Genomic DNA, 212,257 nt, shown 5'->3' with positions numbered 1-212,257 from the left:
ATGTGGACATGGGCTGTCCCTGTTTTGTTCAGGACTGTTCCCTCAGCATCCAGCTCAGTGGGTCGCCAGAGGACTCACCCTAGAGGCATGCCATTGCTTTGCTCCAGGGAGCGCTATACACAGAGTGCACAGCCATTGTATTCAGCCCCACAGATGGTGCACTGCCTTTAGGGCTGTACAGTGGCCTCTGAGAGTTGTTGGTTGAGCTACTGAATGAAAAAATGTAGAAGAAAGAGGGATTAACTTTTCTCCAACACTCCTTTCTCCCCACATCCACTTCATTGCCTTAATTTAGTCTTATGCTTTCTTAATGTGACTTGAGGAGGGCCAGCATGCTCTTTCTGCCTCTAGGCTCCCCGTGCTAATTCATTCTCCTCACTTAGTAGGAGTTGGCTCTCTATAGCAAGATCAGATCATGCCTTTCTTCCAGATCACTTCCTTTCTTAGAAGCCTCTGATATCTCTCCATTGCCAGTGGAAAGGACAGAATTCTTAGCATGGAAAACAAGACCCTTGTAAGTGGTCCCAAGTTGAGGAGTCCAGCATCATCCCTTACTCTCCTTTTTGGCTCCGTCTTCCAAGCATCGCCTGTGGTCACGTTCGCTACATGCCTTCTCACCTGGGGCCGCTGCACGTTCTAACCCTCTGCCATGGGTAACATTTTTCCCTTTTTCAATATTGGTATGGATTTTCCACGGTGAGTACATCTTCAAAAATAAATATTTTTGTCAAATTAGATTTTTTTCATAAATCTTTAATTTTTGAACAGTTTTAGATTTACAGAAAAGTTGCCAAGATAGTATAGACAGTCCCCATACACTGCACATTCTGTTTCCCCCATTGTTAACATCTTATGTGAGCATGATACATTTGTCACAACGAATTAACCAATATTGATACCTTATTATTAACTAAAGCCCATACTTTATTCTAATTTAGTTCTTACTCATGTCCTCTTCTGAGCCAAGATTCTATCCAGGATATCACATTACAATTAATTATGGTTAATTACCATGTCTCCTGTGACTCTTCTTGGTTATGACAGTTTCATAAACTTTCCTTGTTTTTGATGGCCTTGACTGTTTTGAGGACCACTGGTCAGGGATTTTGTGCGATGTCCCTCTACTAGAATTTGTCTGGTATTTGTGTGTGTGTGGTTACACTGGGGTCATGGGTTTTAGGGAAGAGCTCAGAGTGTCACTCTCACTATATGGATCAGGGATCAATGCTATCAACGTGTCAAACTGCTGTTAACCTGCACCGTGATCTCCTCGGCTTGGGTAGCGTTGACCAGGATTCTCTGTGTAAAGTTACCCTGCACCTTTTCCACACTGTGTTCTTCGGACAGAAACCACTCACTACATGCAGCTCAGACTCAAGGACCTGGGACATCATGCTCCGCCCCCTTGAGGAGGGAGCATCTACCTAAATTGTCAATTTAGATTTTAAAAACACTTTGTTCTCTTGAACACCTATTCTTACTCACAGGTTTCTAATAAGCAGTTTGGCTTATTCTCAGTGAATTGTTTTGACTTTGAGCAGTCACGGAATTAGGATAAAAGGGAGCTATATGGTTCAGTTTTCTAATTTCCTTTCTAAGACCTAGCCTCTAAACTAGAATTACTTGCTACATTTTAAATATATAATTTATAGTCTTTATTAAATCTTTACAGATAATAAGGAATACCATCTATTCTTTAGAAAGAGAAGAAACAAAAGACTTGATAATGATTCGGTTAACAGAAGTGAAAATTATTGATAAACCAAACGACAATTAGTTTACATATATCTGCCCAGGGAGAGGTGGTAGAGCAATTCTGAGCAGTTAAGAAATACCGTTTATTCTTAAAGTTGCACACACACTTTCTGGCCATCCAAGGACAATTCAGTGCACTTTCAAGAATTTTTTTTCCCCAAATGCCATTCCAGCTCTTGTTGTCACTTGTGTATCATGACCTAGAGCAGAAAAAAAGGCGACTTTCCTTCACGAGCGCCTGTACTGTATGTTCTTCAATGAACATACTTTACCAAAATAAAGTGTCTGCCACTGTCTGGTATCAGATTCAGACAGATTATTCTGTTCTTGAATTGGTATGTCTTTGGAGTGAACATCTCTTGGCAAAACATTCGTGTTTACAAAATCTTTGTGTCTGAAAAAACAAACAAACAAATCTACCACCGAAAAAGAATTTTCTCTTAGCCTCCCATAAAAATCAGCTTGGAAAAATGCAGCCAAGTGCATCTAGGTAGCATCTAGTTCATCGCTAGCTGTTTCACTGAATTCCACTATTTTTTTCCCAAAGCTAATTTAAGTACAGACAAGGCCTAAATCTAGATCCTTTTAGATTTACAGTAAAGTTTCTATCCCTAAATGTTTCCAATAACTAAACAGTTAAGACATGGTCCAAATGGCCTGAGTTTGATCCCTGGAATCCCCCTAAAAGTGCTTTCCCAGGGGCAGAGTTTCCCAGAGGGAAATAAAGAACAAAAGAAATGAAGTCAAACTTTATTTTGGAATTTCTGCATTGGTAAAGAAAGGGAGCTATTAATCACAGAAACTGTGTTTTAAAGTTGCATTTTCAAAAGCAGAACTGCATGGTACTTATAAATTTAAAATACAGAGAGCGAGAGCAAGAAAACCATTGGCAGCAGAATGAATGATTTGGGAGCTTCACATTAGTCATTTTGATTTTGAAGTGGCCAACTCTAAGAGGCATATTATGTCCACCAATTATTTCCTCATATTCTGAACAGGTGACACTGGATATGCCTCAAGCGTGGAGCCAACTATATGATCCCACCTGAACTATGTGAATGACGCCTGACAGTTCTTCCCAGCAACAAGAGTCACCCTGGAAAGCTCTGTACATCTGTATGTGTTGACATAAAGGGAGAACCACAACTTCTACATTTACAAAACAGCATACAAAATAAGATCTAACTTTTGGTAACATATAGAGCTGTAGTATAAATGTCTATATATGCCCCAAAAAAGTCTAGAAAGATCTATACACTACAATGGTAACAGAACTGAATAGTAAGAGTGTGAATGATTTTGATTTTCCTCTGATACTTTATTACAGTTTCTGAATTTTTCTAATGGTACTTTTTAAAACTTTTTTTAAAAAAAGATGTACATATAAACATACTTTTTCTCTTTCCTACTGGAATTTCTTTTCTTTTTCACGGTCATATTTCTCTTAACACAAGTGCAGTACTCACCACCATACCCTTCACTATTTGCAGCTAAGTGGAAGGAAGTTAAACTCTTTGAAAAAAAAAGCTATTGATGATATGGTATCTGATGGTAACTGGGATCGATTGTAGGCCACATTAAAAAAAAATTGTAATTCCATTTTTTTCCCTAAAAGAATTTTTAAAGGCCCTTTAAGGTTTATATAACAATTTGGCTATACATGAAATTGTATTTACAGTATCTGTTATCATTGGCGGTCATAAACATAACTTGATTTTTTTTTTCCAACAGAAAGAAAAGTATGCAGTGTTCTCTGGTAAATTCACATAACTAAACGTCTTGAAATCTCCTGGAGCTGATAAAGTTTATCAGAGTCCCTCTAGCAGGAATGAGGGGAAGTTTACGCTTTTAACAGGCATCAGTTCTCGTATTCAGAAGACTTTCCAGTGGTTTGGACATTTTTTTAAATTGTAAAATAGAGCGGTTTCTGGCAACAAAACTTTAATATGCATTGACTTTGATACTGCATGAGCCACGGGAAGAATACTGGTGGTCACAAGGGAAAAATGCTCTCTTCATGTGCCCTTAGCTGCTGCTTCTCTAGGCACAGGGCCTTCCCTGGGTCAGGCACACAGCTCAGGAAGGATGGGCATACACAAAGCAGTGGGGGCGAAGTGGTGCTGGGGAGGCAACCAGTCACATAACCAACCTCAGTCAACTGGGCAATGTTCCAGACCCTCTGAGAAATTCATCAGATGCAGAAAACCACAAATGTAGAAGTTGAGAACACAGGTTCCAGGACAGTGATTCAACATTTACTGCACATAGAAATCACCAAAGAGCTAGAGTGTGCCCAAGAAATTGTATCTTTAACAAGTCCTCAGGTATCGTTGGTGCTGCTGCTCTGTGGGTCACACTTGGAGGATAAACAGGGCGAGGGGCCCTGCTCTCAAGTACCGTCTCCACCGCATACTGACTGCAGCGCGGTACACAAGTGAGCAAGCTAGCCCCTACCTGGCTCAGTCAGCTCTGTGGATGGGTAACAGCAGTCCGTGCCCCACAGTGCTGTTAGAAGGATTAAAGGAGAGATGTCCTCTGAGGCTCTTGGCAAAGCACTTGGCAAACATCGGCTATTATTCTAAATATTAATCGTGTTTTGACATTTTATCTAACCTCCTTGATTTAAAGTAGAGCAAACTGAGGCCCCAAGAGACTGAGTGACTCTCACGAGGTCCCAGAGCCAATGATCAGTGAAGCTGGGATGCAGACCCCAGGCTTCTGGGCTCTCTCATGACACCCAACCGAGTGTGCCCTGGGACCTCCTGCAGAAGCTGAACATTTTCAGCTGGTCTCGAACCCACGATCTTCATGCTGGAAATAAATACAAAAACCAGCCTCCAAAGGACATGAGCATCTAATAAAGCTGACAACAGCCTTGCACTGCTCCTGCCAAACTGAAAGAGAACATACTGTCCTGGGTTATCAAACGGGAAACCAAGGTCGTCCTGAATGAGGAAACTATTACAGCCCTAATAATACTGACAGGCTGGCATTGCCCCTAGTTCTGGAGAAGACGAAGAGTCTGGCTGGCATTAAACTCATCCCTTGACTCCTGGGAACATGTAAGGGGGACAATTCACAGTCACAACCTAAGCCTCCAACGGGACAACGGGACACTTGGGATAACAGAAAGTTATTGCTGGAGAACTGCCTGCCTTTGGGCTGCTGAGAAAGAAAGAATCCCTTAACTTTGGCTTTAATAAGTACACCATTATGCATTTTTTAGAAGAACAGAACAAACCTTCTTTTCCTAGCCGATAGAATGTGATGTGCTTTTCAATATAGCTGGCGAGAAGAGCAGTAAACCCTAGCTGGGCTGTAATACTATGTCTCATCTCTTCTCAAGCCTCCTATCAGCTCCCTGCTTTGGGAAATTGGGACATTAGGGAGAAACAGAGATCCTTAGAACATTTTCTTCAAGGCAGATCTGAAAGGAATACTTTAGATTAAGAATAACTTTGGAACATTTAGAAGATTCCAAGAATCTTTACGTAATATCGGAAAATTGCTTTGAATTTCACTGAATTGACAATTTACTTCATAGAATTATGATGATGATTAATTTGATTAATATATAAAGAGCTTAATACAGATCCTGGAACATAGAAAATGTTCTATGGGTGTCCACTATTTTAATCAGGAATCATTATGATGATTTGGTATTATTGTAAAGCCACAAGGTTTACAGACTGGTTCAGATCCCTGTGATTTTCATGACTAAATATGGTAAAGAAATTTGCTCCCCCAATGGGATAAAGTAGAGAAAGAAAGAGAATGATTGAGGGGAAAAGAAATATTTTGACAATAAAAGTTTTATTAAACATGGAAACAAACCTTTTTTACAAAGAACTGAATTTGACTTTTGTTTTGGGGGGGTTGTTTTATCTCGTTTTAATTGGTTAACATATTCTGTGGAGAAACCTTCAGGACTTTTCAAAACCACAGCTGACTGATTTTAGCCTGACATAATCAGAATATGCACACAAACACACAGTAGGAAGCATTCTATGTCTTTTTTTCCCTGACTTTCTAGTTCATTAAAATCAGATTCTTAAAAACCTGGTTATCTCACAGGATATTTGTCTACCACATTTATTTCACTAACTGTAGTTTTTTAATGTGTCCTGACATCTTACTGAGTTCTGAATGACCATTTGTATCATTTTTGAACCAAACAATTCCACCTATTCATAATACTAGGGCCCAAATGCATGCATTTTAAGATAATGTTGGAAATATAAAACTATGCAGCTAGTCATGAGTGTAAGTAGTACAAACAGTAGTGTAGTATAAATATGATTCAGGGCAAGTCAAAAAGTATGCTGATGGAGTTTATATTCCACCTCAGCTGGCTCCTACTGACCCCAAAACCAACGCTCACCCATGGCCTGTACAGCCTGCTGACTTCCTACCAGGGGTGACTCTCAAACTGAAGCATTAGGTAGGATTGTGGTTCAATGGTTTGTTCAATCTGAATTTAGGTAACATAATTTCGTACAGTAAGAAGTAGAAGTCAAGAGAATACGGCTGAGAGAGGGCGAAGTTTTAATGCAAGCTACAAAGCCCCTGCAGAAGAGGTCCATGTCGCATAAACTTGCTCTGTGTTCCCCACCAGAATTCTTCCACAGCAAACGTGTGCCTTAGACCAACATGTGCTATTAGTGGGGGATGTCTAGACACCCTTCCCGTTTCACTCTGCTGTGGAGGTAAGCACCTTATGTTTTGAAGGTGCTGACTGGCTACATCAGGTACAAGGTGTTATTAAGTTAATCTAGCTCTTAATGCTACGTCCCCAGGAAGAAAAACTTTGAGGAAATCAAAGCAGCAGCAGGTTATCTAGGCAAATACTTATTTAGCTGTCATGAGCTCTCGGTCGGCGTCCTAATTCTACCGCTAAGGGCAAAAGAAGGCAGCTTGATTCCTCAACTTCATCTTTTGAATTCTTACTAAGGAACAAAAAGGACTTTTTTTGGTCTTTATTAAAGTTTAGAAGGAGATAGTGACACATCTTTGATTACTACAATGCTTTACTTCCAGAATACAATAAAGAATTTCTCAGTGGAATACAATGCGATCTTCATCTAAAAGCAGAATTGTGTCCTTCATAGCAGAATTCAGGCAGATCAGCTAGCTAATTCTGGGCCAAATTACAAGGATTCATTACATAAAAATTCACTAAGGGAACAAATTATCTTCCTCTAAAAGGCTTCCAGGCCATCTGTCTCAAAGCTCCACTAACAGCTTTGTATTCATCAAAACCTACTTAAAACCAAGGATGCCCTAGGCTCTGAAAGACCAGTGGCTGGGCAGTAATGTAGTGCCACCTAGCTTCCCTCATGAGGGATGTCTGTCCCTCAGTGGATGTCCTTAAATGCCTGAAGAAACTAGACTGGGTTCAACAATGTGCTCAAGCTTTATGAAGCAGAAATAGAGAAAGGGGGAAATTTCCCCTTTCATCTTCATGCAAAAACAACTGAACATCAGAAGCGGACCCTGGACCTCGACAAGATCCTCTGCAATCTAGTCCCACCACCCTGTCTAGCCTTTTCCCTTCCCATCACCCCTCCACTCTGCAGGAGGAGAATATGTATTGCATATACCCGGTGTTTATGGTGATGACTTCCCACAGTGTGTATTCCTCAGCCGTCTCAACATATGCTGTCAACAGTCCCAACTCTGTTGTAAACGCCCTTCGCAGTCTGAAAGCTCCTCCCCATTTATTCTCCCTTTCAGATCCTTCAAGTCCCACTTCTTTCGTGCAGCCTTCCCTAACTACACCAATCTCTGGTAATCATTTCATCTCTGAACTGCATTGTGTTTTCAGTTCTTCACTGTATCTTCCGTTACTCTGCATGCAGCTACTTGCCCACTCCAGTTGTGTACAGGAGTCTCCTACTCATCCTGCAAGACGGCTCAGCCGTCTACGGCTGTTCTCCGCCACACACTCCCTCCTGCAGACAAACTGAGACGCTGCCTCCTTGATGTACTTACCTCTATATCAGGGAATGCATTTTCTTCCTCACCCTATTAGACTTGAAGCAGGGACTGTGTTTTCTGCTTTAAAATAATCATTGATAAATTGTGTTGCATTAATAAATGACTGAAAAAATGAAATAAAGCCTTTTAATTATTTCTTGTGTTACTCATTGTTTCTCCAACCAGTCTACATTCCTTGGGGGCAAGGCTATAGCTTTCAGTCTTTCCATTGCCATAAGCCTGAACACAGTGATTGATCCCGGCCTAAACCCTTTGACTTTATCAAGAACAAAACCAAAAACCCCACATTTCCCCCGTGAGTTGACTCTCCCACTCTCTAAAACAAGCAGCTTCCTCTTACCTCTCTTTGATACTCCCATTCTCACTCCCAGCTAAAGACTTTGCTTCTTATTCACTGAAAAATAGAAGCAATTAGAGTTTCTGGCAGAGTAGTTGACCAGAAACTGTGAAACCTCCCTTCTACATAATAACTAAAAATGCTCAATAAAGAATTAAAAAAAAAACCAACTCTTTGCAAATAATTGGGTGAAATGGCAGGAAAATTAGGGAAATGAGCGGAGGCAACGAGTGAGGCATGGAAACACACAAGACATGCTGCAGATGGACCTTCAGCTTCATTGCTCAGGAGGGGCTGGAGATAGAGCCTAGGGTGAGCCCACGGCATGGGAGCCAGGTGGGAGTCTGTCCACACAAAGCCAGGATGCAGGCTATTCTCAATCTCAACACATTAGCCAGAGTGATCTTTGTTTTTTTCAAGTGTAGTCAGTTACAGTGTGTCAATTTCTGGTGTACAGCACAATGTCCCAGTCATGCACATACATACATATATTCGTTTTCATATTCTTTATCATTATAGGTTACTGCAAAACATTGAATATAGTTCCCTGAGTTATATACAGAAGAAATTTGGGTTTTTTTAATCTATGTTATATAGATTAGTTAGTATTCGCAGATCTTTTAAGTGTCACTCAACTGCTCACCATCTTCCAATGACTCCCTATTTCCTTGAGAGTAGAACTCCAAGCCCTTGAAGGCTCTCCGTGACCTGAGGCTCCTCCTCCCTCCTGAACCCCGCCCCTTGCTCCGCCCCTCTCACTCCTCTCCTGCGCCCTGCTCTTCCTCCTCTCCGTGATGTTAATGGCCATACTCTTTTCCACATCAGGTCCTTCACTCTTTCTACTTCCCTTTCCAGTTCCCCCGACTTCGTGTGACTCATCCCTCACTTCATTCAGCTCAGCCTCCGAAAGGCCTTTCCTGTTTGCTTTACAGAAATAGACCCCTTGTCCTTTATTCTCCATCCCTTGACCTAGCTTTCTCTCAATTTGCAGCACGATCATGGCCTAAAATTACCCTTCCAGTTTTTATTAAAGATTGATTACCTGTCTTCACCACCCGAATTTGAACTTTATGGGGGAAGAGACGTACTCATTTAGATCAACAAGCCAATCCTAGACTGGGCTTGAAGAGAGGTACTTTATATTCACACGTAACTTTGCCAGAGCGGCAGGGACTTTGGAAGAAAGGAGTCATTAAGGGAGATGTATTAGTCATTGTGAAATAACTCCTACAATAAATGACCCCCAAAATTCAGGGACTTAACACAGGGAAGGTTTATTCCTTGCTCAGACTAGTCCTCACGGCTGTCCCCAGTCACCACGGGTGAGCCAGCACCCTCTGTCTAGGGGCTCCGTATCACCCAGGACTTTGGAGTCCTCCACTGTATTCTTTGCATCTGACCGGACGCTGAGAAACTAACAAGAGCATAGAGGATTATCCAGGAGGTTTTAGGGGTCAAGTCTGGAAGTCACATTCACCCACATTCCTTTCATCAGAGTCCAGTCACAAGGTCCTGTCTAACTTTGAGGGAGTCTGGGAAAGCAGTCTCACTGATGCCAGAGGGACAAGAAAGTGGGATCTGATGAACACACAGCATCGTAGGGTCTGTCATGACATGTAACCAGCAGGCAATGCACAGCTGAAATGCAAAGGATGAGAAACTTACCCTGGAATGGTGTTCTAGGGGAAGGGAACAGCAGATACAAAGGCAAAGAGGTGTGAAAAAATAATAGCACATTTTAGAAACTTTAGATCGCAGATATGGTTGTATCCATTGTGAATGTACAGTGTGAAATGGAAAGGCAAAGGGTTGGGGAAATAGGCAGAATTTAGACGATGAAGGACCCTGTGCACCAAGACAAAGGATTCAGACCTATCCTGAGGGTACCAGGAGCCACTGAAGGATTTTAAAGGCGAGAGTTGGAAAATAATATGATCAAATGTGTGTTATTGAAAGATCACTCTGATGGCTGTATGGAGGATGAATCTGAGAAAGAAAGAATGGAGACAAAATAATTAGATGGAAGCTGTTGCAGAAATATAACCAGAAGTGTTGAGGGATGGGAATCAAAACTAAGATAGGAGTTACATCATGCTTGATAAATTACATTTTCTTTCTGGAAAGTCTCATGAGCATGTTTATTGTCTTTGATGAGCTGAAGACTCTGATACTAGTCCTGGAGCTTAGAAAGCCATCTAATAGAGGTTAGCAAAGTCACATTTTAATTAAATCTCTAATTGGATTTTTCATGCCTATCATTAAAAAATAGAGGTCAGTCTAAATGGATGAAGTGATTTCCAATCGATGCTATGAGATTACCTGGGGGCCGGGGACAGTAAAAGGTGTGCGTGAACGAACGTTCACTTACCTTGACAGTTTGTGTAAGAATGGGGAATACTGATGCCCCCAATACTCATTGTGACAATACAAGTCTAATCCAAGAACAGATGGGCAGGATGGACTGTTCATCATAAACTGTATTCAATACCACCAGATAAATTAATATCACATCTCAGTGAAATTGAGCTTAAGCTGTTTCTACAACCACAACAACCAACATTTTTGTATTTTTCTCCTTATAATTAATTACACATTTTTCCATTTCCTTGAATAATTACTTATCCATAATACTAATTCTTTTTTCTTTGGGGGGAGGGGAATGGGAGGAAAATAATATTTTTTAATTTTTAAAATTCGTTTCAGTTTTATTGAAGTACAATTGACAAAAGTTGTATATATTTAAGGTACACAATGTGATAGTTTGATATATGTATTCACTGTGACATGATTACTAAAATCAAGTTAACTAACACATTTATCACCTCACATAGCTACCATTTCTATTTATTTGTTTACTGTGGTAGGGTGAGAATACTTAAGATCTATTCTATTAGCAACTGTCAAGTCAAAAATACAGTATTATTAACTAGTCACTATGCTGTACATTGGATCCTAAGAATTTATTCCTCTTAAAACTGAAAGTTTGTACCTTGTAACCAATATCTCCTCATTTTCCCCACCTTCCAGTCTCTGGTAATCAGCATTCTACTCTCTGGTTTTATGAGTTTGAGTTTTTTAGATTCTACATAAGTGAGATTATTCAGTATTTACCTTTCTTTGTCTTATTTTATTTAGTATAACGCCCTCCAGGTTTATCCATGTTGTCACAAATGGCAGGATTTCCTTCCTTTTTACTGCTGAATAATATCCTAGTATGTACAAATCCCACATTTTCCCATTAGGTTGTGGGTTGTTTCTGTATTATAGCTATTATGAATAATGATGTAGTGAGCACGGGAGCCCAATACCCTTTTGAGATCCCGATTTCAATTCTTTCAGCTATATGCCCAATAGTGGGATTGCTAGAGCATATGCTAGCTCTATTTTTTATTTTTTACAAACCTCCATGCCGCCTACCATAGTGACTTAACCAATTTATATCCTCATCAACAACGTACAAAGATTCTTTTTCTTTCCACACCTTCACCTACATGTATCTCCTGTCTTTTTCATAATAACCATCTTAATAGGTGAGAGGTTGTGGTTTTGATTTGCACTTCTCTGATACTTAGTGCTGCTGAGTACCTTTCCACATATCTGTTCAGGAAATCTTTGGGAAAATGTCTATTCATATCTTTTGCCTATTTTTTAATCAGTTTATTTGGTTTTTGTTATTGAAAAAGGCTTTTTCACTGAAAACTGTAAGACACTGATGAAAAAATTTGAAGAAGACACAAAGAAATGAAAAGACATTCCATATCCATGGATTGGAAGAATTCATACTATTAAAATGTCCATACTATCCCAAGTGATACAGAGAGTTAAGTGACCCTTATCAAAATTCCAATGGTACTTTCCACAAAAATAGAAGAAAAAAAAATTCTAAAACTCACATGGAACACAAAAGACAACAAATAACCAAAGTGATCTTGAGAAAGAAGAGGCATTACACTTCCTGAGCTCAAACTTATACTACAAAGCTATAGTAACCAAAACAGCATGGTACTGGAATAAAGACAGACTCATAGATCAGTGGAACAGAATAGAGAGCCCAGAAATAAACCTCCCCATATTCAGTCAACTAATCTATGACAAAGCACTAAGAATAAACAATGGGGAAAGCATAATCTCCTCAATAAACTGTGTTGGGAAAACTGGATATCCACATGCAAAAGAATAAAATCACATCTTTGTCTTACCCCATACACAAAAATCAATTAAAAATAGATTCAAGATTTGAACATAAGACCTGAAACCATTAAAACTCCTAGAAGAAAACATAGGGGAAAATCTCCTGACATTGATCCTGGCAATTATTTTTGGACTTGACATCAAAAGCTCAAGAAACAAAAAGAAAAATAAGCAAGTAAGAGTACGTCAATCTACAAAGCTTCTGCATGGCAAAGAAAACAATCAACAAAATGAAAAGGCAACCCATGCAATGGAAAAAAAATTTTTGCAAACCGTATGTCTAAAAGGATTAATATTCAAAATAATTTTTATCTAGAATGAGTAGATGTGCAACCTAAATATTTTAATGCCACTGGAAGAAAAAGAGGAGGAAAACTAGTGGGGATTTTTTTCTACTCTGAAAGAAAAAATAGAAGCATTCTACAAAGGAGAAGGCAAATTAAAGCCTCAGCAACACATCTTAAAAGAAACTTTTACAAATCTAAAATCACTTTGTATGATAATACCTATTATATTGAAATGATAGAATTATGGGTGAGTGACTTATTTTTCTGTACCAAACTCTCTGTGTAGGTACATTACTTGTATAATAAAAATCAAGTAAAGATAGACTCACTTTGACAAGTTAATTTGCTCGTAAAATTATCAGAGATTCCTGAGTTCAAATCTTTACCATTTATGTGACATTGAGCAAGTTAATATCATTCTTACCATTATTATTATTAACATTACCATTACCATTAGTATTATTAAACAGAATTCAACATGCATTATGTGCCAGTCATTCTGTTAAGCATTTTATATACATTACCTCATGTTAGTGCATCTTTCTTTGTTTTGTGTGTGTGTGTTTGTGTGTGTTTTGTAAGGGGTAGTAATTAGGTTTATTTACTTTTAGGGGAGGTACTGGGGGTTGAACCCAGGTCCTTGTGCATGATTAGCATGCACTCTGCTACTTGAGCTATACCTTCCCCCCGTGCATCTTTCAAAATACGCTTTCTCATCTATTCAAAAAACTGATAATAACACCTACTTTGTAGGACAAGTATGAAAGACTAGATGATATTATATATGAAAAGCACATTGTAAACTGTGTAACATTATGTGTGTGTTGGTTTTAATCTTAGTATATTCTGATTATAAAGAACGTTCCAATTATAAATACCAATTTACCAAAGCTTTGCTTTTCAAAAAACAGTGGTAGGAGCGTCCCACCATGGCATTTTAAGGCATTGCTCTCTTTTAACTATAACTAATTTCCGAGAAGCAGGTATAATATTAACAACTGAAGCAAAAACTGTTATTTGGGTTTTAGATTTTTCCGCAGTTCAAAAGATGCTAAAAGCACTTATTGCCAGAAAAGTGCTGGGGGGGAGGGGGAACGTCCCCAAAATCCTTGAACACAGAACAATGGGACTGTGTGCTGAGCTCTTCCTCACCAGTCACTGCAGTTTCTGGTGCTTTGCTTTCATGCTCTTCACAGACTTCCTAAAACGACTGTGTATTCACAGTGAGACAAGCTTCTTTTCTTTGCTAGTTTAATTTCCTTTATAAGACATGCAAATTTTTTTCAGACTGCAATAAGTGAAGGTAAGAATAAAAGTTGCCTGTGTCCAGAAAAGGCCTTACCACATGCTGCTGAAAAGACTGACTTAGCAGAATGCCGGACTGTATTTCTGGTTCGAATTTGGGGCCTATGTTCTCTGTTGCATCCCCTGAAAAACAGCACTTTTTTGTCATCAAATTCCTTAAGCCAAAAACTAAGAACTATACTTCAGCCGCCCTCTTCCTGATCTTTCACATCTGTCGATAGACCCCCGTGTTTCTATCCCAAAGGCATTTCCCATTTCTAACTCTGCCTCTTTTCTTTCGTCCCTGAGAGATTATATGTCTCTCACGTAGTGCTTAATTTTTCTCTCCCATTTTCATTCAGTTTTGGGATAATTCCTTCAATTCAATCTCTTAGATCTATGTTGTCCAATATGGTAACTGCTAGCCACAGGTGGCTACTGAGCACTGGAAACATGTCTGGAAGGAGATGTGCTGTAAGTACAAAATACACACCAGGTATTCAAATACTTAGAAGGAGAGAAAAAAAAAAGAATGCAACAATCTCATTAATAAATATTTATATTGATTACATTCAAATTGATAATATTAGGGGTCAAATAAAATATATGTTATAGCTCATTTCACCTGTTTGTTAACTTCTGAAATGTGGCTACTAGAAAAATTTAAATTATATATATGGCTTGTTTGGTATTTCTGTTGGGTAGACCTGTTGTCCATTTCTAATTCCATTGTCAGCCGCTCCACTCAACTTTTAGCAGAGGAGCGTGCAGTATTTTGGAAACCAAGTTTTAAATTCCCTAAAGCTCTTTAGTGTGTTCAAGTTGCTTCTTTTTATAGCAACTATTCTTATTTTGTGAGTTTAAAAGCTTCTCAAATCTTCCTGGAGATAAATGGAATTTTATTAAATTCCTATATCCTGTACTGTTTCCTCAGGATTTAGTTTCTCCATTTTTCCCTCCCATTTTGAAGTCTCTTTCATGCGGCTGGTTTCTCCTCCATATCTAAATCAGTTATTGGTGGCTGCATGCTGTTTTCTCAGCCCAAGCGAGATGGCATTTCCCTTTGCAATGAACAAAGATACTGATCAATGCAATCCTACATATGAGGGGTGAGCAGGGACATGGGGCCTGGCTGGCTCTCTTTAGGGCACATGAAGAACTTGCCTTTTTGGTTCAGAGAGTCCTTTTGATAACACCTGGGGCACTGCCCTAATTATCTTTCTGGCCCCAACATTTACCTTGAAGCTCCTCAAGGTATGTCATCTATTCCCTCTAAAGTTTTCAGGTTATTACAAGGAATCATTTTAACTTAAAAACTGGATTTCTAAAACTTGCTACAGACCATAGTCAACAGAAGAAAAAAAGAGAAGAAGAAAATATGAGATATTAACAAGGAAGAGATTTCGGACTTTCCCAGGCAGTTAGAGCTATGCCTTCTTCCCATCAGCCCAAACCTCGCAAGTAGGCAAGATAAGATACAGATGAGGGACATCAACTGTCCTGATCTCTGGTGACAGATGTCTAATCCCCAGACGTGTCCAAAAACGATTTGAGCTGTCTTGGCGTTCTCCTCAGTGGATAAGTTTGCACTGGGTAAATAGGAGAAGAAGTCAAAGTGTTAGCATGGTTAAAACTGATGATTTCTAAGGTCCAGTCTAGGGGCTGAATCAAGAACATCCTGGGGTTTTAAACACTGAACTGGGAACCTTGACATAAAGTCCCAGACTGCCTGGGTCCAGCAGACTTCCTTTTGGCTCAGTTGCCTCGTCTATAACAGGACTCAGTAAAAATTTTCTATAAAGGGCCAGATGGTAAATGCTTTAAGTTCTGCAGAGCCCAATAATTTCTTTGGCATTTTATTCACCTCTCTCTCTCTCTTTCTCTTTTTCATACAATGTTCTAAAAATGTAAAAACCATTCTTAGCTCTTGGGCCCTATGAAAACAGGCCACAGGCCATAGGTTGCCTGTTCCTTATCTGCAGAGATTGTAAGAGCGCTACCGAATAGCGTGTTGTGGCTGTTGAGAGAGTCAAACACGTAAAGCACTGGAACACTGTATGGGAGGCGCTCAATGACTGGCCCATGGAATGCCCACTGCCGTAATTGTTATCACATCCTCAGCATCCAGCTTAGCACTGGGAACACATCATGGCCTCAATAAATGGTTCTTAAAAAAATAAATGCATAAAGGAAGGGGTTTGGACTCAATAGTATCTACATTCTCTGCAACCTGCGCACTTCTAAAGCCTTCTTGTCTCATGATGCACATTGCCGCCAGGCACGCTGTGTCTTGGCCCAGTGCTTGAGGGAAAGTCTGGTGAGAGTCAGAGGTGAGGCTGAGAAAGGCTGGCAAAAACACTGACTCGCCCGAAAAAATGTTTCTATCTATGAGACTGAAATAAAAACTTGAGCAGCAACATGGAGAGACCTAGAGATTATCCCACTAAGTGAAGCAAGTGGAACAGAGAAAAACAATATCATGTGGTGTCACTCATATGTGGAATCTAAAAAAAATTACACAAATGAACTTATTTACAAAACAAAAACAGACTCACAGACATAGAAAACAAACTGATGGTTAACAAAGGGGAAAGGGGGAGAGAGATAAATTAGCAGTTTGGGATTAGCAGATACAAACTACTGTATATAAAATAGATAAACAAGGTCCTACTGTATAGCACAAGGAACTATATTCAATTTCTTGTAATCAGCCATAATAGAAAAAAATATGAAAAAGAACATATATGTATATATATAATATATGTATATATACATATTAGTGAATCACTATGCTGTACACCAGAAACCAACACAATATTGTAAATCAATTACATTTCAATTTTAAAAAAGACAAATAAAAAGTTGAAAGGCCAAAAGTCCTAGAAAAGTACTTTAAAAATCAGAGTATGATCTTGTTACATGTATTCACGCAAAGTACATGTTGCCAATTGATATTAAAAAGCCTGTTTTTTCTAGTGAAGTGAACTACGCCGTGGAGACTTTTGACATTATCTCATGAAAAATTTTATGAATTTACAGTAACCTAATTTGCATCCATAAGTGGCAGAAATTAATTAAACACTGAAGTTAGTGGGGAGAGGGGGAGTTAGATAAAAGTGGTCAAAAGATACAAATTTCCAGGTATAAGGTACATAAGTACCAGGAATACAATGTGCAACATGATGAATATAGTTAACACTGCTGTATGATACATGTGGAAATTGTTGAGTAGATCCTAAGAGTTCTCATCACTAAGAAAAAAAATTTGTATCTATATAAGAAGATGACTGTTTACTGACTTTATTGTTATAATTTTTTCACAATATATGTAGGTCAAATCATTATGCCGTACACCCCAAACTTACTCACTGCTGGGTGTCAGTTATATCTCAATAAAACTGGGAGGGAAAAATGAAGGTGCACTTTCCCTTCCTCCATCAAAGGCTGTACCAACAATTTAAGATGACATAGCTCAATTATCAAACTATTAAATGTCAGTTAACATCTTTAGAAACTGAATGTAAAATGAACTAACATTGCCTTGTTATAACCCCATTGTGTAGAAAATTAAGTTTCAATGCTTAATGAATTTATGAAAACACAATTACCAAGTTACTACTCTTGGAGAGGTGATTAATAATCATATTACTGACTTTTTTTTTAAGAAAAGAAAAAAAAAAAAAGACTGTCTTCTTTCTAAGCCAGTGATTCTCAAAGTGCAGACCTTGAAGGAGCAGCAACAGTAGCACCTAGAAATGTGTTAGAAACACAGGTTCTCCTCCCTTCTCCAGAGCAATCAAATCAGAAATTCCAGGAGTGGGGCCAGCAATGTGTGTGTTAACAAGCCGTCCAAGCAGGACCGAGTTTGGAATCACCATTTTAAGCCATCCCTTCCTCAATCATCTTTTCATTCTCATCATCTTAGTCCATTCAGGCTGCTGTGAAAAAACAAAACAAAACAAAACATAGACTGGGCGGCTTAAACAGCAGACATCTGGTTCCCGCAGCTCTGGAGGCTGGGAAGCCGAAGGTCAAGGTGCCAGCAGACTCGGTGTCTGGTGAGGGCTCACTTCCTGGTTCGTAGACGGCCGTCTTCTCCCTGTGTCCCCACATGGCTGAAGGGAGCAGGGAGAGCTGGGGTCTCTTTTACAAGGGCGCTGATCCCGTTCATGAAGGCTCCACTCTCATGACCTCATCACCTCCCAAAGGACCCACGTCCAAATACCTCCACGTTGGGGATTCGGTCTCAATGTATGAGCTTGGTGTGTGTGTTGGGGGTTAGCGGTGGACACAAATGGTTAGTCTTTAATATCACCAGATTCAGGATTTGGTGTCTCCTCTTCAATTAGCATAACCTCTGTAGAACCAGAACCAGCTGACTCCCTCACTTCCAACAGGTCTCCGATTAAAGACTCTTTCCCTGAGTCCATTCTACTCAAAATCGTAACCATTCTCCTGCGACTCTGGACCTCTGTGTACCCTTTTCTTCTCTTATTTTCTCCATGACACTTATCACCATCCAACATGAAGTTTATATACATTTTTGTACCCCCTCACTAGATTATAACCTCCATGAGGGCAAACTGTTGTCTACACACAGTGTATATTTGCCGATTAGATGAGCAAACGAATTAATGAAGTGTTACGGGAGTTCAGAGAAAGGGCAGCGTACTTCCTTACAAAGGAATCAAGAAAGGTTTAGGGTGGAGGCAACATGTGAGTTGGCCCTCCAAAAATGGGTGGAATTTAAACAATAAGAGATGGTGCATGGAGATTTATCTTTTTTTTAAATAAATAAGCTCTTATGATCTAATTATCCTCAGTATGGAGACTACATTGACAATCTTATATACTTGAAATTTATTGAGAATAAATCCTCAGCAGATCTACTTAAGCCCACATGGATACTTACATGTGGAGGCTTATCTTTTTACCAAACCTAGGAGAGCTCATTATCCCCAAATGTAGCTAAAACTCTGTACTATTACAGTATAAAATATATATAAGTTATATCCCTTCAATATTGATAATTGAATTAGATTAATGTTAATTATGAGTCAAGTCAAAAATGGTTTTAAATTGTTGTTGTGAAAAAGGGACTGAGTGCACAGGGGAGGAAGCAGTGAATGGAGACTTGGCTCTGGCCAGGACCTGGGTGGATGCCAAGGCGTTAGAGGTGAACGGGACTGGAGTTGTGAAGGCTCTGTCTTGTCTTTCTTGGAGGAGGTGTAGCCAATGATCCTTATGTGATGGGATTAAGGGTATTTGTTCTTCATAAATTGATAGAAGAGAGATTTTGCTAGGTGACAAGAGCAAAAAGCTTAATGTTAATGGTGTGTGTGTACCTAGGTGGGTGAGAGAGAGGGAGAGAGAGAGGGAGCTATGGAAACAAGGAAAAGGGAGAGGAGCTGCTTCCAGACAAACCACAGTAAGCTCTACTCCAGGGGATACATAATAATGAATAAATAATTGTCCAATGGATGAATTCCCACCAATTTAAAAATACCCCAAAGAGAATCTATCCAAGCACCCACTGATAATTCTTTGATTCTCCTAAAACTCAGCATGGGAGGTTGCTAAGAAGACGTGTCAATTTAGCTGAGTCTGAAGTAGTGGGAAAAGCCAGGCGTTGGAAGAGACTCTAGGCAGAAGCAACAGCAAATACAAATCCTCTGAGGCAGCAAAAAGGGCAGCATGCCTGAGCATCTGAGAGAAGAGCTGGTGTCTGGATCACAGGGAGGGAGGGAGGGAGGGCGCTGAGATGAGGTCGGAGTGGAAGGCCGGGCCAGGCCACACCGGACGTGCAGGCCCTGGTCTGGAGCTTGACTTTTACACTAAGTACATGGGAAGCCACTGAAGGATTTTTAAGTAAGTGGCGACATGATTTTATTTACATATTAATAAGAGTTCTACTTCAAAAGTGAACATCTCAATCCTCTTAACTCTATAAGGTCGGTTCTATTATGCCCATCATTTTACAGCTGAAGCAACTGCAGCACAGAAAACAAATAAATGGCCTAAGTTCACGTAGCTAGTGAAGTGGCAGAGCCAGGAGTCAAATATCATTCCTGAGTATTCACTCTAACCACTACCAAAGCACTACTTTTGCTTTTATGTTGAGTAAGAATTCAGAGAGGTGGGGAAGGGGTCAAGAGTGGAAGCAGAGCTATCAGTTAGGGAGCTACCGTGGGGTCTAGGGGAGAGAGAGTGGTGCATAAGTCAGGATGTTGGCAGCGGAGACGGGTAGAAGCTAGTGGATTTCACATATATTTTGTTAATGAAACTGATAGGATTTGATGATGCAGTAGGCTTGGAAAAGAGAGGAATCAAAGATGGCTCTTAAATTTCCAGCAGAAGTAATGAATCAGGCTTTCAGTGGTCCCATTTATTTATGTAAGGAAGACTGATAAAGAGGTGGAACAGGTTTTAGAGGTCAAGAGGCCAGGGGTTTGAGTTAGCTGTCTTGAGTTGGACGTGCCGAGTAAATGTTTGGATGAGTCTAGAGCTCAGCGGGCTGGGTCTAAAAATGTATAAGCCACCTGCACGAAGGTGGCTTTTAAAAGCCATGAGAATGGAGAAGGCAACCAAGAGGCAGAGCGTGGAGAGAGAAAGCAGAGGCTCTGAGACTGGCTCTGAGGAGAGGCTGATTAGAGATGGACCCATCAAAGGACTCTGGGATGCTTTGGACAGTGAAATGGGGGAAGAAAAGCCAGGACAGGAGAGGGTTTTATTAAAAAGGGAGTCGTTAATACACCAGGTGTTGCTGAGAAGTCAAATAACAGGGTGAGCTGGGTCACCTAAGCCACTTCATTCCAGGAACTCCAGGAAGCCCCCATCAGTTAAGGCCCCCCCGCCCAGGTCCTACATGTATGAAAATCTGCATGTACGTCTTCAGTCCTTTTTTTTTTTATCACATTCAAAGTCCCATCAGTGAAATATCAAATCGAACTATGTCTACCCCTGAGAGGGAATATGTTTAGGATCATTTGAGGATACAGGAGATTTGATAAAGAAGAGGAGAAGAGAGAGGCGTGCATGAGGGGAGGAGAGGGGACTGTCGGAGTCGGGGAGAGGAAAGCAGAAATGATAGGAGACATCGAACAGCACACATTTGTCTGGGGCCTGCTCACTGCTCTGAGTCACTTCTGTTTCAAAATGGCATTCTGGCTGACATTTGATTTGATAAATGATCATAAAATCTCCCTTACATTTCCTCAAGGTGTAAGCAAAATGTTCTATTTATGTATGACACACCATTGATAATGGGGTTCTTAACATACTCTCTTTGCAGTCTTTACATCACCACCACCCCCCCCCCGAGGATGTACTAGGGACGTAACTGAGAACGAAACTCTTATTAACATGTAAACACCACTTGAACACCATTTGACTAATGGAGCTGAGGGGGATGAGAAAGACACACCCAATGACTTGCATCTTCAAACCAACCCACAGCCCTCAGGAGTGTGCATTGCCTGAGCGAGGGCTGCCTTCCTAGTGGGCGCTGGACAGACTTGGCATCTCGCCGGCACTCGGCACACGTGAACATGACCCCGGTGGCTGTTCACTGCTCTACACCCTTAAATCTTCTTCTTTGATCGTTCACAGATCCTGAGGGGAGAGTGAAGCTGGAAAACTGGCTCACCTTCCATGCCAAACGTTTCCACAGTTAAATGTGTTCCAACCACTTGATAGGGAGTGAAAATGCCATTAGTCCAAGCGCTTAATTCTTTTGAAACTCTCCTTTCACAAGTCTCTAGAGGAACAAAACAAAGGAAGTCAGCTTCCTCTCCAGACTTGTGGTTAGAAAACAAAGATGTCATATAACAAATGTTTTTTTTAAACAGTAGAAAATTCTACTCAGATGAATGAATAAGTTATGAATGAACTAACAAATTAATGAATAAAAGAAAAAGGCACACTATAAACTGATTCCCTATAGAAAATTCCAGATACTGCTCCAGAGACTGATTCCTTCCGGACTCCAGATGGGGCATGAGATGGGGACGGATGGGATAGGACTGCAGGAAAAAGCTCCAGGGGGTATAAACAAGGAGACCTTGGCCCCTGGGTAATGGGGGTGACTGCCTTCTTGATGTTTGTCCTTGTGGAGTCTTTTAGGAAATCACAGCCAACTCCTCTCAAATCCGCTATCTGAGGATGAAATTTCCCTGACTGCACAAAAATGAGGCAGCTGATGGCCTCCCTAAGGAGGCATTTTTGAAAAGCAAGCATTTCCTCTGTTCAGAGCAACCCCCTTCGCAGAAGGTTAGCGTTCCTGGAGAGGCTCCAGACTGCCCAGAGAGGCTCTCTGTCCCTGGAGTCTAAACAGAGCAACAATATCAAGGAGAAAATTCAGTGTGACACCTTAAAAACAAAACGCACAAACAACAACCAAAGAAATCCTTCGCTTGGAGCCTGAAGGATCACAAAGAGGGAGTGGCCAAGACACAGGAGGACAATCATGGGAAGCCTCAGAGCCGCAGAAAGTCAATGGCAGAGCCAGAATTGCGATTTGGCTCTAGGGTGACCGTGCAGGGTAGAAGTGCCCTCATTTTTCTTTTCTGTTTTTAATTAATCAGTGGCATTTCCTATGCAAGCCGTAGATTGCTCCTAGATTGTGTCAGTGGTGTTATACATCCAGCTGTTTGGTGGGTCTCCCTCATGGAAATGGTGCCTTGATAAGATTCCACGACCAGAAGAGAGAATACATTGTCCTGTCCACGACTTCCTCCACATTCTTCTTTCTCACCTGCCGGAGAGAGAACCCTCTACCACCTCTATCAACTCCACTGTGACAAATGGACACATTGTCTGGAGTGATCATCTGTCCCTAGTACGTTGAAGCAGTGTGGAGTGGAGAAAAGAGAGAACATATCAAGTAAAACTGGCTTCGTGTCTCAGCTCCACCGTGCACTCACTGCGTGCCCTCAGATCTTTCTTAACTTCTCAGAGCCTCAGTTTCCTAACCCATAAAGTAGATCTGTGAAGATGGACTGCACAGGCTTGTGAAGATGTCATCGATAACAGATACAAGCTCATATCATATCTCTGGTTCCGTTCTGTTCCAACACTGTGCTGGCTCCAACCAGAAACGACCCTGCTTTTCCTACACGCTCCAAGAGTGTTTACTATTTGCCCATTGACAGAATGCCCATCATGTCCTGCTTTATGGCCTCGACTGCACCAGAAGCTCCTTGAGGACCTCGAGTGTGCAGTGCGTGGTTTCATCATATTTCCCAACTGCAGAGTGTGCACTTTCACACAAAAAGCGCTCCGTGAACCTTAGTTAAATAAATGAATCTTTCTCTTTTACCAGAACAGATCAGTAGGTAAACTTTCCTCATGTCATCCTTATTTACAAGTCTTTACGAAGAGAAAGGATTCAAGAAGTTCGCTAAAACATATGAGATGGAGAGAAGAAGGCACTAACATTTAGTGGGTGCCTCCCACGTGCTGTAGGGTTTTCACTGTAAGATCTTGTTAATTTTTCACTTCAAAATTCCTTTGGCCCCAACTTACAAAAGGGAGCCGGACTCAGAAATGTAGTTTGCCCAGGATTTCACCAATTATAATAGGATTTCAATTATCCTAATTGAAATGTTTCTATGCAAAATTAAGTGATTGAGACAGACGGGGAGGGTATAGCTCAGTGGCAGAGCACATGCTTAGCTTGCACGAGATCCTAGGTTCAATCTCCAGTACCTCCATTAAATAAATAAACCTAATTACCTCTCCCCTTCACACCCCCCCTTAAAAAAAAAGAAATGATAAAAATGATTGAGAAAGAGACTATGGGTTGGGTCCAGATTCCCTGGCGATCATTAGATTTAATAGGCAATCTGTTTTGCCAGACACTATCCACAAGAGACAACAATAAAGAATCTGTTAACATCTTGGTCAATTTATAAAAACTGTCCATAGTTTTCTTTAAAAAAACTGAAAAAGCAACCTCTTGGAACCCACAAGCCCTCTCGGTTTACTAAAGTTCAAAATCTTATGGTTACCTTTTGCCTCATTCTAATACACAAGGCCCTTCACCCAGTTGAGAGATCCTTGTCCAGAGAGATGTTATTTTAAAGGCTGAACTCTGCACGCTCAGCAGGCTTGCCCTAGAGTCAGGAACAGTCCGTCCGACAGAAGTCCCTGGAGCTTCACCCTCCAAACAAACACCAGGCTCAAGATCACCTCCCTGACCTCAGGAAAGAGTGTCCAGAGAACCACAGAATTAAAGCAGGCCTACTGTCTTACTTCAGCACAGAATTTTCTCTCCAAAGTGCCTGCATTTCCAATCTCTGATTTACGTTAGGAGAAAAAGTCTTATTTAGGTTCTACTAGTCTTCAGCATTTTTTCCCTCCTCCTAAACTGCCACGAACACAGGTTCAACATGACCTGAGGCAGCGGAGATAGCCGGGCAGGGAAGGGGCGGGGTGAGAATGCAGGGGTGGTGCAGGAGGAGGAGCACGGCACCCAGGAGGAAGCACCAGGGATGATTTTGAAACACAAATCTAGAATCCAGCAACCTGGGAACTGAAGTTTCCTCAGGTTACACAGTCATGATGCCAAGATGCTTTACACGGAGTTCAAGCCCATGGTTGGTGTGGGAGCCATCCAGCTTTTAGAGCACTTGCCTTCCACTCTCTCCCACTCTGTCCTGTGACCTGGACGTGTGGTCTGGTCCCCTGAGCTCCAGGGCCCGGCAGTCTTGGCCTGCCTTCTTGGGACCACCAGACGTCTCTCTCCCCCTTTCCTCCCTTTTCCCTTTTGGTGACTTTATTCAAACCATCCTTATGTTTCTATTCCATGCCTGGCAGGGGGTCGAGGCAAGGGTGAGAAGAGGGCCCAGGGGCTGGTTCCTGCTTAACTTCACTATTTGACTCTACCTGTCAGCCACATAAAAGTTCCCTGCATTCTTATATTTTCATGGTTCTATATGCATATTTGAATTTCAAACAAACATACGATTTTACAAACACAATATTTCACACACTAGTTCCCAGTCCAGAGTAATACTGCCCATCATATCAATTATGTTTCTAGGGAGATAGGTCCTATTTCTACAGATCACCTTTGGGTTTAACCCTGGGACCAAAAGAAAGGTTTTAGGGATCAGAAATTCTCCCACAAGAAAATCCAAAATAGAAAGATGGTCCTAGTTTGGTACACTTGTGGAGGTAAACCAAGCTGATCAAAGTCCAGCAAAGGCCACCACATTCCCATCTGCATTGTTGAGATGTTTTATACTTGCACAATGGAAGCCACACAGTAATTAGGTTCATAAAGAGTGAACGTTAACTAATGGGTAATAAATCCATAAGAGGATGTTAAGAGAGACTCGGGAACATCCAGATTCATTCAGCTCAATGACCAAGGGCAATTTCTGTGAACTCACACAAAACATCCCTTGATGTTACTAGAAAAGACCTCTTTTTATAAAAGAATAGGAGGCTAAAAGGATAAGTGTGGTATTTTTCACATGAGATGAGAGGGTCTAAGGAAGAGAGACAAATCCACCTGTTTTCTCAGGAGTGACCAGAGTCATGAGGAAATGTTAGGGCTTCTTTTGAGAACCAGGGAAGAGGACACATTTTAAAGTACTTTTCTGTTTCTCATTGTAGAAGGTGAATGATATTTTTGACTGATGATTGGTTCCAGCAATTGGAGAGTTGGAGAGTTGCTCTTGGGAACAACCACAGCTAGAGTTATCTCGACATTCTGACCCAGTCCTCGGGAAGCATGTCCTGGATTTTAAAAAAGGGGGAGACAGAGTCCAGCTTCAAAGGAACCCAATAGCTTTGTGATACCTGTGGGGGAAGAACCCTCTCGGACTTCCTGAGAGCACCTTCATCAACCCCTAGGGTGAGGTGGTTAATTATGATGGCCATGGGTGGCAGCCAGGCCAGCTCGCTGGGCACAAACAGTTGCCATATCAGTCAGTTAAGATCATGAGGAAAGAGGCACCACCATCAGCTAACTTGATCACTTCCACAAATACTCTATCTTCCTTCAGTAAGAATCATCTAGGCATACTTTCTCCAGATGGACAAAGTTCCCATCTGCAGTGAGGTTTTGAAAACCATACCCAAATCCGGTGTGTTTTGGTTTCTAAGAAAGTTCCAGAGCTAGTTAGCCACGAGGAGAAGCAAGCTGGGTTCATCTCCAAGTCATCTGCTTTTGCCCTCCCTACCTCTGATTCAATATTTTTTAATTAATACATTTTATTTTTTAGAGAAGTTTTAGGTTTGGAGAAAAATTGATCAAAATGTACAATTTCCCCTATTATTAGCCTCTTACATTAGTGTAGTAAATTTGTTATAATTGGTGAGCCAATATTGATACATTATTATTAACTAGAGCCCATAGTTTACATCAAGGTTCGTTTGGGGGTTGCACAGTTCAATGGGTTTTGACAAGTGTATAATGACACGTTTCCATCATTATGGTATCATATGGAATAATTGCACTGTTTGAGCTTTTTATTGTGCCCGTCTTTTTGCCTTTTCCAGAACATCGTGTGGTTGGACTCAACCTATTCAGACTTCCTTCTTTCATTTAGCAATATGCACTTACGTTTCCTCGATGTCTTTTCATGGCTTGACACCTTATTTCTGTTTACTGCTGGATAATATTCCATTGTATGGTTATAGCACAGTTTATCCATCCACCTACTCAGAGACATTTTAGTTGTTTCCAATTTTTGGCAGTTATGAATAAAGCTGCCATAAAAGCATTCATATGCAGACATCATTTTCCAACTCATCTGAGTAAAATACCAAAGAACATGATTGCTGGATCATATGGTAAGAGTATGCTTAGTTTCGTAAAAAAACAAAAAACAAACAAACAAACAAACAAAAAGCACCAAACTGTCTTCCAAAGTGGCTAGGCCATCTGGTTTTTCTACCTGCAATGAATCAGAATTCCTATTGCCCCACATCCTTGTCAGTGTTTGGTGTTGTCAAGCGATTTGGATTCGGACCATTTTAATATGCGTGTTGTGGTATCTCGTTGTTTTAATGTGTAATTTCCTAATGGCATATGATGTTGAGTACCTTTTCATATGCTTACTTGTCATCTGTATATCTTCTTCGATGAGGTTTCTGTTAGGGTCATTGGCCTAGTTTTTAATTAAACTTTTTAGTTTCTTATTGTTGAGTTTTAAGAGTTGAGTTTAAGAGTTCTTTGTATATTTTGGATAATAGTCCTTTAACAGATATATAATTTGCAAATATTTTCTCTCATTTGTGACATGTCTTTTCATTTTCCTAACTGTCTTTCAGAGAGCAGAAGTTTTTAATTTTAATGAAGTCCAGGTTATTACTTTTTTCATGGATTGTTTTTTTTTTGGTGTTTCGTCTAAATACTCATCACTATACCCAAGGGGTATAGTTTTATGTTTTGCACTTAGGTCTATTATCCATTTTGAGTTAATTTTTGTGAAAGGCATAAGGCTTGTGTCTATATTAATTTTTTGCATGTGGATCTTATTATTTCAGCACCATTTGTTGAAAAGACCATCCTTTGTCCATTGAAGAGTTTTTGCTCCCTTGTCAAAGATCGACTGTATTTCCAGAGGTCTATTCCGAGACGCTCTATTCTGTTCTATTGATCTATTTGTCTATCCCTTTACCAATGCCAATTCTGTCTTGATTACTGTAGCCTTATAGGAAGTCTTGAAGTTACGTAGTACAGTCCTCTTTGTTCTTCTGCTTCAATATTGGGTCGGCTCTTCTGGGTCTTTTGCATTTCCATGTAAACTTGACAATCAGTTTGTCAGTATTCACAAAATAACTTGTGGGATTTTAATTGGGATTGTATTGAATCTATAGATCAAGTTGGGAAGAACTTACATGCTGACAATATTGAGTTTTCATACCCATGAGCATGGAATATCTTTCCACTTACTTAGATCTTTTTATTTCTTTCATCAGAGTTTTGCAGTTTTCCTCATATAGTTCTTGCACTTATTTTGTTAGACTTATATGTGAGAATTTCTCTTTTTTTGATACTAATATAAATGGTATTCTGTTTTTAATTTCAAGTTCCAATTGTTCATTTTTCCTACATAAAAAGGTTTTGTATATTAACCTTGTGTCCTGCAACCTTGCTTTTTTTTTTTTTTTTTTTTTTTTTTTTTTAGTTTCAGGAGGCTTTTATTTGGGGGGGAGGGATTGTCAATTCTACGAGATTTTCTACATAAACAATCATGTCACCTGCAAACAAAGACAGTTTTATTTCTTCTTTCCCAGTTTGTATATCTTTTATTTCCTTTTTCTTATATTATTACATGTCATGTTCATGTCATGCTTACTTCTTTCTGAGTATCTTTAATAACCATGTCTTCATTGTTGATTATTAGTTACTGTCTATGAACAATTTAATTTAATTCAATTTGATTTGATTTAATGTGTTTCACTGTGCTCAATATGTTTAGAAAGTTACTTTTATGCTTTAGTTACTCAGTTCCAATAACTATGGTAAACTAGCATCTCTGAGGCTGAGTGATGTGTCAGGGAAATTACAAGCTGAAATCCTCACATTCCTGCCAGATCTGATTGGTCCAAACAGTAGCTGGGGAGGCACATTTACAAGACAGATCCAATTCTGTGAGAAACACTTTACGCTTTATCTAGGTAAATAATTTCTTGTTTATTTATTCTAAATAGATATCTGATGATCATTTTAATGGATTCTGCATGTGAAAATCCCAAAACACAATGTCTCCTCTTTAAAAACAATTGAAAAATTTTGCTTTTACTTGTATGATAAAATTCAACAGAATTGTATTCATGTGAATGAAGTATCACGTGTCTACAGGCAACAATCAAAGGTCAACATTTCCATATTAGAGGAAATGAAAGTTCTTAAGGTCCAGCGAGATCTGATACAGGCAATTGCTTAATCTACTTTAACCTGGGACTGCCTGTGTGTGTGTGTGTGTGTGTAGCCATCTTATAACCTTCACTATGAGGCTCTTCCTCTACACAGGGAACCTGACTAACCACCTGCATCCTCCAAAGCTACAAGCTAATGCCTATTTTTACACAGCAGTAAAATGCACAAATTTTCTCTTCCTAAAGTGTCAAGGTTAATAGAGGCACGTTACTGCTCAGGCAGTATATAAGACAGGACTTCTGATCAACAGCACAGTTGGAAAAAAAAAATCCATGTGATTGTTAAGGAGACTACAGCTACTCTTGAAATCAGAAAAAGGGAAGTGTTTCTTCCGCAGAGGGACAGATCTGGAGGACCTGCTACTATCTCAAAGAGTCCACTTGCAAATTGCAAAACAAAAGACACAAGGAAATTACAGGCTGTCACTTTTATTTACAACTTCCCTCCAACCAGAGCCTGTGCTTACACTGCTCCATCTGAAACCAATCTGTGTGGGGCGGTTTCAGAGGGATGGCCAGCCAGCCGGTCCCCTGCTGCCGGATCGGCCGATCCGCCGCCACCAACAGATATGCCGCCACCAACAGATACGTGACCCTGGTCGAGCAGACCACCGCGTCGACCTGGAGGAGCTGCCGTGCAGAAGCAGGAAAGCACTGAGGGGAGAGGAGGCAGGAGGAGGAGAAAATTATGGAAATACATGTTGAAAATCCAAAATGTAATTGAAATTCCAGTCTTAATCAAAAACAGTAACAGGCGCGGCTAAATACCCACAAAGCCCTGCTAAAAGCATGTGAAGTTCATCCAGAGTTCACGTCGCAGAATTATTTTTGTTTCCCAGCTTGGGCCTATCAAAACTGCCATGATGGCTTTAGATGTTTCAGTGAGAAAGCAGTCTGTCCCTGCAGACTAACCAACGTGTTCTTCCATCACACAATGAAGCCAGAAGTGAGAGAAACGACAAGTCTTCCCTTGCCGTTTTACGGAGGGTTAAGAGCACGGAGTCTGGAGTCAGCGACATGAATTTGAACTTACTAGAGTCCCGACAACCTCCCTGAGCATCGATTTCTTTACCATTTAACTGGATTACGTACAGGCCACCACTCCACTGCCTGGAATAGGAAACATTCAAAATCACTTTCTTTCCACTGTTACGTTGCTGATTTGGGTCACGTGTAAGTCCTCCCAATGGTCACACCTACACTGTGGCTGGACCACAGCTGCTTCCCACTGACCCACACCCCGTGAAAGATAAGACACTGAAGGAGAAGAAAATGGTTAATCTGGCAACCAAATGTCTTTGAGACATGTAATCCAGATGTAAAGTGAAATCACACTGTCCTCTGAAATGGATATGAAACTACATGGAGCCCTCCCCTCACTCGGTTGGGAAGATCACTGCTCTGCCTAAGATTTCTGCAGAAGCTCAGGGGCTTGTGTCTCGTGGTCATTTCTGTCTCCAAGTCCATGCTTCTGCCAAACATCGAAACTCACTTGAGTCTCACCTTCCCTCCTCCTCACCCCTCCCCGGTGACACTGCCCCCACCCCACTCCCCCATTCACAGAGTTCCTAAACAAAACCACTCATGTAAACAATGGAGGGGATGGCAAACTTTCCTGATGGTTTGAAGATGCAGAAAAATTTTACAATAACAAAAGCAACTGAATGTACCCTCTGAGGCGTTCTGTGCTTAAGAGCATCTTACCCTTTCCCTTTCTCCAGAGGGTCCAGCCTCCCTCCCACAGTCCCGCACCGTACTTCCCTCACCTCCATCCTCTCCTGCGTGAAGAGCCCCTTCACCTGATTGGCAGATTTCTCTCTCTATGTGCTGCTTGTTGCTGGGCATTTTTGCTTCATCCAGAGACACACTGATGTGCTCTGCTAGGCAGAGAGCCGTCCGCTTGCAGCCCCCAAGCATCAAGCAGAGGCTGTGAGATTTTATTCTTTCCTCCCCTACACTGCCAATTCTGACGGTCTCTGTAAATTGAAATAAATAATATAGAGATTTATTTTGCCACTAATGTATGTGATTCTTCCCCAAACACCTAAAATAAAACTGACAGTTTAAGAGCTTTTTAAATGAGAATATACTTTGAGCAGTTTTAGGTCTATAGAAAAATTGATCAGGGTGTACAGAGAGCCTTCACACACACCCTTACCCTCTCCCCGTCCTGCACCCACATTTTCTTGTTAGTAGCATCTCACGTTAGTGTGGTAAACTTGTTACAATTGATGAACCAATATTGGCACAGTCTTATTAACTGACATCTATAGTTTACATTAGGATTCTCTTTGTTTTATACATTCTGTGAGTTTTCACAAATGTACAATGACATGCGTCCATCATTACTGTATCAGCCTATCCTGTTTCACTGTCCTAAAAGTGTCCTGTGCTCTATCTATTCATCCCTCCCTTCCTCGCCCCCAAAGCCCCTGACAAACACTGATTTTTTTGTACTGTCTTATAGTTTTGTCTTTTTCAGAATGTCGTATTGTTGCAATCATACAATTTATGTAGCCTTTTCAGATTAGCTTCTTCCACTTAGAAATATGCTTTGAAGATTCCTCCTTCATGGCTTGATAGCTCATTTCCTTTTAGTGCTGAAAAATATTCCATTGTCTGGATGTACCGGTTTTTTTACCTACTGAAGGACACCTTAGTTGTTTCTGAGTTTTGGCAATTATGAATGAAGCTTCTGAAATATTCTTGTGCAGGTTTTTGTACAGACATAGATTTTTCAGCTCATTCAGATACGTATCAGAGCATGATCGCTGAATCATAGGGTTAGACTATGAATGCAAAACGACATGACAACTTGGGAGGGCAGCTTGGCAGTTTCCTACAAAACCAATCATACTCTTATCATACGATCCAGCATTTGCCCTCCTCAGTATTTACTCAAAGGAGAGGAAAACTTATGTTCACACAAAGACCTGCACACAAATGTTTATAAGAAGCTTTATTGATAATTGCCAAAACTTGGAAGCAATTAAGATGTCCTTCCATAGGTAAAACAAAGACAAAAAACAAATCAAAAAAGCCATGGTTTATCCAGGCAATAGAATATTATTCAGCACTAAAAAGAAATGTGCTATAAAGCCATGAAAATACATAGAAAAAGCTTCAATGCATATTTCTAAGTGAAAGAAGCCAGTATTAAAAGAATGCACATTGTATGATGCCAATTATATGACCTTCTGGAAAAGGCAAAACTGTGGAGACAGTAAAGAGATTAGTAAGGGGCACGGGGGTGGGGTGGGGGAATGAATAGGCAGAGCACAGAGGGTGTTTAGGTCAGTGAAAACACTCTCCATCACTGAAGTGATAAATACACATCAGTGTCTGTTTGTCCAAACTCACAAAATGTACACCAGGAGTGAACCCTAATATAAACAAGGGACTGTGGTGATTTTGTACCAATGTACAGCCCCGGAGGGGACCAGGGCATGTTGATAATGGGGGACATGGCGTACTCGTCAGGGTGGGACATCTCTGTATCTTCCCCACAATTTTGCTGTGAATAAAATGAATTACCAGTTTAATTTTCTCAGACTATACTTTTCGCGAAATTGGACTAACTAACCTTCTGAGACTGAAAGGACTGCCAAGCCTCAGGCTAGGATGCACTGTTGAATTTTCCTTCACTACGTCATTCCATTTAGGTACAGTAAACGCCTTAAGATGTGCGCCCTAGAAATGTGTCTTTTGGGTTATAATAGCCACCATTTATTTCGTGCTTATGATATGTCAGGCACTGGGCAAAATTATTCTCAAAAAATTACAAAAATCCCATTAATTACTTACTTTACACATTAGAAAACTAGGCTCCGACACTCTAAGTAATTTGCCGAAGGTAACACAGCTATGAGATGGTAAAGTCAGTGACTGTTGGACTCAGAAACCAGTGCTCCTAACCATCGTCCCATCTGTCCTTTTTCTTTAGGCATCAACTCACAGAAGAAAGGAAAATGATTTTCTCAAATTAGATTTTAATTTGCACTTAACATGAAAGCATTCTGTGTTAATTATCTTTATTGTCAGAAATGGTGTATTTATGTGCCAAGGCAGGTTGTGCTGACCTGTGTCAAAAGGAATAAATGATGGCAGCTTTGTTCAATGAAGTATTATGTTCTGGTTACCAGTGCTCAGAAAGAACCCTCTGAGATGAGCAGCCAAATAAATGCACATAAGATGTTAAGCTTCAGAAGAGATTATGTTTGTAATTCAACCCACTGTCCGGAGGGTAGAAAGCATACAAGACTTTAACTCCAGGTTAATTCACACTGCAAATAGAGCGCATGCAATCAGAATGTCAAATTCAGGAATCAATATGAATGATAGGTAAATGAAAGGAAGTAACTGTAAATAAAGGCCCCCCGGTTTTGACTCCACTGTGTACCACTTACTTTGTGTCGCCAGATGCCTCCAATCATCTTCATCTCTAATTTTTGAGAGCAAATATATGCTGTACTGTAAATAATTGGCTGTAATGTTTGGCTGGCTTGATTACCCTTTTGGCATTTGTTCCCCCACTTCCCAGACATTATTTTGCAGAGATGATCTGGGAATGGTGCACCCAGTCACGTCTGGTCTCTGAGGATTGTGCTCAACACTGACCACGGAAACTCTGACAAGAGCAGGATCAGAAGAACAGCAGAGGCCAGACTGGAAAGGGTTAGGAGACGGAGAGGACTGAAAAACTCAATTCATGGAGTATGGACATTGTACCATTCAATACCAATGGTAAATAGAGGTTTAGAGATTTAAAGTTCAGGGGAGACGTCTGGGCAGGATCAGATGGTTTCTGAATCACTGAAGTGGATAATATCCCATCATGTGCACAGAGAATGGAAGAAAGCCAAGACGGGAAACCCTAGGAACACCAGGCTTTAAGGAGTGGGCAGAGAAAGAGGAGCCCACTGCGGAGACGAGGAAGGAGCAGACAAAGTATTTCACCGTGTGAAATGCTGCAGACAAGCCAGTCAGAGACTCTGCATTTGGCAACAGCGATGTCACTGATAAGGTAGACAGTGCGGTAAAATGAGGGCTAGGAAGTGGGTTGGGTGAACAAAAGAAAGTGGAGACAGCAGAACACACGTCTTCCAAGACGCGTGGCTATAAAAGCAAGGAGAAAAGTGAAGCAGCGCTGGATGGAGCTGTCTGATCAAGGAAGGGCTTCTTTGCCGTGGAATCAGCTTTAACACACTGAAGTGCTGATGTGAAGGATCCAGGCTGAAGAAACAGGAGAGGGAGACAGAGAGAGGGAGAGAGAACTTAACATGTAAAATGGCTTCAGTGAAGAGATCAGTGTCCCAGTGTCAACTGGCTCTCACACTCTCAGCGTTTATCTGGTGTCTGTTATGTACCAGGAGATGTGTCGCTGAACAAGACACAGTCCTTGTCTTCAAGGAATTTTTGGTCTGGAGAGGAATATAGACCAATAAACACACACACACAAAAATTGCTGTATGCAAGATATGAGCTAGAGGTTAATCACAAGGTGCTACACGTGTAGGGAGGGTACCTAGTTCAGTTTGCGGAGGTCAAAGACACTTTCGCACAGCCAGAAAATGTAGAGAAGTGGGATGGAATCGCCCGATTTCTAAACAAAGGATACAGTTTATGAAGTTCAAGAGGCTACAGAGAGCACCCTAGAGCATTCCGGAAACCAGTTCAGTTCCTCCTTTTATAAATGTCGATAGCACTTAGCATTTTTGCTTTTTGTCACTTATCCCAACTGTAATGAAAGAACGTGTGTGATTATTCACTTTATGTTTCTCTTCCCTACAGGACCTAAGTCCCCAAAAGGCAGGGACCACAGTCGTACTGTTTGCATAGGTATATAGTGAATGATTGGAACCAAAAATGTGATAATATGCCTCCCCTTACCTCTGCGGGGAGAGTCAGAAGAAGGCATCACTGGAATGTGTTCCGGTCAGAAGCAAAGCACTTTAAAACCCACTGCTTCTGATTCTTGACTGCAGGCTCTGACATCGCCTCTTTGCAGACAAAGCCTGGGCCGTCTGCTAACAACCCATGTGATGCAAATGCATCAAGGTAGGGTCTATTTTTAGCTACAGCAAATTACCTTTCTTTTATGCTTTTAGATTTTCATCTCCGCAAATGAGTTCTCTTGTTCTTACATTTTTCAGCGTGACTACTGATTTCTTTCATGAAGAAAGAAGATAGTCTTTAAGACAAGGAGCATTTCTCCTTTAATCTCCACCCTAGCTTGGAGGTTCAAAGAGCCTTTTTTTGGGCTGCTTGTTGCTATTCCTGAGATGAGGGGTGGCCTCTCATTCTGTTTGTAATGACACTGCAGACTCAAACTTGGGTGGGGGAAATGTAATCCAAAGAGAACAAGATGAAAATTTGACTGTGAGTCTAGTCAGGGACACAGTGTTCCACACAATTCTATCCAATTGCTTCATAAGAAACTGACACTGTATAATTAAAGATTTTTTTAAACTACATTTGTAAATAAGTTCAGGTCACATGAAAATGAACTACAAGCTCTCAAGCAAACAAATGCAGTGTATATAATGGCTTGAAGATGGTGGTGTGCTTCAAGGTCAGGTAGCATCTGGGCTGACAAATGTTGTAGAAATGTGGTCAAAGTCATCAGCTGAGACATGGCGCCAGCACAGTGGCGGTGCCTCACAGACAGAATCCTGTTTCATGCTGGTGGGGAGTGGAAGACAGCAAGGGGGCCTTGCATAGCAGAAGTAGGGGGGGAGTGGGGTTTTTTAAATATATCTGAGGTACCATTTTATATTTCAAAAAAATTGTTTTGTAATACCAACACTAAAAATTAAAACTTGAACTACATTTCTTGATTAATAAGGATATAGAGGAAAAGTTTCAGAATCACCAGGGAGGCCTAAGATTTTTATGTTTAGTCATGGACAACATAGGCCTAAAAAACCCAGTCATAAAATTGGCCCAAAAGTAGGATAAGTATAAGAAATATTTGGTTTGGTTTGATACCATCTTACCTTCTTACTTTACCTTATCTCTTTTCCCCATTTTAACTTCTTCATTTGGTGTTAAAGACACCGTGCACACTCCTGCTTCGATATCTGTGGTAGGAAGAATAATGCTCCCCCAAAAGATGTCATGTCCTAACCCCCAGAACCTGTGACTGTGTTACTTTATGTGACAAAAACGACTTTGTATTCAGGTTGAAGTTAAGGACCTTGAGATGGGGAGATTATCCTAGATTATCTGGGCAGACCCAATCTAATCTCAAGTCCGTAAAGAGTGCACAAAAGGCTAAAAGATAGGTCGGAAGACGTGAGAAGGATTCAGTCCACCACTGATGGCTCTGAGGATGCAAGAAGGAGACCATGAACCAGGGACAGCGGCCCCTCTAGGAGCTGGGAATCACCCTCTGTTCACAACCAGCAAGAAAACGTGGACCTCAGTCCTACACCCACAAGGAGCTGAATTCTACAGACAACCCAAATGAGCAGGAAATGACAAAGATTAAGGAAAGTCATATTCACGCCCAGTAAAACAAGAAGTCACCGGCATTGTTTCCAGATCCCCAAACCACGATATGTCAGTGCTGATAAATTGAGCAGTTTCAAAATTTTTGTTCAAATAAATTGGAAAGCACACAGTCTGAAGATTTTAGGTTTATTGGTCTGTTATTGGTCTCCAACAAATCCAAAAAAGCTATTTATTAAGCTTTTGTATTGGTAACATTTCATATTTCAATCTGTCTCTCACTGTGCCAAAACATTGGGAGGAACCAGACTGTCACTGTGCTGTGCCAATTCTGAACATACACGTAAACTTTAGTTAAAATCTGCTTTGGATTTTGTCATATGAGAAAAAAACCAGGAATTTTCAACCAATGCAGCCTTTTAGCCAGGAGCCAGCGATAGCTTATTTCTCATTCAAATAGTCTTCTCTGAAATTTGTTCAGTTCCCAACAAAGTCTCCCAAAGTATGGTGTTTATCAAAGTTACTAAGTGAATTAGGTAACACATAAGGCCCTAATATTTAGCCTGAGAAATTTTAAGCACGATGCACTTCTTTCAACCCATATTCCATAAAAAAAAAGTATTTGGGAATGAGGTGGGAACAAAAAGAAAACCAACAGAAAGCAGCAGAAATGAGGCAAAGTCTCCAAGAATGCAGAATATTTATGTCCCTGTGCCCAAGGAGAGACATCCCTGGTTGTCTCGGCTCGCTTCTCTATTGGCTGATGTGGGTACGGTTTTTGCCAAACACAGTCCTTCTGACTGATTATTTGAAATGCTGTAAGCCCAGGACAAGGAAGATCTTGTCACTTCCAAGCAGCAAAAGAAATATTATATAATCCTAGAAATTGGATTTCAAAGGCATCTCAGAGTTGATCTGACAAAACTTCCCACATAATAGACATTCTTTCCAGAGCTAGTCCTCCACACCCTACTTGAATTCCTCAAGTGTTAGGAGAGTCACAGTTTCCTGAGACAGCCCATTCTATTTTAAGCGCCTATTGAGATAAGTTCTTTCTCATATTAAGCTGAAATCTATCTCCCACCCACTGAGCCAAATTTTGCTTCCAGAGCCACACCCCTCACCCATTTTCTGCCTCCTCTGCAGTTGGGTGCTGTGTTTACAAGCTTGGGCTTTCGAGTTAGCTGGACTTGAGTTCAACTGTCAGCTCTTTCCCTTGCCAGCTGGGTAAAGTGTCTCTCAAAGAATCAGCATTTGCAACTGCAAAAGCAGAGTCATCATACCTGCTTTATGGGATTGTGAAAGTCGGAGAAAATGACACATATAAAGTGCCTAGCAATGTCTGACACGCAGCATGTTGTCAGTAAATGGAAGCTGGCATTATTATTTTGCTTGACAGCTTTTCAGATATTTGGAAGCATCTTATTTGTCCATATCGTCTTCTCTTCTCCAAGCCAAGCATCTCCTTCCTCAGTGGTACTCCAGAATATGCAAAAAATTATTCTTTCCCAGATCTGAATACTGTACTTGTTTGCATCATAAGTTTGCATCTGGGGTCTAGTTTATGTGCTGCCTGGCTAACGCTCCCTGGCAGTTTACCTAGTCCCAGAAACTGGGAGGCACTTCCTCTAACACGTAAAACTGAAGAGAAGAGCAGGTCCGTGGCTCCTCCGAGCCACTCTACCCAAAGCTCGCCTGTCCCTCCTGACTACACCCTGGTTCACGGGTCTTCATCACAGGTCTGTACTTTTAGAGGAGAATGCCCTTTTCTCATTCAGCTGGTTTCCAGAGAAGGCAATTGTGTTTGTATTGCCCCACTTTTCAGTCTACTTCTTAGAGGTGAAGTGAGTTACCTGGTGAGTAGGCAGCAGATACTAGCCAAATTGCTCATGAGAGCAGAGCTGATTTCACAAGATCTTATTAAGCCCAAGAGATGTGGTGTGTTTCTCCTTCCTCTCCACCTGGACCCTGAGAGCTAGCTGGCCTGCTTCTTCCCAGGACTAGACTGGGAGGGAAGGCGTTAGCCAGCCCACTTCAGCCCTCACGTTAAGTTACATCCTCTAACCTAGCCTTTATCTGTTTAGAGGTGATATTGTGGTTCACCATTTGCACACTTTCTATTCTTATTTATCACATGGTCCAAAACTCAGCGAGTGAAGAGGGGTGCTATTTCCTGGCCACCTCCAGACCCCAGTATGTTCTGGAAACAGCCTTGCTGCCCGGGTGCTGATGTTTGAGGAAGCCAGAGGGCGGCTCTCACCTCTGCCAGCTCCGCCCCCACAGGAGGTCTCTTTCCACAGTCAGCTGGGGACAACTATGCGAGGGACAGAGACAGAAGGAGGCCTGGCAGGTTGCGGGCTTTCCCACGCTCCCTCTGTTCTCTGTAAACAGGCTCAGAGACGATCCTATCTCAGCGACAACAGACTTAACAATAAATGACTTCTGGATACTGGAAACTCCACTGCAAGGACCCACTCATTTTAACCTGCGGTCCAGCAGGTTCTGAAAAGTTCTGAAAAAGAGGTAAAATGCACCGGGTAGGTAGAGATCAGTACAAATGGCAAACCATAAATCATGCACATTGACAAGCACTGGATAGAGTTCTCACAATATATTTTTTTAATGCCAGATATTCCTTTAGGGGTAGCTGTGTAACCTGCTTCTGACCTATGAGATGGGAGAAGTCTTTGCGGGAGCTTCTCAGACTTTCTTCTCTCATGAAAAAGAGAGACAAGCAGGAGATCTTCTCTTGTGGGTGCTGTCATGTGGTCATAGCATCTTGGAACCATCACACAAGAACATTGAGGATGTTGGAGCAGAAGGATGCAAAGAACCTGGGCACTTGATGACATCAAGATGCTGCTGAACAAATTCTGGAAGCATTTACCTGCTGTTTTCCTGCAGACTTCTCGATTGTGTGATGATGAAATGTCATCATTGTTTAAGCCGTTTTTAGCTAGGTAGTCTATTACCGGTAGCTGAACATATCCTAATTGTTACAAGCCCTTGGCCCCTCTTTATAACATCTTTCTTCTGCTTACACTTTTTAAATATAGCGAGTGTGTATATACACACACACACACATAAACATATGTCCGTATACGTTTTCCGGCTGTCATTATGTACAATTTAATATACAGGGGAAAAGATTTTTAAAAGTAGATGAGTACAGTATTATGCTAAGAGTAGTAATGAGTGATATAATTTCTCCTATGCTTCTATATTTTATAAATTTTCCATGAAAACAGACATTAATCTTCAGATATAAAAACACACTTTAATTTCAAGAAATAACACTTTCCTAAGGCCAAGTTTTTTTTTGAAATTCAATATGCTGACATTTCATAGAATTTTCGTTTCGCTAAAAACAGAGTATCTACTACAGTATTACTATACAAAGGATGCCACACATTTATCTACTAGCTGAGAATAAAAAAATGGGAAATGGGCCTAATTTATGCCAGGAAAAGACTAAAAACTAAAGAACTTTCTGTCTAATAAAAATAGCAGGGGGTTGGGCTGAATGATCTCCAGGTCTGCTGTCCAGTAACCTGACAAGAAGCAGTAAAGACATTCCCACAGTTACTTCTCCCGGGATTTTAGCAAAATTGCATGGCCATCAATTAGCAATGTGTATGGCTTTTAGAAATTAAAAATATACAGCTTTACCACGCAAGGTCCTGAGAAAAAAGTGTGTGTGGAATTACTTAATATATGTTTAGTAATTTGACCTTGAATTTCAAGAAGTAATTAGGACTGAAACTTCTTTTTGTTGCTTTTGTCAATGTGAACAGAGCTTGAATAACAGGCATGTAATTTTCTCCCAAATGACAGCACTGACTGCATCTGATTTACACACAAAGCTCATAGTCCCATATATTATTACTCTGGCAAGATACGCGTTGGAGATAGGATTTATTCTTGGTTACTTCATTAAGAGAAAAATATACATGCAAGGAAAAGACTGAATCCGTTTTCTTTCAAAATTACTGTCTTCAGCTATAAACATATATTAAGTATTAAGTATATTTCAGGTTCAGGTAACTGGTTACTAAAAGATAAAAGGCAATATTTGCTCTAAAAAAAAAAGAAGACATGAAAAATAAACCAAAAAATCTTTCCTATCTAGTTTTGAAGATCTCACACACACAAGATAATAAGATAATAAGACGAAGATAATACAATGGAATGTGTGGTAAAGACAAAGCGGTGCAGGAGTTCTGTGGGGGGAGAGCTCATGGCTGGGGGAGCTCTGATGATGGGGGAGAAACTAGCGAGCCTTCCTGGGACGAAGGATGAGGGTTGGGTAAGTGACTAGATGGGAGGAGACTCCAGGAAGGTCCTTGAATGAACAAGACTCAGACACAGAACATGGGCCATGTTTAGAAGGCAGCGTAGAGACCAACTAGGCTATAGAGAAGGACGCAAGTAGGGGAGAGAAAGATGGGGGAGTTAGGGAGCGGTCACATCATGCAGGGAATTCCACACCTGACCAAAAACTCTGATCTTATCCTCCAGTACAGTGGTTACCATCCCACTCTGGAATCAGACAAAGAAGAAAGGTTCGAATCCCAGCTCCTCCCTTTAAGTTGCTACATGACCTTGGGCACATTAATTTTCTTTTTTCTAAAAACTTATGTATTTATCTATAGGGGGCAGTTATTAGGTTTATTTATTTGTTTCTTGATGGAGGTAGTGGGGATTGACCAGGACACTGTGCATGCTAAGCAGGCACTCTACCACTGAGCTACACCCTCCTCCCTGATTTTCTTTCTTTACTTTTTTTCCTTCCTTCTTTCCTTCTTCCTTCCTTCCTTCCGCCCTTCCTCCCTTCCTTTCCACAACCCCCTTCCCTCTCTTTTTTCTTTCTTCTTTCTTTCTTTTTTTCCTTCTTAATGAGTTTGGCTTCACTTTGTTTAAGCTTTTCATTATGAAAATTTCAAAGATACACACAAGTAAAGAGAACTGTGCAGCACACACACATACCCATCAGTCCCCTTCAATCCCCTTCAATAACCTTCGCCTTCTGACCTCCCTTGTTTCATCGACCCCCGTCCCACTCCCTCCCCACCATCCTCCTTACCTGCAGCATTGGGTCTGACGTGATTAAGCGTCTGGGGAACCCTGACGTGTGGCACCTGTTTAAGAAGTCCCTGCAGGTGGGAGGAGCTAGGGAAGGATACCTGAGGAGGACCCATGTGAAAGCAGTACTGCCCTCAGGCTCGAGATACCGGGTCTCAAGCTTGAAGGGGTCTGCTCCTACCCTCCTCTGGCCCCTCCCCTCCCCACATGGAAAGAAGTCCCAGGGAAACGTGCCCTCCGGGAGCCTGTGCCTCAGCTGGCCGTGGTGCCTGCACCTCAGCAACTGCACTGCTTAAATGCCTCAAGGTCACTTGTAGGACATGCTCTACCCCCTGTATGTGCACCCCTAGACCCTAGAGGTGGGCAAGGGGGCTGGTTGAGAGATGGATGTGTGCAGAGCTCCGATCTATGGGCTGAGTCGACGCCCCCATGCGGAGGCCCCTCAGCGAACTGACAGCGAGAGGAGAGGCAGCAGGAAAGAGTTCCTCTGCTCGTGTTCCTGCAGACCAAGAGCCCCCCTCTGAAGCCCCATGCTTGCCCCACACCCCACAGACATTAAGGGCAGGCTTCTGAAAGTGGGAGACACCACCATTCCTCTCAAGGTTCTTGAGTTTAAATTCATGCAACTGATGCCCTCCCTCGAGTCAGCGCCTAGGCCCGCCGGAGAGCTAAGTGAATCGTATCTGCGTCTTTGTGAGAATGGAATAAAGGTTACATGTGAAATAGTGAAGTTGGTCAAGACGGTTGTCATCAGAAGAACAGAGTTGCACTGAACCACGAGGCCAAAGCAGACCAACATTTCTCTGTGAGCAGCTCTTCTCAAGGGCTTTCTCAGTCAGAGAGTTAAAGCCCTGCAGTGGTTAAAACAAACACCGCCTGTGGATGCCTCAGTACAAAACAGAATTATTGTCCATGCACACACTTCATTTTGGAAGGAGAGAAGTGCTGGGAGGAATACTATCACAGCAGAGAATTTAGCCATTAAAGGGGCAAGGGCAGGGGTTGGGAGTGAGCTACGTGTCTTACCAGGCATATCCCTAAAGGAAAAAAGGAGAAAAGGCGAAGCAGGGCAGCCCACAACAGCAATTAGGATTTTTTTTATTCCTGAGTGGATAATACGCACTTTCATTTAAATAGGAACACAATCTTCATTACCTTAATTTGTAAAAGCGGTGACTCCCAACACTCCCAGCTTTCGCCCAAGTAAGGCATTTTTAGACACATCATTGCTACTTGGAAATTAAAAGTGAATCAGTCCTGTGGAGTTAATTACCAGTAAATACAACCTGAAGTAGGTCTCCCACATGGCACTGAGCCACCACGAGGAGGTTCTCAGTGTTAGCCAGAAGCACTGCGAGATACCAGGTATTTGAAAAGCTAAAGTTTACATGCTTGGCAAGTGTTTATAGGAACTGGGGGGAAAATTGTAGCATCCACAGTAAAGAACAAGGACAAAGGCTTAATTAAAAGAAGAGCTTTTTGATAGAGATTTAGACAAGTGTCCTCCAAAAATGGACGATCTTCTCCTCTCTGTTGTTACCGTGTATTTCCCAAATCAACTATACTTACAGAAAGGACATTATATCTATTTCTTTTTAATGCTGACATACTTATAAAAGGTAGAAATAATTTTAGAAACTAAAAGTAAAACTAAATAAAGACGGAACAAAGAAGACACTTTCATCCCCAGTGCTTTGGGATACAGTACCATCTGTCATCGTGTTCTCCAGGAGATATGCGAGAAGACCAGAGACAGAAGAAAAAAACTCAGAGGAATAGTTGTCTGAACTTTAATTAAGTATTTGAATCAAGAAAAATGGGAACAGATGAAACCTTAGTAAGAGAGAAATGGTGCATGCACAAAGGGGAGAGATTAATAAGATGACTGCTGATCTACTGGTGATGAACGTAATTGTTTTGTTTTGTTTTTCTACAAACACGTCAATGTTTCCTGCAAGTCTCGTAATTATTCAGATGCACAAATGTTCCCATGGTCTTGGCTTACAGGAGGGCAACAACGCAAGCTGTTCTCATTCCTGAATTACACAGGTAAACAAGGCTGTTCGGCCCCGGATTTGATGTCGTTAGCAGTCAGAATTGCTGATAGATGATTATTTCATTACTTTACTCCCACTTTCGTTTTAGAAAGTGATTTCACACAATTCTGCACTTCAAATAGTTCTAAGTAAATTTAGGAAACTAAAGAGGAAAAGGACACGCCTCAAATCATACATTTTAGAACAGACTCCTAATTGAACTGTTCGTTTTATGCAACTGAGTTTATAACACCTTGAAGAGATACGATATCCATGTTAAGTGTCATGGTCATACATAGGAACTACATTAAAAACAGAGCTACCTTCTAACGTGTGGCTTGTCTAAACCCTGAAAGAGTGCAGATGGCTCTGCAGAGCCAGACCATATCATTGATCCATCTTGACTGTGGTTCCATTTGCAAGATAAAGTCCCACCTGGGAGTTTTCTCATAAATTGGGTCAAGACAAGAAGAACTCTAGGTGGCCAGAGATGTCTCTGGGTCTCTTTTCAAATATTTGAAGGCCACTTCTCCTGGTGTCTGGAAGAAGTAAAAATGTCCTTGTCGAATGGGTATTGCTTTAGTATACCACATGCCCAGTAAGTTGTAGCATCTAAGAGCATGCAATGGAGGTTAATGTTAGCTATGCAGTCATGGTGTATTCGTGTTTGATTATATCATGTGCACTGAGATATTTTAAATGTTAAAGAGAAAACAGGACTTATTCTCCTTAGCAACCATTATAGTACAGAATGTTCACAGCTGCAATCACACTCATAAGGCAAGGGAAGTGATGACAAAATGAGGGTAGCAACAAGTGTGCATGCTACAGAAAACCTGAAACTGGTACCTAAAATAGATCAACCCCCTTTTATTTCTTCCACAATTCCACTGTTGGCTCAGACCATCGATCAGCACAATGGAAATTTGTCCCTTTAACCCTCGATGCCAATTTTCAGTCTCAAAAGTGCCAAAAAGGGGTGTAAAATAGTAAATCTGGATTTTATTTTTCTCACTGGCTAAGATTCAGTTTCACTCAGTAATGACTGTACTTTTATAAAATCCCCTTTTAAGAATAAAGGGCGTGAGGTCTTACTAGTAACATACTGGTGTGCACATCTGCGGCTCCATTCTTCAGGCGACAAGGCTAAACTTAGAAGCATCATCAAAGAGAGGTTAATTTCTAAAACGCTTCACAAATATTATTTCCTTCATCACTATTATTTCCTTTGGCTCATGCACACTCAAGGGCCTTCACATAGCTTATAAGACGATGAAAGTGGAAATGGTAATCTTGTTATCGAAGCTGTTTTTCCAAAACAGTGTTGAAATAAATTAACCGGTTCTTTCAAAATGTCAGTATGCAAGTTCTTGAAGTTTCCGGTGTTTTGACTTTAGGATTTCTCTAAAACACGGAAACAAAGGGCAAAAATCAGGTGGCGGACGATAATGTCCTCGCGGACACCTTGTAGGAATAAAACCTTGGTTCGGGTCTCTCCCTGGGGTCGAGGCGAAATCTTCGCACAGATTTATTACTGGTCTTCGCCCAAAGGAGTCTCCTTTCAGGCAGGGGATACTTTACAAGGCCGGGAGGCGGTGGTGACCAAGGACGTTGGAAGCCGGGAAGCCGGGACGCTCCGCTTCCCGCGCGCCCTGGCCGGGTCACCAGTGCTGGCCGGCGGCGCGGGTGCCCAGCTGCGCCTGGGACACCGCGGGCACGGCCGTGGCGGCGGCGGCGGCCGCCGCCGCGTCGCCGACGCCGGGCAGGACGGAGCGCACGGAGCGGCGGAACTCCTCGTTCCTCCACGTGTAGAGCAGCGGGTTGAGCGCCGACAGGGCGCAGCACAGGAGCCAGCTGGCCGCCTGCACGCCCCAGGGCACGGGCAGCGAGAAGCCGCTGGCCAGGCTCACCCACACCAGCGGCTGCGTGGCCAGGAGGAAGACGCAGCAGAGCAGCAGCACCGACAGGCCGCTGAGCCGCCGCTGCGCCCGGCGCGGGTGCAGCGCGGGGGGCAGCGGCTGGGCCTGCGCCGGGTGCGCGGCGCCACCCGGGCCCGGCGCGTGCGGGGCGCCCGGGAAGGCGGCGGCGGCGGCGGCGCAGCCGGGCAGCTGGTGCAGCAGGTGGAAGTTGAGGACGCTGACCCGCTTGACGCTGACGCGCACGCGGCGCACGATGCCCAGGTAGCAGTGCAGCAGCAGCGCCGTCTGCGCCAGCAGCGCCGCGGCGGCCAGCAGCGCCGGGTAGTGGATGCGCGGGGGCGCGGCGCCGGGCCGCGGCGCCCAGGGCGGCAGCAGCAGCACGAGGCCCAGGGCGAGCGCCCAGGACAGCGCCAGCATGCCCGCCGTGTGGCGCCGCTGGTACAGCGCCTGGTAGGTGGCGGGCGCCCGGGTGATGAGCAGGTAGCGGTTCAGGGCCACCAGGCAGTGGGACAAGAGAGACACGGTGAGCCCAAGGCCCAGCAGCCCGCCCCGCAGCAGGCGGTAACTGCCCCCGGCGCCGTCCCAGTCCCCGGGGGGCTCCGCGGAGCCGGCCGGCAGGAGCCCGAGCACCGCCTCCTGCGGCATCCAGAGGGCGCAGACGCTGAGGTCCGCGGCGCAGCCGTTCACGATGAAGGCGTTGCTGGTCGTCTGCAGCTTCCGGAAGGACGACACGAGATAGATGACCATGCCGTTGGCCAGCGTGCCCCCGATGGCCAGGCCCGAGTACAGGAGGGACACGGGGATGCGCCGGCCCGCCCACGACTCCTCTTCCTCGCAGAGCAGCAGCAGCGACCCTCCGGTGGTGGAGGAAGTGGACGTGGAAGAGTTGGTCATTCTGGCCAACTCTTCACACTTCGCTGGCTAGCGTCGGCCTCTGGCAGCGCGGCCCATCCTGACACTCGCCTGCAGTGGGGACGAAGGCATCCTTTCAGCCCTCTGCCACTGACACAGAAGGCTGAAGCAGAATAATGGGCTGGGGGAGGGGGAGAGAGGGAGCTCGAGGAGAACGGGGGAGGCGAATGACAGGTGCCTGCCTCGGAAATGTCTCCAGTGCCAGGAGAAAGTCGTCTTTACATTCTTTGCATTCAGCAGGTACCAGGGAAACCCTAGGACAGCAATACAAAGAACAGCCTCCCCTTCTCCCTCTAACACACACACACACACACACACACACACACACACACACACACACACACACACACACACACACACACACACACACACACACACACACACACACACACACACACATTGCTAGACGAAGCCCCTAGTTTCCAGGAGAAAGCAGAGACAGCCCGTCTGGGGGAAATGCCAAGGCAAAGGGATTGAGGGTCTCTTACTTTTGATCTGGTCCTTAGCTGGTGGTAGCAGAGGGAAGGATGCCAGGAAATACCTCCTCAGCATCTGTGGTCCTGAAATCAACAGGAGAAACTCAGCTGGGATGAGAGCCAGGAGCAAGTGCCTCCTTCTCCAGTGCGGCATCTGCACACATGGCTCTAGGCAGAAACCAGGAGCTGCAGGGAGACTTCTCAGCTGGCAGCAGGGCTGGAGGAAGTCAAGTGGAGGGCTGCAAACCCTGCGGGTAGGCAGGTAGGCAGGCAGCAGCAGCAAGGATGCTTGGCTGCAAAAGCAGAAGCTGAGCTCAAGAGGAGAGCACCCTGTGCTCAGAAGCAGGAGTGGTGGCTGATGTGGTGAACCCACTCGAAGCTCCCTCCTGCTCAGTTATACATCACCCGGGGAAAAGGCAGCCTTTCCACGCTTGCCATGAATTATTCAATAGCTTCTAACTTATGAAAGGAAGAAAAATATCTTGCTCAGAAACTCCTGTAATTAACAAGTTTCTCTGTCTTTTCTCTGTCTCTCAATCACCCTATTTTTCACCCGGCTTCATTTTTCTTCCATTTTTTTCCCCTCCCATCAATGCTAGAATAAAATTTAATACACCCACAATATATTTCATCCCAGACTGATGCATTCTGGGGGCGAGATTTTTCTGAGAGATCAATATACTTCTAATATCCAGGACTGATCTCTTCCATCCCATATTTTCAGCAAGAATTACTTTATATTCTAACTGAAATTCATTTTTTCTTTGATAAGGTGAGACATAGATAATTATCCACAGAAAATCACCAAGTCTCAATTTAAATCATAATATCAACTTTTTTCTCCTCACCAAACTCCTTTCTAGAGTGTGGCTTCTGTTTCAGTAATGAATTAGTTAGAAGGTAAAAATGAAATGGTCTAAAGTCTACATACAAGTGGGTGTCTGGGGGAAAGCAGGGGGCCTGAATGATCCATCCACAGTGCAAATGACAAAGTTATTTCTTCCCTGCAGAACTTTTCATCTTGTGCTCTGTCTTAGGTAGAGATTTGCAGTCTGATGTTGGAATCTTCTACTTGGGAAATTTTTCATGAACATCATCATCCCCCGTAAATCATTTCTCACTGGGAAAATCATTTATTTGAAAATTGAACTCAATATGGAATATGGTAACGTGGCATAATGGAAGAAAAAAAAAAGCTAGGTGGGCTTTTCACGACACCTGGATTCTAAGCTGAGTGTCCACCAAGTAGCCTTGTGATGGATCGTTTTCATCTTGTTAAATAAGAAGTTTCACTCGGTGACTTCCGACGCCCTTTCTGTGGCAACTGTTTTTGAATCCCTGTGCATAAATTTGACATTCTCCGCCCTAGTCTGACACTTGAAACATACCTACTCTATCTAACATGGAATGTAGTCTCAGGTCACGAGGCAGGAGTCTTTTCCAATCTGTCCCTAGGGGACTTATTCAGGATAAAGCACAAAATGCACCTCCTCTGCTTCCCTCCATCTCTTTCAAAAACAGTGTCAGTGACTGTAACTCTGGTGGGGGCAGGGTGGTATCTAAATGGAAATTAGATGAGTTGGGGGATTGCCAGTGTTTTTTATCTGTTACTTGTCTTTGTTGAGGCTTTGAGTATGTCAAACACCACAAGCCTGCAAGAGAGTTCTCTAATCATTTACAGTTAAAACTTGTCATGGAAATAAAAATTTCCTCTCACATGGCAGTGGAGGGGGGCGGTGGGTGTTCAGATTCCAGGTCCTGGGTCTCCGCTGCTGCCTTACTTGGGAATGAGTGAAGTCCTTGCTGGGGGACTCCTGTGCCTGGCAGTCACACACACTCCTGCCAAGACCCTGCCTGCTTTAGCCCTGGCCTGGCAGCAGCCAAATTTTTGTTTGGGGATTTGTTATTATTTTAAGCTACTGAACTTACATAATGTAAGATGGGGATTTTTTTTCCATCTTATTCCCAGCATCAGAACAGTACTCAGTTATAATTAATATACTTGTTATTGAGTCAACGAATGGATGAGTGTATAAATGATTTCATATTTTTCCATGGTGAAACACTAAATGATTTTGATCAGTATCTCTTTCCTCCTACCCCTGCAGGCACTTGCTCTGTGAACTCCCTCTTCTGATGCGTCTCCAGTCTCTCTCCTCTCCACTGCTTACTCTCTATTGGTTTTACAGAGGTGCCGACTCCACTACATCCAGTAACGTCTCCCTGCACTTCACCTCCTTCTCCAGGTGCCTGCACAGCTTGTTCCCTTTCCTGGCAAAAGTGCTTGCTCTCTGCTGCTACTTCCTTTACTCTCATGGAATGCCCAGCCCACCCAGCTTTTGGCTCTCACCACAGAGACAATTTCCAACTGGCCAAAAGTCTACTTGTATATGAAACTGCCTCCTGGGCATGTCCATGTCCATGTGCTATGGGCTTCTCAAACAGATCCCCTAATCTCCTTTCCAGATCAGTCCCTCCTTCTTCTGTGTTCTAGATCTCAGTGACCAGCATCACCAATATCCTGGTGCCTAAGTTAGAATCTGAGCTAGCATCCTTAACTCCTTCTTTTCTATCTTCCTCCCAATATCCACCAGTTACCAAGTGTCAGCATTCTCCCCACATTTCTATTTTAAAATCTTTTCACTGATCTTTATTTACCCTGCCACTATCTGGCATCAGACAACCACTGTCTTCTTCTCTAAGTTATCGCAACAGGCTCTTAACTCTTCTTGCAGTCTTACCTCCCACCAGCGAGATGATCTTTCTAAAACCAAAAGACATCCTTTGTCATACTAGATATTTTTATCTGTTTCCCATCCTCCACTCTAATATACATTCCTTGGAAACGCGAGCTTTACTGTGTCCACTACTATTGTTAGCAGCTCCCAAGAACGATGCCAGGCAGGCACATGGTAGACCCTCAATCAATATTTATAGGGAAAAATAGTAAGCAGATGTCACATTCTGCTTGAAACCTTTCATTAGGCCCCTTTTGCCGTCAGAAGAATCTTAAGTATATCATTGCTAATGCTGTACACATACCATGTGTACCAAGTATTGCTTTGAGTATTTTTCATCTCCTGTTTTATTTCGTCTTTATGCCAGATCTGCAAGGTAGCCTGGCTTGGGCCTAAATTTGCAGACCAAGGCAGGAGTCCCGATAGACATCCATATGCCATATGTCTAAATATTTTAAAATCATAAATCAAGCTATCAAACTGTTAAACATGTCCTATTCTCTTATCTTGACAAATAGACTGGAAAGCCAGGCTCAAATTTAGTATTTTCAGATTTATAGGTTGTTCCATGCCACTGGAATGTGACAACCTGGAGAGCTTGCCTCTCGCCCACAGTTCCCCTCCTCTTTTTTCCCCACTCTGTTCTGTCATCACGTGCTAGAGGGGCCTCATTTTAACATGGGACACTCCAGCCTCCCCACCCTAGTGTCATCCACAGCCTTGTCACACAGCCACTCCTTGGCTATATTTCAGACCTAGGATGGTACCTGGAAGGCACAGTCAGTTGTCAGAAGGGCAAAGCCAGAGAAGAGGTCCATGTAGCTCACGGAAGTGTGTTCATGGCCACCAGGCAGGGAGTTCTGGGCTCCTGGTAATGAACGTGGTCTAGAAAGGGGATATGAGGTCTAGGGGGCCTTGTACCCTTAAATTCATTTAATAGATGAGAAAACAGAGTCACCAAGAGGTTAAATAACTTAACCCAGGATCAGCTTGGAAGCGGCATAACTGAGAGTCAAACCCACTACCCCATACTTAACCACCACACCACACTGCCTCCCTTGGTTAAGTTTAATTTTCTGAACATGGATTAGCTGCTGGAGGTTAAGCTGATGGAACAAGGAGATCAAAGCTATAGAGGTATAAAAAAATAATAATTCACAGAGAACGGGCAGTCCAGATGGAAGACAGACCTACTCCACAGGGTAATCTAAAGACCCAGGCGTCGTCTTAGTGTGCCACCATCCCTTAGGGTGACAGTATTCAAAGTGTGGTCCCCGACCAGCGGCATCGGCATCACTCGGAAACTTGTTGGAGATGCTTCAGACCCACTGAGTCATAATTTCTGGTGATGGGACCCAGCCACCTACATTATCACGAGCCCCCCAGGTGACTCTGACGTGTGCTGCAGTTCACGAGCCACGGCCCTAGGATGCTATCCTTGTCTGCGTGGCTGATATATTTTTTTTTACCACTCCATGGCCACATTCCGGTTGGCAGGAATGGGATTAAAAAGAAAGAGGGACAGCCATCTTCCTTTTCAAGGATGTGATATAAAAACTTCACACATCACTTCAGCACACACTCCCGTGACCAAAACTTTGGTCACATGGCTGCTCCTTGCTGCAAGAGAAGTAGGTCCACTCTAGCTGAGCACTCGTGTGCCCTGCTCAAACTCAGGATGGGTAGGAGAAAGGAGAGAATGGACACTGGGCAGTGGAGGGGGCAGTCGTCAGGTTTATGCAGGTTGAAACCTGCAAGTTTAAAACGAGGCATTATTATTAGGGCCTATTAACACAGTGCCTTGAACACACCAGCTTCTCAATACCCTTTGAAAAGATTTGTATCTGAAAAAAAAAAAAAAGATTGGCTGGCTCTGAAATACAAAAAGAAAACTTTGAGATAGAATTAACTTGCTATTATGTGGAATCTGAAAAAAGGAAAAAGTAAACACTGATGAACTCATCTACAAAACAGAAACAGACTCACAGACATAGTAAACAAACTTTTGGTCACTGGGGGGAAAGAGGGCGGGAAGGGATAAATTGGGAGTTGGAGATTTGCAGATACTAACTACTATGTGTGAAATAGATGAACAACAAATTTCTTCTGTATAGCACAGGGAACTCTACTCAATACCTTGTAGTAACCTAAAATGAAAAAGAATATGAAAACGAATATAAAGTATGTATATGTATGATTGAAACATTATGCAGTACACCAGAAACTGACACATTATAACTGACTATACTTCAATTGAAAAAACAATAGTCAACTGCAATTCAACTCGTTGTTTATAAATTAGTTTAAGTTGGAATCAGGATCCATTTCCATATTTGGTATGATTTGTAATGGGGCCTGCAAAAGTGTTGAGGTCTGCAGGAGTCTTCAGACAGTCCCGCCTAAGTCACTGTGCGACCTCTCACATCCTCACCGTTCCACCCTGTCTCTCCCTCCTACACCTCTGCTCCAGCCGTGCTGCTGGCTTGCCATCCCTGAGTGTGGAGTGTGCCCCAGCCTCCCCTCTCCTTCCCATCCAGGCGTCTCCATTTGTTCAGTGCATGTTATTCCCTTGCCTGTCTCTCCACAATCTGCCCTCACTTTTGTCCAGCGAAGACCTACTCAGCTTCCAGGCCTGAGCTCAGACCTCACCTTGTGCAAAGAGTCTTTCTTGATCTCCACGATGGACTGTCCACCCTACGTGCCCCGCCGCACACCCGAGCATATCTCTACCCCAGCCAGACTTCTCAGCTGTGGTTATTCCCTCTCCAAATGGGACGCTAGTCAAGAACCAGACCCTGTTTCCGCTCAAAGGCCCTGACACGTTCTAAATACTTAAACATGTGTAGACTGAATAGGTCCCTTGGGCACCTCTGATTGATGCGATTTCAACCTCAATTTTTTTCTCAAGAGGTACAACCAGCATCAGTCATGCCTCAATGCACTGCAGTTTTTCTCAAATACTTTCAATGCTTCATGTACCACATCTTCATGCTCTATGCCCCCAGATTATTTTAAATAGAGCTTTTGTTCATAACAACACCCTCTTCCATATAAACCCACACCCACCCCAGAGGGGACCCAATGTGGACTTTCCTAGTACTCAATTTCATAATCCACCAAAGTAAGATCTCGCAACTGTCTCACATCCTTCGGGAAACCGGTGGGTAAGTGGCAGCTGTGACAAATTGCTCCCTCCTGTTGCCTTCCCTGACTCCTGTTAGCCAAGCCACAGAGCAAACTCCCTGAGCACCACACTGAGACCAAGCCCCACTGCAAATCCCAGCTGTATTTCCTCAGATCTTGGTCTCTCAGAAGGAACACCACTGGGAATCATGGTGGTATGGGTCAGTTTCGACTGTAGTAGAGGTTTTTCAAAGGAACAACAGCTTATGTTTTACAGCCAAATCTGGGAGCAATTCAACTATATGTGAGCGTTTTACCAAAAGCTCAATGGTATAGTTTGTAGAAATTATGAATTTAGAGACCCATGAAGCTGGAAATGTTTTCCATCCTGAAGCACTTTACCTGGGGTACATGCGATCTTGTAATGATGGTTCTCAACTCTTCTGCCCTCAGAGAGAGTCATTTTATTCTCAGTGACTGCAGCTCACTATGGGAATACAGCCGGGGGAGTGTACTGTGGGGCGTAGCTCCCACCTAGGGGCTGCCTGGCCCCCCAGGATACCTTTGGCAATGTCTGCAGACATTTTTGGTTGTCACAACTCAGGTAGGGGAGTGTTATTGGCATCTAATGAGTAGAGGTCAAGGAAGCCGTTAAATATCTCACAAGGCACAGGGCAGACCCCTACAACAAAGAATTATCCAGCCAGAGAGGATCAGAGTTCAAGGTCAAATCCAGAGATTGTTTGTTATTCGCATGTGACTTCCAGCAAGTCATTTCACCTTTACAAACCTTAGTTTTCTCATTTGGAAATTGAAGATAATGTCACCTACCTCTGAGGGAGTCTTAAAGTGATTAAATTTAAGCAAACAGCTGGAGTGGCCATGAAGTGGCCAGGGTGTAAGTGTGCCACACCTATTTGTGACAAAGGTGACTCCCTGCATGAGGCGGGGGGTGGGGGATGGCCCTTGACAGAACAAGGAACAATCTGTGTGGGAGAAGGTGTGAAACATAGTTTAGATGAACCATTCTCCAACTCTGAGAGTCACTGCTACAGGAAGTCCCTGTAAGCATTTTAAAGGGACTGTGACCCTTCCTAAATTTGTGTGAAAAAATGTACGTGTATATTTGTGTATTCTTCTAGAGCAAAGATGAAAGAATTTTATTAGCTTCTCAAAGGAGATTGTAATCCCCCAAAGATTAAAAACCATTGATGTCATCCAGTCTCCTCTCTTTACAAAAAAGAAAATTGAAATCGAAAGACAGTGAATGACTTACCCAAAGTCATACACGTAGTGACAGACCTGTGCTTCAGACCAGGTTGGCCTGGGACACTAATACAGGTGGCCCCAACCGAGGCGGGCTAAGGGATAAATTGGGTTTACCTTGTGACAAAATGACATAGTAAACACAGACACAGTTCCTCATTCTAGTCCTGTCAACTTACAAATCTCTACATTTGTCTTTTCAGTTAAGTGAACTGTGATCTTCAAATCTTCGGTACCAACCCACCTGGGTCTGGGTCAGAGCTCCTGCTGGGGCCTGGAAATCTGCATTTGAACAAGCTCCCCAGGGCAGTCCTCCCTACACTCGGATTTGAGAATCACTACAGTGAAGGATGTATAGACTGAGCTTGTTAGTTTTTGAGTGTTGATTTGTGAAGTTGCCAAGGCATTTCTTTTCTGAACTACATTTTCAGCTTTTCCAGGAAAACCAATTTGAACTAAAATTGCTTTGGCTTGGTCTCTGTCCAAAAATGACTTTTTTTCCAGTAAGGGTTGAATATAGTTTATTTTTTTAAATCTGCTTAAAAAATATTTCTGTCTGATAGAGATGGGAACTGGATGGAGAAAGTATCATGTCGTCCAGTGTTTAGGAATTATTTTAAGTAATTTAAATGATGAGATCAAATTACTTTAAAAGGGTGCTGTCCATGTGCAGGATGTATTTGTGTGTGTGTGTGTGTGTTTTCACATGTCACTGATAAGAAAAAAGATCATATACTTTTGGGTGTATGATCACAATTATTGTCATCAGTAGTTAGAGTTAAGCAGGATGGACAGGATCATGAACAAAATAACAAGAAAAATCCAAGAAAGTTTCCTGTGATTTTCAAGTCTAAATTAGATTGATTAGGAAATTAACAAGACAACCAGGATCTACTACACTGCTTCTACCTCATCTAGGCGATCAGCAGTGGTTAGAAAACTAATATTTTCTACTTTCCTCATCTCAGGAAAACCTGACACGGAGACCCCTTTTCTCAGCATATTCTTTTATTTTCTAATCCTTGAAAACTTTCTCTGGACACTGGGCCAGCCCTGTGAGCCTTGGTGAAAGCAACTGCCAGCTATGTGTTAGAAGCCTCCGTTGTGGGATTTAAGAGTTGAAGCCACTGTCCCATTCTGACTGCTTCTTATACAGCCCCACATCGATGTCCCACAAACACTGGAGATAACACTAACCCTTCCTGTGCTTGCTGCCAACTGGGGTGTGGAGTCATCGCTGATTCTCTGCACGCCAAGTACCCTGTGCACCGCCTCGTATCTTCCCAGCCACCTCCACGCCCCCCCCCCACACACAGTGGGAAATCTAAGTGTACACACAGACCCAGCCCTGCCAAGAGGCTGCTCCAAACGTCCAGCTTGTCTTCAGGCGGGGCCAGCAGTGTTCCGTACTGTTCCTCTGGCCGGTACTCCTGCACCATGCTGTTCTCCAGGGCTGCCTGTAGCATTTTCATCCTGCTATGCAAGTGGAGCGGACGCTTGTTTTGATGGCCCAGCAAACACCTCCCTCCACACACCTTTTTGGGACTAGAACTCCTGTTAAGGAAACAGCTCTCCTTCACTTGATTTAAAAGAGACCCCAATCCCAACCCAGTGATACGATTTCTAAGTCCAGGGGTGAACGTGAGTCCCTTCCCAGGGGTGTGGACTGGAGTCTGAGAGTTAGCCAGTGCCCCTCCAGGTTACTGAAGCTTAAGCTGCAACAAGCAGCAGCTGTCAGTAGCCCTGTCGTCCGCCGTGCAGAGAAAGAGAGAGGGCGTTCCTGCTGGTTTCCAGATCCTGGTTCCAGCTCTGCCGTAGGTCCAGCCACTTCCAAGCTCCTTGAGTCCTAAGCTGGTTTATGGCAGATATTTCTCAAAACCCTCACCCCCACACACAAAACAAACAAACAAAAAAACCCACACAAAAAAGACACAGACAAACAAAAACCAACCAATACGTGATTAGATAACTTCCCCAACTGGGTTGTGAACTCCTTGAAGACACAGATGAAGGCGTGGAGAAGATCCCTTCTCATCCCTGCCCCTCTTCTTTTTATTCCCTTATTCTCTTGGGTTCCCAGCACAATCCTTTGAGGAAGATATTAACTGGTAGTTAACAAATAGTTAACTATAAATAAATATAAATAGTCTCTTAATTCTCAATCTAAATCTTGATTTTGAAAGCCACCCTGAACAATTAAAAATCTTCTTTTAAAAGAACATATTTTTTTTTTGATGTGGGGGAGGTAATTAGTGTTACTTATTTATTTATTTAATGGAGGTGCTGGGGATTGAACCCGGGACCTCATGCGTGCTAAGCACATTCTCTACCACTGAGCTATACCCTCCCCCCTTAAAAAGACAGTGTTAAATGGTTGGAAACCTTGTTTTCCACCCGTCAATTTCTTAACCCTACTGTGCACCAGTAATTAATGAAGAAGTTCTTAAAAACCTGTTAAAACCCTAAAAGAGCAATTTGAGGCCCCATGCCCCCACGTTCTGGTATAATTACTCTGAGGTAGGACTTTGGTGTCACTATTTTTAAAACAAACACCACCCCCCACCCCAGGTGACCCTCTTGCAGCCAGAATTAAGAATCATATTTCAGTATGAATCTCACGTTATAACTGTTTTAATGTTAAATTTATATACATCCTTTAAACCAGCCAGTTGAGGAAATTGCTGGGAAAGTTACGTTTTGATAAAGTTAAAGTGTCTTCAGGCCCCTGTTCTTGCAGTTTCTATATGACCCCTCCAACACAACCCCTGTCCCATTCCCTTAGTCAGTTTTGTCTGTTTGTGGGAAAGCGTTAAGCACGCAGTTCATTCATCCTGCAAACCATCTCTTCTCCTCTTGGGCCCATCTTAAAGTTTAGAAAGGATGGCCCCTGCTGGGGCAGAAAGCTGGTGGGAGCCAGAGCACCAGATGGCTCCACTGGCCTCAAGATGGTTGTTTCTTCATGCCGTGTGATAATGCAGGCAAAGATTTTGCGATGTGTCTACAAGCATGGGGATGCCAGAGATCGCAGCAACACCAGAAGCTAAGAGAAAGGCATGGAACAGACTCTCTCCTAAGCCTTTAGAGACAGCATGGTCCATCAGCACCTCAGTTTAGGGCATCTAGATTTCAGAACTGCAAAGAGAATATATTTCTATTGTTTTAAGCCACCCAGGTGAAAAAAAAAGATTGTTGTTCCTTGCCAGGTGAACAGATTCAGGTTTTTTATTAGGGGATAAATACCATTTACTCCTACACCTCTTCCTGTCTTCAAAAGCATCTCAGCAAATGCTTGCTACTCTGGGAAGCCTCCTGTGCCCACTCGCTCTCCTCCAGTTTTGTGCACGCTGCCTCCTCGGGACTGTCAGCATTTCCCAGGGAAAATGTGTCAGCGGACTGGAAGGGCATGGTGGAGGTGTCTGTGTTCCTCACAGGACTGTGAACTTGAGCACAGAGGTTTTTAGTTCACATCTGTAGGTCTTTAGCAGCTTCTCAATAAGCTTTGTTGAATGAATGAATGAAAGAAAGAAATATGAATCCACAGTCAATTTGCCAATCTCTGTGCATCAATATGAGTTATTTTCTTTGACTCCTTTCTCACTGTCTCCATTCTTTCCAGACCAGCAAAGACACCAGCAACAGCAGCCCATGGAACTTTCCCAAAACTTTTCTGATAAAGGCTCTTCACAGTTCTGCTCTCAGCAGGAAGCTGCCCTGAACCAGGTTTCACTCTGACTTCTAGATCAAATGATGAAAAGTCTACCCAAGAAAATGAAATCTACGGAGCACTTAACTTCTGAAGCACTTGGAGACAATATGGGAAAAAAAGAAAAGTGAAGTGAAATAAAAGGGTTCAACCCATACGTCTTCTGAGGCAGGTACCTGGGTGAGCAACAAAAGGCATATGATCTTAATTAAGGATGCCACAGCTCAGTGAGGGGGAAAAAATTATAGTTCACCGGAACCCAAGTAGGAAAAAGCTTTCTGAAGAAGGTGGAAAGTAAGCCGGTCACTAAAAGGACTGACGCTGCGTGGCACGTAAAAATAGGCAAGAAGAAGCCTTAATGCAGAACTCAGAAGGGACAGGATCTATTTTTATCCAGCACGTCGTTTGGAACACTGAGCCTATTTGTGCAGGAACAAGAAAACACATAACATTTCGGATGTTCAGATAGAGTCATTATTTAAGTACAGAACATGCTTTAGAAAAACTTCTGGAAGTCTAATCTCTTATCACAATTTCCTCAGGTTAGCAGATTTGAGGGAAAGGAGAGTTTGAATCTTTTACCTTATATAGTTCAGATTTTTTACAAGAATTATATTACTCTTTTAAATAAAAATAACATAGTGACTTAAAGCCCCAATGTATGCTTTCAATGAAATATTCGATTAAATGGGATTCTAATTATGATGTAAGTCAGGTATATTAATGCACAGTGTTGGAGCCCATTAAAACCAAGAGAACAGTACAATTTGGAAAAGAATTGCCCAGGGTTTATTATTAAGACAATGTTAAAATGTATATTAAATTCTTTAAATGGCCTGTTTATTGGATGTTGCTCATTGTTGTGTGAGTGCTAAAAAAAGAATGCCTTCATTCACTCAAGCATGTCAGAAAGGGGGAGGGAAGGATAGATTAGGAGTTTGTAATTTGCAGATACTACTATATATAAAGTTAGATAAACAACGAGTTCCTGCTGTAGAGCACAGGGAACTATATTCAATAACTTGCAATAGCCTATAATGAAAAAGAATATATATGTGTGTAACTGAATCACTGTGCTGTACACCAGAAATTAACACATTGTCAATCAACTATACTTCAATAAAAGTGCATGGGCAGGTGGCTATGGAAACTTCAAACCCGAACTCTCTTCTTTTGGGCCAGCTAATCTTTTTCAACACTGCATTAAACATTTGTTTTTTTAATTTCAAGAGTTTTTTTCCATCATGTCTCAATGTCTGAATTCTTGGCCTTTTTTGATTTTTCATGCCAGCTGATACTCAGCAAGAGATGATTAATTTATGTATACATCTCGGAGACTCCCTGCCTTGAAACATGCTCTACTTTCAAAGCAATAAAACCTGGCACGTCTGGTATTTTATTTTGATGCGCTCGTTCACAGCATTCAGGCCATATTTAAAAGAGACTGGCAATGTGTAATACGGTAAAAAGGTCAGGTGATGGGTTTTGGTGTTAATTAAGGCTGTGTTTAAATTTGGGCAGTTCTTGCTAGTTGTCATGACCTTGGACAAATCACTTCACTTCTGCATGTCTATTTCTTCTGCCTAAAATCTCTCAGGTTTTAACTATACTGTAAAACTTACTATAAAACCTTCATAGTAAGATAGCTTATAGATTGACTTATAGATTTATGGCACTTCGTACATCATCTGGCTTATAGTAATCACTCCAAAAAATGTATTCTTAACATCCCCCAAAGGCTTAACTGCTTTTGCAGGTCTGCACATGCCAGGCTGCAAATCTAACTGGGATCTTCTGAACTGACAAAATGTCTTGCTCGTAGGTCTTTGCTTTAGAATATTCTGCCTGGGGACTTTGATTCCCACCTGTGCAGGGTGGCTCTGCCCTGGGACCGGCTGAATGGGAGCCCCATGGGCATCTGTAACTTTCTCTGCACAAGCAGCCCTGTTGTTTCATTAAGAGTGGTTTAAAATTATCTTTATTTTTTATGTCTTAATTTTTTTTTAATCCATGTCTTTTTGTTTGATGTATTCTTAACTTATTTTCGACTATTCTACCTCATTCTTTTAAATCTTCAATTCCTTAGTGGTATTATTTCACTGCCTTTTTTATCCTTTAATTTGCCTCTCATTTTAAGCAGTTTATCCACTTATATAAATATTTTATCATTTTAATTCATATTTTGATTTTTTATTGAATTATATTTTATACTTATTTTTCCAATATTTTTTATTTTAATATTTTTGAAATTGCAATATTTTAAAAACTGTTAAATCTATATTTTTATTTCTCTTACCTATTAAATAATGGGTAAATATTCAGGGAAAAAAATTTAGACTAGTTCATTTCTGAAAGCAGATTCAGGGAATTTTTCCTACTCCAGTTTGCCATGAGAAGGATTAGCATATTGGAGACATTGGGTGGTGGCACGTCTACCATGACCAGGAAGGGATTGTCCAAATTTATCCATTTAAAAACAAAACAGAAGCCAGAACTCCGGTCCATCTGGAGCAGTGGAGACTCAAAAGGAGAGAGCGCCTGTCTCCTGGATCACAACTCCCCTCCACAAAGAAGTCTTCTGGAAACAGAGACTGGGTCAACTTCATAAGGTAAAACCGCACAGTACTTTAAACGGGCTTCAGTTACTACACAATTAGTTGGTTGAGATACAGGGGTACAAAAAAAAGGGTTCACATGGCCAGCCTGAGCCTGGTTTCCTTACATAAGCCCGCTTTCGCGCTTAGCCTTGGCTTGCGCCTGGGAACTTGACTGGTAAACAGATGCCTGTGCTACAGTCAGACTTGCCCTGATGGTAAGGGTGGTTCACTGTCCCCGGACCACGCAGACAGTAAGGTTTACACAGAACGCCTGCTTCCCTTCTGCAAGTCTGGAATCTTGGTTCGTGCTGGGTGCAGGGTGCTTATGCGACCAGCCCCCAGTAAAAAACCTTGGGTGCCCAGCTAGTGTCTAATGAGCTTGACTGGTAGACAACACTTCACATGTGTTGTCACCAGCGGTTGCTGAAGAGCTACGCACATCCTGCGTGGCTCCTGGGAGAGGGCTCTTGGACGCTTGCAGCTGGTTTCCTCCGGACCTCACTCTGTGCAACTCTCCCCTTTGCTGATTTTGATTTTCCTCCAATAGTAGTAAGTCTTAGCTGTGAATTCAACCACATGCTGACTCTTGTGAGTCACTGTAGCAAATCAGTAAACCTGGCGGTGATCCTGGGGACCCCAGCAAACGGGGTTTCTCCTGTCTCCAGACTGGCTGATAAGTAATTAGTTCCTGGCTTAGTAACAGACTTTCATCTCTCCTCCAGACCGGATGGTGGAACCTTCCTATTTTGGTTTACCTTAACAGTTAATGGTCCTAACCACCTGCCTCTTAAACAGGAAAATCAAGGATAATTTTTCCCCATCAATCTGACTGTCAAAGAGATCCAAGTATTCTCAAGTCTCAGTTTGTCAGCTTGTGGATGGTCAAGGTCCGTCTCAGCAGTCCCGCTTCTTGTCATGACAGCACAGCCATCTCGGGGCCAGCGCCCCTCACTCAGGCTCTGGTGTGGTATCTGAGAAAGAGCCTGGTGCTCTGTGCTGACGGGACAGAACCTCTGAGCCCAGGCATTCTGCCACCCACGTCTCTGCCCTGTTTTACGGTTTCTGCAGTGTCGCCCTTTGACGAGGCCCCTGGGCGCTTATTCCTTGGTCACCGAAGGCCTGTGATGTAAGTGGTAATGTTAGCCATGGGCCAGGCTTCAAGCAGCAGGGTGAGTCTGGAATCAGCTGCTATACTTGTGAAAGAAATTGGTCTGAAAAGTGGCCAAGGGAGAAAGAGGAAGTGAATTTTATGTTTCCTCAAATCAGGAGGAACCAGGCCTTTCCCACCCTGCTGGTCACTGTCAGCAGACACCGTGTAACGTCACAGCCCAAGTTACATGAGAAGTTAATTGGTTGCATCTTTCTGAACAGAAAAAAACTGCCTGGAACTTGCCTCTTGGAGTAGGAGGCCTGTCTCAGAATGTGCTGTATGGTGTTAAACGTCTCTCTGCCTGCAAGAAATCTAGATTTTTTTTTTAAATGGTTCCATTTCCTCCAGAGTTTTACTTTTTTTTTTCCAACAAAGATAAAATGGACTGGCTTCTTTAATCTCATGTTTCCGGGACCCCTATATCTTCCAATACAATACTTCTCAGTACAAAAAGCACATGTTATCCTTTGCAGCCTAGTCTCCATCAGCTCTCAGTAAAGGCCAGGTATATACTAGATTGATAGAGAGAAAGAGAGTAATAGACAGATACTCATATAGACTATTATTACACTATTCTGATCTCTGGTTTCAAACTGTCTTTTCAACTTTCTATTCCATGTACCTGACACAATCATTGCAGGGGATCTAGATGTCAAGATTGACAATCTCACTTGGAGAGAAGCTCTTTCTTTTTGAGAGCTCTTCTTTAAAAAAAAAATGTTTAAACTGCTTTACTGAGACATGAGTAATATACAGAACGCTGTGCATATTTAACGTATACAACCTGGTGAGTTTGGAGCTAAGTGTGCCTCCATGAAGACATCACCAGTCTGTGCCAGGAACATGTCCATCACCTCCAGAAGTTCCCTCCCATCCTCCTTATTATTATTATTGTTATTGTTTTGTGATAAGAAGACTTAAGATCTCTGTTAGCAAATTAGTCAAAGGGCACAAAGTTTCAGTTACACAGATGAGTAAGTTCTAGGGACCTACTGCACAGCATAGAGCTTACAGGTAAGCATCATGTATTATTCTTAACATTTTGAGGAAAGTAAACTCTAATCAGGCGTCCTGGAGCTGACCAAATGTGTGCACTTAGTGTAAATGTGCCCAAACTTAGATGAGAAAATCCACATCCTACGACATTTGAGAGGCTGTTCATCTCAGCTTTAAGTCCCAGCATCAGTTGCCTCAAAACTTGGCGTCCGAAGCCCCTTCTCACTCCTCTGCGATACGTCTGCTCCAATCTTTGAAGCCACCTAAAATCCTTCTGGGAGACAGCCATTACATAAACAAACAAAAAGCACTTGATAGATTGTTATCGCTGATCCTGAAGTGTAACGTCAATATAAACACTTGCAGCTGGAGTCATTGCCACAGTTGATTCGACTCATTTCTCACGTAACAGCCCAGCTTCTCAAAAAAACTCTGATCAACTTGACTCACAGCCAAAGAGAAAGAGCAAGTGGCGAGTCGCCTCCATTTTGGTGGCACACGGGTGAAAACAAGACATGGCGCGGGAAGAGGTCAATGAAGTTATGTTCGTCCGTTTAAAACCAGTTTCAAATAACTGAATTCTGCGTTAAAAGCCGTCTTTTCAGTATCAGTTTTTATTTGAACTCATCGAAAAAAGTTTTAAGTTTTCTAGAAAAGCTATTTTTCCCCTCCTTGAGATGATTATCATAATTCAATCCATAAAGAAGGAACTGGGTGGGAATATATTAACATTTCAATCCAGCTCAAAATAACTTAATGCAATGATTTTCTATGTACCTTTCTCTGCCATGGGTGCCACCTCTATGCAACCTACGTGTAAATAAAAGTTTTCTCTTATGTTGTAAATTATATCTCGCTGTAATTGGAAACCTCCCTGGTTACTCTTCTGAGCAGACATGCAGTGACCAAATTCTGGCTTGGTTGAGTGTTGCCAAGAGGACTGCAAGGCTTTCTCAGGCATCGTTAACTCTGCCTTTCGAGAGTACCTTGGGAAAGAGCTCAGTCAACACCACAGAGTACTGTTCAGCTTACACACTGACAGTGGGTTTAAGTAGAAACTTTCAACATAGTGATGGTTTAATACAGGTCACCAAGGAAAGCATACAAGTGAGAACAATTATGAAAATACATTTGTGGGGCTTATCGTTGGCAAACTCATGTTCTGCTGTTTTTTGAATCCCAGCTGAATATGTATATAGTGTAGCCTCCCCAGATGTGTGTTGAGATTTATAAGTCATTTGATGTCTAAGCGTAACAAAACCATGAGAACTCAATGACCAGTAGGTGAGATGCTTGTTAGAACTAGTTAACTGATTTTTTTCCTATTTCTTTTTTCATAAGAACTCAATCTGTAGAAAAAGATTTTCTGCCCTTGTAGGTAGGTTCATGAATTGGTAAGGAATCTCCTTCTTTAAGATATGGTCCCAACAACAACATTGGTACCCCAACTGTCTCCCGCAGTGTTGTGAGAACAGCTAACTGGCAGATTCCCAACTCAAGAAACGAAACTGTCTTCCCACCCACAAACTTTCCTATGTGTTCTGAAAATTTTTAAAAGACAAAAGAGAAGGAAAACCTCAGAAACATCACAACCCAAAGAGATCCAGCTTAATACATAAAATATCTCCAAGAAATAACGCGACTTTTTCCTCCCAAGCCAGCTATTCAGGGTGCATAGATAAAACAGGGGCGAGGTTTGTGCCATCTGATTTATTTCTATAATTTCTCCTTTAGGGAAGACAGCCATTCTTTCACAAAAGCAACCGATGACATATATCATACAACAGTCATAAACGATCATGCAGGACCCAAACACTGATCATAAACCATGTTTTATTAACAAGGAAAATTATATAGAGAGAAAGACAGCAAGAGCCTGACTTATCTGACTTTTGTGAAATTCAAAGTGTAAGATTTCTTTGTGCTCACTGTCACGTGCTTCAGGAAATGGCCATGATCTGGAAAGTCAATTAAAGATAAACTAAAAATCTGGAATGGAGAATCTGAGAAACTTGAAAGGCACCAAGCAGAGTGAATCATATATGAAGTTATAAAGGTACTTCAGTACATTGGTAACTCTAAATCCAAATTACAAAAGCCAGGGAAAACATAAATTGCATAAAACTTCTATTATTTATTAGCAGTGTATTCTTCTACACTTTAAAATAGGACAAAATATCTTTTTGAAGGTAAACTATTCATAACAAAATACATGTCAAACAATTTTTATTATTGGAGTAGAATCACTTTGCTATATACTTTCTATATTATATACATATACTTCTTGGTTTGTCTATGTATGCACATGTGTATAAATAATTTTAAGACATACCCATGTAGATACATATGACCAATATACACACATTCTTATGGAAAATTTACAGTAGTCGGTTTTACAATCATTTAATAGCTGCACACAGATTAGTGTTCACAGAACTAAAACTGTCAATATGGTTTCCTTTCCCCCACTTCTCAAATGTCATCTGAATTATTTTTCACTGATAATTTTTTTAAAATACTATCACCTTCCTATATAATTAACCAATCATGTTGTATAATAACTCAAATAAAATATTTTACTATTTCAGCCTTAGAAAAGGTATACAATTTAATTCCACTTACTTTAATTTTCAGTTCCTAAAACATACAATTAATTTGTTCATCCGTTTAGTGCAATTATTTGGTACTGCAGTTTTTGCAGGTTAAGTTGACGAACCTGAGTCAAACGTTCATTCAAATACCTTTTTTAAAATGTAAAACATAAAGAAGATGTTTTGCTGAAGCATGTGTAATAGTCTCAAGGTACCCCCTTCTAATAAATACATTATAAATAACTCAATGAGAGAAAAGCACTTCATATGAATCCATTTAACTGTCTCTGAGGAGTCCATTCTTAAGCAGCATGGAAGACGACCAGGATCTAAGACTCCCAAATCCCCATGGACAAGAAGCTTCCAGGCTTCTAGAGCCTAAGTATAAGGTTACACATACTTGCAAGGGCTGTGAAGTACCAGGAGTCGCCTCATTTTCGTTTTAGGTTTCAGATACATATTAGCGTGTGTGTCAGGAGGTTGCACTCCACTTTAAACGTATCTCCTTTAATACATGGAACTCCTTAGCAGCATCTTGTTCAGTTTTTTTTTTTTTCTCTTCATTGATTTAAAACTGGTGCCAGACCATGTGAGATTACGGGCAAAAACCTCGTACCAAGATCAGAATATTCTAGTTGGGTTAAGAACTCTTTTGCGAGGAGGAAAGAAAGAAAGGCATTGGGACTGTTGAGTTACTTCATAGAGAAAAATCATGCTTTCAAGAGAAATAGTCAGTGAATTCTGATCTTCAACTGGATGTTAAATTTTCTTAAAGCCCCCAAAGATGCAAAACTAAATGGCTCAACAACAAAAACAAAGGGAAAGGAAACGGTCTAAACAAGCCACAGCAAACAACTGCGCACTTGCTAGAGATAAACGGGGGAAACCTGCTAAGTTAGACTGACTTTTCGAAAGAATGAACCGGCGCACCGTATTCGTAGGGGGGAGGGCATAAAAATCACTTTCTAAAAACTTTACCCCTCAATCTTTCTTAACAAAGAGGAATTATTTATTCATCGTAGATAAAACCATACTAAAATTCAAAATACAAATTTTTGGTAGCAAACAGCAAGAAAATCTACATCAAAATATAGTCTAGTTTTTACATAATTTTATATATTTATAAATTTATCAAAATAGCCTTTTAAAGTTCGTAATACATACATAATGTAACACTGTACATGTAAATGTAATAACAAACGTATTACCGAAACACATTAAAAATCACCTTTCAAAATACCAAATTCAGCATGAAAACTGTCTTAAAAAGGGCTGACATCTCCATAAACATGGTTTCAGTGCATTATATAGTAGTCATTAACCAGAGTTTTCTGGGTTCAAGTCTCACGAAGGTCTTATCTTAGTGCTCCCTTTAAGGTAAGAAGGCAGAGAGACGCCTCGGCAAGCAGTTGCTCTCTCTCTACGTTTGCTCGTCCAGATGAAGAAACTGTCTAACAGTGGAACAGCTTTCAGCAGAGCAGCAAGGCCTTAGTAATGAACGTATTCAGACTGAAGGGACTGTGCGGGGGAGAGACATAAACTGAGGTTAAATTCCATCACACACACAATTCCTAGTACATCATAAAGCTGCTTCCTTCAACACAAGGCAGTGTGGGTCTCTTATATAAAAGATAAATGAAATAAACTAAGAAAAAAAAATAGAACAAGACGAGGGAGACAAAGCATTTGTTAAGAATGAGATATTCAATTAGTAAAGTGACTGCAGGAAAACTTTATATGTTAAATGGCTTGCTAATTTAATACTAGTGATTAAAGATTAAGTACTATTTGGAAATTGGTAGATAGTACTAAACTCACTTCTAAGCTTTTGTGCAATACTGTTGAGTTTTACTCAAAAAAATTAAATGACATTTATAACTGAACTGAAGATTATTAGAGCATACTTTAAGAATATATATATACTTTTTAATTTAATTCAGTATATATGAAATGAATGTTAATTTTTCTAATGCAGTAGAATTAGAGGTCATTTAAATACATTCCTTAAGAATGTTTTAATTTAATAGATATCTTACAAATCCTTCCTACTTAGGGGTACACAAAGCACTTCTAGCTTTGAAATCTGATTGTAAGACCCAAAAAGCTTTTGTGCAGAAGAACCCTGCAGCTATAACATAATAAACAGTGGGCAACTTTCAAGAAAAATAAACGATGCAAGTTCCTCCCACATCATATTAGATAACAACGTCTAAAAGGCGTGTGCTTGGGACATGGAATCAGAATGTACTGATAATAGACAAACCAGGAAAGGACAAGGATGAGCAGAGAAAATCTGCCACAGTTATTTCTGAGCGGCAAACAGCAGTCAGAAAGAAGGAACATAAATCTGTCTAAGCGTTTACAATTTTTCTGCACAATTCTTCTCATCAAATACCTTGGAAAAACAAAGTTTACTTGAGCTGCTACCAAATTCCCTTTTCTCCTCCTCCAATAATTATTTTTCAAATTGACCTGCGGCATTTTATTGATAGGTCATCAATTCTGAGATTGGTCTATTTTGTTGACAGTGTAGGTGGCAGTAAAAAAAGAATCTGTCCATTTTGCAAATAATTTACAAAAGGATTCAAACTGTTCAGCTTCAAAATCCCACTGAATTTTATATCCTATCAACAGCCATTTACTAAGTAGACGTCTATCAACACCATGAATCAAAAGTTATGGTCCCTGCCCTCAAAGGGCAAAAGACCATATTCTCACATGTGCATCAAATGAAAAGACAAAGGTGCCAACATTTAATGATAATAAACATAGTATAAGAGTAACATTGTGCACAAGCAAAGGATTAGGCAAGGACTGGAGGGGAAGGTGGGGGTAAGGTGGTGCATTCTCCAGGCTGCAAGCTTCTAGGAAGAAGTGAAATGTCAAGAGTGGCTGGGAAGATAGGAAAAGGCTTGGCAAGTTGACTTTCTCACTACGAGATGTAGTTTATGTCAAGGCTTGAAAACAGGAGAGACGATCAAGACTGAGGGCATGTAAATATACCTGAAGTCACAGAGAGAATCAAAGAGGTAAGACTTTGAGAATGTCCAGTGAAACTGGTCCAAAGCCTTGAAGCCCATGTACATTTAACTCTTGGGATATCAGCTGCCATCTCAGGATTAGAGCTTAAAAGTGGACTATCATTTTTCTAGATGCTTTTTGCCAGTTTCTTCTGGAATCTGGCCAGTGGGCAGGGAGGGCAGAGCCAGGAGGTCTCCCCAGCTGCAAGGATGCCACACACGCAAGCTATATATTGGCCAAAGCTTTCTTGGGACTATTTACCTTTTGTTTTTGTTCTAATTAGAACAGTTACTCATATTATCACTAACAGAAATGATAAAGCTCCTCTGATTGCTTGTAAATTTAGAGCAAAGTTGTTTTTGCAAGCACCTCTAAAGTTCCATCAGTTCTCAGTTCTCAGATGCAGCAAATGAACAGATACTAGACAAGTGACCTTTGTTAAACTAACTTTCATCAGGGAAAAGGATTTTACAAATGCATCAATGTATAGGGGGTATATATGAATGTACACATATTTATTTATTTTATGGACTCATGACACCTACTGAACTGGAAAACAGAACTAGTCGAGAATATTAGGGATTTCTATCATTCACGTGAGGTATACATTCATTAGTCTCTGGCAGAAGCCTTTCCTAATATCCCAGAAAACACAACAGGCAATTATTAGCACTTTTAATTTTTATAGTAAAATGCAAATATATTTTGTACTCCATAAACAGTATCCTTATTGTTACTGATTTTATTATTCAAAAAATAGATCAACTAAAGTACAACTATCTGGAATTCTTGATAAACTAGATACATTACTTAACAGGTCAATTATTCTGCGAAAGCTACTTATGAGTAGTTTCTCTACACCAGGCACAGTTGTAAACATTTTATATGTATTAACTCATTAAATGCTCTGAACAACTCATTTTACAGATGGGGAAATTGAGGCACAAAGCAGGAAAGTAACGCTAGCCCAAGATCATGCCACTAGGAAGGAATCTGAGCTCCAGCATCTGGCTGTAAAAGCCCAGACTCTTAGCCACCATAATATAGTGCCTCAAGACATCTGTCCTGTGATCACTACGTGTTCGCTCAAACATCCTCTGTCACCTGACACAGACAAATAATGAGCAGGGTATGATTCTGAGTGAGCAAAGAAATATTAAAATATGCAAAAGAATGTAATATTTTTTACTGTAAAGGAGATACATGCATTTTTAATGATTTTTAATAGTACCGATTCCAGAAGAGTTTTCAGGAATATTCTATAAGGAAATTTTCTTTATAAGAATGCCCATGTTTAAATATTCTGATTAAAGTTTTAATTCTGCTTGGCCAATTTTTTTTTTATCATTACCACAAGAATTGATACCTAATGTATCTGCAATATCAAGGGAAAAAAACCCTCCACAATGACAGTATGGTTATGAAGGAAGGGAGACCTAAGGTGTAAATGCTATTTTACAAGGTAGCACTTATTTATGGAACCAAGAGATTTTAGTTTCTCAAAGAGAATATTCAAGTTCATGCAGCCATTAAGTTCAACAGGATTATAGTGAGTCAAGGCCAGATCAAGTTTATCATGATTATATGGTATTTTTATGGTATGAATACCATAAACGAGTAATACAGCCTGCCAAAGAAGGATAAAATTACCTTACACTTGCAACCCCCCCCCCAATTTTTATGTCAAAATATAAGCTTCCATCAAGAATTGTTGCTCTGAAAGCAGCTGGATTTGACACAAAACAAAGTGTTAGGTAAGGAGATCAAGACAATTTGTTCTGTTCTGGAAATGCGCTACTAATCTGTTTTGGCAGATGTAGGTAGTGACTTTAAAATTTTAGCTATTCTGGAGGTGTTTCTTTTTTAAACAGCCCAGTTACCTAATCATGGTAGAAAAATGTCTAATAATTACAGATACAAAATACTGCACAAATAGTTAAAAAAACAAAATTACAAATTGACTAGCAACCACAGCACATTGCAAAGAATAATGGAAATTAAGGTCTTGGCCAGCAAATTAATAAAATAATGTCTTATCGTTCAAACAGCTTGAAGCAAAGACACTGTGCATCTGGAACGTTAGTTTCCCAGGTCAAAATCCTCACTCAAAATCGCCATGTGTTTTGCCACACTGCCTTTACCTTTCCCGCATCTCCCAATTTCCCCAAGTCTCTTAAGGAAGAAAAAAAAAGTCCCCTAGTTACCCTGACTTGAGTTCTAACTACAGAGGCAAAAAGCACCTTAAAAAGTGACTTATTTTCCACTTTGCTGTATACCTGACACTAACACAATACTGTAAACCACTGTTTCAAAAAGTGATTTGTTTTAGTGGCATCATTGATTGAAAAAGACACGTTTGAAAATATGGTATCACATATAACTCCAGTTTTAATGAGCAAATAAGGAAAAAATAAACACTGGGGAAAAATAAGTTTACCTGTAACCGCCTCTATACTCCAGGTCTCTCATGGCTTTGCGATGGAGTTGCCAGTTGTCGTATTGCTTGCAAGCTAACAGCACACAAAATGTGTGCACTGATACATAGTTCCACAAATGTGGCTTCACAACACTACTGAAAGTGTCCGAAAGCGTTTGCCTCTGCTAACACGGCAATACTTCCCCGATAACACTAGAAGCAGCAAAGCTGGGTACGGTTTTATTGGCCTCACAGTAACACAAAAAGGCTAAGGTTTGTGATAAAATCAGCTTTGAAAGAGGAACAAAACATTTTTCTATAGTGTTCTCTAAGCATTTCAGAGATCTCAAGATTTAACAAGCCAATTCGGGTTAACTAAAATGCTGTATAAACTATTCTTTCACCTTCCTACATAACTTTTAATAGATTCTTTTTTCTGGGGGAACTTAATATGTGCTCTTCAACAATCACAAAGAGCTCAATTGTTAGGTGACAGATTGTTGACACCCAACTTGACTCAGCCAACCATTACGTGAGTGTTTTCAGTTCATCTGAACACCAAAATTATATTGATGCAAGCTTGGGTAAAATGTATTTTCTCTTATTTTAGTAAAGCCACATCTCTAGAAAAAAAAAAAAAAAACCTCTCAGGTTACTGTATATTCAAGCTGAAGTGGAAACGTTGTTTGCTCTGTTAGTGCTTCCTGCGCTTGCAATGGTGACAGGCTCCTAACTAGCCCTGCGCTTAATGCTCATGAACCTAGATATGTTATTCAACTTGTAGTTCAATAAATAAAATAAATATTTATTAGGCGCTTTCTACACTTTGGAACCTGAGAAAACAAAGATGCCTCCGAGAAGCTTGGAAGCCGGCCGAGGAGAGAGAGAGAGAACCAGGTACAGTGACTATAACACGAGAGCAACCACGGTCGGGGCGTGAGCCAAGACCCATGGGAGACGAGAAGGAAAAGGCATTCCTCGTGGACAGGTCACAAATGCCTCATCAGAAAGATAACTCGTGAGCCAGGCCAGGAAATACGAAACCAAGCAGAGATGGGGAAAAGCAGAGTAAACCGCAGGTGCGAGGGCTCGGCAGGAGGCAGGGTGTGGTGCTTTTGCAGGACCCCTGTCAGGATGCCCAGAGGAGCTGCTGGAGAGGATGGAGCTGGGAGGCATGTGGTCTGATGGGGAAGGGCCCCAAGTGGCAGGTCAGCGGATCCAGAAGGGATGCTGAGCACAAAGTGGAGACACTGAACGAGTCTGAACCCAGGAATGATTTCATCAGCTGTGTCTTCGAAATCTAGAGCTGACAGCAGCACGGAGGAAAGTTTCGAGGCAAGAGATACTGAAGGCAGAGAGGACATTTAAAGGGCTAGCCCAATAGTCCACAAAGAGCTTAAAGCAGCAGTGAGAAGAATGGAGGAACAACAACAAAAAAAGAAAAACAGACATTTCAAAGGGAGAACGGCTAGGGCTTAGTGGCTGGATGTGGCAGAGGGAAAGGCAGAAGTCGTGTCGAAGACGGTGCTCAATTTCTAGCTTGGATGATCGGATGTAGAAAGATGCAGTTAGAAGCCAGGAAACAAGGGAGGAGTGGACAATTGAAAGAGCGTGCACCCTCTCCCAGGAATGCCCACAGGAAGTTGGAAGTGTAAGTCCAACGCTCAGGAGATGACTACCCAGAGACAGGAGTGGACCAAGGTCAGAGCCTTGGGAAAAATCACTAAGGGGCAGATGGAAGAAGACAAGTAGGTAACTATTTAAGGCGGGGGCGGGGGGAGGTAGGGGAGAAGAAGTGGGAAAATAAATATTCCAAACCTCAAAAGAGACAAAACTAAAGGGGGAAAGGTGATCAATATTGTCAAGCGCTGCAGAAAGACAAAGAATGAGAACTAACAGGAGCTCGTCAGCTCTGCCTTAAGGGAGTCGGTGGCAGCCTGTGCAACAGACTTTCAGATGGGGGGCCACCTCCCTTGCCCACGTTTGGCCATAAAGGAGACACTGTGACAGGTGACGGAACTGAGGGAAATAACTGGCTAAGGCCATCCTGTACCTGTTTGCAGGTGAGGAGACAGGCAAATGGAGGGTAAGAGACTGAAGGGGTAAGAGAGCAAGGACGCGGATGGGACAACTCCCAAGAAGAGTTTGGAAAGAACATACAGGTGGAGTTGCCATTGGAAAATAGTAGGGTTTCTTTTTTAAAAAGGGAATAAAGGGACAAGTCTGATGCCGATAAACTTTGAGGCAGAGAAGAGGACAGTTAAGGGAAATTATTCCTGAAAAATTCTGTTCTCAGCAGAACTCAGGGCCAGGTTAATTGGCCCTGGAAGTTGGAGGAGCTGTGTTTTTTTCTGTTTGGTTTTTTTTTTTTTAATTTAATTAATTAATTAGTTTTTTGTTTTTATTTTTGGTGGGAAGAGGTAATTAGGTTTATTTATTTGTTTGTTTGTTTAATGGAGGTACTGGGGATTGAACCCAGGACCTCATGCATGCTAAGCATGTGCTCTACCACTGAGCTATACCCTCCCCCCTTGGAGGAGCTGTGAAGAATGTAAAAAAGCTTTGGATCAGCCAATGTGGGGAAGAGAAAGGGAGCCAAAGTGGGATAAGCAAACTAGTCATGAGCACTGAAGGGTCAGGGTAAATCAGAAATTCATTTGAAATGGAGTCAACTAGCAAGGTCACGGGATTTTCTCCAACAGAGCTTAGACGAGAGAGACTAGAAATAGACACGAGATGGTTGAATTGATCTAATTTTGGAGGCTAGTGATAAAGTGGCTACAGAAAAAAGGTCCATGTGGAACAGAGGATGTTGGGAAAAGGAAGCAGAAATGACATGTGGGCCACAGAAGGAGGTAAACTGAGGGAGGTGGGAAGGTGTCATGGGGAAGAGTTAAGGAGAGGGGTAAATGTTTGACAGGAGCCTTAGAGAATCCAAGATATCAGAAGCAATGTTCTAAGTAGTAAGAACATCTATGAAGTGGACTTCCAAGTGAATAAAAATAAAGATCACTGGAGTCAAGGAAGTTTAGAATACAGTGGTTGTGAGACTTTGGGCAAGTCACTGCCTCTTTGAGTCTCAATTTCCTCATTTGTAAACTGTGGGTTAAATAAATACAATAGTGTGTAAGTATTGTACCTAAAACAATGTGTGGCACATAGGAGGTACTCGATAAATCATGGTGATAATGATGATGATGATAATGATGACAATGATTAGAAAAATGTTACAGTTGTCACGAATGCTGGCAGTAGCGTGGTTGCTAAAAAGTAAAGCCAAAGTCTTCAATATGACGGCATTAGGAGGTCGAGCCTTTGGGAGGAAATTAGGTCATGAGAGTGGAGACCTTATGAATGGGATTAGTGTTCTTATAAAAGGGACCCAGAGAGCTCTCCTGGCCATGGGAGAGAGCCATGTGAGGATAGAAAGACAAGACGGCAGTCTGCAGCCCAGAAGACAGCCCTCATCTGAACTCAATCTTAATGGACCTGATCTCTGACTTCCAGCCTCCAGAGTTGTGAGAAATAAATTTGTTGTTTATAAGCTACCAGGGTATTTTGTTAGAGTGGCTGAGCTCATTAAGATACTACTTTCTTAATATCCTTTCTTCTCATTCTAATAACTTCCAATCAGAGACTGAACCTGACAATGCCGAAGCCCACAGACGATGATCTAATTAACATCACAGAAGGCTGAGAGGTTCACAATGCTCTGACCAAGAGACCGAAGTATCTGCTTCTATGGATAAAACAGTCCTCTCCCACACATATCAGCTATGTGAGTTTAGACATTCAACATCAAACAGAGCCTGCGTCATTTACCGAAGACTTCTTCCATTAAGGGCAAATCCAGTGACTTTACAAGTCATGTACATGGGGCATCTGCTTTGCACATGCATGCACACCCGCAAGTATGTGTGTCTGTGTCTGTGTGTAACAGGGCGTTGCAATAAAAACTTGCCCTTCTGAGTTAAACGGCGTACACATACATGCGCATACACACAGTAAATTTCAATTCTCTGGAAGAGATAAATGACCTACTCAATATTGGAAAAGATGACAGTATGGAATAAATAAATCAATAATCAAATAAGTAAGCAGAGTCCAATGCTAGCTGCATAGCCCATGAAGATAACAAAAATAAGATGGTGTGGTTTGTAACCTCAAGTTTACCAACCAGCTCGGTGGGGATTCAAGGCCTACATCCATGAGACAGGTGACTCTCAACACAAAACAGAAATGATGAAGGCCAAATGGCCAGAACAGATGGGACGACTCTAGAAAAAGTCATGACTGCTATAATTGGGCGAGGTCAAGGAAGGCTTCAGAAGAGGAGGTAGGATTTAGGCCAACTTCTGAGAAGAAGGGGTCTGACAAGCAAAGGTGAACCAGGTTGGGGGCACAGCATGTGAAAAACAGATGGAGGCATGTGGAGCAGGGCATGTTCAAGGACCTAAGAAGTTCCATACAGCAAAAGCAGGAAGTTCATGCTCAGAAGTAGAGGGAAATGAGTTTGAATTGAGGGTTGGGGGGACACTGAAAAAGGCCCTGAATGGTAAATCACCGAGACTGAACCAACTTCATGTCAAGTTGGAGCTGAAAGTTATGCTCCAAATGACCCTCTCTGTGTATAAATCAAATATTTTTAACATACAAGGAAGAAAAGGCACAACAGGGCACAAAAGTAAATTCAATATTTCACAGCCCAGAAACAAACTAAGACACAGTGGCAGGCCACTGGCTCCAGAGCTGGAAGCCCACAGAGGTAGGCAGGTGTCCCATTCCTGGGGGCACACAGGACAAAAGCTGCTGGCTTGAAACCTGGGCTGGAGTCAGGTTCTCCCATCTGAAACGGACTGAGTGAAGCCACAACCACTGCCTTGGGCCAGGGTTTGTGCAGAGCTGCGTCCCTGCCTGAGAAGCCAGCCTGCCGAGCTCACCATGGGAAGAGAGCCTGGGTCATTAGGATCTGTTTCTAGACTGGAAGACCTGGGGGTCAAGTGGAGACAAGAAGAAAGCCAGGAGATAGGGAGGAAAAACACAGAGAGGGGAGAGAAACCCAAAACTCCCAACCAGAGGGAGCCTACAGATGAAAATTCCAAAACACACAAGGAATATGAACACCAAGGGAACTGACAAAGCCTGCAACCAGGAGACGGGCTCTCACTGAAATCACAGACACATGGCAAAGCAATCTCCAAACAACTTATCGTCTGAGATCCTCAAGGACAGATGATGAAGAATACCCATAAAAAGAACGAGGATTTATGAAGCCAAAATAGGCAGGTCTAAGTGAGAACAGACCTATCATAAAGAATGAATTATAAATGCTGGACATGCAAGATACGGCCTTTGAAATCAAAAGGTCAACAGGTTAGAGATACGCTGCAGAATGGATAGGGCTAAAAGAGAATTAGTGAACTGGAAAATAATAGGAGGAATTCAATCAGAACACAGCTACAGCAAGAGGAATTTTAAAATATAACACAGAAGGTAAGAATACTGAGGACAGACTGAAAGGCTCTAACGTAAGGACTGCAAAAGGAAAGAGTAGGGGGAAGGCAGAAAAGCAATACCCAGAAAGATAATTTCTGATTGTCTGAGATAATAACTGAAAAAGCCATCAGCCCTGTGATTGAAAGCACACACCGAGGCCAGAAAAGGATAAACTATAATGAATCGACGTCTAGATTATATGGTGAAACTGTAGAACTTGAAGGAAAAAGAGAATGGCTCATGAACACTGGGACAGGGAATTGCACCGAAGCCAATTTCAACTGTGGCATAGGAGAATTTTAAAGCAAAGCAGTGCACAATATTTCATTTGAATCTTCCTTTCAACTTTAAACCAAATGAGTATTTTTCATTCCTTTCAGTGAAGAGGACTGCATTAGAAACCATAAAACATAAGAGAATTTTATAAAATGTATAAAGTTTAAAATTTGGAGACTGCATATTTAAAGTTGCACAGGTGAACAACGTGTAAACACATGCAGATGCATGTGTATGTAAAGCAACATTACATATTGATAAAGCACTAAATATTCAATGTGAATAGGAACAGAGGTTAAGAAGTAAAACACTGGGCGGGCTCAATTTCTTGACAAAGGCTTCAGAGAGTATACAGGAGATAATATGCTTTCTCATAATATGAGAAACTGGGAAGAAGGCAGGCGGATTCCAAGAAAGGGCTTTCCAAAGGCCAGGACACGGAGAGGGAACCACACTCAGGGACAAGCAGGGTAAATGAGGCACCAAGGTACGCTAAGGCGAGCAGAGAACAGAGGGCCTGAAAGCTCAGCGAAGGAATTCAGGATCAGTGTCCCAGCACTAGGGGATCACTGGCCACTTGTGAACAGGGGAGTAAGACGATGAGATCGGGACCTGCTACCTGGCAGAGCTCTCCAGCAGGGCTCAGCAAACTACAGCCTGCGGGCCCAATCCAGCCATCATCTGTTTTTGTAAATAAAGCTTCATGGGAACATTCATTGATATATATAGAGTAGTCAGGAAACAGAGACAAAACTTGACTATCTGGTCTTTTACAGAAAGAGTTTGCGACTCTACTTAAAAGTATGAATTAAGACTGAGTTAGGAAGATTGTCAGAGAGGCTAACACAACAAAGACGAGAAAGCAGCAGAATAGAGAAGAATGGGGAGATCCCGAGAGATGGTGGATGGCATCGCTGACGTAACCTGCCACCTCGCCAGGAGAGCATCCTTGAAAGTGTTTGAAGACCAACATATAAGAGTGAATAACAAAGCTTAATACAAGCTACCACTTAATAATACTTTTAAAAGTCACAAAAAAGATTTTAATAGGATTGCTTATCTTATTTATGTTTATATACCCTACAGTCAGTACAATAGAAGCTTTTTATAAAAGGCTGTTCCCATATAGCAAAGATTAATGTAACCCTCAACAACAGAAGTGACAAAAAATTCTTTGTAGCCAACCTGACTATATATATATATGTATTTTTTTTCTAACAAAGCACATTATTTTAGAACTCCTCATGTAAAAATGTTGTAAAAGAGATGTTTACTAAGGATCAGAATTTTTCTTCAGGTAGTTAAGTTTCCATTAACAAAAATAAATATATTACTTAAAAATTCATAATAAACATGTTAGAGCTACAGGTCATAAATTATTGTTTAGTGGTTTCTATATTATTATGTGCACTGAAACACAGAATAATTTTTTAGAAGCACAGAATTTCCCCAAGGACTCCTGCTGAGCCAGGGACCGAGGACAGCAGACAGGGCCCAATCTGGTCTCCTGCCTCCAGGGTTTCTACTGAGAGCTCCCAGCCTCATGACTGCCAGGGTTATCTTCATCGAATTAGATGTGATCAAGTCACTCCTGCTGAAAAGATTCCAGTAGCTCACACTGCACCTCCCAGTTTGGTTTCAGCTTAATTTTCCAGCCCTGTCTTTAGGTAACCACCTCTGGCTTTAGCTACACTGGAATAGTCATTGCTCTTAAGACAGTAATAGCTAAAATTATTGAGCATTATCTAAATGTGCTGTGTAAACTACTTCATATGATTTATCTCAACTAATCATCACAATCACCCTATTACAGAGATATTATTATCATTACCACATAAGCTTCAAGGCCTCACAGTCCACACAAACCCCATTCAAAATACACATTCATATGTTTGCATAAAATTCACAAAAACAGTTTGTACTCTTTATAGGTCTCATCAAATTGTGTAAGTTTCAGGGTGCACAAAACCTATTATTATTATCCTCATTTACTGGGGCTCAGAGAAGTTAAATAACTTGCCAAAGTACTCACCACAAGGAAGTGTTAGAGATAGGATTTGAACCCTGGTCTCCTTGTCTTTAGAACCTAAGAACTTAACTACAGTACTAACACTGTACCTCCATTCTTGTGGTCCCCACTTCCTGAAATGTCCATTCTTCCTCTTCCTATTTTCTTCATTAGACTCCTAACAGGCTCCTATTCATCCTCCAAAGCCCAACTAAAATGTTACCCCTTCTTCACAGCTTTTCCTAACTCTTCCTGTGAAAAAATGAGATTACCTTTTAGATATCCCTCCATTTTAAACATCTACCACAGTATATATATATGACATAATGTAATCAAAAGAATGCGCTTTTTTGGAGTCAAACTGACCCAGGTGCAAATTATGGCTCTGCTTCATATTTGCAGTATAATCTAGGGCAAATATTTAAACTCTCAAACCCTCAAATTATTTATCTTTAAAATAGAAGCAATAACTCCTATCACATTCATTCATTTAAACACCCAATCATCCATAATATATACCCATTCAAGAAGTACTCAGTGAGTGCCTAGTATATATGCCAGGCACAGAGCACACATCTATGAAAAACAGAGGCACCGTTCCTGCCCTCACAGAGCTTACAGTCCAGTGGAGGATACAGATAAGCCAGTAGACGATGAAAATGCAGAGTGGGAATCTGAGTATCGCAGTGACCAAGGCAGAGTGTGCAAGAGCTCACAGGGAAAGCATCACGACCTCACGCGGACTTGCGGGGTCAGGTGAGGACAACGGAGATGAATAGCAAGTCAGTGGTAAGTCTCTTAAAAATAACACAGAGCAAATATTCAAGACAGCTACCACAAGTAATTTCAATTTAATAAAATACTTCCACCCCACCCACACCATAATCACACGTCCCTCATTTCTTAAGCATTTGAAAACTCCTCTGAACGTCAGGGAGGGGAAACTGATTTTTCACAGTAAGTGGGTCAACCAAAACGAAAGCACTGGCCAGGAGAAAGCGCAAGACCAAGAGACCAGGCCAAACAAATAAAAATCAAGCCTGCTTCTCAGAATTCTGTCGCAGCCATAAGGAGTCCTTAACATTTGTTCTTGTCTCCTGGGTTAAACCATTTCATGACAGAATGAGGAAATCATTTTCACATTTTTCTGGGGGCTGAACTGCTGCATAAAGTGAGAGAGCAATTGCGGCTTTCAAGAGAGATGCTAATTGCAGCTTTTAAAATATTAGACTCCCTCTAAACGCCCGGCACCTTCACCCTCTGGGAGTTTCTGGGTCTTTCTTAAAGGTGCTGGAAGGATATTGCCATACAGACTTCATCGCCTACCCAAGGGTTTAAAAACGTTTTTGAGTAATTTATTCCTAGTTCTTCAAGGGTCGTATGTCTCACATCTTCAGAAGCACTGGAAAGATGGGCCATCTTATTTAGACAAGAAACCAGTAACCATTAGAAAAGCTGCACTGAACTAATAAAGGAAAAAAACTCTCAGCTTCCTACTTTATTCCACATTTAATGGGAATTTCCATCTTAATTCAGACTTTCTGCCAGTGAGCCAGCAGGGGTAGGACTTGGGGCCCTGCCTCTCACAGAAGTTGTCTAGGCAAAGATGAAGGAGGGAAAATCAGCTCTAAGACACCAGCTAGTCTCACTTCCTGGGAGGGTGAGAGGGAGGAAAGTGTTGTCCTGCTGGCAATTCTATTCATAAACACTTTGTGTTACAATAAGATGACCAATTTAAGAAGGAGAAGGGGGAAGAGGAGCAGCTGCAGACACAGAGTATTACTTTAAATTTAATTATTGGAAAAACCATTCTATTCAGGACAGGAGAGGGATGGGAAAGGGGAGGAGAGGTGAAGAAAAACAACAAATTATGGAATGAAACCAAAATTAAGTTCTGTAAACATGGCAGGCCAGAGGCTTCAACAATCATCTAAAGAAAGTTCAAAAAGGAAAACTGAGATCCAGAACCAGCAGAATGTTATTCTTGTCAAGCTACCAATGTTTCTGGGATCCAGTTATAAAACAAAACCATTAGCTGTGAAATCTGCAAGATATTCATAGAATTACCTATGCATCCGTATGTATAACACTTTTTCTGAAAACAGAATGATCTATACTCTGGTCTAAAAAAGAGGCTTACCCATAATCAGTATATGAAAATGTTGACTGAATTCAGTTCTTGCTGTGAAGTCCATGACTTCTAAAACCTAGTTGTGAAAATGTAAATACACTTCATTTTCCGTCTAATCCCAGTTACCGGGATTTAAGTTTTACGGATATATGTGTACCCATAACTTAGTGGGATTAGAATCGAATTCAGGGGTGGGGTGGGGTGGGCTGGGTCTGTAATCTACACAGGAAACTAAAATAATGTTGAAGAACATCCTTGGGAATACAATCACACGGGGAAAATCATGTGTGCCGGAAAGGACTTATGTGGCTAGAATGGAAAAAAAACTTTGAAAGAGCCCTGAGGTAGCAATGGGAGTAGCAATGAGTGCAACCAAGACACACACACACATGCACACATACACACGCACGCACACACACATGCTGCATCCTCACATTAGAAAAGTGCTTTCTAAACTGCCATCTAAGGAAAGTGGGGCCCCTTAGCTGTTACCTAGATTAACAAGGTTTTACCCTAATAGGGATTTTTACTTTAAAAGGGGGCTTAGTAACCAAAATAAAGAGCTCACGTGTTTGGAGATCTTCCATCCTGTCTCTAGAAGAGTGACAGCTAATTTTAAGCATCTTGTTACCCTACCTTCTCCCCCTCTACATCCTGGGTAGCTACTTACAAGCCTGCCTTATAAGCACCTTCTGTTTGCCATTTAATTAATTCTGGGTCAGTTCCCTGCAGGAGGTGACACAGTCAAGGGCCTGGTGCTTTTCTGAGAAGACACGATCCACTCAGCACCTTCCACATGTAAATGCTCCAAATTCATCCTCTGGCATATGATGTAGAAGAAGCCAGGGTACCACTCCAACCAAAGCAGAGGCCGGCTCTCCTATGCCTCAGCCCCTGACTTTGCACTCGATCCTCAGAGAGATTTGAAAATTTAACTGAAAAGTAGCTTAAGTCAATGGTGTCCATGAGGAAGGGAAATGACAGCTGTTTCCCTTCTCGGAGAAATCACTTTAAAAAGGAGCAGGAAGAGAAGAAAAAGAAGGAAGGAAGAAAACCGGGTTGAAACTTGGCATTTACTTGAAGAGGAGCCAGCAGAATGCACGTGCAGAGACAATTTCCCAGCACAGAGGGAAGGCATCGGTCAGAAGGCTTCCTTGGCGCTATTAAATTTCTTTGGTGGCAGCCTCGGCTGGGAAGGCAAAGCACCAAAGTTGCATTCAGGGTTCTCAGGGCCAAGAGGTGGTGTCTGCGAACTTACGGGGATGGAGCGGCTCAGGAATCTCGCTGAGGAAGAAGAGAGGCCGGTGTAGGAGGGCCGGAGGGCGGTGCTGGGCTCCTCCGTCTTGGCGCACTGGGGGCTCGGCTGACTGTTCAGGGGGTTCCCAGTGCTGCTGGTGCTTCTGCTGTACTGGTTGTTGTTGAGCTCAGGGTCATTCCTGGCAGGCGGCTGGGGGCTGCCATTCAGGAGGTTGGTGAACGGGTTGGCTATGAAACCCACCCTCGAGGGTGAGACGGCCTTTTTGTTCTCTGGGTCATCTGCTGCAGCGTTCAAGTTCCCGAGGGAACTGGCTAGCCGGGAGTTTATGGAAAAGCTGGATGAAAAACACAGATGAGGGGGGAAAACAGAGACGACCGTGTATACTCACGCCGAGGTCACAGTTCTAAAACACATCATTCAACGTTGGGGGAATGCGATGAAGACAGTTCTGACTGGTGCTGATGGTGACACAAGGGCTTCCTTACCGCTCTTGGTGATATTCTAATACGTGGCCTTTAGTTATACGTGTTAACTCCCTCTGTCAAAAGGAGTCAGCTAAGACCCGAGAAGCTGGCTAAAACGCTTGGACCAGAGATCGTGAAACAGACCATGTGGGGGTCCTATTTGTCCTGAGGCAGGAAGGAAATGAAAAGGACTCTATAAAGGGAGAGTACAAAGCAGACTTAAGGACAAGATTTAACCTCTTTATAGTTGATCATATGACCACAGCAAGCGCCCCTACGCATTTCAGTTCTGCCCATTCACCTCGGGGGAGGAATGACAGTATCGCGTGTTACTACTACGTGCAACTGGACTCCGTTTTCTAGATCACGTTAGGCAAGCTGTGGAAAGGGACGTTACATGGCATCCACTCCGTGGCCGTGTCCCCGACAATTCAAGACAGGAACAGAAGACTGGAGGGCCACCAAGCCTTTCATGCTCTCTCCCCTTCCTCCCGGTCCCCTCCTCTCACAAACTTCACCGAACTCCTTGTCTGCTGCCACCTTCCCCCCTACCCACCACCGCCAGGGCCCCAGAAGGACAGAAAAATTACCTTCTTACACTGGCGCTGGAGGACGAGGAGCCTCTATTTATCCTCTTGGCCGTCACTGATGGGGACAAAGCCACTTTTGAGGTCTTCAAAGTAGATGCAGATCCTTGTGGAGAAGAACTCAATCTTTGTAGAGAAAAAACGGGCAGAGCATCACACAGAAGCTGTGTTATCTTAACACGCAGTCAGGTGACTAGGACAGGAGAAACTGATCAACACTGAAGAGATCATGGCAGGTCCCAGTAATGGTGACTCTGGCAGCAGCCAACACTGCTGCAGCCCTCGCTCTGCGCTGGGTGCTCCTCTAAGAACCTTGCAGATGTTAAAGCCGCTCATGCTCACAACAACCCAGTGCCTGGCGAAGACTGCAGTCCCCGCTTTGCAGGGGAGGAAGCGGAGGCACAGAGGAAAAGCTCCTCGTCCAAAGCACTGAGCCAGCAAGTGGCAGAGCCGGGTTTCAAACCCAGGATCCAAAGTCCTGCTGGTAACCACGATCCTGCCACCCTTGGTCACTTCCCTTCCCTTCCTTGCCACTGGCATTCATGCCTCCCAAGACCTAGATTCTATTTCTTTATATTTTAAATCTATCCTCTCCTTCCCACCCTGAGACTGCCCTAGGTAAGGCCATCACTGCTCCTCATCCTTGACTCCTAGAAGCACCTTTTAATCTTCTTTAAAATGCATATTCTGAGTAGCCTCCAGCAAAATCTAAAATATCTAATCATGTCACGTTACTGTTAAACCATTTCATCTATCCTCGGTGCCCAGAAAGACTAAACTTCTTCACTTGGCTTCTAAGGCCCTCCAAAATCTGGCATTTGCCTCTCTGAGCAGGCCCAGCTCACCACACTTTCCCATTGGACACTTCTACCCCAGCCACGCAAGATGACCTGAGTTCCCTGAGTGGACGGCACCCACACCTCTGTCCAGGATGCATCTGCTACCTTTCCTGCCAAGGCATCTTCCGTCCTTACTTCCCCCTCCTCCTTTCTCTTCCACCTTCATCTGACTCCCTCCAACTGCTTATCCTTTGATGGTCCAATCAGCGGCTACCTCTTAGGGCAAGCCTTCACTGAATCCCAGGCAGGGTGAGCATCCCATCATATATTCTTATAGTAAATCATAGCTCTTCCCCCACATGTCATTGTCTGATATTCGTCTTGATATAAGCTCCATCAGGAGCAAAGAATTGCCTCTCATTTCAATGCCCAGTGACTGGCACAGGCCAGACTCAGAGCAGGTATTCAATAAATGTTTGCTGAGTGAACAGGAAGGGAAAACTGACTCCAATCTGGACAGAGCCAGGGTCCAGGCCTGGTTTTAATATTGTATCTGCTTTGTTCTGGACAAATCGCTGAATGTAGCTGGACCTTGTTTTCCCTCCAAACAGCAGCTTGCAACATGGTTTGCCTCTAAAATAAGAATGGGAAAAGTTGGCCAAGGAAGCGGCTCAAAGCTTCTAGAGAAGTCTGGGCCCTCTCAGAACTGCCCCCACGAAACAACCCTAAAAGCTAGGGCTGCATAAGAGCAAAGGGGAGGGGTGAATCAGCTTCCTCCCCGCTCCACTGATGGCAGGTGTGGTCAGACACTCCTACTGCCCTCGCCGAGACCTGGGCCGGACAGACCCTGAGACGCTGGCAGCCAGAGACCGCCAGGGAGCGTTCAGGGCACGTTTCTCCAGGGAAAAACACTAACGCTTCCTCCTCCAGTAGAGAAGAGGGAAGGAAACAAAACTAATGCAAAAGTAGGAGGAAAGAAGACTAACAGACATGTTAAAAAAATTCAAAGTGCAACCTGTCACTGGCTTGAGAGGCATGTTTTTTTGTTATTGTTTTTGTTAATATTTTATTCATTATTGTATTATTTTAATTGTTTTATTTTGGGGGGAGGAGGTAACTAGGAGCTATTGGGGGTTGAACCCAGGACCTCGTGCATGCTAAGCGTGCGCTCTACCACTGAGCTATACCCTCCCTCCTTGAAAGGCATGTTGCAGAGCAACTGTAGCTGATAAGAGACCCCACAACACTCTGGGCACACAGTGTACACTGGCATCACGCCCACCGCCACACAGCCCTGTGGGCACCTCAGGAAAACAAAACTTGTTCATGATGGGCATTCAAAATAAAGCATATTTTAACCATCTGAAACAGCAAGAAAGGAATTTTAAGAGTGAAAAGCTGTGTGCAGTTTATTCCCTTGGATTGCAGGGTTGGGAAATGCATCTAATAGGTAGCATTCGTTTATAAGCTAGAGGAAACTCAGCCTCGTCGACAGTACCTGGAAGGCTGGGACACTGCTCTTGGATGCCCTTTCATATCCTCCAACCTATGGAAATCAAAGACAAATGATCACACGTCACCAGGGTCACACGCTTAAGCAAAGACGTATCATCTGGAGACAGTGGGTAAAAGGGGAAAACCTTGCAAATGGGTATTAGTATTTATTCACTTTATGAAATAAATCCTAGAACCAGCAAGCAATCTATTTTAGTCATTTTGTTTCATCTTGAATTTCATTGACAGCAAATTGCTTTTTAAGCAGAGGGCGGCATTGCGTCTACTCAGGTAAAGCATGTTTGATGATAATGCCATGATGCTGTTAAGAAAAACTAAGGCCCCCAAAAATGAAAAAATTTCTGAGGATAAAAAGAAAAAGGAAAGAAAAACATGAGCCTTCTAAAGTTTGTATCACAAAGATTCTCTCGTTTCTTTTGCCTTTTTATTTGCCAAGTTATACTCCAAATTATCCCTTCCTCCCCCTTATGATTTCTTCAAAATCACAGATAAATCTGTCTGAAATTAATTTTAATCAATATAAAGCAATTTAGAGTTTCAAGGGAAAATGGTGAATAAAAAAGACTGGTAAAGTAAACCGATCTTGAAGAAGCTTCCACTGACTTAATACATACAGTGAAAAGAGCATGGACTTTGAACAGCACGGGCTTTGAGTATCAGCTAGGGAGTGAGTCAACCTCTCTAGCATCAAGCAACCAACTCAAACGTGGTTAATGGTGCTTACATTTGTGCAAACCCAGCTAAGCCTCACGTCTAAACCAGGCACCTAACACGGCTCCCGGCCCACCGCAGCTGCTCAGTCGATGGTACATTTCCTCTATCTCCTAGTGGTAGCTGGTGGTTATTACTAACTACCAGGCTTCCTATCCCATCTTCCCATCTTATTATAGACAATAATTACCTCAACTTTGAGCTGTATGAACCTTCATTTTTCAGGGCAAGAAACCAGTACTCAAAGCATAGGTAATGGTATGACCAGACCCAATCTGACTTCAGTGTTGTAATCCTCCCAGATAACACGTGAAAACTAAATTCCATGTGAGTATGTGTTTGATGTGTAACATACTAGCAAAACGTCCCTCTTGCTATGCATTTCCCTCGCTTAAAAGTCAAAGGAAAGTGGCCATTTCCCATTATATTCATTTGTGGACTTTCCACCGCTTATATTCCAATAGAGAATGTTGATGTTTATAGATTTTTGTACCTACATTGATTCTGAAGGCTTTTCTTTTAAACCTAAGCTGAATTATCAGAAGATTTCAAAGGCTGCAGTCAGAAGTTAAGTCCCATCAGTTGATTCTGATGAGTAATTTCAGACCTACAAACCAAGACGGTTCCCAGGCATGGGTAAGAACTGCTTATTTAATTCTCAAAAATAGGAAGTAAGGCTAAGGAGTTAGGGCATACCACAGGTTGGAATACAATACGTTTCCACATACTTTAAACACAAAAGCCTCGGCACATCTGCGAACATTCATCACAAGACAGGAAACCCACCCACAGGAGAAGAGCGGCATGCCACTCTCGGAATTCCAGTGGGAATGTGAACAACGTCCCAGAGACAACCAACTGCTCAGCTGTTTAAGGCGGAATCCCAGAGATTAAGATGCAGCATTTGTTTTCAATTCGCTTCTAAAATTTAGCTACTCCCCACGGCGATAAAATACTAAATAAATAACACAAAACAGTAATAAACCGTAAAATGAGAGGAGGACATGGTACTTACAGAATGATACTCAAGAGAGAGGCTTAAATATTGTAGTCACAAGTGGCAGTACAAAATAAATTGAAAAGTTTAAAACAGACCTACCTAAATGCACAGGATGGCGAGGAGCGTGGCTGTCTCTGACTTTTCAAGGCACGGAGTTTGTCTCCCTGGGTTATGTTATTTTTCATTTCCACATCTTCATCCTCTTCTAAATTATTCTGGAAAAAAATGCATGTTCCACAGAAAGGTTATTATGAATAATTCTGCTTTAGATAGAGTTCCTTAATAGCTTATGAATTATTATTATATATTTTATATAGATTATCTTAAATAGCTTTAATGCACCATGAATTCAGCATTGGCCACATACATACTAAAGAAAGCTGGACTAATCACCAATTAAATATACCGATCAAATTCCAAGTCAAAGCAGCCTGGGGGTGGGTGTGGTAGGACTTAAAAGGAGCTTTGTTCCAATGGCCCACAACCACAGGGACTCTCCCGCCGACAAAATCATGCTTTGGAATACAGCTTAAACACAGGCTGGCTCAAGAGATACAGCACAGATACATTTTCAGAAACGACCAGGATCCATCACTGCAACTTTCATAACTTGTTTACAAAAGTGAAAGACAGAAGGGTTTAGGATATCTGCACAGTAACTTATTATTGAACACTTGTTAATAAAGCACTCGAACTTTTTCCAAAAGGAGTTAAAGCTCAATAGATTGGGAAAGTGTGTTTCCTGCTGAAATAATTGTTACAGCTGAAAAAATATGTAAGTAGCAAGTTAGATCTTTTTGCATGCCAGCTCACAATTAATTCTCACAACCCAGGGAGTGGCAGGAGGGAGAGCACTGTTACCCTTAGTTTAAAGATGAAAAAAAGAGGTGTTTGTGGAAGTTAAGAATATTGCTAAGCTCCCCTAAACTCTTCACAACAGAGCTATGATTTTAAATCAGATTTCTTGTCCTCAGATCCAATGTTCTTTCTAAAATATACACCACAGCATACATTGCACCATAAAGATTGTATTTTGCCTGTTTCCTCACCTGAAAAAAAAAAATCAAAAGCTTTGAGTTTGCTAAGATCACTTCTAGCCGTAAGAGTCTCCTCTCCTCTTTAAAGCTAGAATTCTTCTTTGATGAAGAATGTACAAAAATATACTTCCCTCAGTCACATTCTAGTCATTTCTGACAGCCACTCCTGGATCAAAACGCCTTTTTTCCTCCTGCTTTTTCACCCATGTTGGGATCCATGGATACATCTGGGGCTCAGCAGGCATGTCCTGGGTAAAAAGACCACACCTCTCTACTACAGCTCTGAGTTTAAAAAAGAAAAACACACACACAAAGTATTCAGCCAGTGGGAAAGAAGAAGAAATGAAGATGAAAGCTTCCTAGGGGAGCCATCCCTTAGCTGAGTCTTAAAGAATGAGTACAAGTGATCAAGCCAAGCCAAGATCACAGGGCGCGTCATCCTGGCAAAGAACACCAGTTCAACAGTCACAGGATCACGGAACTTCAGAGTCAGAAGGCTCTCTTAGAGTCATCTAAAGGCGCCCATCCATAAAGTCCCAAGGAACCATCTGTATTATTCATCTTTGTTCATACAACCCAGTGGGGGTAAACCTATCACCACCCGAGGAAGTCTGCAGAAATAGAAGCCGGGTAGCCCTGAAGGCGAGGCTTGCAAGCAGGCTGGTACACCTGAGAAGCTGAGCTTAGCATCGCCTAGCGTGCAGCGTAGCGGGCTGTCACCAGTCACTTGTGCCTGATGGAAGGACCAGCACATCACCAGAGTCTCCAGAACATGAGGTGGGATCAAGAAGTGTATCAGCCTTCATAAGATAGGCAAGGAAAGCTTCTTGAAGGAACTGACGTGGTCCCCACCCCATCAGTTTCACTGTCTAATGGGGGCCTTAGTGGGAAAATCCAGGAGATCTTGTTTGTCCGTTCAACTAGAAGGATCTTTATGTTCCCTGCTCTGAAATGTCTTCAAAATTCTAAGGAAAATGATTCTCATCCTGAAATTCCAAAATTCAACCTATCAGTCAAGTGTAAAGGTAGAACAAAGGTACAAAAATTTACCACCCACACAATCTTCTTGAGAAAAGTACTATAGGGATGTGCTCCAGGAAAAGAAGACATGAGAGCCAGGAAAATTAGGGATCCAACTGAAAAGTGTAAAGAGAAGGTCCCAGGTCAGAACTCCACGTTTGGGCGCCTGGGTTGGAAGGCAGAAGTGTCTTCAGGAAAAAAATGGACTTGGTAAGATTTTTTTGCTGTGTTGAGCTTTTGGAAAAAAAAATGTAAATTGCGTGACACAATTTGCGGGACAGGGAGAGTAGCATTCTCTTCTCACAAGTATAAAGAAAACTACACAAATAAAAAAGGCAATTCACTATAGGAAAAATAAGAGAAGTTCAACAAAGAAAGCAGTCATAGTAGACTGCTAAGCTCAACAGTGAACAGTATTTACGTAGCAGTAACATACACATTATTGGGTTTAACCAAAAAATTATAATACAGCTACGCTGGGGAGCTAGGGGAAGTAGACAGCAAGGTAGGAGAACTAACCCTATCTACCATAACCAGGAGGCAACAGAAAAATGTCCAAAACTGATCAATTTTAAAAATAGCATTATAGGCAAGATATTTAGAAATATGACAGCGAAAGTATTAGTATAATTTGCGTAGAGGTTCCCCCTTTTGAAAGTGGGTCTGGGGGTACAGAGAGGTGGGATAGGAACCTGATTTTTTTTTATTAGAATTCAATACTTTTGATATTTCTCAAACCATGGTCATGTATTATTTGAAAAACTAAAAATTAATTTAAAAATAGACAGTTGAATGAAGTAACAGTGTATTTTATATTACACTTCACATGTGTTTATCTTTCTCATTTTATTGTAAATCTTAAAGGTGAAATTTTTTAATTATAACAGATTTCAAACATGTAGAAAAATAACAAAAATGATGTAACAGACAGCGATGAACCTAACTACCCAGAATTAATTTTTTTCTTAAGCTTCTTAAGGAGTTTCCTTAAGGACCTCAGTTCTCAAAGAAAACACGACATGTCCCAGGTCTCATCCCCTGGAGAAGAGAACTGTGTCTTTGCTAAACAAAAAATATATGCATTTTACCGTATAATACTTGTTTGTCCTGGGTAACAACAAACTACAGAAAAGAGATAAAAAATATTAAATCTATCTATATACTTACTATCATGAGCAAAACACATTGGCATTCTGTCACAGAATCTTCCAGACTTTTCCCTGTGTGATACACACCCAAAGGACATATTTCTTTCTCACAAAAAGAGGCTGAATTATATGTGCTGCTTTGTAATTAACATTTTCCACTTAAATATATTGTGCACGTGTTTCAGAGTAAATTTAAAACCCCTTTGCATTATCATTCTTTATGGGTCCATAAAATTCATTGTCTAGATGTATCAAATTTTACTATTTTTCTCTAGGTGAGGCTGTTTTCTGTCTCTCATCACTATAAGCAGCGCCAACAAACATCCTTCTGTAAACACATGGTTTCTGAACACTGTCCTGTTATTACTGCCTTAAGATAAATGCACGGAAGGGGACTTGCTGACATGTCTCCTGCCACGTTATCAAACCGCCCTCCAGAAAGGCAACACCACTTTCAACTCCAAACATCAATGTTTAAGAGCTTTTTTGGTCCCTAAACCCTTGCTAATAGCACATACATTTCTTTAATCTCATACAACTTGACAGATAAAATAGCATGAGCTTCTTTCATTTCTAGGCAAGTGGAGCATTATTTTATATTTACCAGACATAAGGGCTCCCATTTTGTTTTATTTGTGCATGTGGAGTTTTCACATTGGTTTTTTTAAGAGTTCTTTACATTAAAAAAAAAACCTCATTCAAATGTGTTGCAAATATTTCCTCCCAGCTGATTACTGTGAGGAGAATGAATTACAGAGATCAGGCCTGGGGCGGGAGGGCACAGCGGTGGTCTGGTGAGAGATGACGGGTTGGATTAGGGCATGAGAAACTGCCTGGAAGTCAGGACCTGGGCAAGGAGGAGGACGAGAAAAGGTCTGGACATGGAGTACAGGGCTGGAAAAATCTGCTCAAAGGTAAACCATGTTTTTTTTCTTTTAAATCTCAACCTATATTCCCTTTTATTTCTGAGGCTGCTGTAAGAAGTTTCAGCCATTTTTAGGGTGGAGAATATAAAACATATGAACTATAAAATTCTTCGTAAGTGATTAACAGCCTTCAAACGCTTGACAAAAATAGTTATATACAATGTTGTTCGTAACACATTGAAATTAAATTATAAAATCAAGAAACTGAAAAGCTACATAGGAGGGCACTCTGGCCTCCGGGAATCCTATACTGACACCCAGACAGGAATACAGCTAAGCCCTGCATTTATTAGGGCACCTGCAACACATACCAGGTCACAAGCACCTGTGTGGGGAAAAGTACATTAGAAAAAACAGTTCCATGTTTCATGAGGCATAAATCAGTCCCAGGAACTGATGGCCCTGGGGAAGTCTGAAGACGTTTCTCATCAGGTGCCGGTAGGCCTCATGCTTTTTACCAGAGTCATCCCTCACGATGACAAACGATGAACAAAGACACTAATGATAAATGCCGACAATCTAACTCGGCCTCCCTGTGCTCGCGGGCTCCAGCCCCTCTCCCCACAGTCCCAGTGCAGCCCCTCTCCTGCTCCGAGCTGCCCGGGTCGCAGCAGAGTCCCTGAGACAAAGCCACATGGTTGCTGTCAACAACGATGAAAACAAGTCCAGTCCAGGGAAGACCTTTGTATCTTGGCTCCCCAAGGAGAGGGTCTGCTCTCAGACTCCCTGTCGCCCTCTGGAGGCTCTGAGCATCGGTGCATTTGCTTTTGGATACCAGCCCGCTTCACATAAAGACAAGAAAATGAGAGCCAACTGAAGCCCATAGAGGAGCATTTTTAAAAGACAGATTTACAGGTGATGGTCTAGCTCAAGAACCAATAACAGCATAAAATTTGAAGATGTATTTTATTCCACCCATTGTCCTCTATATACAGACAAGATCAAAACCAAAATCAAGTAAGTTAAACTCTGCCCATCGATTTCAGTTGGATAAAGTAATTACTGACCAACACATTAATAAAATGGTGACTGAGTAAGCGACCAGGGGGGCAGCCGTGCACGCCATTAAGAAAGGATCTATTAGATGAAGTACAGCACACCAGGGAATAAAGAGGGGAGAGTTATAATGGAAAAATGACATAGGAGGAGAGTTTGAAATAGAAACAAGTAAAAATAGAAGTCTCAGGACTGAAAGAAAAAGTTGAAAATGGAATTTTTAGCAGATTTAAATGATTTGGCGAGGAAAAATGTCTGGGTCATCTCAAAAATTCTTTTCAGCTCTCAGATGTTAAACCTACGAGACGAAAAAGCTGGGGAAAGGCAAAGAGGTCATCCTCGTACTGAGCTGCTTCTGAACAATAAAAAGAAGCTGTCTTCTCTCCCTCCTCCCTGCCATTGGCTCAGACCTTTATCACCTGGACCACTGCCTCATCACCAGCTCCCTTGCACCACTGGCCACACACAGACACCAGCACCTCTTCCCCACCGCAGCTGGGGTGAGCTCCCCAAACTATGAATCTCCAGTCACACCCCCGACTAGCAGCCTCCGGGGGTGTCCAGCGGCATTCAGATTGGAACTAGAATGCCTTAGTCCTACGAGCGGAAAGCAGGGCCTTAGAGATTTCATTTTCACTTCACAGATTTTCTTCTAAGGTGCACCCCGCTCATGGGCCAAGGACTTCATAAATCACAGCACCTCAGTGGTGAACACCACATTCTGATTTACCTGACTGTCAGTTTATGTGAACTGATCTAAACAGCAGCACCCAGATCGACCTAATCAGCCTCGCTACGTCAAGAGCACATACTGACGGGTGTGTGGACACTGGGCTATCAGCCCAGAGCAGGAAAAGAAAAGGATAAAAACAACACAGTTACAGGAGAAATTTACCAGGACAGGCCGGCTAAGGTTATGCTCAAAATGACAGTATGTAATGTACCACAGCCCCACAGAGGACCCCATGGAGGGGAGGCAGGGTACAGAGAGAGGCCTCCAGGCCAGGGGCTGAGGGCAGACTCTGGAGCCAGAGCTCCTGGGTTCAAATGACAGCTCCACTGTGTACTTTTGTGATCTTGGGCAGATGGCTTAACTTCCTCTGCCTCACTTACGTCATCTGTGAAATGGGCCTAGTAAAGGTGCCTATTTCATACAGCTGTTAATAAGGACTAAAAAGTAATCCATGTAAAGCGCTTAGAACAGTGCCAGGCATGTAGTAGGTGTTGGTTAGGTTGTTGCCTTATAAGCTCCTCATTTCACTCCTTAAATATTTGGCACTTTAAATAAAGTGCTTTAAATTCCATCTTCTTAAAGATATTTTTTATAACCCCAACATGGAATGGACCCTAAGATACCTGTATGTCAAAATGAGCACTTCTGGCTGGTACTGTTTTGCATTTGAGCACATGCTGCCCTTGAATGACTTGGATTATTACCAATTTCATGTCTGTTTTCCGTGAAAACAGAAGCATTCACTCAAGTAGTATTTACGAAGGCCTGTGGTCTAGGCATAGACTTACGACGAGGGCAGATGGACGCCTCCGTCCTTATAAAGCGTGTCACCAGCAGGGAAGGCAAGGTAAGGACCACGGAGGAAAAGAACAGGGCCAGGCAGGAGCAGGAAGCAGGGAGCCCAACCTGGTCCCACAAGACGGGCTGCGTGTAATTCACAGTTCCCAGCCCAGCACTGAATGAAGACCAGGTTCAATGAAGGTTAAGCCTCTACTGTTAAGATTTCTCATAACTCTAAGTGGGTGAAGGGAACCACTTCTTTAACGCCATAGCCTATTCCATGACTCTGACCTGAACCATTCTGGTTGACACTTCGGTTTAGTTTCCTTTCACCCACCTCGTAAGCGCTGGAAAACTGCATATTCAAGCTCTCCAAATCAGGTAGCCACAGGGCTTCCTCAGCTTCCTAATGACCAACCACAGGAAAATTCCTACAGGCCCAGGTGTCATAAAGTAATCTGCTACCTCCGCTTTCAATCCAATTTTACTTAAAAAACAGAACAAAACAAAAACCTCTAGAGGAACACTGCTTTTTTGCACTTTCTTTATGTATACACTAAATAAATCCAGCATTCCCACTGGCTTCTACCCTGAACGTTGGTATAGAGCTTGAAACACATGAAAACCCTTGCGGCATTCTCAACTGATTTTCCCGCTTGGAATTCACGAGAATGATCAGGAAATCGCTGACTCTGTTACATGCACTTGAGTAAACTAACTCCCCATATTCGCGTAATGTTCTGGAGACACCAGATAAGCATGGCAATAAAAAGGCTCAGAATCAGAAGAGTTACTTGCACAAAGCATCACCAAACTATGAATTGGTCCAAACCCATGGATATGTCACTGTCTGTAATCTTAACCACACCATCATTCTCTGGTATTTCTGAACGCTTTCATCTCTGCCCTCTAATTTCAAAAATAATAGCACTTCTGAAAGAAAGCCAAAGTCATTAACTTGGAGGGTAAGGGAAATAGGAGGGAGGCAGGACAGCCAACATCTGAATATATGCTCATATTTGAAACTGACCTATTTAATTTACTTATTTACTTTGTTGAAGTGTAATTGATTTACAAGGTCAGTTTCAGGTGTACAGCAAGGTGATTCAGTTATACATATACATACGTATATTTTTTTTCTTTTCAGATTCTTCTCAATTATATGTTATTACAGGAAACTGAGTAAGTTCCCTGTGCTCTGCAGTAGGTTCTTTTGTTTATCTATTTTACATATAGTAATGTGTGTCTGTTAAGCCCCCAAAACTGACTAATTTTAAATTTCAATCATATTGCATTCTTCACCCTTTCAGTGATAAATAAATGTTAATTAGTCTCAAGTTCAACAAACTGAGATCTACAGAAAGTATGAGAAATGAAATGTTCTCACCACCAGATGTTAATTTAATACAGATTATGATATAAAAAACAAGTATGTCCCTGCAAAATAAGTATGCTTCTCAGATAGACAGATAGGTTTTACGTTTGCCTTTTCAGAGGTCATAATTCAAAAGCCCTATTCACTTGAACTCAACCTGGGGAGGAAATGCTGACCAGAACAAGAAAAGTCTTCTGGCTTAACTATATTATCACGATAAAATGTCAGTTCAGATCCTTTTGTTTGCTCTGAATGGGCCAAACTACAACACAGAGATGAGAAATGGTCAACAAAAGCTCTGGACATCAACACGACCTTGGCCAAGATTTACGTTTGGTCAGGACAGATGACTCAAACAAGTAAACTTGGCCCCTTTATCAGTGGCCATCCTGGAGAACATACCACAGGGCTGAAAACTCACTTCCTCCAGCAGTTCCCAGCCTTTCTCTGTAAGAAAACTCACTCTCCCTAACTCCAAGCACTCTGGTTATCTTTCCTGGTGAAAAAAAAGCCTGTTTGGGATGCCAGCTGCTGACCTACCAGAGCTATGACACGTCCTTTCCACTGTGGACTCCTTGAGGGCTAAGTCCATTCAAAGCTCTTGTCCATGTCCTATGAGTCACTGCCTAAGAGAATGCACATCTAAAAAACTTTTTAAAAAAAGAATATACATCTATACTTGCTGCTTAAATATTTCAATAGTTTTTTTGCCCCTTTAGGGAAATAAAAATATAAATATTAACCTGGTACTTAGCTTCCCCTCAGGCATATTATGGTAGAAAGAGCTAAACTAGGAGTTAGACTCCCAGCTCTCAGGGAGGTCCCACTACTTAAAAACTCTGCAAACTTGGGCAAGTAAACACTTTGTGGGACCCAGGTTTCCGATCCACACCAGAGGGGAAATTAGAACAAATTATTTCAAGGCTGCTTCTAGCTCCAAAAATGCCCATGGTCCTAATTCTTAGTAAATCACTATCTTGTATATTCAGAGGTAGCAGGTGTAATAGAAAAAACATGGATTTGAAATCAGATAGACATGGACTGAATCATGTTTCTAACACTGAGATTAGAACTTCTCTAATATTCAATGTCCTTATTATAAAAAAGATAATATTGCCTAACTCACCCAGTAGTTACAAAGGTTAAATCAGAAAATGTACCGTTTTAAAGTGATTTGTTTATAATAGAGTCTCAATAAAAAAAAGTTGCCCCTGATTATGTTTTCAACTCTAGACTTACTTTAGAAATCATGAATCTTTTTATTTTATTATTTAAAAAAATGTTTTAATGGTGGCACTGGGGCTTGAACCCAGGACCTCACACATGTAAGGCAAGCACTCTACCACTGGGCTATGCCCTCCCCTCCGGAAATCATGAGTTTACGGCGTCAGTGTACCACATGTGGTATGTACTATCTCTTTGATTGTCATGTTAAGATTTTTCTTCTTGATACCTATTTTCACTTTCAAATAGAAAGTTTGCTTTTTTATTTCTTTTTTGTAAATATTTTCCAACCCAGAGTGGCCTCCTTTATAATTGTACTCTTTAAATTACAGCTTTTTTTCTTCTTAAGGATAATTGCTTTCTTTGCTCTGATTCTTGCTTTACAGATGATGACTCCATGCCTAAAAATTTAGTACTCTGAGCCTTCAGAGAAGAGATATGACTATGTTATATGTGTTCAACTGGGAAACAAAGAAATGCAGAATGTTAGTCTTAAGGAGACACAAAAATCCTCCCAGGAAAAAAAAACTCACCTCTCCAAATCTCTCCACATTTTGTATTTTAGGTAAGTTTCCACCAATAGACATATCATCCAAGCTGGAAAGAATTTTATTAATACTTCCTTCACAGGATGGTCTATTTTTCAGTTTGGATCGGAAAATGTCTCCTTGGACCCATAACGATGCCTGTTTTCTGTAAAAAGGAGAAAAAACAAAGTAATCTTTAAAATAAATGACTATCACATCCTCAGAAGTACAAAGTCTTACAGTCAAAAAGATCAGCAGATATATATTTACAAATCAGACTAAAAAGATTATGACGTCTTAGAATAGAGGAAAATAAAGTCACTTTCTGAAAGCCAAAATAAATTCTATTGAAGTTCTATACTAAACACAAACACCCTTCTAATATATACCTGTATCGCTCTACATGGGTTGACTGTTAATGTTCTCAGATGCTTAGAACCAATTCCACAGCCATAAAGACTGTGAGCCAATTTGTCTTTTAAATATGAATTTGAAATCGCTAACATATTTCTCAAATAGCAGTTTGGTATGTCTGTTAAAATAGCTGGAGTGAAATGGACTCAAAGATGTGGGTGAAGGAACTTGAGTTAGATGGAGATAGTATCTTTAGAAAGTACTAAACACCTAATTGTCTGTGGTACCATGAAAAGCCCTGAACACATCACTTTACAGACCCACCCTTATAAGAATAAAGCTTATAGCCTCAATTAGATTATCCTTTGGGAAAAAGAAAATGTATTTGATGTTCATCTATAGGCTTTCCTTTACTTAAATGAGGAATACTTACAATTGTTTTCAAGGTTCTAAGAAAAAAAACTTAAAATATGTAAGCGAAATGACAAACTGGGGTTTCTATTTTTATTGATGGAGTCACTCTCATACATTAAGATAAATTATCCCATAGAATCTTTTTCGTTCTATACTATACCATACCGTAAGGAATAGAATTAAACTAAAACATTGTGGTTTATCATAAGGAATGCCAAGAGGCAATGAAACAAGAGAATTATCAAGTTTGCTTAGGATCCTAGGAGACGGTGCCCCTAAGTCAAAGTGAAAGAATCAGAAAGAAGTTGTCTGAGAGTCCAGAAGTATCTGGAAAGATGGGCAGGGCTTAGCCAGCAAGAGTATTCCCCGACAAGGAAAACAACGTGGGCTTGGAGAAATAGTGGTATCAAAGAACACGGCATGTATGAAAAACTGAGTCGGCTGTTGCCTGACTTGGCTGAAGCCCTTCTGCCTCACAAGAGAGGAGGAGGATGCGGGAACCAACTCCGGATGGGCTCCACACGCCATGCTGAGTCCTTTACATTTGATCTCAAAACTGAAGGGAAGACCAAATTTAAAAACAAAACAAAACAACACAACAAAACCATGAAGTGGGAACAGAAGCCAAAAACCTGGAAGAGCCAGAAGGCTAAACTGAAAAAAACTCCAGTTCCAAAATGTTGTAACATGAAGACTCGGATGCTGCTGCCAACCTAAAGATGAAAATGACAAAGTGACACCTTTTGCTTGCTCAGTTTAAAAGACTCAATCTGTCCCATCTCTGCAAAGACTTGATTTGAACCTGAAGATTACCAATGAATAAAGTGTCAAAGCTGATCTGCATGTTGCTAAGCGATGCTGTACGCAGGTGCTCCTTAAGAAAAAGCAGCACTTCACGCAAATACCTTTTTTATTGACAATGGAAACCACGCTAGCTTTTATTGTGATGTCTGTTACTCCTTAAAAGCCTCATCTTAAACAGAAGAAGTAAAACATGTGTTTTTAAGTATTCAGCATTTAAAAATCAAATCCAATGAAGCTAACCTAACAATTCAAAGGAAACCTTCCAGTAAAGTAGTGCATTTTCTAAGAGAGTGACTTTATTGACCCTCTGCCAAAAAAAATATCACGTGCTTCGAAGTGACAGGATGAAATGTGGCTTGATTTGGACAGAGGCTTGTTGAGGTAAGTAGCCAGTGTTGGGGTGACTGTTTTTGGCCACGTTCTGGCCCTGGGTTAGTCAGGTTTGGACTAGCCAAGCCTGGGACATTAAAAAAACTAAATAACTTGGCTTCATTACAGGCCAAATTATAATTAATTCTGATATAACGCTTTCATGAGTCTTTAAAAATATATACATGCTTTTAAAATTCCTCTAAGGAAAGGCGTCGGTTACGTTGTTACGGACATTTCTGGTCTTGCATTCAGCACACAGTGGTAGCTGCTGTGAGGCTGCTTCTGTTTCTGCTGACCCTTCCCCCTCATTTCCTTGACTGCACCCTAATCCCATCTCCACACCATCCTAACTCTTTATCACTTCTTCCATACTGGATGCCTATTTTTCCAGTACAACCCACCCTGACCCCAGTGTCCATCCAAAACCACCACTGGTCTTTTCACATAGAAACCCAGCTGACTTTCTAGCTCAACCCAGGCCTATTCTAGCTGGGACTTGAGCCCCAGCCGGTCCAGTGTGCCTGCTACCACCACCACCCTAAGGCTATTATGGGAACAGAGGTAGCTCCTGGTTTAAAAGATTGGGCTAATAAAACAGTCTACCTTGATGTCCAAGGAGGACAGACTAGAAAGTACACCCACGATTCAAGAGGTAGGAAGGAGACAGGTGCTCCAGGAGTTCTACTCCTACTATGGGACAAATGGAAGATCTCTCAGGAAGATGTTTAGAAAGAATTTATGAGGGTGTAGGGGAGGGTTCTTGATTCTGAAACTATAAGAAGAGACAAAAATGACTTAGGGAATCCCCAAAAAGATTCAACTAGATAATTCTCATTTAGGAATGCAACCCCACGATTAGAAGCTAGATCATTGGTAACACATCAAAATACAAACTTTGCAACTAAACCTAATGCTTTATGGCTTATATATTTTTTCAACTCTAACCCTTTTCACACAGACACAAAACAAACAAAAACCATTCAATCGTCTATCTTTAGTAATTGACATGAGTATTTCAAGCTAAATTTCTGATGCCACCATTGCCAAAAATTCTTATATATACCTTCGTTTTACTTAAACCCATGTTAGAATCATACTTTTTCTTAGCCAATAAATTCAGTGCCAACTGAGAGTCAATAATGGATTAAATGATGTAATAGTAAACATTGAAAAGCAACATAACTGAGTGTCATGCAAAACTGACTGTCAAATAAACAGTGCAAACTGCAATGTGCTTGCTATTTTAATAAATAAAACCACAATATTGTTTTTTATTGTTGTTTTAAATTCTTCTCTTTATAATATTTCAGGTTTTAATTTCTATATTTTAGGAAAGACAAGTTCTTAAGTCTTTAAAAAAGACTGCTAAAAAATTTCATCCACATTCCTTGACCTGGTACATGTATCCAAAAAAAAAAAAGTACTATAAATAAAAACAGTAGGAATCAATTATAATTGAAAACCCAAGCTATTATTGTTAGATATTTTTAGGCACTTTTCCCAGGAATTCCTGAACAGGTTTTCTCCATCCTGTTTTTAGTAATTTCCTGAACTAAAGAGCAATGGTTGAACCGTCAGTTTCTGATGTTGCTCAATCCACTTGTGAAACCGACCAAATGCCAGCAGCACCAAACTGAACGTGGCATAAACTGATATCTACAAGTAAAAATGGGCCACAGACCCCTGTTATACAAGGCGGCTGACGGACAGGCAGCATCACCTCCCCTGGGAGCTTGTTAGAAAGGCAGCACCCCAGGTCCCACCCCAGGCCTCCTGAACCAAGATCCCCAAGTGAACACTATGCATTTTAATATTTGAGAAGCACTGCAGACAACTGAAGGCTTACAACTAAATTACAACGCTGAAAAATATCTGACTTACTGGAAGTTGATGAAAATATCTATGATAATAAAGCAGAATGGGGGAATTTTTGGTTTATGGATTTGGGAATCAAAAAAGAGTTCAAACACAATGCCATTTCCTTAAATATAACTTGATTCAAAATAGAAGCACTACTTTGCAAAGACAGAACTTCCTGCACAGTCCAGATTTAAGCTTTACCGAAGTTTTCTCTGTCTCAGGAGGAAATTTAAAAATAAAAACAACAACAGCATCGTATCAGTCCCAATAAGTAAAAGATCTCTCTCTGTGAGCTGAAAGTCCCCATGGGAACTTAATGCCTGTGTCTCAAGGACCCTTCTCTAATGGATCGTGATCGAGAGGGCAGCACAGTAAGTACCACGCAGTGAACAGTCAATAAAACAAATCAAACGCATTTTATAATTTGTTTGATTTGCTTAAAAGCAGCCTGATCTCATCTTTGTAATCCTATAGGTTCTGTCTAAGAAGGATGAGTTTAGACTTGGCTCAGTAATAAAAGAGTTACGTTTGTGCAGCATTTTAAGAACTCTGAGGATATTTGGTAGAAGGCTTATTTTGGGTGCAGAATAGTATTTTTAGCTTATGAATATCAGGTTTAAGTAGAAGAAAACAACTTGATGGTTGTTTTGCAAACAGCTCTATTTATATCCTGGAAAAAAGTTTAAATATAAAATTTCAAACTGTAACAAAAGAGCGATCTCGATTTGCCAATACATAAATCCATCAGCTCACAAGGATGCTAATAAACATCTCTCGTACTGCTGGTGACATAAGAGGAAGGCTTCTTCAAGACAAAGAAATCAACACCTGGACATACTCTGCTGTTCAGGGACTAGCAGGATGTGACAAATCAGCTTTCCTAAAGTCACAGATTAAGAATTGACATTACCTCAAAAGCACTGATTGGATTTTTCACCTCTGAAAGAATACAATCCCTCTAACTTGTTCAGTCATTTTCAACAGATGAAAAGCTATCAGAAAACTTTTTAATCCTCTTACTTCTTTCCTAATGAACGTGTTACTTATTCATGCTTCTGCGTCATCACTGACATCACTCCCTTCGTTTCTCATATCATTAGTCAGACTTCAAAGCTCTTCATCTCTCATATCATTAGTCAGTTTTCAGAGCCTGAGATTTATTTGCCTGAAATGTCCCTGGTGCCCATCTCTAGCTCTTCAGTCTAACTTCTAGCCTCTCTGGCAAGTCCCCATCCCCTCAGACATTAGAAGGCTCCTTTTTAGCTTCTCTGCCTCGAGTCTCCCTCCACCTGATTGATCTTACACATTGCTGCAGCCCAGTCTTCTTTAAATAGCTTGTCTGCTGCAGGACTCTCCTATATCAGATACTCCAAAGTCAAAATGTGCTGAATGAGAGAAGTTCAGGACACACATGTTCACATTAGGGTCTGTATATCTTACTGTACATACTTACTGACTCTACACAAATGTACACTGTGTACACAGATGTATTTGTTTCTTGTCTGCACAAAACAAAGCTTCTGTAACAACTACCACAAGCTTAGAAGAGCGCATATTCACTTTCTTATGGTTCTGGAGGCCAGGAGTTCACCATCAGTTTCACTGAGCTGAAGTCAAGATGTTGGCATGGCGGGTTCTTCCTAGAGACTCCAAAGCGAGAACCTGTTCCCTTGCCTCTTTCAGCCGCCAGTGGCTGCCCATATTCCTTGGTGTATGGCCCCTACCTCCAGCTTCAGTCCTATCTGTTTCCATTGTCACATTACCCCTTCCTCTGACTCCCTCTGTGCCTCTATGATTACACTGAGCCTCCAGAATAATCTCTCCACTTCAAGATCCTTCACTTGATCACATTTTCAAAATCCCCATTTATAACATACCAAGTGAGGTTTATTCCACAGGTGCAAAGCTCACTCAATATAAAAAAAAATCAATGTAATCCACTACATTAACAGGTTAAAGAAAAATCACATAATCACATCAATCAATGCAGAAAAAGCACTTGACAAAATTCAATACTTGCTCATGATAAGAACTCTCAGAAGACAGAAATAGAGAGGAACTTCCACAAACTGATAGACTTTCAATTAATACTTAATGATGAACGCCTGGATGTTTTCCCCACCAAGACTGAGAACAAAGGAAGGATGTCTGCTCTCCCAGTCTTAATCATCACAGTGCTGGAAGTTCTAGCCAGTGCACCAAGGGAAGAAAAGGAAGTGAAAGACATAGAGGTTGGAAAGGAAATACAGTTTGTCCCTATCTGTAGATGACATGATTGTCTAGATGGAAATTCCCAGGAATTCATACACACATATTCTTAAATTTCAGGATACAAAATAAATATAGATAGAAAATCAACTGTATCTCTACATATGAGCAACTAACACATGGACACTGAAATTTTAAATGCAATATCATTTACAGTCACTCGAAAGAAAACTAAATACTTGGGTGTAAATCTAACAAAATGGGACTTATATGATGAAAGCTACACAATGCTGATGAAAGGAATCAAGGAAGTCCTAAATAAATGAAGAGACATAGTGTGTTTATGGACTAGAAGATTCAGTAACAGGAAAGCTGTCGGTTCTCCCCAAACTGATATAGAGATTTAACACATTTGTACCAAAACCACAGCATGATTTTTTTGTAGCTATGGAAGATTATTCTAAAATTTATATGGAAAAGAAAAGGAACAGGCATTGCTAAGACAATTTTGTTAAAGACGGAAAAGTAGGAGGAATCATTCTTTTGAAGTGAAGGCTCACTGTACAGGTACAGAATCAAGACAGCGTAGCATTGGAGGATGGAAAGACACCTACCTCGATGGAACAGAATAAAGAACAAAGAAATAGATCTATCCAAATATGCCATCTAATTTTTGACAGGGATGTAAAAGCAATTCAGTGAAGAGAAAAATAACCTTTTCAACAAACGGTACCAGAGTCACTGGACATCCAGCGGCAAAAAAATGATCCTTGACTTCAGTCTCATGCCTTACACAAAAATTAACTCAAAATGAATCACAGACTTAAATGTAAATACGTAACTCTAAACCTTTTAGGAAAATACATGATAAACTACGGGGATCTAGGGCTAAGCAAAGAGATTTTCAATTTGATCCTAAAAGCATGATCTAAAACAGAGAAAAAAGCTGACAAATTGGACTTCATCAAAATTTTAGAAATCCCATTAAGAGAATGAAAGACAAGTTACAGACTGAGAGAAAATATTTGCAAACCATTTATCAGACAAAGGACGAGTATCTAGAACATATTAAAAACTCTCAAACCTCAATAATAAGAAAACAAGCAAGGCAAAGAACAGACAAGAGATCTGAACAGGTGCCTCACCAAAAAGTTACAGGGATGGCAAATAAGTACATGAGAAGTTGTTCATTACTACTTACAGTTACAGTGTCAGTGCAAACTGAAACCACAATGATGGATGTATCATTACACATCTATCAGAATGCCTAAGAAACAAATGCTGGAAAACATGAAAAGAAACTCAGTCACTGAAACACTGCTGGCAAAAGTATAAAACAGCACGGCCACTCTGGAAAATAGTTTGACAGTTTCATATAAAACTAGCCATGCACCATACAGCCCAGCAATTGCACTCTTGGGCACTCATCCCAGAGAACTTATGTTATGTTCAAACGTATGTTTGAACAAACCTGTACATGAACATTTATGCAGCTTTATTCATAATAGCCCAAAACTGGAAACAGTTCAGCTGTCCTTCAACAGGTGGATGGTTAAAAGTAGCACATTCATACCTGGGAATGCTACGCAGCCATAAAAAGGAACAAATTATTGATACATGCAACAACCTGGAGGGGTCTCCAGAGAACTATACTGAGTAAAAAAGGCCGAGCCAGAAGGTTAAATGCTCTATGATTCCATAAATATAACCTTCTTGAAATGACAAAATATAAAAAGAGAGAAAAAAGGAGCAGCTGTTAGGAGTCAAGGAGGGGGTTTGAGCAGGAAGGGAGAGTACCTATAAAAAGGCAATCTGATGGATTCTTACAGTGATGGAAATGTTACCTGTAACTGTACTGAACTGTATCAGTGTCAATATCCTAATTGTTTCTTTTTTTTCATGGAGGTACTGGAGATTGAACCCAGGATTCTGTGCATGCTAAGCATGCACCCTACCACTGAGCTGTACGCCTACCCCGACCCCGATATCCTGATTATGATATTATACAATAGTTTTGCAAGATGTTAATGTTAGGAGAGATGTTTACATTAAGAGAAAGTGGGTAAAAGGTACACAAGAGTTCTCTCTGTCATTTCTTACAACTGCATGTTAACTTACAATTAAGCTATTCCTGATGAATTATTGATCTAAATTCAATAGGAAAATCAATGGAGCTTCTGAAAGGTAACATAAAGGAATATATTCATACATTGGGGTTGCCAAAGATGTCTTAAATAGAATACAAAATAGATTACCTATTTAGGAAAAGATTAACAAAATTGGACTGCACTGAAATCAAGAAATTCTGTTCATCAAAAGGCACTACTAAGAGAGAGAAAGAGGAAACCACATGAGTAGGGGACTATATGCACATTACAGAGAACAGACACTGTACTTGCATCCAGAATATTTAGACTTCTATAAAAAAACAAGAAAAGATGCTCTGATAAAAAGATGGGGAAGAGACGTGAAAAGACATTTCATATAAGAGAATAAATGAATGGCCAATAACTACATGAAAAGATGGTCAGCCTCATTAGGCATCAGGAAAAAGCAAACTAAAACTACTAAGCAAATTACCACTGCAAACAAAATACAGTGGCTTGAATTTAAAAGACTGACACTACCAAGTATTAGTAAGTATGTGAGGAAACTGGAACTCCCACCCATGCTGATGGGAAGGTACAAGGGCATACCTACTTTGCAAAACTCTTTAGTAGCACCTGTTACAGCTGAAGGTTCCACTCACAGGTATACATCCAGCAGATAGGTGTACCAAAAGATATGAAACAGCCAAGAACTGGAAACAACCTAAATATCCACCACCAGAAAAGCTAAAATGTCATATATTCAAAACAACTTAAACAGCAATGAAAATGAACACACTATTGATACACATAATAAAAAAGATAATGTTGAGTGAAAGAAGTCAGACACACATAGTGTTTGGTTCCATTTATGTGAGGTTCAAGATTGGGCAAAACTCAGCAACGGATTTAGAAGTAAGAACCGTGGTTACTTGGGCAGAAGGACTGGGTGGCGAACGGTAGGACACAAGGCGTACTGCTGCTCATTTGCCGGTAAATGTTCTATTTCCCGATCTGGAGGGTGGTTACGTGAGTTCGCTCACTTCATGAAAATTTACTTAGCCTACCTCTCAAGCCACCCACTCCCAGCTCGTTATTTCCCCCCAACACTAGCTTTCTTTCTAGGCTTCAGAAATGGTACCCTTGTCCTCATCTCAGGACCTGTGTGTGCCGGCTGCTGGGAACACAATTCAGACTTCACTCACCCTCAGGGTCCCAGCCGCCTCTCCTTAAACTATGTCCTCTGCCAGGAGGCACATCAAGACAGGCTTGAAAAAGAAAGGTAGGAGAGGAGAGAACAAAAAAAGTGTACATGATCAAGTAAAGAGAAGACTACCTCTGGGCCACTTAGAGGCACAAAGCAGATTAAGCCACAGACCGACACCTGGACGGAGGCAACCCAAAAGCCTGGGAAAGCCCATGCGGGTATTTTCCACACTGGCTCCACAGGAAGTACTGCAAAACATGGAAGGTACAAGCCTCAGACAGAGAACCTGTCTTCAGGAAGGTTCTGACCTAAGCATTCGTAATAACTGACTTTACTATTTCAGTTGGACATGGAAGTCATCCCTGCACCTCAGTTTCACAGATAAATACTCCCACCTAAGTAAAGATCCTAAATTTTATGGCTTAAGTATCTATAAATGAAACACCCTTCTTCATCTTAGAGTGCCTTTGCCTCATAACCCTAACTCCTGCTGTTATTATTTTGAGACCCGGCAGAGAGAGGAGGCGGAGGAGGGAAGAGGGAGGAGGAGCTGCAGGCATAAAGTGGGAGGCTGGTGGCATTTCTCCGATGCCCTGAGAAATCTCGGTGAACCTGACCAGGGCAGTTCTCAGCTACATCTCCTCACCTTGTGAACCTCACGGAGCAGAGAGCCAGGGGCAAGGTGAGTATTCAGTAGGTACCTAATGAATGAACATTCTTCCAAGTGATTTTAAGAGATGGCTTAAAGATCCAAGCTTAGGAATGTTTCTTACTTTCTAACCTGAAGGCCATTTATTCAACTTACGCAGGTGACTAGTACAACAAGCACCTGGCAGAAACACAGCACAAAGCTCCATGCGTCAAGTCTGAGCGCAAAATGCAGAACAGTGGGAACCACTGGCAGAGAATGGGACACGGAAGGAAGCTCCAAGACAACACAGTAATTTCACTTGTATCTCACAGGCCAAAAACCTAGGAACTTACTATCTTAATGATCCTGATCTTGGGTATTTTTTTCTTGTGTGTTCATTACACTTCCGCCTCATTCTTCTAAAGTATAACTGCTCATGTTCCAGCCTTTGTTTCCCCCCCAGTTACTCCCTCTGGGGTTGGCACCTAAAGGAACTCCTGAGCAAGCTCACATCCTTTTAACCATTTCAAATGCTCACAGCTTTAGCTTACAGCCTCTCTCTATGAAATTCACAATCGTTTGTTTCTCACCTACGTGAAATGATTTAAATGGGAAAGGAATTAATTATCTGGAAAAGAATGCCATTCAAAATAGAGCCAGAATAAAAAGAAAAGTGAAAAGAATAAAAAGGGGAAAAAAATCCCAGATATAAAAAGAAAAAATTGAAATTTCAGTATATCACCAACTGATCGCAATTTAGAGCCAGACCTAAATCAGCTAGTGCTAATTTCATCTCATCATTTCATTAATGGGTAAATGGATGATAATTCCCGAAATTTTAAGGGGTTGGGCCCTTACAGGTTAAGTCTCTCCGCCTTGTGGACCGGGGTTTGACAAACAGTTAATGAATGAGTATGTGAATGAATAAAAGGAACTTAACACGGGTTCCTCTAAACAGCGGTCATAACGCTAGTTAGGGGCACAGCCAGGGCTAACACCCAGCTCTCTTTACTGCCTCCTTGGTAGCTCATAAGTTGCAGCTACACGAGCAGCACAATGAGTTGCCGGAGGAGCAGCAACGTCGCTGAAGTCACTGACTGACCTTAGCTGTGTGCTTTTTCTCATCCTGCTTTTAGACATGCAAACAAAAGGGAAAAATGAAAAGTGCCAAGTGGGATGACATAAGAAAATTATACTGTAGCCAGATCACACGTAGAAAATGACAGAAAAAAGGTAGGCAGAGATGGCTCTGTGATTTTCTGCTCACTCTCACCCGATCTAAGAGATATAAAAGGTTCCAAGTTAGAACGCATTAGCTGTCAGATCAACAACGTGCCGTCACAGGCACAGACGTCTCTAACAACGCAGCCCTCTCAGAACCACGGGCCTGACACAGTCCGCAGTCGGGGAACAAGAGGCAGAGACGGTCAGGCACACGGCGGCGGCACGACGAACTGGAGACGGTCGACTTACTCTTCCAGGAAGTGCTGCTGGGGTCCTATGATGGAGCCGGGCCGGCAGATTCTGATCCAAGCGATTATTTCCGCGTGTGTAAACCTGTAGTGCTTCATGACGTAACAGGCTATCAACGTCCCTGTTCTTCCGAGACCAGCTGTGAGAAAAGGAAATAGAACAAGCAATTCAAAATACAGCAAATGCACCCACAAAAACACTGAAGCCAAACTTTGTCCAGAAACGGCAACGGTTTCAAATGCAGTGCAAAATTTTTAAACCCTGACAAAAAATGTAATGCGTTTTACATGATTGGGGTGGAGGGGGGTGGTTAAAAGATAATTCTAACTCAAAAATTTGAATTTTTAAAAAAAATAGATCACATGGCTAAAATAAACACATGTAAAATAATATAAAAATCAGAGCAAAGGTTTTAAAAAGTTATGAAGTGTTCAATCCCTGAGGCCTTTGGGAATCACTGTTACAGTGAATACTGTGAAGGCCATGCTGGCTGCAGGACACGCACTTGCAAAATGTCGCCTGTCAGGTGTCTCCACGCTCCCGCTCCTCAGCCCCAGCCCGGCTTGAGCTGAACCTGCAGGTAACAGTTTGTACTTGTGACCCCTGCGTCACCAGTGTAACTGATCGTATTATCATGGCCATCTTTTAAGCCTTTTTAAATGGTGAAGGTTTTTTTTTTTTAACTTATTTTAGAAAAAGGAATTATAGAATCAGAATTAGAAGACATTGTAAGCATCACCAGGCCCCATCAGCTGCCTAACTCACAGCTGCTTCGATGCTGTGTCCGTCAGGTGGCCGCCCTAACCTCTGTGTAACTCCTTCAGAGACCAGGGTTTCACTGTTTCCTCAGCCAATAGGTGTTGATAGAGCAGCCACTACCGGATGATAGCCACTTGCTATCATCCCAGAGTTCTTTCCACTCCTGGCTCATCCAGTCAGTCACTCATTCTACAAATAGCAAGACCGGCTGATTACGAGGTGCTGTGATGGACACTGGGGCCAGAAGCATGATCAAGCGGGATGTCTGCCCCCGTGAGGTTTATAGTACTAAGCCACCAATGCTTAGTTATATGCATTTTCTAAATCTTTCCATATCCGGCTTTTTGGAACTAAATTCAGTGCTAAGTACCACCCATGAGCAGAGCACTATGCTGAGTTATTCTTCCACTGCTTAATCTCGTCCTATCGTGCACAGCTTTTCTTATGGAAAGACAAAGTGGCTCTGTCTTTGTTTTTAAACATTAGATTCAAATGTTTATTCACCGCCTACCAGATCCCCAGGACAGGGCTCTGCTCATAGGATAACGATATAAACAAGTGGAGGATATAATTTTTGACCACAGTGAGTTACCAGAGCAGTTGTAGACACAAGAATATTAACCAAGAAGCAAAGAAATTAGGGGATCTCAGAGAAAGGAGGAGGGGACCGTGTGAGCAGCTGGTGTCTTCAAAGAATGTGTTAGTGATGACAAAGACTCCAGCAGACTCTAAGGAACAGGAAGGTCACAGAGCATTTTCCTCAATGAGTGGAAGCTGGGCTGGTCTGGAGAATGCATACACCGTGTGTTGAGTGGGAAACAAGGTTGGAGGGGTGTGGAGGGGCCAACCAAGAGCACCTCCGAGTCCAGTGGAGGAGCCGGTACTTAGGGCAAGCAGGCTATCAACTGTGGGCTGAAGACACCGCAGATTGCTGAGTTCTTCTGGAGTCCCCAGGTCCAGATGCACAGTGCTCTGCGCACTGAGCAGATCACATCTCCTGCCTGTATATGTTATTACTCCTCCAACATGTGGAGATGCTGCTCTGATTAACACAATTCAACTCATTTAAAAAGTACTATGAAATCCATGACACTTTCAACAACTAATAAACATACAACTCTTACCATGTAAAAATATGATTTTTCCTTTAGCCAGAGGAAAGAGCAAGAAAAAAAAAAAAAAGCTGCCATCAATTTGGGGACAAAAAAATGGGTGTGGCAGCAGCACAGCTCCAGGTTGGCAAAGACAGAGACGGGGACCAGACAGAGGTGCTGGAAGGCTGGGGCAGGAGAGCCAGGGTGGCTGGACGGGGCATGGACTGGGGTGGACAGAGGTAACAGAGGGAAAGAGCCGAACTGGAAAAACGTGTTGACTGGGTCCCAGGCAAGGTTAGCGATGACTGATACTTCTGGCCTGGAAAACTGGTACAATGTCAGTTTCATCCATGAAAACATTTAGTTAGAAAAGGAAATAGGAGAAAGTTGATGGCTGGGTTTTTTTGTTTTTTTTGGTTTTTTTTTTTTTTTGATGTGTTTGACACTTCCCCCTGGCCTCTGCAAAAAGAGGAGTCCTTTTGTCAGCTTCTCCTAGTGAAACATTAAAGACAGTCTTCTCTAGTCGCCTCGGGACTGGGAAATACACAGTTTCTCAGCAAATCTAAAATACCATCTTGTCATCTAATGGTGTAAAACACGCCATTGGCTTTTTTCCCCTCTTGTATGTATTTTATTCACACCCTTTCTTCCTGCTCCCATTGCATTGGGAAAACTGTTTTTGTGCTTTTCTGCTTGGCTGAGATGATAACTTGTGCTTTTTAAGATAATTTTTCCACATACCAGTGTTTAAATTCCACGAAGTAAGAAAAAAATCAAACTATGATATGCTATCAATTTCCCGAGCTACCCTAGTTTCATAAATGTGAATATGTGAAAAAAAAAAAAAGAAGTATGTCTCTAAATCAGTGTTTCTCAGCCTTTCTTCACTACTGCCCCCTCACCTCTCCCCAAACAACAGCCTCTCCAGGCTTTTTTTTTTTTCCTAATTGCCCCCCATGATTTTGCCACCAGAGGTAGACTGCATGTCTCTTTATGTGTACTATGTGTAAATCTGCTCTTTATACAGAAAAAGGAAACTGTGTTTACCACCCAAAAATAGTTTTGCCCCCTTGGGGGCATTATTACCCGGAGGTTGCGAATCCATCAAAAATGTGGAAGAAATTACAACCAAGCTCATGTTTATAGAGGCCTGGCATTTCCCTTCCATTAACCCTTCCTTTTTCAAAATTACACTTAGACACTGTTTTCTTAGATGTGCGGGTGTATGTGTGCATGTGTGTGAGTGACCTGTTTTCATCTGAAGTACATTTTGCCCCAGATCAAGCATCCACATTCTTCAGAGAAGAATGAAGCTTAATCATGGTCTCAGGAGGACTTTCTTCCTATACTAGAAGAATCTACTTCATGTTTCTGCCCAGAGCAGATACTTTGTTTCCGCAGAGTTGTCAGTGCCCCAGACATCTGACAAGACTGCAGATAATTGTGTTGATAAAAACACAGCTGGACAGCCTGGGGCAGGAAGCCCGGATGGCCGACAGGGTCCTCGCCTCAAACCACCGATTGGAGTCTCTGTCTGGTGAGAACACCTCCTTCTCCACCCAGACACCACCACCTCTCCGGCTCCCCTCCCCTCCCCTCCTGCAAGAGGCTGCCCGCTCCCTCGTCCCCTGGGTTAGGCACCTCATCACTCACACACACCAAAAAAATAAGGTGGTGCAGAAATTTTTCAAATTTCTCTGAAACTAAAGTTGCCTCCCCCTTTTTAAAAGTCTATAATTTATATCTATAAAAAGAACCTACTTAGCACTCAATACTTAGGCGCTCTTACCACAATTCAACAGAATAAGAACATTTCACTAAGTTTCTATAAAAACTTCAACAAATTTTTTGAAGTGTTCATAATTAAAGGGCTCCCTGGCATAGCGAGAGAAGACGCTGAAAAGTCTTCTATTTATACCGGGTGGAACGCTGATGGCCTTCCAGTCCCAGGCATTTTCTGAAATGCCTACAGCACAACAAAAATCACAGACTGGAACATCACAATGTTGCCGGCTTCTTAATGATTATTTGTGCCAGAAAGTTTCACGACATCAGAGCCATTCCTTTTATCAAGCAGAAGGCAAACTGCAGATACTGAATCGTTGTAAGATTTCACACATTCCCAGCAAATTAGTTTCTGGTTTGTCTCTATTTTTAGTACTTTATGTTGAGGCGTGAAGTAGTCGCTCTTCTCAGCACCACCAAAGTTCATTTGACACCGTGATAAGATCCTCTCTCCCTCCTCCTGCAGTTCAATTAAAATGCTTAGTGCTGCTTTAATTCCCAGAAAATTAAGCTCACCTAATTAGGGCAGATGTCAAAATAATTAACATGCCAATAGTAGCTAAGTATGCTATTAAAAGCAATACAGCTGTAATTAAATTGAAGGTGTAATCCTTATAGAACAATCCTACATGTGTGTACAAGTGGAGGCAAGTGGAATAACACTCTCAAATAAATGCCACCACATGTGAATGTGACCTTCCTATGTAAAAACTGACCTCAGTGCTAAAGATCCTGATTAAAATATAAAAATCTCTACAATATAACATATATATATTCCTTAACATTTCTTACAAGGTCACCATTCACAGGCCAAGGACGTAATAAAGAGGATGTCTGTAACAAGAATGCTTAACACCAGAGAGTTTTATTTTTCCCATGTTTGTTAGGTGAGGAGTGCTATCAAGAGAGAGCCTGAGTTTTAAGTGAAATAAGTCAGACAGAGAAAGACAAATATATCAGTTATAGGTGGAATCTAAAAAGTACAACAAACTAGTAAACGTAACAAAAAAAAAGAAACAGACTCGTAGATATAGTGGGCAAATTAGGGGTTACCAGCAGGGAGAGGGAAGAGAGGAGGGGAAAATAGGGGGAGGGGATTAAGAGGCACAAACTATGAAGTATAAAATAAGCTACAAGGATATATTATACAACACGAGGAATATAGCCAATATTTTATAATAATTATAAATGGAGCATAACCTTTAAAAGTTGTGAATGACTATATTGTACACTTATAGCTTCTATATTATTGTATATCAACTATACCTCAATAAAAAAATTAAAAATTAAAAACTTAGGAAGAAAAAAGAGAGAGATCCTGAGTTTTAATGAAAACTTTGCATTTCTTCTCCCTTAAATTTGTCAATCCAAGACACGACACACAGAGAAATCATGTGAGTTGGTAAGCGTTAAACTAATTGACTAGGAAATAAGGCCAAATTAATCCCAGGAAAAAATACTGACTTTTATGACACAAAAATAAACTTTAAAAAGACCACATATCTCCTGTTAAACGTTAGTTGCTGCCATATTCCCATTAGCTCTCAAATTCCAGGGATAACTTGAAATACGGTCCTCTCTTGGTATCCGCGAGGGATTGGTTCCCGGACCCCGCGGATAACAAAATCCGCAGATGCTGGAGTCTCTGGCAGCCGAATTGGTGGAAGGGGGATCCCACGGATACAGAGGGCCGACCGCATGTGAAATGCAGGCTTTTCCTTGGGCCTGGGCAGTCTTTAGCAAAATGGGATGGAGAGGTAAAGTCAGGCTGGATCACATCAGGCGCAAGCCAGCTCACCGCCCCCCGACTGTGACCTGGCAGAAAGGAAAGCAGGCGTCTACAAGGAGTGAGCAAAAAGACACCTGCCCAACAGATGCACCACCCGACCCCGGAGAAAGGAGGTCCGGCAAGGCAGGGCCCCATCCCGCCGAGAAACTGGAGGAGCGGGAGGGGCCTTCGTCACCGAGGACGGAGCCTGGCAGACGGAGGCCTCAGCGAAGCCGGGGGCCACATGCAGCTCGTTTCCCTCGCCGGGGCTCCGGCAAAATGCAGCTTCTCGTTGCTGCTCACGTGCTCGGCAAAGTACCTCCACCTACTCAATTCTTAAACATAGAAACAAGGGCCTACAAAATGGTATTTTAATTTCTGTCAGAACCAAAGCCATGCTCATCTGAGTAAGTCAGTTACAGCAGCACCAGGCACAGGAAAAGAGCAGCACAATCCCCAACACCTACTAGACAATTAGCATAAAACGAGACAAACCGGCTCTCAGACTCGGAAACCGGAGAACAGCACCACCCAGCGGCAGAATGAAGAGCTGCATGTGCTCCGCGGCCAAAAGTGGTTCCTCCTCACGGAAATCAAGGACCCCAGTAAAATACCTTAACCGTGCTGGAAAATCTAGACTGTGAGCCTCCTCAGAGTCTAACAAGCAGGCTTAGACCAAATGTTATTTCATATTTTCTGAGGAGCTGACAGAAGGCTGCGAGGTAAAATGCAGAGTGTATGTTCGGTGCAAAGTTTGAGACACACTAAAAAAGATAAACGAGGTCGAAGTGCTCGAAGTCGGCGTCTGTGAACAGGAAACCTTTAGATAAACAGTTCATCTAAAATTCAGATTTAACTGGGTGTCCTGTATTCTTATTTGCTAAATCTGGCAACCCTACATCTCCTATAATCTGAACAACCTTTGCCCCAAGGTACTCACCCCTAGAGACCAGGGATGTATTTATATAACCAAGTCTTTCAGTCATTCAAAGAGGCAGTAACACATCCGTGGCAAGGACGCTGGCGATGACCCCGGTATGCTGCGGTCCCCAGGCAATGGGCTGGGGAGACACTCTGTTCCGTGATGCAAAAGACCAAGAGGGGAGGGGAGGGGTGCAGGGAGGGTGCAGCCGGGCTCCAGATAGCTGGGTCAAATAATGGGAGCGTTAATATCAGATGGGTGAAGGACGATGGGGGAAAGATGGGCAATTTTGCAAGAGAAGGAGAAAGGGTAACGAACAACCCTTGTTTGCGTTCTCGTTTTCTGAAACCAAACGTGACTTTTTCCCCCCTAAGACACTAACTGCTTTGTTTCACATGGCCTGCTGTCTCTCGGCCCACCCACTCTCAGAAGCCCCGACGCCCGAGGCCTCGCGGCTCGCCCGCACCTTTGCAGTGGACGGCGATCGCACCCTCCGCGTTCTCGCAGATGCTCAGGAACCTCCGCACGATGCTGTCGCTGGGCGTGCTGCCGTCGATGAAGAAGAGGTCGTAGTGCTCGAAGCCCGCGTCCGTGAAGCGCTTCGCCTCGTAAATCTTTTTGTTCAGCCTCACGATGGCAGTCACATTATGCTTTTTGAAATAAGGAAAGTAGGCTTCGGGAGCGTGAAGAGGATAACCTGGGAGGAAAAGAGGAGCTGTAAGCAGAAGGCACACGTTCCACCTTCCGGAACCTGGGAACGCGAAAACCCTTCACAGTGAAGATCTCATCAGGGCTTGGCAGGAAGGCGCATTTCATGAGAGTCGGGTCCCAGCAGCCTAAAGTCTAAATAACGAGCAAACACCATAGGAAGGGAAAAAATTTCTTCTAAGTACTGGAAATGGCTCATGAATGTTCAAAACCTCAACCTCTAGGACTCACATCCTGGGAACACACTTCTCCCAAGCCAAACCAAGGCCGCCCTGGGGCGCTCAAATGTGCAAAAAGCCTGGAACGACTCTCTGTGCTTTTTACTCCACGTGACAAATACTTTTGACTTACAGTTAAAGGCTTTTTTGCCAGATGGATGGTTTTACTCTCAGTGCAATCTCCCACAAAAAGAGATGGATTATTAAGCACCTACCATGTACAAGTCACAGTGGCATACAATTTCCTATACTTCTCTAAACAACCTATCAAGATAAAAATAGTAAACCCCATATAACAGGTTAGGAAACCAAAAGAGGTTGAGTAATCCTTCTTTGAGGACATCTTCTTTTTTTTTTTGACGAGAACAAGCAGTCAGCTCCTGACCTCTCTTCTGCTATGAGAGGGTCCGGCATCAACAGAGTACCCCTGGGGGCTGCTGTCAGCTGGTTACAGACACATGACCTAGACTCAGCCAGTCAAGCAGGGTGACCACTGGGGGCTTTGGCCACTGCAGGCCTTGCCCAGCCGCCCCAGGGGTTAAGGGGGCCCTGATCAGCACAGCTGGAACCCATTCAGTGCATATCAGGTGAGACTATCTTACTCAGAACTCATTCGTGACAGTGGGCTCCAGCGGCCAGCAAAGTGAACCAGTAGTTTCTGCACTGTGTCCTTGGCTCTGTTTCCTGCTGCCTCAAACCTTGCATCTGCTGGTCATTTCCTATCTTCTCTTAGTCGCAAGCCAGCTCTCATATGCCAGGGCTGGGGTCCACATATGATATTTCCCCCTACCTTTCCCACTGGCTTCCTGTCATTTAGAAAGATGGGAGGCTCTAAAGCACGTCTGGAGCAGGTGGAGGCCAGAGGCGGGGCTGTTTTCCTGCCAGCATGGCTTCAGCCGCAGGAGGCACCCCCGGCACCAGCCTGCAGCCCAGCCTCACCGTCTCTACCCGTCAGCCCCCAAAACGCAAGCCCTGGCTGTGTGGCACGCCCTTCAGAGCTCCTGGCCCCAGCCAAGCTGTCCCCGCAGCCTTAAAGGCAGCCGCTATTTCCTCCTTAATATGCTGGGGTTTGTTGTTTTTTTTTTTTTTTTCCAGAGTTGCTCTTTTACTTTTTAGCCTTCTCTCTAACAAATTCTTTATACTGCATTCACTCTGTTTGAAATAAAGTGGTTTCCATTCCTGCCTGGACCCTGCTGGTCAATGATCTCCCTTAGATCCTGTTCATGATCTAAGCCTCATTTTCCAGCCTTCCCTTGGAGGCTGTGAGCCCCGCAACATCATTCCAATATGCCTTTTTGGTTTAATTTACCAGAGTTGGTTCTGCTGCCTACAACCAAAGCCCTCACTAGTCCAAGGTCACACAATGGATGGAGGCAGAATTGGCAAACAGGCTAACTAATCCTCAGACCAGATTTTCACAAGCCATGCTGCTTTCGAGCAAACAAGTAATACATAGCTTATTTACAATCTTCTGTGTTGAAATCGTGACTTATACACACACATTAAGAAAATAAAATGGATGCTTTTCAATGTGGAAAAAAAATCAAATCTGTTTTCCTAGTTGCTTTATTTGCTCAAATCATTTTCCAGCCTAAAGGGAAAAAGAACTGTGGTTGGCACAAGGAAACAGCTTTTCTACCGTGAAGGAATGAGAAGGAGAGGGCTCATGAGCACACATGGGAAGCCATCCCCTGGTGTGACAGCTGGCGAGCGCTTCTGACTCTGGGTTCCTAGCATACCATGACACCTGTCATGAAGTGTGCTAATGGTTTGCTTGGTATCTGTCCCTTCTGCTCCTCACCAAGGCTGTAAGAACTTCTCTTTTCGTATAGGAACATCTAGCAGGAGTAAACAGCATTACAGATAATATACTTAAACCTACTATTCAACCATGTGTATCTTTTGAGAAAAGAACACTGGACAGTTATCCAAATGTGGCAACAGGTCACCAAAATAGTAACAATAATGGTAACAGCCACATCTAACATTTATTAAGTGCTTACTGTGTGCCAGGCCCTAAGCTAAGTGCTTCACGTGTATCATCTCATTAAACCTTACAATCAGCCACTGGTGCCTGAAAAAGCGAACTGGCCCTTGCACACGCTGCTAGGAAGACACAGAGGCAGCATCTGAGCCCTGGCAGTCAACTTCCAGGGCCTGTGCTGGGGATGGTTTCAGGTAAAATCTAACTTGATTCTGTTGGTTAGATCTCAAAAAGGACATTACATGAAAATTAGGAGCTTTACTTCCTACAGTTGGTGAGCAAGTTTATTTAAAAATTCTCAAAAACGAGTTATAGCCAACAAACAGTGACAATATCCTCTGACTTCTGAACAACTGTTTGCGGGTGTTTTCAGTGTATTTGGGTGCTTCTGATGGCGGACTGGATTTAGAAAAGGGCACGGAGCTGAGGAAACATTCATCCGACCCTTACTCCATCTGGCCGCTAGATGGCGCCCTGGCATCGGTAAAGCACAGGCCGGGCCCTGGCGCTGACCCAACAGAAACAATTTCAAAGCTAAGAGAGATTGCAGAATTCGTCTCTTCCCAGCTCCTCATTTAAAGTTAGGGAACTGAAGAACAGTTGAGTTTAATGACTAGCCCACCCACTCGTTATTAAAAGTAAAAATTGCAAAATAGGCAGGCAAATGTGGAAAGCAAAAAAAATATGTAATAAAATGTTTTTAGGTTCATGATAAAAATGTGAATGATAAAAAATTCATAAAAATGATTAAAAAATGCAATCAGAATATCTGCTATCTAAAGAACACCTATTAATGTGCCTGATACTGTGCAAGGTACTTCCTATAATATTTCTACTCCTCACCAAATGCCTACCATGTGCATCTTATTTCCCCCATTTGACATATGAGGGAACTGATGCTGAGAAGCGCTGAGGGACTCGCGGAAGCTCACACAGCCAATTAGGGGCGGAAGCAGCCCAGGCTCGTCACACCTGGCTTCTCCTTCAGTGAGCGCGCTGACGCTTCTAACTGCTGGATTCCCATCTCAAACTGTCTTTCTCTGTGTTTTCTTTCTTCTTCCTATTCTCCCTCTTTTTTCTTTCTTTTTTTGGGGGGGTGGGGGGTAACTAGGTTTACTTACTTATTATTTTATTTTTATGTAACAGAGGTACTGGGGATGACAGCCATGACCTGACGCATGCTATGCGTGAGCTCAACCACAGCTACACCCTCTTCCCTCTTTCTTTTTTATCAGAGATGAGAAGGATATTGCCACCTGAGAATTTGGGGGTTTGGGGGGAAAACTTGAAATCCAAAATATGCTTTGTTCTACTGCTATATTACTCATTTATCAATTCAAACTTGTTTAACCAAAAAAGGTAGGGCTCCTGTCTTCCCCTGTGTCAAAACAATGCGAACAGAGACGGCTGCAAAACACCCCTGCTTGGTCTCTGCTGACGCAGCCCGCACTTAAGGCTGTTAGAATGCATTCTGCCCGATCCCGAGAAAGATTTTAGGGCTTCCTTTTGCTACATCCTAGCAACAGCTATTTGAGTGTTAAAAATAGCTTAAAAATCTAACTTTCCTACTAACAAATCCCTGAAATGACTTGTAGTTATCTCAGGAAACAAAGGGTTTTTCCAACTCAAAAGGAAAGAAGAACGCACCAGGATTTCACCGTCATTGGAGCAAGTTCATTAATTCCATCATAAAATTATTGTCTTACGTCCAAAAGGATTTACAAAGTTAAAGCCCTTTACAAAAACTACGATGAAGCTTCCAGTGAGTATCAGATCTTAAAATGGGGATTCCAGTAAAATATCAGTATTTTACCAACAACAGCCTTAAATGGAATTGTGCTACACATCATAAAAACTGGCAGGTATTAGGTAAGCAGCATGTTCAGACCTTTTTTCCTCAGTGTGAGGGGGCAAAATACATGCATAGATAAAAAGATGCATATAGAGCAATATCTTAACAGTGGTGATTTCTAGATTATATAAGTGCAGGTGACTTTTTAGCTGGACTGCTTAAATTTTCTATGATGAACATGTACTTCCTCTGTAGTAAAATTAAAAAGAACACAGAATTTGGAATCAGAGACACGCTGCCACTTTCCAGCCCTGTGAACCTGGGCAAGTTAGGTTACCAAGCTTCCATCTTCTCTTCCACAGAACTACCACCACCTGCTCCAGAGGGTGGCTCTGATTAGTAAACAGGTGGGGTGCGCACGAAAAGCTCAGCACCACTCCTGGCACACGCAAGTGGTGGCTAATTACTCCCTGTATTGCCACGTGGGGCCTAAAAGAGTTTTTAAAGATTTGTGGCAATTAAGAATTGACACACAAAATATTCATATCCTTTTATCTAGTGATTCTAGGAATTTAGAGAAGGAAGTAGAGCTGCAAAAAAAAATGTATAAAAAAAGAATGTAAAAAAAAATGTATAGACACGCGTGCCAACTACTGCGGTTTTTTAAAAGCGAAAAAGTGTAAATGACTTAGATCTCATTCAAAAATTAATTGATTTGTTAACAAAATCATGGCACAATCATTGAATGCAAACATTAAAAATTATAATGAAGATTCATAGCTACTGCCATGGAAAGAACTCTGTGATATATTAAATGAAAAAAGCTGCTGTAGGACAGTAATCGTATTATGACTCCATGCTGGTAAACAAGAAGAAAAGAAATATTTTTATAAGTGTGTGTGTGTATTCTTTGAGAAAAAAATACATACAAAAAGTATAAAGAAGCAGCTGGAAAGAAAATTAAAATCCCCAGTAATCCCACCACCAACTAGTAAACCTAGAAAACTTGGGTAGAATTATAGGTCACTTTTATGCTGGTTTTATTATTTCATCTGCATTTTCTTCTTTTCAAAAAGCATCTATTATTTCCATAAAAATATTTTAAATGGTTTTTTAAATTATATTTCTTACTTTCTCTTTAAGAAAATTTCATAAAACAGGTGAATCCTAAATGGCAAAATTCTTTCACTTTCGCCAAATGAATTCCCAACAACAAACCTACTCCGACTGAGGTTTTCTGTATCCAAGTCAGATCATTTTTCACAAAAGACCAGAGGGAGGTTTAATCAATCCTGGTTTGTAAGACCAAGAGAAAGTGGTTTCCCCAAGCCCTCAACAAATACAACCCAACAGGACAAAAGGTTAATCAATCAATGTCTGGGGCTAAAAAGATTCACAAGCAAACTGGTGAATGAGAAAATCTAATTCTGGCTTCGGGACAGAGACCTCCTATTTGTTAGGATAACTCGAAGGACCTGGACCACCCATCCCCAGAGGAAAACTGTGATTCAAGCAGAGCTCCCTGGAGAGATGTCCCAGGTGTGAAATGATGAGCACGTGCACAGAGACCCAAACAAATTATCAAATCAAAATGCACGAATAACCATATACAGCGAAACTAGATTTTAGAATAAGTGATGATGATGATGATGATTTTAGAATAAGTGATGATGATGATGGTGGTGGTGGTGATGGTGATGAAAAAAGAAGAAGTCTAGACTAGGAGTTTCAAATTACATTCCCTCAGAGGACGACTGTTCCAGCTCTGTGACCGGACAGAGAGCAAAAAGGGAGCTGATATGTTCATGGGTGTTTTGGTTTTTTTTTTTAATTTTATGTACTTCTCTCCTCCCATAAATTATTCTTAAACGTTTGGTGCCTATCATTACTTGTATTCTAGGGAATGTTAGGTTAAAAATAAATAAATAAGTAGAAATACATATGAATGGGAAACTCACACAGCTGATCATGTTTTATTCGAGGCTTATTATTTTCTTTTGCCTTTTCTTCTTCTATATGCCCCTAGTTATATATATACTGCAAATAAGTTATCCAATCACTCTCAGCTAGAAAATTATTCCTAGTTGCCATGACGGAACTGAATAGATGAGTGTAGCGGCAATGTTTAGGAGCCCAGCGCTGGGGTTGGAGTACCACTGGGGCTGCCGGGTACTTTGTGACCTGGGGCAAATTCCCTACTCATAAGCCTCAGTTTCCCCCTCTGTAAAATGGAGATAAGAGTACCTACACCTCACAGACTTGTGAGTGCACTGAATGAGGTGATGCTGTGATTAGACAGTAACTAGCACACAGTAAAAAAGTTCATAAATGACACCCATGGTCATCATCGTCATCACTATTCAACATGTGCCCCCAGAGAAGACCTTGATGCGTAGCACTCTACCAGCAAATCAGCCAGAGAACCACTGACGGATTTCAGCAATCGGCTCCTTGTTTTGAGCAGTTTGTTTCTCAGATTCTCCTTTGATCACTGGGCCAGGTAAAGCGAACACCCTATTTATAGCAACCTAAAAATGTGCTAGTTTTAAAACAGTGATTATAGTTCCACTTACTGAACGCTAACATTTAACACACTATTACTACTGTTCCATTTTTTTAATCAATAAATATTCCCTGGAAAATATTACCAAATGTAAAGATTATCTGAGGAAATTAAGAAATTAGAGAAGGTAAACTGAAATAAATTTTTGGAGGGTAAAATAAAGAAAAACCTACCATTTTCAATTTTGCTTTTTGGATGTGGTCCACTAAATGCTAAAAATTTTCCTGGAACAATCCAGTTGAAGTCACCATTTTCAACTCGCTGGGAGAATTTTGTAAGAAAAGAGAAGAAAAATATTTTATAATCCTTATACAATTTAGGAAATCCTTACAAATAAAACTGCTTTTCACCCTGTTAGTACTAGACTAATTGGACAGATATGAAGACAAAATAATATAGCTTAAGATAAAAACACGCATCTGATTCTCAAAATGATGTTTATGAATTCAACCCGCTTCAGGAAAAAATTTGTCTAGACTATATGAAAAGTTTAGAAAACTTTAAAGTGGATGCACTTTGCTTAAAGTAACTGTCTCCTGGCCACTCTGCAATGAAATGAAATGAACACAAACATTGCTTGTCCCAGTAATAAGGAAAATAAGAGAAGACAGAAAATATAAGCACTTTCCATGAACATGGTAAACATACTATAAACAAAGAAAAAAAAACCTATAAATATCAGAGTCATGATGAACACACCTTCATTTTCTGTTTGTGTCTATAGGTTGATATCTGTTGCCGGTGCTGATTTTCGGACTGGGAAACAGAAGGCAGGAGTGAGGGACAGAGGCTTATCGTACCCTCAAGGGGTACCACAAACTGGAGCCGGCCAAGGTCCACTGCGGGGGCTGCAAACCCAAACAGCTACAAGGGTCACGCAGGAGACATAAACAAAGGCAACCGTTCCTCAGCTCCGGCCAACTGCCCGTAGGAAAGTGACTAAATGCAGCCCACTTTCCAACTGGATTTCCATGTAAACTCTATGTTTGAAATGTTGACTGTTTTAAATTAAGTTTTTAAATACTAGGAAACCAAATGAAACACACCCATGGGCTGACTTTGACCACCAGCTGTTGGCCTCTGGTCTACACATCCCAGGATCCTCAGAAAAGGCCTGAAAGGCCAGGCAAGGGGCCGAGCACCCTCCCACTGCTCATTGTCTCCTTCACTGCCTTCCCTTCCAGGTCTGCCTCTGAACCCATGAAACACTGAGGCACAGCTGAGGGTTCCCAAGACTCTGCAGGCAACTGGGACACAGTTGTGCAATGCATTACAAATATATATGTCTCTTCTTCCCAGAAGCACTGTAGCCCACCCCCAACCCCAGTCCCACTCACACCCCCACCACCAGGCACAGCTTCTCGTCTCCAGGTCTCCACCATCCATAGCACTGCATAGACACCTCCCCGGGCAGGAAAGGAAGGCGGTCCTCTCTGCTGGGCCAAGGGCATCCACACGAAAGGCTCTCTCCTCCACTACGTGGCACAGACCTCAGCGGTAGGAATCTGTCCAATACGGAGTCTGCACTCCGCCGTAACAGCTCGTAAGTATTTGTTGAACTGGAGAGATGCCACCAAGGAAATCCGGGGCTCTACTTTCATTACTTATAACTACTCGTTGGATTTGATTTCCATGAAAATCAAAACTTCGCTGTACAATTTTCATGTTTAAAATGCGGATGTCTCTTTCCAGTTATAAAAAGTTATAAATGAAACTTTACATGACACCTTTTAATTGTCTGAACTGCATTAATCTAATTGTAATAAACATTGTAATAAAATCTCCACAATGCCCTAAATAAAATCTTAGAGATGCTATGAGTGTTGTGATTACACATGCCAAATTAAATCTCAAGCACAGCTATCTATTTAGAACAATTTTAATAAAGAATCTAATATACAACTCTTTACGGTAATTAAACATTTTCTGATTTAAATAAAGCAGTCTCAAATCAAACGGTCCAATATCCTTCTCAAGTAATTCTTAAGCTTAAAACATTATTTAGAAATTCAAAAATAAAGGTATGCTGTAATCATCAAAAGGCTAAAAGCAGTTATCTTACGAACAGTAGAAGAAAACAAGTTTCTGTGCTCACCATTCCTGTACCCTTGACCATGAAGTAGGCCTGGATAAACACATTGTGCTATGTCTGTTTCTTTGGGATTATAGACATCCGTTCCATTAAATAGTAACCTTTTATAATCAATCATATGGAGATAGGCAATGGACTCACAGAACCAAAAGAATATATTTACAAATCTGCCTACCCAAAAAGATAAACATTAGGTAATATTGGGCTATATTCAATAGCTTGGATAAGGTTGATGGAGTAAACAAAGAGATTTGTGTCTTAGATCTAAATCTGAAAAAAAATGAGTAAGGAAGTTACAATTTTAACTGACTAATATAACATTAACCTTACTTTGGTAAGCTTCCAAAATTAATGTCTGTGCCTTCCTTCACAGTGAAGTATACAAATGTCAGTATTTATCAATGATAGGATATTTAAGATGATATTCATTGGTTTTTCTAATTAAATGCACGTGCACGCGTGCGCACGCACACACACATGCACACACAGACTTCCAAGAAATCTAGATCAGACTGGAGCTTAAGGTACTTTCCAACACAACCACATTTTATAAACAAACATCTAAGCAAGAATGAGGTAAGAGAATGATGTTACCTCTTTTAGTCCAAAGCCTACAGCCTATTAAGCACCATGCAGAAAAACCACAGGGATCCTTCACTACAAGGAAACTCCTAAATTCAAATCTGAATTCTTGAAACTGATACATTTAGGTATTAATATTCACATTACTACGGAATCCTTCAGTCTACAAAAGATTCACCAGATTTCTTTGGAATGGCTAACTCTCTTCATGCATTTAAAATATAATTTGAAAAAAAAAATCAAAGTTTCCTATGAAGTAAGTAACAGCATTAAAACTGAAAAAAAAAATAAAAAGTGAATAAAGTATAATTTGGCTTGAAAACATGAGTTTCTACAACTTCTAAGAAACACGTCTGTGCCAGTAAAGCATGCCTCTGTTGTAACAGTCACAGATATATTTTCTAGTCCAAAAACTGAAAAACATTTGGCCTTTTTACCACCAAAATAGACAGTAAGACAGAAAAGACAGACCTTCAGGTTGACAGTTATAGGACTGATTCCTTTTATCGATACATGTTTTTAAGACATGGATAAACAGCTTTTAAGCACAATTCAACATTCATTAAAACGTTTTCTAAGCCTTTATTACGTAGCAAAGACTGTAACTTGGTGTCACACATAAAATAATAAAAAGCAGTTCCTCTGTGCTCTGAAGGAGTCTGAAAACAAGGGACAACTAACACTAATAACAGCAGTGAACACACGTGTGCCACGGACTCTGTGCCAGGCGCTCCTCTGTTACACACAGCTCACTGCATCTTCAGAGCATCGCTCTGAGGCAGGTGTGGTATCATCTCCATTCAACCCACTGCTCTAGACTGAATGTTGGTGTCCCCACGAAACTCAGATGTTGAAACCGAATCTCCAATGTGACGGTATTAGGAAATGGGCCATCTGGGAGGTGATTAGGTCATGAAGATGGAGCCCTTATGAATGGGATTAGCAATCTTATAAAAGAGAGAGCTCCGTCTGTGAGGACGCGGAAGAATGTGGACACCTCTGAACCAGGAAGAGGGCCATCCATCACCAGACACCAAATCTGCCAGTGCCTTGATCTGGGACTTCCCAGCCTCCAAAACACTGAGAAATAAATGTCTGTTTAAGCCACACAGTCTATGGCATTTTGTTAGGGCAGCCAAACTAAGACACCCGTTAAAGAAAAAGTTGCATTAAACTTTAAGTGCTGTAATACAAGTACATAAGAGGTTAACCATGGCACAAAGACTATTTTAAAAATGACGATAGAGGGAACTATATTCAATATCCTGTAATAAACCATAATGGAAAAAATATGAAAAATAATACATAAAAATAAAAATAAAAAATAAATATCATTCCTCAGACCAAAAAAAATCATCAGAGAGATCATTTTTGCCATAAAATTAGCAAATTTTTAAAAAATTATTATTTCCAATGTGTCAAGAAACTTCAGAGCCTCACATAATGCTGGTAGGAGTGTAAATTTATAAACATTTCTGAAGGGCAATTTGTAAAGAAATAAAAACTCTTAAAAACCTATGTGCACTTCGTCAGAGTAATTCAATTTCTGGGAATTTTTCCTATGAGGAAATCAGAAACATGCAAGATGAATGTATAAGTATATTAACTTTTTAACATTAGCTGCATCTGCAAAAGAATTGGAGACAACTTATGTGATCACCAATTAAAGTGTGTCACACATTCTATGAAAAATAAATAAAAATAAAGACAGAACTACAAAGCCTTTTTTATTCATGAAGAAGCTGCCTTCTTTGTATTGCCTTACTTTAAAACAATAAAACAGTGTTGACAGTATAGCTGTATTACGTAAACCCAAATATGCTATAGTGACTGGCACTTTATGAGCTTAAAGCAAAGTCAATATTTGAGGTATCTGGTTTAAATTAAGTGTCCATGCCATTTGGCTTTAAATAATAACCTCTAGATTATAACTTTAGATTTGCTCTTGAGAGAGACAGTGTGGTAGAGGCAAAGAGGCGTGTTCCCTGTAGACGATGGCTTTACCTCTAAATGTAGAAAACATTTAGGGGACGCCTCCCACAGCCCAGCCCAGTGAACACCCCTGCTGACGCAATCACAGAGAGCAAGAATTCAGTGCATGTTCGCAGGCATCATTCCAGTATGCAAGACGTTAAGATTTGAGGCCATCAGCACATACGTGGTTGTTGAAACTTGGAGACTATCCCCTCATTCATGGAGAATGTGTCCCACCAGAAATCACAGGACCCTAGAGACCAGCAGCATTTCGGGTGGGCAAAGGACGAGAGAGGACTTGCAAGGGAGCCAGAGACACACGGCCAGAGATGGCAGGAGGAGAAAAGCAGGAGACAGAACTGAAGAAGTGAGGGGAAGAAAGTGAGTTTCTAGAATTCGAGAGCGGTCACGGAGCAAATCAAGCAGGAAGAAGACGGAGCACAGCCATGTGGTTTCTCTGACTCCTGTAAGAGCATCAGCAGCTTCACCTGAGTTGCAAAAGTAAAGACCAGATCATAACTGGCCTTTGGCTGGCTGAATTAAAACAGAGTCAAGATTGCTCTCTTAAGAAGTTTGGAGGTAAAAGAAGGGTCAGAGGCCAAACAAAAATTAAAGAGGAAGAAAAAAAAAAACATGCTAAGTATCTTAGACCTCAAAACATTTTATAGATGGAACCCACATAATCTATGAACCAGCAATGGGGGCAGCGCATCAGCAGACGTGGGAACACTGGGTCCCTCCACTTTGGCGGTGTCCAGGAAGGAATCCTGCTTCCTTAACCTCGTGTGCTTGGAGAGGTATAATCAACACTACAGGATGGCTCCAGGGAAATGCTTCTAATACTTCTCTGAATAGTCAAATCCCCGTGGGAGGCACACCTCCCTGGTTCCTCCAGGTGTGAGGACAAGCCCGCACACCTGCCTTCTGGAGCTTGCTTGACCCCGGCCCTCTGGCAGGAATTCACATTTTCCCAGTCCCATAATCCATGAACAAGTAGCAGGCAGATCAGGCAGCATCCAGAGTACACTCTGGTTTGCTGTACAAATTCTAATCCAAAGCAGAGCCTTGAAACATCACACCTCAGATGTTCCACAATCATTCCTGCTGCTGACCTGAGGTGACAAACTGAGAGATGAGAGGCCTGACAAACCTTACTAGTTCTCACGGTACGCACAAAAGGGCAACGTCGGCAGTCTGCACCACCAGATCGGTTCGACGATTTACTCATTAACTGCAATGAAGGATGACACAGTCAACCTGGGGACAGTCTCTGTTCATATACTCAACTAATCAACATCACGCGCAAGCCCTGGTTGAAGATTACAATCTCTAGCAATCTGTGTTGCAAATGACTGGTTTAAAAATTTTAAAAACCAACTCATTCTTGCAGCATAGATTGGCTGGTAATCAAAGAAAGAAACATCATCTCAAGAAGTTGTCCACCTTAGTCAATAAATTTCCCCCCGGGAGTGTTACTGCAAAATCAGAACGGATTCTTAATTAATATGTATGGTCGCTTTCCACTGAAAAGTAGTTACTTTTAACAAATTAGATAAATATCTTGAAACGTGCTCTGCTTCTGTTTTTAGAATTCATTCACTCTTTATTCATTAGTTCTTTCATTCTACAAACATTTAACGACTGCCCACTCTGAGTACACTGTGCTCCGGGGTTACTTACTGATACAGAGACGAGTAAGACAGGGTTTTGACCTCAGTGCCTGGGGTGCAGGGAAGACACAGGTGTGTAAACAGTGTCACACCCGCAGTGTGAGAAGAGCTCCCACTGAGCTAAGAATGAGTTAGCAGAGGAGAAAGGATCACAGGGAGGAGGCGGGGACAAGGGCAGTGCAATGGCACAAATGCAGAAGCACTGCCCCCTGGGAGCCTGCGGGGACGTGGGGAGGAGGAGGGAAGGGACAAGGACGGAGTATGGAAGGGGCGATCCCATGTCCAGAGGGCCTTTCGTGCCACATTCAGGAGTCTGCATTTCCTCCACACTCTCAGGCAGGGCGGAGCCCATAAAGGACTTCACGCAGGGGAGTGATACAATCAGACTGAATTTCTAAAACACAGACTCTGAGAGTGATGTGAGGACTTGATGGACGAGGCCCAAGGTTCAAGAAAGAGTCAGTCCCAAGCATCCAGAACCCACCAACACGTTCTCACAAATAGTTCCCGATGGGCTACAAGGCGATGTGGCCAAGATAATGCGAAATTAGCTCATAGAATAGCAGTGCTCTTTTCTCAGAAGAGCAGCCTTCAGGTGAAGACAGCAACAGTGATGATTTATGAGTTGCTAGGATGTCTCAGGAGCAAAAGTTTCCACATTCAGCCTGTTATAGATCAGCACGAAATTCCGTGTAGACGATGTCATAGCCTACAGACAGAAGCCAGTGGGAAGGGTCAGACGGGATAACGTCTGCAGAATGAGGCACAAGAACGCCGGGAATCTAGGACAGCAGGTGATAAGAACAAAGGCTTAAGAACCCCACATCTGAAGAGGGAAAATTACAGAAAGCCTCCTGAAAAAAAAAATTGGCCTACCAAATATACCAAGCAAACAAGAAGTACTTAATAAATGTTCAGTAAATTAACTGAATTGTAAATAAGTTCATTTGTGTCTTGACACAACAAACTATGGTTACTAGGGGAAAAGGAGGGTACGGAGGGATAAATTGGGAGTTAGGGATTTGCAGATACTAACTACTATATATAAAATAGACAAACAACAAAGTCCTATTGTATAGCACAGAGAACTATATTAGATACCTTATAGTCTATAATGAAAAAGAATATGAAAAGGAATAAATATATATGTGTATAACTGAATCACTGTACACCAGAAGTTAACACAACATTGTAAACAGAATATACTTCAATAAAAAAAGAAGTCCAAAAAAATAAAAACAAAAAAATAAATTAACTGAAAAGTTACAATCTTGAGGCCATAAAGAGTGTGAAGCCGCTTCTTGGCTCTCACAGAACATGAGTTTACCTGGACCCTGTTATTTCTGTAGAACAAAGTGTCCCAGTCGGTGTAAAAGAATGGAGTTCCCTGGGCAGGGACTGGGGCAGCCAGCGTGCCGGGGCAGTCGCCAAGAGCTGTGAGCTGTGAGCTGTGATCACAGGGTGCTGATCAAATATTATCACATTTTCCACGTGTGCCGTGACAGGAGGAACAAAAGGACGCCCTGTGCTGACTCTACTCTCAAACAGGCAGTAACCGGTCTGTCTGTCATCAGGCCTGCAGAAGCCAAGCACAGCTCCAACCATGTCCATCAAGTAACCTGCAGCACAGGAGGGCCCCAGGTTTGCCGGCGTGTAAAAGCACAGGGTCAAGTCAATAAGAACTCGATATTCCGGGAAATAGCCTCATACTGACAAAATTATTTCACAGAACGCTTTTTTTCTTAAAACAAAAAAAAAAGGAGTGATTTATGGAGGAAAGAAAATAATGGTAGATATGAAATAGATCAAAGAAAGAAGTCAAAGTAATTTCTTAGCTTTTGAAGAAGATTTTACATGAACTTTAAGCTGCATCTGATCCCCAAAAGGGTATTTAAGACCACTCCTTGAAAATTGCACAGGCCAAATTCCAGATGGGGTAATACAGGCAAGTCTCACTGGCGAGGCTTCCCCAAACGCTGCCACGGAAGCTCTGGTTCTTCGCATTTCTCTCCCTCTCTCCTGCCCCCAGCTAGGAACAGGGTGCTGCTGTGAGCGCATCTGTGTACGGCCAACCTGCGGACATCGGCAAATGCGGAAGCCTTCCGGTAAACATTAGTAAGTCCCTTTTTGTTCTGTTTGGGGGACAACCAAAATCAGGAACTCAAGGCCCAACTTCAAATTCTCTTTGATGAACAATGACTGCTCAACAGGAGCATCATTAATGATCGGTGGTGTTTAGACAAGGTCCTGCTTGGTCAGGATAGTTTCCTCAAAAAAGAATAGAAGTTGACTGACGGCAGACTCTGTGTACAGGCGCTACTTCAGGGTCTCACAGGCAGAACACTGTCCTGCAGTAGCGTGAACCGCGAAGCTTTACTACCAGAGAGGACACAGCTCCTCACACACCTACAGGTACGTAATTTGACTAAATACTCAGGCTGTTTCATCTTCATTGTTTCTCCCTAGGGGAAAAGGTCTGTTTTTATTTTTCAAATGAACGGATCGATGGTTAGATTTCAAAGGAGTGGCTGCTCTTAGTTCTCAAGCTCTTTGAGAACACTATAAAAAAAACCTGTTGGGAAGGTCTGATTCTTAGCAGAAGCTTTTAGCCCATCTTGCAGTGACTTTACTGGACCTTCACAGCACAGCTCCCAGAAGTATCTGTTTGATCAGGGCAACGATGAAGAATGTACAGTTCCACAGCAGCTTGGCAAAAGATCTGATTTCATATTTGAGAAGATACTTTTGTTTATCAATAATTAATACAATGGACTACATATAAGTCACGTGAAAATAAAGCAAGACCCTGAGATACTGAAGCCTTCTAAATAGAACAGAGCCTTGAAGTTAACTCCTATGTGAACAATTAGATCACCTGAAGCAATGAGATGCAATCTGCTCTGCTCATCCTAGGCTTCATGTCCTTCTGAGGGGCTAGGATAGCTCATCGGCCAGCCTGATCTTGCAGAATCTGCCCTCTAGCTATGTATGACTACCAAACACCAGAAATGTGGCCAGGCCAACCTGAGATGTGCTGCAGTGTAAACTACACACTGGGTTTCAAAGGTTTAGTTCAAAATTAGACATATAAAATACCTCATTAATAATGTTTATATTGATAACATGTTGAAGGAATATTTTTGGTATACTGCATTAAATAAAATATATAATCAAAATTAATTTCATCATTTCTTTTTACTGTATCTAAATGTGGCTATTAGAATATTTTAAATATGTATTATATGTTATCTATATAAAATATAGATAATTTTATATATTTATAAAGTGTATATATATCTATATGATTCTTATTGTATTTCTATTGGACAGCACTGCTCTAGACCCCATGAATTGCAGGAAAAAGATGGATATACTCTTTTGCAGAGTTTTTCCTGTGTTCTGCCACCCTTGTCATTAACAGCATTTAAGCAGCATTCTTATCATGATTCCCTTTTAATCTCACATAGAGATGGAGCTTCATTAATTTAGGCTTTTTCTTGAGTCATATTATGTATTAAATGTGGTTAAGTCAAGAAGTGCCTTTGAAAAAGCTTAAACGTGACCATCGCCTTATCATCTAAGCCTTACATTACCCCAATCTGCTACCAATGATAACATTTTATTTGGAAACTACAAACTTCGTTGGAATACTGACTTTGTTGGAGCTAATGAAATATGTGAACTGAGCTACTCCACCAGTCCACCAAATGTCCAGACTCAGCAAAGCAGAGCAAAGTGGGAGAAGTTCTGACAAGACATGACAGATTGTTGGGAAGAGAACTCCGTTACTTAACCATTTATTCTCTCTAAGCAGCATTTAGGAAATGCCTGCTACATGCTGATCACACTTCTATTTGTGAGTTTCTATTTCATAGGCGTTGTGAGAGAATGGATGTATCATTCTCAAAAGGAAGTCATTCGACAGAAAGCTTTTCAAAGGTTCACCAACTGCCTCCTCTCCTCCCATGACCTGGCTTGTTGTTATTGTTGGTGTTTATGCAGGTTAAGGTGTGACCACATTTCTACTAGATTTTGGGTTGGCTGGTTGGTTCGCAAGAATAGAACTGTGCTATGTTTCAGATTTTTCAATAGCTTTTTCAACGAACTCTCAACATCACTATCAAAGTTTTTTGAAAGATGAAGGAGAAATAAGACAGCAATGGTTTTCTCTCTTTACTGAGGCTTACGATCCTTCTTCTCCCTCTCTGACCTCCAACCCAATCTCACCTTTAATTGAAATGGCTTTAGTGTTTTGTCATATATTTTTCTCTAGGACAGAGATTCAGGTTTTGGGGGGACCTAAAACTTATCTAATTTGGAGGCCCATTTTAAGAAAAGAATACAAAATGATGAACTGAAAAAAGGTTCCCATGGAAGTGGGGGAGGTCTCTAAAATTCACACTTCATTAGCTTTGCAGGAAATTGCCTTTGCACAGATAATACAGACACACGTATATACGCATGGGCAGAGAGGGAGCTTGTTATTGTTTGTTTAAATAAGGGGGCTTCTATTATAAACACTCTTCTGTATCACCTTTCTTCTCATCAATATATAATAGAAATCATTCCAAGACAAGTGGTATAGCTCAAATCAATTTTTTTAAATAAGTACATTGTATTCCATGCTATATATGTACTACAGGTTATTTATTCAAACTTCCCCCTTATAAGTACATCATCTTTTTGTTTCTAGCTTTTTTTAAGGGGGGTGGTGGCAGAATTTTTTTCTTTTGACACTACTAAAAATGCCACAATAGCTATGCTTTGATAGTTTAAAAGGAAGAAGGAGAAATTATGTGGAGTTTTTTTCAATAAATTATACTAAATGTATTCATTTTGGGAGAAGTGGCAGTTTTACGATGTGAAATCTTTCTATCCAAGAACACAGTACAGAGTTTCCATTTAGTCACGCCCCACTCACAAGGACTTTAAAATCTAAGACGGAAAATAAAGCTTGCACGCAAATGGCCAAGATGTAAGAAAAATGGAAGGCACAAATTGTGACACGTGGAACTGAGGAGGAGAGAATCCTGTGGAGAGTGAGAGGTGATCTGTGTAGGGTTTCACACACCCGAGTGGAGGAGGGCAATGTCAAAGGAGACAGGCACCTGGGAGAAAGAGCTCGGCCCGGGCACAGGGACACTCAAGCAACAGCAAGGCAGCGGCCGGGCGGGGCTGGAAGGCAGAGCGCGAACAGGGAAGAAACAGGAGACAGGCTGGCAAGGTGCGCTGGGGCTCCTCCAAAGCTAAGAATGCCAGGACACAGGCGTTCATCCTCATTTCAGCCAATGGGGCAATAGCAGGGGCAGCCAGTCTGGAGCCAAGACGAGACCAGACACGAGTTCTGTTTTAAGATCACTCATTCAAGCGCATGAAAGACCAAGAGGAGAAGGGCCAGGGCTCGTTAGCGAGCGGTCGTAACAGTCCACGGGAGGGGATACGCGACCCGAGCTAAGGCAAGGAAGGGAGAACAGAAAGGAAGAGAGATGAAGCACACCCTGCAGACCAGCAACAGGAGCTCAAATCTCACTAGATTAGGGGGAAAAAGACACGTTTCTAGTCTTGAGCTAGGGTGATTGTAGAATGGTGATGACATTGACACAGACAAGCAAAGCAGAAGCCTTTGTCGTGATGAAAGATGATGAGTTCCTTCTCCGACGTGTTAAGTTTGACATGTCAGCAGGATATCCAAATAGACACATCCCGAACTTTGAGCCCAGAATATGAGGGCTACTCCCGTCTCGCTAAGGAGAGTGATAAATGTTACTGCTCCTCTGGAGAACCCCAACAGATGAGCCCACTTTCACAGAAGGGTCAGCGTCCTCAGAGTCCACAGGCATCTCATCTTTCAAGAAAAGTTAATGACTCCCAGGCTTCTCCTCCACGACTCCGGAAGTGCTCTGCAACACCTCCTTCTAGACAGTGTAACCTGGACAGCCTCTGCCCAAACTCTGCCTCGCTGAGCAGGCAAGACCTTGCTCGAAAGCTCTGGAACCACGCCGTGGGAAGAAATTCAGCCAACACTAAGAACTGAGTAAATTCAGCCATATTTCAAAGCAAAATATATGCAGTCAAAAATATTATAAGGCACAAACCTGACTTTATTTTAACCAAGACCTAAAATTTAAAATAGAAGTAACATGATTTCACTACCAACCTATACTTTTAAATCATTTTTTCTTATAAACTAAACATGCAAGGTAATTGTCAATAAAAGTTTGATGATATGGAGATATATGGCATTTTCCTAAACTAAAATTTTGATGACTCCGGGTTCAAAGGCAATAGCCAAAGCTAAAAGGATGAAACCGACAATTATAGAAAACTGCAGAATGTTTTATTTAGCATCCAATCAATTTCCAACACCTGAATGCTAGGGGGAAAAAGAACAATTTAATCAACATGAAATTATATCTTGCAAAGAATTAAAATGTACAAACCTCATAATGTTCATATTCATCCACATCAAATGTCTCAAAGTCAAAAAATCCATGCTGTAATCCCTGAAAGCAGAATTTGAATTAGTTTTTCCATGTGGCATTGATAAAGGCGTCTAGCTGTTCCTGGAATTCCTGCTCCCAAATGATTCTGACTGATCTGAAGGTGAAACCTTGGATTTGTAATATATCTAGAAGTCATCTAACAGTTGCAATTTTGCTTTGAGACTGTGTTACAAGTGGGACTAAACACTTAGAAAAATATGCAAGTATGTCCCACAAAATATCCCTCTTGAGTTCTAATATATATTTGTTTTTGTATGTAAAATTATTTAGGTATATAAAATGGAACACACTAGCAGATGCATTGATAAAACTTACTGGGAACTATGCAATTAAGTCATACCTAACTATGGCAGAATATGTAATAGCGATTAACTTTTCAAATAAGAGAAGAAAAATCAATTATTCTTAGGTTTTATCCTCCTTTTATCATTAATGAGATATTTAGTAAAAAGGGCATTTTTACTTAATAGGCCCTTATTTGTTCCTAAAACTCTTATGCTGAGAGAACTTGTTTTATGGTGATAATTCCTGACAAAGTAAAAATGTACTTGACTACTTTTACAATTTAGAAGGAAGAACTGATCTTGTTAACAACACAAAGAAAAATTTCATACTCCTTTCTTTTTTATAACCAGTGACTTAGAACTTTAAAAAAAAAAATCTGGCTTGCTCAGATAAAATATCTTGAAGAGGACAGAGTCTTTTTTATTAAGTCATGAAGCGATACAGATTCCATTAGAATTCAAAACCACAGTTACTTTTAAAAGTTATATAATCAAGTCATTAAAAATAGAAGAAACTATTAAGCCAAGTTTAGTACATCTGTCTCTGAAAATACTTTAGAGACTAATGTTTTCAAAATGCAGGACACGGACCACCTGCACCGAAGGTAATTCATATTTAAAATACAGTTCCCTCGGCCCTACCCCAGAACTAGGAAACCAGATTCTTTGCGGGTAGGATCATCATTTTTAACATGTCTTCCTACGTGATTCTTAGAAATACTAAATTCTGACAACACTGGTTTAGACAGGATAAGCAGAACAGTCTATTTAAATTATTTCACCTTTAAACAAAGCAACTTACTTCACCCATATGCATCATTCTAGAGAAAACAATGAAAAAATATACCCTGAACTACCACTTTCCTGCCTCTTTCTTTAAAGTGTGTTGTTTGTGTATGCCTCTGTGTGTAGTTCACACATATATAACCTTCCTTCTTAGGACGTATGGTACTTGTGTTCACAAAATCAGCCCAGCACACAGTGCTTTATGTAAGAGTGTACAGAGGGGCAATGTGTCCCAGCTGCTTAAAGACATGTTCAACAGTCTGTCAGATCCTCTAAAATCCCATCTACATTTGGGTAAGATAAACCCCAACGTTTGATGACACAAGAAATTTACAGAAAACCGTATTCATGAACAAAGTCACACCTTTCCAGTGCAACAGGAAGGATTTCATAAATGTCTACATCAAGTTACCAGTTGCCATAATAACAGGCAGGGATATTGCAATGCAAACTCCTTCTGAATCTCATAAGTGTTATAAAAGGAACAGCCTGTTCCAGATGGCAGCACAGGCAAAATAACACTAACAGTAACAATAAACAAATAACTCTTCCCACCTCGGTCGTATTTTTAAATGCTATAATTGTGGATTATATACTGTCATATTTCCATAAAGATTCTTAACTGATGCTACTGGACGTGTGGGCTGGTGATATTATTTGCAAGAGGGGATGGGCTAGATTATCTTGATAGTTTTTAAGCAAAAACAAAAACATGTGATAGTGATTTTAAAGTTTTACAGAGCTTTAGTTCATTTTAAAATGAAATATCAAAGTCAAAAACATACACATAAAACAAGTAGCATGTTTATCCTACCAATTTTCTCAACTTAAAAAAAACAGGAAAAAGTCAATTTTATATTACATCAGAGAAAAGAAACCGGAACAAGTCTCACTGCTGATACTACGTTTACAGTCCAGGATGACCCCTGCCCGTGGGTTATGTGCACTTACATCCCCGACTGATAAATCATGGCTATATGCTCGAGACCGAATGATGTACTTTGAACCTTCATGAGAATTCACAGTACAGCATGCATGACTTCTCCAAATGTAAATCAATGTTTCTAACACATGTTCCAAAGTTCTCAAAAATCTTTAAGGTTAACTTCTCCATAGTACCTATAAATAACTAAATAACTATGACTCTAAACCTTACAGTGCATCAAATCACCTGGAGGGACTGTGCCAACACAGACTGCAGGGCACCACTCCCAGCATTTATGGTTCAGTCTGTCTCAGATAAGGTCTGAGAATTTGCACCTGCCACAGCTTCCCACACTTTGACAACCACTGACTTACGACATACCCAGACACAATATTAGAAAGAACTCCAGCTTAATATGGAAATCCCAGTTGGAATGAGCCCTCCCAGTAACTCCCTGCGGCCCTGAGAGTGACTTAATCTCTCCAGGGCTGTTTCCTCATCTGTAAAAATGAGATAGTAACATCTGGCCTACTCACTACTTCATGGGCAAGTAATACTAGCCAATTAGAAAAACAGATGGAAATGTTCTCCACGCTAACAGAGAAGCTGTGGCTTAGATAACTTCCTGTCTCTCCCACACCGAGATCTAGCTTGATAATGAAGCTGAGCAGGTGACAAAGCAAGGTCACGGGCACGCAGCAGACAGAAGCGTAACACAGATAGTGTATGTGAGAAAGAGACCCCTCCGCTTCTCTAAGAAGGGTAACCCCCCCAAAAAAATCCCCCCCGATTTGCCCTGTGGTCTGTATTTCACAGATCAATCATTGGTCAAGAAGTGGAAAGCTGCCTTCTTACTGCCTCCGCTCTCTTCTCTCCAACAACAAACAGCGATACTGACATCATTCCTCTCTCACATTGTCAAACTACCGTGTCAGCTACAGCAAGGAGGCTGTTATTACCTTTCTGATTCCCTGCAAGCAGTCGAGGATGGTGAGATTGTAAGTGCAGTTTCCAAAGGAAGCATCCCTACGAACACACAAAACAACATCACATTAACAACATGCATTTATTACATTCAAGTGATAAAACACCAGAGTCCCATGGAGACAGGCTTGCTTGGCTTCACAGACGTCAACGTGGTTACCTTATGTTACGCATCAGGTCCTACTGGTTAACTGCTCCTACGGTTTAACGGAAGCACTTCTGAAATTGCACTAATCCAACAGGCTGAGTTCATGAGAAAGGAGATTTAAGAGCCTGAGCTCCGGCGTCGGGCTGCCTTCAGATTCCAACTCTGCCACGTACTGGCTGAGACCCCGGCAAGAGTTGTTTTACCTCTTGGTCTCAGTCTTGGTTTCCTAATCTGTGAAGTGAAGTTCCTGACAGTAGCTGCCATTCATAGTGTTGTTGTCAAATTACATTAAAAACTATGAAGTCCTTCATACAGTGCCTAGCATAAAGGAAGTGCTGGATAAATATTATGACTGTTCTTCTTATTATTAATAGTGGCTGTTTCATTAAGTGAAATGTACATGAAAATGAGAGGAATTCAGACAGAGGAACAATCACCTGTCAGGAACACAGCAAATACAAGTGTAAAAATTTAAGGGGGACAATGTATGCAGGTCAGCAGAACCTGGCAATTATTTTCATGGATTAAATGCTACAACTGCCATTTCCCACTCCTTCCCCCCCCCCCAAAAAAAATGCTATGGAAAATGTGGTCATGCTTCCAGACAATCTCCTCTCAGGATCCAGGAGAGTTTCTAATGCACCATGAAGTGTTCTATCAAAGGAGAGGAGACCTACTACACCAAAAATTGAGTGCTTCATCCTTTATTTAAGGTTTTAGAGCAACTTAGCAGGCCTGCTTTAGGCAACATAAAACTCAAGTATCAAGTTCAGGTCAGTTAGCAAGAACTGGCACTGGAGCTTTAACACTAGCGATGTTCTGAGGTGTCCAAGGCAAGAAACTTGACCTCAAGGTTTTCAGTCGCTCTGCCCAGCCCCCACTGCTGACCTGAAGGAACTGTCAGGCACCTGCCAATCACAAAGTCAAATGCACTACACAAAGTCGGTCCAAGGTCGGGGGAGGGGCGGGTGGTGCACAAAAAATGGCCCATAGGGAGAAAATTACCCTTAAGGGCTTAAATACATAATTAACATAAAACCGAGTCTTGTATCACAACCATCCGAGGTAACTTCAACCTAGGGCTGCTGAGCCTCAAACTGAAATGCAACATCAACATCACTGGGTTTTAGCATCCTGATGACCTAGTTTAAAAATAGTAAGTTAGCAAAGCCACTTAACAGAAATGTTTAAGTTCTGAAACTTCAGCTAACCTCTGTTAAGGAAGGGTTATTCTAGATATTAAAGCCTGATTTCAAGAGTCCTTTTTTTAAAATATCATCTGAACTCATGGGTCAGTGAAAAATAGTCTCCTTTTCAAATATCTTGCAAAAATATAAACCATATATCAAGAAGCAAATTTTAATGGACTAAACCAGAGAAAAGAGTAGCTGGGGATCTAAGACAAAATACCAGTTTATATAAATAACCACACATTCCTTTTTAGGAACTTGTCTCCTTGGGACAAGGGTTCAGAATCTTCAGTGTGCCGTGGACCCCTTCAGCAATCTGATGAAGGCTGTCAACCCCTTTTCTCAGAATAATGTTTTTAAATGCATCAAATGAAACACATAGAAATAATAGAAGGCTAATGCAATTAAATGCAAAGTTATCAAAATATAAAAAACAAATTTATAATACCATAAATGCACTTTTTATTTATATATAATAAGACCTGGTAGCAGGTCTGATAACAACTACAATTTTAAAGAAGGAATGAATATAAAAATCTTAAGATATATGCAACCACTATAATGGTACATAAAAATGTCTGTAATTTCTATTGTGAAAAAGTCATTTCCATCCTAATACAACTATAGTTTCTTTCCAATGTTTATAATTGAATGTAAATTTATAAGTTATAAGGTGAGTGAAAATAAAGACATATTTTCTCATCATCTAAATTCACTGATTCTCTGAGTTCGCTCCACAGACTCAAGCTTAAAAACTATAGTTTTGATAAACAAAAGAAAAATTTAGGGAAAAAAAGCTTCTCTGTATTTAAAAAGAGTAAAGGAAATGATAATAATTGGAAGCGTTCCTTATTTCCTCACGTGTGTCTTCCTACCAAGGCTCAGCTAAACGAATTCACACAGACAAGTTACGAGAAAAGCTCCAGACCCAGTCTTTGCTGCTGTCTGCAAAGCAGGTGAGATGAGCACAGCCACAATTTTTACAAACTGAGTGCTTCAGCCTGTAAGTTTTTAGAGCAACTTAGTTTTAGAGAGCTCTGGTGACCTGGTGGTCAAATGCGCAGGCCTGAGGGTAAAGGGAGACTTAACACACCGTCTGACACAATCAGGACACAAAGCAGTCACAGCAAGCTAAAAAGACAGGTGGAAGTTCACAGACTGAGGTACAATAAGGGGTAAAATAAAATTAAGTCACCTCCTCCAGACTGGGGAAAGTCGATGACATAGCTTTTCTGAACACCTACTATGCTGGGTAATTTAGATGCCTTCATACATGTAATCCTCGTGACAGCCACGTGAAGCCAAATAGGTTCCCCAAACCTGCTCCCATAACTGAGCAAGAGAGAAATGGTTTATTGGTGGCACCTGGCTCCTACACAGTCCAAGGAGAGTAACCATACAAGTGAAGGGACACAAAAACATGTTACATATTCTCTTGAGATAGAAGAGAAAGAGATAAAGGTGGCAGATTGAACTCATGGATCTATCAAAACCCCACTAAAAAGATTTTTAAGTTTTTTTTTTTTTCATGAACTCCAACAAGGTCAGGGAGAATAAGGGAACAAACAATAGCAATAAAATTCTGAAAGCTGAAAATCAGATACATAACGATAATAAATTAGAGGACCGAGAAAACTGAATACTAAGGCGACAGTGGAAAAATCAGAGAATCGAGCCCACCAACACCAGAGAATTCTCCAAAGGCTCAGGAAGTGGCAGCACTGGCTTCTTCTAGAAGTGAGAATGAAGGAAATGACTATAGTAAGATTGAAAGTACATTTAAGAACCCGAGAGATCTTCCTCTAGAAAAGCAGTATTATCTCCCATTTTATAAATCAATCCTCCCTGTTGATTTTTCTCAACCACCCAATGGAGTTAGAACCATCAGAAAGCAAACGGTTAGGCCAGGAAGGCAGCAAGACACCAGCAAGACACCAAACGTTCAAGTTTGATTTGGGGAGATTGCTTCTGAGAGTATGTTTCACCTACATCGTTATATGAAATGGAGGGGAAGGTTAGGAAAACACCAGACTCTATTAATTCAAAAAATCCCGTCCTACTGTGAAATTACATCATCATTCAACACAATTGATGATTTCTTTCCTCTGCAAATCTCTCTCCCAGATCCTTCCCAATAGAACTGAAAAATTTTCAGGTCCCTGCCATCTTTAAAAGAAAAAACATCCAAAACTTTCTTAACTCTACATCTCCCTTCCACCACCATCTTCACTTTGGCCTTCTCTTAAAACAAGACTAAAAAAATCATTCAATTTCCTGCCTCCGTTTTCTCTCCTCTCACCTCTTACTCTCCTCCTTTCTGTTTCCTCCCTCATCCATGCCATGAACATTTCTCACTAAGGTCACCAATGATCTCTATATTGCTAAGCCCAAGGGACTTTTTTTTTTTTTGAGATAAAATTCACTTTAGCCTTTCCAAAGCAAACAATTCAGTGCCTTTTTTAGTATATTCATAATGTGGTTTTTTAGTATAGTCACAATTCATACCACTAATTCCAAACCATTCTTACCACCCCAGAAACTCTGAACCCCATTTGTAATAATTTCTCATTCTCTCCCTGACCCTCTCCACCCCTGGTGATCACTAATGTACTTTCTGTCTCTCTGGATTTGCTTACTCTAAGCCCAGGGAACATTCTGCATGCATCGTTTTATTTAATATGTCAGCAAGAAGTTAATTCCCTCCTTTGAATATTCTCTTCATTGCTCCTGGATTTTGTTTCTACTTCTCTAAAGACCACTCCTTCCTAATTTCCTAAAGTCACCCTTCACCTCCTAATTTTTAAAAGTGAGAGTTCCCCAAGGTTCAATTCCAGATTCTTGACTCTTCCCCCTCCATCTTCTCTCCCTAGAGCAAGGTTCTCAGACTTCAGTGTGCATCAGCATTGCCAGGACAGTCCCTTAAAACACAGAACACCGGGCCCCACCTGAGTTTCTGATTAAGTAGGTCTGGGGCAGGGCCTGAGAACCTGCATTTCTAACAAGTTTCCAGGTGGTATCAATGTTCTGCTAGGAGGGACATTTTGAGAACCACTGCCCTATGCAATCTCATCTACGTAAATCACCATCTATCTGCCCATGGCCCTCAAATTTCTCTCTCCAGCACAAACTCCTTAGAACTCCAAAGCCGTACAGCCAACCACATACGTGACATTTCCAACTGGGTGTCTTAAGGCCTCTCAAACTCACTGTGTCAGAAGAAACTCTTAAATATGCCACCCACCCCAAAACAACAACAATAATAATCTGGTCCTCTCGCCCTTCCTAACTCAGTAGAAGACACAGCTTCCACAATCACTCAAGCTAGAATCCGGAAGTCCCTGTCTCTCTCATTCTCCTTATCTGATCTGTCACTACGCCCCACTGCTTACCCTCGTAAACGTCTTGATTATATGTGGAATCTAAAAAAAAGGACACAAATGAACTTATTCACAAAACAGAAACAGACTCACAGACATAAAGAACAAAGTTATGGTTTCCAGGGAGTAAAAGGGGTGGGAAGGGGTAAACTGAGAATCTGGCATTCGCATCCTTTGGGGAGTGATGGACACGTTAGCTATCTCGATTGCCGTGGTAGTTTCATTGGTGTATATCTATCAAAATCCATCAAACTGTACATTTGAAATATGTGTGGTTTACTGTACAGGAACCACACCACAATAAAGGTGTTAAAAAAAAAAAGCCCCTCGGAGAAGTGACTTCTCCCCAGGTCCTCTGCCTCCCAGGTGGTACCTCTCTCACAGACTACAAGAGCCTTCCCACATCCGCATTCCCACATCCCACATCTAGCCTTTCTAATCAGTTTTCTTCACTGCAGCCAGAGCGCTGCCTTTAAAAGGCAAGTCTGATCCAGGCACCCTTACACTGTAACCTTTCACTGACTTCCCACAGCTCTCTCAAGGGAAGGCCCAAATCCTATCAGGGATACAAGGCCTGTGGTATCCGGCCCTGCCCGCCCCTCTAGCCTCCTCCTCCCTCCCTGCTCCCTCACCCTCTGTGCCCATCACATGCCCCTCCCTGAGCTCCTCAGGGGGGCACTCTGCTCACACCACAGAACCTCTGTTCCTCTATCACAATTTCTCGGATCACCTGGGCCTGGGTCAACCTACCCGCTCTTCCGCTCCCAGCTCAAAGACCACTTGTCTTGGGGGACAAACTGCCAACCCCACCCTGGCTAGACAGGTCCCCACCTTTTTTTCTCCACTGGACTCAACTACAGTTTGACATTGTATCCTGATGTGCTTATTTGACTCTCTGCCTCTCTCTCTAAAGTCATCCTGAAGGAGACAGATTCTCTATGTCGTTTACTCCCCATTGTCTCCTTAGTACCTAATATAGGGCCCAGCATGAAGTAGGTAGTCAATAAATGCCTGCGAATAAATGTTTACATTAAGTAAAGGAACTTAGCAGATCATCCCAAGAAAATGTTCAATAGCATCCTATGGCCACCTCTGTTAGCTCAACAGCCTAACACCTCGGTCCTCAGCAGCAAGAAAAGCTTTCTTGCACTAACCCCAAATCCCTTCTCTCCATTTAAGGTCGTCTCCTTCTGTTCTCTTTGCCAAAGAGTAGTAATTGAATAAAGCTAAAGGCAGTAACATTCAAAGTGGTTTTCCTTTGTCAAGTGGTATTAAACACACTTTTATTTTAACCCAGACACTTTAGAGAGGCTGCACAGAGCTTTTAGGAGTTAAAACACTATCCCAATGTGCTACAAAGTTTTATACTCTCACAGTTTTTATTGCAGTTATGGTTCCTAATTGTTTACTTAACTCCTGCTTTGCTCTTTCATTCATCCATGCATTCATTTATATTTATTGAGTCAAATAGTTACTGAGTTGAATAAGAGGACATGCATTTTTCCACCTGCCTCACAAAGGACCACTGAAATCCCACAGACATCAACTGAGGGCAAAGTCTGCCCCTCCTGTGCTGCCTGGGAAAACTAGAGCTCTCGTCCTGATCTATCGTGATAGTTTTATCATGTACTGCATTACTCTCTCAAACAGGTGAACACAAGGCTGCTCTTCGTTCAGGACATAAGGTAATACCCCCAAAGACCCAGGGGTTTCTAATCATTCACCTCCGCTAAAGAATAAATCATGTGTCTCTAACCACCAATACAGGCAGAAGACTAATGTTACAGCCAACCGCTGTCTAGAGACATCCAAATGCAGATTTAGCTCAACCGCATGCTTGACCATCTAAATTCTATCCATCGCGGCAACTTGGTCCTTCTAAATGTGACTTCTGGCATAACAGTCAACTGAACCATAAAGCTGTTATCAAGTAGTTATAAAAACCACTGGCAGCCAGTAAATATTTGTTGAATAAAAACCTAAATGTATGAATATTTTAATAGATGAAGCAATTGGGATTTTTTTATTTTTATACTTTTGCACTTATTTTACAGAGAAGCAGTAGAAGAAAGATTAAAGAAAACTAGAATCACCATCCACAAACTGATTTATATTGTCCTAGTCTTTGTAGAAAGACTCTCAAGAGTCAATTGTTAGACATTCAAAAGTTTTGAGATCCCAAATCAGCATGGGTGGGAATATTTACATCACAGAAATCAGCAAGTGCTCTTTATTTACAGAGCCAGCTTACAACACACCACTCCTGGCAACCTACAAATCTAAGAAATCACTCAGAATGAAGCAACCTTGTAAATGCTAATAACAAGGAGATGAAAACAGAGATGAAAGAACATATTCACACAAAACAGCAAGAAAGCATTTCCGGTAATGACATTGTTTGAAATGAAGAAAAAATGAAGTTACAGTGTTTACAATGCACGGACTACATTAGAGAATAAAAAAGATCTATATCAGGTGGACGAGCAAATAATCCACACATCTTGATTCCAGGATGCTTTGTAAATTCTCCAGATGGCACGGAGTTAGGAGTATGCAAATATCTGCAGAGCAATGGGTTAGAAAGGATGTCAAAGGTCATCTAAGCACCCTTCCAAGCACTGAACTGAATCCCATCTATACAACCAGCACAAAATCGTGAACCTCCTAAGGTCAGGGAATGTGTCCTTTGTGTTGTATGCCCAGAGTCTAGCACAGTGTTGGGCTCATTACTGTGCTGTGGCTATAGAATGAATGAGTGAATGAATAAATGATCATTGCCAGGAGACCACTCAACATATGCCTGAACAACTCTAGTAGCTGGGAACTACTGCAATTTCAAAGTAAGAATTATATAAAACAGTCTTTAATCATTAACTCCATACAATAACAAAAGTGCAATCTAGACCATTGCTTTCTAATGGGAAATAAAACACAAGTCACAAAAGAGAGCCACATATGTAATTTTAATTTTTTATAATCATATTAAAATAAAGTAAAAAGAAATAAATGATATTAAATTTTAATATTTTGTTTAATCTAATAAATCTGAAATACTATATTATCATTTTCACATATAACCAACACAATTACAAACAAGATAGTTTTTTTCAAAATAAATCTTTGAAATCCAATGTGTATTTCAATCTCATAGTATACTTCAGTTTGGACTAAACAAATTTCAAATGTTCAACAGCACATGGAGCTAGTAGTTACTGTACTAGACAGTTCAGCCTTGGACTAATTTGTACAGATACCTGGGAATTAGACAATATCCCACAATACTTTACACAATTATCCAAAGTACACCTGGCTTCCAGTCTCTGAACTCATCGACAAAATATACACTCAAGCTCCAGGGAAAAGAAAGAGTCAATTGTTTATATTACCTAGACCTCCAAAAATACATTTGATAAGAATCAGTGGGAAGAACAAAATTATCTCCCATTCATGAAAGAGCAAAATCGAACGGCTTCACAGGGAAGAGCCAAAAACTCAGCACGACCAGTATCTAACAAAAAACGGGACGCAGAATCTCCTGCTTTTCAGATTTAACATAAAGCTATTCACTAATCATTTTGCTCATCAAAAGAAACAGAGATATGTGAAAATTCGTTTCTAAGTCATAGCTGAAAAGGTCACATATAAAGCAGCAGAATAGCATCTGTCTAGAACTAGCAAGAACAGGCACCAGAAAAGCAGACCAGGGGCTGTTCTCTGGGCTCTGTATCAACCCCTGAGTGCTCCCCATGCTAATTTTGCTTTAAAGATAAAAATAATAGTAAACTGTCTTTGACTCCAGTATTGAAAATAAGAGCTTCATATATGAGGCATTCAAGAAAATAATTATGTTTGTTAATGTAAATGACTGCAAACTTATTCCAAAGCACATTTATTAACTAAGGCTGGCTACTGGAAAAGTACTATGTAGAGTACAAAAAAATTTGGCACTTACTCTTCTACAGAAAGTTTAGTACACTGATCTGAAACTATAAAAACAGGAATAACCAAAAAAAAAGGAGTCTGAGCCAGTTTTCACAACTCAAACCACTGAAGCACTGCCATATTCTTAAAAAAAGGAAAAAAAAAGATACAACTCACTTCCTTGTCTTAGCAGAGTGGCTCAGCAGAAGTGTGCTGGGCCCATAACTTACTTTCTCATGTGTATTTAGTGGGTCATAGAGAACTTGACAGTTGTTTCTGTCCTTAGATTCTGTATAGTGGTGCTTATTTACCACTTTAACAAGAAAACTTGATAGAGTCTGCTTTTCAGGGTGGTCCAAGTTACTCAGTATACCCCAGCTGTTGAGAATAGATCCAAGAGTTTGGACTGGATAAACCATCTATCTCCTTTATTTTCAAGACTCAGGAAATTGGCCCATCCTCACTATTCAAAACCAATGCAGATTCTTTCCCATTGTATCAAGCATCAAAAGCAAAGGTTTATTAAAGATCCATGGAGGTAGAAATGACCCTAAAGATCAACACTGAGAAGCAGAGGTAGTCATCATAAAGAAAAGTTGAGAATGAAAGGAAAGCCTTAACAGAGAGTAAAATAAATTTTGTTTTCTATATTTTTGACACTCAGGATAAAAACATGGTAAAGAGAATCTTCCCTTTGAAGTATGACGTTAATTGCTAAATAAACTTTGACAAAAATCACAGTTTCATATTTAAGTTTGGTAACAAACATATGGCTTAACATTTATGTAAAGAGATATATTTTATAACTGCATCTAACATCTACCAGCACATGTTTACATTGCTTTAGAAGAAGGCAGGCAGCCTAATGCCAAGTTCTAAGTGGTTGACCCTTCTGAGCCTTTGTTAAGAGACCTGCAAGTTCTGGCATGCCCAGATGAGATTTCCCATAAAGACTCAGCCACATTAAGACTCAGCAACAGGGCTATCACTAGGGGTCATCCCCCACACAAAACAAACCCATCCCTGAACACAAACAGTACGGGTTCCTTTAAATGGCAAATGACATTAAAGGATTGCCAGTGGGAGGTTTGTGGTCCTCTGTTAAGGAAGGTTTCTGGACTCGAGCCTGCTTGAAGAGAAAACTTGCTACTTCTGGTCCTATTAGATAAAACACCATTATTTGATAAGCCATCTCTTTCCAAGACTCTCAGGAAACAGCACAAAAACAGTTCCACAAATGGCAGTGTGTTATTCTAATCCCAAGAGATCTGTTTTATTCCATACAGGTGTGGATCAGGAAATGTGCCTTAAAAGTGTTTCGGAAAGCTAGTTCTGCTCCATGTCAGTAGAAACTGGGGGGGAATGGGGAGGCATTCAGGATGAAGTATTGCAGAAAATTCTGAGTTAAAGTTAAACAGATTAGTTTACTACTTAGAATCATTCAGAATCTTTAACATGGAAATGTGTTTTGTAAATCTAAATTTACTTGACCATTAAATCTTTTTTTTTTTTTTTTTTGCCAGGGTAGTAGACCTCAGTAGTTCACAACCTTGGCAGCATATCAGAATCATGTAGGTAGTTTTTTAAAATCCCAAGACCCAGACTTCACCCCAAGCCAATTATATCAGAATTTCTTGGTGTAGAACCCAGGCATCAATATTTTTTAAAGCTTCCCAGACTTCTTTAAACCAAGTATGAGAATCAACATAACTTTGGGAAAAACTGACCTATAGGTCTCTTCTCCAAGCTAAAATAAAATAGCCACATTAGAACATGTTCCTGGATCTATCCAGGAAGAGAACTACCCAAAAAAGGAAAAGAAAAAAAACCCCACTAAACTAACAACTGGTGATAGGACATGCAACATTCAACCAGCTTTATTCCATTGGATGTCAGCTCAGGACCCTACCTCAACTTCACCTAAGCACCGAGTCATCATTTTTCATGTCATGCTCTCTATATTTGTCTTTGAAACTGGACCCTGGGATATTATTTATTGTCCATATAGTTTTATTCCTCATTTAATTTTATATATCATAGAAAAATTGGGTTTTAGCAGATTTATGAATCATCAATACTAAAAACAACTTACCAAAGTAATACATATGGACCAATAAACAAAGAAGTAAATGTACACTGAATTTAAAAGCACAAAATAGATTTAAAAGAAGAGTTGTACAGTTTAGATGGGTTACTTCTTCTGTGAGATGTAAGGAATTTTTCACACTGTTTTATAAACACCCAAAAATCCAGATTTGAAAACCACTGCCATTGACTGCCAAGAAAATAATCTAGAAATTCCACCAAGGGATGGTGGTCTTGTGGGACATTAAACAGGCTGCCATTAATATGACTTTGCAGAATGACTGGCCAACAGTATAGACTATAAATTTGGTGGTACACTGAAAGGAAGAAAACCTGAGAAGAATCACACCAGGCTGGCCAGTTCCAGCTCTGTGACTCTGACCCCTTGCTTGCTCCCTTGAAGGCACACTGCCACGCCAACACTAAAGATGGGTGGACTCGAAGAATTAAGATAGGTGAAAAGTACCATTTTCCTCTAGTTTTCGGCTGAAGTCACTCCTGATAAACACACTGGCTATCCTTAGTACAAATGAAAAGTACAGTTTCCAACACAACAACTTTATAATTGAATGGAACACCCTAAAACTGACCTGCAAACAGTAACATCACAACAAACACTCCTTGAGTGTCACCAAGCCAGGAATTCAACTGTCTCCAAGGTCTATTACATTTAGTGTAACCAAGGATAGGCAGTAAATGGGAGTGGGAGGTGGGGGGGTTGGGGGAAAGGAGTTAAAAGGTACAAAACTCCAGCTATAAGGTAAGTTAAGTACTGGGGATGTAAGGTACATGATGATTACAGTTAACACTACTGTATGGCATGTTTTAAGTTGCTAAGGAAATAGATCCTGGAAGTTTTCATTATAAGAAAAAAATTTTGTAACTAGATGAGGTGATAGATGTTAACTAACCTTATTGTGGTGATAATTTCACAACATATAAATGTCAAGTTATTATGCTGTACACCTTAAATTTATACAGTGTTGTATGTCAATTATATCTCATTAAAATTGAAAGAAAAAAGATAAGTAGTAAAGCTACCCAAATCTTTTTTCTTCAATTTGCTTTATATTTAGATAATTTTTAACCAGGTTAATAGAAAACTATAATTTAAAAGTTTTAAGATAGAATATGAAAATGAATATATGTATGTATACACAAGACTGGGACATTGTGCTGTACACCAGACATTGACACATTGTAACTGACTGTACTTCAATAAAGTAAATAAATAAATAATTTTTAAAAATAAAATTTTTAAGATAAATCCAAACAGAAAAACTCAATCATATAATCCTTTTGGTTATAATGATATACTTACCCTGCAAACATATCATATAGTATCCTCCCTAACCTATCATTACAAAAGACAACCTATGCCATACAAATAAAAAATTAAAGCACCTAAACCCAGCACCTGGATTGCTGTTCTCCATTCTTCACCCTAACGTGAAAGGCATTCATGGGACCTACCCCTAACATCTCCCATCCCCAGTTTAAGCGTTAAGCTTCCTTCCTCATACCACCTATCTCTTAACTCTAATGAGACACTGTAATTGTTTTACACACCTACACAGTTACAAACTATACACAGAGCTCCCTGGAGCATGGTTGTCCTAATCATCTTTAGATCCATAAGACTATCACAGTGGCTGGCACAGAAAAAGCAATAAATGGATTAACGCATGTATTCCCTGGCACACTGGTAAGAAAAGAGCCCAATCCCCGCCTTCAGGAGGAGAGTCAGCCATATTTAGTGGGGAGTCAGCCATGCAAACAATTAACTACAATACATGACACTTGTTTTCACGGTGTGTGTAGCAAATGTAATGGGGCAAGAACAAAATGTAATACACAAAACGTAACAGAATATTATCAGCACAGGACCTGCCAAGTATCTCTAGAAAAATGAGTTGAGGCATTACAGAAGAGACTGCTCAGATAAACATTTGTTAAATCAACAAATCTTGAAGAACAGCATTATTTAAAACCTTAAAACCCCTTTTATTAGCCACTAAAACAATACAGCACAAATGGGAACATGAGCATTTCAGTAAAGAGGGAATATAAAGGTACCAACCACACTTGGTACCAACAAGCCTTCAAAATTGTCTTCATTTTTTTAAATTTTTTTAAACAATAAAACAATTACAGTTAAATGGAAGTTTCTTGGAGGCTTCCTATTTTTTAAATAAACATGTTAATACAGAAGTGGAATTTTTTTTTTTTAAGCTAGACAATGAAGATAAAAGTGTAATTTAACAACAAATGGGGTGGAAAACTTAGTGGACGATAGTCTCCAGGTTCCAAAGGAAGGCTAAGGTGATGATGGCCGATAGATGATGAAAAGCAAGAAGATGCTTCTTGATGATACTGCGTTGGCCTTGGTCGGCCTGGGCTGTACACTAAAATCACTCATGTCTCATCTCAGCATTAGGAAAAAAATTAAGTTTATTTAGTCAAATTCCAGAAAACTAGTAGTATTTTTTTCAATTAAACTTTTCACTAAATTTTAAATGTACACTTTGTGGTATTTTCTGTTTCAAATGTATGATTTATGGAGAGTTTGGATTTAGAAATGCAGTTTAATGTAAACACAACTCTTGGTATCTGAGTTATCAGACAGATACAACTTAGAGCTGCATTCAAGGGCAAACTGTAGTAGGAAATAGGTGCCTAAGCTAAAGGGGAAAATTCCTGATGTTTGTGTTAAGCACTTTTTTTCAGGTAAATTACCAAAACTCTTTATGTCTAACAAGAATATTATAATTTTCTCCAGAATATTGTCTCAGTTTCTTTCTTCTAAAATACATTCGAGATCATGTGAATTAAAAAGGTAGAAAATGACTTAAATGTCTACCTATAAGAGAGTGGCTAAATGCATTCCTGTGTACACTATACAGCAATCAGGCAGAACAAGGAAGGAAGCTCTCTATGTACTGATGTGAAAAGATACATCCAAAATGAACTAAGTGGAGAAAAGTCAAGATGCAGAACAGTACATGCAGTATGTTATATTTTGTGATAAAAAAAAGGACCAATAAGTATGCATATCTTTATTTGCTTATATGTGCATAAAAAAAACTCTAAGAAGGATACAGAATAAACCAGTACCAGTAGTTACCTGGAAAGGACCAGACAGATAAGAATCAAGGGTGGGAGAGAGTTTTCACTGTAAACCTTCTCATATATTTTAAAAATATTGGAACCATGTTAATCTATTTATATTTCCAAATATTTAAAATTTAAAAATTTGGAAAAACTGGCTACAATTATGAAAATTATAATTTAATTCTATGTTACATTTTAATAATTTTCTTACTGTCTTTTCTTCCATTCTGATCTTATTAATTACTCAAAAATTCTAGTTCTCAGGTAACAAATTAATTACCTACCACAGACAAGCTCCTCAATCTTTCCTGCTCCTCTCTTTCATTATTGTTGGTAATTATGACACTAGTAACAGTAACAAGCAATCTGTATGCTTGTAGACTTGGACACACAAATAAGCAAAAGGGCAGAAATATCAGAATCATTCACAATTCTCAGAGATGACTGTCGTGGGAACTTTGATGTATGCTCTCTTCTACTTTTTAAACAATCTCAAGTTTACTTGAAATTTTTAAAACACCTTCTTCAGGTGATACTTACAAAATATTCTTTTCCAACACTGTAATGAGAGAGCCTTCCTTAGGATGGAAGCTACATTTGTCTGCTAAACGGAGAATGTAGGGTCCCCACTAAATATATACTTCTGGGAAGGTACTCTGAGGGTCTTATTCTATATTTCCAGCCCCCAACATTTGGTGAGAGCTCAATCAATGCTCACAAAATGAAAGAATGAATGGATGAATCAACAATGTAGAGTACTGAGATCTAGCAAACCTCCACATGGTTATTAGGTCGTACATCAGGCACTCTTTGTACTTCAACTGTCAAGATATAGAAAGGATTCAAGGAAAAAATTAATTTCTAAAAAGGAAAAGCTATTTTATTCTTACTATATGGGTGAGGGCAGGAGGGGTTGTCTCTATAAAAATGAATAATAAAAATTACCATCTCATTTCATTCCATAAAACACCATGGTCACAGTCTAAGGACAATTAAAAAACACAATAATCCAACTCTAAAGGAGCGAGCTGTGTGGCCCAGTGCGATGGCCCATGTCTCACAAGCGGTTATACCTGAATGGAAGATAGGGGGCATCTGAGCCGGACAGGAGTGCTCTGTAGGCTTCTTCTGGAGTCTTCTTTAAATAGATCACCTAAGACAAATAAATAGCAACACTTAGAACACCACCAAAGAATGACACAAAACTAATATAATTACTCACCAAATCTGCATTTCACTTCTTGCACTTTGAAAGTGACAGCTGTCATGGTGATAATGTTGATCTTCAGACAGCAAGCAAGCTGCCAAAATTTCCTTTTCAGCTTGAAGCTAAACGGTAACCTTTGGCTTTTAAGGATGAGCAGAAGCTTTAAGACAGAGGGCAGATCCATAAAGGGGCCGTCTGGGGCTGTTTACAAAGCACATTGAACACATACAATGGCAGGGTTTTCCCTTCTGGGAGCAGAACAATTGTACCTCCATTACTGAACTGTGTGTTCACCAAAGACCAACACAAGCCTGCCTGTCCTTCACAGAAGACCCACTGTGAGGTAATTCAGTTCCTGATAAATTCTGAGACATCTCAGAGCACAAGACCCCTTGGGAGGTCTACCGAGTTCTCCGTCTGCTCTGAGGACAGCTCACGTTGCTTTCTTAAACAATCAATAAAATCACAACGAAATGGAGGGAAATGCATACAGATAAGAGCATTAGAAAACATGTTGGCTTGGCTCTTAACATCAAGAATAGTTACATCTCTCTGGTGCAGCACAGTAAACTACTCTTCAACCAAGAACAAACAAAAAAGAGCTCTTAAAACCAGTAAACGACTTCTGTTTAGTCATTCTGACTAAATAATCCACGCCAGGAGCTATATCAGGTACTGGCACCTCTCTCAGTAGAATTCACATTCTTGTCGGGCAAAAAAATAATTAACAAAAATAAATCCAATCTGAGATAAGTGCTGAAAAGGAAATAAACAGAGTCCTGGAAAGAGAATAGACTTACTCAATACCCTGAAGTAAAGTCGTCAGGGAGGGGTCTCTGGGAGCCACGGAGGGTGAGGTGTGCAGGAGGAGAGCACAGGAATGGCTAAGGAAAAGGGGGAACAAGAGGGGCTGGGGTCCCTGCTGGGGGCGAGAGCGTGGCGAGTCCCGCAGAGGAAGACAGTGTGGCCGGGGCAGGGCAGGAAGGGCAGGGCAGGAAGGGCAGGGCGGGAAGGGAAAGCCAGGCCGTGGTCTGACTGCGAAGAGCAAGGCAACCAGGAGGAGAGTTTGGTTTTATCCTAAGTGCAGTTGAATGTTTTAATTCTCAAACAAGAGCACTGATCCTTTTCCTTTACAGTATGATTCAAATTCAATCCCTAAAATCCTTTCTACCTAGAATTAATGACATTATATGTCATTAATATGTCCCAACATTTCAACAAGAATGGCCGAGTCCACTTCTTAAAAAGTAGGGTTTTCCTCTTCTGCTTACAAAGTTTCTGTAAGCTGTTCCACTGGCAATATTACATGGATTTAATTATTAATAATTTCAGGACTAGAAAACATCTCAACCCTCTAAAGAAAGAAAACTAATATAAATACAGAAAAAATACTTCTAACTTTAAGAAGAAAGCTCCATATTCTTTTGACAAGTAAACATGAAGGTCTGATAAAGCACACATCAAACAAAGTGAATTGAATATGAAACAAAAACAGCCCAGAAAATGAAACCACAGCAAAAGAAAGATCGAGACATGAGACACAGATTCCACAGAGAACCACATCTCGAGTTGCAGCTCAAATAATTGCAAAAATCCATTTAAACCAACCCGAGCTTTAAAGACCGTTTTCAGTCACCAATATTAAAACAGGACTTCGTTGTTCCCTAGTGGGTAGGTTACATAATACACTGAACAGAGTTGGTTATAATACAGTGAGTTTTCAAGCCTAAGGATGCAGCAATATTTGAAAATTGACTACTCCTGTTAAAAGCGAAAGCTGCTTGCAGCAAGCTCCTGTGTTTGGATTAGATAATTAAAGCTTATACAACCCTCTTTGGAAAGCAAAAATACATTTCCCTCCTCCGGAGCAATTACATTAATTCCCTTTAATTCTGAGGCAGTCATTCTGCAGGAGGGAGGCAACAGCCCACAGGAAAGACTTCTCTAGACTGGTTACCCCACTGGGTTTTGCTACTCATCTTACCCGCATGACTTAGCACACATGACCCATGTTCTCACACTGTAAGATGAGAGTCTTTGTTTTTATTTTTATCCCAGTGCTAAATTATTAATAAGTGCAAAGTGAAACCCAACAGAGGCCATCTAAATTCCAGCAAGATGCCAGGGGCAGGTAAATGCAATGTCCTTTTACAACCTGACAATAGGTACTCGGGAGAGAGATGAAGTGTTCTAATAAGTGAGTGCATTACTGAATGCGTGCATGCTGGTCATGAAAATAACCCAATTCCAGCTTTCCAGGAGAAGAAATGTCATGGATTCTTATACCCGATCTTCTCAGATATGTCTCCTATTCAAAAAAGAGAAAGACAGACAGAGAGACAAACTAGGTCTGATTAGAGCTCAAAGAAAACAACTTTTAAGCCCGTGCTGTTGAGGGACCTAAAGCTCAGAAAGATCAGGAGCTTCCCAAACTCGCATTGCAGCTCTGTGACAAAGTTAGAATGCGAACACAGATCTGACTGCAAAGCCCACAGTAATTCCATACAGCACATCTGCTTGAAAGCAGAGATGCAGACAACGGAAGCAGAACTGGGGTGGGGGGGGGGGAGATTCCTACTCTCCCAATTCCTAAGTGCCGTTACCCTTGACTTTTTGGAGGGGAGGGGAGATTTCTTTGCTTTTTTTAAAAAATTTTTATTGAAGTGCAGTTGATTTACAATGTTGGTTTCAGGTGTCCAGCAAAGTGATTCAGTTATACGTATACATATATTTTTTTTTTCTTTTCAGATTCTTTTCTATTATATGTTATTACAAGAAATTGAATATAGTTCCTTGGGCTATACAGTAGGTCCTTGTTAATTTATTTTGTATATAGTAATGTTACATTTGACTTTCAAAATTAAGTGACTTTAAACCGTTAACAGTAGTTGTGTCTGAGGAATAGGGCTGGGGGAGGATCAGAAGGAGGAAGGAGGACTTTCTACTTTATATTTTATACTATCTCCATGTTTCTTGTGTTTTGTACTAACATGCATTAATTTGTTTTTTTAATGTGTATTAATTTGTTTTTAATGGATTTCATAACTAAATCAGTTATAAAATATTAAATGTGTATTCGTCTTAAAAATAAAATCTACATTTAATTAATACTCATAAATTTGCCACCAGATATACTAATACTTCTAAAAATATTTTCTGAATAAAATTAATTTAAAAGCACCATTTAAATACCCTGATTTTCCTTTTCTGCTTCTCAGGAAAAAAATAACACGCTGCCTACTCTTCTCACTAGATATTAGCACATATAAACCCAAACCGGAAGAATCGTCTCCAACTTTTGATTGATAAAACTTAACAAAAGTTTTCTGTATAGTGCTTGGTTTATCACGCCAGTTTATCCCTGAAATAGTGGGTATCTGTACTGCTCTTATAAAACTGTCCTACTCTTTGCCAGGAAACCCTATAAATCTTCTCAATAGAATAGCATTTGACATATATGTTCTCACTTTTAACTAACTAGGAGTCAGTCAATTAAAGTGATTTTTTTCCTGCTTAATTAACTTTGATGCCAGGTACCAAGCACCAAAATAACTCTTAACTTTTAATAAAAGACTCTTAAAGAGCCAACATTCTAATATATATATTACCAATAGCTATGAGTTTTATTTAACAATAATTAAAATTACAGTACTACAAACTAGTATAGTATCTATTATTTACCAATAAGCCAATGTCTCCCAAACTTCAATTAGTCATCATCAACTTGCTCAACTTCTGCCACTACATGCAGCACCATGTGTTACTATTCTCTTTAAACAGACATACTCTCTTAACTTCCATCAATTCATTCTAAAGTGTTTTATATCATTGCTATAAATGGAAAACCAGTATCACTTGCCATTGAGTCCACACATAAAAGAATTTTAAAATACATAACTCTTAAAATTTTTAAATGTTTGTGCAGAGTAATTGCCATATAAGTGTGGGTTCATTTCTGGACTCTATGCTGTTCTGTGGATCATGTATGTGTCTGTTTTTGTGCCAGTGCCGTGCTGTTTTAATGACTGTAGCTCTGTAATATAGTTTGAAATCAGGGAGCATGATTCCTCTAACTTTGTTCTTTCTCAAGATCGTTTTGGCTATGTGAGGTCTTTGTGTTTCCATACATATTTTATAATTATTTGTTCTAGTTCTGTGAAAAATGCCATTGGGCAATTAATCTTTGACAAAGCAGGCAAGGATATACAACATGGGGAAGTTATCCTCTTCAATAAACTGTGTTGGGAAAACTGAACAGTTACGTGCAAAAGAATCCAACTGGACTACTCTCTCACACCATGCACAACAATAAATTCAAATTGGATTAAAGACTTAAATGTAAGACCTGAAACCACAAAACTTCTAGAAGAAAACATAGGCAGTATTCTCTTTTACATCAGTCTTAATAGTAGTTTTTAGGATATGCACCCTCAGGCAAGGAAAGCAAAAGCAAAAATAAATGGGACTACTTCAAACTAAAAAGCTTTTGCACAGCAAAGAAAACTATCAGCAAAACAAAAGGGCCACCTACTGAATGGGAGAAGATATTTGCAAATGACATGTGTGATAAGGAGTTAATGTTAAAATAGACAAAGAACTCACACAACTCAGTATCAAGAAAACAAACAACCCAATTAAAAAATGGGCCAAAGATCTGTAAAGACATTTTTCCAAAGAAGACATACAGATACCCAACAGGCACATAAAAAGATGCTCCACATCACTAATCATCAGGGAATGCAAACTCCAGAGGTAAGGGGGGTGAGGGGGAGAAAGAAATACGTTAGGGAAATAAAGAGACACAAACTTCCAGTTGCAGAATAAATGAGTCATGGGTATGAAATGTACAGTGTGGGGAATAGAGTCAATAAATATGTAGTATCTTTGCATGGTGACACATCATAACTAGGTTTATCATGGTGATAATTTTGAAATGTACACAAATACTAAATATTATGTAACAAGAACTAACATAGTGTTGTAGGCCATCTTCAAAACAAACAAACAAATTCATATTAAAAGAGATCAGATCTGTGGTCACCAGAGGTGGGGGTTCAGGGGAGGGGAAACCAGATGAAGGAGTCAAAAGATACAAACTTCCACTTAGAAGATAAACAAGGACTAAGGATGTCATGTACAATGATAAATATAATTAGCACCATTCTATGTTACATATGAAGTTGTTAAGAGCGTAAATCCCAAGAATTCTTCTCACAAAAAAATTCCTTCTATTTCTTGAATTTTGTATCTATATGAGATGATGGATGTTCACTAAACTTATAGTGATAATCATTTCGTGATGCATGTAAGTCAAATCATTATGTTGTACACCTTAAACTTATACAGCGCTGTATTTCAATTATACCTCAATAAAATTGGAAGAAAAAGTAAGATAAAACAAAAAACATGCACACCACACACTGAGAAACAATGCAACAAATATCGAGTTTGGACTAATTTTATAGAAGAGCAGACCAAACTGGTATGGTAAATAAAAGCTTCCTAGAATTAATCTGCAAATACTTCCAAACCATTTCTTTAAAGTAAATCTGATGGTCATTCAATCCTGAAAGCCTGTCAAAAAATAATACATGTGAATTTCAGAAGCAGTGTGGAATTTGCCGCTCTATTTCTCTACTCAGATCATTTAATCTCTCTGCTACACAACGGATGACTCTTTAAACAACAAATGGCTTAATATAGAAGTCTAAACCAGACTCTGAGTCATGAATTTGCCAATGGTCTTTCCCTGGGGACATTTCCCTCAGATTTGACCATGTTTTTAGCTTTGTTTTCAGGTGTTATTTCCTCAAAAAAAGCCTGATGCCAAAGCACGACTCACACAAACACACACACGCGCGCGTAATGTATTTTAAAACAAAGCCTGAACCCTCGGGTTAATTATATTTATATTTTGTGATCTGGAAAGTGAAAATACTCTTGAAGATTCGATTTGGCCATCTGAGAGAGTATTCTTCAATTCTGGCATTTGATTTCCTGTTATTTAGTATTTTACTTGTTTATGAAAGAGGAAACAAATGCTGAGAACAGCCTTTCCTAGTCAGGTACTGCCACAGGAACACTGATAGAGAGCTGTGAAGTCAGCACTCCCACCACTTCTGGGGAGAAAAGCAAAGGATACAAATATCTTCTCAAATTTTACAAAACCACCACTGGATCCCTCCAAAGACCTTGAGGGAGGGACCTGAGCCGGTGAGGGGTCCTGAGTTTTAAGTTTAAGGTACAACGAGTGCATCCACCCCAGAGGGTTAACTCAGTTTATTTAACAATTAGTAAGTGAGTCTTCTGAAATGTGTCACTACTTTAGTGGTAATGCCCAGCGGAGCCAGTGAAATTAATTTTCTGAGCCCAGTTACAGGAAAGCATCAGACTAGGCACGTAGAGACAATTCTTCTATAATGTGCTAAAAGAGAAAGAAAGAAAGAGACTGATTTCAAACAGAAGAGCTCTGGATCAAACGATTTGTATTAGATTATAGAAAGTGTTTCAAGCGTCAAGGCATCCTACCTGACCCAGACACTCACTCTCCCACTTCCCCGTATCTATTCTGAGGCTACACTCAGCCACTCTGGACACGTGATAAAAGGCAGGAAGCAGGAGGTGGAACAGAACACAGTCACCAAAGATCAACTTGGATTTACTTAACGCTCACAACCTGCATAGGCACCTGCACACATACAAGGTCACGAGGAAAGTCTGCAATGTCGTCCTCAAGGTACTTAAAAATATGGATGACAAGAGCTCTAAAGCAGGCTGGGGAATGGTCCACACAGGGACCGGACTCCACCGGAGCCTCCCCTGCATCACAGTGGCACTGATGGCCACCTCCTCCCCTTTCTTGGCACCACAGCGCTAAGTCACTTTGGCCAGGCAGCCTTCTTTGGCTCCTGCCTTATATTCTCAAAGCCGCTGCCTTTCTCCACCTCTAAGCTGTATCACATTAACTCTCTGTGCCTCCATCTCCTTACCTGTGAAGAAGGGATAATACTGTAATTGCCTCGTCAGGCCGTTGATGGAGAAGATTAAGTCAATTAATAATACACGTAAACTGCTCAGAATTGTATCTGGCACATTGCTCTTTTGTTAAGGGACCACAGGAAAAAGATAAACTTTGGTCCCAAACTTTGACTGGACCCACAACTGCTGTTATTTCTGACAGCTTAGCCCTAAGGCCTATCTATGCATACAAACATCAAATCATGAGGTTGTAGACGTCCCTCATGATTGCTATATACCAAAACTAGCCCATACACACCATCGTTCAGTCCAACCCTCTCATTTTAATATACAGATCTTGGTCCTGCTCTCAGTTCTGCCTGTTCAAACGGCTTCCTGAGTCTCCTGGTACCTCAGTATCAACAACCATAAAATAAATGCACTGGTTCCTGTCTTAACAATCTGTTGTTAAATTATCAGAAGATGGCTGAGGTGACCCATGGCTCTCTCCAACAAAGTACATGTGACCAGAAGAGTTGACACTGTGGTCATTTTTCCTTATGTGAACTTCTCACAAACAGAAGAATAAGATTACCAGGCTGGGTTTGTTTTTAGGGGAGGAAAGGGATTATCAGTTACCTACAAAAAAGAAATCACAGAAGTCCATGGAATGGACTATAAAAACACACTATCAGGTGAGAAACCCTGCAAAGAACTGAAACATAAACCTTTTAAAGTCTCTTCCTTGGCTCCCAAGACTTTGATTCTTAGACTTCTTAAGTGTCAGGGCACTTAATTTATGAACTGTTTTTTCCTGAAGACAACACTAACTCTTATTTGTCACACACAAGCACAAACAAAATGCTTAATTTTTTTTTTTATTTTTAGCAACATTTTTCTTCCTAATCATTTCCTCCCATTATAACCAGTGACTGAGAAAACAATATCTGCATTCAACTTTAAAATAAAATTTAAAAATAGGAAAAAGGCATTTATCAAATGCACCACTGATTCCACTTCCGTTCTAATTGCTTACGGAAATAAAAATATTCAGTGTTAAACATTCACAAGCTAGAAAGGCAAGTCTAATTACAAAGCAGAAATGTAACTGTATATTTAAAACAACTTGCATTATTGAGTCTATTTTAAGTTTATTCTCCTGATCTAATTAAAGCAGAACAAGAATGAATGCATCTTGCCTCCTGCAGTCTTTTAACACGTTGTAAAAGAAGGTAAGTCATTCTTCCTGTTCTTCAAGTTCTGAGTCTATTGTAAACCACAGATTACAAGGCCTGCAGAGGACAAGACAATTCATCTGCATAACAAATATGGAGACAACGCTAATTACAGAAGTAAGGCAGAGCCTGATGTCAGGTCTCTATCTCCATTGCTTATTTCTGCCCTAAAAATACCTAACAATCATCTGGCATCCTCATGAGAACGAGGTCGAGAAGTGACTGTGTCTTTTGGTTAAGGCGATGTCTGCTCTGTTATACTCTCATGTGCAATCTCTTCACATTTTAATTTGAATTTGAGATTTTCTACACAGTGACTAAGCAGTGGACTTTATTCTATCTATGTGAGAATTAGTTTAAAATAGAAATACTCTCTCCACCACTCTCATGGGGGTAAATTAGAGTAAAACCCGTGGGAGCTCTTTGATGGGCAATTTAGGAAAATTGCAGACAACAGCAGCCATGTGTATCTTCCCATCTAATTTGATGGAAACTAGGATTTTCATAATCAGCCTGAAAAGATGTCCTTCCAGAACTGACAGCTACAGCCAGGACAAATACACATCTCTTGCAAGCAATGTCTCAGTAGCACAGCCTTCTCCTGCCCGAGGAGAGCTCATGCTCCAAAACAGATACTGCTGAGCTGGCTGGCTCTCATTGAACTAGCCCAGCCCTTACTAAGCAAGCCAAGGAAGCACTGAGATAGTATTCTCAGCACACAGAAGTCTAAAGGGACCCTTTAAAGCAGAAAAGGAGAAAATATTTGGTCCGAAGAAAACCTGAGCCCCTAGTCTCACACCAGCTGTGTATAAGTCTATGTTACAACACACAGGTAAACGTGACCCTGTACAGCATCTATCATTCATCATCAGAAGGCAGTCTCTGCAGAAAACACAGAAAATAGACTCGCTCCAGATTATCACTTGGATAATACATGCTCTCAAGTGGAATGGTTTCACATTAAAAACTCCTCATGCTGAGTTTCACTGCTTACTTCTGGATATGGTATGAGTTTTATTTCATAAAGCCTTTCAAATTAAGAAAGAAAATTTAAAAGAAGTGAGAAGAGTGTGTTCTTCAAACCAAGGACTGAATTGATCAAGCAAGAACCATAACTTCATTTATGGTGAAGATGCAGATGACAGATCCACTATCACAGACCAAGAATCACTGTTTAAATCCTGTTAACACCTGTGACCAATTATAGACAGTCCTCAAATTGCAAATGAATTCTATTCCAAAAGCTTATTTGTAAAAGCTAATATTTAGATTTCTGGAAATCATTTCCCAAAGATAAACCCTTATGGTTGTTAGTTTCATAGGCTAGACCAAAAATGATAATACGTTCCCTCTTATCATTAAAATTAGATATCTAAAATAAAAAGTAGTAGAAAACACTATTTCAAAAACTGAAAACTAAAACAAAATAATTAAATACACGAGCCTGCTTTTAAAATTATCTTCCTTCAGTGCTAATAGTTGAGAAAAAGCCAGATTGGGAAAACACGAGGACAGCAGTCACCATGTTTACACTGACTCTAAGGTGAGCCCTGAATTATTTCAACTGTTTGACTGGCACTTTATTATATCTAATTCCACTTCAAAATGCATAGCTTTCCTCAGTATTGGGCATTATGATTATGACTGGTCTCAGATCTTGAGGCAATGGAAGGCAAGGCAAATACAAGAGGAAAAAGATTTTCTTGATGTAATTTAGAGTGAAGTAACTGAAATGAAAAGTAAACGAGACAGGTCAGAAACTTTCTGGACATACACAAGAGAAAGATGGCCAAACTTGCCAGGGATGGAACCCCCCCACCTCAGGTGGGAGAGCAGTATCAAAGCGTGGCTCCCTTCCCATGATTACGGCAACTACAGCAACCTAAGATCTCCTAGAAGGAGGGAAGGAGGTAGACCAGACAATCCATTGTATTCATTTTTCGTAACTAACTAGAGCATGCACCTGAGGGACCGAAAACAAAAAGGCTTTTTCCTTTTTGAATATAGTCATCTTACTCTTTTTCAAGCTGAAGATGTTTGTAGGTTAGATGTTATCCAAATTTCTAAGATAGAAGCCATACAACATGTGAACTAAATCTCAGCTCTAGAATCTCATAGTAACTCGTAAGCCTCTCTTCCTTGAATTGACTCAAGAATAGAAAACCAACAATGAACACAAACAAGGAACTGGTTGTTCTCTTCCAGTATTTACAAAGAGTTGTTGCTTAGAGAAAGCAGGAGAAACAAGAGCTTTGCCCACCAGTCAGGTGTTTGCAGAGAGGATTCTGTGGCAATTTTACTGTGCGTTAGCCCAAACTGTTCAAATATATGCCACATGACAGATGTATCTTCAAGAAATAATAGGATTTATAGTTCTTAAATGTATATACATTTTTAAGAAGTAGCCACATTCCCTAAATACTTTCGTTTACAAAGTTCACAAATAGTACAACTGAAACTCTCAAGAGAAGGAAACTTTAACTGAAATAAAAGTAACTTAAATCCAACCCACAGAGCTATTGCACACATATCCAAACTGTAATACACAGGAAGCGCATCCACCTTCCCTGCAGCTACTGGAAATTTCCCTCCTCTTCTGGCTCACTACTATAGGCAGACCTCACTACTTCCAGAAAACACCTCTTTTCACCCCAGCAATTTCTCACCCCCATCCTTTGATCAGCAGCAAGACTTTCAAAGAAAATGAAGAAGAGGGAGAAGAAAGAAAAAGGAGATGAGCAGAGAATTCTTCACAGTTCTACACACAGGTGATTCATTTCTTCACTCTGCAGTTACTGGTACCAGGCACCATGGATAATACCAAGAACAAGGCAAATACACCCCTGACCTGATGAAGCACTCTTGTATGTTACTTCAGATCTTCCTAGCCCAGGGATCCCAACTTCAATAACTTCAGATATTCCTCAGAAAAGCCTTTAAAGCTGTTTAAACTATAGACATCTTGATTTCTCCCCCTGAGATTCTGATTAGCCAGATATGCCAGGTCTGGCCCATGGGTATTTCTGATACCTAGTTATATTTGAAAATCAGTATTAGAAATGTTATCCTTTTAGAAGTCAGAAGGCTCAGTGCCTAAATTATGTCGCAGAACTACAAATATATATTATTCCCTTAGCTTTAAGTGGTAGTTAGTGCAAGAAAGGAAGTCTCCATTCTCAATGAAATTCCAAGGGCACAACAGGCTTTGCGAATGCCCATGACACTATGTGACAAGTCCACCTCTTCATTCATGCGTCCACATGTAGACACTGAGCTGTATTCTAGGGATATAAAATGAAGACAGTAGGGAAGGCAGACATGTAAATAATCAGACCGTTATGGCCCAGTAGCATGAGAGAAACACGAAACAGAGAGAACTCTAGCATGGAGAGCTTTGGGCAGAGTTCTAGAAGATGGGTTTTAAAAGTCTTTTTAAGAACAAATCAGATCATTTCAACTCTCTAACAGCTTCCCATGTTATGGAGAATAAAATCCAAACTCTCCCCACCACATACAAGCCCTGGCAGAGACCTCACACCTCATCTGCTGCATCAGCCTCTTCACCTCTGTGCTCCGGCCACGTCGGCTTTCCTTGGGGCCTCAGTCATACCCAAGCTCATTCCCACCTTACAGCCTCTGTACTTGCGATTGCCTCTGCCTAGAATGTTCTTAGTCTTTATCAGCTTAACTGTCATCACCTCAAAGATGGCTTCTTTGAACTTCCAATGTGCAGCAGCCAGCCCAACGCTAGCACATCACCACATAGCCAGCACTGCTGCCTCGCCCAGCAGAATATATGCTCTACAGGGACAGGGATTTTTTTTCTCTTGTTTATCGTTATATCCTTAGCGCCTAGAAGAGCATCCAGCACAGCTGCTCGATAATTATTTGTTCAATGACAGAATGAACAAATGAAGCAGACGGGTGGTAAAGACTATTTCCTATGAAAATGAATGCAGAGTTTTATTTAACAGTGAAGGCTCCTGAAGACCTCCACATCCTCCTTTTGACTAAACTACCAGGAAATTCACTCTGAAGTTTTGAGCTTGAGCAAGTCAGAGCCAGTTTCCGCTACATGTAACCAAAAAACCCCAGTTATTACAATATTACTATTCTATATACTAGCCAATTGAGAAAAAAAGGAGGAGGGAGGCGGAAGGGAGGAAGGAAACAAAGCAACAGGAAAGACATGATCAGAACAGCGGAAGGAGAAAGAAGTGAAAATTGTAGGGGAAAAACAAAGATGAAGATGGAGAGTCGTACAGGGATAACGAGGAGTGTGTATGAGTAACAGGCGTGAAGGAAAGCCAAGAGCAAAGTGTGAGAAAAGAGGGAACATGGTGTTAACTGGGAATGTAAGTGTCTACATAAGAGGGGGACTGGAAGAACCGGAATGCCAGTGATACAGGGGGGTTCTCGTCCCCTCTGTTCTGCCTCTTGTGACGAGTTACGTAATCTCTCTGGGTCTCTTAGTACAATGAGGCAGAGGAGAAGGGAAAGGTAGGGGTGGGCAGGCAGGGCAAGGAGAGATCCTATCTAAGGTCTTTCTGTTTCTGTAACTTAGTGGAGAATCACTGTATTCAGCTCCACCATAGCAATTCTTCAGAGAAATTACTCTCCAGATTGCTAGAGTAGACATCGTAAAAGCCAGAGACACTCCTCCCTCCATCTCTTCCTGCAGTCTTTGTATTAAACCCAAGGTCTAGGTCAACTACTGTTCCTTAAAAAAAAAAGAAAAGTCAAATAGAGCTTATCAAGGAAATCCAGTTGCCCACATTCTGGGTAAATCCCCCAAATTTTAATTGTAATAGAAGGATCTTAATCATCAACTACTATCTGACTTCCTCTTCCATGAATTCAGAAGTAAAATAGTGTCATCAGGCAATATACAAATATAAAATTTAATATCTAGTAGATTTTTTTAAACTTTGTGGTAATAATATCATAGGATATCCTAAAAGTTGTTGTTTTGAATTCATACACCTGACTTAGAGACAAGAAAACAAAATGATTTTAGAAACTATTTTAAAATGTTAACCACATATTGTCACTATTTCCATTATTTCACAGATATGTTTCCAGGAAAACAATAAAACTTAAAATTTGGCTCCTGGCAAAACATGCAGCTTGCAGCCTAACCTACAGCTCACTTGCAAATACTGAGAATTTTCTCAAAATTTCAGACATTTCTGAAGGGAACATAAATACTTGACTACATTCAAACTAATGGGATTCAAGGCTTTCCCAACTCCAAGGCAGGCAAGACCCTGCAATGCTATTAGGAGATTTAACTCTTAACCCTGAATTCTTTGTACAGGATGGGTCCATTCCCATTGGTTTTAAGAAGCAATGAAAAGCCCTGCAGCCGAGACCTGGGTTACAGAAGTCAAGGGCAGGACCTGGGGTGGTGGGAGCGACGTGATGAAGACCTTGAGCTTGGAGTCTGTCTGTCTGCATCATTTCTTACACACCGGTAACACAAGATCAGTCCCCACTGGGGGTCCGAACTCCCTCCAGGGCTGTTTCCTGTCTCGCTCGTTCCTTATTCCTTTGAACAGCACAGTCAGGCACTATGTGAGGTGCTGAGAATGCAAACGTGAGTAACAGTCATTCCTTTCCTCAAGGAGCTCATTCTAGTAGATTACACTGCACATCATCAATTGCAAGACAAGGTGAGGAAAGCTATAACTGAGCCAGGTTCTGGGTCAGATAATAAGAAATGATAAAATAGACAGTTGGAGAGTAAGGAGAGGGACGGACCAATTATGGAAAAAACAGCAGGAAAAGTTTCTCTGAGAAAGGAATTATAGGGGTTTTTTTTTCAATTAACTTACAAATTTCCCAAAGTAGGCCTCACTAAACGACTCACACACCCACTCACCAAAGAACTGTAAAGTCTGATCATCCTACAGTCGTACCTTCACATGGAAAGGCTTGTCTGTCTGCTCATTAATTTGAAACAAAGAACCACAAATGTTACTCCCCTATTAAATAATTCTCTGAGGTACTACAGCAACTCTAGGTTTTTCTTTTAGGCTGAAGTGACTTTCCTAGCCCAACTATTTACTTTAACCGGGAATTGGCTGACTAACCACATCCCTGGCTTCAGGTCCTCGTCATAGGTCCTGGTTTTCCATAAAGAAAACTCAGAAACCCTTATGGGCATTTATTATGGAAAGTGAGAGCGGGTGGGCACCAGGGAGACAAGGCTGAGGCAAAGGCACAGGGAGGGCGAGAACTAAGACAGAGGCAGGGGCAGAGTGGCGACAACGCGGGGACCCGGTAGCCGCCATGGGCGTGGTCTAAGTTCACTGTCGAAGTGACTATATTCTGGGCACTAAGAGTCTCAGGAATAACTCAACACACAGCAACCTCGACAGGCATTGCATTAGCTCCTCCTTTGTCTACAATTTCAGAAAGCACATATGGGAGGGCTTTTCATGTATTAAATCACTGTCCATAATATATCAAATAGAAAAAAAAAGTCTTGAAATAAAATATTCATAGATTAAAAGTATGCATTCAAAAGCCCCTTATAAACGGAGGGTCTAAGATTAGATGTTGTCAGGTCAAGAGGACATTACGTACCATCAGCATATATACCCATACTAGTAACTATCTGCACTGGGGATGTGTCTAAGTGTGAAGCTCTTCTGCCCAGATATTTATACAAAGCTGAACAGAGATGACTCCCACTCACATCAATGTCAGGTGAGGCCCAAGCAGACATGTACAGACATGTCAACTGTAGACTAACCCAGATGGGCCAGTCACCTGCTGTCACATCAGGCATTGCAAATACATTTCAAGTAACATGATAAAGGCGAATGTCTTCAGGGCTTTGGCTGCCTCTTTTCTAATTATTTTCCATAAAAAATGCATAGTTAAATTTTTAATGTGATTGAAAATTTTTTCTAGTATTTTTTTTTTGAGCTTTTGAGCTTTTAGTTCTTTGCTGAAAGATATCCTGAGAGTACAAGGACAACTGTTAAAAAAATGATTGACAAGTTTTAACTACTACTTTTATGCATAAATAAGAATTTTCCCTTACTGAGAAAAACGGAAATAATTCTGGGGCTAAAATGCAGACTATCAACCATAATACTAATTTCAAATGTTTGTAGCTATTAACAAAGCTACAGTTCTAAAATTTTATAGAGCTATATAAAAACATCTTGTATTACTCAGTAACTTGTAAAAAAAATAATGCTTCAAAACATTGTGATTCGTGCTGTTATCTCTATAATTAGTACTGACTTCATAAAGCACTCCAGTTTTTCAGTTACTCCACATTAAACTTTCAAGACTTGTGGAAGATAACTTTATCAAAGTGTTTCTCGACATTACTAATGTTTATCAATTAAACATTCAGTCATTCATGCAAATATTTATTGAGCACTTAGGATGTGTCAGACACTGTTCTAGAAGCTGGGGCTGTCGTGGGGAACAAAACAAAGTTTCTTCCCTTAAAGGGAAAGATAATAAATAAGAAAATAAATGATTCCAAGCACTAAAAAAGCACCTGCCCCTAATTCAGTATATAAATGAAACAAACGGACAAAAGCGTATGTCTTTTCAAGACTACTAATAAGATTCAAAAATGTGTAAGCCGCTGTGAGCAGACACAGTATCACCCCTGAAATTTATAGTCCTAAATACAGTCTGTGTGTGTGTGTGTGTGTAGCTCTGAGGGCTTATTTTCAGCACAGAGGAAACTTGTTAACGGGATAATAAAAAAATAGAAAAAAAAATACTGAAAAGACTTACTCAGTTAAAGTTAAGAAACAAACCTTCCACAAATGAAAAGCAAACAGCTGATTTTTCTAGACCACAGCTAAAGGAAACATGCAAGGAGAGTTGAATAAAAGATAATATTGCTCTACCCATATGCAGAAGACTAACAGAATTTCCAAATTCAAAGAGTTTGAAATTGAAAATGCTGTATGATTTTAGGGAGCCTGACCTGCTTAAAGACACCAAAAATACAAGCCTGTGAGGATAAAACCCGTCTGGCCCATTTACAGGCAATATCACAATAGCGTTCTTGCCCATCAAGCTGTAAAAGGAAGGAACTGCAAACAGGAAGTTGCCCTGCCCCAGCCCTGGGCCACTCCTCCCTTCCTCTCCACAATTTCTATAAGCAGAAGCAAATGCTACTTGTTAGGTTTACCGAGAAGCCACAGAGGTTGACAGAACACGGGTAGCTGATATCTGTTTTATTACTATTTTAATAAATATTTAAGGTAAGCACCTTTCATATTTTGAACCAACATTTTTCTTAATAATTTTACCTACATTTTAAGCAATATCGGTTTAACCTATAGTTTTTTTCATGACAATTTAAAGCAGTTCTGAAATTGCAATTTACGGATGAATTGTGAGTTAGAGACTAAGGAAACGAACGTGCTTGGTGCAAACAATGAGGACAAAACAAATTCAGAATCAGCTGCCTCAGTTACTATTTTCCAATGGTCTAAACACACACACATTAACCACTTTTAAATAACACTGTTCCAAATATAATTTTCTGTATATTCAGTAGACCACTCAGTGTTAAATAATCAATAGATCAATTACCAGCAGTTCCAATTAACCATCTTTGTATTCAGTTAGAAGTACTTACTAACACAGCACTTGGTAAGTAACAGAATTTAAGGTGCATGGACTCCCTAATTTTTTACAGAAACTTGGACTGGTGGGTGTGATTTCTAGGGGTCTGCACCTACTGATACAAATCAGACACAGGGAACTGGCTTCTTTTTTTAAATAAAGGAAAAAGACTGATAGTCGCTTTTCAACTTCTAATGGTCCAGATACAGTAAACAAATTTTAAAAACACAAACTATTCAAAAAGTTAATAAACCTACAAATAAATCTACAGGAATAATCAACCTGGGTAATAATTTTTAAAACGATATGTAAAACAATAAAATATCATTTTCATCAGTTAAATTTCCAAATCTTTAGTGTTTATACTCATTATGCAAAGGTATGTGACTCTGAAGTTTTCAGGTGATACCAAATTTAGTGGAAACTGGCTTAAATATGGTAATATACTCCAAGGGCTAAAGTAATGCTGACTTTTTTATAATCTATTTATCACTTTTTTGGCAATCTGAAGACAAAAACCCACAAAAAGAAACAATTATAATGTAGAAAGCTGTTTGTCACATTATTAAAAAATTTGAAAGGAATCTAAAATGGTAAACAATAGTATGCTCTCTAAATGGAATGGTATTTGATCACGTACGTAGCGAAAAAGCAAAACATACATAGGCCAAGTGAAAATAGGTTCACAGAACTACACTGCAATTATACCTAAGTAAGTAATTCAAGTTTAGAGTGATGTAATTGTAAGACAATGTTCCTACTTTTCTCCCATAATACAGTTATGCCAATTTTTAAATTTTAAAAATGTATTAATTTTTAAAAATTAAATTCATTAAAGTATCCTCTTTTCAAGCTATATGTTTAAAATACATTTAATCATTTCCCAACCCCTCCTATTGCCCACAAAAGAGCATCCTGCAGTCCATGCCATGTTCCCTATCTGATATTCCTTTCCCAACTAGGCCTGTGGGGGTTACTCATCCTTGATTCCTCACAAATCTCTCGAGGTTCCACCTTGGTCCCCCAATAGCCACACCAGAAGAAAGGGAGCTATTTACCTTGGTATCCTCAACTCCAGAACAAGGCCTCATGTATGTAAAGGCTAGAAGAACATTGTTGACATAATTAATCTTAATCCAAATTTGGCACCCATTGCACACTTTTCCCAAACTATTTATTGCTCATCTGTTTCCCCATTTTAAACTAGGCATTCATTTTTCCTTTCTTTCTTTTTTTAATTTTTATTTTTTTTTTATTTCCCAGAGCTTACCACTATGCTGGGTAGAGCTCCTCTGAGCTAAATAAATATTTGCTGAACTAATGAATGCCTGAACACACATCTCAAAAATGAGAAACTCATTTGGTTTAGATAGGTTCTTCCTTTAGAATCCAAATAACATCCTAGGAGGGGGGAAAACTCCTATTCACCCTTTACAGTTTGCAGTGAATTACCCTAAGCAATCAAAAGATTAGCAACCACCTGAGTGTCACTGAGCCAAGGGAGGATCTAAGTGTAAAATGGGGTGGAAAGGAGGGAAGACAAGCCAACAAAAAGAGGGCAGCAGCCTTCAGCTCTTCAGGGGAGGTAAGACAATGGCTCAGAAAACTGTATGGAAGGCCACACAACTTGCTGCCTAGAGCAGCCGTTCCTAAATGCTTCAAATGCCGGGCACTGCCCTGACACCTTCATGAACACGACCTCCTTCAGTCCTCACCATAGCTACGCTAGGCGGGATGGTATTATCTCTGCTTCAAAGATGGAAAAAACAGGAGTTTGGGTGAGTTAAATAACTTGCTCAAAACATATGAATAACAAGTGAGTCAAGGCCAAGGCTGTGGCTCTGCTCAAGTCTTTGCTCTCAACCACGACACCAGATGGAGAGTGGCTTCTCTGCAATTAGCAGTGGACTGAGAGGTAGAACATCATTGCTAAGGCCTAAGTATAGTCTACAGAACAAACAGCAGACACAGACATGGTCAGAAAGTCTGCAGACCTCAGCCTTGTCATCCCTGATTCAGACATGACATCTGGTTCAGGCCAGTCCCAGATCATCCATAATTAGGCTCCTTATTTAGCAACAGGAGGACTTAACAAGTGGTTTAAGGAACATGCAATGTGGTTACCATTTTTGTTTAAGAATCCTCCACGTCACTGAAAAAAATTCTTAATTCTTTACCTCTGAATTACTTTCCTATCCCTCCATCATCATGGCCTGCTCCAAATTCTCCTTGACCTCTTTACCATAGTTCTACGAACTGAAAACAATACAGAAACCATGAGGATCTGGTCTTTCAGCATCTGGCAAGAAACTAATTAATTCATGCTTGTAGTTTTTTAAAGGCCATCTTCCTCAAACTCATATGAGAGTATTTTGGATGCTAAGATGATCCCAGCATCCTAACTCCAAAACAGCACAGTGTATTGTCCTGGAAGGGAAATGCCTTTCCAGCAAAGCTGATCTGACCTCAAAATCTGAGCCCTCCATCTCAAGGAGCTCAACAGCCCAGCTTAGGGACAAAGAGATGCTTCACGAACGGGGACTTCCCTGAAATGAGTGCCTATCATCTGTTAAGTGTCACTGTGATCTCCAGTGGCCAGTCATTCTAAAACTCTGGCTTTTGGATCACCCACAGAGAAGGGTTTGTGGATTTCCTACTGAACATGATGTTCTGTAAATTTTATCTCCTTTTTGATACTCGTGACAGCTCTGGGAGATAAAATATAAAAATGCTCTCCCTCACTTACAGATAAGGAAATAGAAATACAAAAAGCTTCTGTGACATAAAGTCATGATCTAACAGGGAAACCGCAGGCAAAGCCCTGACTCTGTAGGTTCCTAATATCTGCATAAGACTCAAAAGCAAGGTAGGACAGCTGTATAACAATATGAATGTAACTGATACCACTGAACAAGCCACTTAAAAATGCTTCATAAGAAAAAAAACTTATGGCATCTACGTATGGTGATGGATGTTAACTCGACTTATGGTGGTGATCATTTTGCAATATATACAAATGTTAAATCATTGTGTTGCACATCCGAAACTACTATAATGTTATGTCAAATATACCTCAATAAAAAATAATAAAAAGAAAGAAAAATGATTAAGGTAACAAATTTTACGCTATGTGTATTTCACCACAATAAAAAGAATTGGAAAAAAAGTTTATCAAAAAAAAAAAAAGAAGAAGTAAGGTAGTGACGTTACTTGAATAAGAGGTACTGCCCTTGGTCTATGATATCTGCTCTGATTTTTGGTTTTAGTTTTTTATTGAAGTATAGTTGATTTACAATGTTGTGTTAGTTTCAGGTATGCAGCAAAGTGATTCAGTTATACATATATATATTCTTTTTCATATTCTTTTCCATTATAGTTTATTACAAGATATTGAATATAGTTCCCTGTGCTGTACTTTGATTCTGCACCTTTAAAGAGCATAGTTGGCTCAGTCATACTACAAATATTCTAGTAAAAAGGAAGAAATGACTTTAAATTTTATGTCCAATTTGATCATTTTCAGTCACCCTCTGAAATTACCTGAAGGACATTACCTTCCTTCTTTCTTTCATATTTTATCATTCCATCATTCATTCACTCAGCAGATATTAAGAGAGCATCTACCATGAGCCGGGCACTGTTCTAAGCTGATGCTCAGTGTTCAGATACTGAGATAGTTCCACACCAACCGGTAAATAGCCGCTGCCTGGAGCAGCACCCCAGCCCCCTCCAAGCTGGCCACCTCATCTCTTCCCTGGGACACCCCCACCCAGACTTCCCCATGATTCAGCACAGCAGGAAGGCTGCACTGTGGCCAGCTTCCAGTTCAGCTGACGAATGCCTGGACCTAACCTCTGGTTAAATGTTTTATCACCTCCTAGACACAGCAGTGAACAAAATTGACAAGGTCCCTAACCCTCTAGTCTAGTAAAGAGATAATAAGCAAGTAAATAGACAAATGAAACATGTAATCTCAAATAGCCGAGTGTTATAAAATAAATAAATAAAACAGCAAAGGGTTCGAGGCTGATGAAGGTGGGGGGAGCTAGGTAAAGCTTGAGAGCAAGTCTCTCTGAGGAGAGAAGAATAATGGAAGAAGAAAGGCAAAAGTCTGAGGTAAAAGCAGTCCAGACAGAGAGAACAGAAATATCACGGCCTTCCGGTGGGGACAGGCTTGGTCTTCCCATGGTTAGAAGGCCAGCCTGATGGGAACGTCTTGAGCAAGGAGATCACAGAGGCAGATAGGGACGGATCACGGAGGATCTTAATGGCGTTGGTAAGGAGGCTGAATGTTCTGCCAAGAACAGTGAGCAATCATTGGGCAGATTTGAAACGGGGCAATGGCATGATCTAAGTTATAGTTTTAGAAGATTACTCTGACAACTGTGTGGCAACTGGGTTAAAGGGAAGCAAGAGTGTGAACGGAGACAATGTATGAAGCTGTGGCGGTCATCCAGGTGAACGAGGACAGTGACTCGGACTAGGTGACAGCAATAGAGATGGAAAAAAGCATTCTGAGTCAACCTATATTTTAGTTAGAACTTAGTGATGAGTATAGTGTGGGAAGAGAAAAGAAGAACCAAAATGACTACTATCCTTTGATTCAGCAAGTTGCTGACGGCAGTTCATTTACTAAGAAGGCAATGAGTGGGGGAATAAATAGGTTTGTGCAGAGGGGATAAAAAGTTCTGTTCTGCCACAATAAATGTGAGTTATCATTTAGATATATAATGTGGAGCTATCAAACAGGCAGTTGGATATTGGATCTTGGTAATTATCCTGTGAGGTAGACCAGAAAACCTCAGCACTAAACAAATTTTACAAACAAAAAAATTATGGACTAGAGACAAAGAGCTGTCCTAGTACAAAATGTTTTTTAGTAGTCAGAGCCCCGTGATAAAGGGCTGATACCACATTTTAAAAAAGAGGAAGACCTTCACTGCAACAGACCCTGAAAAATACACACGTACACAGCTTGCCCCACACAGGTTATGCAGCTGCTCCAAAGGCAGAAGTCTTTTATGTCCAAGAAGACTCCCCCAGGAGATTATGATTCATCCAAATAGCAATATGGGTAAATGTTTTATCACCCCCGAGACACAGCAGTGAACAAAACTGACGGTCCCTACCCTCTAGCCTAGGAAAGCGATAATAAGCAAGTATTCATACATTATACGTGGAACTTAGCGGAGATGTGTGTATAATGCCTTTACTGACTGCTCAAAATACTTGAATCAGCAGTTAAATGCATACACGTAACAAGAAGTAAGGCACAAACTTCTCTTTAAGGAACGATTATAACTTTTGATTTTCATTTTTATTAAGTGCTGCATCAAAAAGCTCTCTGGGTAACACATTTCTAAAATTAGAAAAGAAAATCAATTGGGAAATGACCAATACAAGAATAAATGCTTTACACGGCTTCTCAGGACTGTAACCAGCACACAAGACAAGCTCGTGCTGCCCTCAGCACCTCTTCAGACAGCTGTTCCTTCATTTGGCTGCTGGAAAGTGGTGGGAACTTCTGCATTAGAAGACGTGTTTTATCCCCAAGTTCAGCACATCTGTTATAACTAAATCTGCGTCCAGAATCCCAAAGGTGCCACGCGGAAATTAAGGACAACACTAAAAACAGGAAAGGCAGGCATTAAGAAGAAAAGGAGAGAAAGAAGGGGTGAGGGAGGGGAGGAGGGGGAAGAAAAGGAGAGGACAGCACAGGACCTCTTCCTGATGGAATCCCTTATGACAAAGGACACTCAGGAATTAACACCCTCAACAGCATCACAAAACCCCTCAGGAAGACACGCTTATTTACCTGGCTGGGATCCAGGGGTTATTACAGACTCTCCATATTTTATACATAGTGTCAATTATCAGCTTCAGGTGAATGGTATTCATCAAAGTAAAGTGAAAAATAAGCATGTCTGCCTAATTCAGCTTACCAGCACTTCACTGAACCTTCATGCCAACAGCCAGCTTTTTGTGTGGGCTCTTAAAAAATAAAAGCAAGAGCCTGGCTGTCGCTACAAATAATCCTAGCACCCTCAGAACTGGAAGGAAGTTTAGAGGTCATTATATCCAACCCTCTCATTTTACAGATTAGGAAACTAAGTAAAGCTAAGAAAGGCAGAGTGGCTTACCCATCCTCCCAGAGCCACTTCAGGATGAAGAAAAGGTGTTTCTGATTCTTAGTCACGATTCCAAGTACTACAGCACGCTGTCCATGGAGCCAGAAAGGAAAGCACCACAAGGGCAGCCCAAGGCTTCACCAGAGCCACATCGTGAGCAAAGGTAGGCAGAAGTGCACCTCTCCGTCCCGGAAACGAAGCCCGGGCCGCAGTCCGGCTGTCAGCCTGCCATTGTGCTCAGCCTACGCCCTGCAGCTGATGCTCTTTCCAACAACAGAGCTGGGCTTTCTCCCCGAGAGCTTTCGGTTTGATGTGGCAGAGTCTGATGTTGGTACCTCCTTCCATCAAGGTCTTCAGAAGGAGGCCCACGAAAGATCACACAGCAGTGTGCTTCCAGGCTTCAGAGAAGCGCAGACCCTCCCGGGGGGTGAGAGGGAAAAGGAAAAAGGGAAGACCTCTCCCCCACCTGCCCAACCCCAGGATATGTAGAAAATTCTAGAAATATTCTCACCAAAATTGTGTCACACACTCATGCAGAACTCACATGTACATTTTAGTGCTTACAGGGAACCAAATTTCTAATCAAAATTACTTTTGAAAAGTCATGTCTAGTAATTAGGAAAGTTGTAATACATGCAGGACTTACGTTCAGTTTGCTTACTGCAAACACATGTATAGAGAATAGGTGGATTGATGGTAATAATAATCCTCCCCAATCAAGGATTTCCTCTTATCCAAGAAAAGGAAACCTTTAACAGCCTTTAATAATCTTCCATTATATATATTTTTTTCCTGTAAATATCCTTCCTTTTTTATTAAAACAGCTACACAACAAGAATCCAAGCCACACACTGCAGTTCCAAGATTCTCTCATCAGCCACTGGAAAATAAAATCCTAGCACAAACAGTCCATCGGTACTGGTCCACACTTTCCATCCCGGATCAATTCCTAAGCTGCTAATAATCTTCACCATCTCCCAGTTCCACTGGGAAGGTAGTCTGGATTGTACTTGACAGCGTCAGCATACCGTTGGCCCGACTGTAGAAAATAATCATGAAAAAGGTACTTACTGCATAGGCACCTATCAAAAACGCTGCATTGGCTCTTTTCCGTTGGTCAAAACAGGTGTAGTGAACTATTTTCTTTCTTGATAAACTGTATGACTAAAAAGAGGGGATGAAAAGAGTTAGTGGAACCAGAGAGACAATGTTGCAATATGCAGAAAATCTTCTCTTTAATTTTCAAAGATGTGCTGCAATCAGTGAAATGTAACAACTTTCAACTTTAATTTCTACGGTATTTGCACAAAAGTATCACAAGATAGAGGCTTACTTAGTTCAGACTGTTTACAGCCCAATCATGATACAAGAATTAACAAGAGAACAAATATGTTTTTCTCCAAGAAAGGAGACTGATACAGTGGGAAATAATTAAATTACTGGCATCTTTATTAGCAAGAACCATTTCTGAATCTTTATTCTTGATCTTATATCTAAAGTCTATTCGTTCTTTTTCATTCCCTACATACCATACCCACTCCCAGAAAAGTTATCTATACTTTGCGTATTATGCCATTTTTTTAAATGTGTCAACCAATCTGTTTTCCTCTCCAAAATTTTTAAATGTCTATATTAACTAGAGTAGCAATATTAATATTTTCTTTCTATAATGTTCTATAAAAATTCCCTTTTAATTATCTGAAAATAAATGGTTAATGGGAAAAGATGGATTACATCACCAAAGATTATATCACAAAGATTATATCAGCAAACATCTTAACACATAGCCATATATTCAAACAAACAGTTCTTAAGCACGAGCTGCTATATGCCAGGCAACACTCTGCATGCTTGAGTATTCAACTGAATTCAAAATAAGCAACATGGTAGTTTGTATACATGCTAAACAGGACAAGAAGGTACAAATAAAAAGATCTGTCAAAATGAAATCCAATTATTAATCAAAACCCAAATAAACATAGAACAATGGGAATGTGATGCATTTCAAAATCTGTTCAATTTCCTCATATTTTGAAACTGTTACAGTACTTCGACAAATAAGTACATTTTAGTACTTATCAATAAATTCACACTGACTATAAAAACAGCTTTTTATACCTTACACATTGACCACAACCCACAGAATATCTACTTTTAGAGCCCCTTTAAAAATGTAAGAACTCAACTGCATGTCTTCATTTACCCTGCCACTTTGTGCAAGAAAAAGAAACTCTTCCAAAACTCTGAAGTCTAGTCTAAGACGAAACTGCAACATTCTGGCTTTAACATGTAACCACAGAAAACGTAGCTATATGTATCTCGGCTGTGAGCCTGGAAACCCTTACTACCCGAAGTCAGGCATTTCTTTGATAACCAAGAATCACGTTCTGAAAATAACATTGCTCTTTTAAATTAAACTTCAAAAAATAAGTGTTTACCTCAAAGTGGGTCTCTTATTTACCAAAGTCCTTATTTCCAGGCAAGCTTACTAAAATACCTCTATGAAATAAAGTTTAAGAGTCCGTTTTATTTAATTCAGTTCAGTCAATGCACAGAAGTTATCTAAAGACCTCAAGGCTGCTGTCAGTGGTGCTGACACTTGGCTACTTGCTTTCTCAACGTAGTGCTGGACATTTCTTGTTTGTTTGTCTCTGCCAGTGACTGATCTCCATCAATAAGTTAGGTCTGATTTATTAGAAGGACAATCAAGGCTCTTAAGAACTAAGCATCTTTTACTGTCTCTAAATCCAAAACCACCTGAAGAATGCCTTCCAGTGGCCAGGCCCCCCACTAACGTAAGTCAGACGGAACACAAGGACTCGGCTCTTCTGGCTCCCAGACGCTCGACTCGTTCTATTTCCTGGCTCCCGAAAACATCTGTTGGGAAGAAAATACCAACAGTCTACCTTGAAGTTCGGATTATATGTTTGGATGCTCTTTTTCTACTAAGAGTTTAGGTTTCATAACAAACTATTTAATAATGTGGAATTAAATTTATTTCACAATCACTCACCAACAGAGTGACAAACTCGTATTGCTGTTCTTTTATCACCGATGGTCTTTATTGTTGGTTTGTTATTGAACTTTTTGTGTCTGCTTGTTTTTTGTTTTTCTCTCTAATTCTAAAGTACATGGAATGCAGAAAACCATCCGGCAACGGGAACCATGAAGCTGGAGGACTGAATTCTGAAGGAAACTTTCTTTTCACTGTATACCTGTACATTTTCTAAAGGAAATGTAATACAAATTAAAAATTTAAGGACTTTAGTTATTTTTTTACCTTCATAAGCTTTCAGAAATCACATAACATTTGTGAAGAATATTCCTCACAAAATCTACCTAGAAATTTTAACTATTTTAAAATATCTCCTATTGGAAGCTGCCTACAGGCTGGAAACAGAATTGACTTTTTAAAAAAATTTCTCACCACACGTAGCCACAAAAATCTTTTCCTTGTGATGAGAACTTTTAGAATTCACTCTCTTAGCAACTTTCATAAACATACAATACAGTGCTGTTAACTATAGTCACTGTACTGTATGTTACAACAATTGACTTTTTTAAATGAGAGTTTTCTACGTGACTTTTTGGAAAATTTTCAAAGCTCCTAGCATTTTCCTTGCCTAGATGTTTTGGCACTCAAGTATTTTTCTCAGTAAAGTCCCAAAAGCACTACAGTCAAGAAATGATCTTCTGCTCAGTGAAGCTTGGCCAGTCTCTCCTAAGTCAGATCACAGAGAGTTGAGTTCTCACTCCAGGAATCAAAACCAATTCAAAGTGAATGATAACAGAGAAAAACCTTAGATATTACAAGCCTTGTCCTAAATTCCCTGCTTGCCACAGCCAGGCCTCCCTCTCAGGGGTCAGCTTGCCCCAGACCTACAGCAGCAACACTGCTCTGCTCGACAGAGGAAATATTCTGCTATTGGAATGAAAAATTTCAAGGATAACAAAACATTTCTGCCAGTTGTTTAGCTGCTGCTTTATATGATTGGGCTGATATGCACAAACGCTTTCTCCTGTTTTTTTCCTTCAGGGTATTTAACCCTTCCCTCTCTTAAAAACAAAACAAACAAAAAACTACCTGGTACACAAGTGCACGCTAGAAGAAACAACAGTATCCACGGGAGACACTGATGGCTAAAGCGGTGCATCCTTCCAGAGCTTTTCATGGAAGAACTTTCTATGCAAAAAAAAAGAAGGTACAGTCTGCAGACAATAGGACTCTGTTTCATAAATGAGCCCAGGAGGCATGTTCTCAAGTTCTGCCCAGTGTCAGGAGAACTTCATGCCTCCCAGTTGGACAGCTGCCTCTTCCTCGGCTGGCCTGTCTCCTCCACGGGCTGGTGTGCCGGCCAAGCCCTTCGTGGAGACGACCTACAAAGTCAGACCACTGCTTCTGGCTTTCCGTATGCTCCCTGCTCTAGCACAGATTCTTTTTGCTTTACCTGAAAAGCTAAGCTCAGAGATTACAAAAACACTATGTACGATCGTAAACTATTGCAAAGTAAAGTTAGAAATTGGTGAAACAAATGAATATAGTCCTAAGTGTAAAGGGGGGTGGGGTGGCACGGAAGGAATACTGCGAAGGCCCCTGGAATATCCGCCTGCTCTGCAGCAAGGCCGCCCCTGACTCATGACGAATTTTAACATGCAGCCAGTATCCACACTATACTTTAGATTTCTATCTGGAAACTGGAGTATATAGGCTTCTGAGTCTTCTTAACGTAAGTGGACACAGCCAGCCCTCTGTAATAATAACAACAGTATGTTTATTGGTCACTTGCTACATTGCATCATTTCTCAAAGCAGTGGAACCGTACCAGAGGGGTCCAGTTGGACCAGACGCAGAGTGACTCCCAATCCAGAGGTCCCGGGCAAGGCTGCAATATAACCAGCATGCTGTGTCTCTCTTTTAGCAAGAGAACATAAGCCTGGAGCCAGGGAGGGCCTTGCTTACCACACTTGGTCAATGTCTCCCAGGTCAGATCACAGAGAGCTGAGTGCTCTCAGCAAGTGTGGCAGACGGGAGAAATCCAGAACTCTCTCACTGAGCTTGCGTAAACCTCAGTTCTCAATTATAAGGCCATCACAAGTTTCATGGCTCAAAATTTAAATAATTCTTAGGTTGAATTGGTCAAAAATATGAAAACTTTTCAGAAATGAAAGACAAACTAAATACCAACCTAAATTGTATTATTATATTATCGTATTATATTTCATCCTCTTAACAGATTGGTTCAGAGTCACCTGGAGGGCTTATTAGAATGCCAGTTGCTGGGTCTCACCCCTAGAGTTTCTGACTGAGCAGGAAAGGATCCAAGGATTTGCATCTTTAACAAGTTCTGGGTAATTAATGCTGATGCTGCCGGTTCAAGGGCCACGTGCTAAAATGCACTATGCTAAGATCCTGCTAAATTTCAGAGAGGGACTGCATGAAACTATGACCGGTCCCACCCTGCAAATGTTCTATACGGATCCTAAAACACTGCCCATCTGCTCAAGTAGTCCCAAAAGACATTTAAATTCTTTTAGGAACTCCAAATCATGCCATATGACTTTTTAAAGGATGATATAAAAACACATTTCCCCAGATTCCTCTGAAAACTTTATTATAGTTTGTAAATTCTTGCACTGCAGGTGGTAACACCTACAGGTAAAGTTCCTATAATGATTTAGTAACTCAGCTGCCTTAAATGACATTATTCCAGAGGTTCCAAATTCAGATGCTCTTAGGGGCATTTGAGAATTTGTAATGGGTCAGTGGGTAAGCCAGAAAAGCATGCCCCATCCAAAGCAAACCTAGCTCCAACCTGCTGTTCCCGAGCAGAAATCTGGGCCCATAATCAGATACTGCAATATTTAAAAGAAGCCAGAAATCCATAATTTAATCAACATTTTCATAAATTGCAGTGTTGACCATGAATTCAGAATTTTTAAACAGGATTCATGCTCAAAAAAAAAAAAAAAAAAAAAAACCACGTCTGTGGACTGAATGCAGCCCAAGGGAATCAGTTTGCTGAGGCTGAGTGGGGATACTGCGGCTGAAGAAAGCTCTGTTGATTCTACCAGCATGAATTCATGCTGTAGCTGTTGTGTGTCAAGCACAGTCCTCACAGTCCTGAGCAACACGGTAACAGGGGGAGCGGAACCCTAGTCTCCAGACCCATAAGCACTCACTGCTGAATATTTGATGCCAAACAAGGGGAAAATATTGGCCAGGGCTTATTACAAATGGAAGAGCATAACTAGCTAGGGATGCACTCACAGCACAGCAAGGACCCATGGAGTGATCTTAATTACAGGTGCAGCAACTCCTTCATTTAACAAAAAAATTATAGCTAAAAGATGAGAGTTAGTATTGAATAGCTATCAATTAACACAATCAAACCTATGGAAATTTCCAGACCTGTATTGCTTCCCTGAGTGAGAGTCAAAGTTCTACCACTCTTTTATAAATCATGACAAATACATGACATAGCATATCAATAAATGTTTGATGGTACTTGTAAACCAAAGTACAATGACCACTATGATACAAAAACACAAATTAAGATGAGGATACTGACCCCAGACGGACACCTTCTATCTCAGAAAGGAAAGCTTTGTGAAAGGTTGCATTCTAGTGGGGCAGGGTCAACTCCTAATGAAAAACAAGCCACAGCAACTCAGAGAGAGAGAGAGAATGATGACATGCTACTCGCAAATCACAAACAGCCCAGGCTATGCTTGGATTACAGTGACATACACAGATCATGCACTTGATCAGTTTAGGTCAGGAGACTTCAAACTACTTAATCATTCAAAAACAAAAGGTGATGCAATTTAGCTCAAAGCCAAGACACAAAAACAGAAGAGTTAATGGCCAATTTAAAGAAATTGATCTTTTGGGTAGCCTTTCAGCAAAGTTGCCATGCTTAAAAGTAAAATCTTCGAACCATTTGGTTAGAACGTGGTGTTGTATTAAGCTGTGGGCATCAGCCTGACTGAGCTAAGAAAGACATTAGTGCAGCCTGGATAATATGCTCTTTCGTGGAAAAAAAAAAAAAAAAAGCGCATGCACTTTCCTAAACAAGCCAGCTCTGCCAGTGATGGTAGTCAGACTAAGTAGATTACAGCACAGGGACCATGGTGACCAGGGCATCATTCTCTTACAGGTGACTAGGCTAGCCCAGTAATGGCCGCAGCAATCAGCGTCTCCATAGCAATCAGTGGTCATCTCATTGCAAAAGCGATACAATGAACAGGTCTTCCTGTGAGCAGCCATGACCTCTACATGTTTTACCTCCAACTTTCCCAGGAAAGGGATACTCTTGAAAATTTTCTTGGGCTGCACAAAACAAAATATGGTTTATGTTTTTATTCAGAGCTAAAATAAAACAGGTTGAACAGTTTCCTTAAAAAGAAAAAGGTTTCTCTTTACTGTCCATTTTGTTTCAAACCCAGTATGTTTCATGAATGAAATGGCACCTTTGGTTAAAATAGAAGTCGAAATGTCAGAGAAAAGTTGCTCATAAAGATTATTCAATCATGCTGATAATACAGTTGAAGGCATTTGGGGATTCTCTATAAAAGGGAGTTTTCTTGCCCGAGGATTCTGAACAAGCATAAGAGTTTTAGGACTTGCAAACTCTATGTACACTCATTCCCATGGAAATTAATGCTATTTTCACACCCCTGATAGCTCTTTAAATTACATGAACTATCCCCAGAACACAGCTTGCTTTTCTTCCCCCCAGAGCCCATGAACCTGAGACAGAAGATAACCTCATGAAGAAATCTTCAACATGTTTATAAGAGGGTGGTCTGATCCTTGTATAAAAGGAGTTCTTGTGTATAAGCACCTGATCCCATGGCAGGTGCTGGGTTACCAGACAGGATTACTGCACTGATTCACTCAGCAACAAGGACATTCCCTGAGCCCCCACCATCTGCCAGGTACTTTCAGTGCTTTAATACAATTGTCCATTTCACAATGCCCACCCCCACCTTCTCCTTTCAACCTGAAAGGGCCACGTGGGATGTTTTGTACATTTAAAATTACATTTCTGTCAATATTCTTTTAAGCCTTTTAAAAATAGTCCCCAAGATTACTGTAATTGTCCTGTTGAGTCATGAGAGCAGGTATTAAAAAAAAAAAAAAATCACTGCCCTAGAAAACGTCCCCTTTTTTCAGTGATGCTCTTAGATCTTTTTTTCCCCCAGGCTGGAGTTTAATTCTTCTCTCAGGAAAAGTGAAATCGACAGTTAAAATTGCATTGATTATTTTAGGAATATTATTTCAGTTCAATTACATTATGTTCATAAAACTTTCAAATTATTGAATCAGTAATTGAAAGATTTTCCTTAACTGATTAACCTTGAAGAAGGCATTCTGCTTTTCAAAATACCACTGCTTTGTCTTTTATTAATACAGTCTTCTCTTTTAGACACTCTTATATTCTGGTCCAGGAGCACTGCCTGTGCCAAAAATCCCTTTCAGAACCTATTAAAAAGTTATGAATCCTCTCAGAAGAAAAATGTAAATACACACAAAATTTTATATACAATTTCAGGAGTTTGTGGATTCCTTGAAATACCAGATTAACAATTCTTGGCCTAGGCTATCAATCATTGATGACATTTTCAACTTAAATAACATACACAATATTACAAATTGTTCTCACTTCAATAACTCTTCCTTCTTTGACTGATTCCCTTATGATGGTAACTATTGACCAGAAATAGCAAACTACAACCCATGACTGTATAACTCTTAATACTTACACTTTTTAAAGTATAGTTTAAAATAAGAAAAAAGGTTGTTGACAGTGGTTTTTGTTTTTGGTTTTTTAATCTACACAGGTGTTTGATGGATAATTTTCCTTTTTAATTCACATAATTAAAATGAAGGCCATTGGGAACAGAATACTGACACACACAGGAAAAACAGCAATAAATCACCACCTCAAATAGTCAACTTGAATAAAAAACCTTTTCACATATAAAAAAACTCAAAATTTGGGGTTGAAATAGAATGTACTGCAAAATAATACCTATCTACATAAGGTATTAAATAAAGGAGAAAAAAATCATGAAAGCTTAATTGGAGGACATAAAAATTTCTAAAGTAGAAAATAAAATGAACCTAAAAGTGTTACGAAATCATATAGAAGAATCCTAAGAAGTTTTATTTGTGAAAATAGTGCTAATTATTCAGAGAAGTAAAGAAGTCTGAGGAGCAAGTAAGTGCCACCAGATTTGGTGTTTACAATGTCACTAGAGCAGTTTCAGTAGAGTAAGGAAGGCAAAGGTGGGGTAGCAAATGATGAAGAAGTCGGTGTGTTGTCAGGATGTCCACAAGCCGAAGGCAGGCTATTCTGAAACCTTAGAGGCAAAAGGATAAAAGAGGATCTGAAAGTCATGGGGATCATGACAAGGTCAACAGAAATTTCTGTGTGCTTAGTGGCCCTGTGCTGGACACCTGGAAACACAAAAATATAAAGCATGCCTCCATCCTCTGGGGCTCATAGTCCAGTGAAAAAGATAGATGCAACTGAAAACTGCAAATCATAATTGAAATTATAATTTCAAATAAAATTAAACTCATAACCCATCAATAATAGGTATCTGCACAGAGAATTATGGGAAAACAAAGGAGGCACCTCCAACCTTCCAGCGCTGTCCAGAAGCACAAAGAGATTCTTCCTAGAAGTGGTGGTGCCTGAACAAGGTCTTAAAGGATGAAGTGTTATCAAGTCAGAGGGGAAGGGCGTTCCAGTCAGACTGGGTGTCACACGCCATTGTGTAGAGCAGCGACATGGTTCAGGGTAAAGTGCAAGGCTGGGAGTGGCAGGGACCCTGCAATCTTCAGTCAGTCGGTAAGTTAGTGAGTGAAATCACCCACTGGGAAGGCGCCAAGGGTGGGAGTTGTCAAGGTGAGCAAGACAAAAGGCATGGTAGTAAGGTGCCCAAAGGTCTTAACCAAATGAGTGACTGTGGGCTGCAGACAAGAGACATCAGAAGGGAGCTGATAGCCTAAAAAAATAGGGAGACTGAAGGTCAGAGGATTACACAAGAGAGACAATGTTGGGGATGCGTAACAAGGCGGGTACATCCAAAATCGGAAAGCCTGGAGTTCCTGGAAGCAAAGCAGTGGGAGTGGCAGGAATAGTCACTGGAGTGAAAAAAAAAAAAGAGGCAGAGAGGCTTTGAGACCACCATGGACTGCAAGGTGAGGTTAGGGCAGTGCTGTGGGGAGCACAGAAGGATGAGAAACCAGAGGCTGCAGCTCCCGGAGGAGGTGGAGAGAAGAGCATGAACAATGCAGCCAAGGCCTTGAAATCTGGCCCCACATTTACCTTGCAGCCATGGGCAAGTCACATGCCTCTTCTGGACCTCCCTTTCTGCACCTATGAAATCAGGAGGCTGGACTAAATGGTCATTTAGATTCCTGAAATTATACAGGACCGCTTTCTCGTATGGAAATGAGAGCTGTGAGGCAGAGAAGGTGTTCATAAACTTGTTGAAGAACTGTCTTCATTGTATTTCCTATCAGAATTCACAAAGGTTACCTGAGTAACTTTCTCTTGTATAGGACTTCGAAATTTACAAAGCCCTCTTACATATATTTTACATATATTTTCTAACTTCTATACATACAATCCTAGCCACCTCTCTGTGAGAGCTCTATGATCCCTATTTCAGAGCTGAAGGAACTGAGAGTCCACAAGGCTGAAGTGACTGTAGCCTTGAATTGGTGAAGTCAGTCCTTGTCTCTTAATAAAGACATTCTACTTGGTATACTTAACTGAGATAACCTATGACCGGTTAACACTTAAAATTCATTCCCTCAGCAAGTAACAAGGGGCCCATTAACTGTACTAAAGCTAAAACTGTCGTTCATTCCAGGCATCCATCTGATCACCTGATCACTGAAATGAACTGAGGGGACTGTCTGAACTGTAATAAATTTTGATAATGTTGAAAGAAAGTTTTGCAAATGAAAACAAGTCAAAACACGTCCTTGTATACCCTTACTCATTCTGTTCAATATAGAATGTGGTAGAAAAATAGTCTTACTTCAATCCATCGACTCAGGTAATTGTTGTAAGTAGAACACTGAGTCAGACCAGAAACTTTGTTTTCCAAAAAATGCTTCCTTTCTCTTCGGTCGCTCCTAGAGAGCAGACGGGTCTCACACTGTTGATTATAATACCCAGTTCATACCAACTACACACTAACAGGACTAATTAAGAAAGGGAAGAAAGTCCCAGGTCCTCAAAAGGAAGAAATAGATTTTAATTATTTATGAATCCTTCAAATTCCTTGTTAATTCATCCATTTAAAGTCCATTTAATATTTTTTATTAAATCCTTTTGAGGATATTATTTGCTTCCTTGGTGATTACAAAAATTTCAACTTATTTTTTGAATGATAGATAGTAGCTTCTTTTCTGAAAGATGTAAATTGGTTTATTTAAAGGAATATACATACTACATCCTTCCAAGTCAGACAATACTTTGGAAATTAATTCCTTAAAAAGTTGATTGCAACAGATCTTATATGATTTTTTACTAAAAAAAAACTCTCTTTGGGATTATTCCATGTCCATTTAGCATTTTGAGATCAATGGCAAAAAAATGGTGCATTTGTATTTTACAAGAAATTCTCCATGACAGACTGTCTTTTATACCTAAGTACAATAAAAATCAAATCAAAAAATTATTACTAGGAAGGCAATATGTACAAGGTACTGTACTATGTCACACCAGTAACATTCTACCCAGCAGAAAGATTAAACTACTTGAGCAATATAATTTAGTGTCTATTCTTAAGAGGTAGATTTCACATTCCAAACTGAAACATTATATTTAAGATCCCCATTTAGAAATTTGAGAGAAAAAGAAAATTGTCTTTCTATGTGATGAAATAAGTTTACCAGAACTAGGAGTACAGGTGTCACTTTTCCTCATATATTCTTGGAATTTAAGAAGGAAAAAACAGCCACATGTAAAATCAAAAATATGAATGAATAGTGACTATATGACCCAAATTCTGTCATAACAGATGAAGTCCATGCTCTGTCGCCGCTAGTTGATCCATCTCACTTGGATGTTAACTCTATAGAGATGATAGTCAAGAACCAGGCAAAAATTTCAATCTCGATCAGACAGAGAAAGCTTATGTTCCAGAGCTCCTGCCGTGCAATGACGAGCCAGCCCCCTGCAATGCCTGGTAACAGTGTCCAGAAGCTGACCTGAAGAGTTCAGAAAAATCATCCTAGGAGGGAATTTGATAGACTCATGAACAGCAACCTGAAAGGATTTGTGCTTTCTTTCTTAGATCACTATTCCAGTGACTTCGTTCAGCTCATATTTCCATTGATCCTGAAAAATGAAAGAGGTTAACATGTCCTCTGTGGGGTAATCAGGGAGATCAATTTCAGCTTCTAGGTGAACTCCTCACATAAATGTCCGAAGATCAAGATTACCTGACTAAACGGTGTGTGCACAGCAATCCCATTGGTTAGCGTTCACAGGTTAAATTTTTAATACCAAAATATAAACATCACCACAATACTCACTTTTAGTTTCTTGTTTAGTTTACAGCAGTATCTGTACACCATTGCCAAGTTCAGAGGTCCAAAATCTGCATAGAAACTGAGATTTTTTTAAGTAGTATTTAGTAAAATATATAATTTTCAGTAACATCAATGATCTTTTTTTATTTTCATTAAAGCTGTACTCAGGTTGTAATTATCTTCGGGAATAAGGGTCAGTATATAATTGATACATAGCAATCCAAATAACAAATGGTTTCGCCCTGCCAGTGCCCTCCAGTTACTATAACCAGTCTCTTAATGGGGAACTATTTGGACAGTTTTAAGTTCTACCTCCTTTTATCTCCCTGCCAGGACATGAAGTAAAAGGACTGAAAAGCAGGCAATGAAAGAACCAACATAAACAAAACACATAGGTGGCCTACACGCCCTGGTTTTAGTTGTCACTTCCTTAGTTATAAAGCTCCTGTCCTCTTAAGTTCCAATTCCAACTATTCCACTCACACCTTGCTCTCAGTTCTTAAGTATTTTAGAGCCAGTGGTCTTTTTTTCTGTTTCATTTTCCTTGAACTTTCTGTTTCATGCGACACACTGACTCGTCTCCCTCTCTCCATCCCTTCACATCTCCAGGATACAGACATCAGCCTGCAGATCATCTGTGGCCATGAATTAAATGATAAGACTATAGAAAACATACAGCTCCTAACCTGAGACCCAGTGTCAGTCTTTTCCATCTTCAACTGTCTGCTGGATCTCCCATCTACTTCACATCTGCTCCCTTCCATCACCTGGAACTCAGAATGTCTAAAACTCAGTCCGTTTTTCCTCCAGACTGGAAACAGTTTGCTTCTCCCAGTCACTCAGACACAAAAGCTACTACTCTAAGTCACCTCCTCCTTTTCTGTTTCTGCTTTAGCATCAGAAGTCCAGATCTTCATCTCACATCTTTAGTGCTTCAATTCTGTCTCTCTCTCTCTCCTGCCCAATTGATCTGTATTCCACTCTAGAAATTAATCTTCATAAAATCTCACTTCTCACATATCCTCCCACTGTTCAAAAATGTTTAATGGCTCTTTACTCCCTTCAGGACAATTCCTTGGCTCAGAAATCAAAGCTCTACCCACCACACCTCAAGTTTCCAGGCTGATCTTCTCTTCTAATAGGCCCCATGTGGAATCTTCATTCCAGCAAATATGTCCATGCCTCGTCCCCAAATACTCCATGCATATTCTTAATCCCAGCCTCTCATATTGGTCTCCTTGCCTGGAGTGCCCTCCTTATCTCTTTCTACCACTCTCTGGCTTTCTCAAAACCCAGTTCAAGTCCTACCTTCTCCATAAAGCCTTTCCAATCACCCTCAGGGAACACTGACCACCCTTGCCTCAAAGTTCCCAAAACTTCCCATCTGAGCCACTCTTTTGGCCTATGACACGTACTAGCATATACTGTGAATCAGAACCTACCTGATCAATGATAGTGTAAGCTCCTCACTCAGGGCCTGTATCTCATACCTAATATGCTTAGGAGAATGTCCTCCACATAATATCAGACTTCAATAAATGAGTCTTCATTATAAATATTTTGCTCATTGATGCCCAAATTCAATTTAGCCTAGGCTATAAGTTTACTAAATATCAACACGTTTCCAAAAAAAAAAAAAAGCATCCCCAAAAGAACGTTACTTTGAAGGATTCATCTGATCTTTTTCAGCTACCCAAATTAACACTATCACAGACATGCCACTACACTACATCAAATCTGCCAATACCCACTTGCCTTACTTAAGGAAAGAATACTAAACGTATGTATTTTATCCATGTTAAACCAGCTGATAATATTTTGGACCTTATATTCAAGGTAACACCAAAGTTAGCTGTCCCTGCACAGTGGCTTCATGAGAGTAAGAACAGAGTTGCCAAAAAAGGAAAGCTGTAGCAATTTGAAGTTAAAAGTGCTTGGCTTACTTCTAAAGCCCCCAGTGTGATGCTGTGTTCTAAGTATAAACAAAATACTCGTGAATCCAAAATGAACTATGCCTGTAACACCTGATGACTTAACAGTTCAAGACTTGACAATAATCCATGCACAAGAACCAAAATGAGAAGACTGCACAAAGAAGCACCTACCAGCACTGATTAAGGCCGCCCTATTTCTCCCACAGAAATTTCCTTGTCCTCGGGTTATTGGAAGCAACTCTTGACTAATATACTTTGTTTTTTTCCTTCTTGAACATGAATATTGACACATTAAATTTTAAGGTAAATCTGGAATTTTTAGTTATAATTATTTCAGCTTGTTTAAATCACTTTGTAAAAAAATTCAGGAAAGCATAAAGAATCCAGGTTATCTAATTCCAGTTTCTTACTAACCATTATAGCCAACTTCAGTTTCTAACTCAAAGCTGTACAGTTTCTAACAATATAGCTAGCTTAGCTATGTGTACTTTTGGAAGCAACATGGTTAACAAACACACCTATTTCACCAAACACCATGAATATACATCAGTATAATCCAACAATATAGGAAAAAGTCAATCAAATACAGACTTTGTCCTTAAGTTGATCTGCACTCTCCAACATGGTAGCCACGGGGCACATGTGGCTATTTACATTTAAAATTAAGTAAATTAAAATTTTAGCTCTCCCATCATATTAGCCCATCTCAAGAGTTAAAAAGCCACATGATAAAAAGTCAATGGCTAACAAACTGGAGAATGAAGACACTGAACATTTCCATCATTTTGGCTCAAAGATAGCACTGATCAAGATAAATAAATAAATAAATGAATGAATAAATAAATAAATAAATAAATAAATAAATAAATAAATAAATAAATAAAACAAACTATTAAACAGCTAAAGGAATATAAATAAATAGAAAAACTATTTAAAATAACTGGAGAAATTACCAAGCACCACGAGTAAGATGAAATGTTTAATGACAATGTCCTTCGCTTTCAGGGGCCCACATGTTTCCCAACAGTGAGATTAGGCCCTGGTAGTTCTTGCCCCCCGTTATTCAAGGGGGTCATATTTCCAAAAAGCCAGTTTGGGACCTGGAACAGTAGAGAATGGAAAAATGGAAGAGGACCTAGTCCCCACGCCCCTTTACTGTCCCACAAAGAGACAAGTTGCTATGAGAGCATCAAATAGGTACAATGAAAGAGGTTGACCTCTCTGTATCTGGGCCACAGTCCCAGGTTAAGGGTAGAAGAAAAACAAGCAATCTAAACCCACAGGGTTTCTCACCTCACAATATCTTGAAGCTCAGTGGGCCAGTTTTTATAGCCTACCAAAGGAGGCATGGCTTTTAAGTCACACCAAGAAATACAGTCAAAAATTTTGCACAGTCTTAAAAAGTCGTATTGTCACAGACAAATATAAACCCAACAGACTGTATCTTAAGGTCATTTTATATATCCTTTCCTCATAGTGCTTACAGTTCTAAGAATATATATGTACGTATAATCATATAGTTTTATATATTTTATATATAGATATAGTTTTCTAACAAGCTAAATACATTTCTGAAAATGTCAACAGCACTGAAAAAAATGGTCACAGTTGCTCACACCATGCTAGGTTATCACTGACTCAGGTATAACAAAGAACCACGAATACAGAAAACGCCTTCCGGCAACATGCTTCTTTGTAAGAATCTTCCTCACCGAGGTGGGGAAAATGGAAACATATTTACAAGCCAGATCATTAGCCAGAGGGAAATATTGAAATACAAAAATCAATTGAAATAAGTCAAATATGCTAGAAAGTATAAAATAAATACTTGGGCAGCTTGGAACCGAGGCAGGAGAGCAGAAGACTTGGACTCAGAGCAGAAGAGGAGAAAGGGAAGGTCATCAACCTGGGGACAGTGAAAAGGGAGAGGACAAGGGGCAGAGATAAGCCCTGCTGAGTCACAATAAAGAAACCTGAGGGCTGAGTGGGCTCCAAGTTAGCGACACACGCTAGTGTCTTCTCCATTCTGGCAATTCCCAGGAAGAGGCCTCCAGAGCCACAGTCAAACAAGGGCCCCCAGTTTTTCTAGGATGGGGGAGGAAGCGTGAAACTCACCTCATTTGGGCAAGGAAAACCATGGATATATTATTTTATTATTTCAGGGTAACCTGAGCTTCCCCTCCAAATGAATACATGAATGAACAAATGAATAAATCTCCCTTACCTATTTGTAAATTTCCCCTTGTAAGGTTGGCAAATGCTGGGTCAATAGCTAGAATGAAACTAATAAATTAATAAGGGAAAATCAGTCAATCTGTCTCTTTATTCAGTAAGTGTAAACAGCTAAAAGCAAAGTCTTCCCTGTTTTGAAAGGAAAGAGGGAAGGGAATGGAGGAGAGGGTCATCTTCTGGAAAGGACCAAGAAATGGGAGCCCAAGGATCAGAGCCAATGTTGAGCAGGGTTGCCCACTACCCACAGCTCCTAAGGGAAAAAGAAGTTGGGCCTAGAAGCTCTTCCGTTATATCCAATATGTCTAGCTCCTCTCACAAGATTTATGAAGTTTATGACATACCATTATTTTGTTCGGTTTTTCTAACAAACTCTAATTTAAGGAGGTCAATTCCCAGAGGAATCATTGTTTAAAGCACCATTGTACCTTATTCTACGGATCAGAAGTTTCATCTGAAAATTTTCAGCTCCTCAGCAAAAAGAAACTATAGTGTGAGCAATACTCATTCAACAAAATTTATGACGACCTACTCTGAGCAAGGCACTGTAAGCTGTCGTATTAATCAGTGTTAACAATACAAAAAAATTAGATGAAAAAGTTCCGCAAGATCACTATAAGGCATGCCAACACTTCAATTTTTTTTTACAAGCACTGCTGACATGTTTCATCTACTCACTCATTCACTCAAATATTACTGAAAGCCTGCTGACCACCAGTCCCTACCCACAAGGAGCTTACCACCCAGGGACAGACAAGCAAACATAATTACCACTGATAAATGCTAAGACAGACGTATCCCCCAAGGCACAGTGAGATGTGTGTGTGTGTGTGTGTGTGTGTGTGTGTGTCTCTGTGTGTGTGCATATGTGCCAAATCTTGGTGAAATTAACCAGCACAGCCCTCTAGGCTACACACTCTGCTTAATATTCTCCCTATCACTGGAATATTATCAGCACCCCTCCAGTCTGATGATAAAGATCCTGTGCCTGGCTGAAACTCACAACGATCAAATTTTAAAAAGGCCTCAAATGCTCAGCAAACACTAATCTAAGATCAAAATACACGTCCGAGTTTTTGCTCAAGTATAACAAACCGAAGTCACGTTGAGGTCAATTTCCTAGGGAAGAGAGGCCGCACATCTAAGGAGCGTCCCAGCTCCACGTGAGTCACACAGAATCTGACAGAAAACTAAAGACCACTGCGAAGCAATGGGTTCTAGTCCCAGCTTGATCACTCAGTGTCCCTGGGCTGATGTCTTAGCCTCTCTAAGACCCCACATCCTCATCTATCAAATGAAACTTCTGAATTAGATGGCTTCTAAGGTTCTTCCCAGTTATCATATTACATTATCTTGAATTATGTTGTATTATTTTATATTATCCTATCATACCACATTCCTAGCCATTATATATAATAGACTATTATTATACACAAAATAGAATCTAGGTTGCCGATGACTCTAGCGATCCATATTGGATAAACCCATTCAGCAGTACGAACGTTCCTCAAGGGCTGCTCGCCCTGTTTGATGCGCTCTGCCCTCTCTCAGTGCGTTGGGGTCTCGGTACAAAAGGTATTTCCCTCAGAGCGTCTCCTCAGAGAAGGGGAAGAATCGCCCAGCTTTCTCCCTGAAATTCACTATGCTTTCTCCACAGCTGGAGAACAAACTCACTGTCTGGAAAGAGGCTTCACAAGGTAGGAACCTCAGCACCCCTACTGTTTACTTCCCGGCATAAAGTTTGACATTTGTTGAGACCACAAAGGAAGGAGAGACCCCCAGTATCAACTCTCACTCCTGTCCCTTGGTACATTATCCACATTTTTAGGGAAGTCCAGATACACAATGCTGGAAATAGGAGGAACCCTCCTCCACTTATTAACTTTCTTTCTTTCTTTTCTTTCTTTCTTTCTTTACCTTATTAACCTGGGGCAAGCAGCAGGCCCACCTAAGGCTTCAGCTGCCACTTCCATAAAATGCGTTAGTGTTGTCACTTTGCCTTAAAGCCAAAAAACAAACCAGATGATACCAAGGAACCTTCAGCATCAGGGTCTGTAATTCCATGACTTCCCTCTTTGGAGCAAGTCAATTAATAAAACATCCCCTTGAGTCTCAGATTAATGAAAACAAAAGAAGACTTCTTCAGGAATGCACTGGCAAGATTAAAATTCACTCCCACAGAAACATTCTCAAGCAGTGTAAATTAACCCCTCTATTTAATGGCAGGTATTGAAGGCAAGAGGGCTATGCAGACAGTATGCATGTGACTTCAGTAGAAAACAGAATGGTGACTGATCCTTTGTACATAAAAGACTAACCCTCCTCACATGTCATATAACAAGTGAGGCCCTGAAAAGGAAAATAATTACTCTAAAACCCAGCAATGATCGCATTACCTTTCTAAGCTTTTGGAATTAAAACCAAAACCTTAGACTTACCTGTGAGGCCCAGGGTGGCACAGCCACTACCTCTCTCTCTCTGGGGCATCATTTTGCACATTTCCCCATTTTAGTACTAGCAAGCTCCAACCAGCAAGCTCCAACCAAGCTATTTTTTCACTCCTGCCTCAGGCCTTTGGCACATTACCCTCCCTGGCCTAATTAACACCCACTTAACCTTCAGGTCTCAGCTCCTGTCACACTTCCTCATGGAATTCTTTCCCATCTCTCCCCTGCCACCACACACACACACACACACACACACACACACACACACACACACGCCTATACCCTATCTCCACCCTGCAGGCCAGGTTCCAACCCTACGTGCTTCCAGAGAATGGTAGGTCTTTCCTTCAAAGAATTTACAGATAGTCTTATGTCTGAATACTTGATTAACAGCTTCCCTAAGGACCACAGGACTATAAGCTCCATGAGAACAGGGCTGGGTTAAAATCTGCTCACTAGTGTATCCTTAACACCTGGCACAGAGCTGACTGAGTAAATGAATGAAAGACTAAGACGCGGTTGGTTCATCTGCAAAAATACTACCTTCTTCCATTTAATCCTTCTAAACGATACACCAGATTAAATGTGGGGCGAGATGCCAGACGTCACATTTCACTAGCTTTGGGTACAGAATTGGACTAAATAGACAAAATTGACAAAAACAACCTAAGAAGGAAATGACAATGAGGGGGATGTCAAATGGCGAGATGGCCCACCTCTCTGGTGAAGGGAGAGGCTGGGAGTGCCCATCCCCAGTCTCCTCTACCACCTGCATCTTTATTATGAGCTTGCTCCAAATGTGACCTGCTCCAGAAGTAACCCTCAATCTAAAAAGACTCACACCAACTACGCATCACCGCAACTCCTTTTTGCTTAGGGGCCCCTTCAGTTCTGTCTGACAGTTTTACCAAGTTAACATCATCCTAAACCTTTCCTTCCGGGCTTTCTAGAGCTGCAGGCAATCTGCTTTAGGGCACATGGAATAAAGCACAACATCTGACACTAGTGAAAGGGTCCAGCAGAACAGGAAAGGCGGAAAGGCACTATTTTACAAGCTCACCATTCAGAGTCCTAGAGGAGAACTTTTTAACCCAAAAAGGGTTAACAGAAAACTTTATCTCACAGTTAGAAAAAAGGTAAAATGTTTCTAGCATTTCAGATCAATTCAGCTGCAGAGGATCAATAATTTGATTACCAGCACTAATATAAATGCTATATCAACTCCACATTCTCTTAAAAGGAAAAGAAACGTGTAGAATAAGAAATTAGTTACACAAGGATCCCCGATTCGGAAACCTCAAGCTGGAACATAAGTGAAAATTACAAGTATACCAAAAAACAAAGTCACATTGCCTCTTCTAAAGTCTGCCACAAACCCACGCCCTTTAGCGATGTTTATGACAGTCTCAGTCTCACTCAGTCTATATGGTTTTATTCTGTACCAAAGGCTAATTAATAAAATGTGATATCTGGTTTCTATGTCCATAGTATATTAGACTCATCAGACAGACCATACGCAGGAGGCAGCTATTACTGGCTGGTACATTAATAGTAATGTCAAAAGCTAACCTAACAATAAGAAAGGAGCACCTAGAAAGGACTCAACTCATAAAAGTCATTTATCAACAACACTGACTGAATAAATTAAAACCACTAAAAGACAAAACATGTTTAGCAAACAGGCACCTTCTGCTACATAAGCAGACAGCCCTTCATTTCTCAGGGGCTCCTAAAACTATCCTTGAATTACAGTTAAACTGTGCAACCAACGTATTCATAATACTAGAGCCTGAGTATTACAGGAAAAAAAGCAAATCATAATCGGTAAATTCTTTAAGAAGGCAGAAGCATGGATTCATTTTAGAAGGTTTACAGAAATCACAAACTGCTTTGATATTCTAAGATGGAATTTTCCAACTCTGTAGAAACTGTCTCACTGAAATGCCATATTCCCAGACAAAACTGGAAAAATGCATGATTAGAGTAATATCCATCAAGAAGAGCAAATGTGAAATACACCATCTTCTCTGGTTCTCAAAAGAAAATTAAATTTTATAACAAAAGGAGTCCAAACTAACAAATCCTTCATCAATGGTTTGTGAACATCTTGAAGATCAAAATATTAAATTAATAAATGAAACACTTTATTCAAAAACTACAGTTCACATAAACTATTGTCCATAAAGGAATTTACTGTCACTTACAAATAACTGTGATCCTTTACCAGGTTTTTCCAAGTTGTCGAGGACTGGGACTATTACGTGCTTTAATAAATAGAGCAATATTTTTTTGATGGTTCTCATTCAACATCTGACTCTTTGGTGGTCCTGAAAGTATTTAGTTGATTAATAAAACCAACTTTTGTAATATAAATTGAAACTAAACCTTAAAAAGAAATTTTAAAGAAATAATGAATTCCACACTTAAGCCCAAGTCAGTGAGCCAGAAAGGAACTTGAGATCAGCTGCCTCACCCACCTCCCCAGATTTTAAACAAATAAATATCTAAACATCCAGCGCAGGCATTGTCTATTTTCCGCTTAAGATCACAGAAGACAAAAACTCTTTTTTTATTTTCATTATAGATCTCCCCTTTTTACTTTGCCTCCCCATCTCCAAAATAAAACAGAGCAAGAAAAAGGCAACTCCTCCTTCTAACTTAGACACATGGTCTACTTTAAGGTGTCACTTTCTCCCAATCATCCAAGCCAGAAACCTTGAATTTACTTTCAATTCCCAAACCCCTCATCTGGTCAGTCCCAAATACAGTCAGTACATCCTTTCTAGCCTCTCCTCCACCTGGACTTTCTGTTCCCATTGCTACAACCATAATCCAATCTTGCCATAGCCTAACAGACCACTCCCTCCCTCCGCCCACCTCCCAGCCATGGGAGTACTAGTCCTAAAGCAGGGCTCTGCTCAGTCTCCCTGTCATTCATAAACCAGCAGAACCGAGATCCAAATGGCTTTCCATAATCCAGTCCCCAACCACGTGTCCAGCCTCACCTGTGACCTCTCTGCAGTTCAAGTGTTTTGCCTCACCAAACAGAATCTCGCTATTCCCAAACATGGAAATCATCCTTTCCTTCTTTCCTTCTTCACTCATTCATTCAGCTGAAATTTCCTGAACACCATCTCTATGCCAGGCACTGTGCTGGGTGCAGGGATACAGTGGTAAGCAAAAACAGGTAATACTTGTCCTCACAGAGATCATAAAATACACCCTTTGCTCTTACACACCCTTCAAAAGTCAGTTTAAACATCACTCTATGAAGTCTTTATCACTCTGGGCAGTAATCTGTCTTCCTTTCTTGGATTTTTAGTATGTACACTTACAGGTTTTGTCGTATATTTCCTTGTACTGTTGTTTGTTTCCACTTCCTTCTTTACATATCTGTCTTCCTAAAGCAGTAGCACAGTGCTCTGCACCAAAATCCATCCCACCTAAAGGTCAAGTTTCTCCTATAGTGATTTTCAACCACTTACAACTTCTAAGTTATGCTTTTTTTTCACTTCCCATAAAAATGTGTCAAGAGTCTTTTTTCTTTTTCTTTTTTTATGCACAAAGGTGTGTTAAGCCGTGCCTAAATAAAAGTCATTTACTTCTGGCTTTGGAATGTGTTTGTGAACTTACAAATGAGCACATCTGATGTCTCAGGGATCTACTTCAAACAAAATAATGAAGCCGCCCTGTGGTGCCTTGGCGAACAAAGAACTTGGACAGCAAGCAGCTACTCACTGGACTCTCACAGCCCAGTGGATCCCTCTCTTAGGCTGCCTGGGTAGGACTAGCCCGGTTAGTGCTGAGTCCTCAGCACCTCAGTTAAATCTTGCATTTTCACTGGGCTTATCTCAAGTACAAAGAACTAAGTGACTATTTGTCCTTATGAAGAGCAGAGATTGACTACCCACTGCAAATGCCTATGAGGTCAAACCAGCAAGTATTTAATAAGTCAATATCCTGAAAGTAAAAGTTGACCCTAGTGGGTCACAGAATTAAGAATCAACTGGTGAGTGTATACAGACATGTCTATTTCCCCATCACGTATACTGTGTAGCACGCCTGGTTATGTACACAGGTGTACACACACACACAAGCAGACACCTAAAGCTGTGTTCAAAACAGAGAATAGAAAAAGTGGCCCTGAACAATCCTAGGTTATTTCTGCAAGGTGAGGATGGAAGGAAGGAGAAAGGAGGAAGAAAGTAGAAACCTATACCATCTTTGAAAAGCTAAAGAGTATTCTAAGTTTTTAGGAGAATTCTATGCAGAAATCATTACATCTTACGTTATAACAGCTAAGCAGCGAGAACATTTCACCAGACAGCCTGCAAAAACAGTTTTCACAGGCTTACGAACACTGGGCTTCTTTTGTTTTCATTTCTCCTATTAATATATAATGATAATTAACTCAATTTATTTTCTCTCTCTTTTTTCAGGGGGTGTGGGGGGGCAGTTCACCAAAAGAAAAAAAGGCAAAATTACACCCACAAAAGTGGAATTGTGGAGAAACATCTTAATTCCCAACACACATTCCCAGATACAGCCTGGACAAAAAGTTTGTGCACACGCTGTCAACAGCACGTTTCTTGCCAAAGTCATGACCACCCAAGTCAGAAGGGCCACACGAACCAGGGAAGGGCAAAGCTGTCTGCGCTCTCCCCACTAGCCTCATACCCAGGACCACTGGGAACGTGATGGACGCATAAGAGCACGGACTTCAGGGCCAATTTACTGGCTCTACATAACCCTCTCTGGACCTCAGTTTCCTCCTCTATAAAGTGGTGACAATAATAGCACCTAATTTCCTAGGGTTGTTCTGAAGATTGAGTTAATGTGTGTAAAGGATATCAAATACTGTCCATCATGGGACTATAAATGTTAGCTGTTGTTATAATTTCATTTTTATTTTCGTGGTGAAATTTGTCTCTGAATTCACCTCTGTCTCCTCTTCTGTCTATATCATAGCAATTTATAAAGAGAGCTGAGGTACCAAATGATGGCTCTAAGGCTGTATACAAGATCACATGTCCCTGGCTGAGATAGTATTCACCTTTCTGGTAAATTAACCTACTTGTTACACATTAAGTTTAAAATAAAAATTGAAAAACCAAAAGGGTTTCTTCTCACTTCTATCTAACTTAAATACTCCATTCCCACAAATATTTGCAGGCAAGAGAAGTTTTTCTGTATTTCTCTCAAGGGCTAGGCTCACATTTCAACTCAAACCTATGCTACCATCTACATAAAAGAAATCATTCTTCTATAAATTATTTATCCAAAATTCCTAGTTGCATTCACATCAGGCGGCTTTAATAAAGTTTAAATGAAAATTGAACGTTTTAAATTATTCAAATCTTCAAGTTAGCTAATTAGCCCTCATTAGAGGCTGTTCATTCTTCCATGCTAAAACATTTGGTGAAACCCTTTGAATCATTTCAGAAACTGCTTAATATTCAGTCCCCAGAGTATGCCCATAGAGAGTTCTCTCCTGCATTTTCAATACCTTTCCTTTGCAAACACAAGGAGAGAAGAAATGCACACGGGCAGGCTGAAATGAAGACTGTCTGCACCGCCCTTTACAGCCAACTGACTTTTGTGCATTAACACCCAATCCTCCGCCCGCCACCGCTAGGAGCGGCACACAAAGGTTACAATAATTAACATCATTGATTTTGCTAACTTTTGAGCCAAAACAATTTGAGTTAAGTTATAAAAAGTAAGCCTCTATTCGGAGGACAAGGCCCAACTCCAAAACCAAAGAACTAGCCCTTCTGGAGAGCTGTGGGTTGTTCGTAGCTTAATCAAACACAGACAAATCTTTAAAAGGCTCTCTTTTTATGGGGCTATTTTTTTTCCTACAAGTACGTTAGGCTATACTCTGATTTTAATTCTGATCTGTGAAATCATAACCCAAGGACAAATGTGTACTTTACTACCAACCACATTTCACTAGAGCCACTCAGGCCTTTATATTAATGTGATAAGTTCTGTTTAAAAACCAAGCAGAAAATTTAGACTTTCTTTCCTAATAGGCAGCCTGACCTCCTAATGCTACTTTGTTCAGTTTTCTCCACTGGCTTCTCAGAAGGTTGCCATCTCAATCATGGAGTGCTATCATCCTTCTAAAACTAAACAAACACCTACACACAACACAGTTGTGTCCAGAGTACACACAGACTAATATTTAAAGAGTCTACCTCCCAATTCAAAAATAATAGTTGCATTTCCAAGGTGATCAGTTCGCCAGAAAGGCAGTATTTCATTTATACATTCAGCAAATAAGTAGACAGGTACAGGACTTTAAAAGACCCTATGTGGTTATGTATACTAATAGTCTCCTTTCCTTAGAGACGTGGACATTACGATATGACAGTCAGGAATTTTCTCGCCATAAGCCATCTGCCACGAAGAACCCCGATTTCTGCGCATCCTTCCAGGGACTTTGCAGTCTCCCTCATCCAGCGGCCCCAGAAGCGGAGCCCGCAGGACGGATCCAGCTGCTTCTCTCCCTCTCCCAGCTCTTCTCTCCCCTTCACTGTCTGTCCACATCTCTAGCTGCTTATTGCCACCTCTTTCCCTTGCTTCTCTCATCCTGATCAAGCCTCCGAAATACAGACCTTAATATCTTCTCTTTCTCCCCAGAAATCGTATCACTCTCATAGCTTTCTCATTTCTTAAAACTCCCAAATTTAAGAACTTAAGATCTCTGTGATATCCAACGCTGACATGCACACCCCATAAATTCCTTAAATTCAACCTGACCAACATGGAATGCCTGAGCCTCCCACTAAAGCCAATTATTCTACCCTACTTACTGTTTTGGTTAATGCCCCCCTCCTCCAGGAGGCTCACCGTGACGTTCTAAAGACTTTTTTGACTCCTTTTATGCCTCCGCACCCCCGCCAACCCATCCACCTGATCTGTTGCTGAGTCACATGGATTCAGAGCCCTTCTTTCTACCACCATTGCCTACAATCCTAATCTCCGCCTTTATTTCTTCCCCTGGAACGTTTCAGAACTCTTCTAAGTGGGCTTCTACTTCCTCTCTAATTCACCTTAAGTGATGCTATCATATTAGTTTTTTAAGCGAGGATATATGTACTCGAGAACCAGAGGGTCTGGTTTCCAATTCCACCTCTGCTACTTCTTACTTCTGTGAACTTGAGCAAGTTACCTGACCACTCTGTCCCTTGCTATCATTTGCACACTAAGGATGACAACAGTATCTGCCTCAAAACTGTTGTGAAAATAAAATTAATAGCCACGGAGCGCCTAGAAAAGCACCTGGCATGCATTTAAATGCCCACTAAGTGTCTGCCATTATCTGCAATTAGCACAGCCCCAGTCGTGCCATGGACCACCTCCAAACCCTCAAGAGTCCCACAGCGTATAAAGGAAATTGCAGCTCCTCACCCTGCCATTCAGTCTGCCCCAACTGACCTTTCAGCTTCATATTACACATCCTCACTTGACCTGTATGCACACCAGGCAAACTGGAGGACCTACTATCCCCTGCACACACTCCAGAGCCTCCCTCCTCATCTCTGCCTGAAAAACCTCTGTGCATCCTGTAAGCCAATCTGAACTCCTCCATGAAGCCTTTTCTGAACCCCTCAACCAGATGAGCTCCCACCCGCCTGGGAATTCATGCTGCCACAGGGGGGTTATGTTCCTCTGTGGTAGGTATCTTTTCTCTATCTCTAACTGCAGTCCTGTCTTTCTATCTAAAGGTTTGGAGTCCTCGAAGGTAACACGTGCATCCATCATCATTGTACACTTTGCCGAGACTGAAGTCCTCATCACAGTTTCAAGTGATATCAAACCCTACAATGTAAACTGGATGGCCTTTCCAGGAAGTTTTTCTTTCCAGGACACCAGAAATACAGTAGAATCAATATAAGAAGAATGTGATTTGTAGCCCTAACCTAAAATACTGACATTAAAATCCCACAAAAAAATTTTCCTCATATATCAATATTAGAATAAAAAAAATTAAAAAAAAAACTTAAGCACTGTGTTTAGGTAACGAACATAATTTCCTGCTAGGTCTATCATCTAGCAACCCCAAGAGAAGCAACTTAAACCTCAAGGCCGGGAGCTTGTTCAATGCCATATTAACCTCTGGCACATCACTGAAGAATTAAACATAATGGCATATACACAGTCCCTTCCCTCGGACTCACAAAAGGTCCCCGAACCCTACACTCAGAAGAAAGCCACAGCAATACACGTTCCCAACAACAGAATGAACACTCCATCGACACTGCTGGCAGTGACATCCCCAGGTGCACGAGGTCAGGGAGCAGGCAGTGCAGTGCTCCGTTCCGTCTAGGAGCAGAGCTGTAATCCGACACCAGGGAGTTAGACCTCTTTGCTGCAGCGACTCTGGGCATTCATGAGCCGCAGCAAAGAGCTCTTTCATTCCCCCCTTTCACTTCAACCATTCAAGAAGCATCCTGCTCCCAGCACCACTGAGGGAACGTCCTGAAGACATCGGTTTCAAGAATCTCTGTGATGAAATGACAGTTGAAGATTGTCTTCCCTCAAATAGAAGATCTGCTCTTGAAGGTGGAGAATACTCTCACTATTCCAAAGCCTGGTGGTACCCTGAAATCCTTAGTCAGAACTGCCAACATCCCTCTTAACAGGACAGGTCCTAGGAAGCTTACTAGAGTGACTGTGGGTCATGTAACTATGTCCACATAATTGCATGTTTGGTTAAGACAACAAGAAAGTAAAATTAAATGTTTGTTAGAATATATTGGACTATCCTGAAACACCAGCTCTTTTAATAAGAGGACATAATAAATCAATTCCACCTTCTTACTCCTTATTTATACATTGCTTTTATTGAACAGAGGCTTATCTCTTTTTTAATTAAATTTTTACTATACTATACAACATCTTTTTCCTGTAGATCAATGGTCTTTCACAGAAAACAGTTCCCTACTTGGATCTTACATTCTCAAATCCTAACCCAATAAGGGCAAAGTTACCAAAGAAAGTAAACTAACACTTCCATACCACTTCCTCGAAGGCAAAAAATAATAAAATTATTACACAGGGAAAATCTTACTCATAGATATGACTTGGATACAGTGACCTCCAGCTGGTACGTGTGTCCCACTTTCCAAGTATGAGCCACACAAATGAAAACATCCTGAGATACAATAGAAGCCCTGTGAACTGCAAAGCTGAAGCACCTGTAATACACACACTGCCCTGTACTCTGTAGGTGCTCCATAAATACTCAGTGACTGATTCACGGGCCAGTTACAGAATCTGGCAAGGACAGAGTCTGCGTCTCCCTGGTCCTGCTCTGGGGAGTGTTAGGAATCTACACTTGCAGTTTGCTGTGGTGGTAGGAAGAACTAATACAGACAGAGGTCTAAAAGGAACAACGTGATGACAGGTTCAAGTTATGTTAACTTTCCCCGCACCTCTCCCCAACTATCTGAGCCTCAAGAAATCAGTACTGTTACTTGCACCACTGGGGGAAAGTGAATTAAACTTCCATAAAGGTGCACAGTGTTTCCTCACAAAAGAGCCAACACACTAAATGGTTGAGAAAAAAAAATAGAAACTTACTTTTCATAGACCAGCTCCTCATCGATGGAGAAATAGTGGGTATTTACTGTGCTTTTTGGTCTATTCCTTAAAGTAGCAAAATATAAGCGATCTGAAAGACAAGTTTAAAAGACGGGAGAAAACATATGAGAAGTAGGGAAGCTGGAGGTGGAGGGTGGTGCTAATACACCAGGATCAAAATAACAACTGCTACCCATTATTTAAAGACCCCGTTAACACGTGGAATTCTTGCAGAAACCTGATCTCTCCCAGAAAGCGAGAGACCCAAGAGCATACCAGTTAGAGAAGAGAGAAAAGGACTCGACTGAGGGACTCAGCGCGGGGGCAAAGCTCCCAAATTTCTCTCGTTTCAGGCCAGCGGGAGCAGGTAGAAGCTGAGGGTACCCGTAGAACTGGAGATGCAAGTTTGGTTCAGAAATCTCCAGACCTCAGCAGCTGCAGAAGGGGAAGAGAGAGGCGAGCCTCTCCCCTGCAGCTCCAGAGCCTTCAAGAGGAAGCGAGGAGACAGGGGGGTGTGGTTGGAGGTGTCCCGAAAACCGAGCTCAGCAATAGTGGGATAAAGGCAACCGAAAGGATCACCCGGAGCAGGATCTTCACGAGCCGCTGCACGCAGGAGCCCGGCAGAGGCCGGCGCTGTCCCACCACCGGGCGGGAAGGCCTCCCGAGGGTGCTGCAGAGGGAACGAGGGAGGCAAGAAAGAGAAGCCGGAAGCAGGGGGTCCTCAAGGAGAGGACAGTACCTAGAGGGGACGAGAATGCGCGCAGCGGCTGCAGTACACTAAGGGCCCCAGGAGATGCCGGGGACAGTGGTTGGGACGTAGAGGCGAGAAGTGAAGAGTTGGGGGCGGGGGAGGGTTGGAGGATGCGGGGCGGCTGCTCCTCACCTTTCATGAACTCGCAAGCCCCGATTAGTTCCCCTGACTCCGCTGCCATCTTAAGCGAGATACACACGGGTGAGGGCTGGGTCGTGGCCAGCTGAGGTCACCCGCCCCCGGGGGCTTCCCAACTGCCCAGGAGCCGGGAAGCTTGCAGTCCCAAACACCAAGCCTGCCGGAGAGAGGTAGCAGGCGCCGAAGGCGGAGGCGGCTGGGGGGTCAGCGCGCCGGGCGTCCCGGGGACATTCCGTGGGGAACCCGAGCACGCTCCGCGCGGGGCGCACACGCCCGGGGCTGCGGCCACTCGGATTCCGACCCGGCTGCTGCCGCTGCTGCTCCGCCGCCGCCGCCGCCGCCGCCCCGCCTGGGAAATGCAGACCAGCTCTCACGGCCAGGCAAAATCTTCCCCCGGCTCCCAAAGTGATCATGGAGGAGGAGACGTCTGGCCCCGATCACGCCCGTGGCTACTCGTGCGGCAGCGGGCAGGACTCCGGTGCCCGCCGGCTGGCAGCAGCTGCTCCGGCTCCTCCTTCGCCACCTCCTTTCAGCAGCAACTCTTCCTCCTCCTCCTCCCCCTGGGTCCGCCCCCAGACCTTCCTCCCCGCCCTCCCTCAGTCCCCTCCACTTTCACGGCTCCGCGGCCATCCCTTAAAGGGACAGCCCCGCTCCTTTCTCCGCCTGCCCCCGCGCCCCAGTTACCAGGCGCCGCGAGGGTCACTAAGAGCTGGTTGCTAAGGCTTTGTTGCCGTCCACCAATTGCTGTACAGGAAAGGGGGCCCTGGGCCCAGAGGAACCGGGCGAGTCTCCAGACCAGAAACTTATGAATGAAACCGCGGAGCTGAGTGGTCCCGGAGGGCGCCGCTGCAGCTTCGCATGCAAGGATGCGCCCGCGCCCCTTAGTTTTTTCTTCACCCACAAAGTCTTCTTCCCACTCCAGGTTTTTCTTCTCTCTCTTTCTCCACCTCTCTCGCCCCACTCACCCCTGTTCTTCTAAACTCTTGCAGGCACACATGCATACAAATACAAACACACACACACACACACACACACACACTCTTAAAGATCTCAGATCTCCGATCTCGGCCTTACCTATAGCTAATCTTTCAACCAACCCCCATCCCCGCCCCTGAAGGATCTCTACCTTTATGGAAAAAAATAATAATATTAAAAAAAGAACCCTACCTCCTAGCTCAGAAGAACATCTACTGGTGTCCTCTACACATACTGGACTCTGAATTAACTTGTGCTTTGTTCTCACGGGGTAAAACGTTCCCATCCGGTTCCCCACGTCCTCTCATTTGGGTCGCCACTGTGGGCGCAAAATCATCACAAATGCCTAACCTGTATATTGCTGTGGCCCCGAAGGGGGGCGGGGCGGAGGAGCGAGACCAGCGCGGGGTGGGGGGAACCGGGGTGGAAGGAGAGGGCCGCTCGTCCACGGGGGAAACTAACACAAAAGAATTCTTCACGCAGTCTTAGCTGGAGCGCGGCAGGGAGCGGCTCATCTCAGAGGAGCCCCTGACTTGCTTCTGTGAAGCTCCTCGAACAGCTCGAACAACTTTAACGCTCGGAGTCCTACGGGCGTACCTAATTAGAGGGCAGTCCCCGCGATATGAAAATGGCGCTACAGACACAGCGTCAGAGGAGCATGCGCGCTGAGTGGTTTCTTCAGAAACCGAAGGGATCTGCGGCAGCCTTCCGACTCGCAGGCGCTCGATTGCCCCTTGGAGAAAGGGGGCGCGCAAGGAAAGGGTCGACCGACCGAAGGAGCGCCGAGGCCAGCGAGTAAAGCTCAACTCTCGGGTCTCAGCCTGTTAGCTTTGCTGGGCTATCCGAAAAGCTAAAAAGTCACAGAAAATGATAAGCGAATATTACTTAGATATTCAGAAAAAAATATTTGGATCGTCTCAGTAATTCTAATCGAACATGCCTTTGTAAGATAGTTAAAAGAAAAACCTATCCTAACGTTCAAATCTTTAAACTGGAAGGCAAGAACTATATAAATTCAAAGCTGGAAGAAGCACTAAAAACGACCTTCTCCCATCACCTAATCTTCCCACGAGGAAAAAATCTCTCAAAAGAGTTTCTAAAACCGGAGAAGTCCTGAAAAGACGAGTTGTGATGAGCGTTCCACTCTGTTGAGATGCAGTTCGTGTTTTATGTGGGCTCCCAGCCACGTCTATCAAATTCTAAAGAAGGAAGCAGCTCTAAACGTGTTGTCCGCACTCAACAGTTGAATTTTGCCTGGTATTTATTTCCCCAAATTGTGTGTCAACAATCATGTTGACCAATTCATATTATTTTGTTGAAAAGTTCTAATTGAGATTTTATATATGAAAGTTATGGAAAAACAAAGGATATGAATGTCTTAATAAACTTAACCACTTTGTTTATAAAGCTAAATTAATTCAATGATGGCAATCTATTTCCAAAAGTAATGATTTAAAATTCGTGTAGAATCTAAATCCGCTTAATAAATTTCCGAACAAATTTTTATCTGTGGTGTATTAGAAAAACTGCATTCAGAAAAAGAAACCCAAGTTCTCACTCAATGTGTAAACTTCTAATTTTACAAAGTACACAGTCTAATGAAAAGAACTCTACATCTGCACTTTCAGAGAAGATAGATTTAATTGAACACCCTCTTCTTATTTTCTAAAATGAATTTACAAAAACATTTCCTTTCATATAATTCTGCTTAGAAATTTAGGTCATGAGGAGTGAATTATTACCCAAGCAAATAAAAGTCCTTAAAATTAAAAAGTAAGAACCAAAAAAGTTTTTCCCTAGCATACTTATAATATGAGCATTAGAATGAAATTTTTGAAGTTAAGAAATCCCTATGTTTTTTTCTGAAGTTGCATGAAAGGAAAATAAGCAATTGTCAATAATACTAATCAATAATCAAATCTCTCTAAAACCAAAATCTGCACAATCTAAACGGTATTTTAAAAACCTACAAGAAAAATTGTGAACAAGATAGTGTACACCACACACATACATGTCAAAGTTCTAATGAGATCATAAAACACTTTATTCTCTCAATTATCATGAGGTCAAAGTTCTATTGGTTGTAGTTTCACAATAAGGGCATGACTTCAGTCTATAGAGGAAGATAATGGAAGTAACTTCTTTTCTCTCACTCAATATAAATGTTAGGAACTTTTACCTTAAACAGCAGTAAAGAATAGTTTTTCACACATAAAGGAAATACTAAGAGAATTAAGATTTCACTCAACTGCAGAAAGGGGAGGTAATGTTATACGTAGAAATTTAGCTAAGTATAGAAGTGTCTCAAGTTGGAAAGTGACAATATTTATTCTAACTCTGCAAACATAGCTTGAAACCTGCCTGTGACACCCTGAGAGGCAGTCTGCAGCCTATGCTTCTGCGCCTGCAGAGCTAGAGAACTCACTGCTGGAGGCAGCTCTGAAATACCTTGTCACCCTCTGGCCCTCTGGTTCTAATTCTGCCTCTTGAGGCTGTGCTGAACACCCTTACTTACTCTTGCACGAGACAACTCTTCAAAAATGCAAAGGTAGCTCTCTTGGACCACTTCTTCCCCTAGTCTTTCCCAGATTAAAATTCCTATTTTCTTCCACCTTTTCTGAAATGACCAGGTTTCAAGCCCCCTTGCTGTCCAGTCACTCTCTTTTCCAATATGTCTACATCCAAAATGTGTGTCCCAGAACTGAATGCAGGCCAGTAGTGACCTGGCGTGACCAGTTCTGAAATCAGAAAAAAAGCATTGATGGAAAATTCAGATGGGAAAAAAAGCAATAAAAAATGTAGTAGAACTAAGTTTTATTATTTAGCTGTAAAAAAAAGGAGAATATTCTCTCTTGTTGGAAAAGGGAAAAGAAAAAGTTGCTCAGGATAGTCAAAGACCTGGCAGCTGTTATATTTACATATTCTATTCTTTTAAAATTATCATTTCCCAGAATATCTGATTTGAACATGCTCTTTTAGTTGCTTGTTCAATCATGATGATGTTATCTAAGCAAGTAAAAGAAAACATAGAATACATGTTTTGAATTCTTTCTAAAAATCAATTTTCAGTTTAACTGTGAACCAAGAAACAGTAGAAACCTACACTTCTGAGTAATTTGAAATTCAAAGTAATTTGAATTGTTTAAATATTTTGATAAATGGCTTACCTAATGCCAAAAATAATATAAAGCAGCTTTTATTTAAATATATACCAAAAAAGTTATTACAGTACAACCAGAATACCAAAAACGTGTAGATCTAATGTGGCCCATGTAATAGCTACCCACACATATACCCAGAGGAAACTCTAATTCAAAAAGATACATGAACCCCAATGTTCACAGCAGCACTATTTACAATAGCCAAGACATGGAAGCAACCTAAATGTCCATTAACAGATGATTGGATAAAGAAGTTGTGGTATATTTCTACAATGGAATACTACTCAGCCATAAAAAAGAATTAAATAATGCCATTTGCAGCAACTTGGATGGACCTGGCGATTGTTATATTAAGTGAAGTAAGCCAGAAAGAGAAAGGAAAATATCGTATGATATTTTTTAGATTCACTTATATGTGGAATCTAAAAAAAGACAGAAATGAACTTATTTACAAAGCAGAAACAGACTCACAGACATAGAAAACAAACTTTTGGTTACCAGGGGGAAAAGAGAGATGGAGGGATAAATTGGGAGTTAGGGATTTGCAGATATGAACTACTATGTATAAAACAGATAAAACAACAAGGTCCTACTATATAGCACAGGGAACTATATCCAATACCTTGTAATAGCCTATAATGGAAATAATATGAAAAGGAATATATATATGTGTGTGTGTAACTGAATCAGAATGCTGTACACCAGAAATTAACACAACATTGTAAACCAACTGTACTTCAATTAAAAAAAAAACTGCCCACAGATGCTAAGATCTTGTCCTGACCCAGCCATTTTCTGCGTCATTACTAATTCTGCCTAAGATCTCAAATCAGAAACAAAGACAGTAAAAACCAAAAGAGACCTGGAAGATCAGCTAGATCCAGTTTTCGAACAGACTCCATGGAGCCTGAGGTAGCAGAGGTCCCACCTGGGGATAAGGATGGAGTGGGAAGGATGAGCAGGCAGGGCTTCTACAAAATATTTCATTTATAAAAGATTATGTGGCAGAATAGAGGAAAGAAAAGAGAAGAAGAAACCGAGGTCCACCGTAGGTAATCAATTTTCCAAAGTCATATAGCTGATTGGTGGCAAAAACAAGACCAGTATTCACTATTTGCTCTAATACCAACAATCTTTTCTCATTTTTCTCTTAACTTAGCTCATCTTACATTGTTTAACTCATAGGTTCTGAAACTTTTGAGATGATAAAATATCAAGCAATAATAACATATATTATTAACTTTTTTTTCAAAATTTTAGAGAAAATAATTGAAACTCAAAATCAAAAAAACAAAGGTGTTTCATTATCTGCCATTGCTATTCTTGACATATGGCTTCTATAAAAATGTGAATTGTTTTTCCACCCCTGTGATTTATTAATAGTATACCAGCATTCTACAGAACATAGTTTAAGAAATACAGGTTGGTGGGAAGGAGATAGCTCAAGTGGTAAAGCACATGCTTAGCACTGAACCCAGGACCTCCTCCAAGAATAAATAACACAAAAGGCCAAAGAGTGGGCAGTGGCCCAATTCCTGGGAATCCCAGCCCCTTCCCCAGGGTAGTTGGAATGGTCCCACCTGTAGGTGTGTAAAGCTACTGAGCTCATAAAAACTGGCAACACCACGCCTAGCCGCCCTTTCTCGCTCCCTCCCCTTCGGAGACGGCCCGCACTCTATCTATAGAGTGTGTACCTACTTCTACTTTAACCTGAGCACCCAGTTCCCACATCTCTTTCCTTGCCTTTCTCTTGCCTTACACTCTATGCAGTATATATCTCTCAGATTAAATCTGCCTTTACTCAAAAAAAAAAAAAAAGAATAAATAAGTAAATAAACCTAATTACTTGCCCCCACAAAAAAAATTTAAAAAAAAATACTAGTTTAGTGAATATCAAATAAAACAATTCAGTAATCATCTTATCCTTGACTTTTGCGGCCAGTAAAGAGATGTAGTTTTAGAAAGTAAAGAAAGTTCCATGACCAGGTCAATATACATAAGATTGCTCAATTTATTGACCACTTAGCCAAATTTTTCAAATAGGCTAATAATGCAGTTTTTAAATTTACATAATTAATCCACCTACATTTATTTGTCATTCCTACTCTTTTCGGAAAAGAAATAAAGAAGTGAACTTTTTTCTCCAAAAACATAAAATAATATTCCTCTCACCACTCCTCACGCCCATCACCACTGCCTCAACTTAGTACCACCTCCTCTCGTCACTGTGCTGGGAAACATCATTAGTGAGCTACATATTTCAGCCTCAGGTTTCCAGTGTTCACTCCCACAGGCACACTTAATACATGTCCCTGCTATACTCTGTACATGTTACTATCAGGAAAATAATAACGAGTTTTATCAAAAACCAAGCACAGCAATTTATGTCAGGTCTCACATCAGTTGCCTATGGGGTAGGTATTATTATTATTCCCATTTTACAGATGAGGCCACTGCCACGACACAGACGCTCAACGAATATTTGGAGTATAAATAAATAAGTGAGTAATTAAAATGTTGGGAGATGAACTTATGCGAATCACTTGGATATGGAAATCAGTTCCTCTGTAGCCTAGCATAGTGGAAAAAATACCAGATTTATAATCAGAAGCCTGGGTTTCAGGCATCACTCTATCATCAATTGTATGCATTATCTTAGACTGTTAAAAGGGGATTTAATAGTGTTAAATCTGGTGTTAAATGGGGATTATAGTTATTTCTTTGCTCACAGGAATAATAACAAAGTTAAACAAGACTGTTATGCTGCAATGCTATGGTATACAAATATTTGTTATTAGAGCTAAAGTTTATATTAGACACTAAACTATTTCCAAAGTCTGATTTTCACAAGTCTCAAATAATATCTATTTGAATCTAAGTAATTGTTACTTAATTTGCTCCTAGATAATAACATAAGCAAAATATACACTCACAGAGAAGCTCTTCTGATCAGCTGAAGAAAAGTTTACATTGTCTTTCCTTTCTGATTGCCTGAGGCTGTGGTACTGTCCGTAGAATGTACTGGGGCCAGCAACCCCATTCACACATCCTCCGTGGATTCCTAAATTCCCCCACTCTGGCTCGTGTTCTCTCAATCATTCTGTTCCAGAAGCCTGGAACACAGATGTTGTTCCCCGTGGTTCCCGTGGTGACCCTTGATACTCCTTTGGAATCCCAGCTTTTCTGGTGCCTACTCCTGTGCTGAAACTCCAGGAGAAAACACTATTTCAGCAAACTAACGAGAGACGCTTAGTTTCCATTTTTCCAATCACAGGATGCTATACCAGTATTGAGCAGATTTCTGATGGTTGTTCTTGCTATGGTGGTGGTGGTTATTAACACTTATGATTGTACTGATCCCCATGGGAAACACCACATTTTATGTCCTCTATGCACCAAGCCTTCCTGCATGAGGAGTCTATGCCATTCTTCAGATTGTATCTAAAGTATAATTTGGACTTATTAGTGTAGGATAATAGAGATAT

The 212,257-nt window shown here is 40.9% G+C and overlaps 2 protein-coding genes and 1 non-coding gene across 6 annotated transcripts; all 3 read right to left on the bottom strand.

The window, feature by feature from the left end:
• Positions 1-42,359: 42,359 nt before the first annotated feature.
• GPR88 (G protein-coupled receptor 88) lies at positions 42,360-46,146 on the bottom strand. Its single transcript, XM_074370049.1, has one exon. It carries the CDS (start codon positions 46,124-46,126, stop codon positions 44,975-44,977), a length of 1,152 nt encoding a protein of 383 aa, XP_074226150.1. The 5' UTR covers positions 46,127-46,146; the 3' UTR covers positions 42,360-44,974.
• An 18,161-nt stretch (positions 46,147-64,307) lies between these two features.
• On the bottom strand, positions 64,308-205,945 carry CDC14A (cell division cycle 14A). 4 transcript variants are annotated; one of them, XM_045513257.2, is made up of 17 exons: positions 205,804-205,944; positions 203,748-203,838; positions 187,550-187,625; positions 182,270-182,314; positions 176,056-176,148; positions 151,921-152,000; positions 136,991-137,057; positions 133,974-134,036; positions 121,389-121,476; positions 114,417-114,647; positions 107,623-107,761; positions 96,219-96,378; positions 86,546-86,661; positions 84,719-84,766; positions 82,445-82,567; positions 81,391-81,724; positions 64,308-66,302 (listed from the first exon to the last, which is right to left on the bottom strand). In XM_045513257.2, exons 1-17 carry the CDS (start codon positions 205,895-205,897, stop codon positions 66,273-66,275), a joined length of 1,878 nt encoding a protein of 625 aa, XP_045369213.1. In that variant the 5' UTR covers positions 205,898-205,944; the 3' UTR covers positions 64,308-66,272. The 4 variants fall into 4 exon arrangements, with proteins under 4 accessions (XP_045369213.1, XP_074226148.1, XP_074226147.1 ...); XM_074370047.1 differs by lacking the exon at positions 205,804-205,944 and adding an exon at positions 204,631-205,190 and having other exon boundaries at positions 81,210-81,724; XM_074370046.1 differs by lacking the exon at positions 182,270-182,314 and having other exon boundaries at positions 81,210-81,724; positions 205,804-205,945.
• Positions 72,676-72,748, bottom strand: TRNAA-AGC (transfer RNA alanine (anticodon AGC)). Its single transcript has one exon. It is a non-coding gene; the product is annotated as a tRNA-Ala (tRNA).
• Positions 205,946-212,257: the final 6,312 nt, after the last annotated feature.

Source organism: Camelus bactrianus, chromosome 9 (genome assembly GCF_048773025.1).
Source record: "Camelus bactrianus isolate YW-2024 breed Bactrian camel chromosome 9, ASM4877302v1, whole genome shotgun sequence".
NCBI classification, from domain to species: Eukaryota; Metazoa; Chordata; class Mammalia; order Artiodactyla; family Camelidae; genus Camelus; species Camelus bactrianus.
The sequence above is the reverse complement of the archived record's forward strand: the minus strand, read 5'-3'. Positions and strand labels throughout refer to the sequence as shown.

Coding starts and splice junctions, on each gene's coding strand:
- GPR88 (XM_074370049.1), bottom strand. CDS start 46,126: ATGACCAACTCTTCCACGTCCACTTCCTCCACCACCGGAGGGTCGCTG.
- CDC14A (XM_074370046.1), bottom strand. CDS start 205,897: ATGGGAACGTTTTACCCCGTGAGAACAAAGCACAAGTTAATTCAGAGT. Junction 203,839..205,803: donor ATGTTCTTCTGAGCTAGGAG/GTAGGGTTCTTT, acceptor CTTGTCTTTCAG/ATCGCTTATATTTTGCTACT. Junction 84,767..86,545: donor TCGCCATCCTGTGCATTTAG/GTAGGTCTGTTT, acceptor TGATTTCCATAG/GTTGGAGGATATGAAAGGGC.